At 47.9% G+C, this 277,518-nt stretch overlaps 1 protein-coding gene across 3 annotated transcripts; it reads right to left on the bottom strand.

Moving 5' to 3' along the window:
- Positions 1-35,705: 35,705 nt before the first annotated feature.
- Positions 35,706-155,567, bottom strand: LOC140203770 (G-protein coupled receptor 4-like). 3 transcript variants are annotated; one of them, XM_072269831.1, is made up of 2 exons: positions 154,536-155,567; positions 35,706-38,768 (listed from the first exon to the last, which is right to left on the bottom strand). In XM_072269831.1, the coding sequence occupies exon 2, from the start codon at positions 38,494-38,496 to the stop codon at positions 37,435-37,437; it is 1,062 nt and encodes a 353-aa protein (XP_072125932.1). In that variant the 5' UTR covers positions 38,497-38,768; positions 154,536-155,567; the 3' UTR covers positions 35,706-37,434. The 3 variants fall into 3 exon arrangements, with proteins under 3 accessions (XP_072125932.1, XP_072125933.1, XP_072125934.1); XM_072269832.1 differs by lacking the exon at positions 154,536-155,567 and adding an exon at positions 62,935-63,273; XM_072269833.1 differs by lacking the exon at positions 154,536-155,567 and adding an exon at positions 62,714-62,825.
- Between the last annotated feature and the right edge of the window lie 121,951 nt (positions 155,568-277,518).

The raw sequence follows: 277,518 nt of genomic DNA, 5'->3' as shown, positions 1-277,518 counted from the left end.
TTGGTAGGTGGGAAGCCTTCAAAGGGGAAATTTTGAGAGTGCAGAGTTTGTATGTTCCTGTCAGGATTAAAGGCAAATTGAATAGGAATAAGGAACCTTGGTTCTCAAGGGATATTGCAACTCTGATAAAGAAGAAGAGGGAGTTGTATGAAATGTATAGGAAACAGGGGATAAATCAGGTGCTTGAGGAGTATAAGAAGTGCAGGAAAATACTTAAGAAAGAAATCAGGAGGGCTAAAAGAAGACATGAGGTTGCCTTGGCAGTCAAAGTGAAGGATAATCCAAAGAGCTTTTACAAGTATATTAAGAGCAAAAGGATTGTAAGGGATAAACTTGGTCCTCTTGAAGATCAGAGTGGTCGGCTTTGTGCGGAACCAAAGGAAATGGGGGAGATCTTAAATAGGTTTTTTGCGTCTGTATTTACTAAGGAAGCTGGCATGAAATCTATGGAATTGAGAGAATCAAGTAGTGAGACCATGGAAACTGTACGGATTGAAAAGGAGGAGGTGCTTGCTGTCTTGAGGAAAATTAAAGTGGATAAATCCCCGGGGCCTGACAGAGTGTTCCATCGGACCTTGAAGGAGACTAGTGTTGAAATTGCGGGGGCCCTGGCTACGGGTGAAGTGCCGGAGGATTGGAGAGTGGCTCATGTTGTTCCGTTGTTTAAAAAAGGATTGAAAAGTAATCCAGGAAATTATAGGCCGGTGAGTTTAACGTCAGTAGTAGGTAAGTTATTGGAGGGAGTACTAAGAGACAGAATCTACAAGCATTTGGATAGACAGGGGCTTATTAGGGAGAGTCAACATGGCTTTGTGCGTGGTAGGTCATGTTTGAACAATCTGTTGGAGTTTTTCGAGGAGGTTACCAGGAAAGTGGATGAAGGGAAGGCAGTGGATATTGTCTACATGGACTTCAATAAGGCCTTTGACAAGGTTCCGCATGGGAGGTTAGTTAGGAAAATTCAGTCGCTAGGTATACATGGAGAGGTGGTAAATTGGATTAGACATTGGCTCGATGGAAGAAGCCAAGGGTGGTGGTAGAGAATTGCTTCTCTGAGTGGAGGCCTGTGACTAGTGGTGTGCCACAGGGATCAGTGCTGGGTCCATTGTTATTTGTCATCTATATCAATGATCCGGATGATAATGTGGTAAATTGGATCAGCAAGTTTGCTGATGATACAAAGATTGGAGGTGTAGTGGACAGTGAGGAAGGTTTTCAGAGCCTGCAGAGGGACTTGGACCAGCTGGAAAAATGGGCTGAAAAATGGCAGATGGAGTTTAATACTGACAAGTGTGAGGTATTGCACGTTGGAAGGACAAACCAACATAGAACATACAGGGTTAATGGTAAGGCACTGAGGAGTGCAGTGGAACAGAGGGATCTGGGAATACAGATACAAAATTCCCTAAAAGTGTCGTCACAGGTAGATAGGGTCGTAAAGAGAACTTTTGGTACATTGGCCTTTATTAATCAAAGTATTGAGTATAAGAGCTGGACTGTTATGTTGAGGTTGTATAAGGCATTGGTGAGGCCAAATCTAGAGTATTGTGTTCAGTTTTGGTCACCAAATTACAGGAAGGATATAAATAAGGTTGAAAGAGTGCAGAGAAGGTTTACAAGGATGTTGCCGGGACTTGAGAAACTCAGTTACAGAGAAAGGTTGAATAGGTTAGGACTTTATTCCCTGGAGCGTAGAAGAATGAGGGGAGATTTGATAGAGGTATATAAAATTATGATGGGTATAGATAGAGTGAATGCAAGCAGGCTTTTTCCACTGAGGCAAGGGGCGAAAAAAACCAGAGGACATGGGTTTAGGGTGAGGGGGGAAAAGTTTAAAGGGAACATTAAGGGGGGCTTCTTCACACAGAGAGTGGTGGGAGTATGGAATGAGCTGCCAGATGAGGTGGTAAATGTGGGTTCTTTTTTAACATTTAAGAATAAATTAGACAGATACATGGATGGGAGGTGTATGGAGGGATATGGTCTGTGTGCAGGTCAGTGGGACTAGGCAGAAAATGGTTCGGCACAGCCAAGAAGGGCCAAAAGGCCTGTTTCTGTGCTGTAGTTTCTATGGTTTCTATCTCTATCTCTCTATCTATCTCTCTCACTATCTCTCTCTCTATCTCTCACTATCTCTCTCTCTCTCTCTCTCTCTATCTCTCTCACTATCTCTCTCTCTCTATATCTCTCTCTCTATCTATCTCTCTCTCTCTCTCTCACTATCTCTCTCTCTCTCTCTCTCCCTCTCTCTATCTCTCTCTCTATCTCTATCTCTATCTCTCTCTGGTGGGGAGAGTTTGCTGCCGATTCTCGAGTCGGGGAATCCCGGGATAAAAAGTGACGCGGCAGACTGTAACACCGTAACAGCGACTGTTGTCAGTCTCCCATTTGCTGTGAGACGGGTGACATCTCTCTGTGCCTTGTGAGTGAGAGAGAGAGGGAGAGCCCGTGGCACGTCGAGCTGCTGGGTGAACAATAGTTCTTGTTGACTGCAGGTCGCGGTCGCTTTGCTGCCGCTCGGTGGCTGGTGGGCGCTGACGACTTCTGCTGAGATGGGTGGGGGGAGTTTGATGCCTTTCTGCTGCCTGTGCAGGGTGGGGGAGAGGGGGCTTCGGGGTCCAACATCTTTCTGCCTTTCATTCTTTGGGGTTCTCTTCTGCTGTCGTGGATGTCTGTGAAGAGTAAGAATTCCAGGTTGTATGCTGTATCCATTCCCTGATGTTAAATTGGAACGTCTGACAGAACACAGAGACGAGAGAGAGGGAGAGAAATGTTGGAGAAAGAGAGGAGAGACAGGGCCGGTCACCATGCCAGTTGAGTAATTTGTTCTCATGAGTGTCGTGTATAAATATTTAGAACAAGGTAAGACAAAATCTGGCAGCAAACTCCACAGTCTTGAACCAAAGGAAAATTTGACCCTCCATTCAGTAAACACTGTGCTGTCCACCAAGCTATACAAATCGTTCTGGGTGAGCAGAAGGTCAGGATTGTATGAAAGTTACTCGCGAAGCGCAGCGCGAACGAGATAAATGCACAGTAAACCTTCAGCCAGAGACAGCTGGTGGTGGTGGTGCTGGCTTTTTTTTATCTAAGTGAGGAGCAGACCGGTGAAGAAAATGGAAAATTCTGCCTTTGCTTGTGTTTATTGTGTGCACAATTTGCTTTTTTTCCCCCCTCTGCATGCTGGGTGTTTGATAGTCTTTTTAAATGGGTTCTTCTGGGTTTCATGGTTCAGTGGCTGCCTGCTAGGAGACAAATCTCATGCATATAGTATGCACACTTTGATAATAAATGTACTTTGAACTTTAAGATGTATTGTTGGTGAAGTGTTCTGTCTGCCTGACTTTTCTCAGAGTCACAAAAAAGTATAGCACAGAAACAGGCCTTTTGGCCCATCTAGTCCATGCTGAACCATTTAATTTGCCTACTCCCATTAACCTGCACCGGGACCATAGACTTCCACACTCCTCCCATCCGTGTACCTGCCCAATCTTTTCTTACATGCTGAAATCAAAATCTTCACCATGTTCAATCTGAAAGTTAGCACACACTCTGTGGCCACTTTATTAGGTACACCTGTACAACCTGCTCAGTAATGCAAATATCACACCAGCCGATCGTGTGGCAGCAACTCAATGCATAAAAGCATCCAGACACGGTCAAGAGGGTTCAGTTGTTGTTCAGACCAAACATCAGAAGGGGGAAGAAATGTGACCTAAGTCAGTCTGACTGTGGAATGATTGTTGGTGCCAGATGGGGTGGTTTGAGTATCTCAGAAACTGCTGATCTCCTGGGATTTTCGCACGCAACAGTCTCTAGAGTTTACAGAGAATAGTGTGAAAAACAAACAAAACCAGTAGGAGGCAGTTCTGCGGGCAAAAACGCCGAGAGAGGTGAGAGGAGAATGGCCAGACTGGTTCAAGCTGACAGGAAGGCGACAGTAACTGAAGTAACCACACGTGTTGTGCAGAACAGCATCTCTGAACGGGTCGAACCTTGAAGTGGATGGGGCACAGGAAAGCGCCGGGGAAGTTTGAAATCTCCGAGGCGGGTGCAGAGGGTGAGCGGGTGTTCAGCCCGGTCTACCAGCTTCGCGGCCGGCGCTGCTGGAGAGCTGGAGAGCTGGAGAGGGGGTCCGTGGATGACAGTCTCTCGCCGCGCCCGAGCGATCTCTCTCCCGGCCTCGATGCTGCCGGCGGACGGTACCTACCGGAGCAAGGTTTAACCATTGTAGATTCGGACTCTGCGGTCCAGGTTTACGGCGTTGCTCGAATTTGCAGTCTAGCTCTGGTCGCCCTTTTTTGTTACAACTATTTGGCCGGGTTTTGAATCAGGGCGACCTGCAGATAATGTCCACTGAGCTGAGCCGAACCTGCCTTTTGATTTTATGTTTTGTTTTCGCTCGTCTTTTTTTTTGGTCGCCGTTTGCGCGATGTTTGTTTTGCGCTTGGGGACAGGGGAGAATCGAGGCTTGATGGTTTTCCTTGAGCCGGTTTTTTTTCCACGACTGCTCTTTGTCTCTGCGGGGAAGACGGATCTCTGCGTTGAATACTGTAGACATACTTTGATGAGAAGTGTACTCTGAATCTTTGGAACAGAACATTTCCCGTGCTGTCCTCTATTCTGGGACTGTGTAGAGGAAGCTTGCAGGAAATCTTATTCTGGCTTTTAGGCCCCCCACCTTGTGTGTTTTTTTTTGTTTTTTGTTTTAAAATAACTTTATTAAAAACAGTAACCACAAAAAATCTTGACTTTCTCTGATTTCTGGACGCAGTCCAGCCCTTGTGGTGTGTGCTGGTCTCAGAAGACCTTCAGGAAGTCATTGGACCCCTCATACTCCCACTGCAGGGGCCCCAGGGCACAAATAATCTCCAAAGTGGGGCAGGGACTGGCCAGGGATAGACCTGTGAGAGGCTACCCTGACCAGGAAAGCACACCAGCATCTCTGCTTCCTCAGGTGGTGACAAAAATTTTGATCTTTGCCAATTTTTATTGAGGGATCATCAAAAAACACCAAGTAGGAATTCTCTCTTCTCCCCCACCCCTCCTTCCAGTTCCTTATACACAATGCAATTCCTCCTGTATCTTGCTCAGTAAAGGACCCACTTTAATGTCAGATAATCTGTTCCATATTTCATCTTTTAGAAACGGTTTTCTATTTCAGCCCAGGCTTATTCTAACTACTGTATCCATATTCCGTTTCCCTGCCAATGCTTTGGAACTCGTTAACTAAATTGTGAAATTTTCCCAACCTTTGTCTTATGTGGAGAAGTTGAGCGAGCTCGGGCTTTTCTCTTTGGAGCGAAGGGGGATGAGAGGTAACGTGATAGAGGTGTACACGGTGATGTGAGGCAAAGACCAAGTGGACAGTCAGAGACTTTTTTCCCCAGGGCAGAAATGGCTAATACAAGGGTCCATAATTAAAAGCTGATTGGAGGAAAGTACAGGAGGGATGTTAGAGATCAGTTTTTTTTTCACAGAGAGAGTGTAGGTTCAGAATCAGAATCAGGTATATTGTCACCAGCATGTGTCGTGAAATTTGTTAACTTAGCAGCAACAGTTCAATGCATTACATGATAATAGAGAAAAAAATCAATTACAGTAATTATATATATGTATATTAGTCATAGTCAGTCATACTTTATTGATCCCGAGGGAAATTGGTTTTCGTTAGAGTTGCACCATAAATAATTAAATAGTAATAAAACCATAAATAGTTAAATAGTAATATGTAAATTATGCCAGTAAATTATGAAATGTCCAGGACCAGCCTATTGGCTCAGGGTGTCTGAAGTTGTGAAGTTTGATGGCCACAGGCAGGAATGACTTCCTATGACGCTCTGTGTTGCATCTCGGTGGAATGAGTCTCTGGCTGAATGTACTCCTGTGCCCACCCAGTACATTATGTAGTGGATGGGAGACATTGTCCAAGATGGCATGCAACTTAGACAGCATCCTCCTTTCAGACACCACAGTCAGAGAGTCCAGTTCCATTCCCACAACATCACTGGCCTTACGAATGAGTTTGTTGATTCTGTTGGTGTCTGCTACCCTCAGTCTGCTGCCCCAGCACACAGCAGCATTAAATTAAATAGATTAAAGTAGTGCAAAAACAGAAATAATATATATTAAAAAAGTGAGGTAGTGTTCACTGGTTGAATGTCCATTTAGAAAACAGATGGCAGAGGGGAAGAAGCTGTTCCTGAATCGCTGAGTGTGTGCCTTCAGGCTCCTGTACCTCCTCCCTGATGGTAACAGTGAGAAAAGGGCATACCCTGGGTGCTGGAGGCCCTTAGTAGTGGACGCTGCCTTTCTGAGGCATTGCTCCTTGAAGATGTCTTGGATGCTATGAAGGCTAGTAACCAAAATGGAGCTGAGTAATTTTACAATCCTCTGCAGCTTCTTTTGGTCCTGTGCAGTAGCAACGCCACCCCCCCCCCACACCCCCGGCCAAGCAGACAGAGATACAGCCTGTCAGAATGCTCTCCACGGTACATTGATAGAAGTTTTTGCGTGTATTTGTTGACATACCAAATCTCTTCAAACTCCTAATGCAGTATAGCCGCTGTCTTGCCTTCTTTATAACTACATCGATATGTTGGAACCAGGTTAGATCTTCAGAGATCTTGACACCCAGGAACCTGAAGCTGCTCACTCTCTCCACTTCTGATCCCTCTATGAGGATTGGTATGTGTTCCTTCGTCTTACCCTTCCTGAAGTCCACAATCAGTTCTTTCGTCTTACTGACGTTGAGTACAAGGTTGTTGCTGTGACACCACTCCAATAGTTGGCATATCTCACTCCTGTACGCCCTCTCGTCTCCACCTGAGATTCTACCAACAATGGTTGTATCATCAGTAAATTTATAGATGGTATTTGAGCTATGCCTAGCCGCACAGTCATGTGTATACAGAGAGTAGAGCAGTGGGCTAAACACACACCCCTGAGGTGCGCCAGTGTTGACTGTCAGCGAGGAGGATATTTTATCACCAATCCGCACAGATTGTGGTCTTCCGGTTAGGAAGTCAAGGATCCAATTGCAGAGGGAGGTACAGAGGCCCAGGTTCTGCAGCTTCTTAAATCAGGATTGTGGGAATGATGGTGTTAAATGCTGAGTTACAGTCAATGAACAGCATCCTGACATAGGTGTATGTGTTGTCAGGTGGTCTAAAGCCGTGTGGGGAGCCATGGAGATTGCATCTGCTGTTGGCCTATTGTGGCGATAGGCAAAGTGCAATGGGATCAGGTCCTTGCTGAGGCAGGAGTTCAATCTAGTCATGACTGCAAAGCAGTTCATTACTGTTGATGTGAATGCTACCAGGCAATAGTCATTAAGGCAGCCCACATTATTCTTCTTGGGTACTGGTATAATTGTTGCCTTTTTGAAGCAGGTGGGAACTTTCAAGAAATACACTACCAGGGACATTTAAAACTGTTTGATAGGAACATGAATGATAGAAAAATTGAGAGTTATGTAGGAGAGAAGGGTTAGATTGAGCTTGGAATATTAAAAGATTAGCACAACACACTGGGTCAAAGAGCCTTTAATTTGCTAAAGTGTTCTGGGTTCTGTGTTTCAACAGGTTTTTTGGTGATAATGTACACATTTTCCCTTAACCAACCCCTTTCGCTTCTCTCCCCACCTTTCCTTTAGACCTTGTCTTGCCTTAGAGTCACATTTATATATTACTTGTAAACAATATGTTAATTCTTCAAATGTCAGCGAATGTTTGTTTACTGATACACTTCTTACATAATTTACCAATCTGCTACAGGCAGCTAAAGTTTCAAGTCTTCCTAATACTCTCTATTCAGGTTTAACACCCTGCTTTCAGGTGGATTTGAATTACTTTTGATTTCTGTACAAAGTAACCACTGTTCACTAATTAACTATCAGCTCATCCTTCCCCGTTACACAATACTGGATCTATAGAAATCGAAAACACTGTAAATATTCCACGGGAAGGCACCGTTCCGGTGAAAGGTCTTTGATCTAAAAGACTAACTCTGTCTCACAGATGCTGCCTGACCCTCTGAGTATTTTATTGAATGATTTATTTATTTAGAGATGCCGGGCGGAATAGGCCCTCCCGACCCAAAGAGCTCACTGCCCAGCAACCCACCTCCCTAACCCTGGCAGGAGCTCCCCCCACCCCCCACTGCGTACGCAGTCCACACAATCTTTGTCTTGGCACCTCACCCCCCAACTGTGCCAAGTGGCACCCTTTCCCCCCTTGCAAATGTTGGATTGGGGGGGGTGGGGGCAGAATTGTTACTTTTCTTGGAGTTTAACTTTGCCGAGCTTGCTTGTATTTTTAGATAATCCCCCGGATCAGGGGTTCGCAATCTTTCTGATGCCACAGGCCAAAATCACTAAACGAGGAGTCTGTGGGCCCCAAGTTGGGGATCCCTGCGTGACTGGACAGTTTACAACGACCGATTAACCTACTAACTGGTACGCCTTTGAGCTGTGGGAGGAAAACAGAGCAACTGGGAGAAAAAAACCAGCAGTCACGGGGAGAACGTTTGGAGAATCCTCACGGGGGCGTCAGAATTGAACTCCAAACTCCAGAATGCTCCGAGCTGTAACAACACCACGCAAACTGCTAGGTTACCATGGCAACCTCATTTCCAGCATTTTAGTCATAGTCATAGTCATACTTTATTGATCCCGGGAGAAATTGGTTTTCATTACAGTTGCACCATAAATAATAAATAGTAATAAAACCATAAATAGTTAAATAGTAATATGTAAATTATGCCAGGAAATAAGTCCGGGACCAGCCTATTGGCTCAGGGTGTCTGACCCTCTAAGGGAGGAGTTGTAAAGTTTGATGGCCACAGGCAGGAATGACTTCCTATGACACTCTGTGTTGCATCTCGGTGGAATGAGTCTCTGGCTGAATGTACTCCTGTGCCCACCCAGTACATTATGTAGTGGATGGGAGACATTGACCAAGATGGCATGCAACTTAGACAGCATCCTCTTTTCAGACACAACCGTCAGAGAGTCCAGTTCCATCCCCACAACATCACTGGCCTTACGAATGAGTTTGTTGATTCTGTTGGTGTCTGCTACCCTCAGCCTGCTGCTTTCTTACAAACTGTTTTATATTTCTGTCTAGCTTTTCTAATTATCCATATTCCCCTTCCCTGTCAATACTTCGGAGCCCGTTCACTAAATCTGGAAAATTTCCCAACCTTTGTCTTCCGAGGGGAGTTGAGCAAATTGGGGCTTGTCCCTTTGGAGCGAAGGAGGGTGAGAATTGACTTGATGGAGGTGTGCGAGATGATAAGAGGCATAGGTAGAGTGGACAGCCGGAGACTTTTCCCAGGGTGGAACTGGCTGCTGTGAGGTGGCATGGTAGTGTAGTGGTTAGCACAACCATTAGCTCAAAGGAGTTTGTACGTTCTCCCCGTGGACCGTGTGGGTTTCCTCCAGAGGCTCTGGTTTTCTCTTGCAGTCCAACGATGCACCAGTTGGAGGTTAATTGGTCATTGTAAACTGTCCTGTGATTAGGCAAGGGTTAAATGGGGGGGGTCGCTGGGCGGTGTGGCTCCGAGGGCTGGAAGGGCCCACTCCGTGGTGTATCTCTGTAAATAATAAATAATTTAAAGGTGACTGGAGGAAACTATAGAAGGAAATCAGAGGTAAGTTTATTCACACTGTTGCAAGGACGAGGCTGAGGATGAACCCAAGTGCAGGACACAGGCGCAGAGACAGAGTGCCGAGGCGTTAGCACCGCCGTGAACGGGGAACCGGTATCCAGGAGAGTCTTTACATGGAGACAAGGTTTACGTAGAGTATCCAGGAAATGCACCGTGCACAATTCTGATTTGATGGGAGACAGACGTGAGAAGGCACAGAGGAACATCTGGAGAAACTTCTGAAATGCCCGCTTCGCTGCCGCTGCTACTGTGCGATCGAGAATCTCCGGAGGGAAGGCCCCAAAATCCCCGGCTTTGCCTGCTGCTGGCGACCGGGGCTGGGGTCGAAGCGTTCGGCAGAGATGGTGCTCGGTGTCGGAGGCTCAAAGTTTTCGGACGACTCAGAGTCGGACTGTGGTCGGGCATGGCAGGGAGAGTTTTCTTCCTTCTCCCGTCTGCGTGAGATGTGGGAATTTTGAGAGACTTTGAACTTTTTTTTACTGTGCCCATGGCCTGTTCTTCATCAAGTTACAGTATTGTTGCACTGTTGTAACTATATGTTATAATTATGTGGTTTTTGTCAGTTTTTCAGTCTTGGTCTGTCTTGTGTTTCTGTGATATCACACTGGAGGAATATTGTATCATTTCTTAATGCATGCATTGCTAAATGACAATAAAAGAGGACTGCGTGTCCTTGTAATCTAATCTAATAATCTAATAAATGATGCAGAGCTTAGAACTGACAGTCCCAAGGAATCAGGAAACGCAGTTTGCTCACACTAGGGTCGACCAACGAACTGGCAAAGCATGGCTGAGACGCCCAAGTTTTATCCTATGTTCGCTAATGGGAGCCGGGTGTGCTGTAATTAGTGGAACTAGGAATGATTGGAAATCAGATGAGGGGATTAAGGCTCAATTAAGGAGGTCATAGCAAGATGGGGAATTGCCAGATGGGACCATGACACACACACAGAGTGCTGGGAGTCACGCAAGCAAAGTGATGTGAAAGTCACCGTGAACAGACTGAAAACACAGGCAGAAGACATAATCACCAAAGGGCAGGCTGGATTCAGAAGTGGAGGACGTACAACAGAACGGATATTCAACCTCCAAGTCCTGTGTGAAAAACACAGCTAACGTCAACAGAGCACCTTCCATGGGTTCGTAGACTTCAAGAAGGCATTCAACAGGGTGTGGCATGATGCACTCTGGGCCACAGTGAAGAGATACAACATAGAAACATAGAAAATAGGTGCAGGAGTGGGCCATTTGGCCCTTCGAGCCTGCACCGCCATTCAGTACGATCATGGCTGATCATCCAACCTAGAACCCTGTACCTGCCTTCCCCCCATACCCCCTGATCCCTTTAGCCACAAGGGCCATATCTAACTCCCTCTTAAATATAGCCAACGAACTGGCCTCAACTGTTTCCTGTGGCAGAGAATTCCACAGATTCACCACTCCCTGTGTGAAGAGGTTTTTCCTGATTTCGGTCCTAAAAGACTTCCCCTTTATCCTTAAACTGTGATCCCTCGTTCTGGACTTCCCCAACATCGGGAACAATCTTCCTGCATCTAGCCTGTCCAATCCCTTTAGAATTTTATGCGTTTCAATAAGATCCCCCCTCAATCTTCTAAATTCCAGAGAGTATAAGCCTAGTCGATCCAGTTTTTCATCATATGAAAGTCCTGCCATCCCAGGAATCAATCTGGTGAACCTTCTTTGCACTCTCTCTATGGCAAGGATGTCTTTCCTCGGATTAGGGGACCAAAACTGCACACAATACTCCAGGTGTGGTCTCACCAAGGCCTTGTACAACTGCAGTAGTACCTCCCTGCTCCTGTACTCGAATCCTCTCGCTATGAATGCCAGTATACCATTCACCTTTTTCACCGCCTGCTGTACCTGCATGCCCACTTTCAATGACTGGTGTATAATGACACCCAGGTCTCGTTGCACCTCCCCTTTTCCTAATCGGCCACCATTCAGATAATAATCTGTTTTCCTATTTTTGCCACCAAAGTGGATAACCTCACATTTATCCACATTAAATTGCATCTGCCATGAATTTGCCCACTCACCTAACCTATCCAAGTCACCCTGCATCCTCTTAGCATCCTCCTCACAGCTAACACTGCCGCCCAGCTTCGTGTCATCCGCACACTTGGAGATGCTGCATTTAATTCCCTCGTCTAAGTCATTAATATATATTGTAAACAACTGGAGTCCCAGCACTGAGCCTTGCGGTACCCCATTAGTCACTGCCTGCCAATCTGAAAAGGTCCCGTTTATTCCCAATCTTTGCTTCCTGTCTGCCAACCAATTCTCTATCCACATCAATACCTTACCCCTAATACCGTGTGCCAGAAGCTGACCCTAACCATCAAGCAGCTCTACACCAAAGCTAGCAGTGTGGTACTTGTTCAACACACACTTGGAGAGTGGTTCCACACATCAGCTGGAGTCCAACAAGGCTGCCTCCTTTCGCCCACGCTGTTCAACGTTTTCACGGAGCAAATAATGAGAGATGCTCAGTCAGTATCGGAGGACAGATCATAACCAACCTCAGGTTTGCTGATGACACTGATGGGCTGGCAGGAGGGGGGATGAACCGGTCTGCCTTGTGAGCCATCTGGATGATCAGCCCAGAGAAAGCCATGCTGATGAGAGACAGTGAGGAGCCAATCCCATAAAAATCCAGTCAGTGGGCAAGAACTAGAGGCTGTCAGACAGTTCAAGTATCTTGAGGCCATCATCAATGAAGAAGGATCAAAGACTGAAGCCCTTGCAAGGACAGTCCAAACAACAGCAACGCTGGCTAAACTAAAACCAATCTAGAGAGACAATAACATCGCTCTCATTCCGAGTTGAGACTCCTGCATGCACTTGTGCTCTCCATCCTCTTGTATGCGTGAGAATCGTGGATCTTGACAGCAGAACTGCAAAAGAAGATCCAGGCAGTAGAAATGAGATGCTTCAGAAGGCTCCTCGGCATCTCCTATACAGATCCCACGTCTCAAACGATAAAGTACCAAGAACTTCAGCCAGCACGAGACACGACGAAGATCTGCTGATCACAGTAAAGAAGAGGAAACTGAGATGGTTTGGTTTCATAACAAGATCAATTGGACTCTCAAAGATCATTCTTCCGGGAATGATGCAGGAGAAAAGAAAAAGGGACAGACAGAGGAAGGAATGGGCCGGCGAGATTGCAGAGTGGACCGGAGAGAGCTTTGCCGCAACCCAGGCACTCACCCACAACGGTGAGAGGTGGAGACGACTGGTGCAGCGCTCATCTGTACAATGCTCCTACGACCCAGGTGGGTTGCAGGATTCGTAACCGTAACTGTGAAAGAATTAGTGTAGGAGAGAGGGCATACGTTCTTTGCATTATTGGACTCTCTTCCAGGACAGGTGGGACCTGTACAGAAGGGACAGTTTATAGAGAGGGACAAATATCCTAGCGGGAAGGTTTGTCAGTGCTGCACGGTGGGGTTTAAACTAGAGTTGCAGGGGGATGGGGACTAGAGTGCCAGAACAGTTAGAGGAGAAGTTGTGAGGCAGATGTTGGTAAGATCTCAGACAGAGTTAGGAATCAAAAGTTGAGCAAGGAGCAACTCCTGAGCTGTGTATATTTGCAAGAAGTATCGTAGGTAAGGTGGATGATAATGCTGAAGATGAGGTAGCTGGTTTACAAACAGAGGCAATGGGTAGTGAGGAGAGGCTGTTGATAGGGCAGAATTGCAGTCAACAGGATGAATCGCAATGTAAAAGGCAGACAAAATCGAAAAGGGTGAATACAAGACCAAAGGTGTTGTATCTGCCCTCAGGATACGGAATAAGGTCGATGAACCTGTAGCACAGTTGCAGATTGGCAGGTATGATGTTGTAGGCCCCACTGAGTCATGGTTGAGAAAAGCTTGTAACTGGGAGTTTAATGTCCGAGGATACACAATGAGTTGAAAAGACAGGCGGGAAGGCCGAGGGGGTGGGTGGCGTTATTCTGTTGGTAAAGAATGAAATCAAATCATTAGGAAAAGGTGACAGAGGGTGGGAAGGTGTTGAACCATTGTGGATAGACCTAAGGAACTGCAAGGGTAAAAAGACCTTGACTGGAGTTGTACACAGTCTCCCAAACAGTAGTAAGGATGTGGCCTACAGATTACAATGGGAGATAGAAAATCCACGCCAAAGGGGCAATGTAATAATAGTCATGGGGGGATTTCAATATGCAGGTAGATTGGGAAAATGAGGTTGGTGCTGGATCACAGGAGGGGGAATTTCTTGAGTGCCTACAAGGTGGGATTTTAGAGCAACTCATGGTTGAGCCCACTGGGGGATCAGCTAATCCAGATTGGGTGTTGTGCTATGAACCAGAATTGATTAGAGAGCTTAAGGTTAAAGAATACTTAGGGGAAAGTGATCATAATATGATTGAATTCATCCTGAAATTTAAGAAGGAGAAGCTAAAGTCAGATGTATCAGTATTACAGTGGAGTAAAGGGAATTACAGAGGCATGAGAGAGGAGTTGGCTAGAATCAATTGGAAAAGAACACTGGCAGGGATGATGGCAGAGCAGCAATGGCTGGATTTTCTGGAAGCAATTCAGAAGGCATAGAATATATACATCCCAAAGACAAAGAAATATTCAAAAGACAAGATGACACATGTAGCTAACAAGAGAAGGCAAAGCCAACATAAAAGCCAAAGAGGGCATATAGTAGAGCAAAAATTAGTGAGAAGATAGAGAATTGGGAAGCTTTTAAAAACAACAGAAGACAACCAAAAATGTCACTAAGGTGGTAAGCTCACCAATAATATTAAAGAGGATACCAAAAGTTTCTTCAGATACATAAAGTATAAAAGAGAGGTGAGAATGGATATTGGACTGCTGGAAAATAATGCTGGAGAGGTAGTAATGGGGGGGGGGTGGGTTCAAGGAAATGTCAGATGAACTGAATAAGTATTTTTTGTCAGTTTTCACAATGGAAGACACTAGCAGTATGGTGGAAGTTCCAGGTATCAGGGGTCATGAAGTGTGTGAAGTTACTATAAATAGCCAGAAGATTCTTGGGAATCTGAAAGAACTGAAGGTGGAAAAATCACCTGGACCAGATGGTCTACACCCCAGAGTTCTGAAAGAGCTGACTGAAGAGATTGTGGAGGCACTAGCAATGATCTTTCAAGAATCACTAGATTCTGGAATGGTTCTGGAAGACTGGAAAATTGCAAATGACACTCCACTCTTCAATGGGGAGAGAGGCAGAAGAAAGGAAACTATAGGCCAGTTAGTCTGACCTCAGTGGTTGGGAAGATGTTGGAGTCGATTATTAAGGATGTGGTTTTAGGGTACTTTAGGGAATCCTGCACAAGGACTCACAAGTCCTTTTTCAACTCTGATTTTTGAATTTTCTTTCCATTTAGAAAATAGTCCATGAGAGCTTCAGGTTCCAGCCATCACCAGTAGCTCATCCTGGTCCGACCACGTGGACACCGTGGGCAAGAAAGCTCGCCAGCTTCACAGGAGGCTAACGAATTCAGAATGTCCCTGTAGACCCTCAGCAGGTTTTATTGATGCACCTTAGAAAGCATCGGATCTGGGTACATTACGGCTTGCTATGGGAACTCTCCAGCGTTGGTGCAAGGGACCGCAGAGAGTTGTGGCCACAGCTCAGAACATCATGAAAACCAACTTCCCCTGCGTGGACTCCATCGCCATTTCTTGCTGCCTCAGGAAAGGAGCCAACATCGTCGACGAGCCCACCCACCCCACTCAGAAGGTGCGAAAGCCAGAGCAAATGTACCGCCAGGCTCAAGGACAGCTTTCATCCCACCGTTGCAAGATGACTCAGCAGGTCTTCAGCATGATAAGATGGGCTCCTGACCTTAAAATCTATCTCGTCATGGTCCTCACTGCTTACTGTCTGCCTGCATTGCACTTTCTCTGTAACTGTAACACTTTATTCTGCATTTCCGGCCGATCGAGCGAGCTGGCGCTCTGCTGTCTCCCAGGGAGCTCGGCGAGGTTTTGAGAGGAGAGCCCGGCCTATAGGCCAGGAGGTCTGGAGACGGGTTACCAGCCCATGATCAGTTCCATGTCGCGCCGGTCCCGCTGGTTAAAGCATCAAGGAAAATTGAAATCAACGAGGACGAAGAGCGGAAGGTGGGCGGGTGTTCAGCGCCGTAGACCTGCGTGTGATGGGTCTGGTTCTCCCCCTCTTGCCTGCTGCTCCTGCAGGAAGGTGCCTGCGGGTGAATGGTCTCTCTCTCTCTCTCACACTTGATTTTGCTGGAGGATGACGTTGGAGTCCCGGGTCTTGGGTAAGGTTTAATCGACATGATTTGTGGATTTGACTCAGTAGTTCATGTTATGATGTGTTCCTTGTCTCTCCCCCTCTCCCTCTCTCGCTCTCTCCCTCCCTCGCTCTCTCTCTTTCCCTCCCCGCGCTCTCTCTCCTTTGATGCTGTTGGAAGTTGTTGCCGGGTTCTGTGATTCATGGATTGCTCTGCAGTTCCAAATGGGCTTGTTCAGTTTTTTTGGCGTTCTGTGTGTTTTCACCTGTTCTTTCTTGTTGCCGTTTGGTATAGTTTTGTTAGTTCTTTTGTACGGAGAGGGGGTTAGGCTGAGGGTTTCACGGTTTGATGTTCATGTCATTTGAACAGTCTGTTTTTCTGCTTGGGGGGGAAAGGGGTTTGATGATCTTGTTGCAGTTTGTGCAATTTTTTTTGTGTGTGGGGGTGGTTGATGATTGCGTTGCTGTTGGCAAGATTTGTTTTTTTTTTGCGCGTGTTGTGTGGGGGGGCGGGTGGTTGATGTTTCTTCTTTGAATGATTTCCATGGTTTTCTTTGTTTCGTGGCTATCTGTAGAAGATCAGTCTCAGAGTTGGATACTGCGCACACACACACTAAATGAACATTTGAACTTTGAATCTTTGAATTAAGACCCTCTGCACAGATGCCGCCTGATATCCTGAAGATTTCCCAGACATTTTATATATTTCAACAATATAAGATTAAAATTATCATTATTTGCCAGACTTTCTCCTGTTTATAATCTGTTTTTTTGTCGTGGCAGTAATAATCTAATTTACCAATTTAAGGACTAGGGATTCTGCAGTTGCTGGAAATCCAGAACAACACATGCAAAATGCAAGTCAGGTAGCATCTGTGGTTGGGAATAAACAATATTTCAGGCCAAAAACCTTCATTAGGACTCAATTTATAGGGAGATCATTTGCGAGGTCATCATCCTGAAATATTAATGCTCTCTCCATCCACAAATAGAATATAGAAGAGTCCAGCACGGGAACAGTCTCTTTGACCCAAAATGTTGTGTTGGACCAGCTAAAAAGAAAATCAAAAACCCCCAAAAACTAACTGCTCTTCCCTACACAATGTCCATATCCCTCCATCCTCCTCACATCCACGTGCCTACCAAACATCTCCTAAAAGCCTCCAATATATTTGCCTCTTCCACCACACGAGGCAGCACATTCCAGGCATCCACCACTCTCTGAGTAAAAAAAAACTTACCCCTCGCATCCCCTTTGAACCTACCCCCTCTCATCTTCAATACATGCCCTCTGGTGTTATCATTATCAAGGATGCATCTCACCCTAACCATGGACTTTTTACTGTCCTCCCATCCGGTAGGTGCTACAGGAGCCTCCGCTCCCGCACCAGCAGGCACAGGAAGAGCTTCTTCCCTGAGGCTGTGACCCTGCTGAACCTCTCATCACAGCACTAAGCAGTATTGCACCCATATTGTACTGTCTCAGTACTTTCATATTTGTGTGCTGTAGCACTTTTTATTCACAGTTATTTTGTGAATAACACTGTTCTTTGCATTTCTGGTCAGGTGCTAACTGCATTTCATTGGCTTTGTATCTGTACTAAGAGAATGACAATAACGTTGAATCTTATCGAATCTAATCTAATTGGACATTTCAACTCTGGGAAACAGATACTCTCTGCCTACTCTATCTATGGCTCTCATAATCTTGTAAACCTCTATCGGATCTCCCCCCCCCCCCCCCCCGGCCTCCACTGCTCCAGAGAAAACAACCCAAATTTAGCCAGCCTCTTGTGACAGCACACGCTCTCTAAACCAGGCAACATCCTGGTAAACATCCTCTCCAAAGCCTCAGCATCCTCTCTATAGTTGGGCAACCAGAAATGTATACAGTACTCCAGATGTGGCCTAACCAGAGTTTTATAAAGTTGCAACATAACCTCCTGGCTTCCTGTGCCTGTCTAAATGTCTCTTAAAAGTCTCTAATGTGTTTGCCTCTACCACCATACCAGGCAGTGCATTCCAGGCATCCCTGAGTGAAAAAACTTATTTCTCACATCTCCTTGAACCTAGCCCATCCCTCACCCTCAATGCAGCCCCACCTCCTGAATATTTTTAGTTTCAGATTTTCATGAACTGAAGTGTGGGGTTTGCTTCAGTTTGACTAATTGAGGGCCACATTCTGAGATAAACTCACAGTCACTTGGATAAGTAGTTTTGTTTAATGTTATTCTTCTTGAACAGTTTTGTTTATAGGCTGTGAAAATACTGGAGATTGGGAAACACGTCCGTCTCAGTTAACTGTCGAGTTTGATCCAAACGAATTCCATCATAATTGAGCGTGAAGTGCTGGGTCCTGCCTGGTGTTCTTGTACAGTTGTTGGAGTTTTCAGTACTTGGCCCATCCCGTCTTGCTTTCCAAAAAGAACTTTCTGTTTAATGCCCAGCTGTGTAGGCTCTTCAGGTTCATATCCAAGTATGGTTGAAAATTGGGGAGGGCTTCTGCCCCCAGCTTGCTCTCCAGCGCGGGGCTCCCTCAGCGGGTGAAGTCTCTTCCAAGTGGCTGCCTCTTCGGTGGAAGTTCCTCTCTTTAATGTCTCTTTCCTTTCCTTTTCAAGGTGGTTGGGGTTCTATCGAGGTCCTGATTTGCCACGGCCCTCAAACTGCGTCTTTAAAAAAAATTACCAGCAGATGGGTCCCCGCTCCAGGCGCGGCTCCGGAGAGCGGCCCCGGGGGTGGCTGATTCCGGGCCGGCGTTGCCGACTGAGGCGCAGTGGGAAAAGGAAGGTCAGGGATTTCGCTGCGGCAGATGCACGGATGGAGGTCTCAGCAGTCGCTCTCCTTCTCTTGGCGGTGGGGAGAGTTCGTTGCCGATTCTCAAGTCGGAGAATCTCGGACTGAAAAGCGATGCGGCAGGCCGTAACATGGTAACGGCAACTGTCGGTCTCCCCCTTTCGCTGTGACATGGCTGATATCTCTCTGTGCCTTGTTAGTGAGAGACCGGGAGCCTGCAGCATGTCGAGCTGCCCGGTAAACAACGGTTCCTGTTGACTGCAGATCTCTTTGGGTGCTTTGCTGTGGGTGGTGGGTGCTGATGTTTTTTGCTGAAACAGGCAGGGGCAGGGGGAGGGAGAGGGGAGTTGATACTGCTTGTGTGGGGGGGAGGGGGCTTTGGGGTTTTTAATGTATTTCTGTCATTCATTCTTGGCATTTTTCTGTTTTTCATGGACGTCTGCGAAGACAAGTGTTTCAGGTTGTATACTGTATACATTCTCTGACAATAAACAGAACCATTCAAACCATTTCAATCTCCTCTCTAATCCCTCATTTATTTAACCCTACGTCCCCTTGTTTCTGGAATCCCCATCACTGGAGGGAGGTTTGCAGTTTAATCTGCATGGAGCTCGATGTTCTTCAAATTGGGCCAGAAGACATAGCAGCAGAATTAGGCCATTTGGCCCATCGAGTTGACCATGACTGATTTACTTTCCCTCTCAGTAGCATTCTCCTGCCTACTCCTCATAACCTTTGATGCCGTTACCCACCTCCACCCAAGAGCACGGCCTCCACAATGAATTCTGCAGATTCACCGCCCAGTTTCTCGGTCTCCCCTCTCGCTGTGGAAAGGGCGACGTCTCTCTGTCAGAGAGAGAGAGCCTGCGGAACGTTGAGTTGATGGTTGAACCACAGGTTTTTGTGGACTGCAGGCTGTGGTCTCCCTTTCGGGGTTTTGCTGTGTCTGGGTGGTGAGGCTGATGCTTCCTGCTGAAATAAGTGGGCCAGTGCTATCATGTTTGCTGTTGTGTGCTGGGGCAGCAGGCTGAGGGTAGCAGACACCAACAGAATCAACAAACACATCCGTAAGGCCAGTGATGTTGTGGGGATGGAACTGGACTCTCTGACGGTGGTGTCTGAAAAGAGGATGCTGTCCATCTTGGACGATGTCTCCCATCCACTACATAACGTACTGAGTGGGCACAGGAGTACATTCAGCCAGAGACTCATTCCAACGAGATGCAACACAGAGCGTCATAGGAAGTCACTCCTACCTGTGGCCATCAAACTTTACAACTCCTCCCTTGGAGGGTCAGACACCCTGAGCCAATAGGCTGGTCCTGGACTTATTTCCTGGCATAATCTACGTATTAGTATTTAACTATTTATGGTTTTATTACTATTTATTATTTATGGTGCAACTGTAACGAAAACCAATTTCCCCCAGGATCAATAAAGTCTGACTATGACTTGTTCGTGGGAAGGCAAGGGGGGCTTTGGGGTTCTAATGTTTCCTAATGTATTCATTCAAAGGTTCAACTTAATGTCAGAGAAATGTATACAATATACATCCTGAAATGCTTTTTCTTCGCAAACATTCTCTGGGGTCTCTTCTGTTTCGTGGATGCCTGCAATGAGTAGGAATTTCAGGCTTTATACTGTATACATTCTCTGGAATTAGATGCAACCATTGAACCCTCTGGCTAAAGAAATTTCTCCTCACCTCTTTTGTTCTTTTCTGAGGCTGCATCCTCTGAACCTAGACTCTCCCACTAATGGAAGTATCCTTTTCACGTCCACTCTATCTAGGCCTTTCAAAGTTTGGTACTTTTAAATGAGATCCCGCTTCATTCTTCTAAACTCAAGTGAGTACAGGCCCGGAGCCATCAAACACTCCTCATACGTTAACCTTCTAATTCCTGGGATCATTCCCATAAACATCCTATGGGCCCTCTCCAATGCTAGCATAGCCTTTCTTAGATATAGGACCCAAAACTGCCCACAATACTCCAAACATGGTCTTACGAATGCCTTCTAAAGCTTCAACATTACATCCTTGCTTTTATATTCTAGCCCTCTTGAAATGAATGCCAACAGCCTCACCACGGACTCAACCTTGAGGGGATCCTGCCCAAGGACTCCCAAGCCCTTTTGCACCTCAGATTTCGGAATCAGCTCGCCGTTTAGAAAGTAGTCTACACCTTTAAGTTCCAGGGTGATATAGGAAGAGACCTCATGCTGGTAAGTCCATAGTGAATCTCAAGATTTTCCCATCTATGTACTCTACTTATTCCCCCTGTTAATAAGGGAATAAGTTAATAGTTTAACTTTGGTTAACAGTTGGTTAGTAGTTTCTCTTATTCTCATCATCCCCTCCCATATTACCCCATTCACCCACAAACTACAACAATTTTCAGAGGTTTACTCATATCCCAGCCCGCTCATCTTTGGAATGTGGGGGAAACTGGAGCACCAGAGGAAACCCACTCGGTCACATGGAGGAGGGGCGAACTCCCGACACCGACAGAGCCGGCAGTCAGGGTTGAACCCGGGTAATTGGAACCATGAGTTCAGTGGTTCCACTCAATATCAGAGAATGTGTGCGGTATGCAACCTGAAATTCTTACTCTTCACAGACATCTACGAAGCAGGAGAGAAAAAAAACATGGAATGAATGACAGGAAAATGCTAGGATGCCAAACCCACCACCCACGCACACACAAGCAGTAGCAAAAAGTGTCTGCGCCCCCCTCCACCCACCAAGCAATAGCAAGACCCCTGGAGACCATGATCTAGAGACCATCAAAAACTACTGTCCATCCCAACACTTCGACATCTCCGACATCTGACCAACCCTTGTTAGGGTTAGAGACAGGCATCACTCCTGCCACGGCGAGAGGGCAGACAATAGACAATAGGTGCAGGAGTAGGCCATTCAGCCCTTCGAGCCAGCACCACCATTCACTGTGATCATGGCTGATCATCCACAATCCCTTTTCCTGCCTTCTCCCCATATCCCTTCACTCCGCTATCTAACTCTTTTTTGAAAGAATCCAGAGAATTGGCCTCCACTGCCTTCTGAGGCAGAGCATTCCACAGAACCACAACTCTCTGTGTGGAAAAGTTTTTCCTCAACTCCGTTCTAAATTGTCTACCCCTTGATCTTAAACTGTGGCCTCTGGTTCTGGAGTCCCCCAACAGCAGTTAGTGGCTCTCTCTGCGTCACCTCAGTTAAATCTCCCTTCATTTTCCCCCGCTCCGAGGAAAACAGTCCGAGACTGATTAGCTTTATCTGTCACAGGTACATTGAAATGCGTTATCTGTGTCAATAAACAATAGTGTGTGTGTGTGTGTGTCTGTGTGTGTTGCAGGGGAGGGGGGGCAGCTCGCAAGTGATGCCAAACTTCTGGCACCAACGTAGCGTGCCCACAACCTGCTAACCCATAGGGTACTGTGGAAAGGTCTTAGGCAAGCGTATATGGCTCGGGCGCCTAAGGCTTTTCAACAGTACCACGTTTGTCAACGTGGAGCGGAGAGCGAGGTTGTAAACCTGGCGGGAGTTACTGGGTTAGTGACCAGAGTTCTGGTCCATCAAACCAGAGACATGAGTTCGACACCCTCCGCCCCCCCACTACGGCGCAGCTAGGGAACTTAAGTTCAAATCATTATACACTTCAATTCTAAGAACAGAACAATCCCAGTGGCGGTAAGTGCGGGACGATTAGAACGTACACACGGTGGCCATTTTACCTGCTCTGAGTGTACGTACGTCATCCTCCGCTGTTGGAGCCTGTCCACCTCAAGGTTCGACGTGTTGTGCATCCAGAGACGCTCTTCTGCCCATCGCTGTTGTAACGTGTGGTCATTTGAGTTACCGTCACCGTCCCGTCAGCTTGAACCAGTCTGGCCATTCTCCTCCAACCTCTCTCATTAACAAGGCGTTATTGTTCAAAGCTCTGCCACACACTGGATGTTTTCTTTTAAGTTTTTTCCACACCATTTTCCGTAAACTCTAGACGCTGTTGTGCATGAAAGTCCCGGGAGATCAGCAGGTTCTGAGATACTCAAACCACCCCATCTGGCACCAACAATCATTCCATGGTCAAAGATGATTAGTTCACATTTCTTCCCCCATTCTGATGTTTGGTCTGAACAACGATTGAACCTCTTGGCCATGGCCGCATGCTTTTACGCATTGAGTTGCTGTAATCTGATTGGTTGATTAGATATTTGCATTAAGGAGCAGGTGCACATGTGCATTTGTTTCATTAAGGTTGTAATAGGTGGGGTGGGGGTGTGGTAATGGCGACAAGCTCCCACGACCTATTAAATGCTCCCTCAAATAGCCTCTGGAAATCAAGTCCAGCTCCTGGCTTTCACGTGTAATTTAGCTACTAAGTCTATTGGAACCATTTCTACTGACAGGAGAAGGGGAAAAAGCGGGCTACTGGTGCCGAAAAACTTCTCACTTCGGGCAGACGGGGCTCGTCAGCCAAGGTTGGCAGCTCATCTAGGAGAAGGAAAACTCTGATCTCAAACCTCCGCTGCCTTGCGGCTGTACTCACTCACAGGGAAGGCTTCGGCGGTGAACCCCGCGGGAAACACCCGGAGCTGGAGTCCCTAAGGCAGTCCTACGCTGACTGGCAATTCCTGTGACACCCTCGGTGCGAAACTGTATCAGCCTCTGCCGTTCCTTTGAGTTCATCAGCTGCGTGGGCAACAGCCAGCTCTCCGTATCGTCCTGCCCTGGCTTGCGTGTCGTGTACACGCTAGGACGCAAGATCTTCGGCCAACCCTGACCAATGGCGTGCCTCGGACAGGTGTACCTAATAAAGTGGCCACTGAGCTTACACAGGAACGTGTTCAGCTGACTGATGTTTGGATGGAAGGGCATCCTCTGCCCTTACCCACCTTGGTGTGTATGTGTCTGCAGACCCATCGCTCGCTCAGGATAAGTCATGAATAGTTACTTCCACCAAGCTGAATAACTCCACTGTGGACAGTCCCGCAACTGGCTGCGAAAGGGAGAGGGTTGGCCATGGGTCTAGAAACCCGCTTCCCAGAGCTACTGACACACCAGCAGAAGATCCAGAGATCTCATCTCTGGGAGAGGAAGGATCTTCAAAGGTGGGTTGCACTTGGGGACCCAGGACAGAGCACTCTGCAGAGCTGCGGTCATGGCCTGTGCCCCAGTAGGGATGATGGGGCTTTAGAAGATGAAGGCAGGATTGTCCAAACAATAATAACAAAAAATGCACATCAGCACCAGACCAAGTTTATGTATAAAGTCTTTATTAACCAAGCGTACCAAACTCGTCAATATCGATACAGTTCAAAAGAGGCTTTCAAGGTATAATCTGCATTCAGCGACCTGGATTCAAGTCAGTCTCGTAGGCTGCGTCAGAGGATATCGTCACAGTGCTACATACAATTAGACAGTGAATGGGTCCTCCACATCGACTGGATGTGCCAGGACTTACTCAGTGCTGGAGTTTCCATACTCCCTTCAAACTTCTTACAAACAAATGAAATAGTCTCTTCCCTTGACTTCATTGGTTGAGGGTTAATTCTGCGGAACTGCCGGTGAAGAATGGCCGGCAACGAACACGGTAGGAACATTCAGGAGGAACGTCCTTGTCTTAGTCAGGGTGAGGATGTGGGAGTTGTCCTTCCTGGGACGGGTCGCGGAGGGACTGAGGATTTTCTGTGAAGCGGGATGCTGGATATAAACACAAAGGCCTCACTTGGAGTATTGTGAGCAGTTTTGGCCATGTTGCTCAGAAAGGATGTGCTGACGTTGGAGAGGGTTCAAAGGAGGTTCATGGAAATGATTCTGGGACTGAAAGGCTTGTCATAGGAGGAGTGTTTGATGGTTCTGGGCCTGTACTCACTGGAATTCAGAAGAACGAGGGGTGACCTCATTGAATGTTGACGGGCCTCGAAAGAGTGGGTGTAGAGAGGGTGTCTCTAATGGAACAGGACCTGCCTTGCAGGGAGACAAGGGAGACGGGTAGGGGAACAGAGCCTGGTGGTTGTCACACACATTGCAATGGAGCAAGTGATCGGAGCGGAAGGCCATCTTTGCAGTAAATACCATAGGGAGATTGTTAAAGCAGGAGAGACTGCTATCAGATCAATGTTAGCTTCAGTTTGAGTCTAGGCCCTGTTAATAAGATGGGAAAACTTTGGTCTTCACCTACTCAAATAGACCTTAAGGGTTCTTACACAACACCAACTTCATTCTTAGCAATCGTCCGTGAAGTTCTCATCACTTATTTTTTACCGACTCCGAGTATTCACAATTACCACCTATCCCACCTCCCCCCCTACGATCCCATCCTAGTTTGAGACCGGACTGTTGGTTGTCAACGTTGGTGTGATTGAATATTTCTCATCAGTGGGACTCCCGCAGCCTAAGATGGGAGAATTTGTGTTCTGCGTACGCAGGGTCCAAAGATGTTCAGACCGTTTCAATAGTCCCTGTTTCTCTTAACAACATCTATGATTATTTAGGGTGCTGGGGTGGAGATGCGATTCTACCAAAGCAGGTGTAAGGTGCTCCTTCCCTCCACTAGCCTGCAGGTCACCCTTGGGCAAGGTGTAACACCTGCTTAGCCCCCGATCAGGGTCATGTGAAGCCATGGGGGCAGGTGGTGGATGGTCGTATGAGCAGCCGGTGCAGATCACAAGTCCTGGTTATGCGACCACTGACACCAGGTAGACAATCTCTGAAGAGTATTGATAATGGCTGGAGTCACCCGTCTTGTAAAGACACTGCCCAGAAGAAGGCAATGGCAAACTACTTTGATAGAAAAATTTGCCAGGGATGTGGGTACCTGTTGAAATGACCAACTGGACCATTACTGGGATGTGATATAGTTTAACAGAATATGGGTTTCTGTTGAAATAACCAACTGGACCATCCAGGCTGAGTCGGTGGTGAAGAAGGCAAATGCAATGTTGGTATTCATTTCTAGAGGTATAGAATATAAGAGCAGGGATGTGATGTTGAGGCTCTGTAAGGCACTTGTGAGACCACACTTGGAGTGTTGTGTGCAGTTTTGGGCTCCTTAATTTAGAAAGGATATACTAACTTTGGAGAGTGTTCAGAGAAGATTCACAAGAATGATTCCAGGAATGAAAGGGTTACCGTATGAGGAACATCTGGCAGCTCTTGGGCTGTATTCCCTGGAGTTCAGGAGAATGAGGAGGGATCTCATAGAAACATTCCGAATGTTAAAAGGCTTGAACAGATTAGATATGGCAAAGTTATTTCCCACGGTAGGGGATTCTAGGACAAGAGGGCACAACTTCAGGATTGAAGGATGTCCATTTAGAACTGAGATGCGGAGAAATTACTTTAGTCAGAGGGTGGTAAATCTGTGGAATTTGTTGCCACGAGTGGCTGTGGAGGCCAAGTCATTGGGTGTATTTAAGGCAGAGATAAATAGGTTCTTGATTAGCCAGGGCATCAAAGGATATGGGGTGAAAGCAGGAGAGTGGGGATGACTGGAAGAATTGGATCAGCCCATGATTGAATGGCGGAGCAGACTCGATGGGCTGAATGACCGAATTCTGCTTCTATATCTTATGGTCTTGTGGTCTTACTGAGATGTGGTTTAGATCAGTAGAATGTAGGTTGGCCTTCTAACCAGAAGAAAACTGGGGGTGCTTGTCTGAAAAGATGGATGGCATGGAAGAGGAAGTGGAATTATCCTGATGTGAAGTAGAGGAACAGAAGGCAGCAAAGGGGAAAGATATTAGCTCAGAAAACCAAGAGAAAGGATTGGAAACAACAGGAATTCTGCAGATGCTGGAAATTCAAGCAACACACATCAAAGTTGCTGGTGAACGCAGCAGAGTTAGTCCTGACGAAGGGTCTCGGCCTGAAACGTCGACTGTACCTCTTCCTAGAGATGCTGCCTGGCCTGCTGCGTTCACCAGCAACTTTGAGGAAGGATTGGATATAGGAGTCTTCAAGAGGCCAAAGTCATTGGTGGGAGATAGTTTTTGATCTCCACATCGTCATGAAGATTCAGTAAAACTTGGGAAACCAGAGGTGCTGGGAAGTAGAGAGAAATGATGGGGAATTGCATGCAGATGAGGTAAATCAAGCAAGCTGTGTACATGGAGCGTACTAGAATGGTTTTTTGTAGGACAGTATGTGGAAGGACTATTAAAGACCGGGCCGTGTTAGATCTAAGTGATGAAAGTCTGCAGATGCTGGAAACCTAAAATAAAATCAAAAATGCTGGAAGTACCCCTGGAAAATGCTGGAAATGAGGTTGCCATGGTAACCTAGCGGTTTGCGTGGTGTTGTTACAGCTCGGAGCGTTCCGGAGTTCGGAGTTCAATTCCGACGCCCCCGTGAGGATTCTCCAAACGTTCTCCCCGTGACTGCTGGTTTTTTTTCTCCCAGTTGCTCTGTTTTCCTCCCACAGCTCAAAGACGTACCAGTTAGTAGGTTAATCGGTCGTTGTAAACTGTCCAGTCACGCAGGGATCCCCAACTTGGGGCCCGCAGACTCCTCGTTTAGTGATTTTGGCCTGTGGCATCAGAAAGATTGCGAACCCCTGATCCGGGGGATTATCTAAAAATACAAGCAAGCTCGGCAAAGTTAAACTCCAAGAAAAGTAACAATTCTGCCCCCACCCCCCCAATCCAACATTTGCAAGGGGGGAAAGGGTGCCACTTGGGGGCACAGTTGGGGGGTGAGGTGCCAAGACAAAGATTGTGTGGACTGCGTACGCAGTGGGGGGTGGGGGGAGCTCCTGCCAGGGTTAGGGAGGTGGGTTGCTGGGCAGTGAGCTCTTTGGGTCGGGAAGGCCTATTCCGCCCGGCATCTCTAAACAAATAAATCATTCAATAAAATACTCAGAGGGTCAGGCAGCATCTGTGAGACAGAGTTAGTCTTTTAGATCAAAGACCTATCACCAGAACGGTGCCTTCCCGTGGAATATTTACAGTGTTTTCGATTTCTATAGATCCAGTATTGTGTAACGGGGAAGGATGAGCTGATAGTTAATTAGTGAACAGTGGTTACTTTGTACAGAAATCAAAAGTAATTCAAATCCACCTGAAAGCAGGGTGTTAAACCTGAATAGAAAGTATTAGGAAGACTTGAAACTTTAGCTGCCTGTAGCAGATTGGAAAATTATGTAAAAAGTGTATCAGTAAACAAACAATCGCTGACATTTGAAGAATTAACATATTGTTTACAAGTAATGTATAAACGTGACTCTAAGGCAAGACAAGGTCAAGAGGAAAGGTGGGGGAGAGAAGTGAAAGGGTCAGTGTGGAAAGGTCAGGAGGCGAGGGACAGGCCTGTTGAGCTCGCTACTCCACGAGGTTTACAGTGTGGACTGGAAGCCTATCTGTGGGGCGCTGCAGTGATCAGAGTGAGACCCCTGGCTGAACGCGGAGTCAAGCGTAATATATCCAGGGTTGCGTGGGAGACAAGGCTTGGCTATGGGCCGAGCTGCGGGGGATGCAGTGTGGATTCAGGGGGATACAGACAGCTTAGGTGAATAGGCAGGTGGAAAAGAATGTGCAAAACTGTGAGATCGTCCGCCCTTGTAGACAATGGAGAGAGGTGGGGCACGTTTTAAACTCTGAGAGATTGAAAGGCATTTGTATCCCCAGGGATGTGAATTTATATATGGGCCACCATCATCATTCTGTGCTGTGCCATATGACATGAGTGATCACGGTCTTCGATCTGTTTTTAATCTGCCTGTGGGGAGTAATTCTTGATTGGTAAGGGTGTCAAATGTTACGGGGAGAATGCAGGAGAAAGGGGTTGAGAAGTATAATAAATCAGACATAATTGAGTGACAGAGCAGACCCAATGGGCCGAATGGCCTAATTCTGCTCCAGTGGCTTACGGGGAAGGACCCCATGCTTGTTGTTGTTCTTACTCTTTTCTCTGTCCATGACCCTGATTGTTCTTGGCAATTTCTTCTGCAGAAGTGGTTTGCCATCGCCTTCTTCTGGGCAGTGTCTTCACAAGACGGATGACCCCGGCCAATATCAATACTCTTCAGAGATCGTCTGCTTGGTGTCAGTGGCCACGTAACCAGGATTTGTGATCTGCACCGGCTGCTCGTACGACCATCCACCACCTGCTCCCATGGCTTCGCCTGACCCTGATCGGGGGCTAAGCAGGTGCCACACCTTGCCCGAGGGTGATCTGCAGGCTAGTGGAGGGAAGGTGTGCCCTGCACCTCCTGTGGTAGAGATGTATCTCCACCCCGCTACCCAAATATACTGGTACAACAAGCAATTAGGGGGATATGGTCACACGGATTGTGCAAACTCCTTATGGACAGTGGCGAGAATTGAACCCTGATCTTACAGGTGGCAATGTAAAGCATTATGCTAACCACTATGTTACTGTGTGGAGTGGTATGTTGGCCATTATGTAATAAGAGCTGCATACATGGATGAAGATATCCTGCTCCAATTATTTAGGGCTTTGGTGAGACAGAAGGTGCAATATTCTGCACAGGTCTGGTATCCCTACCTAAGGAAGGATATACTTGGGCAGGAATGTAGCAAGTACCCATCAGATGGATTTCTGGGATAATATGTTTATGATTAATTAGGTGGAGATACACTCTTGTTAGGTGATGGGGTGGAGATACGTCTCTACCAAAGGAGGTGTAAGTCGCTCCTTCTCTCCACTAGCCTGCAGGTCACCCTTGGGCAAGGTGTAGCACCTGCTGAGCCCCCGATCAGGGTCACGTGAACCAATGGGAGCCGGTTGCATGAGTGGTTGGTGCATATCACATGCGACAACTGGCGCCAGGCAGACAATCTTTGAAGAGTATTGATAATGGCTGGGGTCACCCGTCTTGTAAAGGCACTGCCCAGAAGAAGGCAATGGCAAAGCACTTCTGTGGAAAAATATGCCAAGAACAATCATGGTCGTGGAAAGACCATGATCGCCCATGTCATACGATACGGCACATAATGATGATGTCATACAACACAGCACATAACGATGATGTCATACGATACGGCACATGATGATGATAATGATACTCTGTTGAGTCAGAAGAACAAGAGATGATTTAAATAGAATGTTCAGAATTCTTAAAGATCTGGAGGGATAGATGCAGGAATAAGGCTTTTCCTGGCTGGGGTTTCCAAAACCTGGTGGGGGGTTGGGGGGTTGGGGGCAAGGCTGTTAATGTAAAGGACAAGCCATCAGAACAGAGAGAAGAAGAAATCTTTTTACGCAGAAGATGGTGGGTCTTAGGAATCTCTCTGCCCAAGAAGGCTGTGGAGGCTTAGTCACCACATTCAAGTGATCAGCAGATCTGTAGATGTTAAGGAAATCAACAGGTACAGCGTTGAGATCTTGCTGAGGTAGAGGGTCGTCGATGAGATTATTGAATGGTGGAGATGGCACAAGAATCTGATGGGCCTATTCCTGCTTCTGAATTCTCCTGTTCTTCGAAGATGGAAAGGTTGTCCAATAAAGCTCTTCTTAAAATGAAGTAAGGGTTTACGAGAGTGGACTTGGAAGATGACGTTTCTACCCGTGAGGAGTCCGAACCTGTCAGCCATAAATTCTACCCCCCAAAAAAAGAGAAATGATCTAACGAAGGAGAGGTTTCTTTTCCGGGAATGCACGTGCACACTGGGGAGGTTCAGCTCTGAACTGGATCCTGAATGAGGAATTCATTGCAGGAAGCTGAAGTATCATTTTGCGAATGACTGATTGCTGTCTCGTGCTCGTGGACTCGGGCGCACGCCGTTGGTGCACGGCACGGGGACGTCCCAGCATTCCGGAACCACCGCCCGCCTTCCGGCCACTTTAACCTTCCTGCACGCCACACCCCCTCCGCAACAAAGTGAAGCCACAAACACAAAGGAATCTTCACTGGCTTTAAAGCTTTTTTATTTGGAAAGGTGGGGGTCTTGCTGAGGTGGTGGACGGAGCCACAGAAATTCAAGTCTTCCACCCCTTCACATTAAAGTCAGAGAAAAGTACAGCACAGAAACAGGCCCTTCAGCCCATCTAGTCCGTGCCCAAACCCATTTAACCAGCCGACTCCCATCGACCTGCACCGGGACCATAGCCCTCCATACCCCAGCCATCCATGTACCTATGCAAACCACTCTCAAACATTGAAATCAAGCTCGCATGCACCATTTACACTGGCAGCTCATTCCACACTCTCACCACCCTCTGAGTGAAGGAGTTTGCCCTCATGTTCCCCTTAAACTATTCACCTTTAACCCATGACCTCTGGTTGTGGTCCCACCCAACCTCAGTGGAAAAAGCCTGCTCGCACTGACCCTCTCTATACCCCTCATCATTTTGTATACCTGTATCATGGGTGGACAATAGGTTCTTATTTCAATTCAATCCTACAGGCAGCTTTCCTGCTCGATCCTGTTGGCTTTCAGGAAATTCAGTACAGCCTGTGAGTGTGTCTCAACAACATGGCAATGATTTTAGGCACTGGAGGGGAGAGGGGCAATGCTGATGTGTCCGACTGGCCTGATGGTCCCAGAGAAGGCACATGGACCTCATTGTCCACCTCGTTCTTCAATGTTTCTTCACTCCGGCCATGGCTACTGCAGACATTCAGGCTTGTGGTGCCTGTTTCAACACAGAGTGCTGAGGTCAACCAATGAGGGAAGCAACACCGTGCCCATAGTGGGTTAAAGGTTGGGTCAGGTCATGAGGAGACTCCCAGTTTGGCAATAGGGGCCAAAGTTCCAAAAGCTGACAACTGGGTACCCATCTTTATAATGGACTGTAGGTGGGTGAGGGGGTGGGGTTGTCTGCCCCTGTAACTGTGCCTAGCGTGGCTGTTTGTAACCGACATTGTTTGGGGTAGAAGTCCCTAGAGTAACAGTGTTGGAGTAACAGTCCCTGAAGTAACAGTTGCTGTTGTAATGCAGCCTTGAGTAATGATATTTGAAACAGCAATCTCTGCGTGGAGAATGGCTGGGGTAACACTGTTAGAATTATCGGCTGAATTACAGTCCCTGGAAAAATGGGACCTGGGGTGAGAGACTTCGGAGTAACCTTGCATAATAGTACCACGTGGTAAAAGTGCTTGGAGTAACAGTATTTGGAGTAACAATCTCTGGACAAACAGTGATTGGAGTAACAGTCGAGCCAAACAGTGATTGGAGTAACAATCTCTGGACAAACAGTGATTGGAGTAACAATCGAGCCAAACAGTGATTGGAGTAACAATCTCTGGACAGTGATTGGAGTAACAATCTCGAGACAAACAGTGGTTGGAGTAACAATCTCTGGACGGTGATTGGAGTAACAATCTTGAGACAAACAGTGGTCGGAGTAACAATCGAGCCAAACAGTGGTTGGGGTAACAATCTCTGGACAGTGATTGGAGTAACAATCTCGAGACAAACAGTGGTCGGAGTAACAATCGAACCAAACAGTGGTTGGAGTAACAAATTCTGGACAAATAGTGTTTGGAGTAACAGTCATGGAGTAATGATTTATAGAACACCTATTGCTGGAGTGATTTTGGCTGGAGTAACGGCACTTGGAGCAATATTTCCAAAGTTCTGTATAGTCACAAATTCCTGAGTTGATAGCCCCTCTTGGGACATCTCTAGACCTCCAGTTCCTGGAGTAACATCTCTGAATGGAAAGACTGCAGAATGACTTTCACTTGCTCTTACATTCACCTATCTCCCGTTTCCTCTCCGTCCCTCCCGCATTCCAATGTTAATTGGGCGAAACTGGGCAGCGCGGGTTTGCTAGACCAGAAGGGCCTGAAAGCATGCCATGTCTCTAAAGCAGGGGTTCCCAACCTTTTCCATGCACGGACCAATGCCATTAATCAAGGGGACATGTGGATCCCAGGTTGGGAACCCCTGCCCTAAATAAAGCAAGGAAAATAAAGACCCAGTTTGATCCTTAAGCCTCCTGTCCCTGTCGGGAAGAGTGGGCAAGCAGATGTCGTCATTGGCCAAAAGTACCTCAAAAGCTATTCAGGTCTCGAGGAAGGGAAGCCGTCAGAAGCTTCAAGAGAGAAGGCAGAAAAATGTTTTTAAAAAAGGCCAGCGAGCGCATTCTAAACACGAAAGGATGATGTGGTTTCTTGAGTAAACTCCACTATCTTCAGTAAATGCAGAAAAGCAGTGCTTTCTTTCTGAAGGGTGTTACCACGGGAACGTCTGCTCCATTGCAGGTTTTCGGGCAGGGGTATCTGGCACGAGCACAGCCGAGAAGATGTAGAAGTGAGAACAATTAAAGGAAGATGTTCTCAGGCGTATCTTGTGTTGGTACCTGGCAAACTTACACCAGAATGACTTTAAAACCTTGTGCCGATGGCGAAGTTTCTCTGAACAGAGACGAGAAGAGTTTCGTTCATTCAGAACATGGTGAATCTCCAAACCCCTGTACCAAATGGGGCACAGGCACTGAGAACAACGAGCGAGACGGAGACTGATGCGGGATCATCCAGGAAAAGATAGCAGAGGTAAAACAGCGGACGAAACAGAGACAGTCGGCTCCTGGAGATGCTGGAATCTAGGGCAACAGACAGGTTGCTCAAGGAAACCATCTGGAAGCATCTGTGTAGGGAAGTGGACTGTTCACGTTTCAGGTTGTCTGTCCATTTCGGATTGAGTTCTCCAGTTGCAGGTGCCCTCCTCCCCCTCTGCCCCTACTCACGCTTCAGCTAAGCCACCAGTTCAGTCCATACTCATTTTCCCGCTTCTTTCCGATCCAAAAACCTTTGCATCTGTCCACCACCTTCCACTGGCTGCCCTCCCCCACTGTCCCCGTCTGCCCCACCACCCACACACTCCACCCACTGGGTTCCCTCTCCCACCCCCTCCACCTGTCTGTCATCCACACACTCTGCCCACTGGGCCCCCCTCCCCCACCTGTCCCCATCTGCACTCCCTGCCTCCCTCATTGTCTTTCAAGCTCCAATTTCCCCTCCTGTCTGATTCCATTTACTGCCCTTTGCTGCCTCCACCTATCACCTCCCAGATGTCTTCATTCGACCCTCCTCCATCTGCCTATCATCCCTCCTCACCAGGATCCACCAATCACCTCCCAGATGTCTTCATTCGTCCCTCCTCTATCCGCCTATCACCCCTCCCATCAGGATCCACCGATCACCTCCCAGCCTCGGTTGCTGTTCCCAATCTCCCCTCTTCCATCTGTCTATCTGCACCCACCAATACCCTTTGTACTCTTGCCAGGAGATAACCTGGTCACCTCCCCTCTATCTTTCGGTGCAGATGAAGGGTCCCGACCAGAACAGTCACCTGTCCGATCCTTTCTGCAGATGCTGCCCAACACGTTGAGCTCCTCTGCCATTTTGTTTGCTGCTAGTTCCACTCCTGCTCCTGTGTCACTCGTTCTTTTGACCCTGGGGAGGGCATTGGGAGAACCGAGAGAGTGCAGTTCCGTTTGCCTCTTATAGAGAGGGTGCAGGGGTCTTTGGGGAGGGTGCAGAACAAGTTCACTAGGACGCTGCCTGGATTGGAGGGTACGAGGGGAGATTAAGATTCAAGTTTATGTATGGCACGTTTATCGCGTTAACAACCAGCACGGCCGGGGAGTTTGCTGGGGGCAGCCCGCCAGCGTCAACACAGCGTTCCCGCAATGCTCAGCAGAGGTTGGGGATGCCAGGTCCTGCTTTCCTTGGAGACTTGGAGGGTGAGGGGGAGACCTCGGAGGGAAGGAGCTGATAAAACTCTGAGGACACGGACAGAATCCTCCCCTCAGGATAGAAATGTCAAGTACGACAGAACATCTATTCAAGATCAGAGGGAGAAAGTTTAGAGGAGGTGTGTGGGCAATTTTTTTTTTGACGCAGGGCGCAGTGGGCTCTGGGAATGAACCGCCAGGAATGGAGGCAATAGGACCCCTTGCGAGGATGTTAGATACACCCAAGAATGGAGGAATGTGGGTCATGTGCAGGCAGAAGATATTTAGTTTGATTTGGCAGGGCTCTCTGGAGAAGACAAGTATCAGAGTTGTATTGCACGTGCATACTTGGACAATAAAATTAACCTTTGACCTGTCTTGGCATCGTGTTCAGCGAGACGTTGTGCCAAAAGATCTGCCCTTGTGCTATACCATCCTACATTCTAATGCCAGGACTCGAGGACTTGAGTTACAGGGAAGGGTTCAGTAGGTTAGCGCTTAATTCCCTGGAGTGTCGGAGAATGAGGGGGGATGTGATAGAGGTTTACAAAAGCATGAGGGGAGAGATAAAGTTTTAGGCTTTTTCCACTGAGGTTGGCTAAGACTAGAACTAGAGGTCATGGGTCAAGGGTGAAAGCTGAAATTTTTAAGGGGGGAACGTCTTCACTCAGAGGGTGACGTGAGGGTGGAGCGAGCTGCAGGTTCGATTTGGGTCTGAACCACCATTCCACCATGGCTGATTTCTTATCCCTCTTATCTCCATTCTCCTTCCTTCACCCCATAACCTTTGATGCCCTGACTAATCAAGAACCCATCAACCTCCGCTTTAAACGTACCAGATGACTTGGCCTCCACGGCTGTGTGACGGACTTCTGGATTACAACACTCAAGAGAAGTTTGAATGAGTACATAGATGTGAGGGTATGAAGGACATTGATTCATGTGTGGCTCTATGGGACCGGGCAGAGTAACAGTTCAGCACAGACTAGATGGGCCGAAAGGTTTGTTACTGAGCTGGAGAGCTCTGTGATTCTATGACCAGTGATGCACTTTACCGGTGTGATGTGTCTATATAAAATACTTAGGTTCATTGTCTTGTGGTTGGACCATCGGGTCAGACTGGCCACTGCTGTGTGACGAAACGGCTGCGCTACGAGGCTGGGGCGGGGTGCGGCGACTAACCGCCAGGCCTGAGTGAGATTTCAGTGACGTATCCAGCGCAGGGAGTTCGACGGAGGAGGGCCAGCTGGACTGACAGGACACCGGCCACACGGTGGGAGGGAGGGAGGAAAATAGGAGAAAGACATTTCCCTTCCCCCGCCCCCCCCCCCCCCCCCCGCCAACCCCAGCTAGAAAACAGGCAAGAAATTACATAACTGAATAGAAGTGAGAGCTGATGGAGTGGTCAAATGCGAACTGGACCAGCTAGAAAACAGGCAAGAAATTACATAACTGAATAGAAGTGAGAGCTGATGGAGTGGTCAAATGCGAACTGGACCAGAAAGATCCCGAGTTCGAAGCTGTGTGGAGCCCAGAGCTGGGACAGTACCGACCAGCTGGGAGGGGGGAAACGTTGGCTTTGTATATGGGTTTCTGGATTAGAATTCCAGAGCAACTGACCTGGTGGTTCAAACCCCTCACTGTCCAGAGTTAACGATCTGATAGTTCAGTATCCCTTCACGGTGACCTGGTAATTATAACCTGATTAATTAAATAAAAGCTTATTATCAGTACTGACGATCTCACCTCTGTTAGAAGACCCATCTGTCAGACAGGGAAAGAAACTGACAAACCGGCCAATGTACGATTCAAGACGAGGAACGTTTCGACAAGCAATGAACGGAGGCAAGCCAACCAGTTAGCAATAAATAGTTAACTTTCCCACATTCAGTCAGTGAATAAATAAAATAGAGACTTCCACTGTACATTTGAGGCCATGTGGCCCATCATATCCATGCTATCCCACGCGAGCTACTAAAATCAATCCCATTTTGGTCTATTGTCCAGTTGGCTCTGGCACCCTACAATGAGCCCCGGTGCCTAAAATCCTGGAGGAACTCAGCAGGCCAGGCAGCGTCTATGGAGAAGAGTGAACAGTCGACATCTCGGCCCCGAAACGCCAGCTGTACTCTTTTCCATGGATGCTGCCTGGCCTGCTGAGTTCCTCCAGCATTTTGCGTGTGCCGCTTGGATTTCCAGCATCTGCGGATTCTCTCTTGTTTCTCCCTGATACCCTCATGCCATTCTGGGGCCGGGAGTGGGTGGGGATCAGCCTATAACCTTTCTCTTGGGATTGACGTGGAACAAGGGTGGGAGATAGAATGACCCTGCTCTGTAACGATATCAGTTCTCACCCCAGGGTGTACATGTGGTCAAGGTCACTGGATGTCTCAGTCTCTATGAGGTCTCCCCAGCTAGGAGTCAGTGATGACTGTGGGTGAGGTTTCCTCCAAATCTCCTTCTGGCTCAGAGCTGGCTTCCCTTGCAAGGAAAGTGGATGGATATTGTAGAACTTTCTCTTTCCCACTCTAATACATCTGCCAAGCAGGGTAACAAATACAATATGCAAGGAGAAAGCACCCTCACCCCCGGCCTCCCAATCTGGAAGGCAACCGGACAACTCTTCATAACGACTGACCTGAGTTCAGGAATATGGTGCCCACAGGGCTTAGGCCACCTCTCTCCGCTAGGGAACCTACACCTGTGGAGATGTCAGGGGGCCTTAGGGGTTGGGGCTTGACTGACCTTCAAGTGATGGTTGAGCACCAAGGAGCCCTGCAGCCGTCTAATTGGTGCAGAGGTGCTCTGCTTTGCCAAGGTAGGTGGCCAATAGCAGGAGCTGGTCAGAGGTCAGGTGAGGGTCACCCACAGGTGGCTACCATGGTGAAAATATGGCTGCCAATGAAAGCCAACACACTTGACAGAACAGGGGCTGCACAGGTGGACGATTCAAGCACTTTACGGGTGCCAAGGTGACTTAAATAAGTTTCTTCTTAATGTTAACGCACATGTTATAAAAAATACATTTATAAATGTACTCTTGCGACCCTTTGTTTTCATACACTCAAAGTTTTCATCTGTATGCAGTCCTCCCTTAACACCACCAGCTCGATGTTTAAGTACTGGGATTTTTTAGAGGATAGCGGCGTGTCTAGGGTAACCGACCGGGCGATGTCGGTTGACTTGGAGCTGGTGAAGAACTTGAGGAGTGGAGCCAGCCCCCTGGTCACGTCATTGCGGGCGCCCTCGTTCACCAGGCAGTAAAGGATGGGGTCGGCCACACAGTTGAGGCTGGTGAAGGCCAGAGAGACGTGGTAGGCCATGAAGATGTTCTCCTCGAAGCTGCAGCCCTGCGGACTGATTAGGTACATCATGCTACGCAGCAGTAAGATGAGGTGGTAAGGGGCAAAGCAAAGGAGGAGGATAACCATGAGGCTGAGGGCCAACCTCTTGATCTTCACCTTCTCCCCTTTCTCTGTCGACAAATTCCCCTTAATGGCCTTGAGGATGCCCTGGTAGGAGAAGAGCATGAGCACCCACGGGAAGAGGAAACCGATAAAGACCCTGTAGAGGTTCATCTGGGCCACCCACTTCTCCATGGGGTACTTCTCGAAGCAGAAGGTGTGGTTGAAGCGGTCCTCGAAGAGTTCATTGTGGAAGAGCGGCGCGGAGTTGGCGCCGATCTCGATGGTCCACACCACCACGCTGGTGACCACCGCCGTCTTCACCCTCCGGATCTTGGCGAACCTCAGCGGGTGAGCTACGGCCAGGTAGCGGTCAACGGAGATGCAGCTGAGGAAGGCGATGCTGATGTAAATGTTGGTGTACAGGATGAAACCAAACAGCTTGCAGGACTCCTGTCCAAGGATCCAGTTGTCCTGGTGCAAGAAATAATTTATCCAAGGGGGAAGGGTGGCAATGTACAGGAGGTCGGAGATGGACAGGTTGAGAAGGTAGACTCCCAGTTCGTTCTTCTGCTTAATCTGGAGGTACGCGGCCCACAGTGCCAGGCAGTTGGTTGGGAGGCCAATGACTATGACAAAGATATACAGCGTGGGTGGAAAGAGGCTATCTAGCCTGGAGTCCACTTGACAGCTGTCTTCACTAATGTTACCCATTTTACCTGCTCTGCTCAATCTCCCCAATTTCCGAGTCTCCCAAGGGAGAGCAGCCCATCGCCCGGAGCTCGTGAGCAGTCAAGAGCTGGCACTGGTGAGGAGAGAGCTCAGCCAGATATTCCATTGAACATTGAACTCGTAGTTTCTCACTGCACCCACAGCCGACTCTCTCTCCGAAGTGTCGCCTTCCTGGTCTCTGGCAGGTCAGGCCGCAGAGCGCCTGCGTTCCGTCGTCGGCCCGTCACTTGCACTTCAAGCGGCGTTGGTCACCCCTGGAAAAAAACAGAAAAGCATTCCTTATTTTTTTTTTCTACCATGCGGATTCCAGGCTGGCCGGTTTCTTCCCACCCATCCCGTACACGTCACCCGCGAGTTGGTTGGCCTCATCTATTGTATCCCCGGTGCTCCCGGTACGTCTCCTTCTACATCAGTGAGACCCGATGTAGACTGGGAGAACTGCCTTGGTGAGCACCTTTGCTCCGTCCATGGCAAAAGGTTTCCTGCTAGCCATGCATTGCAATTTAACTTCCCATTCCCTTTCTGGCAAGCTGGTTCATGACCTCCACTGCCATGATGAGGCCACACTTGGGTTGAAGAAGCAACGCCTTATATTCCACTTTAGTAACCTCCAATCTGATGTCATGAGCATCGATTTCTTTAACTTCTGGTAATCTCGCTCCCCTTCCCATTCTCTCTTTTTCCATTTCCCATTCTGGTTCCTGTCTCACCCTTTCTCTGTGCCTCACCTGCCTGTTATCTCCCTCTGGTTCCCCTCCTTTTTCCCTTTCTTCCACGGTCCACTATCCTCTCCAATCAGATTCCTTCTTCTTCAACCCTTTACCTTTTCCACCCAGGTTCCCAGCTTCTTACTTTATCACCCAAGGCCCACACACCCACCTTCCCCTCTCAGTTGGTCTCACCTGTCACCTACCAGCTTGTTCTTCCTCCCCTCCTCACTTTCTTATACTGGCTTCTTCCCTCTTCCTCGCCTGTCCTGACGAAACATCGACAGTTTATTCCGCTCCATAGATGCTGCCTGACCTGCTGAGTTCCTCCAGCGTTTAGTGTTTATGTTGCTCAGGATTTTCAGCAACTGCAGAATCTCTCGTGTTTATTATATATATTTTGTAATGCTTCAATGGATGGGTTATGAAATTAACAGGACTTCATTTCACCCATGAAGCTTTTGAGGTAATCATTTGTAAACATCCCTTCTTGCAGCCAGGCAGGACTTTTCAACTGTGGTAGGACCTGGATTTTACTGGATTTGCACACTCCATCTGTATTATTTGATTGGTTTCTCAAACTTGCTCTATTTTTACGTCCACACAGTATTGTGCACGAGTTTTAGGTGTATATATATATATCTAGCTAGGGTGCCGAAGACTTTTGCACAGTAAAAGTCAACGTGGAGCGGAGAGCGAGTCGTAAATCTGGTGGGAGAGAAGGACGTTGGGAATGGCGAGGGTGGAGCACCGTGGGAAGGATTGTGGGGGGACGTGCGGTTGCGGACACACCCAGCCCTGAGACACCAGGCATGGTCACTTGATTCCAAACAATTGGTCTATTGATCATTACAGAATGTCTCTCTGGTGCTTCCCACTCCCTCCCCTCTCCCTTCCCTTTTCCCAACCACGATTCCCCTCTCCCTGTCCCCTTCCCACTCTCAGTCCACAAGAGACCCAGATCAGAATCAGGTTTATCATCACTCACACGTGTCATGAAATATGTTTGTTGTTTTTAACGACAGCAGTACAGTGCAATACGTAAAGTTACTACAGTGCTGTACAAAAGCCTTAGACACCCCAGCTATATATATATGTGCCGGATATTTTTGACAGTACTGTATGTTTTTACTTAGAGATATACCACAATAAAGGGCCTTTTTGGCCTAACAAGCCCGCACAGCCTAATTACACCCATGTGACCAATTTTCCGGCTGTAAGTGGGCGCCCAGCGTTGGCGATGGGCTGAAGAGCCTGCTCCGGAGCTGTAAGACTCCATGACTCCCTGGTGGCTTTGCACGGAGGTTGTGGGTTCAATTCCCACACCCGTGAAGAGGAGCTAAAATTGCTGGTTGATGTTGTTTGTGCAGTTCAGGGGGATTTGCTTTATATTTAGAGATATTTAGAGAGCTGAGGCTATGGGATGGCTCTGCGCTCCGTGCCTGCAGGCTCCACCATGTTTTGCTCTGCTGCGTGATGAACTGAGCCTGAGGCTGTGGGCCTGCTCCGGGCTTCGTGTCTGCGGACTCACTTTTGTTCTGAATGCTTTTATTGTTTACATGATTTGTTTTTTTCTCTCTCTCTCTCTCTCTCTCTGCGCATTGCGTGTGGCGCATGGCCAAGCAGTTAGGGCGTTGGACTAGAGATCTGAAAGTCGTGGGTTCGAGCCTTGGCCGAGGCATCGTGTGTGCTTGAGCAAGGCACTTAACCACACCCTGCTCCAGTTCACCCAGCTGAGAATGGGTACTAGCAAATGCTAGGGGTTAACCTCGTGATAAACTGGCGCCCTATCTGGGGGGGAGTCTCGTACTCTCAGCTGATTCACGCCATGGAAACTGGCATAAGCACCGGCCCTGATGGGCCACAAGGCTCGGGACAGACTTTAATAATCTCTGTGCATCGGGTGTTTGTTGGTCTATTTTTAATGGGTTCTGCTCAACATGGCTGATCCATTTTCCCTCTCAGCCCCAATCTCCTGCCTATGCCCTGACTAATCAAGAATCTATCAACCTCTGCCTTAAACATACATAAAGACTTGGCCTCCACAGCTGCTTGTGGCAAAGAATTCCACAGATTCACCTCCCTCTGGCTAAAGAAATTCCTCCTCGTCTCCCTCTGGTCGTAGAATCCCCCACCATGGGAAACATCCTCTCCACATCCACTCTGTCGAGGCCTTTCAACTTTTGATAGGTTTCATTGAGAATTCATCCCCCCCCCGACATTCTTCTGAATTCCAGTGAGTACAGGCCCAGAGCCATCAAACACTTTTCATATGACAATCCTCTCAATCCTGGAATCATTTTTGTGAACCTCCTATGAACCCTCTCCAGTTTCAGCACATCCTTTCGAAGATAAGGGGCCAAAAACTGCTCACAATACCCCAAGTGAGGCATCACCAGTGCCTCATAAAGCCTCAATATTCATCCTTGCTTTTATACTCTAGTCCTCTGGAAATGAATGTTGAACATTGCATTTGTCTTCCTCACCACAGACTCAACTGGCAAATTAACCTTCAGGGAACCGTGCACAAGGACTCCCATGGCCCTTTGTGTCTCAGTGTTTTGTATTTTATCCCCATTTGGAAAATAGTTTATTGTTTCATTTCTTCTACCAAACTGCATGACCATACACTTCCCAAAACTGTATTTTATCTCCCACTTCTTTGCCCATTCTCCAAATCTGTCTAAGTCCTTCCGTAGTTTCTCTGCTTCCTCAGAACTACCTGCCCCTCCACCTACCTTCATATTCCTATTCAAGACAACCTTCAGCCCTGTTCATTTTCCCACCTGATCCCACGATCATTTAACTCCGTAAATATCTAAAAATCTAACAGCCTGTGATTTGGAGATACCCACATCCTGACGCAGACTAGCCCTGATGTTGACTGAACATAAAATCACTGTTGTCGCCACACAGACCCCCATCCTCGAGTGTTTCCCATCGCTGTGGACTCCAGCCCTCCCCACCCCGTGTGCCCTCCACACCTGAGCGGGCTCCGCATTCCTGGCCTCTAATTGGCCGTGTCGAGGAGCTGGCTTATCTCTCTCACACACCACACACACACACACACCCCCCACACACACACACACACCACACACACACACACACACACACACACACACACACCACACACACACACACACACACCCCACACACACACACACACACCACACACACACACACCACACACACACACACCCCCCCCCCACACACACACACACACACACCACACACCCCACACACACACACACACACACACACACCACACACACACACACACACACACACACACACACACCCCCTACACACACACACACACACCATACCCACACACACACACACACCCACACACAAACACACACACACACCCCACACACACACCCCACACACAAACACACACACACACAAACACACACCCCACACACACACACACACACACACACACACACACACAAACACACACACACACCACACACACACACACACACACACACACACACCACACACACACACACCATTGACACACACACACACCATATCCACACACACACACACACACACACTCCACACACACACACACACCATACCCCCTCACACACACACACACCCCACACACACCATACACACACACACACACACACCATACCCACACACACACACACACACACACACACACACCCCACACACACACACACACATACACACACCCCCCCCACACACACACACACCATACCCACACACACACACACCATACCCACACACACACACACACACACACACCATACACACACATACACCATACCCACACACACACACACACACACACACCATACCCACACACACCCCCCCCCACACACACACAACACATACACCCCACACACACACACACAGACACACACACACACAGACACACACACCCCACACACACACACAGACACACACACACACCCCACACACACACACCATACACACACACACACCCACACCCACACCCACACACACACCCCACACACACACACACACCATACACACACACACACACACCCCACACACACACACCATACACACACCCCCACACCCACACCCACACACACACACCATACACACACACACACACACACACAGACACACCCCCCCCCACACACACACAACACATACACCCCACACACACACACACCCACACCCACACCCACACACACACCCCACAAACACACACCCCACACACACACACCATACCCACACCCACACCCACACACACACACCACACACACACACTCGGCCTGTGCCATCCGCAGGGAATGTCACCAGGCGGGTCTAGCTGCCAGTGTGGGTGGCACCACCTCAGTGCGCTCGGGCACCTTGAGTTCGGAGACTCCCACCCTTAAGGTCGCGCTTCTGGTCGCTGCACTCTCGCGCGCTGGGGAGGCGGGGGGGGGGGCCTGCCCAGCTGTGGGATCTTGCTCTACCTATGAGGAGCGTTTGATGGCTCTGGGCCCGTAATCGCTGGCGTTTGGAAGAATGAGGGGGACGTCTCGAATATCAGGGATGGGAGAGGATGTTCCCATTAATGGAAGAGCCTAGGACCAGAAGGCACAGCCTCGGAATAGAAGAGGGTCCCTTTAGGACAGAGAGGAGGAGGAATGTCATTAGCCAGTGGGTGGTGAATCTGTGGAATTCATTGCCAAGGTCAGCTGTGGAGGACAATTTAACTGAGTATAATTAAAAAAGAGGTTCTTGATTAGTCAGGACATGAAAGGTTACGGGGAGGGGGAGTAGGCAGGAGAGTGGGGTTGGGAGGGGTAATAAATCAGCCGTGATGGACTGGCACAGCAGACTCAATTGGCTGGAGAGCCGAATTCTGCACCAGCGTCCACTCTCTGCTGTCACATAGACGTGAAGCTCCCCAGTGTTGGACGGTAAATGTGTGATGCCTGTTACACTTGATGTGGGTTTGAATTCCCAATGCCATGGAATGCACCTCAGTGAGACAAGCCATTCGGCCCACATTCCCCATGCTAGCATTTACGTAGCAGCTACATCCCACTCCTTCTTAACACGCTTTTTCTTTGTGTCTGCCCAGGATGCCCTCAAGGCCATAGGATACAGGAGCAGAATTAGGCCATTTGGCCCATCGAGTCTGCTCCACCATTTCATCATGGCTGATCCAATCTCCTACCCCCCCCCCCCCCCCCCCGTATCCCTTCACGTCCTGACCAATCAATCATCTATCAACCTCGGCCTTAAATATGCTCAATGACTTGGTTTCCACAGCCACCTGTAGCAATGAATTGCACAGATTCATCACTCTCTGGCTCAAGAAATTCCTCTTCATCTCTTCATCCACTACATAATGTACTGGGTGGGCACAGGAGTACATTCAGCCAGAGACTCATTCCACCGAGATGCAACACAGAGCGTCATAGGAAGTTATTCCTGCCTGTGGCCTTCAAACTTTACAACCCCTCCCTTGGAGGGTCAGACACCCTGAGCCAATAGGCTGGTCCTGGACTTATTTCCTGGCATAATTTACATATTACTATTTAACTATTTATGGTTTTATTACTATTTATTATTTATGGTGCAACTGTAACGAAAACCAATTTCCCCCAGGATCAATAAAGTATGACTATGACTAATTGGACACCTCTCTATTCTGAGTCTGTGTCCCCCATCACAGGAAACATCCTCTCCACATCCACTCCGCCGAGGCTTTACGGACCAGGGATTGACTTTACTCGCCGTATACACGTGTTAGGAATTTGCTGTGACGTGCAACAAAAAGCAACAACATTCAACAGCTATCAGCTTGAGAGAGTGCGCAGATGCTGGCAATCCAGAACCACACGCACAGCAGGTCAGGCAGCATCCATGGAGATGTGTAAACAGCCGACGTTTTGGGCCCAGACGCTTGTTCAGAACTGAAAAGGAAAGGGGGAAAACGACAGAATAAAAAGGTGGTGGGGGGGAGGATGGCTGGAAGGCGATGGGTGAAGCCAGGTGGGTGGGGAAGGTCAAAGGCTAGAGAGGAGAAATCTGGTAGGAGAGGAGAGTGGATCACAGGAGGAAGGGAAAGAGGAGGGGATCTAGGGCAGGTGAGAAGAGGTAAAAGGTCAAAGTGGGGAATAGAGGAAGGCAGGAGGGGTAAATTTGTTTACTGGAAAGAGAAATCGATATTCATGTCATCAACTATAAAGTATAAAGAATTATATAAAATAAAGTTAGAAGAAAGGATATGGATAAAATATGGAATAAATACCAAAATACCAAAATGTAAACAGCATTATAAAAATGGTTTTAAAGTGTTTACAGTGCAGTGACTGAGGGTAACAGATAGAGGGTGTGGGGGAAACTAACTAGAATAGTTGATCAGACGAAGTCCTGACGAAGAGTCTTGGCCTGAAACGTTGACTGCACCTCTCACTAGAGATGCTGCCTGGCCTGCTGCGCTCACCAGCAACTTTAATGTGTGTTAGTTGATCAGATTAACTGGCTGGGGGAAGAAAATTTTAACGTGGCGTGAATTTTTTTTTTGTTTTAATAGCCCTATGGCACTTTCCAGGGTGGCTGGGTGGAGATACGTCCCTATCAAAGGAGGTGTAAGGTGCTCCTTCCCTCCACTAGCCCTCAGGTCACCCTTGGGCAAGGTGTAGCACCTGCTTAGCCCCCGATCAGGGTCACATGACCCCATGGGAGCAGGTGGTGGGCGGTCATATGAGCAGCCGGTGCAGATCACAAGTCCTGGTTATGTGACCACTGACACCAGGCAGACAATCTCCGAAGAGTATTGATAATGGCTGGGGTCACCCGTCTTGTAAAGATACCGTCCAGAAGAAGACAATGGCAAACCACTTCTGTAGAAAAATTTGCCATGGACAATCATGGTCATAAGACAATGATCGCCCATGTCATTCGACAAGGCACATAATGATGATGATGATGATGTTACTTTTCAGAAGGGAGTTTCTGGAAAAGACATTTTGCAGAGTATGTGGTGCTCGCAATGATTGTTCCCGCTCGCTTCTTTGTCCAGCGCACATACAAGTGATGGTAGACTGTAGCCAGTGACTTTCTCTGCTGACCTGACAGTTTCGTTGCCATTTTCCCGTGCTTGTTGCTCCCCTTGGCAACTTGCGAGGGAGTGAATCCCGTGTGCTCCCCATGGTGGGGAGGGCGGGCCAGGTGGGGGAGGGGCAGGGATGCAGCTGGGCGTCAGAGGCAAGTGAACGAGAGATGGATGTACAGAGATGGCACACGATAAGCAATTTCCCCTACCCTTCCTGGCTCCCTCTTCCCCTCTTTCTGTCCGCATTCATCTATTCCCTCGGGCCCGCGGCTCACCCATCCTCCTGTCCTCTGCAAGATGGTCTCACACATGTTGAAAGGCCTGGACAGAGTGGATGTGGAGAGGATGTTTCCAATGGTGAACGAGTCTTAGACTGGAGGCCCCAGCTTCAGAATACAGGGAACGGAGATGGGGAGGAATTTCTTTAGCCAGAGGGTGGTGAATCTGTGAAATTTATTGCTACAGACAGCTGTGGAGGCCAAGTTATTGACAGGGGCGTATCTACGGAAAATAGCGCCTATGGCAAACACTGAAATTGCACCCCTGTCCAATCATCTGACACCCATCTTTTAGATAACTTTACCATAATATCAGCTCAAAAATACAAGTCAAGCTCGTTAATCTTTTAATTAACAAATTATGGCACTACATGAAAATTATAACTGCACCTTCCTTGCTTTCACTGATGCAAATTGGTCTATGATGTGATCAAAGTCAGTTTTTCCAGTTTCTTCTCTTTCTACACTCAGCCCGCAGCTGCAGGCGACTCCGTGGAACGTGTCGAACTACTTGTTCCGGGCTTTTCAAAGAGGGGCATGAAGAACTTGTTCGACTTCTTGGCTTCCTCCGCCTCCAACTTTCGTCTCTTCCGTCCTTCAGCTCCACTTTCCTTCTTCTTCGTGAAGAAACATTTCATGATCTTCTTACACCGTGCTCTGAAATAAGGCCATCCTAGTGCTTCTCACCCATGGTAATCAACGACAGATCATACATCTGAAGAAAATTCTTTTTTCACTATCTGAGGGTGGCTTGTCTGACTTTAATAGAAACTGCACAGTGACGCCCAGGGCACGTGCCATACCTTAGATACGTCACAGGTTATTGAGGATGATTAGTAAGTGTATCAAGGGGACGGAGAGGAGGCAGGGGAATGGCGTTGAGAGGGGGGATGAATCAGCCATGGTGAAATGGCGGGGCAGAATCAATGGGCTGAATGGCCTAATTCTGCTCCTATGTTCTACGCTCTCATAGCCTCTGAACTTCACTCTGATGCTGGGCTTTGATCCAAGACATCAACCATTCCTTCCCCCCCCCACCGATGCCTCTCGACCCACTGTTGCTGTGGTAGACTGCTTGTTGCTCCAGGTTCCATCATCTGTGGCCCTCGACACTTCCACGCTGCCTGGGGTGGAATGTTCCCGTGAGGCTGGGCTTGGCTTTCGTAGAACACAGGAGGCCGAGGGAAGAGGTCTGACAAATTTATGAGGGCCACCCAGTAGAAAGGGTGGATTTCAGGAAACATTCCCATGGCTGGGCCAGGTGGGGGAGTGGGCGTGGTCATGTTGGAGAGCTGAAGTTTCAAAAGAAAATCAAACTACTGGAGGATCTCGGTAGGTCAGGCAGCATTGACAGAGGGAAATGGACGGTTGAGGTTTCGCGTCCTGACACTCGGAGGAGCTACAGATAATCTAATGAAGTTTAACATGCAGACTGTGCTCGGAATCTGAAATGACCTTGCTGAGAAGGTGCAGGAGGAAGGTACCTCTTGAGCAGTGTCTGGACCAGCACCACAACTGGCAAATGTAGAAAGCCAAGGACAAAGTGTTGCTAAATGCAATTAGCATCGATGGGCAGTGTGAGAGATAATTCTTGGGTTATGAAATTATAGAAAGCATTATTATGGATTAACTAAATAAGCACTTACATATCCTGTATATAATTTAACTTCCAAGTGAGACTTTGTGGCTTTTGAAATGCTAATTGGGAACCCAAAGGGGAGTGTCTTCACTCGGAGAGCGTCGGGACCGTGGAACGTCCTCGCTCGGACAGCGTCGGGAGTGTGGAACGTCCTCGCTCGGAGAGCGTGGGGAGCGTGGAACGTCCTCGCTCGGACAGCGTCAGGAGCGTGGAACGTCCTCGCTCGGAGAGCGTCGAGTGCATGGAATGTCCTCGCTCGGAGAGCGTCGGGACCGTGGAACGTCCTCGCTCGGACAGCGTCGGGAGCGTGGAACGTCCTTGCTTGGAGAGCGTCCAGTGCGTGGAACACCCTTGCTCGGACAGCTTCGGGAGCATGGAACGTCCTCGCTCGGAGAGTGTCCAGTGCGTGGAACGTCCTCGCTCGGACAGCGTCGGGAGCGTGGAACGTCCTCGCTTGGACAGCGTCCAGTGCGTGGAATGTCCTCGCTCGGAGAGTGTCGAGAGTGTGGAACGTCCTCACTCGGACACCGTTGGGACGAGAGCGTGGAACGTCCTCGCTCAGACAGCGTCGGGAGCGTGGAACACCTTCACTCGGACAACGTCGAGAGCGTGGAACGTCCTCGCTCGGACAGCGTCGGGAGTGTGGAACGTCCTCGCTCGGAGAGCGTGGGGAGCATGGAACGTCCTCGCTCGGACAGCGTCAGGAGCGTGGAACGTCCTCGCTCGGAGAGTGTCCAGTGCGTGGAACGTCCTCGCTCGGACAGCGTCGGGAGCGTGGAACGTCCTCGCTTGGACAGCGTCCAGTGCGTGGAATGTCCTCGCTCGGAGAGTGTCGAGAGTGTGGAACGTCCTCACTCGGACACCGTTGGGACGAGAGCGTGGAACGTCCTCGCTCAGACAGCGTCGGGAGCGTGGAACACCTTCACTCGGACAACGTCGAGAGCGTGGAACGTCCTCGCTCGGACAGCGTCGGGAGTGTGGAACGTCCTCGCTCGGAGAGCGTGGGGAGCATGGAACGTCCTCGCTCGGACAGCGTCAGGAGCGTGGAACGTCCTCGCTCGGAGAGCGTGGGGAGCGTGGAACGTCTTCGCTTGGAGAGCGTCGAGAGTGTGGAACGTCCTCGCTTGGACAGCGTGGGGAGCGTGGAACATCCTCGCCCGGACAGCATCGAGAGCGTGGATCGTCTTTGCTCAGAGAGCGTCGAGAGTGTGGAATGTCCTCGCGCGGAAAGCGTTGGGAGCGTGGAATGTCCTCGGTCGGAGAGCGTCGAGTGCGTGGAACGTCCTCGCTCGTACAGCATTGAGAGCGTGGAACATCCTCGCTCGGAGAGCATCAGGAGCGCGGAACGTCCTCACTCGGACAGCGTGGGGAGCGTGAAACGATCTTGCTCAGACAGCGTGGGGAGCGTGGAACGTCCTCGCTCGGAGAGCGTGGAGAGCGTGAAACGTCTTCGCTCGGAGAGCGTCGAGAGTGTGGAACGTCCTCGCTCGGAGAGCGTGGGGAGCGTGGAACGTCCTCGGTCGGAGAGCGTCGGGAGCGCGGAATGGCCTCGCTCGGACAACGTCGAGAGCATGGCGCTCGGACAGCGTCGGGAGCGTCGAGAGCATGGCGTCCTCGCACGGAGAGCGTCGGGACCGTGGAACGTCCTCGCTCAGACAGCGTCGGGACCATAGAACGTCCTCGCTCGGATAGCGTCGGGAGCGCGGAACGTCCTCGCTCGGACAGCGTCGGGAGCGTGGAACGTCCTCGCTCGGACAGTGTCAGGACCGTGGAACGTCCTCGCTCGGACAGCGTCCAGTGCGTGGAACGTCCTCGCTCGGAGAGTGTCGGAAGCGTGGAACGTCCTCGCTCGGACAGCGTTGGGACGAGAGCGTGGAACGTCCTCACTCGGACAGCGTCGGGAGTGTGGAACACCTTCACTCGGACAGCGTCGAGAGCGTGGAACGTCCTCGCTCGGAGAGCGTCGAGTGCATGGAACGTCCTCGCTCGGAGAGCGTCGGGACCGTGGAATGTCCTCGATCGGACAGTGTCGGGAGCGTGGAATGTCCTCGCTCGGAGAGCGTCCAGTGCGTGGAACGTCCTCGCTTGGACAGCGTCGGGAGCGTGGAACATCCTCGCTCAGACAGCGTCCAGTGCGTGGAACGTCCTCGCTCGGAGAGTGTCGAGAGCGTGGAACGTCCTCGCTCGGACAGCGTTGGGACGAGAGCGTGGAACGTCCTCGCTCGGACAGAGTCGGGAGCGTGGAACGTCCTCGGAGAGCGTGGAGAGCGTGGAACGTCTTCGCTCGGAGAGCGTCGAGAGTGTGGAACGTCCTCGCTCGGACAGCGTGGGGAGCGTGGATCGTCTTCACTCAGAGAGCGTCGAGAGTGTGGAACGTCCTCGCTTGGAGAGCGTCGGGAGCGTGGAACGTCCTCGCTCGGAGAGCGTCGGGAGCGCGGAACATCCTCACTCGGACAGTGTCGAGAGTGTGGCGCTCGGACAGCATCGGGAGCATCGAGAGCGTGGCGTCCTCGCTCGGAGAGCGTCGGGACCGTGGAACGTCCTCGCTCAGACAGTGTCAGGAGCGCGGAACGTCCTCGCTCAGACAGCGTTGGGACCATAGAACGTCCTCGCTCGGATAGCGTCGGGAGCGCAGAACGTCCTCGCTCGGAGAGCGTCCAGTGCGTAGAACGTCCTCGCTCGGAGAGCGTCGGGAGCGTGCAACGTCCTCGCTTGGACAGCGTCGGGAGCGTGGAATGTCCTCGCTCAGAGAGTGTCAAGTGTGTGGAATGTCCTTGCTCGGAGAGCGTCGGGACCGTGGAACGTCCTCGCTCGGACAGCGTTGGGACGAGAGCGTGGAACGTCCTCGCTTGGACAGCGTCGGGAGCGTGGAACACCTTCACTCGGACAGCGTCGAGAGCGCGGAACGTCCTCGCTCGGACAGCGTCGGGAGCGTGGAACGTCCTCGCTCGGAGAGCGTGGGGAGCGTGGAACGTCCTCGCTCGGACAGCGTCGAGAGCATGGAACGTCCTCGCTCGGACAGCATGGGGAGCGTGGAACGTCCTCGCCCGGACAGCGTCAAGAGCGTGGAACGTCCTCGCTCGGACAGCGTGGGGAGCACGGAACGTCCTTGCTCGGACAGCGTCGGGAGTGTGGAACATCCTCGCTCGGACAGCATTGGGACGAGAGCGTGGAACGTCCTCGCTTGGACAGCGTCGGGAGCGTGGAACACCTTCACTCGGACAGTGCCGAGAGCGCGGAACGTCCTCGCTCGGACAGCGTCGAGAGCGTGGAACGTCCTCGCTCGGACAGCGTGGGGAGCGTGGAACGTCCTCGCCCGGACAGCGTCAAGAGCGTGGAACGTCCTCGCTCGGAGAGCGTCGGGAGCGCGGAACGTCCTCACTTGGACAGCGTGGGGAGCACGGAACGTCCTTGCTCGGACAGCGTCGGGAGTGTGGAACATCCTCGCTCGGACAGCGTCGAGAGCGTGGAACGTCTTCGCTCGGAGAGCGTCATGAGTGTGGAATGTCCTCGCTCGGAGAGCGTCGGGACCATAGAACGTCCTCGCTCGGATAGCGTCCAGTGCGTGGAATGTCCTCGCTCGGAGAGCGTGGGGAGCGTGGAACGCCCTCGCTCGGAGAGCGTGGAGAGCGTGGAACGTCCTCGCTCGGACAGCATCGAGAGCGTGGAACGTCCTCGCTCGGAGAGCGTGGGGAGCGTGGAACGTCCTCGCTCGGAGAGCGTCCAGTGCATGGAACATCCTCGCTTGGAGAGCGTCGGGAGCGCGGAACGTCCTCGCTCGGACAGCGTCGAGAGCGTGGAACGTCCTCGCTCGGAGAGCGTGGGGAGCGTGGAACGTCCTCGCTCGGAGAGCGTGGGGAGTGTGGAACAAGCTACCAGCAGGAGTGGTGCACGCAGGTTCGATTTCAACATTTCAGAGAAATTTGTCCAATTACTGTGTAGGGATGGGAAGGGAATGGGTCGAGCTGGAATAATAGATTGGCATGGACTCAAAGGGGTGAAGGCCCTGTTTCTGTGTTGTATGACTACAGTACTGTGCAAAAGTCTTAGGCACCCTAGCTGTATAGATGTTTAAGACGTTTGCACAGTACTGTAGTAATTTTATGTATTGCACTGTACTGCTGCCACAAAAAAAGACAAATTTCATGACATGTGAGTGATAAACCTGATTCTGATCTGGGTCTCTATTGTGGATTGAGAGTGGGAAGGGGACAGGGAGAGGGGAATCATGGTTGGGAAAAGGGGAAGGGAGAGGGGAGGGAGCGGGAAGCACCAGAGAGACATTCTGTAATGATCAATAAACCAATTGTTTGGAATCAAATGACCTTGCCTGGTGTCTCAGGTCTGGGTGTGTCTGCACCCACACCACCTCCTGTTCCTGGCACTCCTTCTCTGCCATCTGTCCCGCACCCCTCCCGTGGCGCTCCACCCTCACCGTTCCCAACACCCTTTGTTCCCGCCAGATTTCCAAACTCGCTGTCTGCTCCACATTGACAAATACAGCACTGTGCAGATATTTTAGGCACCCTAGCTATATATATATATATCACTTAATCTTCCGGTTTAAGATGTCACTACCAATGACATGTCACATCTTACTGGTGGTTTGAAAAGTTTGAAAACTTTCTTTTGAAGTAAATTGTGGCAAACTTTCACTGCAAACAATGAAGAGGTGAGTGAATTTGCGGGATGTGCCCCTGCTGATGCACTTGGAGTTGGAGCCGAGCTGGTTGGAGTGGACAGTGGGAGGGGAGGAGGTGGGACAGGGGAGTTCTGATGCCCGTCCAGCTGCCCTGGGTACGGGGTTGGATCGCTCTAAGTGCCAAGCCGATTTGGAGAGGTGGAGACCAGCTTCTCTGGGCAGTGGGATTGCCGGGCAGCAGGTTGAAGGCCCGGAGTGATTCACCGTGGTGAGGCCCGGGTCCTAATGTGAGGTACAATCCCCTGTACGGCAATCTAAACACCGATCCAGATAAACTGGAAAGGCGGGGTGTCAAGAGTTGGGCGAGGTTTGATCACTCTGGGTGCCGAGCCAATTTGGCTTCTCCGGCAGCGAAATCTGGGCCTGAAGTGCTTTGCCTTGGCAGGGCCCGGTCTAGTGCACGGTTTGGACAACTTAAACGCTGGCCCAGATAGACTGTCCCTCCCCATGATGCTAAGGCTGTGAGACTGCCCTCGGCTGCTGCGCCTCGTGCCTGTGAACTTTGCGGCAATTTGCCTCATTAATATGATGAACTGAATACCGAGGCTTTGGGCCTACTCCGGACTGCTCCTGGAATTTGGAACCAAAGACACAATTTGGATCGGAATACTGTCGTTTGCCTCCACTGTTTTCATAATTTGTATTTTTTCTCTTTCTCCGTGGCACTGGGGGCGGTTTTTAAAATTGAGTTCCTTTGGGTTCCTTGCTTTGCGACTGCCTGTAAGCAAACAAACATCAGGGTTGTATAATTTATACATTCTTTGATAATAAATGCACTTTGAAGTTTGAAGCTGCATATTCAAGGTTCAAAGGTCAAAGTACAATTTATTATCAGAGTACATATACGTCACCATATACAACCCTGAGATTCGTTTTCCTGCGGGCATACTCAGTAAATCTATAGAATAGTAACTATAACAGGATCAATGAAAGATCAACCAGAGTGCAGAAGACAACAAACTGTGCAAATATAAATATAAATAAATAGCAATAAATAATGAAAGCATGAAATAACAAGATAAAAAGCCCTTAAAGTGAGATAATTGGTTGTGGGAACATCTCAATGGATGGGCAAGTGAGTGTAGTTATCCCCTTTGGTTCAAGAGCCTGGTGATTGAGGGGTAGTAACTGTTCTTGAACCTGGTGGTGTGGGTCCTGAGGCTCCTGTACCTTCTACCTGATGGAGCAGAGAGAAAGGAGCTTGGCCTGGGTGGTGGGGATCCCTGATGACGGATGCTGCTTTCCTACAACAGTGTTTCATGTCGATGTGCTCAAAGTCTGGGAGGGCTTTGCCCGTGATGGAGTGGTCCGAATCTGCTAGTTTTTGTAGGATTTTCTATTCAAGATTATTGGTGTTTCTATAGCAGGCCACAATGAAGCCAGTCAACGCACTCTCCACCACAATTCTATAGAAGTTCGCCAGTTTTGGATGTTACTTTACTTTATTGTTGCAAAACGATACTAGAGCGTACAATCATCACAACAATATTTGATTCTGGAGTTATCCCTCAGCACTGGAACAAAAGGATTGTAGTTTGTTCTCAGATGTTTTTGGAATGGACACCATTATTAAATATTGAAATGATTTTTGTTGCTTGTATGGGCACGTAGCCAAGTGGTTAAGGCATTGGACTAGCGACCCGAAGGTCGTGAGTTCGAGCCTTGGCTGAGGCAGCGTGTTGTGTCCTTGAGCAAGGCACTTAATCACACATTGCTCTGCGACGACACCGGTGCCAAGCTGTATGGGTCCTAATGCCCTTCCCTTGGACAACATCGGGGTCGTGGAGAGGGGAGATTTGCAACATGGGCAACTGCCGGTCTTCCATACAACCTTGCCCAGGCCTGCGCCCTGCAGAGTGAAGACTTTCCAGGCGCAGATCCATGGTCTTGCAAGACTAACGGATGCCTTAATAATTCTGTTGTTTGGGATATGTTAAACTGTCATTCTGAAAACTTATTTGAATCTGTTCCAAGTGTTAAGGTTAGTCAGGTGATTATGCACAGGGACAGGCCCTTCAGCCCACAAGGTTGTGGTGAGCCATCTAGAAAGTAAATCAAACCCTCCAAAGGCTAATTGCTCCTACCTACACAACACCCAATAGAACATAGGACTGTAATTAATGGTTTGTTTTGTTGAAGAGATTTAAAACATCGGGGCTGGAGAGTGAGATTCTCCTGAACATTCTGTCTCTCCTGGAGCTTTACTGAGTGAATAAAGACGTTTACATTTCCCAGTTACCGTGTGGCCCCGTTTCAGTCAGTCACAATATCAGCAACGATATCAGAACCTGAATCAGGTTTAATATCACCGGCATATGTTGTGGAATTTGTTAACTTTGTGGCAGCGGTGCATTGCAATGCGTAATAATAGAGAAAAAAACTGTGAGTTACATTAAGTATATATTTGCCTATTAAATAGTACAAAAACAGAAACAAGTAAAGTAGTGAGGTAGTGTTCATGGGTTCAATGTCCATTTGGGAATCGGATGGCAGAGGGGAAGGAGCTCTTCCTGAATCACTGAGTGTGTGTCTTCTGTAAGGATGTATCTCTATACCATACTCTGTAAAAGATTCCCTATGCGGGGCACGGTAGTGTAGTGGTCAGCACAACACCTTACAGTACCAGCGACTTGGGTTCAATTCCCACCACTGCCTGTAAGGAGTTTGTACGTTCTCCCCGTGACCATGTGGGTTTCCTCCAGGTGCCCCTGTTTCCTCCCAAAGTCCAGAGACATCAGGTTAGTATGTTAATTAGTCACGTGGGTGGCCTGGAATAGCCTATAACTGCTGACAAAAAATATTTCCTGGCACATTAGATCTCTCAGTCTCCAAGGGAGCTCTTTGCATTCACTCCAGCTCCTTCTGTGGATGGAAAGCCCCAAATTTGTCATTATGAGGAATTAATTACTGGCTCGATTCAAACCACAGATTCCCATCCCTCCCCTGAGGTCTGCAGCTGGACTAGAGATCAAACTGCGATTTTGCTATCCCGGAGCCCCAGGGCATGCGGATTCCACAGTTCCCAGGGAGTCGGCTTTCCCATGCTAGCAGTGAGCTGAGCCAGACTGGTAGTGCCTGCAGCTACAAGATCCTCAGGCCTCCCTCGGAGTGGATGGAACGTCCTGAGTGCCTCTTACTCTGAGGACCGCGTAACCCATCACAAGAATTAGGAAATAGGGAAATTATAGAAATTCCGTCTCTGAGGAAGGTGGATAAACACAGTTAGAGTGTACTACAGCACAAAAACAGGCCCTTTGGCCTCTCTAGTCCATGCTGGACTGCTGTTCAGCCTAGTCCCATTGACCCACACCTGGAGCGTAGACCTCTATGCCTCTCCCATCCATGTACTTAAGCAAATTCCTTTAAATGTTAAAACCATCTCTTCTATTTCCACCAGCCATGTTGACTGTCACTTCTCAGCTTCTGTCTACCAATACTTACACACCCACGCCAAACTGGTATTCTTCCTAGTCTCATTGATCCAAGCCTGGACCACAACCTTCCATCCCTGTGGTCTTTCCATCACCATGATTGTTCTTGGCAAATTTTTCTACAGAAGTGGTTTGCCATCGCCTTCTTCTGGGCAGTGTCTTTACAAGACGGGTGAGCCCAGCCATTATCAATACTCTTCAGAGATTGTCTGCCTGGCGTCAGTGGTCACATCACCAGGACTTGTGATCTGTACCGGCTGCTCATACAACCGTCCACCACCTGCCCCCATAGCTTCACGCGACCCTGATCGGGGTGGGCTAAGCGGGTGCTACACCTCGCCTGCAGGCTAGCGGAGAGATGTATCTCCAACCCTGCCCTCCCAAACCAAACATCAGACCAAACATTAGAATGGGGAAGAAATAGGATCGAAGTGACTTTGACCGTGGAAAATTGTTGGTGCTAGATGGGGTGGCTTGAGTATCTCAGAAACTGTCTGATCTCCTGGGATTTTCACGCACAACGGTCTCTAGAGTTGACAAAGAATGGAGTGAAAAACAAACAAACATCCAGTGAGCAGCAGTCCTGTGGGCGAAACGCCTTGTTATTGAGAGAGGAGAATGGCCAGACTGGTTCAAGCTGACAGGAAGGCGACAGTAACTCAGATAACCATGTTGCAACCGTGGTGTGCAGTGGAATATCTCTGAGGGCACAACACGTTGAACATAGAAGCAGAAGAAGACCATGGACACACACTCAGTGGCCACCTTATTAGATACAGAAGATACCTAACGGAGTGCTCACTGGGTGTACAGACACAGTATTCAGCTGTGGTCCAACTAATATTGTACCAGTAGCTCAATGCTTTTATAGTCTATATCCCAGGGTATGTAGGCTGGCCCCCCCAGATGTCTTTATCAGCACTTAGCAATTCTTTAGTGTCACAGAGATCGTAGAACAATACAGCGCATGAACAGCCCCTTTGGGTCACAATATCTGTGCCTACCCTGATGGCAAATCAAGTTTATTGTTACTTAACTATATACATGTATACGTTTCTCCAGATCAGGTGTTAAGCACAGTAGTACACACAACACACAGTAACTTATGAAAGTAAGGATAAAATCTACAGTTGAAATATGCAAAAGTAAACAAAGTAAAATGCATAAATTAAATATTGTCTGGTACAGAACAGATTAACTAGTGACACTTTGAATGCAATGCAGCAGGGAGTTTCAGATGCCAATGGCCTGAGGGAAGAAGCTGTTCCCCATCCTGACCGTTCTTGTCTTTATGCATCGAACTCTCCTGCCTGAGGGTAGAAAGTCAAAGAGGATGCTGGATGGATGGGTGGGGCCCTTGATAATACTAAGGGCCCTGCGTATGCAGCGCTCCTGATAAATGTCGCCGATGTATGGTAGGGAGACCCCTATGATCCTCTCGGCTGTCCTCAAGCAAACCAATCTGCTTGCAAATGCTTCAATATCCTTCCACACCCTGCATGTTCCTGTGTCTTTTCAAATGTCTCTTAAACTCCACTATCATGTCTGTTTCCACTACCAACCCTGGGAGCCCATCGTAGGAGCTGCTATCTTGAACACTTGTTTCCCTGATTGGCACTCCAGTCCAAACCCCATCGGTTTGTGTTATAATTTATTTTTTTGAAGGTCTGGCATGGAGTTAGGCCCTTCCAGTCCTCTTGGGCTGTGCCATCCCAGCGACCCCCGACCCGACACCCTCGGTTTATCCCTAATCTAATCACCGGTCAATTTACAACGAGCAATGAACCTTCTCAATACGCCTTCGGACTGAGTGAGGAAACTGGGGCACCCGGTGAAAACCCGCGCATTCCACAGGGAGGATGTACAGAGACCCCTTACGGAGATGGCCAGAATTGAACTCTGAACCCTGACACCCAGAGCCGTGACAGCGTCGCCCTCACTGCCAGGCTGCCGAAGCACCCTGGGGTTCCTCTTCCTCATTAACGAGGCTTGACCTTTTGTTTACCAGCCACGGTAGCACAGCGGTTAGTGTGGTGATATCACGCGCAATGATGTGCCAGTTCCTGATTGGACAGCACTGAGCATGCGCGGGGTTTCCAGAACGTATCGGCATGTGGCAGGGTTAAGATGTGTTTGTTTATTTCTGTAAATAAAAGTTCTATAATTCTTCCGCAATATGATTCTTTGTTGTTAACCCACGGAACGTTTAAATAGAAGTAACATAACATGGTGTCAGAAGTGCTTTTGGAAGAATAATATGGGAGAATCGGAGATAACTGAAAAAAGAAGAAAAAAGTTTGAATGGTAATCGGTAATATGGAAGGTTTACAACCCCCACAAAACTTGCAGCTGACTGGGAACGTAGCTGAGAACTGGAGGATATTCAAGCAACAATTTGAGATATATTTATCAGCCATTGGGGCTGGTAGAAAAGCAGACAAAGTCAAAGCAGTGCTTTTGTTCCACGTAATCGGAAACGACGCAGTGGAGGTATACAATAATTTTGTGTCGCTCACAGTGGGCACAGTGTAAGCAAGAAGTGAAAGCACAAGTAACGGAATTGAGAAGTTTTGTTGAAATGATGATGTCTCAGCATAAAAAAAGAGATTACACAGTTAATAAATGAATTCGATGAAGAAAAGAAGATTCGCGTTTCGTTACAAATGGGAGTAGAAGGAATAAGGAAAGATACAGTCCAAACAGAAGCAGGGAAGCAGATTGCTGAGGAGGGTAGCGTGAACTGCTTACCTGAAATTCCAGATTCTAACCAGGAGGCGTGTGAGAGTTTACCAAAAAGTTTAGTTGAGATACATGAGGAAAAGCTTAAAGCAGCAAAGAAGAAAAAGAAGAAGTACAAGAAGAGTTATGGCATAGACAGCGAAGAGCCAACTTCAGGGTTTCAGTTAGCTGATATAGATTTGTTTATTGGTTAATGTTGTTATTTGTTTTTCTTTTTAAGGAAAAGAAGATGTGATTCTTCAGAGATTCAGTTAAAGGATGCAGACGAGACAAAATGTAAATAATAACAAGTAAATCCACAGACAGACTGACAGAGACTTGTTGAATTATGTATTTTTTTTGATTAATCTTCTTCTTTATTTTTTTCTTTTTAAGGAAGGGAAGATGTGGTGATATCACGCGCAATGATGTCCCAGTTCCTGATTGGACAGCACTGAGCATGCGCGGGGTTTGCCAGAACGTATCAGCACGTGGCGGGCTGAAGATGTGTTTATTTCTGTAAATAAAAGTTCTATAATCCTTCCACAATATGATACTTTGTTGTTAACCCACGGAATGTTTAAATAGAAGTAACATAACAGTTAGCACAATGCTTTGCAGTACCAGTGACCCGGGTTCAATTCCCGCCACTCTCTGTAAGGAGTTTGTAAGTTCTCCCCGTGACCGCGTGGGTTTCCTCCCACAGTGCAAAGATATACTGGTCAGTAGGTTAATTGGTTACTGTAAATTGTCCTGTGATTAGGCTCGGGTTAAATCTGGGGTTGTCGTGGTGACATGGCTCGAAGGCCCGGAAGGGCCTATTCCACGCTGTATCTCGATAAATAAAAACAACATAATTACCCTTGAAGACCGAGGAGGAAAATTTATTTTTATTTTCATTAGCGGACTCCGTGCTAGCAAGAAACCGGAGTCCTGCTGGATCAGGACTTTCATTCATTTTTGTACGGAAGTGCCGGAGGTGACTTTCAGTAAACCACCACTGACTTTGTCTCTGTCTCCTTATTACTCTGATAGACGTTGATAACATTTTTATATGAAATATGACTTTGCAATGCACACATATTGTTATAATTTAGACCATTAGACATAGGAGCAGAATTAGGCCATTTGGCCCATCGAGTCTGCTCCACCATTTCATCATGGCTGATCCATTATCCCTCTCAACTGCATTCCCCTGCCTTCTCCCGTAAGCTTTGAGATCCTGACTAACTAAGAACCTATCAACCTCTGCTAAAGACCTGGCACCACAGCTACTGTGGCAACACATTCCACAGAATAACCACTCTCTGGCTTCATCTCCATTCTAAAATGACGCCCTTCTATTCTGAGGCTGTGTCCTCTGGTCTTAGACTCTCCCACCATAAGAAACATCCTCTCCACGTCCACTCTATAGAGGCATTGCAACATTCGATAGGTTTCAATGAGGTCACCCCTCATTCTTCTGAATCCAGAGAACACAGGCCCAGAGGCATCAAATGTTCTTCATATGACAAACCTTTTAATCCTGGAATCATTTTCGTAAACCTGCTTTAACTTGCTCTAATATCAGTACATCCTTTCTGAGATAAGGGGCCCAAAACTGCTCACAATAGACCTCTCAAAATGAATGCGTTTGCCTTTCTCACCACTGACAAAACCTGAAAATTAACTCCTAGGGGATCCTGCATGAGGACTCCCAAATCCCTTTGCATCTCAAATTTTCTCACCATTTTGAAAACAGACCACACTTTTATTTCTCTGCCAAAGTGCATGACTATGCACTTCCTGACACTGTATTCCATCTACCACTTCTTTTCCATTCTCCTAATCTGTCTGAGTCTTTCTGTAGCCTCTCTATTTCCTCAAAACTACCTGCCTCTCCACCTATCTGCATATCGTCTGCAAACTTGGCAACAAAGCCATCAATTCCACCATCCAAATCATTGACATATAATGTATGTCAATTAAAATCCAGCAGTATTTTAACTTCATGCATTTTGTTGTCACACAGCTTTACAAAACAACAGTGGGATCTTCAACTCATCACATTCATACTGACTGAGATACCTGTTATGTTTTGTAAATTCAGAAACTAATTGAAACAAAAAACACGGGGGCACATAGATAGCTAGGGTGCCTAAGACTTCTGCACGGTACTGTATTTGTCAATGCGGAGCAGAGAGTGAGTTTGTAAAGGATATTGGGAACGGCGAGGGTGGAGCGCCGTGGGAGGGGTGTGGGACAGGTGGCAGAGAAGGAGTGTCGGGTTGTGGGGGGGGGTTGGTATGGGTTGTGACACACCCAGCTCTGAGACACCAGAAAACCTCATTTGATTCCAAACAATTGGTTTATTGATCATTACAGAATGTCTCTCTGGTGCTTCCCACTCCCTCCCCTCTCCCTTCCCCTTTTCCCAACCATGATTCTCCTCTCCCTGTCCCCTTCCCACTCTCAGTCCACAATATAGACCCAGATCAGAATCAGGTTTATCATCACTCACATATGTCATGAAATTTGTTTTTTTCTGTGGCAGCAGTACAGTGCAATACATAAAATTACTACAGTACTGTGCAGAAGTCTTAGGCACACTAGTTACAGCATATATTTGAGTATCTAAAACTTTTGCACAGTAACGTATGATGTGGTGGCATTATAACGCATGCCATTCACATACTTCTTACCTCTAACCCGTAAAGAATTGCGTAAACAAAGAATGCTCAATCAAACAATATATTTACAACATTATTCAGACATTATTGAACTATTGAGTACACTTTAGTCCCCATCAATATTAATCCCTTCTTTTGAGTGATTAATCATGTCACCAAAGTCCATAGCAAATTTTTACAGATGTACCGTGGGGAACATTCTCACTGGTCGCATCTGGTATGTGGGTGCCAATGCATTGGACTGAACAAGCTGCAGAGAGTTGTAAGCTCAGCCATCTGCACCATGGGCACCAGCCACCCCACTATCGAGGACATCTTCAAAAGGCCATGCCTCAGGAAGACAGCATCTGTAATTAAGGAAGCTCACCACCCAGGACATGCCCTCTTCTCATTAGTACCATCAGGGTGGAGGTACAGGAGCCTGAAGACACACACTAATATTTTAGGAACAACTTCTTCCCCTCTGCCATCAGATTCCTGAACGGTCCATAAAACCATGAACTATTTTGCATTCTTTGAAAAAATCTTTTTATATTCCTTATTGTACCTTATAGTGTTTAAAATTGTACTACGATACACAATTAATCTTGTGACATACGCCAAATAATAATAAAGCTGTTTCAGATTCGGACTCTGATCATGAAAACAGGCCTTCAGCCCATCAGCCACCAAGCACCCATTCACACCTGTCCCAATTCTTTCTCTTGCAACCCCTTTCCGATTTTCCTGCCACCCTCCAACACTGGGGGCAATTGACAGTGGACAATCAACCTTCTAACCCACCCGTCTTTGGGAGATGGGAGGGGATCGGAGCACCCCGAGGTGGAGGGGGGGTGAGGGGCAACCCAGGCGGGCACAGGAAGAACCTGCAGACTCCACAGAGGGAGATCAGGATCGAACCCAGGGGTTCCCCGACCTCTGTTAGGTGTCAGTGGCATAAAAATGGTTAGGATCCCTTGCACTATCCGCTTAGTTTTAAGAACAGAAAGTACCTGCGTTTGTCAAACTTTCTTCTTGCTCTCCTGTGCCTGATCTGAAAATGAAACAGCACTCTTGCAAAAAAACTCAAAGGTTTTTCTTGGAAACACTTTGCTTTCTCATGCAAAGTCACACATGTTATGTGCCAGTTGGCAGTTTCATAAGTCCTGTCAGAACTTATCTCAAAGTGCAAAATACAATTAGTGGACATGACATCATTAACGATCTGACTCACCCGCTGTCTGTGGAGCATCGTAATGACAGAGACAATAGTTGAGAGGTTGTGGACGGTTGAGTCATGAATAAGCAACTTCCAGTGGAAGATTAAAGTAAACAAGGAATGCAACCAGAATCATTTTTCACTTCTTGACCTTTATGGTGACGGCATTGCTTTCCTTACTGGCTTCCTCTGGTAAACGTCTCTTTTGGGAAATTTGCCTTGGCTTCCTGGTATTATATTTAAAAAAAATATAATCTCCTGGAACCCACAGCTAAAATCAGGCCATCGCGCACCCCCCCGCCCTTCGGATCTTGCTGTGCGCGGGCCAGCAGCATTTCTGAGTGGCCGCGTTTCCCGGAGCGGCAACTTCCGCTGAGTGTCACTCCCCGAGGTCACGAGGATCCTTCCCCACCCCGCTCTCTCTCCTGTCAGTGGCCCCAGAGTTTAAGTAACTCAAGTGTGTGTGGTCTTCAGCGGCCGCGCTCTGGGTTTCTGCCCATAAGCCTCGCCAGTTCTCAGTCTCGCTCTCTGAGATGCCGCTTGGGTCCCTTTCTCTCTGGCTGGGCCTTTGCCCAGACTGATCTGGCTCAGCTTTGGTCCCTAGTGGAGAACGTGAAAAACAAGATGCACCCTTTGATCAGCTCCAGCATTCCGTGTGCCTGGTCGGGTCAAGCATTGACCTTGGGGTCAACATCTTCCCCTTACCTGCTTCACCAACCTTCCCCCTCACCCGGTCTCACCTGTCACCTGCCAGCGTGTCCTCCTTCCCTTCCCCCACCTTCTTATTCCGGCTTCTGCTCCCTTCCTTTCTGATCCCGATGAAGGGTCTCAGCCCAAAATGTCAACTTTACCCCCTGCGTAGATGCTGCCTGACCTGCTGAGTTCCTCCCCCGTTTTGTGTCTGTTGACCTCGGGCTGCTCACCGTAACACGTCGAGCACAAAACACCGAGCTACTTCAGCCTTGAATTCATCCACCTCCACAGCTCTAAAAAGTCAGAGAACTCCACAAGTTCACCAGCCTAGGAGCAGAGAACTTCCCTCTTCAGTCATCGGACCCTTACTTTTCCACAGTCCGGGTCAGAAAAGTGTGATATGATGCAGTATGGAAGTCTAACTCGAAGGCAGAGTCCAGGGTTGGCGGCAGGATTCTAAGCAGCGTGGAGGATCAGAGTGATTGTGGGGTCCGTGTCCATAAAACACAGAACATAGAACAGGAACGGGCCATTCGGCCCACAGTGTTGTGCTGAACCAGCTAAAAGCAAATCAAAAGAACCCAAATACTAATCTCTCCTGCCTACACGATGTCCATATCCCTCCATCTCCCTCACATCCATGTGTCGATCCAGATGTTTCTTAAAAGCCTCTAATATATTTGCCTCTACCACCACACCAGGCAGCACATTCCAGACATCCACCTCTCTCTCAGTAATAAACTTACCCCTCACATCCCCCTTGAACCTACCCCTCTCACCTTCAACGCATGCCTTCTGGTGTTAGACATTCCAACCCTGGGAAACAGGTAATCCTTGTCCATTCTGTCTATGCCTCTCATAATCTATCGGATCTCCCCTCACCCTCCGCCACCCCGAAGAAAATAACTCAAGGTTACCCAGCCTTTCATGCCCTCTGAACCAGGCAGCATCCCGGACGACCAGAACGGTATGCAATACTGCAGATGTGGCCTTTGATTCCGCCAAAGTTGTCAGGCAAGTTGATAGGGTGTGCTGGTCTTCATTAGTCAATGGATTGAGTCCAAGAGCCATGAGGCCACGTTGCAGCTCTATAAAACTCTGGCTAGGCCACACTTGTGTCAGGTCTGGTCACCTCATTCTAGAAGGATGTGGAAGCTTTAGAGAGGGTGCAGAGGAGATCTACCAGGATGCTGCCTGGATTAGAGAGCGTGTCTTATGAGGACAGGTTGAGGTAACCAGGGCTTTTCTCTCTGGAGCGAAGGAGGATGAGAGGAGTTTTGTTAAAGTTGTCCAAGATGTATTGATGAGGCTGCCAACACCTTTTTCCCGGAGAGGCAATGCCTATTACAAGAGGGCATCATTTCAAGGTGATCGGAGGAAAGTATAAGAGGTAGTTTTTCAGAACGCACTGCCAGGGCGGTGGGAGAGGCAGACACATTGGGAACATTTAAGGGACTCTGAGATCGGCACATGGAAAAACGGAGGGTTTAGCAGAAGGGAAGTGTTAGATTGATCGAGAGGTAAGTACATTGTGGGCCGAAAGGATCTGTACTCTGCTGTTCTGTTCTCTGTGATCAGATTTCTGAATGGTTCATGAACCCACGAGCTCTACCCCACAGTGATTATTAGTGCATTGCACCGCTAAACAACAAATTTCACGACATGTCAGTGACAATAAGCCAGATCCTGTACTCAAAAGTTCAAAGTACATTTATGATCAAAATATGTATGCTATGTAGAACCTTGACATTTGTCTCCTTACAGTCAGCCACAGAACAAAGAAACTCAATCGAACCCATTTAAAAAAGACCAACAAACACCCAATGTGCAGAAAGAAAAAACACACACACACACACACATACACACACACACACACACACACACACACACACACACACACACACACACACACACACACACACACACACACACACAGGCAGACAGACAGACAGACACAGACCAGATATCCCACCCTGCAAAAACTCATTTCAGGGAGGTAGCATCATCAATTTGCGGGAGACTCCTGGAACTTCCGGGAGAGGTGGGATGTCTGCAATAGAGTAGCTCCTTAGCAGCTGGCCAGCTAGTTTAAAAAACGTTAGCTATGCTAATGAACGAATGACACCTGTTAAACTCACCTCAACATGACTTTTACTGTCTTAACCCACCATGGGCAATAGAAAAGTCACTGTTGCAAACAGTGCAGCGAGCAACGCTGTCATTATTTTGACCCCTATTAGGCAGAGGTACACTTTAGTGTAGTCTGGGGTGATGTACCTTTTATATTTTCTTTTTTTGGAACACTCTGCCATGGCACGCTCTCTCATGGTCGCTCTCTCGCTCTCACTCTCTCTCTCTTGCTCTCTCGCTCACTCTGAAAAAAATTGATATCTGGGACATTTTATATAATTTGCGGGCATCAAGGAGCCACTATTAATATGCGGGAGACTCCCGGAACTTCCGGGAGAGGTGGGATATCTGCACAGACACACAGACAGACAGACAGACAGACAGACAGACACACACACACACACACACACACACACACACACACACACACACACACACACAAACAAACAATAAAAGCAACAGCATTCAGAATGAAAGTGAGTCCACAGACACAAAGCCCAGGGCAGCCAGAGTAGGCCCGCAGCCTCAGGCTCAGTTTATCACATAGCCGGGCAAATCATCTCAGAGGCCGCTGGCACGAAGGCTGGAGCAGGCCCACAACCTCGGCCTCAGTGCAGCGAAGAGCGCAGTAAATGTCGCGAACGGAACCCATTTTGGATTTTGATTTGGAAATGTACTCAGATTCTGGTTCTGACAAACTGAATGTTCCATTTGGAAACCATGCTGCTAGTTCCCCCGTGAGGAAATATCTGCCTCACACCTGCCCTGTCGCCGTGGTCGAGAGGCGCTGCATCACTGCAAGTCCTCCAGCCTCATCACTCGCACCGGGTGCGCCGAGCTGCTGCCCCTCAGACAGAGCGTGTTAAGGAACTGGAGCTGCAGCTGGGTGACCTTGGGCTTATGCCGGAGACCGAGGAGGTGATAGACAGGAGCTGCAGGGAGGTCGTTACCCCTAGGATGCAGGAGGCAGGAGAATGGGCGACTGTCAGGAGAGGGAAGGGAAATGGGGAGCTGGCGCACACTATCCCAGCGGCCGTTCCCCTCGGGAACGTATACTGTTTCGGGCACTGCGGGAGGGCAGCCGCAGTGACTGGGTCTCTGGCACTGCGTCTGGTGCTGTGGCTCAGAAGGGAAGGAGGCAGAGGAGGAAAGTGGTAGTGACAGGAGATTCCCGAGAGGTAGGCAGGAGATCCTGTAGATGCGATGGAGGACCAGATTCCAGTTCACTATTGCATCCACGGACTCTGAGAGACCCAAATGCTACATTGCTCAGGGACAAATCAGATCACGTCCACGGGATTCTAAAGGTGGGAGTGGGAGGGTGATCAGCCACAATGAAGTGGCAGAGGGCACTTGATGGGCCGAGTGGCCTTAATGGGAATTATTAGGAATGCCTTAAGGTCATATGGGTTTCTGTACATCTTGTCCAGTTCACTACAGTCAGCCAGTGTCCCAGGCTTCTCCTGTTTATTTGATGGTTTGAATCACTCCTGCCTGTGGGTTAACCGTTCCTTTTCTTGTTGTATAAAACACTCGTTGTGACTGATAAGTTTATAACCATATAACAATTACAGCACGGAAACAGGCCATCTTGGCCCTTATAGTCCGTGCCAAACTCTTACTCTCACCTAGTCCCACTGACCTGCACTCAGCCCATAACCCTCCATTCCTTTCCTGTCCTTATGTCTATCCAATTTAACTTTAAACGACAACATCGAACCTGCCTCAACCACTTCTGCTGGAAGCTCGTTCCGCACAGCTACCACTCTCTGAGTAAAGAAGTTCCCCCTCATGTTACCCCTAAACTTTTGCCCTTTAACTCTCAACTCATGTCCTCTTGTTTGAATCTCCCCCACTCTCAATGGAAAAAGCCTATCCACGTCAACTCTGTCAATTCCCCTCATAATTTTAAATACCTCTATCAAGTCCCCCCTCAACTTTCTACGCTCCAAAGAATAAAGACCCAACTTGTTCAACCTTTCTCTGTAACTTAGGAGATGAAACCCAGGCAACATTGTAGTAAACCTCCTCTGTACTCTCTCAATTTTATTGACATCTTTCCTATAATTCGGTGACCAGAACTGTACACAATACTCCAAATTGGGCCTTACAGATTGTCTAGCCAAACCTGTTAATGAGGTAAATTGCGAGGTGGAAGTTTAATTCCAGTAAGTAAATAACCTAGATGCACTTTTCAGCCATGGCAGCTGTGCTTTTTCAGTTTCCTCTCCCTCTCTTGCCAACAGAGGATTCCTGGGTACATTAATACGGCATCTCATCGGGCCAGGGCTCAAATGGGGTAAGATTACTGGCGTTTGCTTGACTTCTGTGCTTGAAACTTTCCTGCCTGCCCCCTCCCCACCCCATCACTCCCACTCCCCCGTGGACCACAAGAGCTTCTGCAGAGACTGCAAATCCAGAGTAACGCCCACAAGAGGTTGATGGAACCCAGCAGGTCGGGCAGCGTCGATGGTGGGGAATAGGCAGTCGACCTGGGGGGTGGGGGGAGGGGGAAGGAGAAATGAGGGAAGACAATACACCAGTCCTCGTCCGGCTGTCGGCAGTGAAAGGGTGCGTGCGTTCAGGTCAACACCTCTGAAGGTGTGGAAGGCGTACGCTAAAGGTTAGAGGGGGGATTTAAAACGGACCTGTGGGGCAACTTCTTCACTCCGAGAACATGGAATGAGCTGCACGACGAAGTACCTCGGCAGGCACTCCCTCAACGTTTAAAACACACTCGGACAGGTATATGGACGGGACAGGTTATGGTGGCTACGGCCAAAGGCAGGAAAATAAGACTGTCCCAGATGGAAATCTACTTTGAAATGGGACAAGCAGGTTACAACTCATCACTAGGAAAGCCCCAGCAGAGACTCTTCTTCTGAAACCAGCTTAGGACACTTAACATGGCCTTCGTGACTGAATGGCCTACTCCTGCACCTATTTTCTATGTTTCCATGTAACATCTCGGGGCGTATCCTGATGAATTTTTTTCTCCGCCATCATTGAGAGAATTGTGACTATCTCTATTGCTGTTCGATTTCCCGCCTTCGCCTCCCTCTCCAAGACCAGGTTGCAGAGGGTAGTCCGCTCAGTGGAGAAGATCACTGGCTGTCAGCTACTGATGCTAAAAGGCCTGTACATCGCCAGAGTGAAGAAAGGAGCTGCAAAAATTACTGCCAATCCCACCCAGCCCAGCAGTCACCTAGTCACCAAATTGCCATCTACAAAACCACCACACATCACCTCCTTCTTTTCTGTAGCTCTCCAGCTTCTCAAAAAATCTCACTCAGGTCACCCTTGGGCAAGGTGTAGCGCCAGTTTAGCCCCCCCCCCATCAGGGTCATGTGAAGTCATGGGGGCATGGTCGTACGAGCAGCCGGTGCAGATCACAAGTCCTGGTTATGTGACCACTGACACCAGGCAGACAATCTCTGAAGAGTATTGATAATGGCTGGGGGTCACCCGTGTTGTAAAGACACTGCCCAGAAGGAGGCAATGGCAAACCACTTCTGTGGAAAAATTTGCCGTGAGCAATCATGCTCGTGGTCAAAGTCCATGAACACCAGACCATACGAGGCGGCTCATAATGACGATGGTGAGATGTGAACTCACAGTGACCCCAGCTGAAAGAAGTTGGCTGATCAAGCAAACTGTGATGGAAAAACATACATCAAAACTATCCAGGCGTTTGGCAAAATAGCGCCGAAGCACGGCCTCCTATTTGGAGCCTTAAGAGCAATGTTGACAATTTTAGAGGGATCTTGAAGGCTCGACTTTGGAGGTCGTGAAATTATTTTTACATATCCACAACCCCTTTTCATCACCTAAAGCACCTCATAAAGAGCTGCCATAGAGTTATAGGACCGAAACAGGCCCTTCAGCCCATTTGGACCATGATGACCCAGAACCCCATCCAAGCTAGTCCAATTTGTCCATATCTATCAAAGCCTTTCCTACCTGTGCACCTGCCCAAGAACCTTTCAGATATTGTTAATGTAGCTGCCTCAACATTACAAATACCTGGGGATACGAATTGACAATAAACTGGACTGGTCAAAGAACACTGAGGCTGTCTACAAGAAGGGACAGAGCCGTCTCTATTTCCTGAGGAGACTGAGGTCCTTTAACATCTGCCGGACGATGCTGTGGATGTTCTATGAGTCTGTGGTGGCCAGTGCTATCATGTTTGCTGTTGTGTGCTGGGGCAGCAGGCTGAGGGTAGCAGACACCAACAGAATCAACAAACTCATTCGTAAGGCCAGTGATGTTGTGGGGATGGAACTGGACTCTCTCACAGTGGTGTCTGAAAAGAGGATGCTGTCCAAGTTGCATGTCATCTTGGTCAATGTCTCCCATCCACTACATAATGTACTGGGTGGGCACAGGAGTACATTCAGCCAGAGACTCATTCCACCGAGATGCAGCACAGAGCGTCATAGGAAGTCATTCCTGCCTGTGGCCATCAAACTTTACAACTCTTCCCTTGGAGGGTCAGACACCCTGAGCCAATAGGCTGGTCCTGGACTTATTTCCTGGCATAATTTACATATTACTATTTAACTATTTATGGTTTTATTACTATTTAATTATTTATGGTGCAACTGTAACAAAAACCGATTTCCCCCGAGATCAGTAAAGTATGACTATGACCATAAGACTTAGGCACCTATAAACAGCTACTGTGTGGTGCCCCAAGCAGCAATGGCATTAGGCTAACCGCTATGCGCCCACAGTGCCCACTCTCCAGTGTTTTATGAGTTAGACCATGCCCGATCAGGATGTCAGCTCTTGGTGATCAGTCAAAAAACAAGCTGGTAGGGCCAGAGGTTTCACACTGCCAATGTGCTGACGAATCTCTTGCTGAAGTGAGAGAGTGTTAAAGGGGCAGGTTTATGGTCATGCTGATAACCTCATCCTATCCAGTACTGTGCAAAACTCCTAGACACATATCGCTCGGTGCCTAAGGCTTTTGCACAGTTCAGTATTCGTCAACGTGGAGCGGAGAGCGAGTTTGTAAATCTGGCGGGAGTAAAGGATGTTGAGAATGACGAGGGAGGATGGAGGGGTGAGGGGCAGGTGGCAGAGAAGGAGAGCCAGGGCGCTTGGAGTTGGGGATGGGGGTTGTCTCGGGTGTGGACACACCCAGCCCTGAGATACCAGGCAAGGTCATTTGATTCCAAACAATTGGTTTATTGATGATTACAGAATGTCTCTCTGGTGCTTCCCGCTCCCTCCCCTCTCCCTTCCCCTTTCCCAACCATGATTCCCCTCTCCCTGCCCCCTTCCCACTCTCAGTCCGCAATAGAGACCCACATCAGAATCAGGTTTATCATCACTCACATCTGTCATGAAATTTGTTTTTTTTGCAGCAGTACAGCGCAATACATAAAATTACCACAGTACTGTGCAGAAGTCTTAGGCACACTAGTTATATATTATGTGTTCCTAAGAATTCGTGCCTAAGAGCAACAAGAAAGATGAAAACACAGATTATAAAAAAAACATAAAGCTGGGAGAGACCAATATGAACTACAGTCCACAGTCCAATGCATAAATTGCAGAATTTCGATAACAGCTTCCGACAACGTTGAGGGAGAGGGAGACCACTCGAATGCAGGTGCCTTCCCTCAGGATAACTAGTGAGCGTGAGAGAGGTGCAGATGATCATGACGGGTTTGGAGATAATCACAGGAGGGACACTGTTCCCTTTAGCACAGGGGTTCAAAACCATTTTAATGCCATTAGCAAAGGATCTGTGGAGCCCTGGTTGGGAACCTCTGCTTTGGATCGTAAGACCATAGCATATAGGAGCAGAATCAGGCCATTTGGCCCATCGAGTCTGTTCCGCCATTTCATCACGGCTGATCCATTTTCCGTCTCAGCCCCAATCTCCTGCCTTCTCTCCGTATCTCTTCATGCCCTGACTAACCAATAATCTATCAACCTCTGCCTTAAATATACCCAATGACTTGGCCTCCACAGCCGCCTGTGGCAATGAGTCCACAGATTCACCACCCTCTGGCCAAGGATTAGCCGATGGGACACAGGCTCAAAATTTTTGGAATCAAGTGCAAAAAGGGAAAAAGGACACTTTAAGAGGGAGGATATTCATGCTCTGGAAAGGCTGCCTGGAGGGGAGAAGGAAACCGTATCACTGGGGGTGGGGATGAGAGGTAATAATTTTCAAGGCTGGGGTAATTATCAGGGAATATAACGTACTGCATCTGCACCAAGGTGAAGTTGTACCAGAGTCGTGCTTCGTCCATGCTCTCGTATGGGCCAGGATTCGGGCGCGTGGCCGAGAACGACTTTGCCGAGCTGTAGTCATTCCACACCATGAGCCTCTGGAAGATCCTCCCTACTTCCTGGCCAGGGAAGATCTCCAGCCGTGCCCTGCTCCTGCAGTGTCACCAAGGGGACATGGGCCACAATCATCATGAGGAAGCGTTGGGAGATGGGTTGGGCACGTGATGAGAACAGAGGGCCAACTCTGTCACCCTGAGGAGACTGAGGTCCTTTAACATCTGCCGGACGATGCTGAGGATGTTCTACGAGTCTGTGGTGGCCAGTGCGATCATGTTTGCTGTTGTGTGCTGGGGCAGCTGGCTGAGGGTAACAGACACCAACAGAATCAACAAACTCATTCGTGAGGCCAGTGATGTTGTGGGGATGGAACTGGACTCTCTGACGGTGGTGTCTGAAAAGAGGATGCTGTCCAAGTTGCATGCCATCTTGGTCAATGTCTCCCATCCACTACATAATGTACTGGGTGGGCACAGGAGTACATTCAGCCAGAGACTCATTCCACTGAGATGCAACACAGAGCGTCATAGGAAGTCATTCCTGCCTGTGGCCATCAAACTTTACAACTCCTCCCTTGGAGAGTCAGACGCCCTGAGCCAATAGGCTGGCCCTGGACTTATTTCCTGGCATAATTTACATATTACTATTAACTATTAATGGTTCTATTACTATTTATTATTTATGGTGCAACTGTAACAAAAACCAATTTCCCCTGGGATCAATAAAGTATGACTATGACTATCAAGGAAGCTCTTCATTGCGGGGGGAGCACGGGAGAGCAAAGACGACCTGGCGCTGTGCTGTAGAGGGTGAAGTGAGGACCCTGAACCAGGCCTGGGGCAGAGATGGACACCCTTCTCTGCTGCCCAAAGCACCTGTGGCATCACAGGCAGTCACTAACTGGGATGGATTGGATCTGGTTTGGACCAAATGGGCTGAATTTCCTCCCTCGCACCTGTTCTGTTCGTAATTCTCACCTTCCTGCACTTGGCTGGTGACATTTCTTGACTATTGACGTAGATTTAGCCAAGAGCAGTAACAGTTTGTGGGAAAATATCAGTTGAAAGCAAACTGATAGGAGCGTTTAACAGGCTCAAACAGGTATAAACGTAGGAAGCAGGCACTCAGATCATTATCTTTGTTATGGTTTAGATTTGTTCTATCTGTCAGTCAGGGCTTAGTTGGCAGTACTCGAACGTCAGAAGGTCAGAAGAGGTAAAATCGGAGTTAAATCTCCCACTACAGTACTTGAGGTGATTCAAAGAATATTGATTATCAAATTATGCATGCAGTATACAGCCCCGAGATTTGTCTTCCACTGACAGACACAAAACAAAGAAACACCATGGAACCAACCCGTTCAAAGAAGAAAGAGCACCAAACCCCAAACGCGCAAAAAAAAACCCCAAATCGCAAAAACAAAAAAAAAAATGAGTGAGAAACACAGAATGTAAAACACCGAAGTCAAAAGAGCCCCGGGCGTATTCGGTTCAGTTCAATCGAGCGCAGTGTCGTTTGCTAGCTGCAGGCCGCCCCGATCGGAATTGCACAACATTGCGACACAGGAAGGAGCAGAAACACATTGTAATGTGAGCTGCAGAGTCCACCCCACATGCCCACTACATCTTGCCCAAGGTGCTGAACGCTGGTACTGGCTGCCAGAGAGAGAGAGGGAGAGACCGTGTGCTGCACTATCAGAGCTGCGGTTTGTCTGGGGCCTCTGCTTCCCTCCGGCTATTGGCTTGGTTCTGTATTATTGCCACACACACTCAGTGCGTACCTCCTGTACCGAATAAAGTGGCCACTGAGTGTATGTTCGTGGTCTTCTGCTGCTGTAGACTATCTATGTCAAGCTTCAAAGTGTTGTGCATTCAGAGACGCTCCTCTGCACAACACTGCTGTAACGCCTGGTTATTTGAGTTACTGTTGCCTTCCTGTCAGCCTGAACCGGTCTGGCCATTCTCCTCTGACCTCCCTCATTAACAAGGCGTTTTCGCCCACAGCACTGCTGCTTGCTGGATGCTTTTTGTTTCTCACACCATCCTCGGTAAACATTCTGCATACTTTGTCAATTCTGGCTTCAAATGTGCATGAAAATCTCAGGAGATCAGCAGTCTCTGAGATACTCAAACGACCCCATCTGGCACCAGCAACCATTCCATAGCTTAGGTCACATTTCTTCGCCCATTCTGATGTTTGGCTTGGACAACAACTGAACCTCTTGACTGTGCCAGCGTGCTTTTCTGTATTGAGTTGCTGCCACCCGATTGATAGGTGAATTGTAGTGAATAGAAGTGACCGCTGAGAGCGTACTGAGATACAGAGGAAAGCTTTGGTTCTGTGCGGCACCCAGGCAAATCACGCTACACGTAAGTACATGGAGACCGAGCAGAAGAAAACAATGCAGAATATAATGTTAGAGATGTAGAGGAAGTGCAGTGTATGGCATCGGATAACATACAAGGGCTCCAACAAGGTAGATTAGGAGATCAACATACATAACGTGCTGGAGAAAACTGTTTCCTTTCCAGCCCTGATGAAGAGCCAGCTGTTTACTCCCCTCCATGGAAGCTGCCTGACCGGCTGAGTTCCTCCAGCATTTTGCGCGTGTTGCTCAGGATCTCCAGCGTCTGCTAGAATCCTCTTGTGTATAAGATTGGGAGATCATGAGTTTGTCGGTCAGCGTATGAGAATCTGGTAACAAAAGATGCCCTTCGACCTCTCAGGCATCTGTACCTTCTGCCTGAAGGAGGGCAGAGCAGAAAGAATAACTGGGGCAGGAGGTGTTCCTTCATTGTGTTGGCTGCCTTACCGAAGCAGTGGGAAGCGTTGATGGAATCAGGAGAGAGGAGTCTGGTTGCGCAATGGACGGTGTCCACAACTCCCTGCATTCTGCTGTGATTTTGCATACTGCAGTGTTGATGAAGAATTGCAGGGGTGTTATCCTGGAATTCTGGCTTCAAGTGTGATACTGAGTAAATTTCTCTGAATCAGAAGGCTGCTTGTGGGAAGTTAATGTATGTGTGTATGTACTTATTGGCTGGTGTTTAGACTTAAGCATGATCATATGTCCTTAATTAGCCTTAAAGTGGTACATGAATCAGCTAAATAAATCAATTTTTTCTCTCTTTTCTTATTCATTTAGATCATAAGATTTCCTCATTTCCGTTCTGAAAGGCTGCCCTTCTATTCTGAGGCTGTGCCCTCTGGTCCGAGACTCTCCCACCAGAGGAAACATCTTTTCCACATCCACTCTGTCAAGTTTCAACACTCCCTTTCCCAGATAGGAGCCCAAACCTGCTCACAATACTCCAAGTGAGGCCTCACCAGTGCTTTATAAAATCTCAACATTACGTCCTTGCCTTTATATTCTAGTCCTCTTGAAATGAACGCTAACATCGCACTTGCTTTTCTCACCACTGACTCAATCTGCAAATTAACTTTCAGGGAATCCTGCGCAAGGACTCCCAAGTCCCTTTGTGCCTCAGGTATTTGTGTCGTCTCTCCATTTGCTCTATTTGCTGTTTGAAACTAGAATTTCAAAAGTGTCTCCAATAAAATACCAACTGCATGCGTCTGCATATATTAATGAGGTCCTCCATGGGTCAGGGTCAACCATGGACGTTGCCTTCCAGCCTGTCCAGATACGCAAGCCAGGGCAGTATGATTTGGGGAGCAAGCTGTGCCTCCCTCTGTCTGTTGAATCCAAAGGAATGGTTGGCAGAGACCGATACCGTTTGGCACCAGCGGCGTCACAGTCAGTATTGAACTCAACGTTAGCCTGCCTTAGGGACGTCAGCCCTGGATTTTTGCTCGGGGTTTACTCCTGAAGCCTTCCCCGTGAGTGGGTCGAGCCACAAGGCAGCGGGGGTTTGAGATCAGAGTTTTCCTTCTCCTAGTCGAGCTGCCAACCACGGCTGACAAGGCTCCATCTGCCTGAAGTGACTGTTTTAAGTGCCAGTAACCTGTTTTTGCCCCTTCTCCTGACAGTAAAAACAGTTCTTTGGGGTTAGTAGCTAAGCCACATGTGAAAGTCAGGAATTGTGTTTGGCTGTCAGAGGCTATTTGAGACCCACACCATTGGGAGCATTTAATAGCCAGTTGCTCAGAAAATATATTAAAAAAAAACTAAACATAGAAGATTCTGCAGATGCTGGAAATCCAGAGTAATGCACACAATGTACTGGAGGAACTCAGCAGGTCAGGCAGCATCTGTGGAAAGGAAAAAAGAGTAGATATTTTGGGGTGAGGCCCTTCTTCCTTCTGGATCTGATGAAGGGGTTTGGGCATAAACATTGACTCTTCATTCCTTTTCATAGACCTGCTGAGTTCCTCCAGCATCTTGTGTTCTGGTTTCTCAGTGCTGTGATGGAAAGAATGGTTTGGAGATAGGCTACGTGGCCCAAAGCAAAATTCCTACAGTAGAATACAACCAGCTTACTCAAGGAACAAGTTTAATTAATGAACAAAGGCGATGAACTTCTCCCAGTAAAGGCAAGATGATTAGGGTAGAGCAATTTGGTGTGCAAAGGATGGATATAGACCGATTATGCATGTGAGGCTGCCCGGGGGAGGGATCACGGTCAGCCACTCCACTGGAGTGCCAGAGGCGGTGTGCCACGTCACCCATGCTGCATTCAGTGCTGCCCCCCAGTGTCGTCACCCACACAATGCTGCAGGAACCCAGCAGGCCAGGCAGCACCTATGGGAAAGAGTAAACAATCGACGTCTCAGGTCTTGATGAAGGGTTTCGACCTGAAATGTTGACTGTTCAGGGAGCGTTTGCCCCACTCCCACCAGGGATGAGGCGACATAGCATCCATGCCAGGACCAGCAAGACTCAAAAACAGTTACTTTCCCCAAGCAGTAAGGCTGATCAACACCTCCACCCACCAACCCCCCCTACCACACCCATGGGTAGTGGGGTGGAGATATGTCTCTACCAAAGGAGGTGTAAGGTACTCTTTCCCTCTTTCCATCTGCTAGGCTGCAGGTCGCGCTTGGGAAAGGTATAACACCTGCTTATTCCCCCCCTTCCCTCCCCCCTCCGATCAGAGTCACGTGAAGCCACGGGAGCAGGTGGTGGATGAGGTCGTACGAGCAGCCGGTGCAGATCACAAGTCCTGGTCATGCGACCACTGATACCAGGCAGACAATCTCTGAAGAGTATTGCTAATGGCTGAGGGTCACCCGTCTTGTAAAGTCACTGCCCAGAAGAAGGCGATGGCAAACCACTTCTGTAGAAAAATTTGTCAAGAACAATCTTGGTCATGGAAAGACCGTGATCGCCCATGTCACATGACATGGCACATAATGATGATGTCATACAACATGGCACATAATGATGATAATGATGATGACGACGACGACATGCAACTTGTCAAGACGAGGAAGTCAGTCTTTTAGCTCTGCTCCACGTTCAGTTAGATTGTAGATGGTTTATACCTCAACCAACCTACCTACCTTTGACTGGGACTCCTTGATATCACTTACATAACAAAGTTAAATCATGTCGTGCAAGCCTCAATTCACCCTCATTCTTTCCAAATTTCCAGTGTGGAAGATGTTTTGATTGTTGGCTCTAATCTTTAAGCAACTATTACTTTTTTTTGTCTGTTGTGAATTACCTGATAATAGGAAGGAGCTTCTTTTAATGTTCAAAAATAATTTTTTTTTATTTCCCTCTTCAAATAAGCCCTTTATATCAGCTAATAGAGGACTAATGTAGTGGTCAGTGGTTAGCATACACTCAGTGGGCCGAAGCGGCTGCTTCAGATTCTATCAATAACCCCATCAGAATCTTAAAGTGGCCTATCTTGCTGTCCTCACTGACAAACACAAGTATGAGATATTCACATAGTAGGGATAAACTGAATAGGGGTAAAGAAGGACATTTCTCTGAGGGTTCTTTCCCCGTGTAGCCTCTGTTCAGCTCTGTGTGTGTGTGTGAGTGTGTGTGTGTGTGTGCGTGTGTGTGTGTGAGTGTGTGTGTGTGAGACTGTGTGATAGCGTGTGTGTGTGTGTGTGTGTGTGTGTGTGTGTGTGTGTGTGTGTGTGTTGCTTCAGATTTCCAGTATCTGCAGAATCTCTCGGGTCCCCTGTTTCTCTGGATTCCCTTGGTATCCAAAAATCTGCAGAAACGGGGAGAAAATGCAAACTCCTCACAGACAGTGAACTGTGAGGGGTTGTGCTGACCACTACGCTACTGTCCGCCCATTCTGACTGGTTGCATCACCTCCTTGTGACGGTGGTTCTTGCAACCAGAGAGATCGGATGGCAAATACGTGGCTGTAGAACGAAGGTCCCCAGTCTGGGTTCCTCGGACTCCTCAGCTAATGGCTGGAATTGTAGTGCCTGTGAGCTTTAGATAGCTGAGAAATTCCAATGAACAGTTTCAGGAAAGGGGACACGGTCAAAGAATTACACATAACAGTAGTCTTGAGGTTTACTGCAGGTGGTACTGAAACCTTTTCTGCAGCTGAGCTGACAATGGCCATTTCTGGCCATCGCTGATGACAAGAGGAGATGCCTGACACAACACAGCGGACAACCCAAATGCAATTTAGCAGACGATAGACAATTGTAACATTTCAAAATGGGAAGTGCTTGCTGCAGGAAGCACAAAGCAGCCGTCAGCAACAATGCATTAAAGAGACGTAGAATTGCTCTGGTACAGATAGGGGCCATTGTGTCCATCTACTTCATGCTAGCTCCTTTGCAGAGCAAGGGTTCCCAACCAGGGGTCTACAGACCCCTCGGCTAACGGTAAGTGTTCATGGCATAAAAATGGCCAGGAACCCCTGCTCTAGGCCTTTTCTATCCTGTCCAAATATTTGCACCGGCTCTGATATTAGAGTTGTTGAAACTCACAGAACAGAGGAAGACTACCATGCATCCATTGATCTGAATCCTGCAGGAACCCCATCATAACCCTTCCCATATTCCCATCATCTCCTCCTTGAGAGACTGATAGGCCATAAGATATAGGAGCAAAATAAGGTCATTCAGCCCATTGATCTCCTCCACCCCCTCATCTTGGCTGATTTATTATTCCCCCTCAACCCTAGTCTCCTGCTTTCTCCCCGTAGCCTTTGATGCCCTGATTAATGAAGACCCTATCAACCTCCGCTTTAAACATACCCATTGACTTGGCCTCCACAGCCATTTGTGGCAATAAATCCCACAGATTCATCATCTTCTGGCCATAGAAATTCCTCTCATCTCTATTCGAAATGAATGCCCCTGTATTCAGAAAGTGTGAGAGACTGTGTGATAGCGTGTGTGTGTGTGTGTGTGTGTGTATATGTGTGTGTGTGTTGCTTCAGATTTCCAGTATCTGCAGAATCTCTCGGGTCCCCTGTTTCTCTGGATTCCCTTGGTATCCAAAAATCTGCAGAAACGGGGAGAACGTGCAAACTCCTCACAGACAGTGAACTGTGAGGGGTTGTGCTGACCAACTACAGGAAACATCCTCTCCCCATACATTATATCTGGGCCTTTCAACATTCGAAAAGTTTCAATGATATTCCCTCCTCATTCTTCTGAACCCGAGTGAGTACAGCCCCAGCGCCGTCCAACGCTCCTCACACGTTAACCCTTCCATACCCAGGATCATTCCCACGAACATCCTCTGGACCCTCTCCATTGCCAGCACTTCCTTTCTGGGATAAAGGGCCCCGCAGCTGCTCACGGGACACGAGAGGCCATGTCACCAATGCCTTATAAAACCTCAAAACTATATCCTCGCTTTTATATTCTACTCCTGTCAAAATGAATCCTAGCATTGTATTTGCTTTCTCACCACTGGCTCAACCTGGAAGTTAACCTTTAGGGAATCCTGCACAAGGACTCCCAAATCCCTTTGCAACTCTGGTTTCTGAATTTGATCCTGCTTCAAAAACAGTCTGTGCCTTCATTCCTTCAACCAAAGTGCATGACCATATCGTTCCATCAGTTACTTCTTTGACCATTCTCTAATCTGCCCAAGTTCTTTTGCAGACTCCCTGCTTCCTCAATACTAGTTGCACCCCCCCCCCACCCATCTTTGTATCATCCACAAACTTGGCCACAAAGTCATCCATTGCATCATCTAAATCATTGACCTATAATGTGAAAAGAAGCTGTCCCAACCCAGACCCAGACCCCTGGGAACGCCATTACTCACCAACCGGCAAAGGCCCCCTTTAGTCCCACTCTTTGCCCACTGCCGGTCAGCCAATCTTCTATCCATGCTAGTATCTTTCCTGTAATACCATGGGCACTCATCTTGTTAAGCAGCCTCATGTGCGACACCTAGGTAAATAAACACCATCCTTTGTCTATCCTGTCTGTTATTTTCTCAGATTGGTCAGGCAGGATTCCCCCATGCTGACTCCGGCCTGTTTTATCATGAGCCTCCAAGTACCCTGAAGTCTCATCCTCAATAATGGACTTCAACATCTCCCTAGCCACTTAATTGCCCATATTTTACCTCCCTCCTTTCCTTTGCAATTTTGTCATCCTACTGAAATGTTCCGGAATCCACTGGTTCTTGAAAGATCATTGCTAATGTCTCCACAATCTCTTCAGCCACCTCTTTCAGAATCCTGGGGTGTAGACCATCAGGTCCAGATGACTTATCTACCTTCAGACCTTTCAGCTTCCCGAGACCTTTCTCCCTGATAATAGCAACTACACTCACTTCTGCCCCGGATTGTCTCAACTTTCTGGAAAGCTGCTGGTGTCTTACACAAAATACCTACTGAGTTCATCTGCCATTTCACTGTCCCCCCTTGCTACCTCTCCAGCCTTACTTTCCATCGGTCTGATATCCACTTTTACCTCTTTTTTATTCTTTATACATCTGAAGAAACTTTTTGTATCCTCTTTGATATTATTGCCTAGTTCCCGTCATATTTCATCTTTTCTCTCTTTATGGTTTTCTCAGTTGCCTACTTCTGGTTTGTAAAAGCATCTCAATTCCCTAACTTCCCACTAATGTTTTGCTTTATTGTATGCCCTCTCTTTTGCTTTTATGCTGTCTTTGAATTCCCTTGGTCAGTCACAATTGTGTCATCCTGCCTTTAGAAAACTTCTTTGGGATGAACCGACCCCAAGCCTTCCGAATTACTGCTAGAGACTCCAATTGCTGCTCTGCCATCATCCCTGCTAGTGTCCCCTTCAAATCAACTTTGGCCAGCTCCTCTCTCATGCCTCTGTACTGCACTATAATACCGATACATCTAATTTTAGCTTCTCCCTCTCAAACTGCAATGCTGCCATCAAAATCATCAAGAACATTTGGAATGCAAATTTGCCTACCCCTTCAATGGACCAACCGGTAACAATTCCTTGAACCAACCCTTGAGTGGCAGCTTTGTGAAGAAATCCACTCTTGAAGTAGGATAGCTGCTTCCTTAATTAAGGAAAAGCAGCAGAAAGCTGTAATCTCAGTCGGCTCCATCATGGGCACTAACATCCAGGACATCTTCAAGGAGCGATGCCTCAGAAAGGCGGCGTCCATCATTAAGGACCCCCACCACCCAGGACATGCCCTCTTCTCATTGCTACCGTCAGGGAGGAGGTACAGGAGCCCAAAGGCACACACTCAACAATTCAGGAACAGCTTCTTCCCCTCTACCATCAGATTTCTGAATGGACATTGAACCCATGAACACTACCTCAGTACTTTTTTCCCTCTTTTTGCACTACTTATCTAATTTAACTCTTTTATATATGCATATTATTGTTATGTATTGCATTGTACTGCTGCTGCAAAGACAACAAGTTTTGCTACATATGCTGGTGATATGAAACGTCGTCCTGATTCTCAAAGTTCAAAGTAAATTTTATTATCAAAGCACATGTATATCACCAGATACAGCCCTGAAATTTATTTTCTTGTGGGCATACTCAGCAAATCTATAGAGTAGTAACTGTAAACAGGATCAATGAGAGATCAACCAGAGTGCAGAAGACAACAAACTGTGCAAATGCAAATATAAATAAATAGCAATAAATGACGAGAACATGAGATACAGAGTCCTTAAAGGGAGATCATTGGCTGTGGGAACATCTCAATGGATGGGCAAATGAGTGTAGTTATCCCCTTTGGTTCAGGAGACTAATGGTTGAGGGGTAGTAACTATTTTTGAACCTGATGGTGTGAGTCCTGAGGCTTTTGTATCTTCTACCTGATGGTAACAGTGAGAAGAGAGCATAGCCTGGGTGGTGAGGATCTTTGATGATGGCAGTGTTTCATGTAGATTTGCTCAATGGTGGGGAGGGCCTTGCCCCTGACATACTGGGCCGAATCCACTACATTTTGCAAAAGCATTCTAATTCTGATTCTATCCTTGAGGGACAAGCCTTGAACCATTCTTGCATACACATGGGACGCACCCATTTATTCCATCATTGGGCCCTCTGCATCAAAAACCTGGATAGCCCATTAACCTGGCAATTGTACCATCCGTTAGTCTTGCGAGACCATGGATCTGCGTCTGGAAAGTCTTCACTCTCCAGGGCGCAGGCCTGGGCAAGGTTGTATGGAAGACCGGCAGTTGCCTATGCTGCAAGTTTCCCCTCTCCACGACACCGATGTTGTCCAAGGGAAGGGCATTAGGACCCATACAGCTTGGCACCGGTGTCATCGCACAGCAATGTGTGGTTAAGTGCCTTGCTCAAGGACACAACACGTTGCCTCGGCTGGGGCTCGAACTCACGCCCTTCATATCGCTAGTCCAATGCCTTAACCATCTGGCCACATGCCCCACTGTACCCATCATTCTGGCGACATTCATTGAGTAACTCAGTCAAAGATTTGTACGGCATAGAAATAGGTCCTTTGGTGTGCGCATGTAGCAACCTTCATAACCAAGTTGAAAGTATAGCGCAATATATTATCGAAGTACGTATATGTTATCATATACTACATTGAGATTCATTTTCTTGCCGGCATTTACAGGAAGATAAAGAAACACAGTAGAATTTATGTAAAACTCTACAAAAACAAAGACTGACAAACATGCAATGTGCAATAAAGGACAACTTGCAAATAATAAATAATACTGAGGCTTGGGTTGTGGGGTCCTTGACAGTGAGTCTGTAAGTTGTGGAATCAGTTCAGAGTTGGGGTGAGTGAAGTTATCCACACTGGTTCAGGAGTCTGATGTGTGGAATCAGTTCAGAGTTGGGGTGAGTGAAGTTATCCACACTGGTTCAGGAGTCTGATGTGTTGAATCAGTTCAGAGTTGGGGTGAGTGAAGTTATCCACACTGGTTCAGGAGCCTGATGTGTTGAATCAGATCAGAGTTGAGGTGAGTGAAGTTATCCACACTGGTTCAGGAGCCTGATGTGTTGAATCAGTTCAGAGTTGAGGTGAGTGAAGTTATCCACACTGGTTCAGGAGCCTGATGTGTTGAATCAGTTCAGTGTTGAGGTGAGTGAAGTTATCCACACTGGTTCAGGAGTCTGATGTGTGGAATCAGTTCAGAGTTGGGGTGAGTGAAGTTATCCACACTGGTTCAGGAGCCTGATGTGTGGAATCAGTTCAGAGTTGGGGTGAGTGAAGTTATCCACACTGGTTCAGGAGCCTGATGTGTTGAATCAGATCAGAGTTGAGGTGAGTGAAGTTATCCACACTGGTTCAGGAGCCTGATATGTGGAATCAGTTCAGAGTTGGGGTGAGTGAAGTTATCCACACTGGTTCAGGAGCCTGATGTGTTGAATCAGATCAGAGTTGAGGTGAGTGAAGTTATCCACACTGGTTCAGGAGTCTGATGTGTGGAATCAGTTCAGAGTTGGGGTGAGTGAAGTTATCCACACTGCTTCAGGAGTCTGATGTGTGGAATCAGTTCAGAGTTGGGGTGAGTGAGTTTATCCACACTGGTTCAGGAGTCTGATGGTGGAAGGGTAATGACTGTTCCTGAACCTGGTGGTGTGGCACCCAGGGCTTCTGTACCAGCGGCCGGATGGTACTATCTAGAGGAGAGCTTGGCCTGGATGGTGGGGGTCCTTGATGATGGAATCTGCTTTCTTGTGGCTGTGCTCAATGGTGGGGAGAGGTTTGCCTGGGATAGACTGGGCTGTGTTCAATTCCCTTCGATTTTCCAGTAGCACATGCAGGGCCCAAAATGCTGGAGGAACTCACCAGGTCAGGGAGCATCGACATCTATGGAGTCAACATTTCAGGCCAAGACCACTCGTCAGGACCACCATTTTCCCACGGTTGTTTTCTCTTTCCCTACAGATCATGGAATACCGTGGACATATTCCTGATTACAGATCACAGCAGAGTAACACCTTAAATTCTGTCTGGATAGCCGCCAGACCTGATGGTATGAATATCGATTCCTCCTTCTAGTGAACAAATTTCGCCATTCTCATCTCTATTTCCCATTCTGACCTTTCACCTCACCTGCTTATCACCTCCCCCTGGGTTCCTTCCTCCTTCCCTTTCTCCTGCGGTCCACTCTACCTGTCCCACCTACCTGGCTTCACCTATCTCTTTCTACCTAGCCTCCTTCCCCTCCCCCCGCCTTTTTATTCAGGCATCTCCCCCACTCGGGGCGGGTCTCGGCCCAAAACATCGACTGTTTATTCATTTCCATGGACGCTGCCTGACCTGTCGAGTTCCTCCAGTGTTTTGAGTGCATTGTTTTGGATTTCTGGCATCTGTAGATTTTCTCATGTTTGAGATCATGGAATAATCTGAATTCTATTTACATTTAATTCCCCTGCCTTCAGATTACAAATCAACTTTAGAGGTTCTGCAAATGCAGGCAGTAACCTGGCTTTGCCTCTTCTCTTGTCAGTAGAAACAGTTCCGCCGGGCTTAGTAGCCAAGCCTCACGTGAAGGCCGGGAGCTGGACTTGGTTGTCAGAGGCTATATGAGACGCACACCATTGGGAGTGGGAGCTTATAAAATATAAAATACTAAACACAAGCAGGTGCTGGAGATCTGGAGTCATACACCTAATCTGCACACACATACTGTGAGACGGCACGATAGTGTAGTGGTCAGTACCACGGGTCTGTAGTACCAGCGACCCGGGTTCAATTCCCATCACTGCCTGTGAGGAGTTTGTATGTTCTTGTGTGCTGATCATGGTCTAACTGATAAATTATTGTAAACTGGGACCCGTGGCACGACACGACTGGAGTCTGGGGCATCAGAGTGAAGTTCAATCTCAACGTCCACAGTAAGGAGTCTGTACGTCCTCGTCTGGCAGACCAAAGACCTGCCGGTTGGTCATTGTAAACTGCCCTGCGATTAGGAATCGGGAGTTGCTGGGCGGCACGTCCCGAAGGGCCGGAAAGGCCAATTCCGCACCGTATATCAATAAAATGTAAATCTATGTGCAGGTAATGTGGATATGTAGGTATGCAGATAGGTCAGTAGATAGACAGATAGACATATGGATAGACAGATAAACAGGTGGATAGACAGATAGGTAGGGAGGTAGGTAGATAGATAGATAGAGTAAACAGATAGATAGACAGATAAACAGGTAGACAGATAGACAGATAAATGCTGGAGGAACTCAGCAGGTCAGAGCGATAGGCAATTAATGTTTCAGACTGAGATCCTTCATCAGGACTGGAGAGGAAAGGGCTCTCATCTGGTTTCACGTATCACCAGCCAGCTTTAACTCCTTTTCCTCCCCCCTACCTTGTTTCTCTTTCCTTCCCAGTCCCTGATGACTGTTTACTCCCCTCCATAGACGCTGCCTGACCTGCTGAGTTCCTCCAGCAGTTTGTGTGTTACAGAATAAAAGCCCTTCAGCCCATTTATGTCACTTCATGATGGCTAATAATTTACTTGCATACAGAGCATTCACCGAGCTAGTCACACTCCCTGAGCTTCAAATCTAGTTGAGGAGGTCCTGATAATCTTTTCTCTCTGTAAGCCGTAATGAAGACTGCCCCGGCAGCAGCCTCTGAGATTCTTCCCGTGGGAAGGATTCGGCAGCAATGACGGAGAGAGGAAGTGGTAGGGGGCCTGGAAATTAACATTTAAAAGGCAGGAATGGGGCAACATTTTCACCCAGCGTGTGATCCTCATGTTGAACAAGCTGCCAGAGGAAGTGGTCGAGGGCAGGTACATTATCAACATTTAGACAGGTGCTTGGGTAGGAGAGCTTTAGGGCAGGGGTTCCCAAATGGGGAGCCCGTGGACCCTTTCTTAATGGTATTGGTCCATGGCATGAAAAAAGTTCAAGGGATAAGGGATGAATACAGGCAAATGGGCCAGGCCTAGTCACACATTGTGGACGGCATGCTGCATTTGGGCCAAAGAGCCTGAGTTCAAGAAGGCTGAAGCTTCTTTGAATAACCTGGTGATTTATCCAGACAAGCAAGAAACATCCTCTATACTGATTAGATTTCAATTGCCTTCAATAAACTGGAAGGGGAACCGATAAAACCGATAAAACGAAACCATGCTCATGTATTCTACTGGAGCGTTTGAGATGGAGTGCACTTTGATATTTACAGGAGCCCTGTGCAGAATCACAATCCGATGTCATAACTAGGTAACTCCCACTGAAGCTAGGGCTGTGTAGCCTGCACTGTGATTTGTCCTGAGTGAAGTGGGTTGACACAAATTGTTTTTTCCCCTTCAGCCGTTTCACTCTGACCAGTCTATCAGCCGACCAGAAGCTGCCTCACCACATCCTGAGTTTCCTCCTGACCCAGGTGGTTGCAGCCAACGCTCGATTATTAAGGCTCCAGTTTAACAGCTTGTGCATGATTCGGTCCATTAGCCAACACAGCGCGGCTGGCCTTAAAGGGGGCGTTTACCGCTGTGCACCGTAACTAGAGACAAGACGAGAAAGAGAGAGCAGTGCTTCGCTCAGCTTTTGTTAGCTGTGACCCAGCACCCTGGGGCTTGAAGCAGTATTTTAACCCCAGGTCCAAGCTGATATCACCCTGAATGTTGGGCTGGATGAAGGGCTGCAATGGACATTATTACAGGGGCTCTTCCAAGGATCTCGACTGAATTACTGACCACTGCAAGCATTGATCTCTTCTCAGAACATGCAGCATTTTTTTTCTACTGCCCATCACATCGCTGGTGTTTAAGGCAGCAATGAAGGTCCTCCATTTCTGTCTGTCCTTGGCCATCAAAACCAATTTTGTTCTTGGACTTGGTGGTGTTCAGGGCTTCCTTCATCGTGTCAGTAACTTTCTCTTGGTTTTAAATCCTGTCAGTCGTACAAGTACCGGGTGGGGACTCGGGAATACCGTCGCACTCAGATGTAGAAAGATTCTTCATTGCTGTTTCCATAACAACTTTGTTTGTACCAGTCAGGGTTGTTAGCCCTGAGCTGAACCCCTGAACCTAGAGGATGGATGGACACTCTACCCTTTGACCTGTTTGGCATGGGTGACCCGACCAAGAGCCGAAGCATGAAGCCCTGACTCCAGCCAGCACAGCTCACTGGATCATTGAGGCACACAAGTCTACAAACCATGACAAGGTTATGGTCCTATTGGAGGATGCAGCATTTGCTATAACATCGCACTGAATCTCCCCTTCTGAATCCACTTCCCAGGAAAACTCGGAACCTGGGAAGAGAACCTGAATCCTAGGAATAGATAATCCCTGTGGAACCTATATCCCGGGAAGAAACATATTCCGTTGGGACCTGACCCACAGGAAGGGACAGATACTCTGGGACCTGCATCACAGGGAGAGACAGTTCCCATGGTAACTGTTTCCCAGGAAGAGTCAGTTCCCATGGGAACTGTATTCCAGGAAGAGCCAATTCCCATGGGGACTGTATCTCAGGAAGAGAGAGTTCCCATGGGAGCTGTAACTTTGACAAGGTGCCACGCATGAGGCTGCTAAACGAGACAAGAGCCCAGGAAATGGGCAGAAGGCAGGAGAATGGGGTTGTGAGGTAAATGGATCAGCAAAGATGAACTGATAGAGCAGACTTGATGGGCCGAATGGGCTAATTCTGTCTTGTGGTTTCCCAGGAAGAGACAGTTCCCATGGGACCTGCAGTCCAGTAACCTATAGACCAGTGGGTGGGTGGGGCCACGCAGTGGCACACCGCTAGCGGTTCACAGAACACTAATTGCCGAGCGTGTCATTGGTATGTTCTTCCCGCGGCCCGGCGCAGCCCGACCATTAACACGCCAGTGTAACGCTGCAATGGCACCAGCGACGCAGCCACGGTTCCTGTGCTGTCTGTCGGGAGTTGACGCCTTCTCCCCAGGACTGTGCACGCTTCAGTTCCCTCTCACCTTCCCAAAGACGTAGTGGTCAGCAGGTGGGGAGCAAGCGGCGTAGCTTCGACGTTCCCAGAGCGGGCTGTTGCCGTGCCGTATAACTAACATGGGAGGCGCACTATTGTCCCCAGCCCTTTTCCCTCTTGCTCCCGGTTTGCTGTCCCAGGAGGCCCTTTCTTTGCTTGTCAGCACTCTCTGTAAATTCGCACCACATTTGGCGCCATCAGCTCTGATTCACCACCCACCAGCAGTAGGCCTCAGGGTTCATCCGACAGAAATCCACGAGGCTGCTCTGTATGGGCAAAGTCAGAGCCACAAACTTTGCTCCTTTGACATCTTGTCCAGGAAGTTCTCTGAGCCGTCGACCGAGATGAGTTTTCAACCTCATCCCGGCTCCCTCTGACTCGGTAGCTTCATCCCAGCTGGTGTGTTGCCGGAAACTTCAACCCTGGCCTGTGGTGGCCAGTGCTATCATGTTTGCTGTTGTGTGCTGGGGCAGCAGGCTGAGGGTAGCAGACACCAACAGAATCAACAAACTCATTCGTAAGGCCAGTGATGTTGTGGGGATGGAACTGGACTCTCTGATGGTGGTGTCTGAAAAGAGGATGCTGTCTAAGTTGCATGCCATCTTGGACAATGTCTCCCATCCACTACATAATGTACTGGTTGGGCACAGGAGTACATTCAGCCAGAGGCTCATTCCACCGAGATGCAGCACAGAGTGTCATAGGAAGTCATTCCTGCCTGTGGCCATCAAACTTTACAACTCCTCCCTTGGAGGGTCAGACACCCTGAGCCGATAGGCTGGTCCTGGACTTATTTCCATCTGGCATAATTTACATATTATTATTTAATTATTTATGTTTTGTATTGCTATATTTATACACTATTCTTGGTTGGTGCAACTGTAACAAAACCCAATTTCCCTCGGGATCAATAAAGTATGTCTATGTATCTATCTATCTATTATCACCCGAGTTACCCACTTTACTGCCTTCCAGGCCGGCCTCTCACCGGGTGGTTTGCCTGTGAGAGTCTGTCGAAACCCGCGTCTGAACCCATTCCCCGTTCCTTCTCCACCTTGTGCTTGCTAGGCAGCTGTCCACAAAGACCAGGATTGGGGAGCTGATGGACAGTGCTGAAGTTGAGGCTCAATGAGGCAGATATTACTGATCGGTAGGGGTTGGGACCGAGGTGACGGTGGGGCAATACGGAGGAAAAGGTGGCTTGCCAAGAGTGCGTTGTTTGTTTGAGAGTGTATTGTTTGAGGTGGAGTGTGTGTGTGTGTGTTTGTGTGTGTGTGTGTGTGTGTGTGTGAGTGTGTGTGTGTGTGTGTGTGTGTTTGTGTGTGTGTGTATGTGTGTTTGTGTGTTTGTTTGTGTGTGAGAGTGTGTGTGTGTGTGTGTGCGCGCGTGCGTGTGCGCGTGTGTGTGTGTGAGTAGGGGCTTGTGCGTGCGTGTGAGTGTAAATGTGTGTGAATGCATGTGAATGGGTGTGTGAGTGTGAATGGTGTCTGTGAGTGTGAATGTGTGTGAATGTCTGTGAGTGTGTGTGAATGTGAGAGTGCAAGTGTGAACAGTGTGCACCTATCAATGTGTGTGTGTAAATATGAGTGCGTGACTGTGAATGTGTGTCTGTGTGTGTGAGTGTGAATGTGTGAATGTGTCAATGTGTGTGTGAGTATGAGTGTATTACAGAGAGACAGAATTCCATGAATAGTGTGGGATTATGGCGAGTGTGTGTGTGTTACAGAGAGAGGAGAGAGTCAGAGATCCTTGGGTAGTGTGGGATTATGGTGTGTGTGTAGGTGTGAGTGTGTTACAGAGAGTCAGAGATCCATGGGTACTGTGGAATTATCACTCACCTGGACATCCCCGGCTGTTGCCCACGCATGACAAATTGCCGTGTGTGCTGGTCTGTTCCCAAACAGGTTGAACAGATGAAGGCTGGTTGCAAACTGCAGATCGTGGGAATGGAGAGAGTGTGCCCGCTCCGGGAGTCAGCACTGCACTCCTGCTAGGCCCCCAGTATAAACTCTCTCTATCTCTCACTACGCACTTGATTAAATAGCAGATAATTGAAATGTATCATATTACAGTCTCTGCAAAGTGGAACTTTATATACCAGGGCAGCATAGGCAGCTTCATTTGAGCAACGGCACTGGAGAAACACAAGGTGAAGTTGGTTGTGTCACACTGACTGAGGACAACGATCTCTGGGGAGTTGCAAATATCATTCCAGTCAAAGTGCCATTGGAACAAGCTGATTCCAATTTGTTCCCAAGGAGATAAGATCACAAGAATGTAGGAGCGAAATTAGGCCATCCGGCCCATCGTATCTGCTCCACCGTTCCATCATGGCATCCACATCAACGAGGACCTCACATGGTCTATGCACACCAGCCATGTGGCGAACAAGGCACAATAGTGCCTCTCTCTTTCTTTCTTTATCAATCTTTTTATTAATTTAAAAAAGTACATATATACAAACAAGAGGAGGATTATCTCAGATATCTATATCGATAACAATACATATAAAAGGTAAAATAAACAATATCAATATCATACATAGTATTAACCTAACAGTATATAATAAAAAATAAGATAACCAATTCTCCTCTTATTGTTTCATAAAAAGAAAAAGATAAAGAAACTCTTATAATTTATATATATGAACCCCCACTGTTCTCTATAAACAAAAACAAAAAATAAAAAAAAAGGAAAAAAAAAGGAGAGGGCAGCCCATACAGAGAGTGAAAACAGCGACTCTCTCACCTCAGATAGTTGAGGAAGTTTGGTATGGGCCCCCAAATCCTAAGGACTTTCTACGGGGGCACAATTGAGAGCATCCTGACTGGCTGCATCACTGCCTGGTGTGGGAACTGTACTTCCCTCAATCGCAGGACTCTGCAGAGAGTGGTGCGGACAGCCCAGCACATCTGTAGATGTGAACTTCCCACTATTCAGGACATTTACAAGGACAGGTGTGTAAAAAAGGCCCGAAGGATCATTGGGGACCCAGATCATCCCAACTACAATCTATTCCAGCTGCTACCATCCGGGAAACGGTACCGCAGCATAAGAGCCAGGACCAACAGGCTCCGGGACAGCTTCTTCCACCAGGCCACCAGACTGATTAACTCACAATGATTTGAGTGTATTTCTATGTTACATTGACTGTTCTATTTATATATATACACACACACCAAATATATATATATGAATAAAGTGTCAAAATTGCCAAGAGAGTGCAGTGCAGTTAAACGATAAAGTGAAAGATCATAACACGGCAGATTGTGAGGTGAAGGGTTCATCTGATCGCACAAGAGGTCCGTTCAAGGAGCTAACCACAGTGGGATAGAGGCTGTACTTGATCCTAGTGGTAAGTGCTTTCAGACTTCTGTATCTTCTGCCTGACGGAAGTGGAGAGAAGAGAGAATGTTTGGGGTGGGTGGGGTCGTTGATTATGCTGGCTGCTTTGTTGAGGCAGTGAGAGTGTAGGCAGAGTCCACAGAAGGGAGGCTGGTTTCCATGGTGATTTGAGCTGTGTCCACAAGAGCTGTGGGCCTACTGTCTTCAGCTGCCCCACCAAAGGCCTTATCTATCATAAGGTCAGAATTGGGGATATTTGCTGATGGTTAAACAATTTCTAGTTCCATCTGCAACTACTTTGTAAACAATGCAGTGCACTCCAGTACGTAGCAAGACCAAGACAATATCAGCCATGGGCTGAAAAAGTGGCAAGGGATACTTGCTCCATAAGGTTGCCAGACAATGACTATGTCCAACATTGCAGTGTTTCTGACAAACAATCTCGACATCGCAGAAGATCTTGCTTGGGCCCAACACGTTGATGCCAATATGAAGAACGCACACTTTCGGGGTTCTATTTCACTAGGAGTGTGAGGTCATTTGGTATATCTTCAAGAACTCTTGTAAATTTCTGTAGATGTAGTGTGGAGAGCATTCGTACTGGATGCATTGCTGCTGTGTGAATGAGGTCACCAGAGAAAAGTACTGGTAGATACAAAGCAGCTTCTTCATTCAACAAAACAAGGTACAGCAAGCATCATATGGAGATGCCTTCAGTCAAATGGTCTCGCTGACCCAACGTGGGGCTTGATATTTTATCAAACATCAAACAACTCCATATTTACAATGTATGGACAATGCTTTCTTTGAAACTACATACAGCCTTCAAACCTCATGATTTGCATCCACACCACAGACACTCAAATGAATTTTAATCAGCGTTGTCTGGACTGACGTTCACAGCTTTTAGTAACTCATAGTTCGGAGCTGCACTCCAAATTAAATGTACAATCCATATTCAGGTGTGAGGACTGGGTAGCCCAAGTCAATTGCTAAATGTCTAAGTCCTCAACCCAAAAATCACTCTGACAGCATCACCAGCTGGTGTGGCAGCTCCAACGCAGAGGATTGCGAGAGGCCGCAGAGGGTTGTAGACTTAGCCAGATCTATCATGGTCACAACTCCCCCTGCCATTTAGAACTTCTTCTAAAAGAGGCACCTCAGGATGGCAGCCACCATCATTAAAGACCCTCACCATCTGGGAAATGCCAGCTTCTCATTACTACCATCAGCAGACCCACACTCAGCATTGTAGGGACAGGCTTCTTCCCGTCCACCATCGGATTTCTGACTGGTTTGCCTCAACGTTTCAGTGGGTCGAAGGACATTCGTGCTCAGCTCCGGAGACAAGTTGAAGGGCAACTCCCAATACACTCACTACCTCTGCGGGTAGGTAGATTAACTAAGCGCTGTAAGTTACCCCTAGTGGGCGATCCCTGGGGGAGTTGACGGGGATTATGGGTCATTGTGAAAGTTAGTGCGGGAATGTGATTGGGATTGCAAAGTGAACCAGCACGGGTTCAATGGGTTGAATGGCCACCTTCTCCTTCTCAAGAAACATTGATATACTGTTCGGCATTCAGCTCTCTAGTCCTGCTCTAACCTTGGAATCGGGTTACAGTATACACCCGACAGTATCAGCCTCCGGGGCTTAGACGCTCCGATTCTCCGGAGTGTGGAAAGCTGGCACCGCCCCTTTGAAGATCCTGGCCCCCTCCGCTAATTGGCGGCCATGTTTTGCCCCAAGATGTGGATACTTAAAGAGCACCTGAACTTGGGTTTGGGGCTCAGTCGTCAGCTCAATCTTCTGTCTCATTTGGATTCGCATCTTGCCCTCATCAGGCTCTCGTCTAGCATCTAGTCAAGACCCTGTCCTCATCTCGGTCTCGAAATCGTGTCTCAATTCTCGTCTTGGTACTCCAGCACTTGGGTCCTTGCCGTCCTCACCTGGGCCTCTCGTCACACACTGTTAGTAGATAATGAAGCTGGTGCTGCTGGTACGGCAATGGGAATGTCTTGGAGGTTCAGTGGACCATAAGTTAGTAGATACCGGATTGCTGGAAAATGATGCTGGACAGGTAGTAATGGTGGACAAGGAAATGGCAGACAAACTGAATCAGTATTTTGCATCGGTCTTCACTGTGGAAGACACTAGCCGTATGGAGAAGGTTGCAAAGAGTCAGGGGACAGAAGTGTGTGAAGTTACCATTACTAGGGAGATGGTACTTGGGAAACTGAAAGGTCTGAAGGTAATTAAGTCATCTGGACCTGATGGACTACACCCCAGTGTCTGAAAGAGGTGGCTAAAGAAATTGTGGAGCCATTGTTAAGGATCTTTGTAGAATCAATAGATTCTTGCATGGTTCTGGGGGACTGGAAAATTGCAAACATCACTCCACTCTTCGAGAAGGGAGGGAGGCAAAAGAAAAGAAATTATAGGCCAGTTAGTCTGGCCTCAGTGGCTGGGAAGATATTGGGATCAATTGTTAAGGAGGTGGTTTTGGAGTACTTAGAGGCACATGATAAAATAGGCCATAGTCAACATGGTTTCCTCAAGGGAAAATCTCATCTAACAAATCTGTTAGAATTATGTGAAGAAATTACAAGCAGGATAGACAAAGGAGAATCGGTTGATGTTGTGTATTTGGATTTTCAGTAGGCCTTTGACAAGTTGCCATAAGTGAGGCCGCTAAGCAAGAGAGGATCCCAGGGTATTATGGTCTTATGGGTTAGATGAACATTCTGCACCATTGCTTTCTAATGTCAGGAATGTTCACTCAGAACAAATCTCTAGGGAAGTTAGAGTTCCCTCTTGACTTCCAACTGGAATTATTGACGTGGTGGTTACGTGGAGATTAATTCAAGGCCACCATAGAGAAATGTTGTGTAGGTGGTTGGAGTGCGTCTGAGGCACAAGAGAGATTTGAAGTGGTTTTGGCTTCACCTCACCCTACCTACCCAGTACGGAGTTAGGGATGGGCTCTTCTTGGGACCTCCAAGTCAGATTGCCTTCAGGTGATCAAGATCAAATCTGTCCATTCATCTCATCACCTACCCTTCTCCTGAGGCAATGAACATGCCTGGGCGTCCTTGGAGAAGAAGGCATGGTACCCAGTGAATATACCTCAATTATACTTCCCTAATAGTGGCCACAGGACATCATTGGTTATCAGACTAACATTTTAAGTTAATTTTGAAATTGATGTAAGCTAAAGTTGATTTACCAAAAATCCTGAAAGAAATCTTGAAAACAGAAACCACCTGAAGAATTATTGTCCCAAACTTTTGGCTGAGGCGGGATTTGAACTAGCTATCTCTTGACTAAGCTGGCAACTAGTTCTCCCGACACCCGTCCTCCTGTCCCGCATTCTGCGTCGAGCCCTTTTCCCTTGGCTGCATCGTGATCGAAACTTTCGATAATCTGAGTCAGATCGGCTCATTGTTTTGGAAAATTGTTTCAACAAGTGACAAAAGACAAATAGAGGACTTCATTGCTCTTGAAACTAAAATAGGGGCATCGCTTGCTGATGACAGCTGATTCTGGAAATTTCTGCCATGGGAGAGGAGCTCGCTGAAAGAAATCCTTATTAACAGTGGAGTCTGCCAGCTCAAAGCCCTTTCAAAGAGACTGGCTAATCCTTGTTAAAGGATTTGGAGTCCCTTTGAGGGTCTCTTATGCAGAAAAGAATATTGTTTAAATAGAGAGAGAGAGAACAGGATTTCCTTCGACTTTCATTAATGTTATTATTTCTATTTTGCCATATATATAATTATGTTAATTTACTGTGTGCTTATGTCATTTATCATTAGATATATTTGTGTTAATCTATAAATGTTAATTTTTGTCATGTATATATTATGTTATGTTAATTCATTGTATACGATTTGTCATTGGGTATATATATACAGTACTATGTGAAAGTCTTAGGCACATATATATAGCTAGGGTGCCCCAAGACACTTGCACAGTCATGTTATGCATTGCACTGTACTGCTGCGGCAAAAAGAAAAAAATAAAATCCATTGCATATGAAAAATATGGGCTGAGAAATGGCAGATGGAGTTTAACCCAGATTAGTGTGAGGCGTTGCACCTCGGTAGGGCAAATGCAAGGAGTCAGTACACTGTTAAGGGCAAGATCCTGAGCAGAGAGATCCTGAGATTCAAGTTCATAGCTCCTTGAAAGTGGCTACACAGGTCGATCAGGTGGTTAAGAAGGCTTATGGGATGCTTGCTTTTAGTAGTCGAGGCATTGAGTTCAAAAGTCAAGAGGTTAAGTTGCAAATTTATCAAACTCTGGTGAGGCCACATTTAGAGTATTGTGTACAGTTCTGGTCACCCCACGGGAGGAAGGATGTTGAGGCTTTGGAGAGGGTGCAGAAGGGGTTTACCAGGATGCTGCCTGGCTTACAGGTCATGTGCCATTAGGAAAGGCTGGATAAGCTTGGGTTGTTTTCTCTGGAGCGGTGGAGGCTGAGGGGGGATCGGATAGAGGTTTATAAGATTAAAAGACACATTGATCGAGTAGACAGAGAGTATCTGTTTCCCAGGGTTGAAATGTCTAATACCAGAGGGCATGCATTGAAGGAGGGAGGGGGTAGGTTCAAGGGGGATGTGAGGGCATCCAGGCATCCACAAATGCCTGGAATGCACTGCCTGGTATGATGTAAGAGGGAACTTAATTTGCGGCTTTTAATAGACCTCTAGATAGGCACATAGATGTGAGGAAGATGGAGGAATATGGATATGGTGTAGGTAGGAGGGATTAGTGTTTGGGTGTTTTTGATTTGCTTTTTAGCTGGTTCAGCACAACATTGCGGGCCGAATGGTCTGTTCCTGTGTTGTACTCTTTTCTGTTCTATGTTCTACCTACCATTACCACCACTCCTGGCCAGACGTTCTATGCACCCATCACTCTCCGTGTAAAAACTTACTCTGACATCGCCCCCATACTTCCCTCCAATCACTTTAAAATTATGCCCCTTGGGAAAAAGTCTCTGGCTGTCCACTCGATCTGTGCCTCTTATTATCTTGTACACCTCTATCAAGTCACTTCTCATTCTCCTAGGCTCGGCTCAACCAATCCTGACAAGGTACACTCTCTAATCCAAGCAGTATTTTGGTAGATCTCTGGATCTTCTCTAAAGCTTCCATATCCTTCATAAGTTGACCAGAACTGTACAGACACTTCCCAGTCTGGTCTAATCAGAGCTTTATGGCTCTTAAGCTCAGTTCTCCAAATAATGTAGGCCAACACACCATACACCTTTTTAACCTCCATATCAACTTGTGTGACAAGTTTGACGTGAACTCCAAGACCCCTCTGCTCCTCCACACTGCTAAGAATCCTGCCACTAACCCTGTATTCTGTTTTCAAATTCAACCTTCCAAAGTGAATCACTTCACACTTGAACTGCATCTGCCACTTCCCTGCCCAGCTCGACATCCCATCCATGTCTCCTTGTAACCTACAACAACTTTCTACACCATCCACGACACCACCAACCTTAGAGACACTTGCAAACTTGCTAACCCACCCTTCCATTTCCAAGTCATTTATACAAATCACAAAGAGCAGGGGTTCACAAACAGATCCCTGAGGATCCCTGGGTCACCAGCCTCCAGACAGAATATGCTTCATCTATGATCACCCTCTGCCTTCTGTGGGTAAACCCATTTTGAATCAATGTAGACAAGATTCCCTGGGTCCCTGATGTTCCGAATGAGCCGACCATGAGGAACCTTATGGAACACCTTACTAAAATCCATATGTCCCACATTCACTCATCTACCTTCATCAATATGTTTTGTTACATCCACAAAGAACTCAGTCAGGCTCGTGAGGCACAACCTGCTTCTCACAAAGCCATTGAGATTATTCCCAATCAGAGAATGCTTCTCCAAATGCTTGTGAATCCTGTCTCTCACAATTTTCTCCGATAGCTTGTCCACAACTAAAGTAAGATTAATTGGTCTATAATTCCCAGTGTTTTCCAGATTACCCTTCTTGAACAAAGGAATAACATTCTTCGCTGACCTCATATTCGCTAAGGTCCCTCTCACTGGTAAATACTGAAGCAAAGGATTTATTCCCCACATCCTCTGACTTCAGATACATGTTCCTCTTTTATCCCTGATGACCTTACCCTCACTCTAGTTTTACATCTGATTTTCATGTACATGTAGAACACCTTGTGGTTTTCCTTAATCCTACTCACCAAGGCCTTCTCAGCTCCCTTCTAGAGTTCCTAAGTCTATCCTTCAGCTCCTTCTGGCTACTGTGTAACTCTCTAGACTCCTGTCTCCTCCTTGCTTCCTAAGCCTTAAGTAAGCTTCTTTCTTCCTCTTGACTAGATGTTCTACATCTCTTGTCAACCATGGTTCCTTCACCCTACCTGCCTTTCCCTGACTCAATGGGAAAAACCCATCCAGAACCCCCACAGACATGTCTGATCCTTGCTTTCCAAACCATAAATAAGCTTTCTTCTTCCTCTTGACTAGATGTTCCACATCTCTTGTCTACTATGGTTCTTCCATTTCCCTGCCTCAATAGGACAATTCCGTCCTGAACCCCTTTCCAGTGTTCCCTAAACAACCTCCACATTTCTGTTGTGCGTTTCCCTGGGTATATCTGTTCCCAATTTACACTCCCATGTCCCTGCCTAATAGCATCGTAATTCGCTCTCCCACAGTTAAGTACTTTCCCGTTATTGTGAAAAAATGGTTGTGAGTTATTCTACCTGTGAACACTACATGATGCTAAGTGTCTGTGATGTTGCTGCAAGTAAGTTTATAATCATATTGTGCACACATGGACTAATGCGAATGACAAGAAACTTGACTTTGTCTTTGACTAGAAACAGGTTCTGTGGCCACAACTGGAACGCTGTCTGTGGGAACTCGCCAAGTTGTCTGCTACATTCCAAAAAAAACCTCGCAGTGAAATGCTTTGGATACCCTGAAGTTAAGAAGGATGAAAGAATCTTGTCCCTCTTCCTTTATGTCTGTGAAACTCTATTATTGTCGGTCAAATCTTTGCTCAGAACGGTACACATAATGTGCTGGAGGAGCTCAGCAGGTCAGGCAGCATCTACAGACAGTCAACATTTTGGGCCGAGACCCTTCATCAGCGCTGGGTGGAGGGCTGGGTAAGAGTGAGCAATTTCAAGTTCCTGGGTGTCAGTATTTCTGAGCACCTAACACATCGATACAGCTTCAAAGAAGGCACGAAGGTGAATATATTTCATTAGGAGTTTGAGGAGATTTGATATGTCACCAAAGTTCTTGGGTGTCAATATCTCTGAGCACCTAACCTGGACGCAACACATCGACGCAGTTACAAAGAAAGCACGACAGCGGTTATACTTCATTAGGAGTTTGAGGAGATTTTGTACGTCACCGAAAGCGCTCGCAAATTTCTACAGATGTACCATGGAGAGCATTCTGACTGGCTGCATCACTGTTCAGGATCGAAGGAAGCTGCAGAGAGTTGTAAACTCAATCAACTGCATCACGGGCACCAGCCTTCGTAGTATCCAGGACATCTTCAAAGAGCGGTGCCTCAAAAAGGTGGCGTCCATCATTAATGACCCCCATAACCCAGGACAGGCCCTCTTCTCATCGCTACCATCAGGAAGGAGGTACAGGAGCCTGAAGACACACACTCAACAATTCAGGAACAGCCTCTTCCCCTCTGTCATCCAATTTCTGAATGGACACTGAACCCATGAACACTACCTCACTATCTTTTTTCTTGCTTCTGTTTTTGCGCTACTTATTTAATTTAATTATTTTATATATCGTTGACTTTGCTGTAAAGTCAGCAAACTTCACGAATCTCCTACTAGCTCTTCTTTCAGTTAGTCCTGACGAAGAGTCTCGGCCTGAAACGTCGACTGTACCTCTTCCTAGAGATGCTGCCTGGCCTGCTGCGTTCACCAGCAACTTTGATGTGTGTTGCTTAAACTTCACGATACACAGTATGCCGATGATATTAAAGCTGATTCTGATGCGGCCCTGCGGAGCTCCGCTGGCACACTGTGCGTATTGCTCTCGATCTCCAACATCTGCGGTACCTCCTGTGTCTATGGTTCACTCAGAACGGACCATCTTTGCATTTTAGGAATGGATGTGCCTTTGAATCATACGCACTATCACCGAGTCGTCAGATTCCAAAGCGTAGAAGGTGGATTTGGCCAAAACCGGAGAGACGGTTTGAAGAGGAAAGAGGGGTCATAGTGTCAAAAGGGGAAAATCCGCGTCATTTCCCAAGATGAATAATTGCGACAGGAGCTGGAAGTGGTTGGGTGAGACTCTGAACTTGGTTGGAAGATGGCCAGATGTTGCAACGGGAAGAGAGGAGTGTGAAATTTTGGAAGAAAGATCCCACATGGTTCCAATTACCAGGAGATCGTTCACCAGGACAGGTGAAATACCCTAACAGGAAACGTTTGAAGATGTTGGTGTTTAAGGGATTGAAGAATCATCAAAGGAATGACCCCACGCTTGTCTTCTCTCCTCCCCAACGCGTTTGCCTTTCGGAACTGCTTCTGCATTTAATTCTGGAGATTCACACATAATTTGCATCTTCTCAGGACAACCTAGGCAAAGCTCCAATCCAGGAGAGATGACTGTAATTGAAGTCATCGAGCAATACAGCATGCAGAACATACAGCATAAAATATGGGAGCAGAATTAGGCCATTTGGCCCATCGAGTCTGCTCCGCCATTTCATCATGGCTGATCCAATTTTCCTCTCAGCTCCAATCCCCTCTCAGTATCCCTTCATGCCCTGACCAATCAAGAATCTACCAACCTTTGCCTTAAATATACATAAAGCCTTGGCCCGCACAGCTGCTCGTGGCAAAGAATTCCACAGGTTTCCCCATTCCTTGGTGAAAGAAATTCCTCCTCAACTCTGTTCTAAAGGGGACGCACCTCTATTCTGAGGCTGCGTCTTCAGGCTCTGGGCTCCATCCTCTCCACATCTACTCTGTCAAGGCCTTTCAACGTTCAATAGGCTCCAATGAGTTCACCCCCTCAGTTCTTCTGAATTCTGGTGAAAACTGGCCCCAAGCTGTTCAATCATACGGCAAGCTGTTCAATTCTGGAATAATCTTTGTGAGCGTCCTTTGAACCCTGTCCAGTTTCAGCACATTCTGTCTAAGATAAGGAGCCCAAACCTGCTCACAATTAGTCCAAGTGAGGCCTCACAGAGTTGTCTTTTTTTAAAATTTTTTATTTTTATTTGGATAAGGAATTCACAAGTATCATGAACTTTTTTCTCATGTATAACCTTTTCCTTTTTTTTATATATGTATAAATCTATAATTATTTATACATTCCTAAGTACACATTGAGATGATATAAAAAGAAGTTAGACAATAGATAATTATGTGCAGTTGAAATTCTACTCTATTAGGCTAAGTAATGATATTAGTTGTTAAGAAAAATAGTGGATTAATAGTATTAATAGTAATAATAGTGGATTAATAATAATTTCCATATATCTCTTCTGGACCATTTCTTTCTGGCCCAAAATATTGTATGTAAGCCTATGTAACTACCATTGTAGGTGTTGAGGCCTCACAGAGTTTTATAAAGCCTCAACATTACACCTTTGCTTTTATGTTCTACTCCTCTCAAAATGAGTGCTAGCCTCATATTCGACTTGTGTGATCAGTAATACAGCACAGATACGGGCACTTCAGCCCAAAGTGTTCATGCCACCTACGGAGCCCACACAGTCATTCCCAATTTCCCGCATTCACCCACACCCCTCTAAGCCAGGGGTTCCTGTGGACGTGGACCCTTATCATTAACCAAGGGGTCTGTGGACCCCTGCCCCTCCTTGTACCAATTCAGGTGCTTCTCAAATAATACTCTTGTACCCGTCTCTGGCACCAGCTTCCATATATTCAGAATCGGAATCAGGTTTAATATCACTGGCATATGTCGTGAAATTTGTTGTCTTTGTAGCAGCAGTACAATGCAACACATAATGATAGAGAAGAAAATGTGAATTATAGTAAATATATATATTAAATTGTTAAATAAGTTGTGCAAAAATAGAAATTAAGAAGTAGTGAGGTAGTGTTCATGGGTTCAATGTTCATTCAGAAATCAGATGGCAGAGGGGAAGAAGCTGTTCCTGAATCGCTGAGTGTGTGTCTTCAGGCTCCTGTACCTCCTCCCTGATGGTAACAACGAGAACAAGGCATGACCTGGGTGAGGGGGGGGTCACCACCTTCTGTGTGAAAATGTTGCCCATCAGATCTCTTCTAGCTCTTTCTCCTCTCACCTTAGACATACGCCCCTTCATTTTGGACAACTTACTCTCCTTTTAAAAAAAAAGACTGTTACTATCCACCTTATGTACGTCGTTCTTTATTTTGGAGAAGCGCCACGGGAGACTGTAACGTTGGAACAGCGAGTGGCTGGTCTCCCGCTCTCGTTGATCCAGGAGCGATCCCCCTCTCCCTCGCTCGTGAGAGAGAACCTGCCTGAGATACCGCAGTGTTGGGTTATGGACTGAGGTTTTTAATGGACCCTAGATCAATGGCTCTTTGGGGACTTTTGCTTACATGGTGGAGGGAGGTACTGGGGGGGTGGGGGAAGATACTCGTGCTTCTGCTGGCGCAAATGGGGGGAGGGAGTTTTGGGGTTCAGATGCTACTGTTATTCATTCTTGTTTTGTGGATGTCTGTGAAGAGTAAGAATCTCGGAATGCATACTGTATACATTCTCTGTTACTAAATTGAACTGCTTGATTTGATTTCTTCCAAGAGGACCACAACCTTGTCATTGGGTTTGGAGGCTTCAATTGTTAGCACAATGTGTGCTTTTTCCCCCACTTTCTCCGTGCACTAGTCTTTGGTCTTTTTTTTAAAAAAAGGGTCATTCGTGTTTCTTGCTTTGTGGCTGCCAGTAAGCAGACAAATCTGAAGGTGTATAATTTATAATTCTTTGATAACAAATGTACTTTAATCGTTGAATCTTGGTTCCAAGGTTGTCAAGCCGAGGGGTGGTAGTGGGGACAAGCTCCCACTACCTAAAAGTGCTCCTCACGGCATGCGCCTCAAATAGCCTCTGACAACCAAGTCCATCTCCTGGCCTTCTCGTGTGGCTTCACCCCTGAGCCCGGCAGAACTTTCTACTGACAGGAGAAGGGGCGAAGGCGGGTCCTGGTGCCTTATAACCAGTGCTTCGGGTAGATGGAGCTTGTCAGCCTGGGAAGGCAGTCCATCTAAGAGAGGGAAAACTCTGATTTCAAACCTGCTCTACCTTGCGGCCATACTGACTCATGGGAGAGGCTTTGGGAGTAAACCTTGAGGACAAATCTGGAGTCCCTAAGGCAGTCCGACATTTTCTTCAACCTCGTTCTGGCAACTCCTGTGACGACACTGGTGCCAAGCTGTATGGGTCCTAGTGCCCTTCCCTCGGACAACATCGGGGTCGTGGAGAGGGGAGACTTGCAGCATGGGCAACTGCTGGTCTTCCATACAACCTTGCCCAGGCCTGCGCCCTGGAGAGTGAAGATTTTCCAGGCGCAGATCCATGGTCTCGCAGACTAACGGATGCCACCACCACAATCTTTGAATCTTAACAGCTTTGTTTGAACCACGGACCCAAACCAATGACCCGGAGAGCTCTGTTGGCTGGAGTCAGGGCTTTATGCTTTGGCTCTTGGTAGGGTCACCCATGACAAACAGGTCAAAGGGTAGAGGCCAGACTAAGAGAAGTCCACCTGTCCTCCAGGTTCGGGGTTTCAGTTCAGGGCCAGCAACCTCGACTGGTCAAACAAACAAAACTGTTAAGATTCCAAGATTCAAAGCACATCTATTATCAAGGAATGCATAAAATATACACCTTGCGATTTGCCTGCTTGCAGGCAGCCACAAAGCAAGAAATGTAATTATTAAAAAAACTAAAAACCACTGCGCAGAGAGAGAGGGGAAAAGCACACACACACCATGCAAACAGTAGAAGCGAGCGAAGGGCATTCCAAATCTGAACTGTTACGGAAGCAGCATTGAAGAATCGTTTTAGATCCGAGTGTGACGGTATTCCTGAGTCTCCACCCGGGACCTGGATGACTGACAGGAGTGAACACCGAGGAGAGCTGCTGACATGGTGCGTTGGGCGGAGGCAACCTCGGGCTTAATATATCTTCAGATGCAGTTGCTTGGTGTGGAAATTCTGAGATCATCTGATTACCAACCTCAAACTATTCTCATTTTCTCTCTCCCCACATTCTAAGATAAGATTAGATCAGTTTTATTTGACACACGCACATCAAAACATAGAGCGAATTGCGTTCTTTTGCATCGACGGCCAACATGGTCCGAGAACTGTGCTGGGGACAGCCCACAAGTGCTGCCACGTTTCTGGTGCCAACGCAGGGCGGCACGGTAGCGTAGTGGCTAGCACGACGCTGTACAATTCCCGCCGCGGCCCGTAAGGAGCTTGTGCGTTCTCCCTGTGACGTGCGTTTCTTCCTGGTGCCACTATCCAAACACGTACCGGTAGGTAGGATAATTGGTCAATTTAGAGGTTCAGGTGTAGAGGTCATAGGTCCGGAGCAAAAGGTGAAATATTTCAGGGGAATGTATTGAGGACCTCAGCAAATCAGGCAGTACTTACAGAGAAGCATCTTGGGCCAAGCCCCTTCATCTGTCGTATTGTCGAGCCTGGGTCCAAACTTTGACTGCTTATTCCTCTCCACAGATGCTGCCTGGTTCCTCAAGTTGTCATAGCCCAGAGGTTGAGTAGTGGGGACAAGCTCCCAGCACCTATTAAATGCTTCCAATGGCGTGTGTCTCAAATAGCCTCTGACAACCAAGTCCAGCTCCTGGCTTTCGCGTGTGGCCTAGGGACTAAGCCTGGTGGAACCATTTCTACTAACAGGAGAAGGGGCAAAGGTTGGTTATTGGCACCTCAAAACCAGCTGCTTTGGGCAGATGGGATTCAACTGGTGTTGTTGGAAGCTCACTCAGGAGAAGGGAAACTCTGATCTCAAACCTGTGCTGCCTTGTGGCTATACCCACTCACAGGGAAGGCTTCGGGAAAATTCCGGAGCTGGAGTCCCTAAGGCAGTCCTACAGTGAGTTCAATGCTCGTCAGCTCCTGCGACACTGCTGGTGCCAAACTGTATCCGTCTCTGCTGTTTCATTGGGTTCAGCAGATGGGTAGAGAGGGGGAGTCTGCTACATGGGCGACAGCTTGCTCTCCATATCGTACTGCCCCGGTCTGCATCTTGGCTTCTGCAGCACGTAGACAGCTAGGACACAATATCCATGGTTGACCCCAACCAAAGGAGGCTTCATAGATGCTGCCTGTCCTGCCGAGTCCCTCCGGCAGTTTGTGTGCGTTGCTCTGGACTTCCAGCAACTGCAGAATCTCTTGTGTTCAGGATTTCCCAGTCTGTTCAGCCTCTCCATAGAACTCAAGCCCTCTGGTTCTGGTAGCAGAGAACTGGAAGTGTTCATCTGATCACAGTGAACAGAAATGTGCATCACAGCTCGGCGTGGAAACACTAACGTCCTTTCACGGAAAATCCTACAAAAAGTGGTTACGGTCCAGTCCATCATGGGTAAAGCCTTCCCCCACCATTGGGCACATCTACACAGAGAGTTGTAACGGGAAAGCAGCCTCCATCATCAGGGACCCCTCACCACCCAGGACATCCCCTCTCCTCACTGCTGCCATCAGGAAGAAGGCACAGGAGCCTCAGGACAGGCACCACCAGGTTCAGGAGCAGATACTACCCCTCAACCACCAGGCTCTTGAACCAAAGGGGATAACTTCACTCAACTTCACTCATCCCATCACTGAAATGTTCCCACAACCAATGGACTCACTTTCAAGGACTCTTCATCTCATGTTCTCAATACTTACTGCTTAGCTATTTATTATTATTATTATTTTCTTTTCGTATTTGCACAGTTTGTTGTCTTCTGCGCTCTAGGTGAACACTCCAGTTGGGTGATCTTTCATTGATTCTGTCATGGTTATTATTCTATAGATTTATTGAGCATGCCCGCAAGAAAATGAATCTCAGGGTTGTATATGGTGACATATATGTACTTTGATAATAACATTTACTCTGAGTTTAGAATACCAGTCTCACCCCACACACCCAAGTTCCTCTGATCTCTGCTGCTCGCCTGGTGACAGGTTTTTGATGCTACCACACTGCCTTTCCTGTGACCTATTTGACTCAAACCAGGTCTCTGCTCGGCTTCCTGCCTGAGGTGCCTACACACAATTAGTGTACGGCTTTCAACACTGCATTGGCACTGTGAAGGGGGTTGCCTTTTGGTTCCAATTACCGCCTTCAGTTTGGTAAAAGTATCTAAACTGCAAAAAAAAGTTAACTTTATTATCAAAGTACGTTTGTGTTACCATCGCTATCTTGAGTTCATTTCCTTGCGGGCATTTGCAGAAAAATCAAGAGATACAATAGAATTCCTGAAAAATTATACATAAACAAAGACTGACAAACAGCCAAATGAGCAAAAGAAGACAAATTATGCAAATAAAAAGATAACACTGAGAACACAAGTTGCAGAGTTCTTGGAAGTTCCAGAACGAGGGGTCACAGTTTGAGGATGAAGGGGAAGCCTTTTAGGACCAAGATGAGGAAAAACTTCTTCACACAGAGAGTGGTGAATCTGTGGAATTCTCTGCCACAGGAAACAGTTGAGGCCAGTTCATTGGCTATATTTAAGAGGGAGTTAGATATGGCACTTGTGGCTAAAGGGATCGGGGGTATGGAGAGAAGGCAGGTACAGGGTTCTGAGTTGGATGATCAGCCATGATCATACTGAATGGCAGTGCAGGCTCGAAGGGCCAAATGGCCCACTCCTGCACCAATTTTCTATGTTTCTAAGTGAGTCTGTGGGTTGTGGAGTCAGTTCAGAGTTGAGGTGGGTGCAGGTATCCTGTCCAGTTCAGAAGCCTGATGGTTGAGGTGTAATAACTGTTCCTGAACCTGGTGGCATGAGACCTCAGGCTTCTGTACCTCCTGCCGGACAGTAGCAGCAAGAAGAGATCTTGGCCTGGATGGTGAGGGTCTTTGATGATGGATGATGCCTTCTTGTTGGTGTCGTCGACGTAAACGTGCTCCGTGGTGGGGAGGGCTTTGCCTGTGACGGACTGGGCAGTATCCACCACTACTGCACAATGATCTGCACCATTCGTGACTCCTCAGATAGTGAAGCAGTTCATACCCAAACGCAGCAGGACCTGGACAATATCAAGTGACAAGTAATATTCGAGCCACACAACTGCCAGGCAATGACCATCTCCAACAAGAGAGGCTCTAACCATCGTCCCTTGACATTCAGTGGCATCGCCATCACTGAATCCCCTACTATCAACATCCTGGGGTTTACCATTGACAGGTCTAGCCATATTAACACCGTGGCTACCACAGCAGGTCAAAGGCTAGGAACTCTGAGGCAAGTAACTCACCTCCTGACTTCCCAAAGCCTGTCCACCATCTACAAGGCTCAGGTCAGGAGTGTAATGGAATACTCGCCACTCGCCTGGGTGAGTGCAACTCCATCAACACTCAAGAAGCTTGACACCATCCAGTGCAAGGCAGCCCACTTGATCGGTACCACTTCCACAAGCATCCTATCCCTCCACCATCGACAAACAGTTGCAGCTGTGTGTACTATCAACAAGATGCACTGCGACAACACACCAAAGTTCCTAAGGCAGCACCTTCCAGACCCACGACCACTACAAACTAGAAGGATAAGAACAACAGATACTTGGGAGCACCACCACTTGGAGATCTCCCTCCAAGTCTATGAGTCTATATCGAGTCTTTAATGTAACAACTGGTAGTTCAAATGAGTAACCATGGACAGAAAACAATTGGTTTCTAGGAGATGCACGTTTCCTAAGTCTCACCAGGATGTTGCCTGGAGTGGAGGGCTTGTCTTTTGAGGATAGGGTGAGCCAGCTGGGGCTTTTCTCTCTGGGGTGAAGGTGGATGAGAGGTGGCTTGATGGAGATGTACAAGATGATAAGAGGCATTGATCGAGTGGACAGCCAGAGACCTTTTCTCAGGGTGGCAATGGCTAATACCAGGGGGCATAACTTTGAGCATGGGAAGAATATCAGAGGTAGGTTTTTTTCCCCACACAGAGCGTGGTGAGTGTGTGGAACGCCCTGCCAGGGCAGATACATTACAGGTTTTTAAGAAACTCTTAGATAGGCACGTGGATGCTAGAAAAATGGAGGGCTATGTAGGGGGAAAGGGTTAGATCAGTGGGCAGTTATAAGCCCTAAGGGGGAGTTAGGACGTATAGAGGTCATCAAGGAGCGTTCAAGATCCCTGGCCGGGGGAGGAGGTAAATGGCACCCTAACTTGCGTCAGGGACCTGACCGACCGTGTCAACTTGCCAACTTGCTGCCGTCGTCAACATCCGACAGCTATTTCCAGTTTGTGCAAACTTTTTACTTGAATTTAGCCCCGTTAACGATGGATACATATGTACAGCACGATCTCTATTAGTCTGAAGGCGCTGAAGCCTTGAATTCTAATCCTGCTAAATAACAGAAACTACAGAAAGTGTGTCAATACAATGTTACAGATCTGGAGTATGGTTTTATTCCGCTCCTGTCAGATCAGCAACACCCCATGTGTCTAATTTGTAATACTGTACTGTCTAATGAAACCATAAAACTACTAAGACTGCAGGAACACTTCCATAAAAGACACCCTGAAAAGGCTACTTATGGTGTTACTCAGTTCCAGAGGATGAAAGAAGCATTTGAAAAGTGTTGCACACTCGAGTCATTTGCCAAGAAAGCTAAAAATGACCTTGATAGTGGTCTCATTGCTTCTTATAACATGTCCTAAGTGATAGCAAATCTCACACGATTGACGAACATTAATAATGCCTGCTGTATCAGAAGTGCTCACCACTGTTCTCAAAATGAATACCAAGTACTTTAAAGTCATTTCCTCTGAGAAATATCTCTGCAGCTTGTCACATTAATGAAATGAGTGAAGAAATTGAGTATCCACTATGCACAGAGCTACAAAGAACAGAATTTGGGATACAACTGGATGCATCAACTGTGCGAGAAAATGAGATATTGCTAATGGCATATGTACAGATTATCAAAAAAAGATTATCTTATGTAAAAGTTAAAAACAAATATAAATAGAGAATCAATCTATGATGAGCTCAAAATATATATTGAAGGTAAGAGTATTCTGATTAGGAACATGATTTCTTGTGCAACTAATGGAGGACCATATTTGACAGGTTGCCATGCTGGTTTAGTGGCATTTATGAAAAAAGAAATTCCAAGTCTGTTTGTAATCCATTGTGTAATTCATTGTCAACATCTCACAGCCAAAAACCTCAGCCAGCGACTTTTTTCAGGCATGACTCTTGTAATACCTGCTTTCAAGATTAAAGCTCATCCATTAAATAGCAGAATATTTTGTCAGTTATCCCAAGATAACGATGAAGATTTTGAATGCTTGCTTCTTCACACTGGAGTGCATTGGCCATCGAAAGGCTGCTGCTTAAAACATTTCTTTGATCTTTCTGACACTGGTTGAATTTTTGCTCAGAGGCAACAATAGCTTGAAAAAGATTGAGTTTCTATGTGGCGATGTGGGATACCTAGCTGATCTGTATGATAAGATGAACATTCTAAATATGAAACTGCAGGGTGAGAATTTCAATTTAATTCAGGCAAAAAGTGCACTGTCCACTTTTAAATTAGAAATATATAAACAAAATATTGGGAGAAGAATCTTTTCCCTTGAATTAAAAGTATCTTTCAAGACTGTGATTTTCAAGGGTACTGCTTACACCTGCAGTCACTGAAGAAGGACTTTCAGAATCGATTCAAGGTCTGGGTAATTGACCCATTTCTTTGCAAGGTGGAAGAACAAGAAGAGAGCTTGCAAGAAGAAATTATCTAAATTCAGAATGATGAAGAAGCAAAAATGCTTTTCAAAAATGTTGGCTTTTGTGGTATGTGCTACACTGTCATACGAAGTTTCCTGGTCTTTGGTGAAGAGCCAAACTGCTCTTCATCGCATTTCCACTGTTCTATCTTGTTGAAAGAGGCTTCAGTGCAGTGAAACACATATTCACTAAAAATAGAAACTGCTTAGACATTTTTACGCATGGGGACTTGGGGTTTTTGCTATCACAACTTGAATCAGATATTTCAACTCTTGCTAAAAACCATCAAGCTCAAGGAACACATTGATATCGAAGCATACGGATACTGTGTAAACTAGGTTTAAAGACATAAAAATTTAAAGCAGAATAATCTTTCTCATGTTAACATATAGTAGTCATGTTCTGAATTGAATTGACTTTATTTCTTACATCCTTCACATACGCGAGGAGTAAAAATCTTTACGCTACGTCTCCGTCTGTTTGTGTAATGTGCAAATTATAGCAATTTTTAACAAATAGTATTCACAGTTTTTACACTGGGAAGTACATTATGCCTAAGAGGGACATTGGCAAGTATGAAAGTGCTTTGGGGGTGGGTAGGCGTTGGGCTAAAAAAGGGTTGGGAAATACTGGGTTAGATTGATCGAAGGCAAGATTAGAATCAGGGTGGCCCACAGAGAGAGTTGCACTGTACTGAAGTATGTCTTTTGATTTTGCGTTTTATATTCTGGGTTTCCGATCATTTTTCGTTACCATTTGCACGTTATTTTTTTTGCGCTCGGTGGGGGGTTGTATTTGATGCTTGATGTTTTCCTTTGAATGGTTTGACTCCATGGTTCTTTGTTTTGTGGCTGTCTGTGAGCAAGATAAATATCAGGGTTGTATATTGTATACATACTTTGATAATAAATGTACTTTGAATCTTAGAGTAGGTTGCAATGTCAGTACAACACCGTGGACTGAAGCGCTGTTCTCTGTTCCGGATACCAGGGCTAAAGAGCCATAGAATCACAGAAAAGTACAGCACAGAAACAGGCCCTTCAGCCCATCTGGTCCATGCTGAACCATTTAAACTGCCTACTCCCATCAACCTGCACCCGGACCATAGCCCTCCATACCCCTACCATCCATGTATCCATCCAAACTTCCCTTGCACGTTGAAATTGAGCTCACGTGTACCACTTCTGCAGGCAGATCGTTCCACACCCTCACCACCCTCCGAGTGAAGAAGTTACGTTTTGAAGAGTGAGGAGGGAGAGGTGGAGGGAATGGGAGGGCAGTACTACGGCTGCCATGGTGGAGTGGTTGAAACCAGGCAGGGGTAGTCAACAGGCCAGAACCGGAGGATGGTGTTGGATGAGGGTAGAGAGAGGTGAGAAAAGGCAGCTGAAATTTCTAAAACTTGCCCACATATTTTTAAATAAGCATAGTGATGGGGAAAAGGGTTAGAAGTTTTTACTGATACTTCAGATAAAAAATCTTGGGGGAGTTAGGTATGAAGCGTATGCACTGACTCTCTCCACAAATGTGGTCTGCCCTGTAAAGGTAAGTGCTTAATACCTCACTCAACTTTCTCATGCAGAGGATGATGAGTGTATGAAATGAGCTGACAGAGAGAGCGGCTGAGGCAGATACAATAGAATCATTTAAGATCCACTTGGGCAGGTACACGGAGGGGCAGGGCCGGAGTGGGACGTGGGATGAATGCAGGGAATTGGCGGTGGACGGGTGGGTGCTGTGGCTGGCATGGACTCGATGGGCCGAATGCCCTATGCTGGTACTGCACTACTCTTTGCATCGTGCCGGAGAGGCTTATGAGTTCCCGCGACCACGAGGGCAAAGCGGGTCGGAGCTCAGCTCCTGGTGGGGGTCACTCGTGGCGGAAAGGTCAAGGCCGAGGTTCCAGACAAAGAATGATCCAACCAAGGCCTCAACGACGGAGCTGGAGGAAGACGATGACACATCACAACGGAACTGAAGGGTCCGTAGTTGCCCAGCACTCCATGCCACTGGATCCCGACCTCTGACCTGTTGAGGATCGTGCGGTGGCTGCTCGTGCATCAGTACCCACTGAGGGACAACGGGGCCCAATAGTACACCTATTCCCAAAATTACTACTTACTAGCGAAAGCTTCTTAGGGTAAGGACTCAATTCAGATACTGTAGTGTGCAAAACTCGCAGGCACACATATATACGAGGGGTGGTTGATAAGTTCGTGGCCTAAGGTAGAAGGAGTCAATTTTAGAAAGCCTAGCACACTTAGTTTTCAACATCGTCCCCTTCTACATGTACACACTTAGTCCAGCGGTCGTGGAGCATACGGATCCCTTCTTTGTAGAAGTGGTCCACGGCAGGGATGATTGATAAGTTTGTGGCCTGAGGTAGAAGGAGATGAGTTGTACAGCTCTTGTTACATGAACTTGCAGTTCGACTCTTTGAGTGAAAATGCAGAAAGTTTGAAGTTAATAACCCATCTCCTTCTACCTTGGGCCAGGAACGTATCAATCACCCCTGCTGTGGACCACTTTCTGAAGGTCCAAGACGCGACTTCTACAAAGAAGGGATCCGTATGCTCCACGACAGCTGGACTAAGTGTGTAAATGCAGGAAAAATAAATGTGTTAGGTTTTTCAAAATTGACTCCGTCTACCTTAGGCCATGAACTTATCAATCACCCCTCGTTTATAGCTAGTGTGTCTAAGACGTTTGCACAGTACTGTAGCAATTCTATGTATTGCATTGTACTGCTGCTACAAAAAAAACATATTTCATGACAGATGTGAGTGATGATAAACCTGATTCTGATCTGGGTCTCTATTGTGGACCGAGAGTGGGAAGGGGACAGGGAGAGGGGAATCATGGTTGGGAAAAGGGGAAGGAGAGGGGAGGGAGTGGGAAGCACCAGAGAGACATTCTGTAATCATCAATAAACCGATTGCTTGGAATCAATTGACCTTGCCTGGTGTCTCAGGGCTGGGTGTGTCTGCACCTGTGCCAACTCCGTCCCTGGCACTTCTCTGCCGCCTGTCCCACCCCCCTCCCGCAGCGCTCCACCCTCACCATTCCTGACATCCTTTGCTCCCACCAGATTGACAAACTCGCTCTCTGCTCCACGTTGACAAATACAGTCCCGTGCAGAAGCCTCGGGCTCCCTAGATATCTAAATGTGCCCCAGACTTTAATACATAAGTGAAAGTGTGAACTTTCACTTTAACGGCGAGAGGGTGAAGAAATCGGAGAGGCAGAGGGATCTGGTGTCTTGCGAGCTGAGACGTTGACGGCTGGTCCGCCTGAATGGTAACTAATCAGGAACGTTATGGGCGTGGTACCGTTTCCATCTAGGGGAATTTAAAAGTAGGGAGTTTGTGATTAAGACATGCAAAGCAAGGTGACTTCAGTTAAGAAAGGATATTACTGGGTTCAAGAGGTGTTTACCTAGGGTGTACGGGCCACCCTATGATGAGAGGTTTGTATTGACAGAAAAATGGAGAGAGACTTAAAATGGTGGAAATTTGGAGCAATATGACACCATCTACATCGATTTCTTTAACTTCTGGTAACTACACCCCTCTGTTCCTCTCCCCTATTTTCCCTTCTCCATGTGGCCCGTTACACCTTGTCTTTATCCTTTTCCACCCTCAGGACCTGCCCGTTGCCTTCACCTCCTTCCCTCTGGTTCCTCACTTCCTTCCCTTTCTCCCAAGGTCCACTCTCCTGTCCTATCAGATTCCTTCATCTACAGCCCTTTGCCTCTTCCACCTATCACCTCCCGGCTTCTCACCTCACCTCCTCTTTTTCCCTCTCCCCACCTCCACCTGGATCCGCCCACCGCCCACCATCTTGTCCTCCTCCCCCCCAACTCCCACTGTAATTTTACTCTGGCTTCTTCCCCCTTCCTTTCTGGTCCCAAAGCGTCGACTAATCATTCCTCTCCGGGGACGCTGCCTGACCTGCTGAGTTCCGCCAGCACTTTGCGTGCATTAAGCCAGATTTCCTGCATCTGCGGAATCCTGGGTGTCTCCTAGTGTTCACTGAACCCACGAACACCACCTCCCTCCTTTCTCCCCCTCTTTTCGCACCACTTATTTAAAGTTTATGTGACGTTTTTTACCATAATTTACAGTTTTTATTATGATTTGTATTGTACTGCTGCCGCATAACAACAAATTTCACAGTGCATGCCGGTGATATTAATTTTGATTCTGATTCCTAATTCTTGGACAGTTTTATACCCCATTCACGTAGTTCCAGATCCCCTCACGACCGCTGAACTAGAGCGTTACACAACACACACACACAAAAGACTGGAGGAACTCAGCAGGCCAGGCAGCATCTGTAGAAAAGAGTAAACAGTTGACGTTTTGGGCCGAGACCCTCCTTCATTACCCGTCAAGGACACAGGTCCAAACTTTGCAAAGAGTGAAGAGCCTGGTCTGTTCGTGTCGGCTGTGTGATGCACCACGGTGGCCCGAGGGAGGAAGGTAAGAACATGGAACCCTTCGGCCCACAATGCTGTGCTGACCCTTGACCGTACTCCAAGGTCCAACCCAACTCTTCCCTCCCGCATATTCCTCCAGCTTTCTTTCTTTGTGGTCGTTACATTTCAAAGTAAAAGCTGTAGGCACTGGCATGATGATGATTCACTGATAACCAACTGACACAGTCTCTGATGGAAAGTAGAACCCATTCCAGGCCTGTGGTGTTATGCTGACTTTTTAATCCACCCCAAGATCAATTCCCTACCTTCCCACCCCACAGCCCACCACTTTCTACGCATCTGAGAGTCTGTTAATGGTGGACTCTCTGACGGTGGTGTCTGAAAAGAGGATGCTGTCCAAGTTGCATGCCATCTTGGACAATGTCTCCCATCCACTACATAATGTACTGGGTGGGCACAGGAGTACATTCAGCCAGAGACTCATTCCACCAAGATGCAGCACTGAGCGTCATAGGAAGTCATTCCTGCCTGTGGCCATCAAACTTTACAACTCCTCCCTTGGAGGGTCAGACACCCTGAGCCAATAGGCTGTCCTGGACATTTCATAATTTACTGGCATAATTTACATATTACTATTTCATAATTTACTTATTTCATAATTTACTGGCATAATTTACATATTACTATTTAACTATTTATTATTTATGGTGCAACTGTAATGAAAACCAATTTCCCCCGGGATCAATAAAGTATGACTATGACTTAAAAGTCCCTGATTTATCTGTCTCTACCATCACCCCGGCCTTCCACATACCCACCACTCTCTGCGTAAAAAACCTACCCCTGACGTCTCCTCTACACTTTTCACAATCTCCTAGGGAAAATCTCTGATGAAATGCCTCATCATCTTGTACACCTCTATCAAGTCATCTCTCCTCCTCCTTCACTTCAAAGATAAAAAGCCCTAGCTCGTTTAACCTACCTTCATAGGATGAGCTCTCTGGTATCCTGGTAATTCCACTCTGCACCCTCTCTAAAGATTCCGCATCCTTCCTACAATGAGGCGACCAGAACTGAACACAATACTTCAAGTCTGGTATAGCCAGGGTTTGCAGCATTTGGTATGTGACCAGAAACACTGAAAAATTTCTACAGATGTCCCATGGGGAGCATTGTAACTGGCTGCATCACTGTCTGGTATGGAGGGGATGGTTACTGCACAGGATCAAAGTAATTCACACTTTTTTCTCTCTATTGTTATGTATTGCATTGTACTGTTGTTGCAAAGTCAACAAACTTCACGACATATGCTGGTGATCTTCAACCTGATTCTGATGTTACTTCATGGCTTTTGAAAACTAACCCCTTGACTAGGAAGGGCCAACACACCAAACACTCTCTCAACCACCCTTCACAAGTTGAGATGCAGCATTGGTGACCAGAATCATGGCTTTAAACAAAACTAGCTAACTGATGAGAAACTTGTGACTTAGATGAGGGAATTAAATGCAGCATCTCCAAGTTTGCGGATGACACGAAGCTGGGCGGCAGTGTTAGCTGTGAGGAGGATGCTAAGAGGATGCAGGGCGACTTGGATAGGTTAGGTGAGTGGGCAAATTCATGGCAGATGCAATTTAATGTGGATAAATGTGAGGTTATCTACTTTGGTGGCAAAAACAGGAAAACAGATTATTATCCAAATGGTGGCCGATTAGGAAAAGGGGAGGTGCAACGAGACCTGGGTGCCATTATACACCAGTCATTGAAAGTGGGCATGCAGGTACAGCAGGCAGTGAAAAAGGCGAATGGTATGCTGGCATTCATAGCAAGAGGATTCGAGTACAGGAGCAGGGAGGTTCTACTGCAGTTGTACAAGGCCTTGGTGAGACCACACCTGGAGTATTGTGTGCAGTTTTGGTCCCCTAATCTGAGGAAAGACATCCTTGCCATAGAGGGAGTACAAAGAAGGTTCACCAGATTGATTCCTGGGATGGCAGGACTTTCATATGATGAAAGACTGGATCGACTAGGCTTATACTCGTTGGAATTTAGAAGACTGAGGGAGGATCTTACTGAAATGTATAAAATCCTAAAAGGATTGGACAGGCTAGATGCAGGAAGATTGTTCCTGATGTTGGGGAAGTCCAGAACGAGGGGTCACAGTTTGAGGATAAAGGGGAAGACTTTTAGGACTGAGATTAGGAAAAACTTCACACAGAGAGTGGTGAATCTGTGGAATTCTCTGCCACAGGAAACAGTTGAGGCCAGTTCATTGGCTATATTTAAGAGGGGGTTAGATATGGCCCTTGTGGCTAAAGGGATCGGGGGTATGGAGGGAAGGCTGGTACAGGGTTCTGAGTTGGATGATCAGCCATGATCATACTGAATGGCGGTGCAGGCTCGAAGGGCCGAATAGCCTACTCCTGCACCTCTTTTCTATGTTTCTATGTTTCTATGTAAACTTGATGAAGAGAACGCTGGCGATTCATCTGGCTTCAGTTGTGGAGGCAACAAATGTTCTTTAATTGCCTGGTGATATTTAAAAAGAGCGCATAACTGATTACCTCGTAAGATATACCATCAGATAACAATCTTGTTTCACATCCGAGTGCATAGTGATATTTTGATGATGTCTGTATAATTCCCTCGAAATTATCAGCTAATCTAGGGTGTATGGGGTGTGTACGGAGGGGATAGCAACTCTGGTGAAGGGGCTTATCATGTCTGCTCCCAGGCAGCTCACTCACTTTCGGTCCCCACCAGACACTCAGCTCTCAACTGTGGCTCCAAGTAGCTTTTCGCGTGCGACAGTGGCTGCACTCCGGTATACTGCTTCGACAGGTGGTCTCATACCCCGGTGAGATACGCCAACAACCAGGAAGGCATTTTTGCAACGCTCCGTGGAGAGCGAATGGCGTGACGAGGCACAGAAGATGTCACGGTCATCCACTGCAGACCCCAGTTTGTGACACTCGTTCGTACCACTGGACCCGGACTTCTGAGGTCGAGAGAGTGGACCGCTTTAAAAATTCTCCTGCACAGGTTTTCTGTTATCAGCAGAGAAGATGGACAACCACCATCAGCATAACTTTGGAAAGCTTGCTGACAAGCAATCTGCCCATTTTGACGCATGGTTTGGGTGACGGCGGCAGCTTCGTTGAACAAGGCCCTTGGTTTGCGTCCGCCTCAGCTTTGGAAAAAGACTCAAGAGTCGTGGTGCAAGATTCCCTAATGTTAACTTGTAGGTTAATTCAGTGGTGAGGAAGTCAAATGCAACGCTAGCATTCACTTCAAAAGGACTAGAATATAAAAGCAAGGATGTAATGCTAAAGTTTTGCAAGGTATTTGGTAAGATCACATAGAAACGTAAAAACTCTACATCACATTACAGGCCCTTCGGCCCACAATGTTGTGCCAACCAGGTAACCTACTCTAGAAGCTGCCTAGAATTTCCCTACTGCTTAGCCCTCTATTTTCCTAAGCTCCATTTATCTATCTAAGAGTCTCTTAAAAGACCCTATTGTATCTGCCTCTACCACTGTCACTGGGCAGTGCAGTCCGCGCACCCACCACTCTCTGCGTGAAAAACTTACCTCTGACATCCCCCTTGTACCTACTTCCAAGCACCTTAAAACTATACCCCTCGTGTTAGCCATTTCAGCCCTGGGAAAAAGCCTCTGGCTACCCACACGATCAATGCCTCTCATCATCTTATACACCTCTATCAGGTCACCTCTCATCCTCTGTCGCTCCAAGGAGAAAAGGTCAAGTTCACTCAACCTATTCTCATAAGGCATGCTCCCTAATCCAGGCAATGTCCTTGTAAATCTCCTCTGCACCCTTTCTATAGTATCCACATCCTTCCTGTAGTGAGGCGACCAGAACTGAGCACAGTACTCCAAGTGGGGTCTAATTAAGATCTTATATAGCTGCAGCATTTGGAGTTTATAGCATTTGGAGTATCCTGAGCTATTTTGGACCTCATCTCTGCGTAAGGATGTGCTGGCATTGGAGAGGATCCCGAATGATCCGGAGAATGAAAGTGTTAACACAAGATGGCTCTGGGCCTGTACGTGCTGGAGTTTAGGAGAATAAGGGATGATCTCATTGAAACCTACCGAATATTAAAAGGCCTAGATAGAGTGGATGTGGAGAGGATGTTTCCAACAGGAGAGTCAAGGAGTAGAGGACACAGCCTTAGAACAGAAGGACTTCCCTTTAGAACAGAGATGAAGAAGAATTTCTTCAGCTAGAGGGTGTTGAATCTTTGGACTGCGTTGCCACAGTCGGCTGTGAAGGCCAATTCAATGGGTGCAATTAAAGTGGACTTGACCATCATCAAAGGTTACGGGGAGAAGGCAGGAGAAAAGGGTTGGGAGAGAAAATAAATCAGCCTTGATTGAATGGTGGATCGGACCAAAATGGGCCAAATGGCCCATTTCTGCTGCTAAATCTCATGGTCTTATTATCGCCCAATAACTCCTTGATTTGTGAATATTAAGACCCTGAATTTTTCCTGCAATAGCTCCGAGTCTTTGGTCTAATTGTCTTCGAATCACACGTCTATAACAACCAGGATTAGGCCATACTCAAAATAACAAGAACGCATTTTACTCAGCCTTTTCAATTTACAAAAGTTGGCTCAGGAACGAGCATCGCGATGGAGACAGAAAAGACTGCGATTTCTTGCCATCTCAGGCGGAGCAGCTGCCGTACCGAGCTGAGAAGTATCTGGATGGGATGTAACCTATCTGCACATCGACCACACTTTGTCTGCTCATGTCTTCCTCTGTTTCACGTCCGTCAATGGTCCTGGTATCGGCAGTTTTCAAACAGGGAAGAAAACTCACAGCGAAGGAGCCACTGAGTGGGCCAGGTAGCATTTGTGGAGGGAAATGGACAATTGACATTTTGGGTTGAGACCATCGTCTGGAATGAAAGGTAGAGGGGAGGTGGCCGATATAAAGAGGTGGAGGGACTGGGTGCAGCAAGAGCTGGAAGGGGATTGGTGGGTCCAGGTGATGGGAGAGGCGTGTGATAACTAGCATCACAAGACCTCGAGGAATGGTTATGACAGATTCGGCATTAGAAGATTCTGATGAAAAAAGATCTTTGATTGTGACACTAGCTCTCTCTTTTTTTTTGGATACCCAAAGGCTTTTCTCCAGGGCTGAAATGGCTAACAGGAGGGACATGATTTTAAGGTGCTTGGAAGTATGTACAAGGGGGATGTCAGAGGTAAGTTTTTCACACAGAGAGTGGTGGGTGCGTGGAATGCACTGCCAGCGACAGTGGTGGAAGTGGATACAATTAGGTCTTTTAAAAGACTCTTAGATGGGTACAGGGAGCTTAGAAAAATAGAGGGCTATGGGATAGGGTTATTCTAGGCAGTCTCTAGAGTAGGTTACAAAGTCAGCACAACATTGTGGGCCGAGTGGCCTGTAATGTGCTGTAATTTTCTACGTCCTGTGTTTTCATTGGCACTGCCTGACCTGCTGAATGTTTCTAGAATTTTCTGTTTTCCAGGCTTTATCTGCAGTTGATGGGTGGGGTTGGGGGGGGGGTGGGAAGAGTGGTGAAGTGAAAGAAGACGCAAAGCCTTACATAGTCGATGTTTTGGGCCGAGACCCTTCTTCAAGACTGAGAGGGAAGTGGGGGAGAGATAGCCGAATTGAAAGAAAGGGGTAGGGGAAAGAGGCTGGCTAGAAGGTGAAAGGTGAAGCCAAGTGGGTGGGAACGGTAACGGGCTGGAGCGGAAGGAATCTGATAGGAGAGGAAAGTGGGCCATAGGAGAAAAGGAAGGAGGAGGGGAGCCGGGGGAAGTTATAGGCAGGTGAGAAGAAATAAAATGTCAGAGTGGGGAAGAGAGGAAGGGTGGGTGGGGACATTTTGTTCACTGGAAGGGGAGATCGAAATTCATACACCAGAGTGGAGGGTACCCAGATGTTTAATAGGGTGTTGTTCCTCCACCTCAATGGTGGCATCATCTTGGCACAAGAGGAGGCCATGGATTGACATTGGCACAAGACATTGAGATCGACATTAAGCTCCAGCAGCATTTTGTGTGTGTTGCTCTGGATCTCCAGCATCTTCAGACTATCTTGTGTTTGCAATGCCTCAGAGCAATGGTTCACGACCTTTTCTATGCCACGGAGCCCTACCATTAACCAAGGGGTCCATGAACCCTAGGTTGGGAGCCTGGATTTGGAGATAATTTATGGCCTGGGAGAGAGGGCAGTGCCAGGATCATCAGACATTAGATGGGGGACGATGGAGAAGAAAATATTGATACTCTCTGCTGGGCAAATGGAGTCCTGTGCAAAAGTCTCAGGCACATATTTATAGCTAGGGTTCCTAAGACATTTGTACAGCACTGTAGTAATTTTATGTATTGCACTGTACTGCTGCCACAAAAAAAAACAAATTTCATGACAGATGTGAGTGATGATAAACCTGATTCTGATCTGGGTCTTTATTGTGGACTGAGAGTGGGAAGGGGGCAGGGAGAGGGGAATCACGGTTGGGAAAAGGGGAAGGGAGAGGGGAGGGAGCGGGAAGCACCAGAGAGACATTCTGTAATGATCAATAAACCAATTGTTTGGAATCAAATGACCTTGCCTGGTGTCTCAGGGCTGGGTGTGGTGGCATCAGCACCTCCCCTTCGACCCTGGCACTCCTTCTCTGCCACCTGTCCCGCACCCCCCCCCCCGGCACTCCTTCTCTGCCACCTGTCCCACACCCCCCCCCCCCCGGCACTCCTTCTCTGCCACCTGTCCCACACCACCCCTGCGACACTCCACCCTTGCCATTCCCAACATCCTTTGCTTCCACCAGGTTTAGAAACTCTCTCTTCACTCCTCGTTGACGAATACTGAACTGTGCAGGAGTCTCGGGCACCCGAGCTGTATATTTGCGTCTAAGAGTTTTGCACAGGACGGTACCGGACAAGGCCCGCAGCATAAACATAACTCTGCCCCTTCAGCACATTTTAGATTCAACCAGAGATTCTTCAGCCATTGAAAGTGTGAAACTTCCTGCCGCAAAAGGTTATAAGAGCTGCAGGTTATATTTTTTTTTGTGATTTAAATGTTATTGAATTCTCTTACAAATTTTTCCCCGACCCCTTGAGTCAGTGTTGAAGTTATGTAAATCATAGCTTACAAAACATAAAATTATCCATAAAATTAAAAAAACAAACATGGCAGAAATAAATATCAATATAATAACCATGTGTGTCTATTTAGACCTCTAATAACAGAAAATTCAGCAATATGCTTCACCACACATTCACCGCTATTCCCCCCCCCCAGGAACCTAAATATTTAACCATATAACCATATAACTGTTACAGCACGGAAACAGGCCATCTCGGCCCTTCTAGTCCATGCTGCACTCTTACTCTCACCTAGTCCCACCGACCTGCACTCAGCCCATAACCCCCCATTCCTTTCCTGTCCATATATCTGTCCAATTTAACTTTAAACGACAACAACCACTTCTACTGGAAGCTCGTTCCACACAGCTACCACTCTCTGAGTAAAGAAGTTCCCCCTCTTGTTACCCCTAAACTTTTGCCCTTTAACTTTAATAGTTGCCCCATTTTTGTGTATAGATGTCCAATCTATCAAACTGTTCGTAAGACATGCGTTCAAAAGCTGCCACTTTGGCTATTTCTGTGACCCACTCCTGAAATGAAGGCCCCCCCCCCAAGTTGCTCCAACCTCTGTCTTCCTTCCATTATACTTGGCTGCATGCAATTTTGAGAGTGTTTATCCCCAAGTAACCCAAGTGTGTCCCCCAAGACAAAAAGTCTGGGGCAGAAAGGGTTGTATTTTGACTGATAGCAAGAGCTGATATCCTGCTCAGGCAAGGTCTAATTCATAAAATACTGGAAACTGGGCACCGCGGTTGCCTAGAGGTTAACGCGATGCTATTACAGCTCAGGGCGTTGGAGTTCGGAATTCAACTCCAGCGTCCTCTGTATGGAGTTTCTCCACCCTCCCTGCATGGGTTTTCCCTGGGTGCTCCGGTCTCCTCCCACAGTCCAAAGACGTACCGATTGGCGGGGTAATAGGTCATTGTAAATTGCCCCGCAATTAGTTTAGGGTTAAAGCGGGGTTGTTGGCGGTTTGCTGGGGTGGTGTCACTCAAAGGGGCTGATAGGGCCTACTCAACGCTGATTTGTAAAATAAATGAAATGACTCCCAATGTGTCAAGCCGCATCTGTGGAAAAGAATCAGAGCTAATTTTTCAGGCCGGACACCCTTCATCAAACATGAGCACTGACAAAGGAATGTTCGACCTGAAAGTGTTAACTTGTGTTTCTCTTTTCCAGATGTGGCCCGTCCTGCTGAGTGTTTCCAATCTTCTGTCTTTTATTTCAGATTTCCAGCGTCTGCGCTGTTCGCTTGATCTACAGCTTTGGTTGAAGATTACCACCCTCCCACCCCCATGGTCATTGTTGGTAAGTTATTCGTGCAACCTGTCTTCAGGTTCAAGGTCAAAGTACATTTATTATCGAATTACGTACGCAGCATACAACCCCGAGATTCGTCTTCCTCACAGACAGCCACGAAACAAAGAAAACCCTGGGACCCGTTCAAAGAAAAAAAAACATCAACACCCCCTCACATGTGAAAAAAGAAACAGATTGTGCAAATGGCAAAAAAGGAAAAGAAGAGCAAAGACCACGGAATATAAAGCACAAAATTGAAAGAGTCCGGGCACAGTCAGTTCAGCTCAGTTCGTTTCAGTCTAGCTCGGTGTCCTTCGTTATCTGCATCTCGCTCCGATCAGTCGCCCAAGACAGCAACAAAAAAGACAAAAGGAGCGACCAGAAACTAGAAACACGTCACAACACGAACTGCAGAGCCCACTCCACAAACTGGTCCCAACTCGATGCTTCAGACCTGAACTCCGCCGTTTAGGTGGGGCCGATTTGTCAACTTTGGCACCAGTGAAACACCATCTGGCAGATGTTTTAAGAATATGTACGCGGGACGAAACGCAAAGTCCTTTTGCTTCAGTGTCTACCTCACTTAGTCAAGTTTCTCGAGCAAAGCCGCTGCTCAAAAGAATCAGAATCAGGTGGAATACTGCTGACATCTGCTGTGAAATGAGGCAGCAATGCATAAAAATACTGTAAATTATAATAAATTAAGTAAGCAGTGGGAAAAGAGAGCAAAAATAGTGAAGTTGTGTTCATGGGCTCATTCATTGTCCATTCAGAAATCAGATGGCGGATGGGAAGAAGCTGCTCCTGAATCATTGAGAGTGTGTGTCTTCAGGCTCCTGTACCTCCTCCCTGATGGTAGCAATGAAACCAAGGCCTGGCCTGGGTGGTTGGGGTCCTCAAGGATAGACACTGTCTTTTTCAGGCATTGCCGTTTGAAGATGTGATTGATGCCGGGGAGATGTGATCTACTGCCCAAGATGAAGCTGACTGAGTCTGCAAACCTTTATGGTTTTTTTCTGATTCTGTGCGGTGACCCCTCCATACCAGTTAGAATGCTCTAGAAACATAGAAACATGGAAAACCTACAGCACAATACAGGCCCTTCAGCCCACAAAGTTGTGCCGAACATGTCCCTACCTTAGAAATTACCTAGAGTTACCCTTAGACCTCTATTTTTCTAAGCTCCATGTACCTATCCAAAAGTCTCTTAAAAGACCCTATCGTATCCGCCTCCACCACCGTTGCTGACAGCCCATTCTGCACACTCACCACTCTGTGAAAAAAACTTACCCCTGACATCTCCTCTGTACCTGCTCCCCAGCACCTTAAAATTGTGTCCTCTTGTGGCAGCCATTCCAACCCTGGAGAAAAGCCTCTAACTATCCACACGATCAATGCCTCCCATCATCTTATACACCTCTGTCAGGTCACCTCTCATCCTCCGTCGCTCCAAGGTCCTTCTGTAAAATTTGCCAGAGTCTTTGGTGACATACCAAATCTCCTCAAACTCCTACTGAAATATAGCTAGTGGTGTGCCTTCTTTGTAGTTGCATCAATATGTTGGCCCAGGATCTTGACAAGAACATGATACTGCTCACCCTTTCCCTTAGTTCCTTTGGCTTCCCCTTCCTGAAGTCCACAACCAATTCCTTAGTCTTCCTTGGTCAATATTAACTTCTTCTTCCCCGTTTAAAAACTACCAATACTAGGATCCATGTTGGTCATTGAACAAAACAAGACATAATGAGACAGAGTGGGAAATTGAAGTTCCGCACACAAGTCAGTGGAGGAACTCAGCAGGTCAGGCAGCATCCATGGAAATGAATAAACGGTCGACGATTCGGGCCAAGACCCTTCTTCAGGTCTGAAGTGTGAGGGTGAAGATGCCAGAAGATGTGAGTGATGTGCAGGTAGGTTACGTTGGACCCAGGATCCTACCCAGATGCTTCACACAGTGACTGGTCTGTCTGAGAAAGTGCAGTGGCATGAAAGCAACTCAGCAAGTCATGAAACCCGCTCCACTGACTCCATCTGCCTCAGGAAAGCAGGCTATCACAATCAACGACTGCTCTCACCACAATAGCTCTCTCGTCTCGTCTCGTCTCCCTCCTGAAGGCTCAAAAGCTTGAGATCACATCCCACTGGGCTCCAGGACGGCGTCAGTAAGACTATGAATGGACCTCTTGTAATGTAAAGATGAATTCTTGATCTCCCAGTCTACCTTGCCGCGACCCTTGAACTTTATTTGTCTCCCTGCACACACCAGTCGTCATCGAGGGATCAGAAGTGGAGAGAGTGAGCAATTTCAAGTTCCTGGGTGTCAATATCTCTGAGGATCTAACCTGGGCCCAACACTTCGATTCAGCTACAAAGGAGGCACAACAGCGGCTATATTTCATCAGGAGTTTGAGGAGATTTGGTTTGTCACCAAAAACTCTTGCAAATTTTGACAGATGTACTCTAGAGAGCATTCTAATTGGCTGTAGGGGCGGGGGCTATAAGCTGCAGAAAGTCGTAAACTCAGTCAGCTCCATCACGGGCACTAGCCTCCCCAGCATCCAGGACATCTTCAAGGAGCGATGCCTCAAAAAGGCAGCATCCATCGTTAAGGACCCCCATCACCCAGGTCATGCCCTCTTCTCATTGCTACCATCAGGGAAGAGGTACAGATGCCTGAAGACACACACTCAATGATTCAGGAACAGCATCTTCCCCTCTGCCATCTGATTTCTGAATGGACATTGAACCCATGAACACCACCTCACTACTTTTTTATTTGTTTTTGCACTGCTTATTTAATTTATTTTTTTAAGTATATATACTTCTTACAGTATCTATATTTTTTGTTAATATGTATTGCATTGTACTGCTGTCGCGCAGACAACAAATTTCACGACGCATGCCGGTGATATTAAACCCGATTCTGACTCTTTCACTGTACCTGTTTTCAGTTACATATTCCACACACCTTGATGTATGAATGCCGAGAATGAATTGTTTGTATGGTACACAACAAAGGCTTTTGCTTACACCTCGGTACCAGTGGTAATAATAAAATAATTGTCAGTTATACCAAGGAAGGAAGATCACTCCGTTGAGCACCTCTGCTCCTTTGGGTAAAAAAAACGTTCCCTCCCCCTCCCCTCTTCATCTATTCCCCACTCGGGCCTCTTACATCTTCACACCTGCCTATCACCTCCCCCTAGGTCCCCTCCTCCTTCCGTTTCTCCAATAGTCCTCTCTCCTCTCCTATCGGATTCCTTCTTCTCCAGCCCTTTACCATTCCCACTCACCTGGCTTTACCCATCACCTTCCAGCCAGCCTCCTCCCTCCCTCCCCCCCACTTTTTATTCTGGTGTCTTCCCTCTTCCTCTCCAGTCCTGATGAAGTGTCTCAGCCTGAATCATCGACTGTCTATTCATCTTCTTAGGTGTTGCCTGACCTGTAGAGTCCCTCCAGCATTTTATGCGTGTGGTTAAGGGAGAAGTTTGGCTCTTTGAGTCCGTCTTGACTTTATGAAAGCAAATATTAGCTTTGGCTTTATTGAACCATAGAACGGGTTTGTGTTGTGTGTGGTGATTAAAGGAAGAAAAGAAAGTGAAAGTATTTTTCAAATCCAGAGACTGGTAAGTGTGTGGAATACCCTGTCCAGGGTGGTGGTGTCAGGGACATCTAAGAGACTCCTAGAAAGGCACATGGATGATAGAAAAATGGAGAGTTGGGCAGGAGGGAAGGGATAGATTGATCTTAGGTTGTGTTAAAAGGTCAGCACAACATTGTGGGCCGAAGGGCCTCTACTGCGCTTTATTGTTTTAAGTTGTATGCAAAGTAAGATTTGTGCTTCCTGGGAATGTTTCCCGTTGCAAAGCACTTCCAACCAAAGAATCACTTTTTGAAGGTAACCAAGTTGTACATTTTGCAAAATCTGCTGAATTTTAAAACACTGTCAAATTAGACCCTAAGATGAAGGAGGCCATTTGGTTTATCGTGTCTGCTCCATCATTCAACCTTGGGTAACTTATTATCCCTCTGAACCCCACTGTCCTGCATTCTCCCTGCAACCTTTGACACCCCGATTGATTCAAGAACCTATCAACCGGTGCTTTCAATATACCCAATGACTTGGCCCCCACAGCTGTCCTGTCAATGAATTCCACAGACTCATCACCCTCTGGCTAAAGAAATTCCTCCTCATTTCAGTTCTAACTGGACGTCCTTCTACTCTGAGGCTGTGTCCTCTGGTCCTAGCCTCCCCCACTACAGGAAACACCCTCTCTAGGTAGACCTTTAGGTAGGTCTCAACTGGAATGCAAAACAATGCAAAACGATTTGCAAAACCAAATTCACAGAAGAGTTTGCAGGCACAAGCAGTAGTTTGATTTGTTAGTAATACTGATTAAGCTGTGCCTTAACTCCTTTGAAAGAGCGCAAGGGGAACCTTTTATGTCTAATTCAGGGAACTAAGGACAGTTTGCCCAGAGCAAAGCACCACAATCTGTTGTTGGTATGCCACCCTGCATCATTGTGTACCAGATCAGCGATGGGATTTGAACTCACTTCCTTCCAATCCCATGGCAGAGATGCCACACACAGTGACTCGTCCGCGCCGATGTGGTCACAGATGCCCTGCTCTTTCTGCCAGATTCATCTTGGACTCGGAGATTTTAATGAACAAAATCGGACATTAGTGACTTCACAGGAAGCCAGGGGAGTGAGTCTAATTTAGTTGGCGCACATGGAACTGAAAGATGATGGGGGGGGGGGTCCCCTCAAACCGGGGGAGGAAACAGATGCAGAGAGGGCTAAGAGCTTCCCCAGCTTCCCTTGTTGTCCCCGATTAACCAGACTTCTGAGAACTCACACTCGTTCCTCACTCACACTTCCTCTACTTGTGCACAAAGACCAGTGTGGCCCCTGTCTCCGGACTCTGGACAAAGAACTGTTATTTCTATACAGAAACTGACAACTTCGATATTGATACTGACCAATTGGTAACCGCGTGGAATTTCAAATTCCTTATTTGTATGATCGATCACTGATCACATCACAGTAATTCTGCTGCCAGCCCACCCTACAACACCTCCCCCACCCTCCACTACTTTATTATTTCCTGTCAGTCACCTAGTGTCACTTTATAGACATCCAATTAATCTGTGTATATAAGCTATGCACATATAGTCCTGTGCAAAAGTCTTAGCACACATATCTATAGCTAGTGTGCCTTAGACTCTTGCTCAATACTGTAGTAATTTTATGTATTGCACTGTACAGCTGTCACAAGAACAATTTTCATGACAGATGTGAGAGATGATAAACCAGATTCTGATCTGGGTCTCTATTGTGGACTGAGAGTGGGAAGGGGGCAGGGAGAGGGGAATCATGGTTGGGAAAAGGGGAAGGGAGAGGGGAGGGAGTGGGAAGCACTAGAGAGACACTCTGTAATGATCAATAGACCAATTGTTTGGAATCAAATGACCAGGACTGGTGTCTCAGGGCTGGGGGTGTCTGCACCCGCGCCAGCCCCTCCGTCTCTTCCACTTGTCCCACACCACTCCCGCGGCGCTCCACCCTCACCATTCCCAGCATCCTGTGCTCCCGCCAGAGTGACAGACTCAGTCTCCGCTCCGCGACGACCGCGCTGGGTACTGCATGTATTCCGTGCATTGCAACGTCCTGCTGCCGCGGAACAAAGGATTTCACAACACACCGGACCCGATTCCGATCCGCCTTGTGCAATCCCATCACGGCAAAGCGTCTCCAACCTGTTCCTCCGTTCCCATGACAGGAGGGAGGCAGTGAGCCAACCTTGTCCATCCTGTCTTGACGCTCTGATCGTATCTCCGTCTCTCCGCTCTCAGATCCAGTTCCTGCAAATCACAGCACTGACGCTTTGACGGCTCTCCTGGGAACGTCGGGATATTGTTTTGAGGTGCAGTGTAGTCAGGAGGAGCAGGGTATATAATAGGTTGACAAAAGGACCTAAGATAAAAGTCTAGGAATGTTTCCAAAGACAATCACCTTAACCCTTGCTGTGCCAACTGAAACAACCTGTACAGAAACATGGTTCAGTTGGAGAAGATGGGGCTGGGCTGTGGTCACAGCTCAGATTTGAATTTTATTTTAGGCTTCTCAGGATGTATTTTGGGGACAGAGAGAAGAGTTAGACATTAGATTAGGGTTTTGGGACAGGGATGTGGGGCAGTTAGAGTCCAAGATTCTGCTCGACGTTCGAATGCTAGCATGTGGGTCTTTACTTACCGAGATACAGCGTGGGGTAGACCTTCCCAGCTTTTGACCCGCGCTGCCTAGCAATCCCCTGATTTAATCCTGGACTATTTACAATGACCAGTTAGCCTACTAACTGATACGTCTTTGGACTGTGGGTGGAAACCAGAGCCCTAGGTCACCTGTACAACAAAGCGTTGTGCTAGTCGCTACACTACTGTGACACCCCGATGCGACACCTGAGGTTGGATGTTGGACGTTGCTGGATGTGGATTTGAACCGTGAATCTTAATCAATCCCCCACACAGCTACGCTGTGAGTGAGCCCTGGATGTGTTATATGGCCATCATGGAGTCATAGTAAACTACAGCACAGAAACAGACCCTTCAGCCCATCTAGTCAATGCCAAACCATTTAAGCTGCCTACTCCCATCAATCTGCACCGAGACCATAGCCCTCTGTACCCCTGCCATCCACGTACCTATCCTAACTTCTCTTAAACAACTTTCTGAATGAAGAAGTCTCTCCTCATGTTCTCCTTAAATTTTTCACCTTTCACCCTTAACCTGTGACCTCTGGTTGTAATTCCCACCCAAACCGAGTGGAAAAGCCTGCTCGCTTTTACCCTACCTATACCCCTCATAATGTTGTATACCTCTATCAAATCTCCTCACAATCTTCTACGTTCCAAGGAATGAAGTCCTTGCCTATTCAATCTTTCCTTATAACTCATGTCCTCCAGACCTGGCAAAATCTTTGCAAATTTTCTCTCCACTCTTTCAACCTTATTTACATATTTCCAGTAGGTAGGTGACCAAAACTGCAGACAATGCTCCAATGTAGGCCTCACCACCAACTTCAACATAACATCCCATCTCCTGTACTCAGTACTTTGATTTATGAAGGCCAACGTGCCAAAAGCTTTCTCCACGACCCTCTCTACCTGTGACGCCACTTTCAATGAATTATGGACCTGTATTCCCAGATCCCTTTGTTCTACCTTATTCCTCAGTGCCCTGCCGTTCTCTGTGAAAGACCTACCCTGGTTGGTCAGGCCAAAGTGCAGCACCTCACACTTGTCCGCATTAAATTCCTCCCGTCATTTTGCAGCCCACTTTTTTCCAGCTGGTGTGAGTGTCAATAGAAGGGTAGTATCAATAAATGTCTTCTACTGATTCCATTATGGTCATTGGACGTATTGAGTATGCCCGCAAGAAAATGTATATGGTGGCATACAGTACATGGACGTTGATAATAAATTTAATTTAATTCTCAAAATTGAAGTTCAGTTTTAACACTGAAGAGAAACATGGATAGGTACATGAATGGGAGGGATATGATTTGGGTATAGGTAGAAAGGCATAGGCAGAAGACTAGGTCGAAGACTAGGTAGAAGACATGGTGGAGGTTTACAAATACCTGGGGATATGGATTGACAATAAACTGGACTGGTCAGAGAACACTGAGGCTGTCTACAAGAAGGGTCAGAGCTGTCTCTATTTCCTGAGGAGACTGAGGTCCTTTAACGTCTGTCGGACAATGCTGAGGATGTTCTACGAGTCTGTGGTGGCCAGTGCTATCATGCTTGCTGTTGTGTGCTGGGGCAGCAGGCTGAGGGCAGCAGACACCAACAGGATCAACAAACTCATCCGTAAGGCTAGTGATGTTGTGGGGATAGAACTGGACTCTCTGACGGTGGTGTCTGAAAAGAGGATGCTGTCTAAGTTGCATGCCATCTTGGACAATGTTTCCCATTCACTACATAATGTACTGGGTGGGCACAGGAGTACATTCAGCCAGAGACTCATTCCACCGAGATGCAACACAGAGCGTCATAGGAAGTCATTCCTGCCTGTGGCCATCAAACTTTACAACTCCTCCCTTGGAGGGTCAGCACCCTGAGCCAATAGGCTGGTCCTGGACTTTTTTCCTGGCTTAATTTACATATTATTATTTAACTATTTATGGTTTTATTACTATTTAATTATTTATGGTGCAACTGTAACGAAAACCAATTTCCCCCGGGATCAATAAAGTATGACTATGACTATGAACTAGATGGGCAAAATGGCCTGTCTCTATGACCCTACAAGGTGAGGCGAGGGGGACAGCACAGGAGGGCTGTGGATGAGTGGAGCACCATGCAAGGCAGGAGAAGAGACTATTGTATGTCTCCCAAAAAGAGGAAATCCATTATTCTGTACTGGAAGTACAAAAATATCAATTACTTCTATTCTATTGCAGATTTCTAGATGTTGAGCTTCCACGTTCTTGTTTGGCTCAGTTCCAACAAAGTGTGTCTGGAGCTTTGGGCATTGTTGATTTTCATTAAAGTATGTATACAGTATACAACCCCGAGGTTCAGCTTCTGACAGGTGCCACAAAACAAAAAAACCTAAAAGGACCCATTAAAATAAGGGCCATCTATGTGTGAGAGAGAGAAAAAATTCAAATCATGCAAGCAATGAAAGCAAGCAAATAACATTTAGAATGAGAGTCCCCAGACACGGAGCCTGGGGCAGGCCGCAGCCTCAGCCTCCGCCTCAGTTCAGCACATCGCAGTGTAAATGTCGTGGAGCCCAGAGCAGGCCGGAGCCTCAGCCTCCACCTCAGTTCAGCACATCGCAGTGTAAATGTCGTGGAGCCCAGAGCAGGCCGGAGCCTCAGCCTCCACCTCAGTTCAGCACATCGCAGTGCAAATGTCGTGGAGCCCAGAGCAGGCCGGAGCCTCAGCCTCCACCTCAGTTTAGCACATCGCAGTGTAAATGTCGTGGAGCCCAGAGCAGGCCGGAGCCTCAGCCTCCACCTCAGTTCAGCACATCATAGTGTAAATGTCGTGGAGCCCAGAGCAGGCCGGAGCCTCAGCCTCCACCTCAGTTCAGCACATCGCAGTGCAAATGTCGTGGAGCCCAGAGCAGGCCGGAGCCTCAGCCTCCACCTCAGTTCAGCACATCATAGTGTAAATGTCGTGGAACACAGAGCAGGCCACAGCCTCAGTGTTTCACCTGTTAGAGTCATAGGAGATGCAGAATAACACCAGGTCCTTCAGCCCAACTAGACCATGATGACCAAGATGCTCATCTAAGCTTGTCCGGTTTGCCCATATCCCCCTGGCCTTACCTATATACTTATCTGTCCAAGTGTCTTTTAAATGCTGTTATTTTTCCCGCCTCAGCCACTCCTTCTGGCAGCTTCTTCTATCTCTGCACCACCCTCTGGGTGAAGTAGATGCTCTTCAGCTCCCTTTTAAATGCCTCTCCTCTCACCCTAAACCCATGCCCTCTCAGTGCTGATTTCCTTTGGGGGAAAAGTCCGTGACCATTCACATGACCAGTACCCCTCGTGATTCTATACACCTCCATGAAGGCACCCCCAGTCTCTCTGGCAGTCCTGTGCAAAAGTCTCAGACGCATATCTACAAGTCGGGTGCCCAAGACTTTTGCACAGGACTGCATTTGTCAACGTGGAGCGGAGAGCGAGTTTGTAAATCTGGTGGGAGCAACGGATGTTGGGAGTGGTGGTGGTGGGACAGGTGGCAGAGAAGGAGTGCCTGGGGTGGGGGGGGGTGTTGTGGGTGCAGACATACCCCATCCCTGAGACACCAGTCCTGGCCATTTGGCGCTCTGGTGTTTCCCCTCTCCCTCCTCTCTCCCTTCCCCTTTTCCCAACCATGATTCCCCTCTCCCTGCCCCCTTCCCACTCTCAGTCCGCAATAGAGACCCAGATCAGAATCAGGTTTATCATCACTCACACGTCATGAAATTTGTTTTTTTTGTGTGGTAGCGGTACAGTGCAATACATAAAATTACTACAGTGCTGAGCAGAAGTTCTGAGGCACCCTAGCAACATGTATGTGCCTACGAGTTTTGCACGTGCTGTATGTTGCAAAGAATAAAGTTCTAGCTGTTACGTTTTGTAACTCCAAAACTTAAAAACTAATTGAAAGAGAACATGGAGTCGGGAGATGCATGCGCTTAGTTTTGCTTTTACTTTTAGTGGTGTGATGATGTAGTGACATAATGACGTATGACATTCACATACTTTTACACAATAATCTAAATGAATTACTTCAATAAGAAAGAGTGCTTAATCAAGTAATATATTTACAATTTACTCAAATATTACTGAAATACCAATTACACCACACCAGGCTTCCCTACCTCTCCTTATATCTTAAGCCATCCCCGAGTCCTGCCAACATTCTCTTAAATCTTTTTTTGCACTCTATCCAACATAAAAGATGTATTTTCTGTAACAGTACACAGTGCTCCATGTACACAAACACAAGAACCTCGGCAGATGCCAGAAATCTGGATCAGCAACACACACAAACACTGCAGGAACTGAAACACGCACAAAAATGCCGGTGGAACACAGCAGGCCAGGCAGCATCTCTAGGAAGAGGTACAGTCGACGTTTCGGGCCGAGACCCTTCGTCAGGACTGACTGAAAGAAGAGATAGTAAGAGATTTGGAAGTGGGAGGGGGAGGGGAAGATCCGGGCAGGTCAGGCAGCATCTGTGGAGGGAAGTGAACAATTGACACTTCACGCCGAGACCGTTCAGCAGGACTTCATGTATACTTCAAACGCGGCCTCACTTACACAATAGCAACATGACGCCACAGTTACGACACACAGCACCCTGACTGATAATAATAATATTAATAACAATAATAATAACTTTATTTATCCAGTACTTCTCATACAGACGATATAGTTCAAAGTGCTTTTCAATGGGCAAAGTGCAAACATGAAAACAAAATGAAAAGTAAAAATATACATAAGTGTGAAAATAAAAGACAAAAAGATGTTAGTTTAAAAGCAAGGTTAAATAGCATCCCTTACAGTTTTACGTATTGAGTTTCCACAGTTTAAGAGCGCAAATCAAAAAGGTGACCTGCCAATTATCTCTTGAGGGATTGTTTAATTTTAAGAGAGTGGTGGAAGAGAGCTCGAGCAGGATTATGAAACAGAAATGATTCTGTGATGTATTCCAGTCCCAGACCATTAAGAGCTTTAAAAAACAAGTAAGAGAACATTTAAAATGAATCCTAAAAGACACAGGAAACCAGTGCAGAGTAGCTAGGACAGGAGTGATATATTTCCTCGTCCTGGTTTTAGTTAAAAGTCTAACAGTGGTGTCCTGAATGAGTTAGAGTTTGTCAATAGGTGGCTTTGGAAGGCCAGTAAAAAATGAATTATTGTTATCTAGTCTATTCAGTATAAAGGATGCACTAGTTTTTCACCAACATTAGGTGACAGGAATTAACATACTTTTGCACTGTTTCTAAAGTGCTTTGCTCACTTTCTTTAAGTGGGATTTAAAATTCATGGCAGCATGTCAAACGTCTTCTTCACTACTCTGTCTATCTTTTATGTAGTCGGAGGACATTGGGCCCATCGAGCCTGTACTGACTCTCAGAGCAATCTCACTCTGTTCCCCCGTGAACTATTTTCTGGGTCTTCTCGTATATGCCCGTGAACTGCCTTCCATTCCCCTGCTGCCCACCCATAGCAACCATTTTATCTGTGAACCTGCACGGCTTCCAGCGGGGCGCCACGATAGTGTAACGCCAGCAACCTGGGTTCAATCCCCACTGCCGCCTGTAAGGAGTTTGTACGTTCTCCCCGTGACTACGTGGGTTTCCTCCGGGTGCTCTGGTTTCCTCCCACAGTCCAAAGACCATACAGGTTAGCTGGTTAATTGGTCGCATGGGTATAACTGGGTGGCGCGGGCCTGTTGGGCTGGAAGACGCTGTCACCGTGCTGTGTCTCTAAATTAATAAACGTGCAAGGGAACAGGAGCATCGGGGTGAGGATGGCTCCCCGAGTGGCAGACCCTCAGCGTTAGGGGATGAGGAGAGGGTGGTTTCAATCTAGTCCTGAGCTGTAAGATGGTCAGTGACTTGGCAATGAGATCTAACATGGACCTGATGGATCGGGCAGCCTCCTTTGAATGTGTAAGATAGGCCGAATACTAGCACATCATTGGATGTCACCATGGTAGCCACACCCAACGTGGATTGGGGGACTGCTTTGCCCACCACCCTTGTTCCATACACAACAAGAAAGATTTCCTGGAGGCCAACTGTTCCCATGATTATAACTTTTACTTTGAACTTTGAAATCAGGCGGTAGCTGTGGAGGTGGAACTAAGCAAGCTTGGATGACCTTGCGGCAGAACTGCCCAGTTCTGTCACGAACAGGAATGCAGGTTATCTGATATTTTTGCTTTTAACATTTGAGACGCAGGGGATACTCTGTGCTCAGATTAAGGTGAGATGCTGCGCTCACACTAATGCTCAGCATCGTTGTAAACAGCAGCGCAGTCCATGGCCACTTGATTAGGTGCACCTGCTCATTAGTGCAAATATCTAATCAGTCAATCATGTGGCAGCAACTCAATGCAGAACATAAGAAACAGGAGCAGGAGTCGGCCATCTGGCCTGTCGAGTCTGCTCCGCCGTTCAATAAGATCATGGCTGATCTGACCATGGACTCATCTCCATCTACCTGCCTTTTCCCCATAACCCTTAATTCCCTTACTATGCTAAAATCTATCCACCCTTGCCTTAAATACATTTACTGAGGTAGCCTCCACTGCTTCATTGGGCAGAGAATTCCACAAATTCACCACTGTTTGGGAAAAGCAGTTCCTCCTCATCTCCGTCCTAAATCTACTCCCCCGAATCTTGAGGCTACGTCTCCTAGTTCCAGTTAAGCATAAAAGCATGCAGACATGGTCAGGAGGTTCAGTTGTTGTTCAGACCAAACATCAGAATGGGAAAAGAAATGTGACCTAAGTGACTTAGACTGTGGAATGATTGTTGGTGCCAGACGGGGTGGTTTGAGTATCTCAGAAACTGCTGATCTCCTGGGATTTTCATACACAACAGTCTCTTAGAGTTTACAGAGAATGGCGTGAGAAACAAAAAACACCCAGTGAGCAGCAGTTCTGTGGGCGAAAATGCCTTGTTAATGAGAGAGGTCAGAGGAGAATGGCCAAAACTGGTTCAGGCTGACAGGAAGGTGACAGCAACTCAAATAACCACACGTTATAACAATGGTATGCAGAAGAGCATCTTTGTACGCATAACATGTCGAATCCTGAAGTGGACGGGCTACAGCAGCAAGAAGACAACGAACATACACTCAGTGTCCATTTTACAGGAGGTGAAGGAGGTACCTAATAAAGTGGCCACTGACTGTATGCTTAGTGCTGGATAGACACTAACATTAAGTGACTGACCAGCTGAAACTGCATGGGGGAGCTGCTATTATTGGCAAACTGTGGTTAGCAGAAAGTTTATGGGTACAAGGATTTGAAGTTTATACACATGGTCTGCACTAATCACCAATGGTTTTATCTCTCCGTTTCAGAATAAACACAGCAGGCTAGAAATTCTTACTTTTCAGCTCTGTCCATGCCAACACTTTAGCCATAAACAAGAGACTTAATCCAAGAGGCAGGATTAAAATTAGTACTTCTCTTTCGAAGCACCGACTTTTAAATGACCTTGTCCGAGTGGACAGAAAATGGTTGAGCTGTTGGCTGGTTTATGACTGGTCACTTTCTCCGATGCAGTTCCTGAGTGTGTGTGCCCCTGAGTGACTGAATACCAGCACTCCGTGTAGACGCAAATGATTATACTGTGGAACAAAAGAGTTGGTTTTGCATAGGACGTAACAGCACAGTGCAGTTTCTTTGGCCCACAGTGCTGTAATGACCTTTCAGCTTACTTTAAGATCAATTTAACCCTGGATCAACTCACATGAAGTGCTGGAGGAACTTAGCAGGTCGGGCAGCATCTATGGAGGGACGTTTTGGCCATCGGAGCTCCAGGGGTGGCCTCAATAGTGTCTTGTACAAAGTTGGCACTGGGTGTATTTGACTCCACCACCATCCCTGGCTGTGCTTTCCATCCACCGCCCCCCCATGTGAAACTTATCTCTGACATTCCAACCCCCCAACTTTGCTTTCCTTGAAGCCATTTCCGCCCTGGGAAAAAGTCTCTGGCTGTCCACTCTCTCCATGCCATGTATTGTCTTGCAAATCTCTATCAAGTCAACTCTCATCCTCCTTCTCTCCAACGTTCAAAGCCCTAGCTCGCTCAGTCTATCCCCATGAGACACGCTCTCTAATCCGGCCAGCGTCCTGGTGAATCTCCTCTGCACCCTGTCTACAGCTTCCACGTTCTTCCGGTAACAAGGTGACCGGAACTGAACACGATACTCTGTCTGGTCTAACCAGGGTGTTAGGGAGCTGCTGCATTACCTCGTGGCTCTTGAACTCAGTCGTCCTTCTTGAAGTGGCCACTAGCCCAAACTAAGGGGAGGCGCAAGAAGCAGCACAGGTCAGAATTGTGAGCAACACACACAAAACACTGGAGCAGCTCAGCAGGAGGCACCTATGGAGAGACTTGAAGAAGGGTTTCTGCCCGAAATGTCCACTCTTTATTCCTTTTCCTAGATGCTGCCTGACCCACTAAATTCCTTCTGCAGTTGGTATCTACTGGGGGAAATGGCGTTTTCCTGCTCCCTGTTGGGACCCTCCATCTGGACTGGTTGTCTGTCCATTTCCTCTCTATAGATGCTGACTGACCTGCTGAGATCTACCAGTGTTTTGTGTGGGTGGCTTAGCCTAAACCAATCAGTTCTTTACTAAAGTTTAACATAACTTTCCTGCTTTTACAATTGCTGAATCAGAATCAGAATCACGTTTAATATCACTGGCATACGTCGTGATATTTGTTGTTATACGGCAGCAGTACAATTCAATTCATAATAAAACTGTAAATTACAGTAAGTAGTTGTTTGTTATGTGTCATGTCATATGACATCATCATTATGTGCCATGTTGTATGACATCATCATTATGTTCCCTGTCCTATGGCATGGGCGATCATGATCTTGGCCAATTTTTCTACGGAAGTGGTTTGCCATTGTCTTCTTCTGGGCAGTGTCTTCACAAGGTGGGTGACCCCAGCCATTATCAGTACCCTTCAGAGGTTGTCCGCTTGGCGTCAGTGGTCACATAACTAGAACGTGTGATATGCAGCGGCTGCTCATACGACCACCCACCACCCATTCCTATGGCTTCACGTGACCCTGATCGGGGGTTAAGCAGGTGCTACACGGGCTAAGGGTGACCTGCAGGCTCGCGGAGAGAAGGAGTGTCTTACATCTCCTTTGGTAGAGACGTATCTCCACCACGCCACAGTAAGTAGATATCCATACAGTAGATATGCATTTTTTAAAGTTAAATGAGATGACCAGAGTCCCATCTTTGTGTTTTGGCTCTTGAGAGGGCCAAGCGGGTCATGAGTGACCCTAGCAAGATCAAGAGTGGTCCACTGATCCTCCAGGTTCAGGGGTTCAGCTCAGGGCTAACAACCCCAACTGGTCAAACAAAATTGTTATGGAAACAGCAACGAAGAATCCTTCCATACAGACAGAGATGGAGGACCTTCGCTGCGGCCCTGAACTCCACAGCGTAACGGACAGTAAGCAAGAATGTACATCACCTTCCTCAGCTTTTACTAACAGATCCTGTGTTAAACAGGGCTGCAATGTTTTGCTGTCCCCAGTGTTTGAGTACATCTCAGTGTAATCAGCAGCGGAGTCACGCGCCCTTACAACAGACTGCACTGACCTGATCACCTTGCGTGCCTGGGACTGAAACCAGCATTTTGTTATGAGGTTATGTTACTCAGTTATTTTTATATCTCTTTTTGCCTTCTAGGTGTCAGGTGCAATTCCTGGCTGGGTTGTAGGGACAGGGATGACACTGGCACGCAGAGGAGGGAGCAGGTACATTTCCGTAGAGCTTTTTGCTCACCCTCGGGTTATAGCAAAGCACTTTACGGTCAGCATGGGACCTTGTAATGCCAAGTCTCTGTTGGGACAGGTGGAACAATGCTGGTCCGGCTAAATGGACACCACAGCCACCTCTGCTTCCTCAGGAGGTGAAGGAATGTCAGCGTATCCCCATTGGCCCTCGTTCTCTAGGGTACTATCAACTCACCACAGAAAGAATCCTACCTGGATGCACCTTAGCTGGGTAAGGATACTACTCCGCCCAAAGCCGCAGGAAACGCAGTAGAGTTGCGAACGCCTCCCAGAACATCACACAAACCACCCTCCTTTGGCCACATCCAGTCTTCCCGCTGCTGCCCTTTCCACCACTGATCACGTCTACGCGGAGCGCTGCCACAGGTAAAGCAGCATCCATCGTCACGGACCCCATCATCCTGGCCACACTCCCTTCTCGCTGCTGCCGTTGGGAAGGAGGTGGTACAGGAGCCACAGGTCCCACGCCACCAGGTTCAGGAACAGTTGTTACCCCTCAACCATCAGGCTCCTGAACCAGACGGAATAACATCACTCACCCCAACTCTGAACTGATTCCACACATCAGACTCCTGAACCAGTGTGGATAACTTCACTCACCCCAACTCTGAACTGATTCCACACATCAGACTCCTGAACCAGTGTGGATAACTTCACTCACCCCAACTCTGAACTGATTCCACACATCAGGCTCCTGAACCAGTGTGGATAACTTCACTCACCCCAAATCTGAACTGATTCCACAACCTACAGACTCACTGTCAAGGACTCGACAACTCACATTCTCAGTATGGCTTATTTATTCATTTATTTATCTACTTACTAGTTAATGAATCAGCCAATTAATTAATTGATTAATTGATTTATCGTGTTAGAGTTTGCACAGTTTGTTTTTCTTTGCACATTGCTTGCTGGTGAGTTTTCGTTGGTGTGTAATTTCTTATTGATTCTAGTCTATTTCTTTGTTCTACTGTGAATGCCAGCGAGGAAATGAATTTCAAGGAAGCAGAGAGTGGTATATATATACTTTGATCATAAATATACTTTGAACGTTGAACTTTGCTTCAGGTTATCAGCCATCATCATCGAGGCCCCCTCCCACTGGTCAGTCTCTCTTCATCCCTCCCACTGGTCACTCTCTTCATCCCCTCCCACTGGTCAGTCTCTCTTCATCCCTCCCACTGGTTACTCTCTTCATCCCCTCCCACTGGTCACTCTCTTCATCCCCTCCCACTGATCAGTCACTCTTCATCCCCTCCCACTGGTCACTCTTCATCCCCTTCCACTGATCAGTCACTCTTCATCCCCTCCCACTGGTCACTCTCTTCATCCCCTCCCACTGATCAGCCACTCTTCATCCCCTCCCACTGGTCAGTCTCTCTTCATCCCCCCCCCACTGGTCAGTGTCTCTTCATCCCCTCCCACTGGTAAGTCTCTCTTCATCCCCTCCCACTGTTCAGTCTCTCTTCATCCCCTCCCACTGGTCACTCTCTTCATCCCCTCCCTCTGGTCAGTCTCTCTTCATCCCCTCCCACTGGTCACTCCCTTCATCCCATCCCACTGGCCACTCTCTTCATCCCCTCCCACTGGTCACTCTCCCTTCATCCCCTCCCACTGATCAGTCTCTCTTCATCCCCTCCCACTGGTCAGTCTCTCTTCATCCCCTCCCACTGATCAGTCTCTCTTCATCCCCTCCCACTGGTCACTCTCTTCATCCCCTCCCACTGGTCACTCTCCCTTCATCCCCTCCCACTGATCAGTCTCACTTCATCCCCTCCCACTGGTCAGTCTCTCTTCATCCCCTCCCACTGATCAGTCTCTCTTCATCCCCTCCCACTGGTCATTCTCTTCATCCCCTCCCACTGGTCAGTCTCTCTTCATCCCCCTCCCACTGGTCACTCTCTTCATCCCCTCCCACTGGTCAGTCTCTCTTCATCCCCTCCCACTGGTCAGTCTCTCTTCATCCCCCCCCCCACTGGTCAGTCTCTCTTCATCCCCTCCCACTGGTCAGTCTCTCTTCATCCCCTCCCACTGATCAGTCTCTCTTCATCCCCTCCCACTGTTCAGTCTCTCTTCATCCCCTCCCACTGGTCACTCTCTTCATCCCCTCCCACTGGTCAGTCTCTCTTCATCCCCTCCCACTGGTCACTCTCTTCATCCCCTCCCACTGGTCACTCCCTTCATCCCCACCCACTGGTCACTCTCCCTTCATCCACTCCCACTGATCAGTCTCTCTTCATCCCCTCCCACTGGTCAGTCTCTCTTCATCCCCTCCCAGTGGTCACTCTCTTCATCCCCTCCCACTGGTTACTCTCTTCATCCCCTCCCACTGGTCAGTCTCTCTTCATCCCCTCCCACTGGTCACTCTCTTCATCCCCTCCCACTGGTCACACTTTTCATCCCCTCCCACTGGTCAGTCTCTCTTCATCCCCTCCCACTGGTCACTCTCTTCATCCCCTCCCACTGGTCACTCCCTTCATCCCCTCCCACTGGTCACTCTCTTCATCCCCTCCCACTGATCAGTCTCTCTTCATCCCCTCCCACTGGTTACTCTCTTCATCCCCCTCCCACTGGTCACTTTCTTCATCCCCTCCCACTGGTCACTCTTTTCATGCCCTCCCACTGGTCAGTCTCTCTTCATCCCCCTCCCACTGGTCACTCTCTTCATCCCCTCCCACTGGTCAGTCTCTCTTCATCCCCTCCCTCTGGTCAGTCTCTCTTCATCCCCTCCCACTGGTCACTCTCTTCATCCCCTCCCACTGGTCAGTCTCTCTTCATTCCCTCCCACTGGTCACTCTCTTCATCCCCTCCCACTGGTCAGTCTCTCTTCATCCCCTCCCACTGGTCACTCTCTTCATCCCCTCCCACTGGTCACTCCCTTCATCCCCTCCCACTGGTCACTCTCTTCATCCCCTCCCACTGGTCACTCTCCCTTCATCCCCACCCACTGGTGACTCTCTTCATCCCCTCCCACTGGTCAGTCTCTCTTCATCCCCTCCCACTGATCAGTCTCTCTTCATCCCCTCCCACTGGTCACTCTCTTCATCCCCTCCCACTGGTCAGTCTCTCTTCATCCCCTCCCACTGGTTACTCTCTTCATCCCCTCCCACTGGTCATCTCTTCATCCCCTCCCACTGATTACTCTCTTCATCCCCCTCCCACTGGTCACTCTCTTCATCCCCTCCCACTGGTCACTCTCTTCATCCCCTCCCACTGGTCAGTCTCTCTTCATCCCCTCCCACTGGTCACTCTCTTCATCCCCTCCCACTGGTCACTCCCTTCATCCCCTCCCACTGGTCACTCTCTTCATCCCCTCCCACTGGTCACTCTCCCTTCATCCCCACCCACTGGTCACTCTCCCTTCATCCCCTCCCACTGATCAGTCTCTCTTCATCCCCTCCCACTGGTCACTCTCTTCATCCCCTCCCACTGGTCACTCCCTTCATCCCCTCCCACTGGTCACTCTCTTCATCCCCTCCCACTGGTCACTCTCCCTTCATCCCCACCCACTGGTCACTCTCCCTTCATCCCCTCCCACTGGTCAGTCTCTCTTCATCCCCTCCCACTGGTGACTCTCTTCATCCCCTCCCACTGGTCAGTCTCTCTTCATCCCCTCCCAGTGGTCACTCTCTTCATCCCCTCCCACTGATCAGTCTCTCTTCATCCCCTCCCACTGGTCACTCCCTTCATCCCCTCCCACTGGTCACTCCCTTCATCCCCTCACACTGGTCACTCTCCCTTCATCCCCACCCACTGGTGACTCTCTTCATCCCCTCCCACTGGTCAGTCTCTCTTCATCCCCTCCCACTGATCAGTCTCTCTTCATCCCCTCCCACTGGTCACTCTCTTCATCCCCTCCCACTGGTCAGTCTCTCTTCATCCCCTCCCACTGGTGACTCTCTTCATCCCCTCCCACTGGTCAGTCTCTCTTCATCCCCTCCCACTGGTCAGTCTCTCTTCATCCCCTCCCACTGGTCACTCTCTTCATCCCCTCCCACTGATTACTCTCTTCATCCCCCTCCCACTGATTACTCTCTTCATCCCCCTCCCACTGGTCACTTTCTTCATCCCCTCCCACTGGTCACTCTTTTCATCCCCTCCCACTGGTCAGTCTCTCTTCATCCCCCTCCCACTGGTCACTCTCTTCATTCCCTCCCACTGGTCAGTCTCTCTTCATCCCCTCCCTCTGGTCAGTCTCTCTTCATTCCCTCCCACTGGTCACTCTCTTCATCCCCTCCCACTGGTCAGTCTCTCTTCATCCCCTCCCACTGGTCACTCTCTTCATCCCCTCCCACTGGTCACTCCCTTCATCCCCTCCCACTGGTCACTCTCCCTTCATCCCCACCCACTGGTCACTCTCCCTTCATCCCCTCCCACTGATCAGTCTCTCTTCATCCCCTCCCACTGGTCACTCTCTTCATCCCCTCCCACTGGTCAGTCTCTCTTCATCCCCTCCCACTGGTGACTCTCTTCATCCCCTCCCACTGGTCAGTCTCTCTTCATCCCCTCCCACTGGTCAGTCTCTCTTCATCCCCTCCCACTGGTCACTCTCTTCATCCCCTCCCACTGATTACTCTCTTCATCCCTCTCCCACTGGTCTGTCTCTCTTCATCCCCTCCCACTGGTCACTCTCTTCATCCCCTCCCACTGGTCACTCCCTTCATCCCCTCCCACTGGTCACTCTCTTCATCCCCTCCCACTGGTCACTCTCCCTTCATCCCCTCCCACTGATCAGTCTCTCTTCATCCCCTCCCACTGGTCAGTCTCTCTTCATCCCCTCCCACTGGTCACTCTCTTCATCCCCTCCCACTGGTCAGTCTCTCTTCATCCCCCTCCCACTGGTCACTCTCTTCATCCCCTCCCACTGGTCAGTCTCTCTTCATCCCCTCCCACTGGTCAGTCTCTCTTCATCCCCTCCCACTGGTCACTCTCTTCATCTCCTCCCACTGGTCAGTCTCTCTTCATCCCCTCCCACTGGTCACTCTCTTCATCCCCTCCCACTGGTCACTCCCTTCATCCCCTCCCACTGGTCACTCCCTTCATCCCCACCCACTGGTTACTCTCCCTTCATCCCCTCCCACTGATCAGTCTCTCTTCATCCCCTCCCACTGGTCACTCTCTTCATCCCCTCCCACTGGTTACTCTCTTCATCCCCCTCCCACTGGTCAGTCTCTCTTCATCCCCTCCCACTGGTCACTCTCTTCATCTCCTCCCACTGGTCAGTCTCTCTTCATCCCCTCCCACTGGTCACTCTCTTCATCCCCTCCCACTGGTCACTCCCTTCATCCCCTCCCACTGGTCACTCCCTTCATCCCCACCCACTGGTTACTCTCCCTTCATCCCCTCCCACTGATCAGTCTCTCTTCATCCCCTCCCACTGGTCACTCTCTTCATCCCCTCCCACTGGTTACTCCCTTCATCCCCCTCCCACTGGTCACTCTCTTCAGCCCCTCCCACTGGTCAGTCTCTCTTCATCCCCTCCCACTGGTCACTCTCTGCATCCCCTCCCACTGGTCAGTCTCTCTTCATCCCCTCCCACTGGTCACTCTCTTCATCCCCTCCCACTGGTCAGTCTCTCTTCATCCCCTCCCACTGGTCACTCTCTTCATCCCCTCCCACTGGTCAGTCTCTCTTCATCCCCTCCCACTGGTCACTCTCTTCATCCCCTCCCACTGGTCACTCCCTTCATCCCCACCCACTGGTCACTCTCCCTTCATCCCCTCCCACTGATCAGTCTCTCTTCATCCCCTCCCACTGGTCAGTCTCTCTTCATCCCCTCCCACTGGTCACTCTCTTCATCCCCTCCCACTGGTTACTCTCTTCATCCCCTCCCACTGGTCACTCTCTTCATCCCCTCCCACTGAACAGTCTCTCTTCATGCCCTCCCACTGGTCAGTCTCTCTTCATCCCCTCCCACTGGTCACTCTCTTCATCCTCTCCCACTGGTTACTCTCTTCATCCCCTCCCACTGGTCACTCTCTTCATCCCCTCCCACTGGTCAGTCTCTCTTCATCCCCTCCCACTGGTCACTCTCTTCATCCCCTCCCACTGGTCACTCTCTTCAACCCCTCCCACTGGTCACTCTCTTCATCCCCTCCCACTGATCAGTCTCTCTTCATCCCCTCCCACTGGTCACTCCCTTCATCCCCTCCCACTGGTCAGTCTCTCTTCATCCCCCTCCCTTTGGTCACTCTCTTCATCCCCTCCCACTGGTCACTCTCCCTTCATCCCCTCCCACTGATCAGTCTCTTTTCATCCCCTCCCACTGGTCAGTCTCTCTTCATCCCCTCCCACTGGTCAGTCTCTCTTCATCCCCCTCCCTTTGGTCACTCCCTTCATCCCCTCCCACTGGTCAGTCTCTCTTCATCCCCCTCCCTTTGGTCACTCTCTTCATCCCCTCCCACTGGTCACTCTCCCTTCATCCCCTCCCACTGATCAGTCTCTTTTCATCCCCTCCCACTGGTCAGTCTCTCTTCATCCCCTCCCACTGGTCAGTCTCTCTTCATCCCCCTCCCTTTGGTCACTCTCTTCATCCTCTCCCACTGGTCACTCTCCCTTCATCCCCTCCCACTGGTCAGTCTCTCTTCATCCCCTCCCACTGGTCACTCTCTTCATCCCCTCCCACTGGTCAGTCTCTCTTCATCCCCTCCCACTGGTCACTCTCTTCATCCCCTCCCACTGGTCACTCTCTTCATCCCCTCCCACTGGTCACTCCCTTCATCCCCACCCACTGGTCACTCTCCCTTCATCCCCTCCCACTGATCAGTCTCTCTTCATCCCCTCCCACTGGTCAGTCTCTCTTCATCCCCTCCCACTGGTCACTCTCTTCATCCCCTCCCACTGGTTACTCTCTTCATCCCCTCCCACTGGTCACTCTCTTCATCCCCTCCCACTGAACAGTCTCTCTTCATGCCCTCCCACTGGTCAGTCTCTCTTCATCCCCTCCCACTGGTCACTCTCTTCATCCTCTCCCACTGGTTACTCTCTTCATCCCCTCCCACTGGTCACTCTCTTCATCCCCTCCCACTGGTCAGTCTCTCTTCATCCCCTCCCACTGGTCACTCTCTTCATCCCCTCCCACTGGTCACTCTCTTCAACCCCTCCCACTGGTCACTCTCTTCATCCCCTCCCACTGATCAGTCTCTCTTCATCCCCTCCCACTGGTCACTCCCTTCATCCCCTCCCACTGGTCAGTCTCTCTTCATCCCCCTCCCTTTGGTCACTCTCTTCATCCCCTCCCACTGGTCACTCTCCCTTCATCCCCTCCCACTGATCAGTCTCTTTTCATCCCCTCCCACTGGTCAGTCTCTCTTCATCCCCTCCCACTGGTCAGTCTCTCTTCATCCCCCTCCCTTTGGTCACTCCCTTCATCCCCTCCCACTGGTCAGTCTCTCTTCATCCCCCTCCCTTTGGTCACTCTCTTCATCCCCTCCCACTGGTCACTCTCCCTTCATCCCCTCCCACTGATCAGTCTCTTTTCATCCCCTCCCACTGGTCAGTCTCTCTTCATCCCCTCCCACTGGTCAGTCTCTCTTCATCCCCCTCCCTTTGGTCACTCTCTTCATCCTCTCCCACTGGTCACTCTCCCTTCATCCCCTCCCACTGGTCAGTCTCTCTTCATCCCCTCCCACGGGTCACTCTCTTCATCCCCCTCCCACCGATCAGTCTCTCTTCATCCCCTCCCACTGGTCACTCTCTTCATCCCCTCCCACTGGTCAGTCTCTCTTCATCCCCCTCCCTTTGGTCACTCCCTTCATCCCCTCCCACTGGTCAGTCTCTCTTCATCCCCCTCCCTTTGGTCACTCTCTTCATCCTCTCCCACTGGTCACTCTCCCTTCATCCCCTCCCACTGGTCAGTCTCTCTTCATCCCCTCCCACGGGTCACTCTCTTCATCCCCCTCCCACCGATCAGTCTCTCTTCATCCCCTCCCACTGGTCACTCTCTTCATCCCCTCCCACTGGTCACTCTCTCTTCATCCCCTCCCACTGGACAGAAGGTACAGAAGCTTGCGAGTGCAGACTGAAGGTCAGTGTCTGTCCCACTGATATCAGACTGAAGGTCAGTGTCTGTCCGGTTGATATCAGACTGAAGGTCAGTATCTGTCCCACTGATATCAGACTGAAGGTCAGTGTCTGTCCGGCTGATATCAGACTGAAGGTCAGTGTCTGTCCCGCTGATATCAGACTTAAGGTCAGTGTCTGTCCCGCTGTTCTCAGACTGAAGGTCAGTGTCTGTCCGGCTGATATCAGACTGAAGGTCAGTGTCTGTCCGGCTGATATCAGACTGCTCAGTGGACCTCTCATTCGGACTCCTGAACTCCCGATTTACCTCACCATGGCACTGGCACCTTATTGCCTGCCTGCACTGCTCTTTCTCTATAAGTGTAACTCTTTATTCCGCCTTCCGCTTGTCTCAATGTAATTATGCAGGTAACGATCTGTCTGGGTGACAGGCGAACAAAAGATTGAAACATATCTCAGTGCATGTGGCGGTTAATAACCCAATTCACAGCACCCAGTTCCTCACACAGCAAAATCCCATAACAGAAGCAATTCACATTTCACCTCCTCTTTTTAAAAAAAAATAGGAGGCCACTCAGCCCATTGAATCGATGCTGTTCTCAGAGCAATCCGGTCAACCCCATAAGCCTGAAAGCCAGAAAGCAAGTACCATCAGGTTCAGGAACAGCTTCTATCCCACTGCTATGAGACAGGTATAGTGGTTGGCCCGGCTCTTTACAGCGCAGATGACCCAGGTTCAATTCCCGCCTCTGCCTGTAAGGAGTTTGTACGTTCTCCCTGTGATGGCGTGGGTTTCCTCCGGGTGCTCCGGTTTCCTCCCACAGGCCAAAGGCGTACTAATTGGTAGGTTAATTGGTCATTGTAAATTGTCCTGTGATAAGACTGGGGTTAAATCGGGGGATTGCCAGGCCGTGTGGCTCGAAGGCCTGGAAGCGCCTATTCCAACAAATAAATAAAAAGAGCTACTTCCCTGCATCTGTTTGGTTCTTGAACCAACCGGCACGTCCCTAATCACTACACCGGTGTAGATCTTTGAACACTTTGCACAACAGTGGAGTTTCTGTTCTGATTATGTTCTTTCTAGTAAAAATGACTATGGTTAATTCTTTTTCCCAGGGATATTGTGGATCTGATGTTATGGACCTCTCACGCTGCCGCAAGTAAGTTTTTCATTGCACCTGTGCATACATGCACTTTTGCGTGTAATGCTTGACTTTGGTCAGAAGAAGGACCGCTGTGGTTTAAAGTGGCAGCTCATCACCACCTCCTCAAGGGCAGCAGAAGGTTACCAGTGACTCCAGCTGGGGACTTGAGTCACAGGGATAGGCTGAATACATTAGGACTCTATTCCCTGGGGTACAGAGAATAAATGGAGATCTTATATCAATGGGTCCATTTAATATCAGAGAATGTATACAGTATACAACCTGACTTTCTTACTCTTCACAGACACCCAGGATACAAAACACCCCAAAGGAAGAATGTTAGAACCCCAAAGCCTCCCCAACCCCAATCCCATACACAAGCAGCAGCAAAAGGCATTATCCCCGCCCCCACTTGCTGCAGAAAAAGCATCAAATCCCCACCCCCATGCGAGCAATAGCAACGCTCCCACAGACCGTGATCTAGGGCCCATCAAAAACTACTGTTCATCCCTACACTTTGACAACTCAGACAGGCTCTCTCTCTCTCTTTTTATATATTTATAAAAGAAAGAGAGGGGGGAGGAAGAGAGATGCCTGAGATGTAGAAGTGTTGGGATGGACAGTAGCATTTGATGGACTCTAGACCGTGGTCTGTGGGGGCATGGTGGGCGGGAAGGGGGGTTGATGTTTTTTGCTGGAGCAAGCGCGTTGGGAGGGGGTCTTTGGGGGTTCTAGCATTTTTCCGTCATTCATTCCCTGGGGTCTTTCTTCTGTAATGGCCCTATTCCCCAAGTTGAGACACCTGTGACTGATCTGCTGAATTCCAGACAGCAGGCTGTGCCGGTAACAGGCGCAGATGCCGATCAGCCGGGTGCAAAGTCAAATTCCCTGCCACACTCTCCTGGGCGTCAGTCACCCTGGTAACTTCCAGGCTGTGTATTTACCCAGACAGCCACACCTGCCTGCTGGACGCATGCACCTGAAAGGCAGGGCCTCCCGGATACTCCAACAACAAACATTGGCAAAAGAAATCCTGGCAAACTGTTTAAGTCCTAGAGGCCCCGTGAATTTTTGCCTTTATGCTCACTGCCGCAGAGACTGCGTCACTGGGTGTGATTAAGGCGGAGGTTATAGGTTCTTGGACAGTGACAGCGACACCGTGGGGTGTTCAGGAAAAAAGCAGGAGAACGGGACTGATGCCATGTTCATCCTCTCCGTGTCTCGTGCCGCAGTGAGGCAGCAACTTTGCCGCTTCTTAGCATTTTTTCAGTCTTTTTTTTACGAGAGCAAGTTGCTAGCTCGACGCTCAGCCCAGCACGGATGGGAAGCGTGCAAGGGGCCGGATTCGAACCTGGGGCCCCTCGCCTCATGGTCCGGTGCTAATGCCACTACACCACCATGCAGAATGGGGGTTGAAAGGGAAAAATAAATCAGCCATGATCGCGCGGCAGAGCGGTCTCCATGGGCCCAAACTGTCTAATTCTGCTCCAGTATCTGACGGTCTTATGTCTTAATATCAGTTCACATTTATAGGGCATTCAAAGTCAAAGAGCACTTATAATCAAAGCATGTACACGATATATACTCTTGAAATTCGTCTCCTTGCAGGCAGCCACAAAACAAGAAACCCCTGAGAAAAAGACCAATAAACACCCAGTATGTGCAAAAAAAAGAGCAAATCATGCAAACAATAAAGATAAGCAAATAACATTCACACCTGAAGTCCATGAAAGTGAGCCCAGAGGCACAGGGCCGGGCATCACTGCCGCCCTGGTTTCTGAGGACCCAGAGGTGCAGATGGGAAGCCAAAGGAAATTAAATAGGATGCAGGATCTAGGAGCAGTATCAAGTCTAATGCCCTGCTCCAGACTCACTTTCCCACGTCCCTTGGGGATGGAGGTATGCAGAACTATAAGCATCGATAGGGTCAGTCGTAGGAAACTTTTCCTCTTGGCAAAAGTATTTGAAGCTAGAAGGCAGAGGGTTAGATGAAGAGCCAGTAGGTTTTAAGGGGTAGGATTCTTTACACCTATGGGGTGGTTCGAATCTAGAGCATGCTACCTGAGAAATGGTGGAGGTACAGTACTGTGCAGGAGCCTTAGGCTCATATATATCGCTAGGGTGCCTAAGACTTCTGCACAGTACGGTACTTGTCAATGTGGAGCGGAGAGCGAGTTTGTAAATCTGGCGAGAGCAAAGGATGTCAGGAATGGCGAGGGTGGAGCGACAAGGGAGGGGTGTGGGACGGGTGGCAGAGAAGGAAGACCAGGGACGAGTGCAGACACACCCAGCCTGAGACACCAGGCAAGGTCATTTGATTCCAAACAATTGGTTTATTGATCATTACAGAATGTCTCTCTGGTGCTTCCCGCTCCCTTCCCCTTTTCCCAACCGTGATTCCCCTCTCCCTGTCCCCTTCCCACTCTCAGTCCACAATAGAGACCCAGATCAGAATCAGGTTTATCATCACTCGCATCTGTCATGAAATTTGTTTTTTTTGCAGCAGCAGCAACAGGGCAGCACAATACATAAAATTACTACAGTACTGTGCAAAAGTCTTAAGCACCCTAGCTATATGTATGTGCCTTAGACTTCTGCATAGTCCTGTAAAAAGGTAGAATCTGAATGCAGCAGATTTAATTTTGCAGATGCTATAAATCTTGAGGAACACACACTAAGTGCTGGAGGAACTCAGCAAGTCAGGTAGCATCGATGGGATGGAGTAAACAGTCAGTGTTGTGGGCCAAGACCTTCATCAGGCAGGACTTAAATCACCAAAGTATAAGGAAGGGACTGGGAGCGAATTGCTCATAAGCTCGTATACGATACAGGCGAATAGATTCCAATTTTACAGACATCCGTAAGTCAATTTTAGACCATAAGACATTAGGAGCAGAATTAGGCCATTCGGCCCAACCAGTCTGTTCTGCCATTTCATCATGGCTGATTTATCACCCCTCTCAACCCCAGTCTCCTACCTTCTCCCCGTAACCTTTGATGCCTTTGCTAATCGAGAACCTATCAACAACTGCTTTATACCCAATGACTCGTCCTCCACAGCCGTCTGTGGCAACAGATTCCACAGATTCATCAACCTCCGGCAAAGAAATCTCATGTCTGTTCTAAATGGACGTTTCTCAGTTCAGAGGCTGTCTGGCTCTGGTCCTGGACCCTCCCACTCTTGGAGACGTCCTCCCCGTATCCGCTCTATCCAGAAATTTCAATATTCGATAGGTTTTAATCCCATTTCATTCTTCTGAATTCTAGTGTGGAAAGGCCCAGAGCCATCAAGTGTTCCCCACAGGTTAACCCTTTCATTCCCCAGATCCTTCTCATGAATCTCCTCTGAACTCCCTCCAATGCCAACATATCTTTGTACTAAGTTTAAAAATTCAAAGTGTACTTATTATTGAAGTATACATGCAATATACAACCTGAGATTTTTCCTCCCCACAGACAGCCTCAAAACGAAGAAACACCATGGAACCTGCTCAAAGAAAAACTTCAAATGCCCAACGCGCAAGAAAAAAGAACAAATTGAGCAAATAGCAAAAAAAAAGAATGAGTGAGAAACACAGAATATAAAATATCAAACTGCAGAGTCAGTGAAACACTCTGGGAATGTTCAGCTCAGTTCGAGTGAGCGCGGTTTCGTTCGTTGTCTGCCAGCTACAGCGCCAGTCCGCCCTGATCAAAATCGCACATAATAGCGACAAAAGAGGAGTAACCAGAAATACATCATAACATGAACTGCAGAGTCTAATACACAGAAAATATCACCTGATATGGTAACCACACCTCCACAGTATTATAATAAATGACATCAAATGCACATAGATCTGACAAGAAACACCGTGTATTTAAGAGGAGAGAGAAAAGAAATCAGCTCTGTGTTTGTAGGAATTAATGTATGACTTTGAGGGCTTTCAAGTTTAGTAATATTATGGTAACTCATTCATATACTCAGTGATCATCACCATTATGTGCCTTGTCATATGACGTGGGCGATCAGGGTCTTTCCATGACCATGATTGTTCTTGGCAAATTTTTCTACAGAACTGTCTTTACAAGATGGGTGACCCCCAGCCATTACTCTTCAGAGATTGTCTGCCTGGTGTCAGTGGTCACATAACCAGGACTTGTGATCTGCACCGGCTGCTCGTACGACCATCCACCACCTGTTCCCATGGCCTCACGTGACCCTGATCGGGAGCTAAGCAGGTGCAAGGTTGTCCAAGGGTGACCTGCAGGCTAGCGGAAGGAAAGAGTGTCTTACACCTCCTTTGGTAGAGACGTATCTCCACCCCACCACTCACCTCCTGTACCTGATAAAGTGGCCACTGAGTGTATGTTCCTGGTCTTCTGCTGCTGTGGCCCGTCTACGTCGAGGTTTGACATGTTGTGCATTCAGAGCTATTCCATTGCACACCACTGTTGTAACATGTGGTTATTTGAATTACTGTCACCTTCCCGTCAGCTTGAATCAGTCTGGCCATTCTCCTCTGACCACGAACATTAACAATGCATTTTCATCCACAGAACTGCCACTCACTAGATGTTTTTTTTTTGTTTTTGACCATTCTCTGTAAACTCTAGAGACTGTTGTGCGTGAAAATCCCAGGAGATCATTACTTTCTGAGATACTCAAACCACCCCATCTGGCACCAGCAAACATTCTAGTGTCAAAGTCACTTAGATCACATTCCTTCCCCATTCTGAACAACAACTGAACCTCTTGACCGGGTCTGCATACAGATTATTATCTGAATGGTGGCCGATTAGGAAAAGGGGAGGTGCAACGTGACCTGGGTGTCATTATACACCAGTCATTGAAAGTGGGCATGCAGGTACAGCAGGCGGTGAAAAAGGCGAATGGTATGCTGGCATTTATAGCGAGAGGATTTGAGTACAGGAGCAGGGAGGTACTATTGCATTTGTACAAGGCCTTGGTGAGACCGCACCTGGAGTATTGTGTGCAGTTTTGGTCCCCTAATCTGAGGAAAGACATCCTTGCCATAGAGGGAGTACAGAGAAGGTTCACCAGATTGATTCCTGGGATGGCAGGACTTTCATATGAAGAAAGAATGGATGAACTGGGCTTGTACTCGTTGGAATTTAGAAGATTGAGGGGGGATCTGATTGAAACGTATAAGATCCTAAAGGGATTGGACAGGCCAGATGCAGGAAGATTGTTCCCGATGTTGGGGAAGTCCAGAACGAGGGGTCATAGTTTGAGGATAGAGGGGAAGCCTTTTAGGACTGAGATTAGGAAAAACTTCTTCACACAGAGAGTGGTGAATCTGTGGAATTCTCTGCCACAGGAAACAGTTGAGGCCAGTTCATTGGCTATATTTAAGAGGGAGTTAGATATGGCCCTTGTGGCTACGGGGGTCAGGGGGTATGGAGGGAAGGCTGGGGCGGTGTTCTGAGTTGGATGATCAGCCATAATCATAATAAATGGCGGTGCAGGCTCGAAGGGCCGAATGGCCTACTCCTGCACCTATTTTCTATGTTTCTATGTTACTACATTGAACTGCCGCCACATGATTGGCTGATTTGCATTAAAGATCAGGTGTACAGATGTACCTAATAAAGTGACCATTGGGTGCAGGTAGGGTGCATTCATAAGCCGGATATCATTACTCTGGGAACGGCCTGCACGTACTTGCTGATCAGCATGGATGTAGTGGACTGAATAGCCTGTTCCTGGCTGTGTGACTCTATAACTTCACTGGAACTAAATGCGTGAGGTTGGGTTCAACTGAGGGCCAGTTCTTGCACTTCTTCACCAATGCCAGTGCCAAAGCAACTGTAGACCTCTGTCCTGACGTAGGGAAGTCCAAGAGGATTGGCAGAGGGGGATGTGGTCAAAGCCTTGGTCAGGGAATCGAGCTTTGGGAACTGGTCCTGCACGGTGAGGTGCAGGTGGGTCGGGGGGGGGGGGAACACAAGCCCGGGGTACCTATATGGATGAAGACACAGTCTTCAGTCCCTTCTCATACAAGGAGAAGGACCCGGTGCTTAATTGTGATGCATTTCAAGATGCAGGCAGAGACTCAGAGCTGAAGAAAAGGGCAGAGAGAGAGAGACAGCGAGAGAGAGAGCGAGAGAGAGAGAGAGAGAGAGAGAGGGAGGGAGGAAGGGAGGGAGAGAGAGAGAGGGAGAACAAGTGATAGACGAAAACAGAGAATGAGAGATGCAGTGGGAGACAGAAATATATAGAGGGAGAAGGGGACACAGTTAAAGTTCATTGTCATTCAATCGTATACTGCCAAAGAAAACAGCTTTCCTCTGGACCAAGGTGCACAACACCACACGCACTGTAACATCACCGCAAATAAATTTACAGATATTAAAATATATTCCAGAGCGTTGACATTTAGCATTGGAGAGAGGGGAGGAGAGAGAGAGGTAGAGAGAGATAGGTAGAGAGAGAGAGAGAGAGAGGGAGAGAGAGGACAGAAAGAGAGAGGGGAAGAGAGGAGAGAGGGTGTGGGAGAGAGAGAGGGAGAGAGGGACGGAGACGGGAGAGACAAGGAGAGAAAGAAGGCTGGAGGGAGAGGCAGAGTGTGAGAGAGAGAGAGAGAGAGAGAGGGAGAGAGGAGAAAAGGAGTGAGTGAGAGAGGGAGGGAGGGAAAGAACTGGGACACAGAGATACCTAACTAACTGAAATCGATTTCACCTAAGTACAAATGCGTTGAACTTTCAGTAACAAACCTCACCTTCAGATAACTGGGCCGATTCCCTGAGTGTCCCTTACCCTACCTCCCCATCCCTCCCATGCAGCCCCCGGGTATTAAAGAAGAAAAATGGAAAACCTTCGCAGCGGGACGCTGGTCGGAGTCAGCGGCGCTTCCAGCCCGATCGATAACGTTACGGATCCGATCAGAGAGAGAATGCCCAGTCTTCCCGGATTTCAGAGCTGCCGGTGTCCGATCAACCTCACCAGTTCAAAATGACCAGTCCGAGTTAGAATTAAACTACTAAACTGGTTCTTTGCAAAAAAAAATAAATCCTCACGTCCTGAATCAAGCTTGGGAAATTTCCATCGAAGTGATTACGCGTTGATCCGACCATGTTGCGTGATCTAATTCAGTTTAATTTGAATCCTGGAAGCAGGTCAGGACGCATTCACTTTCTTTCGGAACTCAGCGAGTGCGATGGTGGAGTCCGGACTGAGTCAGTCGAGTTTCCCTGTCATACTCTCACTCTCTCTCGCTCCCCTCTGCGCTTTGCCTTGAAGGCTACCGAGACAATCGCAGGCAGCGAGACAGGACGCGGTGCCCAATCTGTTGTGCAGCCTTTCAAAGCGCTCTGACAGCTTCTTTTCAATGGGCGCACAGAAACAGGAAGTGGTTCAAAAGCAGCTCCAGGCGTGCGCTAAGCTTTTTCTTAAAGTCTCCGACATTCATCAGATCGGGGGCGAAATCATTAACTCTTTCCTTCCCGACCGTGTACTTGAAAACAAATGCGAGTCTTGAGTTCTGGGAACATCTGGGTAGGAACCAGCCTTGGCGGAGAGAGTACGCAGAACGTGATAGCGCACCGCAGACCGTTCAGCCTTCCGACGTTGTGCCGACCTGGTCTAACCCTTCCCTCCTACACATCAGCTCTGAAGAAGGGTCTCGATCCCGAACGTCGACTGTTCATTCATTTCCATAGACGCTGCCCGACCTGCCGAGTTCCTCCAGCGTTCTGCGTGTGTTGCTTTGCGTTTCCAGCATCTGCAGACTCGCTGGTGTTTGTGATCCCACGCACCCCTTCCGTCTATCTATCACCCACGGGACGTGTTCCGTCTCCCGTGCCCCTGATGTATCCCCCTCGACCTCCACTCCCGGCAGGTCGTGCCACGCACCCACCGCTCCCTACCTCTGACACCCCCACCCCCCCCACCATAATTTGAGGTTATGTCCCATAAACACGGCGAGATGCTGGAGGAATCCAGCAGGTCAGGCAGCGCCTGTGGAAGTCAACGAAACATCGACTCTCTACTCTTTTCCCCACAGATGCTGCCTGATCTGCCGAGGTCCTCCAGCGTCTTGTAGGTGTTGCTTTAAAGTTGTGCTGCCTCGCATTACTCATTTCCGCCCTGGGATACAGTTCTCTGGCTGTCCATGCGAACTGCCCCTCAGAGCGTGCAGTCACCCCTAATCTCCGAAGCCCGAGCTCACTCGATCTATTTTAGAGACGCTGGGTTTGTGAAATTGACACCCTTGAACTTCGAGATAGTGCCGCGGCATCGATGATATCCACCGAGACCTCGGTTTGATGTCTTTGTAGTTGCAAGAGCAAGCCTCCTCAACGAGGCGATGTGTGAACCAGAAACAAGTTAGTTTACTCATACAACAGGAATTCTGCAGATGCTGGATTAGTTTACTCATACTGGTTGTTCAAAGATAAACTTATTCTATTTTGCACCCTCTTGAAGTGGAAGGGGGATCCTTGGTTAAATGCCCCTTCTGGAGTCAGCTCAGCGGGCGGATTGTGAGGTAAACCTGTGCACCCGCTCGATAATGCAAATATCTAAATCAGCCAATCACGGGGCAGCAGCTCGTTGCATGAAAGCATGCGGGCACGGTCAAGAGGTCCGGTTGTTGTTCAGACCAAACTCCAGAATGGGGGGAAAATGTGATCATTGACCGTGGAATGATTGCTGGTGCCAGATGGGGTGGTTTGAGTATGTCAGAAAGTGCTGATCTCCGGGGATTTTCAGGCCCACACAGCAGTCTCTAGAGTTTACAGGGAAGGGTGCGAAAAACAGACAAAAGACCCAGTGAGCGGCAGTTCTGTGGGCAGAAACACCTTGTTAATGAGAGAGGTCGGAGGAGAATGGCCAGACTGGTTCAAGCTGACAGGAAGGTGACAGTAACTCAGATACCCTCAGTGGTGGGCCGAAGAGCATCTCTGAACACACGACACATCGCACCTTGAAGTGGATGGGTTACAGCAGTAGAAGACCACAAATCATAATAAAGTAGCCACTGTGTGTACATTGTAACAGTCACAAAACTCAACAGGTCGGGCAGCATCTATGGAGAAAAATAAACAGTCGACGTTTGGTGCCAAGACTCTCCTTCAAGAGTGGGAAGGAAGAGGGAGGAAGCCAGCATAAGAAGGTGGGGCGAATGTGAAGAAGGTGGTATGTGGGGCCAGGTGACGGGGAAGGTGGGTGGGGGTGGTGGGGTGAAGAGAGAAACAGGGGAGTGTTAGGTGGAAGAGGGGAAGGGCTGAAGAAGAAGGAATCCGATAGGAGAGGAGAGTGAACCGTGGGAGAAAGGGAAGGAGGAGGGGTTGTGACAGGCAGGTGAGGGGGACAGAATGACTGAGGGGGAAGCTAGAATGGGGAGTGAAAAAAGGGAGAAGGTGAAGGTGTCATGGTCCGGTCCACGAAGTCCGCATTCCGGTTCACGGTCCGGTCCGTGGAGTCAGGACTCCGGGTCTTCCAGCTGTTCCTTGTTTTGGTTGAATTAATCATAGGCACCTGATTCCCATCTTGGGGCTTGGAATATAAGTGGCCTTGGGGTTGAGTGTGGGCTGCTGGTTTGTCTTGTCAAGATCCCCTGGGAGTAACCTGCTGGTGGAAGGCTAGAGCAGCCACTTGCCATCTTTAGGCTGCATTGGGAAACCATCCTCTCATGCAGCCTTGCTGTTGGTATTCAGGGCTGTCTTTGTGGTATGGATTTGGCTGATTCCCGGGCCAGCTGAATGGCTATCAGCCACTCCGAGCTAGGTAGGGATCCGGCTGTTTCTGTAGCCAGCTGAGGCTGTTGGCCGTAACTGTTACTCGGAGCAACCCTGATGCAGAGATGGAACTGTCTGTCATTCTTTGGTGTTGGTCTCTTCTTGTCCTTGCCTCTGTGGGGTAAGTCAGGCTGTTTTGCCATTACCCGATGGATGGTCCTGTCCCACCTTGGTGTGGAGAAGAAGTTGAGTCCCAGCTTGTCTAAGTATAAGTCCAGGCTCTAAGTCTATGCAGTGTCCTGCCTCATGTTGGTGTCCTGTTAAAGATGAGTCCTGGCTTTTTGAAGGATAAGTCCCGGCTCTATGTTGATGTACAGTTCCCAGTCTGCCTCCAGCCTCGAGAGCCAAGACCCCAGCCATGTTCTGCCCTGGAGTCATGTCATGTCCTTGCCTGGTTCTGGGGCCCGAGCCTGATGCAAGACCCAGGTCCTGGGTCCTTGTCCAGTCTCTGGCTTGGAGCCCAAGCCCAGGCTCCTAGTACATAGTACCTTGTCCAGGTTCCCTGTCTTGTCCATGTCCTAGCCCAAGTCTGCGTTCTCACCCTTGCTCCTTGTCTGTATCCTGTCATGTCTCTACTCTAGTCAAGTCCTGTTCCTTGTACTTCAGTGTCAGTGTCTTGCATTTGGGTTTGTTCCCAGCACCCCCCACTGTGACAGAAGGGGGCTGGGGAGAAAATACCAGAAGTTGTTATATTAGGAATTTACTGTGGCATGTTGGTACAACATGCAACAAAAAACATTTCACAGTTATAAAAAAATCAAGAATTATATAAAATAGAAGTACAGATATGGAATAAAATGTGCATAAAAACATAAATAACAGCTTGTACTTACAACAACAACTCTATAAACAGTGGTTTAAAGTGTTTACAGTTCAGTGTGGAGACTGAGGGTATAGATAGAGGAGGGTGGGGTGCTAGCTGGAATGGTTGATCAGATTAACTGCCTGGGGAAGAAACTTTTAAGATGGTGTGAAGTTTTTGTTTTAGTAGACCCATGGTGCTTTCCAGAAGGGAGATTCTGTGAAAGGCAGTTTTGAGGGTGGGCAGAGTCCACAATGACTGCTCCTGCCTGCTGCTTTGTCTTGGATACATACACAACGGTAGACTGCAGCCACTGACCTTTTCTGCCATCCAGACAGTGCACCTCTCCCTCTGCACCTCACACCCCCGGCTGTGCTTAATACTGGTAGCTCTGCTGCAGTGGTCTGAGTTGGCAGTGGCCACAACGCAAGAGCCCCCAGTTATATACAGCCTCTAACACCATGAAACATGCCAGATAACCATTTAAAAATCAAATCATAGGAAGATAATTCAGGAACAGCTTCTTTCTCTCTGCCATCATCTGATTTCTGAATAGACAGTGAAGCCATGAACACTTTCTCACTACTTTTTAATTTCTATTTTTGCACTACTTATTCAATTTAACAATTTAATAAGTATAAAACAAGTAATTCAGCTTTTTTTCAGTGTTATGTATTGTATAGTACTGCAGCTGCAAAGTCATCAAATTTCACGACATATACCAATGATAGACCCGGCTGGTGGTGCAGTGGCATCAGCATCGGACTTTGGGACGAAAGGTCCCGAGTTCGAATCCAGCCGGCTCCCCTGCACGCTTTCCATCCGTGCTGGGTTACGAGCTGGTGACCTCTTTGGGAACTTACCCAGCAGAAGGGTTAACATATGAGGAACGTTTGTCCGCCCTTGGACTGTATTCCTTGGAGTTTAGAAGAATGAGGGGAGACCTCATAGAAACATTTCGAATGTTGAAAGGCATGGACAGAGTGGATGTGGCAAAGTTGTTTCCCATGATGGGGGAAATGTACGAGAGGGCATAACTTAAGGATTGAAGGGCGCCCATTCAGAACAGAAATGCGAAGAAATTTTTTTAGTCAGAGGGTGGTGAATCTATGGAATTTGTTGCCACGGGCAGCAGTGGAGGCCAAGTCACTGGGTGTATTTAAGGCAGAGATTGATAGGTATCTGAGTAGCCAGGGTATCAAAGGTTATGGTGAGAAGGCGGGGGTGTGGGACTAAATAGGAGAATGGATCAGCTCATGATAAAATGGAGGAACAGACTCGATGGGCTGAATGACCTACTCCTGCTCCTGTGTCTTATGGTCTAAGGCAATGGCAAACCACTGCCGTAACCTGCCTCGTACGCAGTTCCCCACTACGTCAGAGAGGCGTGGAGGGAAATCATCCGCTAACTGGAGAAACTCCGGATGTGATGTACCTTTCATACCAATGATATTAAACCTGCTTCTAATTCTAATGATCATATCCTGTTAAGGTGCGGGGTGGGGTGGTGGTGGATTGTGAAGGGACTGGGGTGGGAATCATGCTGAGTTTTGGAAGTTGTTCTAACTTTTTATTACTTTTTAAATTTAGAGACACAGCACGGTAAAGGGACCTAATAAGCCCACTCCACCCAATTACACCCATGTGACCAATTAATCCACTTGTCTGCACGTCTGAGGAATGTGGGAGGAAACTGGAGCACCAGGAGGAAACCTACGCGGGCACTGGGAGAGCGTGCAACCTCCTTACAGACAGCAGTGGGAATTGAACCCGGGGTGCTGACGCTTTACAGAGGCAGAATTAGGCCAATCGGCCCATCGAGTCTGCTTCACTACTCTCCTGCCTTCTTCCTGTAACCCTGACTAATCAAGAATGTATCAACTCCCACTTTAAATATACCCAATGACTTGGTCTGCACAGAGTAGCATTACAGCATTACGCTACCCAATTCACTACTCTGACCACCCAAAGTGATGAATAAGGAGACGGACCTGCTGCCCTAGGATCTCCCTTACTTTTGGAGGTTCTATTTGGCCCCAGTGGAGGTTGGTTGTAGGAGATTCGCAGCCCATTCCTTGGCTGGAGCCTCCAGCATTTTGGGCATCAAGGGAGAGAGGAAGAGGAGAGCCATCCGCAGTACCACCGGTGCGGCAGAGAGGGCCTCAAGATGGCTGTGACTCAAAAGAGGGGAGCCATGGAGTCATAAGTAGCTAGCCATCTGGACACAAGCTGGGGTCTGATCAGCCCCGGCTGGGTCACCTGGAGGAGGTTGTATGATGTTGAAAGACCCGAAACACCCGATGATTCCAGGAACATCACTGACGATGTGTCCAGAAGCACCAGTAGGTGTATGTACACAGCAGGGGCACTACAGGAAGCAATCAAGTTTTTAAAGAATGTGTACACCTCCATTAGAAAGCCCCTAATCTGATCCCAGTGGCTGTAGAGAAGCAATGGATCATTCCCTTTGGTTTGACCCCCATCACGGTACAGTGGCTGTACAGAGAACATAGGACAGGAACAGGCCCACAGCCCACAATGTCTGTGCTGAACATGATGCCACACTATACAAAATCTATTTTTCCCGTACACTTCATCTCCCTCCGATCTCTACATGTTCCATTGCCATTGTCATGTCTGCCACCGACCCCAGCAGCCTGTTCCCGACACCCTCCACTCTCTGTTTAAGAAAACCTGCCCCACACATTCCTCTCAAACTTTCACCCCATCACATGTCCTCTAGTGTTTGACGTTTCTACCCTGGGGATGGAAAAAGTCTCCGGCTGTCTACTCTATTGAACCTCTCATAATTTCATAAATTTCAATCAGATCTTCCCTCAGCTTCTAACGCTCCCTAGAAAACAACCCAAACATGTCAATAGACAATAGGTGCAGGAGTAGGCCATTCAGCCCTTCGAGCCAGCACCACCATTCACTGTGATCATGGCTGATCATCCACTATCAGTATCCAGTTCCTGCCTTATCCCCATAACCTTTGATTCCACTATCTTTAAGAGCTCTATCCATCTCTTTCTTGAAAGCATCCAGAGACTTGGCCTTCACAGCCTTCTGGGGCAGGGCATTCCATACATCCACCACTCTCTGGGTGAAAAAGTTTTTCCTCAACTCCGTTCTAAATGGCCTACCCCTTATTCTTAAACTGTGACCTCTGGTTCTGGACTCACCCATCAGCAGGAACATGCTTCCTGCCTCCAGCGTGTCCAATCCCTTAATAATCTTAAATGTTTCAATAAGATCCCCTCTCAGCCTTCTAAATTCCAGAGTATACAAGCCCAGTCGCTCCAATCTTTCAACATATGACAGTCCCACCATCCAGGGAATTAACCTTGTGAACCTATGCTGCACTCCCTCAATAGCAAGAATGTCCTTCCTCAAACTGGGAGACCAAAACTGCACACAGTACTCCAGGTGTGGTCTCACCAGGGCCCTGTACAGCTGCAGAAGGACCTCTTTGCTCTTATACTCAATTCCCCTTGTTATGAAGGCCAGCATGCCATTAGCTTCCAACCATCAGACTCATGAACCAGATGGGACAACTTCACTTGCCCCACCATTGAAATGTTCCCACAACCAGTGGGCTCAGTTTCAATGACTCTTCGTCTCACGTTTTCAATATTTATTACTATTTAGTTGTTATTATTTCTCTCTTTTTTTTGTATTGACACAGTTTGTTGTCGTGTGCACTCTGGTCCAACGCTCTAGCTGGGCGTTCTTTCATTGATTCGGTTATGCTTATCATTCTGTAGATTTATTGAGTATGTCCACAGGAAAATTAATCTCAGCTGACAAATATGTACTTAGTTAATAAAAATTACTTTGAACTTCAATGCATACACTCTAATCCAGGCTGCATGTTGGTAAACCTCTTCCACCCCCTCTGCAAATCCTCAACATCCTCTGTAACAGGGGTGACCAGTGTGGCAAAATAATGGTTTCGTGCAGCCACAACATGACTTCCTTACTCTTGTATTCTGTGAGCCACAGCACCGCAGCTCTGTACCCCGCGCCCCCCATCCTTCAAGGACCAATCATGCTAGCCCGTAGCTCGTGGGTCTTGGTGATACCAGGTTAAAGGCCCATTGTACCTGCAACAAGCTAAGGTCGGCTTTACCCTCGGTTTCTCCCGTGTTTGGAAATTAAGACGCAAGACCGTAAGGAGCGTTGTCAAGTGTTACGCTAGTGACTATGGTAGCCGGAGTAGAAATGTCAGGCACTAGGGGACATGCATTTGAGGTGAGAGGGAGAAGGTTTAGGGGGTTCAGTAGATACTATACAACCTGAAATTCTTACTCTTCACAGACATCCATGAAACAAAAAAAACCCCAAAGAATGAATGATAGAAAAGCGTTACAACCCCAAAGCTCCCATTCCACCCCCCCCCAGATGGCGGTGTTAGACTGGTTGAGGTAACTTTCCTTTTATTCTTTCTTACTTCTAATATTTGTAAATCTGTGCGCTTGCAATGCTACTGTGACACTGTAATTGCCTTTGGGATCAATAAAGTATCTATTTATCCATCTAAAAACGTCAACCCTCTGCCCTACCCCCTCCACCTAACACATTGTCTGCAGGGAATATCCAAGGCAAGATATTTATTTACACAAGGTGTGGTAGGGTCCTAGAATGGGTTGCCAGGGTGGAAGCAGACACAATATAGCCTTTGACATTGTGACTAATTAAGAACCTATCAACCTCCACTTTAAATAAATACCCACTGAGCTGGACTCCTCAGCCATCCGAATTGCACAGACTTACGCACCCTCTGGCTCAAGAAATTCCTCCTCATTCCTGTTCTAAAGGGACGTCCTTGTATTCTGAGGATGTGCCCTCCGGTCCTAGACTTCCCCATTATTGGAAACATCCTCTCCACGTCCACTTAAATAGACACATGGAAGCACAGGGGGCGGGGAGACTCGGGTTTTGTACAGTTAGATGTGATTTACTTTAATTCGGCATCAGGTTTGGCACGAATGTTGTGGGCCGAGTGGCCTGTTTCTGTGGTGTACTATTGTTCAGAATTAGAATCAGGTTTAATGTCACTGGCATACATTGTGAAATTTGTTAACCTTGTGGTGGCAGTGCTTTGCAATACACAATACTCTCTGACGGTGGTGTCTGAAAAGAGGATGCTGTCCAAGTTGCATGTCATCTTGGACAATGTCTCCCATCCACTACATAATGTACTGGGTGGGCACAGGAGTACATTCAGCCAGAGACTCATTCCACCGAGATGCAACACAGAGCGTCATAGGAAGTCATTCCTGCCTGTGGCCATCAAACTTTACAACTCCTCCCTTGGAGGGTCAGACACCCTCACCCAGGCTGATCCTGGACTTATCTCCTGGCATAATTTACATATTACTATTTAACTATTTATGGTTCTATTACCATTTAATTATTTATGGTGCAACTGTAATGAAAACCAATTTCCCCCGAGATCAATAAAGTATGACTATGACTATAATAAATATACAAAAAACTGAATTACAGTAAGTATATATATGCATATTAAATAGTTAAATTAATTAGGTAGTGCAAAAACAGAAATAAAAAGTAGTGAAGTTGTGTTCATGGGTTCAATGTTCATCCAGAAATTGGACGGCAGAGAGGAAGAAGCTGTTCCTGGATCGTTAAGTGTGTGTCTTCAGGCTTCTGTACCTCCTTCCTGATGGTAGTGATGAGAACAAGGCATGACCTGGGTGATGGGGGTCCTTCATGATGGACACTGCCTTCCTGAGACATCTCTCCTTGTAGATGTCCTGGATACTACGGAGGCTAGTGTCCTTGATGGAGCTGACTAATTTTACAACTCTCTGCTGCTTGTTTCGATCCTGTCTGTGCCCATCGACACCCTCCCTCCCCCCGACCCCCCGTACCAGATGGTGATGCAGCCAGTCAGGATGCTCTCCATGGTATATCTGTAGAGGTTTTTGATGATAAACCTGTGTACACTTGATGTGAAACGGTGGAACTAATTATCTATCACAAGTTCAAATGGTCTAATGGATCCTGTGTGACATCTCCATTAACAGGAATTCTATACAGGTTACAAGCAGGACGACGTCATTCAGCCCATCTGAGAGATAAATTTGCCAGGGTTTGAGCTGTCAGTCGGCCAGCAACTTTCAATTCCTTGCTGTTATCATTTCAGAGGTTAGGTCCTGGGCCCAGCACGTAAGTGCCATTACGAAGAAAGCACGGCAGCGTCTCTACTTCCTGAGGAGTTTGTGAAGATTTGGCATGACATCCGAAACATTGATAAATTTCTACAGATGTGCAGTGTAGTGGAGACTGTATTGACTGGCTGCATCACAGTCTGGTATGGAAACACCAGTGGCCTTGAACGGAAAGTCCTACAAAAAGGTCATGGGTACGGCCCCGTCCATCACAGGTAAAGCCCTCCCCACCATTGAGCACATGTACATGAAGTGTTGTCATAGGAAAGCAGCATCCATCATTCAGGGACCCCCACCATCCAGGACACGCTCTCCTCCCACTGCTAACTTGGGACTCACACCACCAGGTCAGGAACAGTTGTTACCTTTCAATCATCAGGCTCCTGAACCAGAGGGGATAACTTCACTCAACTTCACCGAACTGATCCCAAAACTCACGGACTCACTTTCAAGGACTCTTCACCTCATGTTCTCAATATTTATTTAGTACAGACAGTGAAGGGTTCTGGCCCAAAATGTCGACTGTTTACTCCTTTCCGTAGTTGCTGCCTGGTCTGTTGAGTTCCTCCAGCATTTTGCGCATGTTACTTTGATTTCTAGCCTCTGCAGTTATTTCTCGTTTGTGTCTCGATATTCAATGCTTATTTATCTACTTTTCTCTTCTCTGTATTTGCACAGTCTGTTGTCTTTTGCATATTGATTGTTTGTCTGGCCTGTTGGGTGTTGCCTTTCATTGATTCTATTCTGTTTCTTGAATTTATTGAGTATGCCCACAAAGAAGTGAATCTCAGGGTTGTATACGGTGACATATATGTACTTTGCTAATAAATTTACTTTGAACTTTGTTGTAGCTTCTCTGACACCTACATCTGGAATAGGCCCATCTGAAATTGATCTTCAAGTTGAAGTTCAGGTTTATTGTCATTCAAACGCACACATATATGCCGCCAAACGAGACGGTGTTCCTTTGACCCGACGAGACCTGCTGCAGACTGGGAGATTGTTTCGCTGAGCACCTACGCTCTGTCTGCCAGAGAAAGTAGGATCTCCCAGTGGCCACACATGTTAATTCCACGTTCCATTCCCATTCTGACATGTCTATCCACGGCCTCCTCTACTGTAAAGATGAAGCCACACTCAGGTTGGAGGAACAACACCTTATATTCCGTCTGGGTAGCCTCCAACCTGATGGCATGAACATCGACTTCTCTAACTTCCGTTAATGCCCAACCTCCCCCTCGTACCCCATCTGTTATTTATTTATATACACAAGTTCTTTTTCTTTTTCTCTCTCTCCTTTTTCTCCCTCTGTCCCTCTGACTATACCCCTTGCCCATCCTCTGGGTTCTTTTCCCCCCCCTTCCTGTTTTCCTTCTCCCTGGGCCTGCTGTCCCATGATCCTCTCGTATCCCCGTTTGCCAATCACCTGTCCAGCTCTTGGCTCCATCCCTTCCCCTCCTGTCTTCTCCTATCATTTCGGATCTCCCCCTCCCCCTCCAACTTTCAAATCTCTTACTAGTTCTTCCTTCAGTTAGTCCTGACGAAGGGTCTCGGCCCGAAACGTCGACTGTACCTCTTCCTAGAGATGCTGCCTGGCCTGCTGCGTTCACCAGCAACTTTGATGTGTGTTCCTTCGGACCAGGGGGCACAACAGAGTGCGTATAACTCACACAGTAATATTACCACAAATAAGTTAACCAATAACAAAATGTATCCCAGAAGATTGACATTTAGCATTTCTGACGCAAGTTAAAAAGTAAACAGTATAACGCTACTGGCATTTCATATGTGATGAGGCCTGGGTGGTGGCAGGAAGTTCAGTAGTTTCACGGTCTGGGAGAAAAAGCTGTTTCCCATCCTAGCAGTCCTTGTGCTAATGCTACGGTACCTTGTGCCTGATGGTAGGGGGCTACAGACATTCTGGGACGATGGGAGGGATCCTTGACAATGTTAGGGGCCCTGTGTATGCAGCACCCTATCCTGGAGGCCTCCCTAAAACAGCGGAGGGACGGGGTTAAAAATCTGCTCTGTCACTCACCGCCCAGGTCCACTTTGTTCAACTACAAAGCATCGCCTGATGCAGCATCATGCCAACGTCACGGGAGCACATTCAAATCCAAGCAAGACCAAATAAATAAAAAGCAAGAAGTAGACACATTGTTTGTTATTCTGACATTAATTATGCTTGCTGTTTAAAATCTCCTCTGTTTATTTGGAGATACAGCACGGCAACAGGTCTGGTGAACCTATGCTGCCCAGTTAAATCTGAGTGACCATTAGCCTCGTAACCCATCTGTGCATCTTTGGAGCGTGGAAAGAAACTGGAACACCCGGAGGGAACCATGGGGGAGGACGTACAAACTCCTTACTGGCACTGGTGGGAATTGAACCCGGGTCACTGGGGCTGGCAAGTGTGCTCTTAACCACTAGGCTTCCGTGCTGCCCCAGAGCATGGCTGTTTGATTTGACATGAGGAAATCTGCAGATGCTGCAAATCCAGAGCAACACACACACACAGGGTGCTGGAGGAACTCAGCAGGTCAGGCAGCAGCTATGGAACTGAATAAACGTTCCTTCCGAGGGACTTGATTCCTTTTCATCCGTCCCTGGGTACACATTTGCCTGTCGGTCCCCCTGGGCCAGTTCGTCATCATTGTGTGCCGTGCCGTATGACATCATCATTGTGCGCCGTGTCACATGATGGGTGATCACGGTGGCCATGACTGTTCTTGACAAATTTTTCTACAGGAGTGGTTTGCCATTGCCTTCTTCTGGGCAGTGACTTTACGAGACGGGTGACCCCGGCCGTTATCAATACTCTTCAGAGACTGTCTACCTGGTGTCAGCGGTCGCATAACCAGGACTTGTGATCTGCACCGGCTGCTCATACGACCATCCACCACCTGCTCCCATGACTTCACATGACCCTGATCAGGTGGGGGGGGGGGCTACACCTCGCCCAAGGGTGACCTGCAGGCCAGCGGAGGGAAGGAGTGACTTACACCTCCTCTGGTAGAGAAGAATCTCCATCCTCCCTGTTCATTGTGTCTAGGTACAGCACAAGGTAGGCCTCTCAGCCCATTGAGTCAATGCTGACTATCTGCCATCTATTTATACTCATCCTGTTTTAAGATCCTTTCCTTCTCCACACATACACAATAACTTCCCCCACCCCCACCCCAGAGTCTACCACTCACCGCACATCAGGGGCTAGTTAACCTCCCATCCCGCACGTCTATGGGAACCAGAGGACACCGCAGCACCCGGAGAGGGGAGTCCACACACGGTCATGGGGAGAACGTGGAATCTCTTCAGGGAGGTTGAGCACGCGAGGGATTTTCTCGCCGGAGCGAAGGAGGATGAGCGGTGACTTGATAGAGGTGTAGACGATGATAAGAAGCATAGGTAGAGTGGGAGGAAACGGCTAATATGAGAGAGCACAATTTTAAACTGATTGGAGGAGTGTATGGGGGGGGATGTCGGAGGTAGGTTTTCACACTGTGTGGAGCGCTCTGCCCAGGGGGACGGTAGTGGTGGGTACATTCGGGACAGTTTGAAACTCTTGGATACGCACATGGATGAAAGGACAAGGAAGGGCCAAGTGAGAGGGAGGGGTTAGTCTATCTTGGAGCTCAGCCAGCATTGTGGGCCGAATGGCCTATGTTCCACACAGCCAGCAGAGGAGCTCAGGGTGAGTCCGTGAGCAAAGCAGCGATAGATTCCTTCTTCATCTGCAGGATTAGAATCATTCAAACCTTCTGCAGAGCAGTTACAGTCAGAAACATGAAAGAGTAAAGACGTACTGTAGAAAGAGTAAAGACGTACTGTAGAAAAAGAGGAAAAAGTCAGGTAGTGTTCATGGTCCGTTCAGAGATACGATGGTGGAAAGCAGGAAGCTGCTCCTAAAATGTTGAGTGTGCGGTTTTCAGGTGAGATATACCAGCTGGACGAGTGGGTTCGCAGCAACGACCTGGCACTCATCGTCAGCAAGACCAGAGAGCTAACTGCAGACTTCAGGAAGGGTAAGCTGAGGGAACATGAACACAGAGGGATCAGAAGTGGAGAGGGTGAGCAGTTTCAAGTTCCTGGGTGTCAAGATCGCTGAGGATCTAACCTGGTCCCAACATGTCGACTCAGCTACAAAGAAGGCAAAACAGCAGCTGTATTTCATTCGGAGTTTGAAGAGATTTGGGGTGTCACCTAAAACACTCAAAAACTTCTATAGATGTACCGTGGAGAGCATTCTGACAGGCTGCATCACTGTCTGGTATGGGGGGATTACTGCACAAGATCGAAGTAAGTTGCAGAAACTTGTAAACTCAGTCAGCTCCATCATGGGCACTAACATCCAGATTATCCAGGACATCTTCAAGGAGCGATGCATCAGAAAGGCAGCATCCATCATTAAGGACCCCCATCACCCAGGACATGCCCTCTTCTCATTGCTACCATCCGGGAGGAGGTACAGGAGCCTGAAGGCACACACTCAACGATTCAGGAACAGCTTCTTCCCCTCTGCCGTCAGATTTCTGAATGGCCATTAAACCCATGATAACTACCTCACTACCTTTTTTGTATTTCTGATTTTTTTTTGCATTACTTATTTAATTTAGCTAATTAATATACATAGATATATACTTCGGGTAATTCAGTTCTTTTCTCTATGTTTGTTATCACCCTCTCTATCATTGTACTGCAGATGCAAAGACAACAAATTTCACAGCACACGCCGGTGATATTAAACCTGATTCCGATTCCGATGGAGCTGACCACAGGGCCCGAGTGAGGAGGCTGACATCGGGCTCCTGGGGTGGAGCTGACCACAGGGCCCGAGTGAGGAGGCTGACGTTGGACCCCTGGGATGGAGCTGACCACAGGGCCCGAGTGAGGAGGCTGACGTTGGACCCCTGTGATGGAGCTGACCACAGGGCCCGAGTGACGAGGCTGACGTTGGGCCCCTGGGGTGGAGCTGACCACAGGGCCCGAGTGAGGAGGCTGACGTTGGACCCCTGGGATGGAGCTGACCACAGGGCCCGAGTGACGAGGCTGACGTTGGGCCCCTGGGGTGGAGCTGACCACAGGGCCCGAGTGAGGAGGCTGACATCAGGCCCCTGGGGTGGGGATGACCACAGGGCCCGAGTGAGGAGGCTGACGTTGGACCCCTGGGATGGAGCTGACCACAGGGCCCGAGTGAGGAGGCTGACATCGGGCTCCTGGGATGGAGCTGACCACAGGGCCCGAGTGAGGAGGCTGACGTTGGACCCCTGGGGTGGAGCTGACCACAGGGCCCGAGTGAGGAGGCTGACGTTGGACCCCTGGGATGGAGCTGACCACAGGGCCCGAGTGACGAGGCTGACGTTGGGCCCCTGGGGTGGAGCTGACCACAGGGCCCGAGTGAGGAGGCTGACGTTGGACCCCTGGGATGGAGCTGACCACAGGGCCCGAGTGACGAGGCTGACGTTGGGCCCCTGGGGTGGAGCTGACCACAGGGCCCGAGTGAGGAGGCTGACATCAGGCCCCTGGGGTGGGGCTGACCACAGGGCCCGAGTGAGGAGGCTAACATTGGGCCCTTCGGGTGGGGCTGACCACAGGCCTTCCTGGCCCTGGTGTGGAGCCGACCGTAGTGTCCTCGTGGGGACATAACTTTGCGGCTTTGGGATGGGGCTAGCCACTGTGTCCTTGTGTAGACCTGACTTTGGGGCAATGGGATGCGGCTGACCACAGCGACTTTGTGTGGGATGAGGGTGAGCTTGAGGCCTGACATGGAGCTAAGCACAGGGCCTGAGTGCGGAACCGAGCTTAGATCTCTGAGGTGGAGCTGAGCTCTGGGCCCTGGTGCAGAGCCAATCTCGGGCCCTGGGATGGGGCTGCCCTTGAGCCCCGATATGGGGCTGACCACAAGGCTCTGGTCTGGAGCTAACCACAGGGCCCCAGAGCGGTGCAGAGCTGAGCACTGGGCCCTTGGATGGAATTGACCACAGACCCTCAGAGCCAAGGTGTGGGGCTGACCACAGTGTCCTTGTGTGGGCCTGACTTTGGGGCCCTGGGACAGAGCTGAGCTTCAGCCTTCACATGGAACTAAACACGGGGGGGTGGGGGGTGGTTCCGAGTGCAGAGCTGACCCTGGGGCCCCTGGGTTGGAGTTGAACACAGCATACTTGAGTGGTGCTGATCTTGGGGCCCTGCGGCTGCTGGGCCACAGACTCTATCAATGTCATCCTCAATAACCTGCTTTGTTTACTCGACTAAGCTGCCGGCAACTTGCCAGCACACATGGTCCTCTCACTTACTCTAAAAATAGCTGACAGTGCCCACCAAAGCCGATCTGAAACACACAACTTCCTCTCTGTGTGGGAACCTATTTGTTCCGCTGTCAATATCCTGTGCTCAGCTGGCATGCAGCTTCACCATTTCAGCCAGATTCTCTTTCCAACTAATCTCATCCTTCCCCCTTGTGCCGAAGGCAGCTGCCTTGACCGAGGCTATGTCTGTCCGCCCTGGGGACAGGTTCATTTGGAGTAGATTGGCCCCGAGCCCAGCAGACCGCCAGTCAAGAGGCGCGACATGGGCGGAGGGCGAAGCCTATGTTAGACTGGGTTAAAGGATGGCAAGCCAGACCTGGGCATTGAAGGAGCATGCCAAGTGCCTTTTTGCAGAAGGTCATTGGTTCAGGACCCACTCAAGGTGAAGGGTCTCAACGTGAAATGTTGACTTGCTATTCTTCTCCACGGTTGCTGCCCAACTTGCTGAGTTCCTCCAGCAGGTCCGGGAGCCTTAGGTCTCACACCACCAGGTTCAGAAACAGTTATTATCCTTCAGCCATCAGACTCCTGAACCAATGTGGATAACTTCACTCTGCTCGACTCTGAACTGATTCAACACATCAGACTCCTGAACCAGTGTGGATAACTTCACTCACCCCAACTCTGAACTGATTCAACACATCAGACTCCTGAACCAGTGTGGATAACGTCACTCACCTCAACTCTGAACTGATTCCACACATCAGACTCCTGAACCAATGTGGATAACTTCACTCACCCCAACTCTGAACTGATTCCACACATCAGACTCCTGAACCAGTGTGGATAACTTCACTCACCCCAACTCTGAACTGATTCAACACATCATACTCCTGAACCAGTGTGGATAACTTCACTCACCCCAACTCTGAACTGATTCCACAACTTATGGATTCACGTTCAAGGTCTCGACATCTCATGTTCTCAGTTTTATTTTTTTTTTATTTGCACAGTTTTTCTTCTTTTGCTGATTGGTTGTTTGTCAATCCTTGTTTATGTATATATATTTATTATAAATTCTATTGTTTCTCCTTATTTTCCTGTAAATACCCGCAATAACTGAATCTCAAGGTGACATACAGAATATTTACCTTGCAAGTAAATTTGCTTTGACAATCTCCTTCTGTTTGCTCCATCTACCATCTCTTGCTCCGCACTTTCCTGCCGCCCCCTTTATACAGACTAGCTCCCCTCTGTCACTCAATCCAGACGACGGGTCTCAACCCGAAACGTCGACTGTCCCCCCTCCTCCAGAACGTGGCTCGCCCCTCCGACACAAGGGCTGCACTCCAGTCAGAAGTGCCAACCTGAGGTCGAAACTGTAAACTGCAGTGTCAACTTACCACGGGGCCAGGGGATGGTTCTGCAATTAGGAGGTCTGGGAGATTTCTTCCATTCCCTTGATGCCAATATTTCTCACCGATCCACCGGCAAGCCATTTCCTGGCGTCCTTACCTAGCTATACCTTACAAAGCAACCACCGAGTGTACGTTCATGGTCTTCTGCCGGTGTAGTCCACACACTTTAAAGTTCAACATGTTGTGTGTTCAGAGATGCTCTTCTGCACACCACTGTTGTAATGCCTGGTTCTTTGAGTTACTGTCAGCTTGAACCAGTTTGGCCATTCTCCTCTGACCTCCCTCATTGACAAGGTGTTTCTTTTTTCGCCCACAGAACTGTGACTCACTGCATGTTTTTTTTTGTTTTTCACACCATTCTCTGTAAACTCTAGAGACTGTTGTGTGTGAAAATCCCAGGAGATCAGCAGTTTCTGAGATACTCAAACCACCCTGTCTGGCACCACAATCATTTTGCGGCCAAAGTCACTGAGATTACATTTCTCCCTCATTCTGATGTTTGGTCTGAACAACAACTGAACCTCTTGACCTTGCCTGCATGCTCTTATGCATTGAGTTGCTGCCATGTGATTGGCTGATTGGATATTTGCATTGACGAGCAGGTGTTCAGGTGTACCTAATAAAGTGGCCACTGAGTGTATGTTATGAGAGAGGCCATGCTTCAGAAGTAATAAAGAAGCTGTTAGAGAAACTTTAGAAGGTCAGGCAGCATCTGTGGAGGAAATAGACAGTGCTTTGGGTGGAGACCAAATGACGGGCCTTAGACGATAAGATCTTAAAATATACAATTAGAGCACTCAGCCAATCAAGTCTGCTCTGCCATTCTATAATGGCTGGTCTATTATCGCTCTCAAGCCCATTCTCCTGCCTTCTCCCTGTAACCTATGACACCCTCACTATAGTAATCAAGAAAGTAGCAACCTCTGCTTTAAATGTACCCAATGATGGTTCAAGCAGACAGGAAGGTGACAGTAACTCAAATAATCACACATTACAACAGTGGTGTGCGGAAGACTTGCATGACTGACAGTCATGAAAGCTAAGAGGAAACCATTAGCACGATGAAGGAAGCCCATGAACACCCCCAAGACCAACCGTAGAGACAGAGATAAGGAGCCTGGGGCACAATAGAGAAGATGGCCAAGGACAGATGGAGGTGGAGAGCCTTTATTGCTCCCTAAACAATAGCAGAGTAACAGACAGCAACTCGCTAACTACCATGGGAAACCTTATCTGATGATAATCCATGGTGCTGGGTGTGAGAGAAAAACACAATTACTTTTCTCAAACACATGAGATTTTGCAGACGCTGGAAATCCAGAGGAACACACGGAAAATGCTGGAGGAACTCAGCAAGTCAGGCAGCATCTATGGAAATGAATAAACAGTCGACGTTTCGGGCCGGGACCCTTCATCAGGACTGGAAGGGTAGGGGAAGACACCAGAATAAAAAAGGTAGGTGGGAGAATAGCTAGAAGGAGATAGGTTGGAAAGGTAAGGGGCAGGGGAGGAAGGAATTTGATAGGAGAGGAGAGTGGACCATAGGAGAAAGGGAAGGAAGAGGGGACTTGGGAGTCCAAGTGCATAATTCCCCCAAGGTTAAATTACAGGTTGAGTTAGCCCACTGCTCTACCCTCTCCACACCCATGACTGTGTGGCTTGGCACAGCTCAAATGCCACCTATAAATTTGCTGGTGATACAAGTATTGTTGGCAGAATCTCAGATAGTGACAAGAAGGCGTACAGGAGGGAGATATGCCAGCTAGTTGAGTGGTGTTGCAGCAACAACCTGGCACTCAACATCAGTAGGACCAAAGAGCTGATTGTGGACTTCAGAAAGGATAAGACAAGGGAACACACACCAGTCCTCACAGAGGGATCAGAAGTGGAGAGAAGGAGCAATTTCAAGTTCCAGGGGGTCAATGTCTCTGAGGATCTAACCTGTGCCCAACATATCGCTGTAGCTATAAACAAGGCAAGGCAGCAGCTATATTTCATCAGGAGTCTGAGGAGATTTGGTTTGTCACCTAAACCACTCAAACTTCTACAGATGCACATGGAAAACATTCTGACTGGCTGCATCACCGTCTGGTATGGTGGGGGTGGGGACTTCTACACAAGATTGAAATAAGTTGCAGAAACTTGGACATTAGTCAGCTCCACCCTGGGCACTAGCCCCCGTAATACCCAAGACATCTTCAAAGAGCAGTGCCCACCACCCAGGACATGCCCTTTTCTCACTGTTACCATCAGGGAGGAGGTACAGAAGCCTGAAGACACACACTCGATGATTCAGGAACAGCTTCTTCCCCACTGCCGTCCAATTTCTAAACGGACATTGAACCCATGGACACTACCTCATTCTCGGATTTTTATCTCTATACTTATTTATTTAACAAATTTCACAACATATGCCAATGATATTAAATCTGATTCTGATTCCGTTGGCAAAAAGGAATGCAATTCAAGAGGACTAGAATAGAAAAGCAAGGACGTAATGCTGAGGCTTTATAAGACATTAGTCAGATCACATTTGGTGTATCGTGAGCAATTTTGGACCCCGTATCTAGGAAAGGATGTGCTGACATTGGAGAGGGTCCAGAAGAGATTTATGAGATTGATCCCAGGAATGAAAGGCTGAACAATCACTCTGAGCACCGGTGCCCCACAAGGCTGTGTACTCAGCCCCCTGCTGTACTCACTGTACACCCGTGATTGTGTAGCCAAGTTTCCATCGAACTCAGTATATAAGTTTGCTGATGACACAACAATTGTAGGCCGCATCTTGGGTAATGATGAGTTTGAGTACAGAGAGGAAATTAAGAACCTGGTGGCATGGTGTGAAGACAATAACCTATCCCTCAACGTCAGTAAGACGAAGGAATTGGTTGCTGACTTCAGAAGGAGTAGCGGACTGCATGACCCAATTTACATCGGTGGTGCACAAGTGCAACAGGTCAAAAGATTTAAGTTCCTCGGGGTCAATATCACAAGTGACCTGACTTGGTCCAACCAAGCAGAGTCCACTGCCAAGAAGGCCCACCAGCACCTTTACTTTCTGAGAAAACTGAAGAAATTTGGCCTGTCCCCTAAAACCCTCACTAATTGTTATAGATGCACCGTAGAAAGCATTCTTCTAGGGTGCATCACAACCTGGTATGGAAGTTGTCCTGTCCAAGACTGAAAGAAGCTGCAGAAGATCGTGAACACGGCACAGCACATCACACAAACCAATCTTCTGTCCGTGGACTCACTTTACACCGCACGCTGTCGGAGCAGTGCTGCCAGGATAATCAAGGACACGACCCACCCAGCCAACACACTTTTCGTTCCTCTTCCCTCCGGGAGAAGGCTCAGGAGCTTGAAGACTCGTATGACCAGATTTGGGAACAGCTTCTTTCCAACTGTGATAAGACTGCTGAACGGATCCTGACCCAGACCTGGGCCGTACCCTCCAAATATCCGGACCTGCCTCTCGGTTTTTTTGCACTACCTTACTTTCCATTTTTCTATTTTCTATTTATGATCTATAATTTAAATTTTTAACATTTACTAATTTTTACTTAGTATTTAATATTTGTAATACAGGGAGCGGGAAGTGCAGAATCAAATATCTCTGTGATGATTGTACGTTCTAGTATCAATTGTTTGGTGACAATAAAGTAAAGTATGTGAGGAGCGTTTGATGGCTCTGGGCCTGCACTGACTGGAGTTTAGAAGAATGAGGGGGATCTCATTAAAACTACCAAATATTGAAACGTCTAGGTTAAGGGTTCCCAATCTGGAGTCCACAGAACCCTTGCTTAATCGTATTGGTCCATGGCATAAAAAAGGTTGAGAAACCCTGGCCTGGATAGAGTGGACATGAAGAGGATGTTTCCAATAGTGAGGGAATCTAGGGCCAGAGGGCAGAGCCTCAGAACAGACAGATGTCTCTTAAGAGCAGAAATGAGGAGGAATTTCTTGAGCCAGTGCGTGATTGCTACAGACAGCTATGGAGACTAAGTCATTGGGTATATTTAAAGCAGATGTTGATCAGTTCTTGATCCGTCTGGGCATCAAAGGTTATGGGGAGAAGTCAGGAGAATGGGGGTGAGAGGGAAAACAAATCAGCTATGTTTGAATGGTGGGACAGATTTGATGGGCTGAATGGCCTAAATCTGCTCCTATGCCTTATAGTCTTATGGTCAATGGTGAGGTAAAGATAGGACAAAGAGTGAAAGGAATGTACGCCCTTCCAATGACCTCTTGTCAAGAAATGGAGCCTTAATTCAAGTCAGAATAACTGATGCCAGGATTAAAGAAGGCATTTTTATTGGTCCACAAGTCAAACAGGTCATCAATGACAGGCAATTCGAAGAAATTCTAGTGGGACCAGAGAAAATCACATGGAAGGCACTCAAGACTGTTGAAAATTTTCTTGGCAACTACAGAGCACCAAATTACATGCAGCTGGTTGACAACTTGTTTCATGCGTACAAAACCTGAAGCGCAACATGTCCATAAGACCATAAGATACAGGAGCAGAAGTAGGCCATTTGGCCCATCAAGTCTGCTCCGCCATTCAATCATGGGCTGGTCCAATTCTTCCAGTCATTCCCACTCCCCTGCTTTCACCCCATACCCTTTGATGCCCTGGCTGATCAAGAACCGATCTATCTCTGCCTTAATTACACCCAATGACTTGGCCTCCACAGCCGCTCGTGGCAACAAATTCCACAGATTTACCACTCTCTGACTAAAGTAATTTCTCCACATCTCAGTTTTAAAAGGACGTCCTTCTTTCCTGAAATTGTGCTCTCTTGTCCTAGACTCCCCTACCATGGGAAATAATGTCATCATATCTAACCTGTTCAGGCCTTTTAAATTCAGAATGTTTCTATGAGATCCCCCCTCATTCTCCTGAACTCCAGGGAATACAGCCCAGGAGCTGCCAGACGTTCCTCATACGGTAACCCTTTCATTCCTGGAATCATTCTCGTGAATCTTCTCTGAACCCTCTCCAATCTCAGTATATCCTTTCTAAAATAAGGAGCCCAAAACTGCACACAATACTCCAAGTGTGGTCTCACGAGTGCCTTATAGAGCCTCAACATCACATCCCTGCTCTTATATTCTATACCTCTAGAAATGAATGCCAACATTGCATTTGCCTTCTTCACTACTGACTCAGCCTGGAGGTTAACCTTTAGGGTATCTTACACGAGGACTCCCAAGTCCCTTTACATCTCTGCATTTTGAATTCTCTCCCCGTCTAAATAATAGTCTGCCCATTTAGTTCTTCTACCAAAGTACATGGCCATACACTTTCCAACATTGTATTTCATTTGCCACTTCTTTGCCCATTCCCCTAAACTATCTAAGTGTCTCTGCAGACTCTCTGTTTCCTCAACACTACCCGCTCCCCCACCTATCTTTTGTATCATGGGCAAATTTAGCCACAAATCCACTAATCCCATAATCCAAATCGTTGACATACATTGTAAATAGCAGCGGTCCCAACACTGACCCCTGTGGAACTCCAGTGGTAACTGACTGCTAGCCAGAATAGGCTCCCTTTATTCACACTCTCTGTTTTCTGCCGACCAGCCAATGCTCCACCCATGCTGGTAACTCCCCTGTAATTCCATGGGCTCTTATTTTGCTAAGCAGCCTCATGTGTGGCACCTTGTCAAAGGCCTTCTGAAAATCCAAGTACACCACATCTACTGCATCTCCTTTGTCTACCCTGCTTGTAATTTCCTCAAAAAATTGCAGTAGGTTTATCAGGCAGGATCTTCCTTTCAGGAAACCATGCTGGCTTTGGCCTATCTTGTCATGTGCCTCCAGGTACTCTGTAATCTCCTCCCAAACAATTGATTCCAACAACTTCCCAACCACTGAGGTCAGGCTAACAGGTCTATAGTTTCCTTTCTGCTGCCTCCCACCCTTCTTAAATAGCAGAGTAACATTTGCAATTTTCCAGTCATCCGGTACAATGCCAGAATCTTGAAAATCGATGTCACTAAAGACTCATTTTCTGCATTCCCATTTACGCTTCTTCCCTGCAAATCTTGGCACTGTTGGTGACGAGCACGGTGAAAGGTTTCACCAGGGCATTGCGGTCATGAGAAACGGTATCAGGGCAACTGGAATCTATCAATGCTGGCTGATTATTGTTGGACACTTAAGCCAGAAGCCTCAGACACTGAGTACAAATGAAAATCATCAACAAAACATTTTTAGCTTAGTTGAACTACTGCAAAGCATCAGCAATATTATGCAATTAAATGCATTAAATTCAATAAAAGTTAATTTCTTGTTTCTCTAAGTTCTTACCTGATACAAGTAGTCTGAAATTAAATTAGTGTTCAGCTTCAAGCGATCTATCATAAACAAAAAAACATTCTGAGGAAGCAACACTTTCGAAAAAAAAAATTGTTGTCTGTTGTTATTAGCCCAAATGAATGCTGGAAATCACTTGTGTCAGAGGAAGACTGAGGCGCTGGGAAGCGTTGATGAGGACAAGTTGGGGCGTTGTGGTAACGCCATGGTTAGCACGATGCTAAAACAGCTCAAGGCAATCTGGAGCTCCGAGTTCAATTTCAACACCGTCTGTAAGAAGTTTGGACGCCCTTCTCATGGGCACGTGGGTTCCCTCCGAGGCCTCCAGTTTCCCAGCACAGTCCAAAGACCTGCCAGTTGGTAGGTTAATTGGTCATTGTAAATTGTCCTGTGATTAGGCTGGGGTTAAGTCGGGAGATGCTGGGCAGCGTGGCTCATTGGGCCAGCCGGGCCTACTCCGTGCTGGAGCTCTAAATAAATAACAAAAACTAATATAACATTTTGCCAAAGCTTCTATAGATGTGTACATTGAAAGATATTTACTAAGGTAAACGTGGGCCTCTTACAAACTGAGGCAGGAGAAATTATATTGCAGAGAAGGGAGACATTAACCAAATACTTTTTGTCTGTTTACAGGGAGCGGAATCAGATATCAGTGGATCAGCACAGGGATATTGTGAAAGAGAAACTGCCATTAGAATGAAATTAGTATCAGAGCGCTCGATAAGGTTGCAAGACGACAAGCCCCTAAGATCAGAGGGACTTCATCCTGGGGTTTCGAAGGAGGAGCCGATGGGGAGAGGGGTGGCACCGCAGAGTTTGCGGAGAATTGAAATGCATTCCATCAAGCCCTGAATCCGCGAATCTCTGCAAGCCCGCTGGGGAAATTGGAGGCTCACTGACAGTGAACCCTTCTGCTGGAGGCCAATCTCCACCCCGCCACCAAGACATTAAGCAACCTTGAACCCTGAATGCGCAAAGAATGCAGAGGTATGGGTCAGCTTCAGGCTTTCTGGCTTTAATTTTGGGGTGAGGGGCCCGTTCTTGTGCGGTACTGTGCGATGTTCTTTGTACTGTGTTAGTAACTCCGAAGCTAGCTTCCCCTCCCGCTACCACAATCTTCTGTACACCACTGTTCCTTTTTTTTCGCCACCATGATGTGATTATGTAGGGCATTATCTGTCTGGGTGGCACACAAAGCAAAAGCTTTTCACCGTACCTCGGTGCACATGACAACATTAAACCAATTACCAACACTAATGCACAGCCCTTTCAGTAAGAGGATTTGAGACGTGTCGAGATTTCTTCCTCCAATACTGTACCAGAGTCAGAATTATTATCACCGGCATATGTTGTGAAATTTGTTATCTTTGCAGCAGCAGTACATTGCAATACGTAATAATAAAACTGTAAATTACTGTAAAAAGTTATGTATTTAAAAAGTTAAATTAAAAAAGCAGTACAAAAGAAGAGAAAGTGTTCATGGATTCGATGTCCATTCAGAAATGTGATGTCAGAGGGGATAAAGCTGTTCCTGAATCGTTGAGTGTGTGCCTTCAGGCTCCTGTACCCCCTTCCTAATGGTAGCCTTGCAACATTGTTTGCAGCTACTATTGATTTTATTTAGAGGTTGTTTGTTCATTATGTGTTGTGTTGTATGACGTAGGTGATCACGATCTTTCTATGACCGTGATTGGCCACGGCAAATGTTTCTACAGAAATAGTTTGCCATTGTCGTCTTCTGGGCAGTGTCTTTACAAGACGGCTGACCCCAGCCATTATCAATACTCTTCAGAGGTTGTCTGCCTGGCGTCAGCGGTCACATATCCAGGACTTGTGATCTGCACCGGCTGCTCATACAACCGTCCACCACCTGCCCCCATGGCTTCAGGTGACCCTGATCGGGGGGGGGGCGCGAAGCAGGTGCTACACCTTGCCCAAGGGTGACCCGCAGGCTAGCGGAGGGAAGAAGAGCCTTACACCTCCTTTGGTAGAGACATATCTCCACCCCGCCACTCATTTAGTGACGCAGCAAAGTAACGGGCACTTCCGGCCCAACAAGTCCGAGCCGCTCAATTACACCCGCATGACCAACTAACCCACCAACCCGTACATCTTCAGACTGTGGGAGGAAACAGAAGCACCCGGAGGAAACCCACGTAGTCATGGGGAGAACGTAAAAACTCCTCACAGACAGCGCCACAGTTGAACTCTCGTTGCTGGTGTTGTAATAGCATTACACCTCGTCGCTGGTGTTGTAACAGTATTACACCTTGTCGCTGGTGTTGTAACAGTATTATCCCTCGTTGCTGGTGTTGTAATAGCATTACGCCTCGTTGCTGGTGTTGTAACAGTATTACGCCTCTTCGCTGGTGTTGTAACAGTATTATCCCTCGTTGCTGGTGTTGTAATAGCATTATGCCTCGTTGCTGGTGGTGTAACAGTATTAGGTCTCGTCGCTGGTGTTGTAACAGTATTACGCCTCTTCGCTGGTGTTGTAACAGTATTATCCCTCGTTGCTGGTGTTGTAATAGCATTATGCCTCGTTGCTGGTGGTGTAACAGTATTAGGCCTCGTCGCTGGTGTTGTAATAGCATTACGCCTCGTTGCTGGTGGTGTAACAGTATTACGCCTCATCACTGGTGTTGTAATAGCATTATGTGGCCCTACGTGTGATGGAGAGCGTGCAGTGAGACTCAGAGATTTCTGATTTGTCACTTCTGTTATTGGAGGAAAGCTGAAGCTGATTGGAATTTGAAATCCTTTGTGTTTAGAAAAATATGGAAAATGCTTACACTATAGTTCTGGGGGTGATTTTATCATATGGCTGGTGTTTAGAACTAGTCTCAAACTAAACTGGAACTGAGCTAAACTAGAACTGGTCTCAGAATGAAGTCTCAGACTGAGATTGGCTCATTTTTAACAGAGTCTGGTGAATCTTTGGAATTTTCTTCCCAAGAATGAACCAGCACGGTGATATATTGGTGAGCAGAATGCTTTACAGAGCCAGTGATCCAGGTTCATTTCCAACCACTGTTAGTAAGGAGTGCTGTCCCCAGTATATATATATATATATATATATATATATATATATATACTTATTTATTTTACACACACTCAGGTATACACACACACACAGTAACATATATACACACCCATATATATGTATTTTAATGTATATTAAATAGTTAAATTAAATGTGATGCAAAAACAGAAATAAACAAGTATTTATTTGGAGTAGTGTTCATGGGTTCAAAGTCCATTCAGAAATCGGATGGCAGAGGGGAAGAGGCTGTTCCTGAATCGTTGAGTGTGTGCCTTCAGGCTCCTGTACCTCCTTCCTGTCGGTAGCAATGGGAAGAGGGCATGTCCTGGGTGACGGGGGTCCTTAATGATGGACGCCGCCTTTTTGCGACATCGCTCCTAGCAGACGTCCTGGGTACTACGGAGGCTGGTGCCCGTGATGGAGCTGACTGAGTTTACAACTCTCTGCAGCTTGTATCGATCCTGTGCAGTAACCACCTCTCCCCCACTCCAGACGCTGATACAGCCAGTTAGAATGCTGTCTGCTGTACAGCTCGAGATATTTTCGCGTGTTTTTGGTGACATACAATATTTCCTCAAACTCCAAATGTAGTATAACCACTGAGAAGAATGAAAAGTGGGACAAACGTAGATTTAATGTTACTGGGTGGTTACTCGTCTCTGCACTGAACTGACACTGCGGTCTGCTCCGTCTGCAGTGACGCCTGGCTTCGTGTCCCTCGTGTCTTTCTTTCCGAATGTTATTTGCTTACTTCTATTGTTTGCATGATTTGTGTTTTCTTCCCCCCTCCTCTCTGTGCACCGGCTGCTTATACAGTCTTTTTTTAATGTGTTCTTTTGAGATTTCTTCGTTTCATAGCTGCCTGTAAGGAGATGAACCTCAAGGTTGTATAAAGAATACATACTTTGATAATAAACGTACTTTCAACTTTGGTTAGCACAGAACCTATGCCTTGATATAAGGTGACAGCCTAATCTCAGAACACAATGACGGGGGATGCCTTAGGCAGTGGTGCTTCGAGTGCCACAGGGAGCGTCTGATACTGGACGAAGCGACATCAGCGACTGCCAGAATTTCCGTATGATTTACCTTTTGTTATTTCAATGGCCTCTGCCAAGAGCTATATCTTACTGCAGCGATCGTCCTCTTTAGGAAGTCAGTGACTGCAGTAAGAAGCCGTCCATCTTGTCTTTGTTTGACACAACTTGCTGCGATATTGTGACAAACTCCAATGTTTACAAACTTCCCGGATTCCTGTGCGTATTCCCTGACTCCAAGCCCCTGTTTGGTAATCAGACTGAGAGACTTCAAGAAGCGCGGTGCACAGGATCACAGAAGGAAGCGGTGAAGAAGGGGGCTGTTTGGCCCATCATCCTGGTACTAGCTCTGACAATAGTCCTTTGGATAACCAGGATTTCTGAACTTCTATACTTCACTGGGGAAAAAAAAATCGCACCGCCGCCTGCTCTCCCATTTTCCGGCTCTTTGTATTATGAAGTCGGTGCGTGGCTTTGAACTGATGGCAGAGCTGCAATTAGAGTTTCTAGGAGTAATTCAGAATGCGCCAGAATGGTTCATCCCACAGAAATTTGCTAAAGGGGGGGGGGATGAGACAACCCTGGCAGGTCAGGTAGCATCTTTAGGAAAGAGTAAACAGTCGATGTTTCAGGCTGAGTCCTGACGAAGGATCTCAGCCCAAAAAAAAAACATCCATAGATGCTGCCTGACCTGCTGAGTTCCTCCAGCATTTTGTGTGTGTTGCTCTGGATTTCCAGCCTCTGCAGAATCTCTGGTGTTTGTGAGGCAAGCATGGCTGACGAGGGAAGTCAAAGACAGCATAAAAGCAAAAGAGAAGGCATATAATAGAGCAAAATTTAGTGGGAAGGTAGAGACTTGGGAAACTTTTAAAAATCAATAGGAAACTAAACAAAACAACAAAGAGATAAAAGATGAAGTATGAAGGTAAGCTAGCCAATAATATCAGAGAGGATACTAAAAGTTTTTTCAGATATGTAAAGAGTATAAGAGAGGCAAGAGTGGATATTGGAAAATGACTGGTGGGGTAGTAATTGGGGACAAAGAAATAATGGATGAATTTAGTAAGTACTTTGCATCAATCATCACTGTGGAAGACACTAGCAGAATGCCAGAAATTTGAGAGTGTTGGGGAGGGGGTGCAGTTGCTATTCCTAAGGAGAAGGTGCTTGGGAAACTGAAAGGTCTGAAGGTGGATAAGTCACCTGAACCAGGTGGCCTACACCACAGGTTTCTGAAAGAGTAGCTGAAGAGATCGTGGAGGCATTAGTAATGATCTTTCAATTGAGCGCTGTGTCGTGTGTCGACTGCAGGACACACAGTCAGTCTGCCCCCGATCAAAATCACACAAGATAGCAACAAAGAAAGGAGTAACCAGAAACCAGAAACACAGCAAATCACGAACTGCAGAGTCCTCTGAAAATGAATCCAGTCCACAAACCGCGCTGATCAAACCTTAAGATTCTGGGAGCTTTCTCCGGCAGCGGTGGCCAAGAGGGAGCGGGAGACCAGTCAAACGCAGGCAGACAGATGGTGCTGAACAGCCGCTCACCTTCTGCTGCCGCCCTCTTTGATTTCAATCTTGCTCGACGCTTTAATCGGCGGGTTGGTCGAGAATTGGAGCCGGTCGCGAGTTCACCTCCACCACTGGGCCGCGTGCTCCATTCTCAACTTCGCTCTCAGCGACCTTGAATTCCCTCAAAGACAGCAAAAGCACCAGATCGTCATTGAGTATATTTAAAACAGAGGTTGATAGGTTCTTGATTAGCCAGAGCGTCTAAGGTTATCTCGTGGTGGATAACTGTGTGTCAGATTGGAGGACAGTGTGTAGTGATGTGCCTCAGGGATCTGTACTGGGTCCAATGTTGTTTGTCAAAAACATTAATGATCTGGATGATGGGGTGGTAAAGTGGATTAGTAAGTATGCAGATGATACTAAGATAGGTGGAGTTGTGGATAATGAAGTAGGTTTTCAAAGCTTGCAGAGAGATTTAGGCCAGTTAGAAGAGTGGGCTGAAAGATGGCAGATGGAGTTTAATGCTGATAAATGTGAGGTGCTACATTTTGGTAGGACTAATCAAAATAGGACATACATGGTAAATGGTAGGGCATTGAAGAATGCTGTAGAACAGAGGGATCTAGGAATAATGGTGCATAGTTCCCTGAAGGTGGAATCTCATGTGGATAGGGTGGTGAAGAAAGCTTTTGGTATGCTGGCCTTTATAAATCAGAGCATTGGGTATAGGAGTTGGGATGTAATGTTGAAATTGTATAGAGCATTGGTAAGGCCAAATTTGGAGTATTGTGTACAGTTCTGGTCACCGAATTATGGGAAAGATGTCAATAAAATTGAGAGAGTACAGAGGAGGTTTACTACAATGTTGCCTGGGTTTCATCTTCTAAGTTACAGAGAAAGGTTGAACAAGTTAGGTCTTCATTCTTTGGAGTGTCGAAGGTTGAGGGGGGACTTGATAGAGGTGTTTAAAGTTATGAGAGGGATTGATAGAGTTGACGTGGATAGGCTTTTTCCATTGAGAGTGGGGGAGATTCAAACAACAGGACATGAGTTGAGAGTTAAAGGGCAAAATTTTAGGGGTAACATGAGGGGGAACTTCTTTACTCAGAGAGTGGTAGCTGTGTGGAACGAGCTTCCAGCAGAAGTGGTTGAGGCAGGTTCGATGTTGTCGTTTAAAGTTAAATTGGATAGATATATGGACAGGAAAGGAATGGAGGGTTATGGGCTGAGTGCAGGTCAGTGGGACTAGGTGAGAGTAAGAGTTTGGCACGGACTAGAAGGGCCGAGATGGCCTGTTTCTGTGCTGTAATTGTTATCTGGTTATATGGTTACGGGGAGAAGGAGGGAGAATGGGGTTGAGAGGGATAATAAATCAGTCATGATGGAGGGGTGAATGGCCTTATTCTGCTCCTATGTTATATGTTCTTCTTGCATTATTTATTATATTGTTATTCACATTTATTTCAACCAACACACTTAAAGGTTGCTGGTGAACGCAGCAGGCCAGGCAGCATCTCTAGGAAGAGGTACAGTCGACGTTTCAGGCTGAGACCCTTCATCAGGACTAACTGAAGGAAAAGCTAGTAAGAGATTTGAAAGTGGGAAGGGGAGGGGGAGATCCAAAATGATAGGAGAAGACAGGAGGGGGAGGGATGGAGCCAAGAGCTGAACAGTTGATTGGCAAAAGGGATATGAGAGGATCATGGGACAGGAGGCATAGGGAGAAAGAAAGGAGGAGAGGGAAGCCCAGAGGATGGGTAAGGGGTATAGTGAGAGGGACAGACGGAGAAAAAGGAGAGACAAAAAAAAAGTAAATTACGGATTGGGTAAGAAGGGGAGGAGGGGCATTAATGGAAGTTAGAGAAGTCAAAGTTCATGCCATCAGGTTGGAGGCTACCCAGATGGAATATAAGGTGTTGTTCCTCCAACCTGAGTGTGGCCTCATCTTGACAGTAGAGGAGGCCGTGGATGGACATATCATGGGTCTCGCCAATGTTTCCAATTTTTCCAATTGAAGGACTGTCTGGGGCCCTGAATGGTGGTAAGGGAGGAAGTGTAAGGGCATGTGTAGCACTTGTTCCGCTTACAAGGATAAGTGCCAGGAGGGAGATCAGTGGGGAGGGATGGGGGGGACGAATGGACAAGGGAGTTGCGTAGGGAGTGATCCCTGTGGAATGCAGAGAGAGGGGGGGAGGGAAAGATGTGCTTAGTGGTGGGATCCCGTTGGAGGTGGCGGAAGTTACGGAGAATAATCTGTTGGACCCGGAGGCTGGTGGGGTGGTAGGTGAGGACCAGGGGAACCCTATTCCTAGTGGGGTGGTGGGAGGATGGAGTAAGAGCAGATGTGCGTGAAATGGGAGAGATGCGTTTGAGAGCAGAGTTGATGGTGAAGGAAGGGAAGCCCCTTTCTTTAAAAAAGAAAGGATGAAGGAGATGTCCTCCTTGACAATTTATCCCCCCCCCATCCCTTCCCACTGATCTCCCTCCTGGCACTTATCCTTGTCAGCGGAACAAGTGCTACACATGCCCTTACACTTCCTCCCTCACCACCATTCAGGGCCCCAGACAGTCCTTCCAGGTGAGTCGATGCCTCACCTGTGAGTCGGCTGGGGTGATATACTGTGTCCGGTGCTCCCGGTGTGGCCTTCTATATATTGGCGAGACCCGACGCAGACTGGGAGACCATTTCGTTGAACACCTAAGGCCTGTCCGCCAGAGAAAGCAGGATCTCCCAGTGGCCACACATTTTAATTCCACGTCCCATTCCCATTCTGATATGTCTATCCACGGCCTCCTCTACTGTCAAGATGAAGCCACACTCAGGTTGCAGGAACAACACCTTATATTCCGTCTGGGTAGCCTCCAACCTGATGGCATGAACATTGACTTCTCTAACTTCCACTAATGCCCCACCTCCCCTTTTTACCCCATCCGTAATTTACTTATTTATTATTATTATTATTTTTCACCCTCTCCTTTTTCTCCCTCTGTCCCTCTCACTATACCCCTTGCCCATCCTCTGGGTTCCCCCCCCCCTTCCTTCTCCCTGGGCCTCCTGTCCCATGATCCTCTCATATCCCTTTTGCGTATCACCTGTCCAGCTCTTGGCTCCATCCCTCCCCCTCCTGTCTTCTCCTATCATTTTGGATCTCCCCCTCCCCCTCCCACTTTCAAATCTCTTACTAGCTCTTCCTTCAGTTAGTCCTGACGAAGGGTCACGGCCCGAAACGTCGACTGTACCTCTTCCTAGAGATGCTGCCTGGCCTGCTGCGTTCACCAGCAACTCTTATGTGCATTGCTTGAAATTCCAGCATCTGCAGATTTCCTTGTGTTCACATTTATTTATTTATTTTTATATTTGTACATTTTGTCTTCTTTTCCACATCTGTCGTTTGTGTCTAGTTTTTCATTGATTCTATAATATTTCATTGTTCTACTGAGAAAATGTGCCAGGAAATGAACCCCAGAGTAGTATATGATGACAGATACATTTTTCAATAGTAATTTTACTTTGAACTTTGAAGACATTAGAGACGTCAGATGCTGGAATTTGGAGATACAAACAATCTGCTGATGAGACAAAATTGTGGGGTCGGGTCACGATCGGGTTGAGGCTGACGTACCGAGCCTGTTACATCAGTAGCTTTCCTTGCCAAACCTGATGGTGTCACAATCCTGAACTTGAACCTCACCAGCTGGCTTGACCATCTACACTGAATGACAAACAGTGGCCATTCCTCAGAAGTGATGGCCCTGTTCCTCAGAGTAGTTTTGTGAGGTGTTTATTGTCCTCCTGAGTTTCTCTCTGACTTCTGGGTCTCCCTTTGGGTGGAAATACTCAGCACTTCAAGCTGCATCCGTGAAACGGTCAACAGCTCAGCTCTGGGGTGGTAGGATGTCGCGTAGGGAGCAGAATTAGGCCTTTCGGCCCATTCAGTTTGCTCCACCGTTCCATCATGGCCGATAGCTTTTCAAGTCGTCGGTCTGTGCTTTCATGCTTTTGTATCATCTGTCTGATGGGGTGGGGCGGGTGGGAAGAGGAGAAAACGCCCAGGGGGTGTAGGGACTGTGATTATGTTGACTGCTTTACTGAGGCACCAAGGCCCATCAACAGAGCCTACGGAGGGGAGGCGGGCATCCCTGGTGCCCCGAGCTGCGTCCGTAACTCTCTACAGTTCTGTGCGGTCACGGGTGGCGTGGCCACCATGCCGAGCCGTGATGCATCCACTCAGGATGCTTTCTCCAGTGCACCAGTAAAAACTGACGGAGACGTGCGGGATTTCGTTAGCCTCCTGAGGAAGTAGAGGCACTGGCGAGGGGTAGGATCCGGTGAAGACGATGGGAGTGAACACCAGAGGACATAGGAGCAAAATTAGGCCGTTCAGCCCATCAGGTGAGACCTTGGCTGATTTATTATCCTTCTCAACCTCATTGTTCCACCCATGAAGATTTATCTGTGTTGTATGATTCCTTAACTCTGTTTTATTCCCTGAAGGACATGAGTGAAACTTATTTCATTCATGGCAGCCAGGCATCATTACAGCTTCCAGCATTTCAATCCAATTCTATTTTTGTTAACATTGACAGAACTTAGTCTCACATCCCTGGAGCAATGGGCTGAGGTTTCTGGATGTTAACCAAGTTACTCAACCACTCTGCTACTGTAGCCCCTTGACCCTTGTTACTTATTAGTGACTATTTCGTATTTATGGGCCACATGCGCTTTTTTTTCCCACAAATGGAAAAATTTTCCAGGAGCTTCATTTAATCTTGGAAGGGCTTGCATCATTTCCCCGCTTCTTTCTCGCTGACTCAAGATGCACAGTGAGACCACTGATGCTGATCAATGGTCAGGTTTGGCGAGATACACAAAGTGGTCGCGGTTGCCTTGGAATTGGGGAGGAGAAGATGGCGGCGCGACGCAGCGCGCGTGGCCTCTCTGGTGATGAATATCTGTTATCTGTCAAGTAGGGTGCCGTGTACAATTCTGATTTGACGGAGATGGATGTGAGAGCACGGAGGAACATCTGGTGAAACTTCTGAAATGCCTGTTTCGCTGCCGCCGCTACTGTGTGGTCCGGAATCTCCGGAGGGGAAGGCCTCAAATCCTCGGCTTTGCTTGTTGCTCGGTGGCCGGGGCGGGGTCAAAGTGCTCGGCAGAGATGGTGCTCGATGCTCGGTGTCGGAGGGTTGGTCGGAGGCTTGAAGTTTTCGGACAGACTCAGAGTCGGACTGCGGTCGGGTGCTTCCAGGATGCTGCACCACCAAGCTTGTGGCACTGGAAGCTCATGGCAGGGAGAGTTTCTCCCTTCTACCGTCTGCGTGAGATGTTGGGGCTATCAGGACTTTGAGACTTTTTTTTACCGTGCCCATGGTCTGCTGTTATCAAATTACGTTATTGCTTTGCACTGTTGTAACTATATGTTATAATTAAGTAGTTTTTGTCAGTTCTAGTCTTGGTCTGTCTTGTTTTTCTGTGATATCATACCGGAGGAATATTGTATCATTTTTTTATGCATGCATCTCTAAATGACAATAAACGAGGACTGAGTGTCCTCACAATCTAATCTAATGAGAAATGTACCATCCACTTCGTCCAGGGTGATTGCAATGCCTTGCCACGCCATAAATACCCGTTAATCAACCCCAACGGATGCACTGTACAAGGTCTTCAGATGGGGTACGTCATGGCCCGGAATGGCAATGCCAATGTTTAAGAATGTAAGAGTAGTAGGCACAGCTTGGCACATCACGGGCACAGCCTACCCTACCATTGAAGCACCTACATGAGGTGTTGCCCCAGAGGAATGCCACCTACCACCCTCTGGGCCACGGCCTCTTCTTGGAGCAGAAGGTGCAGAAGCTTGACGTCCCCCATCAACAGGTCCGGGAACAGTCCCTTTTTCCTACAACCGTCAAGTTCTTGAATGGACCTGCACAACTGTCACCCTACCTCAGCATCGGAACACTATGGACCACCTCTCACACTACCACGGCCTTGTCTCTGATTTGAAATGCACACAAAACTCAGCAAGTCAGGCAGCTTCAGTGGAGGGGGAGTAGACAGGCAACATTTCGGGCTAGGACCCTTCATCAGGACTGGAAAGGAAAGGGGGCAGCAGCCAGAATAAGGGGGAGGAGAGGAAAGAATAAGAAGGGAGGGCTGAGAAATGACCAGAAGTTAGAGAAATCGAAGTTCATACCATCAGGTTGGAGGCCACCCAGATGGAATATGAGTTGTTGCTCCTCCAATATGAGTTTGGCCTCATCATGGCAGTAGAGCAGGTCATGGAAAGATAGGTCAGCATGGGAATAGGGAGTTGAATTGAAATGGATGTCCACCAGGACATCTTGCCTCTCACACCAGATAGAGTGAAGGTGCTTGAGAAACCAGTCCCCACTGCTGAAGTGCGGGTAGGCGATAGAAACTGGGTGGGAATGCGGAGAGAATAGATCACAGGGAGAAATGGTTGGTGAATGGGGTTGTTCTGCGCACAGGAACAGGTTTAATGGGTAAAATGGTCTCTTTCAAGGAGAAAGGTGGAAGAGGGCTTCTCACAAAGACCTATGTCATATGCGACATCCTCACCTCTCATTCCAAGAACTTCATGTTGGAACAGTGGCAAAAAAACTCCAAATTCACAGAGACCAGATCTCTCATCAGACATCAGATGTTGCTGGACATGTTGCAAATGGCTTGGGATGTACAAGAAGCTGGGGGGCCTCAGCAGTGGGTTGGCTGGATAGGGTATGATTGGGGGGGGGCCTACACTGCCAACTCTGCAGTCCTGAGCACTGATGTCTACGCTGGCCCTCTACGATGCAGGACTGAGGGAGAGCTGCACTGTGGCGCCCATTCCAACTACGCATCAAACTTGCAATCCTGTCAGAGTAAATCAAATGAGCCAGATGGGACTATTCTACCATTGAGCCTGTTGGTGAGATTGGAAATAGAATTGAATCCATTTATTTATTTGTTCAGATACAGCACAGAACAGGCCCTACCGGCCGTTCAAGCCTCACCACCCAGCGATACCCCGACTTAACCCCAGCCTAACCACAGGACAATTTACAATGGCCATCTAACATGGTCTTTGGACTGTGGGAGGAAACTGGAGCACTCGGGGAAAACCCACACATTCCGCAGGGAGGCCGTGCAAACAGGTTTTGTAGGAAAGTGGCTGTATCCGATCTGGTGGTGTGGGACGTCAAGCTTCTGTACCTCCTGCCCAACGGTAGCACCGAGAAGAGGGCATGGCGCAGAAGGTGGCAGATGCCGCTTTCTTGAGGTAACACCTCATGAGGACTCTGCCAATGTTAGGGAGGGCTGTGCCCATGAGACCAAGCCGTCTTAACTACTCTCTGCTGCCTCTCGCCTTCTTCTACCTTGGAATTACCATACCAGGCCATGATGCAACATTTCTTTGTTTCTTTAGCTGTCTATTCATTTATCTATCTGTCTCTCTGTCTCTCTATTTACCTCTCTATTGTGCTCTCTCTCTCTATGTATCTATTTATCTATCTAACTATTAATCTATCTATCAAATTATCTATGTATTTGTCTATCTATGTACCTATGTATGTATCTATGTATTGATCTATCTACCTATATCTACTATATCTATCTAACTATCAATCTATCTATCTGTCTGTCTTCCTATCTATATCTATCAATCTACTTGTCTATCTATCAATCTATATCTATCTAACTATCTGTCTATCAATCTATCTGTCTGTCTGTCTATCAATCTATGTATCTGTTTATCTATATATCTGTCTATCAATCTATCTGTCTCCCTATCTATATCCATCAATCAATCTATCTATCAACCTATATCTATCTATCTATCTGTCTATCTATCAATTTATATATATTTACTTAGAGACACTGTGCAGAATAGGTTTGAGCCACAGCAACGAGCAACTCCCAATTTACTCCTGATTTAGTCCTAGCCTAAACACGAGACAATTTCCAATGACCAATTAACCCACCTGGTACGCCTTTGGGCTGTGGGAGGAAACCAGAGCACCCAGAGGAAACCACACGGTCACGGGGAGAACGTACAGAGGGTGTTGGAACTGAACTCTGAACTCCAGTGAGTTGACGCGAGGCTACCGTGATGCCACAGTGTTTATTCAGAGAGTTACAGCATGGTGTAGGCCCTTTGGCCCAAGGACCCCATATGGCCAAATAAGCTACTAACCTTAAGCCATAGTCTCTGGGACATGGGATGAAACCGGGGCACCCGGAGGAAACCCACGTAGTCACGGGGAGAACGTACAAACTCCTTACAGACAGCAGTGGGAAGCAATCCTGGTTACTATAATAATGTTATGCTGTACTGTGCAAAAGTCTTAGCCACATATTTATAGCTAGGATGCCTAAGACTTCTGTACAGTCCTGTAGTAATTTTATGTATTGTACTGTACTGCTGCTGCAAAAAAAAGACAAAAAAGACAAACACGAGGAAGTCTGCAGATGCTGGAAATTCAAGCAACACACACAGATGCTGGTGGAACACAGCAGGCCAGGCAGCATCTATTGGAAGAAGTACAGTCTGCGTTTCGGGTCGAGACCCTTTGTCAGGACTAATGGAACAAAGAGATAGGAAGAGATTTGAAAGTGGGAGGGATGGAGCTAAGAGCTGGGAAGTTGATTGGCAAAAGCAATACAGAGCTGGAGAAGGGGGAGGATCATGGGATGGGAGGCCTTGGAAGAAAGAAAGTGGGAGGGGAGCACCAGAGGAAGATGGAGAACAGGCAGGGAGTTATTGTGAGAGGGAAAGAGAGAGAGATAGATAGACAGATAAATAAATAAATAAATTAGAGATGGGGTAAGCAGGGGAGGTGGGGCATTAACGGAAGTTAGAGAAATCAATGTTTATGCCACCATGTTGGAGGCTACCCAGATGGAATGTAAGGTGTTGTTCCTCCAACCTGATTGTGGCTTCATCTTTACAGTAGAGGAGGCCGTGGATTGACACATTGGAATGGGAATGGGACGTGGAATTAAAATGTGTGGCCACTGGGAGATCCTGCTTTCTCTGGCAGACAGAGCGTAGGTGTTCAGTGAAACGGTCTCCCAATCTGTGTCAGGTCGCACCAATACATAGACGGCCACACCGGGAGCACCGGACACAGTATATCACAAACAACAGGAATTCTGCAGATGCTGGAAATTCAAGCAACACACATCAAAGTTGCTGGTGAACGCAGCAGGCCAGGCAGCATCTCTAGGAAGAGGTACAGTCGACGTTTCAGGCTGAGACCCTTCGTCAGGACTAACTGAAGGAAGAGTGAGTAAGGGATTTGAAAGTTGGAGAGGGAGGGGGAGATCCAAAATGATAGGAGAAGACAGGAGGGGGAGGGATAGAGCCAAGAGCTGGACAGGTGATAGGCAAAAGGGATACGAGAGGATCATGGGACAGGAGGTCTGGGAAGAAAGACAAGGGGGGGGACCCAGAGGATGGGCAAGGGGTATATTCAGAGGGACAGAGGGAGAAAAAGGAGAGTGAGAGAAAGAATGTGTGTATAAAAATAAGTAAAAGATGGGGTACGAGGGGGAGGTGGGGCATTAGCGGAAGTTAGAGAAGTCGATGTTCATGCCATCAGGAATATAAGGTGTTGTTCCTCCAACCTGAGTGTGGCTTCATCTTTACAGTAGAGGAGGCCGTGGATAGACATGTCAGAATGGGAATGGGATGTGGAATTAAAATGTGTGGCCACTGGGAGATCCTGCTTTCTCTGGCGGACAGAGCGTAGATGTTCAGCAAAGCGGTCTCCCAGTCTGCGTCGGGTCTCGCCAATATATAAAAGGCCACATCGGGAGCCTCCGGGTCCAACATATTATTCTCCGTAACTTCCGCCACCTCCAACGGGATCCCACCACTAAGCACATCTTTCCCTCCCCCCCCCTCTGCATTCCACAGGGATCGCTCTCTATGCAACTCCCTTGTCCATTCGTCCCCCCCATCCCTCCCCACTGATCTCCCTCTTGGCACTTATCCGTGTAAGCGGAACAAGTGTTACACATGCCCTTACACTTCCTCCCTTACCACCATTCAGGGCCCCAAACAGTCCTTCCAGGTGAGGCAACACTTCACCTGTGAGTCGGCTGGGGTGATATACTGCGTCCGGTGCTCCCGATGTGGCCTTTTATATATTGACATGACCCACCCAGCCAACACACTTTTCGTCCCTCTTCCCTCCGGGAGAAGGCTCAGGAGCTTGAAGACTCGTACGGCCAGATTTGGGAACAGCTTCTTTCCAACTGTGATAAGACTGCTGAACGGATCCTGACCCGGATCTGGGCCGTACCCTCCAAATATCCGGACCTGCCTCTCGGTTTTTTTTTAGCACTACCTTACTTTCCATTTTTCTATTTTCTATTTATGATTTATAATGTAAAATTTTAATATTTACTAATTTTTTACTATTTTAAATATTTTTAATATTTAATATTTGTAATCCAGGGAGTGGGAAGTGCAAAATCAAATATCGCTGTGATGATTGTACGTTCTAGCACCAATTGTTTGGCGACAATAAAGTATAAAATATAAAGTATTGTGGACTGAGAGTGGGAAGGGGGCAGGGAGAGGGGAATCATGGTTGGGAAAAGGGGAAGGGAGAGGGGAGGGAGCAGGAAGCACCAGAGAGACATTCTGTAATGATCAATAAACCAATTGTTCGGAATGAACTTACCTTGTCTGGTGTCTCAGGGCTGGGTGTGTCTGCTTCCACATCAACCCCCACTCTGGCACTCCTTCTCTGCCACCTGTCCCACACCCCTCCCATGGCACTCCACCCTCACCATCCCTCACATCCTTTGCTCCCACTCCACATTGACGAGTAAAGTACTGCGCAAAAGTCTTAGGAACCCGAGCTATATACATGTGCCTAAGACTTCTGCACAGTCCTTGATGTGCATTATTATCATGCACGCCAAGATAGAGTGAACAGCTAGTCTCGTATATAGTTCACAAAGACAAAGTCATTGAGGTAGAACAATGTAAAACAATAACAAAATACAGGATCACACATCAAAGTTGCTGGTGAACGCAGCAGGCCAGGCAGCATCTCTAGGAAGAGGTACAGTCGACGTTTCAGGCTGAGACCCTTCATCAGGAGAAAGACGAGGGCGGATGGAAGGTCTCAGCCTGAAACGTCGACTGTACCTCTTCCTAGAGATGCTGCCTGGCCTGCTGCGTTCACCAGCAACTTTGATGTGTGTTGCTTGAATTTCCAGCATCTGCAGAATTCCTGTTGTTTGCGTTTACAAAATACGGGATAGAGTGTAACAGCTACAGAGAAAGTGCGGTGTACGTAGACAACAAGGTGCAAGATCATAACGAGGTACCTTGTCAGGTCAGGAATCCTTTGGGAAGAGAGCATCACACCTTTCCATTCTTAATAGCGAAAGGGATCTCAGTTTGGAAATTCCCAGTCGTACAGGAGTGAGCTAGATCAGCTGGTTGAGTGGTGTTGCAATAACAATCTTGCTCTTTACATCTGCAGGGCCAGAGAATTAATTGTGGACTTCAGGAACATGAAATCAGGAGTCACTCGTCCTCACTGAGGGGTAAGCAGTGGAAAGGGTGAATAGCTTCAAATTCCTAGGTATCAACATCTGAAAGGATGTATCCTGGACCCAGCACATTGATGCAGAAGGCACACCCCGGCAGCTGTGTTTCATCAGGGGCTCGGAGAGATTTAGTCGGTCACCAAAGACTTCAGCAAGTCGCTCCAGGTGCATCATGGATAGGACTCTGACTGGTGTGGAGACTCCAACATGCAGGAGCGAGAGAGGCTTCACAGGGTTGTAGTCTGAGCCATCTCCATCACGGGCATGAACCTCTGCAACGTGGAGGACATCTTCAAAAGGAGATGCCTCAAGAAAGTGATCAAGAACTCCCATCGTCCAGGCTGTGCCCGCTTCTCAATACTACCAACAGGGAGGAAGGCCAACACTCAACGTTTTAGGAACAGGTTCTGGTTTCTGCACAGTCCACGAGTCCATTAACACTAACTTGCTCTTCCTTTTTCACATGATATATTTATTTATTCAACCTATAGTATAGTGCTAAAGTCTTAGGCACAAATATGTAGCTAGCGTGCCTTAGACTTTTACACAGCACTGTAGTAATTTTATGTATTGCACTGTACTGCTGCTGATGGAAAAAAACAAATTTCATGACAAATGTGAGTGATGGTAAACATGATTCTGATCATAAGCCCATACGACATAGGAGCAGAATTAGGCCATTCCATCACGACAGATCCCAGGTCCCACTCAACCCCATACACCTGCCTTCTCGCCATGTCCTTTGATGCCCTGTCCGATCAGGAAACTATTAATTTCCGCCTTAAGTATACCCATGGACTTGGCCTCCACCGCAGTCTGTGGCAGAGCATTCCCCAGACTCACTACTCTCTGACTAAACAAATTCTTCCTTACCTCTGTTCTAAAAGGTCAGCCCTTAAACTTGAGGCTGCGCCCTCTAGTTCTGGATACCCCTGCCATATGGAACATCCTCTCCACATCCACCCTATCTAGTCCTTTCGACATTCGGTAAGTTTCAATGAGATCCCCACACATCCTTCTAAGTTCCAGTGGGTACAGGCCCAAAGCTGCCAAACGCTCCTCATATATTAACTCCTTCATTCCCAGAATCATCCTCATGAACCTCCTCTGGACTCTCTCCAATGACAACACATCCTTTCTGAGATATGGGGCCCAAAACCGTCGACAATACTCCCCATGTGGCCTGACGTGTGTCTTATAAAGACTCAGCATTATCTCCTTGCTTTTATATTCTATTCCCCTTGAAATAAATGCCAACATTGCATTTGCCTTCTTTACCTCAGGCTCAACCTGTAAATTAACCTTCTGGGAGTCTTGCACGAGGACTCCCAAGTCCCTCTGCACCTCTGATGTTTGAACCTTCTCCCCATTTAGATAATAGTCTGCACTATTGTTCCTTTAATCAAAATGCGTGATCATACATTTCTCAACACTGTATATCATGATTAAGTGTGGTGTTGTATGACATGGGCAATCATGGTTTCATGACCATGATTGTTCTTGGCAAATTTTCCTACAGAAGTGACTTGCCATTGCCTTCTTCTGGGCAGTGTCTTTACAAGACAGGTGACCCCCAACCACTATCGATACTCTTCAGAGGTTGTCTGCCTGGTGTCAGTGGTCACATAACCAGGACTTGTGATCTGCACCGGCTGCTCGTACGACCATCCACACTGGCTCCCATGGCTTCACATGACCCTGATCGAGGGGCTAAGCAGGTGCTACACCTTGCCCAAGGGTGACCTGCAGGCCAGCAGAGAGAAGGAGCGCCTTACACCTCCTTTGGTAGAGACGTATCTCCACCCCGCCACCACACTAATTCTGATCTGGGTCTCTTTTGTGGACTGAGAGTGGGAAGGGGGCAGGGAGAGGGGAAGTCATGGTTGGGAAAAGGGGAAGGGAGAGGGGAAACACCAGAGAGACATTCTGTGATGATCAAGAAACTAATTGTTTGGAATCAAATGACCTTGTCTGGAGTCTCAGGGCTGGGTGTGTTGGCACCCGAACCACCCCCTGCCCCTGGCACTCCTTCTCTGCCACCTGTCCCACCCGCCACCCGCGGCACTCCACCCTCACCATTCCCAATACCCTTGGCTCCTGCCAGGTTTACAAACTCGCGCTCTGCTCCACGTTGACAAATACAGTACTGTGCAGGTACCTTTGCTGTGTACTGCAAGTTTGTGCCTGAGACTTTTGCACGGTACAGTTGATTAATTGTTAGGTCTTGAACCGTATCACTAGCACTAAACACAAATTTCATGACATATTTCCCACCACTGTCTTTAAGGAGTTGGTACATTCTTCCCCGTAACTGTGCGGGTTTCCTCGGGCTGCTGCAGTTTCCTCGCACAGTCCAAGATGTACCAGTTGGTGGGTACCAACTGGTCATTGTAAATTGTCCCCTGGTTAGGCTAGGGTTAAGTCGGGGGATTGTTGGGCGGTGCAGCTCGAAGGGCTGGAAAGGACTGTTCCACGCTGTATTTATTAAAATAAATAAATAAAAAATAATGTCAGTAACCACCTGATTCTGGTTCTTATTCTAAAAGAAACAGTTCTCTACTCCTCTTCCGTCAGTTAGACAAGTTCTTAACCTCTTGCGTTCTAAGCTGCAGACAAAGGCATGGAGACTTACCATGGGTGTCACCTTTTCCCTTGCCATCTCTCCTCGGCAGGCTCTCAGTTAATGGGCACACGATGCCTATTTCCCCTCAGCTAAGCTGTTACCATGGTGATTGTGCATGTAATGAAAAAACAATCTTTTTCCTGATGGCATGACTTTAAGCTCGGGTTTGCTTAGAGGCTGCTGTTCTTTCAAAAGGGTGTTTGGATCTTCTCTGTCCCAGAATCATATCCTAGTTCATGAGATGCATCTTAGACTGTAAGGCTGTAAGAATAGGAGCACAGTTAGGCCATTTGGCCCATCAAGCCTGCTCAATCATGACTGATCGTCTTTTTCCCTCCTCAGTCCCACTCCCTGGCCTTCTCCCTGTACCTTTGATGACATGTCCATTGAAGAACCTAATCAAGCTCTGCCTTAAATACACCCAATGACCTGGCCTCCACAGCTGCATGTGGTAACAAGTTCCACAAATTCACCACCTCCTGGGAAAAGAAACTTCTCTGCATCTCTGTTTTAATTGGACGCTCCTTTATCCGGTGGCTATGCCCTCTTGTCCTAGACCCCCTGACCCTGGCAAACATTCTTTCCACATCCACTCTGTCTAGGCCTTTCAACATTCAAAAGGCCTCATCCTTCTAAATTCCAGTGAGTACAGACCCAGAGCTATCAAACGTTCCTTGTATGATAACCCTTTCATTCCTGGAATCATCCTTGTGAATAACCTCTGAACCCTCTCCAATGCCAGTACATCTTTTCTTGGATGAGGAGCCCAAAACTGTTCACAATACTGAAGGTGAGGCCTCACCAGTGCCTTACAAAATCTCAGCATCACATCCCCGCTCTTATGTTCTAAACATCTTGAAATGAATGCTAACATTACATTTCAGCCAAGGTTTCATAAGATCATAAGATATAGGAGCAGAATCAGGCCATTTGGCCCATCGAGTCTACTCCGTCATTTCATCATGGCTGATCCAATTCCCTCTCTGCCCCAATCTCCTGCCTTGGTGATTTCTTCACTTCATCTTTGGAAAATGTTCACTCTGGTCACTGATGACATTTTTTTTTACAAAAATAATGTGAGGGGAAGGGAGAAGGAAAAGATATAGACATTGTGTAGGCAGAAGAGATTAGTTTAGTTGGCAATATGATGACTAATTTAATTGGTTTGGCACACCGGTGTAGGCCAAAGGACCTGTCTGTTCCTGTGTTGTACTGGTCTATTTTCAATGTTTGTCAGAAGTTGCTTTTCCACTCAGTCACACCGGCGGATTCAAACTCTCCCAAAATAACAACACAAAGTAAACATTTTTCCACATTGTTCCTTCTACTCACCTTGTCAGAGATGGCCAACATGTGCACGGAGTGAAGCTCCCTCAACACTGTCCCATCACACACTCCCAGGGCAGGGACAGCACGGGTTAGATACAGAGTGAATCTCCCTCTACACTGTCCCATCACACACTCCCAGGACAGGGACAGTATGGGTTAGATACAGAGTGAAGCTCCCTCTACACTGTCCCATCACACACTCCCAGGGCAGGGACAGTATGGGTTAGATACAGAGTGAAGCTCCCTCTACACTGTCCCATCACACACTCCCAGGGCAGGGACAGCACGGGTTAGATACAGAGTGAATCTCCCTCTACACTGTCCCATCACACACTCCCAGGACAGGGACAGTATGGGTTAGATACAGAGTGAAGCTCCCTCTACACTGTCCCATCACACACTCCCAGGGCAGGGACAGTATGGGTTAGATACAGAGTGAAGCTCCCTCTACACTGTCCCATCACACACTCCCAGGGCAGGGACAGCACGGGTTAGATACAGAGTGAATCTCCCTCTACACTGTCCCATCACACACTCCCAGGACAGGGACAGTATGGGTTAGATACAGAGTGAAGCTCCCTCTACACCGTCCCATCACACACTCCCAGGCAGGGACATTACCGGTTATATACAGATTCAAACTCAGTCTACGTGGCATCACTCCAACCTCAGAAGAGTGCCCCCTATTGCAACAGATGAAAATCTTGTTTCTCAGATCATCGATTTGTGACACCCCTGGAACAACTGTACATTGGAGAGAGTACAGGAGTGGGGCTTCAGTGCTCAACTGTAAGACCCTGAACAGTGATGTCTACCCTCTCCTTCCAAGGCAGCCCGGGGGGAGTGTACCACTGTTATTGCCTTAGACTGCCAAGCCAGTAAACCCTGAGTATTTAAACTGCTCTCTTCGAAGAGACTGCAGGGCCGTAACGAAGAAACATTAATCGAAATGAAAAATACTCCCAAATCTTCAGGTACATAAACAGGTCTAAAGTTAGCTCCGTCCTGGCAAGGGTGTAACCTGATAAGCTTGTCTCCTTGACTTTCATCTGCAATATCTTTCCAATTAGCCCAGTGCGTTGTCGCTGGGCTGTGAGAAGAGTCTGCTTAGATCATCAGGTAAGAGCTGTGGAAAATATGTTGGCTATCGTTAAGTGTTCATTAAAAATGAAATCTAGTTAAAAACTCCACGTGGCTGAAGAATTGATGGATGTATGAGTGGTGCTGTGGGTTGCAGATACCGTGTGAAGAGAAACCCCACCCCGTCCCCTCAGTGTGCTTGCCGTGGAGGTCCATGTCCCCCTCTACACTCCCTTGATGGGTAGAGCTGACACCAACTGATAATCTGAGAGCAACACACACAAAAAGCTGGAGGAACTCGACAGGTCAGGCAGCGTCTATGGAGAGGAATAAACAGTCAACACTTCCCTTTAACCTCCAAGAGGACCACAACCTTGTCGTAGGGTTTGGAGGCTTGTGTGCCTCAATGACCCGGAGAGCGATGCTGGCTGGAGTCAGGGCTTTATGCTTTGACTCTTGGTAGGGTCACCCATGCCAAATGGGTCAAAGGGTAGAGGTCAGACTAACAGTGGTCCACCAGTCCCCCAGGTTCAGGCGTTCAGCTTAGGGTCAACAACCCTGACTGGTCAAAAACACAATTATTCTGGAAACAGCGATGAAGATTCCTTCTATCATGGCTGCCCCAAATACCAGTGTTGCAATGGGTGGTAACTAAGTAAGTTTCCCTTTAAGAACATGTCCCAAAAAGAGGCCCTTTACCTTTTCCACCTATCAGCTCCTAGCTTTTCACTTCTTCCAACCTCCCCCTCCCACACATCTTTCCCCCCCACCTATGTACTGCCAGCTCGTACTTCATCCCCTCCCCTGATATTTTATTCTGGCTCCTTCCCCTTTCCTCTCCAGTCCTGATGAAGGGTCTCAGCCCAAAACATCAACTGTTTATTCCCCCTCCCTGGATGCTGCCTGACTTGTTGAGTTCCTCCGGCATTTTGTGTATGTTGCTCTGGATTTCCGGCATCTGCAGAATCTCTTGTGATTTTGATAATCTGAGAGGCAAGACTTGTGTCTGTCATAGAGAGTGGTGCAAAAAGGGGCTTTCTTCTGAGCTTGGATTGATGCTACCCAGAGGGAGCTTCACTCTGTATCTAACCCGTGCAGTCCCTATCCTGGGAGTGTGTGATGGGACAGTGTCGAGGGAGCTTCACTCTGTATGTAACCCGTGCTGTCCCTGTCCTGGGAGTGTGTGATGGGACGGTGTCGAGGGAGCTTCACTCTGTATGTAACCCGTGCTGTCCCTGTCCTGGGAGTGTGTGATGGGACGGTGTAGAGGGAGCTTCACTCTGTATCTAACCCGTGCTGTCCCTGTCCTGGGAGTGTTTGATGGGACAGTGTAGAGGGAGCTTCACTCTGTATCTAACCTGTGTTGTCCCTGCCCTGGGAGTGTGTGATGGGACAGTGTAGAGGGAGCTTCACTCTGTATCTAGCCCGTGCTGTCCCTGTCCTGGGAGTGTTTGATGGGACAGTGTAGAGGGAGCTTCACTCTGTATCTAACCTGTCCTGTCCCTGTCCTGGGAGTGTGTGATGGGACAGTGTCGAGGGAGCTTCACTCTGTATGTAACCCGTGCTGTCCCTGTCCTGGGAGTGTGTGATGGGACGGTGTAGAGGGAGCTTCACTCTGTATCTAACCCGTGCTGTCCCTGTCCTGGGAGTGTTTGATGGGACAGTGTAGAGGGAGCTTCACTCTGTATCTAACCTGTGTTGTCCCTGTCCTGGGAGTGTGTGATGGGACAGTGTAGAGGGAGCTTCACTCTGTATCTAGCCCGTGCTGTCCCTGTCCTGGGAGTGTTTGATGGGACAGTGTAGAGGGAGCTTCACTCTGTATCTAACCTGTCCTGTCCCTGTCCTGGGAGTGTGTGATGGGACAGTGTCGAGGGAGCTTCACTCTGTATGTAACCCGTGCTGTCCCTGTCCTGGGAGTGTGTGATGGGACGGTGTAGAGGGAGCTTCACTCTGTATCTAACCTGTCCTGTCCCTGTCCTGGGAGTGTGTGATGGGACAGTGTCGAGGGAGCTTCACTCTGTATTAACTCGTGCTGTCCCTGTCCTGGGAGTGTTTGATGGGACAGTGTAGAGGGAGCTTCACTCTGTATCTAACCTGTGTTGTCCCTGTCCTGGGAGTGTGTGATGGGACAGTGTAGAGGGAGCTTCACTCTGTATCTAGCCCGTGCTGTCCCTGTCCTGGGAATGTTTGATGGGACAGTGTAGAGGGAGCTTCACTCTGTATCTAACCTGTCCTGTCCCTGTCCTTCTTTTTTATACAAAATTCTTTATTACAAATGTCAGTGCTATACAATATTTACAAACCCAGTGACTAACACATTTACTACACTACAAACAGACAATACATGTTAAACCAATATATTGCCATCCTCATCAATGATGGCATTTACACCCCGTGGAGCCCAACGGTCCCGGAACATCTCTACGGTCGCCGTGGACTGTGCGTATTCCTTTTCAATATTCACCCGGGCATGAACATACCCCCTAAACATAGCCAGGCAGTCCGCCCGGGGAGAATCTCCTGCCACCCTTTTCCAGGAGCCACGGATGGCAATTTTCGCCAGCCCCAGGAGCAAGTTGATAAGGACATCCTCATCCCTCTGTGCCCCCCTCCTTACTGGATGACCATATATGAATAGGGTGGGACTGAAATGCAACCAGAAGGCGAGAAGCAGCCCACGCAAATACGCGAAAAGGGGCTGCAGCCTCACACACTCCACGTACATATGGTACACGGTCTCCTCCAGCCCGCAGATGTGACACGCGGCTGGGAGATCCGTGTACAAACTAAAGAACTTATTGCAGGGCACCGCTTTATGCAGCACCCTCCAGCCGAGATCCCCAAGGTGCATGGGAAGGACTCCCTTGTAGAGGGACTTCCACTGGGGACCCCCCTCACCTCCAGGTGGAAAGACCGACCGCCATGGCATGTCGGGACGGTGGATAAATGGTAGGAAGTGGAGGGTGTGGAGCAGCAGCCCATAAAGGTACCTCCTGCCTGCATCCCTGAATGGGATTGTGGGTGTCGATGAAAGACGGCTCAAGTTGTGTGGATTCGTCTCTCGGGTAAGGCTGCAGGGCCTGGGCCCGACGAGCAGCTCAGCCCGAGTCGTTCCACACACCTGAGCCGCACCGACATCCGTTGAGACAGGGCAAGGGTCGGCCAGGACCCCGCCCTCTGCCAGAGGAGGGGATTCCCGGCCTGAGGCAACCATGTTCCAGACTCTCAGTAGGTAGGGAGCTTCACTCTGTATCTAACCCGTGCCGTCCATGTCCTGGGAGTGTGTGATGGGACAGTGTAGAGGGAGCTTCACTCTGCATCTAACCCGTGCTGTCCCTGTCCTGGGAGTGTGTGATGGGACAGTGTAGAGGGAGCTTCACTCTGTATCTAGCCCGTGCTGTCCCTGTCCTGGGAGTGTTTGATGGGACAGTGTAGAGGGAGCTTCACTCTGTATCTAACCCGTGCTGTCCCTGTCCTGGGAGTGTGTGATGGGACAGTGTAGAGGGAGCTTCACTCTGTATCTAACCCGTGTTGTCCCTGTCCTGGGAGTGTGTGATGGGACAGTGTAGAGGGAGCTTCACCCTGTATCTAACCCATACTGTCCCTAACCCATACTGTCCCTGTCCTGGCAGTGTGTGATGGGACAGTGTAGAGGGAGCTTCACCCTGTATCTAACCCGTGCTGTCCCTGTCCTGGGAGTGTGTGATGGGACAGTGTAGAGGGAGCTTCACTCTGTATCTATATTTTCACATACACAACACACATACACTTGCACCACGGCACAAAGGAAAACAGAAATGGTCACACACACACACACTCACACAAAGTGCACCTTTCTCAATTGGATTATTCTCTCGCGCAAGACTTGGAAACACTGAGCTGTGTACAGCGTGTGAATGAGTTTCATATTGCGAGCCTGCCCATTCACACCTCACAGACTCGATATCGGGAGGAGCCCCGGTTCTCTTGCCGAGCTCCCCCCAGCCAGCCAGCTGACAAGGGGAATGTGCTCCACACTGCGACGGCCGTCAGCAGCAGAGCAAGGCTTGCAGTGAACAATGATGGAGGTTGTGCTGGAGCCGTAGTGTGGGAATCCTCAGTTGCTAGGCAGCAGGGGGTGAGGGAGAGCTGGGCTCATTCACAGCCCGAGTGTACGGTGACATGTCTTGTCTTGTTCTGCTGACTACAACGCCAGGGCAGCTCAATGCAAAGTCAAACGTGCGGGGCTGTGTACAACCATCTCCTAAGTGTGAAGACTCTGAATCAATATCTTCACTCCGCGCAGCTTTGTTTTAACGCTCCAAAACATGGGAGAAGGCCAAAGGAGCGAGTTTTGTTTTGACTGGGGAGAGTAAAAGGGAACGAGATTTGCGCTGCACGAACACAACGGGTCAGGCAGCGTCTGTGGAGGGAAGCGGGCAATCAGCATTTTGACCGTCAAGAGTTTCCAGCCGGACCGGAAAGGAAGAAGAGAGATCGCCATCGTATAGAGGCAGGGGGAAGGGGTGCAGAAAGAGCTGGCAGGGGAGAAGGGTGAGAGGCGGATGGAGGAGGGAAGATTGGAGGTAGCGACAGAGGCTGGTAGGTGCGAGGTGAATTGATAAACGGCTGAAGACGATGGAATCAGGAGAGAGAGGTGAAGCAGGGAGGGAGACGGGGAAGTGGGGCAGACGGAAAGGGTGGGTGGGGGCGGGAGAGTGTGATGGGAGGCGGTTGGGTTCAGGAGGATGAAGGGCCTCAGCAACTCTCCATGAGGAAGGTACAGCGGGCCTGTTCACCTGTATTTGTAAATGTCTTACCTCGAGTTATTAAACTCTGCTTAATCCCGTCAGGTTTATTTTGACTGGCGCGCGTTTTCAGCCTAGCGCACTGACTTAAAGTGGACTCCCAATTAGCGGTGGTTGAGGGGACCTTGTGTGCCTGGAGAATGATTCGTCTCGCAGTGTCGCTTGATCCAGCCACCAATGTACTGTTGGAATCCCTATGTATAAAGTCTTGTTTCTGTCGCTACCCCGCACACGGGTTCGGTCGTCTGTCAGCGACTGGGACAGGAGCAGTATTTACTGACTTTATTGGGCTGTCTTGAAGTGACAATACTCGCAGACTCCTTGCCCAGGAATTCATTGCACCACTGCACAGAAGCAGTCTGTGCTGAATTGTTATTCTGCCGTGTCCTATTGACCTGTACCTGCTCTCCATCCCTCCCTGACCACATACTTATCCAAACTTCTCATAAATGTTCAAATCGAACCACTTCCACCAGCTGCTCGTCCTACACTCTCACCACCCTCTGAGTGAAGAAGTACCCCACCATGTTCCCCTTAAACATTTCACCTTCCACCCTTAACCCATGACCTCCACTTCTCATCCCACCCGACCTCAGTGGGAAAGTCTGCCTGCATTTACCATGAGTCTCTTGGTTTTCAGCTAGAGACCTCCAAGGCATTACTTAAATAAAAGTTCTTGCTGCAGAAGCTCAGGGCTCAAAGGCAAGCATTTAGTATAATGCAAAACACTTTTTTAATGGGATAGAATATAGATTTATAGAGAGAAGCATGTAACAGGCCTTTCAGCCCATCTAGTCCATGCTGGCCACCTACGGCCCATTTATCCCAATCCTATGTCGGTAATTCTCACCACATTCTCGACAGATCTCAGATTGCCCCACTCACCTACACACCTGGAGTTATTTAGAGCGGACCAGTGACCTACTGACTTGCACGCCTTTGCGATGCGAGAGAAAACCAGTGTACGTGGGGAACGTCGGGCCTCAAATCCGGGGGACTCAGAGAAGTGATGGAGCAGATTGTAACATCGAAACAGAGGTCTCCCACACTCGTTGTTTTGCAGGTGCGATCTCTCCCTTCCTCGCTGGCGAGAGAGAGAGAACCTGCCTGAGATCCGAAGTGCTGGGTTAAGGACTGTAGTTTTGGACGGACTCTCGATCAAGGTCTCTTTGGGGGCATGGTGGTGGTGGGGGGTGGGGGGTGGAGGGTTGGTGCTTTTTCTGGTGCAAGTAGGTATGGGGAAGGGTTGATGCTTTTCTGCTGCTTGTGTTTTGGAGGGGGGAAGAGTTTCTGGGGTCCTAACATTATTCTGTCATCCTTTGTTTTTTTTCTCTCTGTTTCATGGATGTCTGTGAAGAGTAAGAATCTCAGGTTGTACACTGTATACGTTCTCTGACATTAAATGGAGCCATTGACTAGATGCATGGAAATGTCAGGGTACAGGGAACCTCTCCTGTAGATTTTACTGTGCCCATCAATCCTGTGCCAGCCCTTTGAAAGTGCTGACCCCCCTTCACAGATGCAGCAGTTCGATCCCCAACCCCCAGTCTTTGTGGAGTTCGTGTTTCTTTAACGAGACTACGTGGATTTCCTCTTACATTACTAAGGTCTTCTGATGTGACGTTAACTGGAGAGAAAGCAGGATCTCCCAGTGGCCACACATTTTAATTCCATATCCCATTCCCATTCTGATATGTCTATCCACGGCCTCCTCTACTGTAAAGATGAAGCCACACTCAGGTTGGAGGAACAACATCTTATATTCTATCTGGGTAGCCTCCAACCTGATGGCATGAACATTGACTTCTCTAACTTCCGCTAATGCCCCACCTTCCCCCGTACCCCATCCGTTATTTATTTATATACACACATTCTTTCTCTCTCTCTCCTTTTTCTCCCTCTGTCCCTCTGACTATACCCCATACCCATCCTCTGTGTTTTTCCCCCCTCCCCCTTTTCTTTCTCCCTGGGCCTCCTGTCCCATGATCCTCTCATATCCCTTTTGCCAATCACCTGTCCAGCTCTTGACTCCATCCCTCCCCCTCCTGTCTTCTCCTATCATTTCGGATCTCCCCCTCCCCCTCCCACTTTCAAATCTCTTACTAGCTCTTCTTTCAGTTAGTCCTGACGAAGGGTCTCGGCCCGAAACGTCGACTGTACCTCTTCCTAGAGATGCTGCCTGGCCTGCTGCGTTCACTGGCAACTTTGATGTGCGTTGCTTGAATTTCCAGCATCTGCAGATTTCCTTGTGACTGCAAATTATTCATGGTTTTGGTGAGTGTGAGGAAAAACAGTCAGAAGTTGGATAAAGTTACAGAGACATAGAACTGGGAAACAGGCCCTTTGGCCCATCGAGATTGTACTGATCATCAACCGCCTACTTACACTAATCCTATTTCATTCTCCACATATTCCCATCATCCCACTCTCCCCACCCACAGGTTCTATCACATCCCTGCACACTCAGGGAAATTTGTCGCAGCCAGCTAACCTACCACCTCGCACGTCTTTGGGATATCAGAGGAAAGCAGACTACCCAGAGGATACTCCTCGAGGTCATAGGGACAGCATGCAAACCCCACGCAGACAGCAGCTGAATTCGGGAGCCTGGGGAAAATCCACACGGTCTCACGGAGAATGAGGAGTCGCCATACAAACAGCGCTGGAGGTCGGGATCGAACCAAGCACTCTTGGGCTGTGGGGCGGGCAGTCTACCTGTTGTCCCATTGCATCATCTGATTCAATTTAGTGAATTCCACAGATTCGCCACTCTCTGGCAAAAGAAATTCGCAGTTATTTTGTAAATAACACTATTCTTTGCATTTCTGGTCAGATGTTAAATGCATTTCATTGGCTTTGTATCTGTATTCGGCACAATGACAATAAAATTGAATCTAATCTAATCTATAATTCCTCCTCATCTCCATTCTAAATGGATGTCCCTTCTATTCTGAGCCGGTGCCCTCTGGTCCTAAAATCCCCCCTCCTCCATAGGAAACATCCTCTCTGCATCCACTCTTTCAACAATCGATAGGTTTCAATGAGATCCCCCCCACCCTGTGCCATCATTAAATTTAAATATCTCCCCCTCCCCAGTCTGCCAAGGAAAATCGGTGTTCACAGCATCAAGTCTGATGCTGAACGACTGCTGAAGGAGATTTGGGGATTGGTGACTGAGAACCTGGTTGGACAGGGGGGTTTGAATCTGTGTCCTGGAGAGAGAGGAATATGACCTTGCTATCAATTAAGTCCGTGTAGGTGGAAACACAAGGAACAGTAGTTCCTGGAACTTAGAGCTAAAACAGGTTGCTGGGTGCAACACCTGGTAAAATTGATGACAGGTTAATGGCACGAGCATTGATTTCTCCAAACTCTGGTAGTCTCCCCCTCCCTCTTCTCCCTTTCTTCATTCTCTATGTTGGTTCCCTTCTTGCCCCCTTCTCCACACCTGCCCATCATCTCCTGCTGGTTCCCCTCCTCCTTCTTCCCTTTCTCGCATGGCCCACTCTGCTCACCAGTCAGATTTCTTCTTCTTCAGCCCTCTGTGTTTTCCACCTATCACCTCCCAGCTTCTTATTTCACCCCCTTTTCCCCCCGCCCATCCTCACCTGGTTTCACCTATCACCTTCCAGCTTGTGTTCCTCACCCACCCCCACCCTCTTGTTCTGGCTTCACACTCATTCACTCACTCGCTCACTCGGGATAAATCAGTCAGGATCGGGTTTAATATCACCAGCATCTCTTGTTATGCAGCAGCAATACCTCGCAATACCTAAACTATGAATTACAGTAAGAAGTATATATATATTGTTTCTATTGACAGGAGAAGGGGCGAAGGCGGGTCCTGATGCCTTAAAACCAGTGCTTCGGGTAGATGGAGCTCGTCAGCCTGGGAAGGCAGTCCATCTAAGACTCTGATTTCAAACCTCTGCTGCCTTGCGGCCATACCCACTCACGGAAAAGGCTTCGGGAGTAAACCCCGAGGACAAATCCGGAGCTGGAGTCCCTAAGGCAGTCCGACGTTGCCTTCAACCCTGCTCTGGCAACTCCTGCGACGACACTGGTGCCAAGCTGTATGGGTCCTAGTGCCCTTCCCTTGGACAACATCGGTGTCGTGGAGAGGGGAGACTTGCAGCATGGGCAACTGCTGGTCTTCCATACAACCTTGCCCAGGCCTGCACCCTGGAGAGTGAAGACTTTTCAGGCGCAGATCCATGGTCTCGCAAGACTAACGGATACCACCACCCGTATAAAAAACTTAAATAAGTAGTCCAAAAATTAGTGAGGTTGTGTTCAAGGGTTGAATGTCCATTCACAAATCTGACGGCAGAGGGGAAGAAGCTGTTCCTGAATCGCTGAGTGTGTGTCTTCAGGCTCCTGTACCTCCTCCCTGATGATAGTGATGAGAACAAAGCATGTCCTGGGTGATGGGGGTCCTTAATGATGGACGCCGTCTTTTTGAGACATCGCTCCTTGAAGATGTCCTGGGTACTGGGGAGGCTAGTGCCCATCCTGGAGCTGACTGAATTGGGCAGCACCAGAATTAGGTTTACTAACACTGACGTTTGTCAGGAAATTTGCGGCGGCGGCACAGTGCAAGGCAAAAACATTACGGTGTTATGTTACAAGACAAATAATGAAGTACTGTAACACACACACACACACACACACTCACACACACACACACACACTCACACGCACACGCGCACACACACACACACACACACGCGCGCGCACACACACACACACACACACACACAAAGCTGGAGGAGCTCAGCAGGGTCAGGCAGCAGCTATAGAGGGGAATGAACAGTTGATGTTTCAGGCCGACACGCTTTATCAGGACCTAAAGGATGTGTCCTGATGAAGGGTCTTGGCCCGAAACATTGCCTGATTACTTTTTTCCATAGATGCTGCCTGGCCTCTGAATTCCTCCAGCATTTTATGTGTGTGTTGCTCTGGATTCCCGGCATCTGCAGAGTCTCTTGATCGTTAGAGCATGCTATGTTTACCTTGCAAACCTATCATCTTGTTAAATGTGCTGATTCACGCAAGGTCCACGAACAATTGGACTCAAACATCCCTAACAGTACTGCAAACACAAAATACTCTGCAGATGCTGGGGTCAAAGCAACACTCACAACACGCTGGAGGAACTCAGCAGGTCGGGCAGCATCCGTGGAAACTATCAGTCGACGTTTCAGGCCGGAACCCTTTGTCAGGACTGTAGAGGGACGGGGCAGAGGCCCTATAAGGAAGGTGGGGGGAGGGTGGGAAGGAGAAGGCTGGTAGGTTCCAGGTGAAAAACCAGTAAGGGGAAAGATAAAGGGGTGGGGGAAGGGAGGCAGGGAGGTGATAGGCAGGAAAGGTGAAGAAGGAATAGGGGAAAACACAATGGGTAGTAGAAGGAGGCAGAACCATGAGGGAGGTGATAGGCAGCTGGGGGAGGGGGCAGAGTGACATAGGGATGGGGGAAGGGAGGGGGAGGGAATTACCAGAAGTTGGAGAATTCTATGTTCATACCAAGGGGCTGGAGACTATCTAGACAGTATATGAAGTGGTGCTTTAATAGTACTGTGCAACCTGGCAGCTCCCAGGAAATCTGGTTCAATCCTGGCATTCCCATACTCTCCGTGTGAAATTTGCACATTCTCCTTGTGACCGCGTCGATGTTGTCCCACGTCCCAAAGATGTGCAAATTCCTGGGCTGATTGGCTGCTGTAAGCTACCACCAGTTGGAGAGTGGTAGAGTCAGGGTGGGTACGTGGAGAGAACAGGTCGCTGGGAAAGTTAATGCGGAATGAGATTACCCTTCTCTGTTCTGGTAGGTTAACTAGTCATTGCGAGTAACCTCATCAGGGATACCCGCCACCTAGGACATGCTCTCTTCTCACTGCTGCCATCAGGAAGAAGGTACGGGGGCCTCAGGACCCACACCATCAAGTATAGGAACAGTTATTACCCCTCAACCATCAGGCTCTTAAATCAGAGAGGATAACTTCACTCGCCCCATAATTGAAATGTTCCCGTAACCAATTGATTACTTTCAAGAACTCTTCATCTCACTTTCTTGATATTTATTGCTTATTTATTTATTATTATTTCTTTCTTTTTGTATTTGCACAGTTTTGTCTTTTGCACACTGATTGAATGCCCAAACAACAGGAATTCTGCAGATGCAGATTGAATGCCCAAGTTGGGCAGTCTTTCATTGATTCTGCTATGGTTAGTATTCTATAGATTTATTGAGCATGCTCACAAGAAAATGAATCTCTCAGTTGTATATGGTGACATATATGCACTTTGATAATAACATTTACTTTGCACTTTGAACTCTTAGTGTCGGTAAGCAACAGAAAGAATTCAAGGACAAATGTTGGGCGGGTGTGAGAGAGAGAGTAAGGTGCAGGAGTAGAGGGAAGTAAGGAGAAAGGGAGTGGGACACGGGCTAGTATGGACCCAGTAGGCTGGATGGCCTCCCTTAGTGTCATAATGACGAAACTGAATGAGTTTTGCTTGAGCAGTGGTGGCTGGAGGGAAACCTGACAGGAATGTATAAAATTCTTTTCTTTTCAAATCTTTTTAATTGTTATATTATACAGGAAAAATAACATGAGTACATTGAAGTAACAACACTTACAATGTCTCAAAAAAGACATTATCTTAAAGATTGAAAAAAAAATTTTGCGATAACAAAAAAAACCTACTAAGCAGAAAAGTGAGAAAAAAAAAGAACCCATTAGGTGTACAACCCCGGAGCCATGCGTTATACACAAAGCTTCTGAAAATAAACATCAAACCACCAGCAAGAAAAGAAAATATACTAAAAAATGTACAATTGGATCATGGAAAAATTATATCAATTAACTCAAATGATAATAACGAGCAAATGAGCCCCATCTTTTCTCAAAATCAAATAAAGGTTCGCCTTCTAATTTTCTCCAAACTTAGACATAGCATCACTTGAGAGAACCATTGAGACAAAGTGGGAGCTGATGTATAAAATTATGAGAGTCATTGCTAGTGTAGACAGCCAGTATCTTTCTTCCCCAAGGTAGGAATGTCAAATACTAGAGGCCAGAGACACAGACACAGACACACAGTGCTGGAGGAACTCAGCAGGATGGGAATAAACAGTAGACGTTCTGGGCCGAGACCCTTCATCAGGACTGGAGAGGAAGGAGGAAGAAACTAGGATAAGAAGGTGGGGAGGGGAAGGAGTACAAGCAGGCAGGTGAGGGGGAAGCTGGGATGAAGTGGGAAGCTGGGAGGTGATAGGTGGAAGAGGCAAAGGGCTGAAGCAGCAGGAATCTGACCTTTCAGGAGGGGAGAGGGGACCACAGGGGAAAGGAAAGAAAGAGTGGACCCAGGGGGAGGCAATGGGCAGGTGAGGAGAAAAGCAGGCATGACAGTGTAACCAAAATGGCGAATGGAAGAAGAGAAATCGATGTTCATAGTCATAGTCATAGTCATACTTTACTGATCCCGGGGGAAATTGGCTTTCGTTACAGTTGCACCATAAATAATTAAATAGTAATAAAACCATAAATAGTTAAATAGTAATATATAAATTATGCCAGGAAATGAGTCCAGGACCAGCCTATTTGCTCAAGGTGTCTGACCCTCCAAGGGAGGAGTTGTAAAGTTTGATGGCCACAGGCAGGAATGACTTCCTATGACGCTCTGTGTTGCATCTCGGTGGAATGAGTCTCTGGCTGAATGTACTCCTGTGCCCAACCAGTACATTATGTAGAGGATGGGAGACATTGTCCAAGATGGCATGCAACTTGGACAGCATCCTCTTTTCAGACACCACCGTCAGAGAGTCCAGTTCCATCCCCACAACATCACTGGCCTTACGAATGAGTTTGTTGATTCTGTTGGTGTCTGCTACCGTCAGCCTACTGCCCCAGCACACAACAGCAAACATGATCGCACTGGCCACCACAGACTCGTAGAACATCCTCAGCATCGTCCGGCAGATGTTAAAGGACCTCAGTCTCCTCAGGAAGTAGAGACGGCTCTGACCCTTCTTGTAGACAGCCTCAGTGTTCTTTGACCAGTCCAGTTTATTGTCAATTCGTAGCCCCAGGTATTTGTAATCCTCCACCATGTCCACACTGACCCCCTGGGATGGAAACAGGGGTCACCGGTGCCTTAGCTCTCCTCAGGTCTACCACCAGCTCCTTAGTCTTAGTCTTAGTCATGCCGTCAGGTTGGAGGCTACCCAAACTGAATACAAAGTGTTGCTCCTCCAACCTGAGTTTGGAAGTAGAGGAGGCCATGGACCAACATGTGAGGATGAGGATGGACAGTTGGATTGAGATGGGTGGCCACCAGGGTCAGATTGAAATGGGTGGCCACTGGGCGTGGCTTTAAGGTGAGGGGGTAAAGTTTAAGGGAGATGTTTGGGGCAAGTTCTTTTTTATAAAACAAAGAGAGGCCTGGGTGCCTGGAATGCACTGCCAAGGGTGGAAGCAGATACTACATTGGCGTTTGAGGGATTCAGGTGGGCACATCACTATGAAGAAAACAGTAAAATATACTGAATTGAATTGACTTTATTTCTTACATCCTTCATATACATGAGGGGTAAGAATCTTTACGTTATGTCTCCGTCTAAATGTGCAATTTATAGTAATTTGTAATAAATAGTACGCACAACAGGACAGTCAATATAACATAGAAATACAATTGCGTCAGCATGAATTAATCAGTTTGATGGTTTGGTGGAAGAAGCTGTCCCGGAGCCTGTTGGTCCTGGGATTGTGAGTGAACAGCCCTTTTCAAGTCCAGCCACAAATTCTCAATTGGATTGAGGTCTGGACTGATCAGGACATTAACTTTGTTGTTTTTAAGCTGTTCCTGTGTAGCTTTGGCTTTACGACTGGGGGTCATTGCCTTTCTGGAAAACAATTCTTCTCCCAAGTCGCAGTTCTCTTGCAGACTACATCAGGTTTTCCTCCAGGATTTCCCTGTATTTTACCCTCCACCTTCACAAGCCTTCCAGGGCCTGCTGCAGTGAAGCATCCCCACAGCATGATGCAGCCACCACCATGCTCCACAGTAGGGATGGTAGCTGAGATTTCATGCAGAATTTTCCAACAGTGGCTTTCTCTTTGCCACTCTCCCATAAAGCTGGGGCTGGTGAAGCACCTGGGCAACAGTTGTTGTATGCGCAGTCTCTCCCATCTCAGCCACTGAGGCTGGTAATTTTGCCAGAGTTGTCACAGGTCTCTTGGTGGCCCCCATCACTAGTCCCCTTCTTGCACGGTCACTCAGTTTTTGAGGTTGGCCTACCCTAGGTAGATTTACAGTTGTGCCAAATTCTTTCCATTTCTTGATGATTGACTTAACTGTACTCCAAGGGATATTCAGTGACTTGGAGATTTTCTTGTATTCACCTCCTGACATGTTTTTCAATAACCCTTTTCACCGTGCATTTTAGGAACACGGCTACTTGGCCCCTTGCTAACAAGCCAATGGACTCAGCGGTGAGAAAGCCAATTTTCTTGAACTCTGTTCGTCTAGGGTCGATATGACTTGGGTCCCACCAGACTGGGAGGGCCAGGATGTTTTGACCACCCACACCCCAATCTGAGCAAATGCAGTGTAAATGCTGCCCACATCGGCAAGAAATAACAGATTGTACACTGCATACAATTATAAAGAAAGTATATTTACAAATGCCAGCTTTATCAAACAGTAGGAAAAGATAAAGAAAAGAAAGTAAAAAGGGTCTATTACAGTTAACCCAGTCCAAATATGCACACAAGCTGGAGCTCAGCTTGAAGTTGTCTTTAACTCATGTGCTGGACCCACAGTCTGTGTGAAAGCACACACCGCCTTCTGAATCTTGCTTGTGTAAGGGGGTTTCGTCTCTTATGTTACTGTGTAGGCTAACTAAAATGGCTTCTTTGTTATGTTATACTTGGGAATGCTTCTTTGTTGTGTTAAACACTGAGAAAGTTTTTGCGTTAGCAGCTTGTTTTGGTTTAGAGTGTGATAAGAATATGTTACGAACCAATTGGGATAGTTGTTATGTTTTTGGTGTATTTGAAGATACTGTATGCGCGGGGTTTTGGGGCAGAAGGCGGGAGGGAGAGACAGAGGATGGACCAGGTGCTGTGATGTCCGCTAACAGGGTCAGACCCCGAGGAGGGCGTTCGGTGAGGAGACGGAGACGGACTCGTGTGGAGCGTCTGGTCGACCACCGTTGTTGGTCCCAGGTGGCCGGTTGAGGAGGTCCGAGGGGTCGCAGGGTGAAGAAGGGTCCTGAGCTTCCAACTGTTTGTGCACGAAGAGATTGAACTTTTATAAGTGTGGCGCCTTTTATTTTCCTTTTATATTTTATTCTCTATTAATTATATAGTTCCAGCAATATCTATAAACTGTAAATCATTTAATCGTATCTGGTGTATTGTCTGTTATTTGGGCGGGGTGGGGTACATCACACAGCATCCACACAAACTAATTACCCAGTCTGGCGGGGCCGAGGGCTGTTTCCCTAGACGACAACGAGCCGAGCGACCCTGAGGTTGGCCAGGGGTCTACACTCGAAATCCATATCGAACTAAAGGGCTCCCCTATGGGAGTATTGGTCCTTCCTCGCTGAAGCCATTCACCTGCTCAAAGCACCTTGTGCAACAGAGGCGGCCTCCTCAGTCACCTTGCCTCCTGCCTTCTCCCTGCTCCCGCCAGAAACAATGCGATCTACACAGGTGCCCGTCACAAAACCTTTCCGCCCGGGGTTCTCCAGAACCTTCGTCCAATTCCACCATCCTGATTGGATGACACTACATTCCTAAGCAGGAACATCACAACCCCTTATCCTTAGCTCAAACCCAAACATGCTGAAAGCAGAACAGACCACTCTTACAGAACTGCTAAAATGAAATCCCTACAGCATAGCAGTAAAAATCATAACCAGGGGATTACATGAGAATACTGACTCATCAGCAGTTGGACCTTCCAGATACAGGTGTATCTTTAGTAGAATCAGTTGAAACACCTTGACTCCACACAGGTGATCTCCATTCAACTAATTACGTGACTTCTGAAACCAATTGGCTGCAGAGGTGATGATTTGGTGTGTCATATTAAAGGGGGTGAACACTTTTGCAAACAATTATTTTGTGTTTTATATTTGTAATTAATTTAGATCACTTTGTAGAGATCTGTTTTCACTTTGACATAAAGGAGAATTTTTCTGTTGATCAGTGTCAAAAAAGCCAAATTAAATTCACTGCAATTCAGTTTTGTAAAACAATAAAACATGAAAACTTCTGGGGGGGGTGAATATTTTTACTGGCACTGTAACTATTAATTATTTTCATTTCTGAATTTAAATTCCCCTGTGGTTGAATTTAAACTCATGCCTGGTTTCTCAAAACAGTTAAACTATGATGGTGGCAAACGTCCTTTGCATTAAAGTGAAGGAAATTACTGGCAGACATTTGGAAATGGCTGGCAGACAAAAAAAACAGAACTATTATTTCTATCTACACTCAATGATACACCTGTACACCTGCTTGTTAACACAAATATCTAATAAGCCAATCACGTGGCAACAACTCAATGCGTAAAAGCATGCCGACGTGGTCAAGAGGTTCAGTTGTTGTTCAAACCAAACATCAGAATGGGGGAAGAAATGTGACCCAAGTGGCTTTGACCATGGAATGATTGTTGGTGCCAGACGGGGTGGTTTGAGTATCTCAGAAATTGCTCATCTCTTGGGATTTTCACACACAACAGTCTCTAGAGTTTGCAGAGAACGATGCAAAAACAATGAACATCCAATGAGCGGTAGCTCTGTGGGTGAAAACACCTTGTAAATGGCAGAGGTCAGAGGAGAATGGCCAGACTGTTTCAAGCTGACCGGAAGGTGACAGTATCTCAAATAACCACGCGTTACAACAGTGGTGTGCAGAAGAGCATCCCTGAACACACAACGTTTCGAACTTTGAAGTAGGTGGGTTGCAGCAGTTGGATCCACTCAGTGGCCACTTTATTAGGTGTAGGAGGTAAGATAGCGGCATACTTGGTGGCAGCAGCCATTTCGGGTCCAGCTAGTGATCTAATCGTTCGTCCTTTACGCCTTTCTGATGACTGCAAAACACCGCTGGACATTAAGAATTTCAAGTACTGCAGACCTACCCTATCAGCGAATTTCTGGCAGTGGTGGGACTGTGCGGCACGGGTTTGTTGCGGACTGTGTCGTCGCCCGCTGCAGCCAGATTGTGAAGAAAGTATCGGAGGCGGTGCGCGGTCCAACAAATTGTGCAACTGATTGTCTTGGATATACTTTTTAAGATCGCGAGACCCTACGGGACTCTGGTAATGTAGAATACTGCAAGTACTGTTTATTGGTTGGTGAGACTGACGGCGAGGAAGCTGCGTGACCTCGGGTGTTGCACGAACCGGGCGTTCATGCTGCGGCGTCCACTGTTGCAGTCACCCGGGGGGTGGTGGGAGGGAGCAGAGTGCTGGGTCGGGGGCTGTCTCCTCCCACTGGCGCTGCCCTCCGGTGTTGGCTTGGTGGAAGTCGAGCTGCATTGCTTTCACCTATGGCTGCGCCAGCGCTGTGTGCTTGTGGTTTCAGGGCGGCGTCAATCTTCAGACCATGCCACTCTGCCACTCTGGCTTTCGTGATCGCATGTGCTTGTGTAACTGTGCGTGACTATACGTAGTGTGTTTTGCGCCTTGGCCTCAGAGGAATGCTGTCTCATTTAGCTGTGCACGTTGAATGATAACTGAACCTGAACTATGCTCTGTGATTTTGGGGAAGAGATTTTCAGATACTCCAAATGTCCTGCATATGATAACATGTTTTATTGGCTGCCATGTAGCCAGACTTGACTGTAAGGATACTGTCAACCCACCAGCTCCCTGAGGTAGCTGGACTTAAACTACTGTGCAAAAGTCTTAGGCACGTGTATATACAGTGCCTATAACAAGTATTCATCCCCCTCCCTCGGAAGTTTTCATGTTTTATTGTTTTACAACATTGAATCACAGTGGATTTAATTTGGCCCTTTTTGACGTTGACCTACAGAAAAAGCCTCAAAGTGAAAACAGATCTCTACAAAGTGATCTAAATTAATTAGAAATATAAAACACAAAATAATTGATTGCATAAATACTCTCCAAGTCAGTACTTAGTAGGTGCAATTAAGTAGGATGCAATCAATTTAGATCTCTTTCGAGATCTGTTTTCACTTTGACATGAAAGAGTTCTTTTCTGTTGATCCGTGTCAAAAAAGCCAAATTAAATCCACTGTGATTCAGGGTTGTAAAACAATAAAACATGAAAACTTCCAAGGGAGTGAATGCTGTTTAAAGGCACCATAGTTACGGAGTCTAAGACTTTGACACAGTTTTGTGTTTGTTGCTGTGGAGCAGAGAGCAAGGTTATAAATCTGGCGGGAGTAAAGGATGTTGGGAATGTTGAGGGGTGTGGGACAGCTGGCAGAGAAGGAATGCCAGGGGTGCGGGTGATGCAGCTGCAGACACATCAGACCAGGTCATCTGATTCCAAACAATTGGTCTATTGATCATTACCGAAAGTCTCTCTGATGCTTCCCGCTCCCTCCCCTCTCCCTTCCCCTTTTCCCAACCATGATTCCCCTCTCCCTGTCCCCTTCCCACTCTCAATCCACAATAGAGACCCAGATCAGAATCACTCACATCTGTCATGAAATTAGTTTTTTTTTGTGTCAGCAGCACAGTACAATACATAAAATTACTACAGTGCTGTGCAAAAGTCTCAGGCAGCCTAGCTTTCTTTCTCCCCGCCCCCCCCCCACTCTTCTCTCTCTGTCTCTCTCTCTCCCTATATATATATCTAAGACTTTTTCACAGTACTGTAATTGTAATTAGAATCAGAACCAGTTTTATTATCACTGTCATGAGATGTGAAATTTGTTAACTTAGCAGCAGCAGTTCAGTGCAATACATAATATAGAAAAAAATAAATAAAATAAAAATAATAATAAATAAATAAATAAATCAATCAATCAATTACGGTAAACGTATATTGAATAGGTTTAAAAACATGCAAAAAACAGAAACAATATATATTAAAAAAGTGAGGTAGTGTTCATGGGTTCAATGTCCATTTAGGAATCGGATGGCAGAGGGGAAGAAGCTCTTTCTGAATCGCTGAGTGTGTGCCTTTAGGCTTCTGTACCTCCTACCTGATGGTAACAGTGAGAAAAGGGCATGTCCTGGGTGCTGGAGGACCTTACTAATGGACGCTGCCTTTCTGAGACACTGCTCCCAAAAGAGGTCCTGGGAACTTTGTAGGCTAGAACCCAAGATGGAGCTGACTAAATTTACAACCCTCTGCAGCTTCTTTCAGTCCTGTGCAGTAGCCCCTCCAGACCAAACAGTGATTCAGCCTGTCAGAATGCTCTCCACAGTACATTTATAGAAGTTTTTGTGTGTATTTGTTGACATGCCAAATCTCTTTAAACTCCTAATGAAGGATAGTCGCTGTCTTGCCTTCTTTATAACTGCACCGATATGTTGGGACCAGGTTAGATCCTCAGAGATCTTGACACCCAGGAACTTGAGACTGTTCACTCTCTCCACTTCTGATCCCTCTGTGAGGATTGGTATGTGTTCCTTTCTCTTACCCTTCCTGAACTCCACAATTAGCTCTATCGTCTTACTGACGTTGAGTGCCAGGTTGTTGCTGCGGCAACATTCCACTGGCATATCTCACTCCTGTACACCCTCTCGTCACCACCTGAGATTCTACCAGCAATGGCAGTATCGTCAGCAAATTTGTAGGTGATATTTGAACTATGCCTAGCCACTCTGTCAAGTATATATAGGGAGTGGAGCAGTGGGTTAAGCACACACCCCTGAGGTGCGCCAGCGTTGACTGTCAGCGCGGAGGATATTGTAAGGATGCTTCCCTCCCACCATCCCTCCAAGCCCCTCCCAAATCCACCTTACTCTGCCCTTCCTCTGCTGGACTTTGTGACCATTGCCTGCAGGACAAGGGAGGCTGCCACCACACAACCTCTACAGTCCATGTTTACGGTTCTGTCTATGTGGAATTAGCACATTCCCTCTGCCAGCACCCAGGCGTCTCCTGGGCACCTGGTTTCATCCCACACCGTGAACTCTTGCGGATTGGAGGGTCAGCTCGCCGTCGTGAATCGCCCCTCGCGTGTGGGCAAGGGGCGGGACCTGGTGGGGTGGTGCTGCTGGGAGTGTGGAGAGACGGGATTTGTGTAAGATCAGTGCGGACAAGTGGTAAACAGTTCAGGATTTCTGTATGAAACACTGGGGCCCAGAGCTGGGAAACTCGAGGGGGCACCTCCTGAGCCCCAGAGACCCCGCTTGGATCCTGGCCTTGGCTGTTCTCTGTGTGGAGTCTGCACCTTCTGTCTGTGACCTCCATGTGCTTACGTCTCCCAAAGATGTGTCATGAAGTCGGATAAGCCCTTCGGCCCGTCAGTGCCAGTCCCATTTAGTATGCTGATTAGCCACCGAAAACAACAGAACTGGGTGGGAATTTTGATGACTTTATATACTTTATACTTTATTGTCGCCAAACAATTGGTACCAGAACGTACAATCATCACAGTGATATTTGATTCTGCGCTTCACACTCCCTGGATTACAAATATTAAATATTAAAAATATTAAAAATAGTTAAAATTAGTAAATACTAACAATTTAAATTATAAATCATAAATAGAAAACCGAAAAATGGAAAGTAAGGTAGTGCAAAAAAATGAGAGGCAGGTCCAGATATTTGGAGGGTACGGCCCAGATCCAGGTCAGGATCTGTTCAGTAGTCTTATCACAGTTGGAAAGAAGCTGTTCCCAAATCTGGCCGTATGAGTCTTCAAGCTCCTGAACCTTCTCCCGGAGGGAAGAGGGACAAAAAGTGTGTTGGCTGGGTGGGTCGTGTCCTTGATTATCCTGGCAGCACTGCTCCGACAGCGTGCGGTGTTAAGTGAGTCCACAGATGGAAGATTGGTTTGTGGGATGTGCTGGGCCGTGTTCACAATCTTCTGCAGCTTCTTCCGGTCTTGGACAGGACAACTTCCATACCAGGTTGCGATGCATCCTAGAAGAATGCTTTCTACGGTGCATCTATAAAAATTAGTGAGGGTTTTAGGAGACAGGCCAAATTTCCTTAGATTTTCTTAGATAAGAATGTGGGAAGGATTGAAAAGAAACGGGACTGAAGTGGGGTTAGAGTAAGTGGGTGGTGGATGGCCAGCACTGAGGGCGAAATGAAGAGCTTGTCGTGTGCTGTATCTCTCCCGTCGGATCTGTGTGCTCTGGGAGTGGGAGCCAGCTGGCTGCAGGGTCTCTCTCTTCCATTGGACGTATTCCTGGAATTTTTACCATGGAACTTGCTGCCTTTGTCTTAGCTAAGCGTTCGCCTGTTATTTCCGAAGTGATAAATTGGATGGGTCAGAGGCAGCTTCCAGTCTACACATGCCTCGGCGTAGCTCATTTGAAGCTGATCTCGACCGCCCAGAGTCCCAGGCACGGTCCCAGAGTGCTGGCAGCCGCTCTGGACAGCGGGAGGAGAGCAGACGGTGGGGGGGGGGGGGGGGGGGGGGGCGGGAGGAGAGGGCAGTCAGGATGGTGAGATGCCAAGTCTCTGTGCCCTTGCTCGTCTGCCTTCCTCACCCCCCAAACACTGGCACAGCACCGGGCACCGCTCGGCGGCGAGAGCTGTGGAAATTGCTTCTTATCGCTTACCGTGGTGACTCAGGGAGTGCAAGGCTACAAATATCGGGCTCGCTCTTCATTAAGAAGCAATCTGGAGTTAATCAGCAGTTGAATCGGTGCCGTGGATCTCTCACCCCCACAGCTGAGTGAGAAAGGAATTTACACTCAGCGGCAACTCTATTAGAATCGGAATCAGGCTTAAAATATCACCAGCATACGTGGTGGAATTCATTAGCAGCAGCAGAATAAAACACGTTTTAAATAAATTTAGAGAAAAAAAAACTGAATTACAGTAAGTATGTTTATGTCTATCAAACATGAGTAGTTAACTTAAAATAAATAGTCCAAAGCCCTCAGAAAAAACAGGTACCTTTCGCACCTAATAAAGTGGCCATGGAATGCACGTCTGCGGCCTTCTGCGGCCTGTAGCCTATCCACTTCAAGGTTGCCAAAAAGTCTTGGCCCGAACCGTCCACTGCGCTTCTTTTTTTCCATAGATGCTGCCTGGCCTGCTGAGCTCCTCCAGCATTTTGTGTGGGTTGCTTTGGATTTCCAGCATCTGCAGATTTTCTCTTGTTTGTTGCTTCAAGGTTGGACGTGTTGTGCATTCAGAGATGCTCTTCAGCGCACCACTGTTGTAACGCCTGGTTACTGTCAGCTTGAACCGGTCTGGCCATTCTCCTCTGACCCCTCTCATTAGCAAGGTGTTTTTTGCCCCCAGAACTGCCGCTCACTGGATTGTTTTTACAGTCTCGGTAAACTCTAGAGATGGTTGTGTGTGTGAAAATCCCAGGAGATCAACAGTTTCTGAGATATTGGAACCAACCCGTCTGACACCAATAATCATTCCACAGTCAAAGTCACTTAGATCACATTTCTTCCCCCATTCTGATGTTCGGTCTGAACAACAGCTGAACCTCTTGACCATGTCTGCGTGCTCTTATGCCACGTGATTGACCAATTAGATATTTGATTTAACCTAATAAAGTGGCCACTGAGTGAATTTCACCATATACTAGCCCGAGATTCATTTCCTCACGGGCATTCACAGCAGAACAATGAAAGACAACAGAATGAATGGAAGTCTACACACGAACAGCTAATGTACAAAAGTAGACAAACTGTGCAGATAAATAAACAAGTAAATAATCTGTTCGACCGAGCCAACGCTCGCTTGAGTTTAGAAGGATGAATGTAGAACATAGAAATCTACAGCACATTACAGGCCCTGCGGCCCACAAAGTTGTGCCGACTGTGTAACCTACTCTAGATACGGCCTACGATTTCCCTACTGTATAGCCCTCTATTTTTCTAAGCTCCAAGCTCTAAGAGTCTCTTAACAGTCCCTGATGTATCTGCCTCTAGCAGCACCATTGAAGGGGCTGCGAAAGTTTGAAGAACACCTCGCATTCCACCTTTCTAATGAGCCTTGGACAAGGTGGCATTTATCATGGAGATTCCGAGATTGTGAAAGCATGTGATTCTTAACGGCAGACAACTGTTCAGAACAGAGATCTAATTTTTTAAAAAATATATTAGCTTTATAATATAAATGGTAAGACTCTTGACAGTGTGGAGGATCTGAGAGATCTTGGGGTCCATGTCCACAGGACACTCAAAGCTGCTGTGCTGGTTGACAGTGTTATTTAGAAGGCGTATGCTGTGTTGGCATTCATCAACCGTGGGATTGAGTTCAAGAGCCGTGAGGTAATGTTACAGCCATGTAAGATCTTGGTCAGACCTCACTTGGAGTACTGTGTTCAGTTCTGGTCACCTCACTACAGGAAGGATGTGGAAACCATAGAAAGGGTGCAGAGGAGATTTACAAGGACGTTGCCTGGATTGGGGAGCATGCCTTGTGAGAACAGGTTGAGTGAACTCGGACTGTTCTCCTTGGAGCGACAGAAGATGAGAGATGACCTGACAGAGGTGTATAAGGTGGCATTGATCGAGTGGATAGCCAGAGGCTTTTTCCCAGGGCTGAAATGGAGAACATGAGGGGGTCTAGTTTTAAGCTGCTTGGAAATTGGTACAGAGGGGATGTCAGGGGTAGGTTTTTCACACAGAGAGTCGTGGGTGTGTGGAAGAGGCTGCCAGTGAAGGTGGTGGAAGTGGATACAATAAGATATCTTAGAGAGGTACACGGAGCTTAGGAAAATAGAGGACTAAGCAGTAGAGAAATTCTAGGCAGTTTCTAGAGTAGGTTACATGGTCAGCACAACATTGTGGGCTGAAGGGCCTATAATGTGCTGTAGATTTCTATGCTCTATGTTTAGTGAAACATTGGAACATAGTACTCCTCCAGCTTGGTTTTGCTTGGGGAGCACCTTGAAGTTCAGAGTCATAAAACAATACAGCACAGAAATAGGCCTTTCAGCCCATCTAGTCCATGCTGAACTGTTACTCTGTCTGGTTCCATGCACCGCGGCCCTCGACACCCTCCGTATGCCTCCCATTCAGGGTACCTAGCCAAACTTCCCCTAAACGTGGCAATTGAACCCACATCCACCTCTTCCACCAGCAGCATGTTCTACGCTCCGTGTGAAGAAACTCCCCCTCAGGTTCTGCTTAAATATTTCACCTTTCACCCTTACCCTATGATCTCTAGACCTATTCTCACCCGACCTCAGTGGAAAAAGCCCGCTTGCATTTGCCCCATCTGAGGCCTCCATCGGTCACAGTTGTCTGTGGATATTGGATCCCAGCTGTCGAGATACGCAGGCCCGGGCAGTACGATACGGAGAGCAGGCTGTTACACATGTAGCAAGCTCCCCCCCTCTACGCATCTGATGAACCCAAGGGAACGACGGAGACCAATACAGTTTGGCACCAGCAACATCGCAGGAGCTGCCAGTCAGCGTTGAGCTCTCTGTAGGACTGCCTCAGGGATTCCAGCTCTGGATTTTTCCTCAGGGTTTTCTCCCGAAGCCTTCCCCGTGAGTGGGTGTGACCGCAAGGCAGCGGAGGTTTGAGATCAGAGTTTCTCATCTCCTAGATGAGCTGCCAACCACGGCTGATGAGCCCCGTCTGCCAAAGCGGCTGGTTTTAAGGTGCCAGTGGCCCAGCTTTGCCTCTTCTCCTGTCAGTAGAAATGGTTCTGCTGGGCTTAGTAGCTAGGCCACACGTGAAGGCCAGGAACTGGATTTGTTTGCCAGAGGCTGTTTGACGCTCATGCCATTGGGAGCATTTAATAGGTAGAGGGAGCTTATCCCCACCACCACCCCTGGATATAACAACCTCAACCTTGCCCTATCTATACCCCTCGTAATATTGTGTACTTCTATCAAATCTTTCCTCATTCTCCTGTGCTTTAGGGAATAGAATGGTAACTAATTCAACCTTTCCCTATTATTCAGCTCCCCAAGATCTGGCAACGTCCTTGTAAATTTTCTCTACACTCTTTTGACCTTGGCTGACTGGTGGCGTCAGCGCTGGACTTCGAAGCGAAGGCTCCCGAGCTCGAATCCAGCCGGCTCCCTTGCACCTTTTCCATTCGTGTTGGGTTGAGCGTCAAGCTAGCAACTCGGCCTCTCAAAAATAAGGAAGCCTGCTAAAAAAAACGTCGTCATGACGACATCCCGATGACTCCACTCTGAGTTAAGAGCTTTCTTCTTCTTCTTCTTTCTACCTCATTCACATCTTTCTTGTAGGTAGGTGACCAAAACTGCACACAGTGCTCCAAATTAGACCTCACCAATGTTTTATAACCTCCCATCTCCTGTACTCAATACCCTGATTCATGAAGGCCAAGGTGCCAAAAGCTCTCTTTGCCACCCTATCTATGTGTGACGACACTTTTAAGGAATTATGTACCTGTATTCCCAGATCCTTCTGTTCCACCCTGCCATTTACTGTATAAATCCCACCTTGGTCTGTACTTCTACACTGCAGCAGCTCTCTCTTGTCTGCATTAAATTTCATCTGCTACTTGTCTGCATTAGATTCTGTTTGCTGTTTTCCAGCTGGTGAGCATCCCGCTGTCAACTTTGATAGTCTTCCTCGCAGTGCGCGACAGCCCTAATCTTGGTGTCGCCTTGAAATCTGCTGATCCAGTTTACCGCATTATCATCTAACCTTGAAGTTTGTTGTCATCTTCTGCCTCTGATTCTTGTCAAAGCACACCCCTGCCAGGCAGTCGCTCAGGGGCAGATGATAAGATTGAGCAGCTGGAGAGCTGGGAAGTGCCGGCTAAGAGCTAAGTGCCCATCCGCCTCTCCTCTGCCACCGCTCGGCCGCGGAAATGGCAACCGCTGTTCCTCCACTTCCCTCTGTGACAGAACAGTCGGTAAACACACTGCTTACACACACACACGCGCACGTGCGCACACACACACACACACACTCACACTCACACACACACTCACACACACACACACGCGCGCGCTCACACACACACGCTCACACTCACACACTCACACTCACACTGACACTCACTCACTCACACACTCACATTCACTCACACTCACACACAGACACTCACACACACACACTCACTCACTCACACTCACACACACACAGAGATACTCACACTCACAGTCACACACTCACACACACACTCACACACACTCACTCACACGCACACACACACTCACACTCACTCACACTCACACATTGCCTCGTCATTCTGCTGTCGCCGCGTGGAGCGGGTGCACTTCTATGCCTCCCGCAGCGTATTCTCACGATGGATGCTAATCGGAGCCTGGCTTTACGGCGCCTGTCCGGGGGATGCCAGACGATGGGTGCTAATCGGAGCCTGGCTTTACGGCGCGCGTCCGGGGGATGCCAGACATCGTTGTGCAGGATCCTTGGCCCTTGAGCTTTTGCTCAAACAGGCCTGAGGTCGTTGATCCTTTGTGGGGACGGCAGCGGGGGCTGGAGGAAGGATGAGCTTCCGAACCCTCACTGTGGCTCAGGGAGCCAGCTCTGAGAGGAGAAATCCCTTCAGCCCCATTTCCATTGCCCCCTGCGACTTGCTCTCTCTCCCACGTTTGCCCAAATTCCCCCCAGTGGCTTCTCGGCCTACTTCCAGCGGCTGGGCGCGTGGGGAGGGGTGACTGGCACTAAAATTGAGAGCCTGCGTTTGAGGAGTAAGCAGCAACTGCAATTAATACCAGAGTCGGAGTATAGTTGTAAATCTGAACTTGATAGAGATACCTTAACTCACGTATTGGGGCATAATAAGGAGAAGCTGCAGTGTAATTTGGGCCCTCATTACTCCAGTGCCCTTTAAAATGTTCTTCCTGTATTAACCGGGCATTTCAGTCCTGATGAAGAATCTCAGTCTGAAACATATATATATATATACAGACACGGACATTTAAAAATGCATAGTTGCATAGTCATGCACTTGGGTAGTAGAAATAAATGTGTGGACTATTGGGGAGAAAAGCCAGGAATCTGAGATTCCTTGTGCAGAACACCCTGAAGGTTAACTTGCAGGTTGAGTCGGTGGTGAGGAAGGCAAATGCAATGTTAGCATTCATTTCAAGAGGTCTAGAATACAAGAGCAAGGGTGTGATGCTGAGGCTTTATAAGGCTCTGGTGAGGCCTCACCTTGAGTATTGTGAACAGTTTTGGGCCCCTCATCTTAGAAATGTTGTGTTGGCATTGGAGAGGGTCCAGAGGAGGTTCACAAGGATGATTCCAGGAATGAAAGGTTTATCATACGAGGAACGTTTGATGGTTCTGGGTCTGTACTCACTAGAATTCAGAAGGATGAAAGGGAACTCATTGAAATCTTTGTATGTTGAAAGGCCTGGATAGAGTAGATGTGGAAAGGATGTTTCCCATGGTGGGAGAGTCTAGGACAAGGGCGCACAGCCTCAGAATAGAGGGGGCACCCTATCAAAACAGAGATGTGGAGACATTTCTTGAGCCAGATGGTGGTGAATTTGTGGAATTTGTTGCCACATGCAGCTGTGGGGGCCAGGTCATTGGGTGTATTTAAGGCAGAGATTGATAGGTTCTTCATTGGACATGGCATCAACGGTTATAGGGAGAAGGCTGGGAACTAGGATTGAGGAGGAGGAAAAAAAAAGGATCAGTTATGATTGAATGGCAAAGCAGACTCGATGGGCCAGATAGCCTAATTCTGCTCCTATGTCTTATGGTCTGTATCTGTCTATCAATCTATCCATCTACCTGTCTGCGTATCTGTCTGTCTGTCTACTCCTTATCCATCTATTGACTGAGAAACAGTGTGAAATAGGCCCACTGGGTCCTATGAGCTGCAAGACCCAGTGATCCCCGATTTAACTCCAGCCTAATCACGGGACAATGTACAATGACCAATTAACCTGCCAACCGGTACATTGTTGGGCTGTGGGAGGAAACTGGAGCACCCGGAGGAAACCCACGCAGTCACGGGGAGAACGTACAAACTCATTACAGGTAGTGGTGGGAATTGAACCCGGGTCGTCTGCACTGTAAAGCATTGGGCTAACCACCATACTACTGTTGACTATTCATTCTTTTCCATAGATGCTGCCTGACTGATGAGATCCTCCAGGACTGTGTGAGTGTGTGAGCTTGTGTGTGTGAGAGTGTGTGTGTGTGTCTGTGTATGTATGTGAGAGTGTCTGTGTATGTGAGTGTGCATGTGTGAGTGTGTGTGAGCGTGTGTGTGAGTGTGAGAGTGAGTGTGTGTGTGTATGTGTGAGTGTTGTCTGAGCATGTGTGAATGTGTGTCTGTGAGTGTGTGAGAGTGAGTGTGTGTGTGTGCATGTGTGTGAGAGTGAGTGTGTGTGTGAGAGTGAGTGTGTGTATGTATGTGAGAGTGAGTGTGTGTGTGTACATGTGTGAGAGTGAGTGTGTGTGTGCATGTGTGAGTGTGTGGCTGTATGTGTGTGAGAGTGAGTGTGTGTATGTATGTGAGAGTGAGTGTGTGTGTGTACATGTGTGAGAGTGTGTGTGTGCATGTGTGAGTGTGTGGCTGTGTGTGTGTGAGAGTGAGTGTGTGTATGTATGTGAGAGTGAATGTGTGTGTATGTGTGTGAGAGTGTGTGTGGGTGCATGTGTGAGTGTGTCTGAGCGTGTGTGTGTGTGTGTGTGTGTGTGAGTGTGTGTGTCTGTGTGTGTGACAGTGTGTGTGTGTGTGTGTGTGTGTGTGTGTGTGTGTGTATGTGTGTGTATGTGTGTGTCTTTGTGTGTTGCTCCAGATTTCCAGTATCTGCAGAATCTCTCAGGTCTCCTGTATCTCTTGATTCCCTTCATATCTAAACATCTATGGATCTGTCTTGAATATACTCAGTGACAACAGGACGTCTTCAAGGAGTGATGCCTCAGAAAGGCAGCATCATCATTAAGGACCCATCACAAGACTTGTCCTCTTCTCATTGCTACCGTCAGGTGCACATATACACAGCTCGGGTGCCTGAAACTCCTGCACAGGACTGTACCTGTCAACGTGGAGCAGACAGAGAGTTTGTAAAGCTGGTGGGGGCAAAGGATGTTGGGAATGACGAGGGTGGAGTGTCACAGGAGGCGTGCGGGACAGGTGGCAGAGAAGGAGGGTTGGTGTGGGTGTAGACACACCCAGCCCTGAGACACCAGGCAAGGTAAATTCATTCCAAACAACTGGTTTATTGATCATTACAGAATGTCTATCTGATGCTTCCCACTCCCTCCCCTCTCCCTTCCCCTTTTCCCAACCATGACTCCCCTCACCCTGTCCCCTTCCCACTCTCGGTCCTCAATAGAGACCCAGATCAGAATCAGGTTTATCATCACTCACATCTGTCATGAAATTTGTTGTTTTTTTGTTGCAGCAGAACAGTGCAATACATAACATTACTACAGTACCGTGCAAAAGTCTTAGGCACCCTAGATATATATATGTGCCTTAGACTTTGGCACAGGACTGTAACAACTGCTTGTTGCTTTGCAGTAACAGTACAGTGTAATACACAAGAAATTATAAACTGCAATAAGAAAAATGCTCGTATGCAAATATGTAGCAAACTTCCTGGCGTATATCCATGATAATAAACCAGAATCTGATACTCATTCTGAAGAACACAGCTCACTGCATGAAAAGATAAATTTCCCTTCTCCTTTCTCATTCTCTGTTGAATCTTTTACTTCCCCATCCTCCATTCATTGCCCTGTCAGTTACTACACCCAGTTTCTTTTTGTGTAATCTGTCCGAATTGTTCCTGATATTCTGCATGACAGCAGCCGGCATTGACGTGTGTGTTGAGAAATTATCTTTGGTGGAAATATGTGGCCTGGAGAGGTCTCGTGAGTGCTCACAGTGAGTACTTGTTACAATCATGATGAGGCCCTTTTTGCCTCGTAGATATCCTGTGGCCACTTTATTAGGTACACCTAATAACGTGGTCACGGAGGGTAGGCTCTTGGCCTTCTGCTGCTGTAGACCGTCCAATTCAAGGTTCGATGAGTTGTGCATTCAGAGATGCTCTCTGCGCACCACTGTTGTAACGCGTGGTTACTTGAGTGTCGGCAAACTAGTCTCCCCTGATCTCTCTCTTTAACACGGCATTTTCGCCCACAGTACTGACACTCACTTGAAGTTTTTTTATACCGTTCTATGTCAACTGTAGAGACTGTTGTGCGTGAAGATCCCAAGAGATCTGCAGTTTCTGAGATACTCAGACCACCCCATCTGGCACCACGGTCAATGTCACTCAGGTCACATTTCCCCTCCAACTTTTCACCTTTTGCCCTTAACCCATGACCTCTAGTTGTAGTCCCACCCAACCTCAGTGGAAAAAGCCTGCTTGTATTTACCCTATCTATACCCCTCATAAATTGTCTATACCCCTATCAGATCTCCTCTCAGTCTTCCATGTTCCAAGGAATAAAGTCCTAACCTATTCAGTCTTTCCTTACAACTCAGGTCCTCCAGAGAGGAGGATTTATAATTCTTCTTCCATCTCCATTGTGAGTTGAATGCACAAGACCCAGAACTCTGCCATCACCCTCCGACAGCATCGAAGGAGAGAGAGAATGGTTGTCTCCTGTTTCCTGGACATTCTAATATGACCGAAACCTGATGTTAGCCTCGGACATAGCATCTATTGGAAACCCAGTCACACGGACTTGTACCTCAACAACAACAGCCACCATCACGCCTCCCAATGTGGAGCCGTTCATTCTACTTTGATTAACTGTGTGAGAACTATTTTGTACCCAGACAGTCTCCCTGAGGAATTAAGACGATTACACATGACATTCCTACAAATGGCTGCAAGGTGAAGGAAATCAATCGGGCCCTTAAAAGGGCTGACAGAAAAACCAGGAAGCCTGACAACGAGGAGGCTACCGCTTGTTTTCCCTGCGTTTCCCCAGTTTCTGGAAGGATCGCCAGGATCCTGAAGAAATACCGGATTAACACCATCCACAAACCCGTAAGGAAGCTCAAATCACAGCTTATGCGGGTCAAAGATGGCCTGGGACACAGGAGGGCTGGTGTTTACAGGATTCCCTGTGAATGCAGGGCAGCTTACAGCAGGCAGACAGTGGACACACGCATCAGGGAGCAGAGGAGGTGTGTTGTTTGGGTTACCTGGAGAAGTCGGCAGCAGCAGAACATTGCACTCACAATAGCCGTAGATTTATTTCAGCAGCATAAAACTACTGTGCTGCACCAATGGCTTTTGGGACCGCCTGGTGAAGGAAGCCATTGAAATAAATCTAGAGGAAAAGAATGTTAACAAGGACGAAGGTCTCACTCTAAGTAAGAACTGGAATTCGATTGTAAACAAGGTGAGACAGTGGAAACCTGATTGGTTGTGGTGGCATCCGTTAGTCTTGCGAGACCATGGATCTGCGCCTGGAAAGTCTTGCTTCAGACTGTGTTAGAGCAGCGTCTGTTGTGGCTGTAGAGGCCCACATGGGAGTGACAGTCTTGGCTGCAGCGACTGCACTTGAAGGCACCGTCCTCCAGTGTTGTCTTGGCGCTGTTTTTCCAACGAGTGCACTTTTCTTCAACAGCAAGCCTCAGCTTCTCTTCTCCTCTTTTCAGACCTCTGCGTAGTTCCAGCCACCAGTGAGAGTGATTGGATGAGGACTAACCAATCAGGAGAGATGGACGATGGGGGTATAAATACCACCGGACTAGACACGCCCAGACATCATCCCTGATGAAGGTGGCAGAGTTTGCCATTGAAACGTCGGTTAAAATCGATACCTGTACCCGGCTGGAAGCCCAGGAAGAGCTTATTCATCATATACGTCGGGAAAGCACTAGAATCATTTTTTGTCCTCTCTGGTTCAGGGGCCTGATGATTGTAGAGCAATAGCTATTCCTGAACCTGATGCTGTGAGACCATAGATAGATGGAGAATGGGTGAGAGAGGTAGATGGAGAGAGAGAGAAAGAAGGGAGATGAGAGGCAGGGAGCGAGTGGGATTGAGAGAGAATGAGAAGGTGGGAGAGGGAGGGAGATAGATGGAGATGAGGTGAGATGGAGGGAGATACTTGAACTCGAGCAACCTTGCATTTCATTGTCCTACTTACCCAGCAGACTCTCTGTAACTGTAACGTTACACTCAGTGGCCATTTTACTGTGAACCTCCTGTATCTAATAAAGCAGCCACTGAGTGTATGTTCATGGTCTTGTGTTGCTGTAGCCCATCACTTCAAAGTTCAATATGTTGTGCATTCAGAGGTACTTTTCTGCACACCCACTGTTGTAACATGTGGTTAATTGAGTTGCTGTCGCCTTCCTCTCAGCTTGAACCAGTCTGGCCATTCTCCTCTGGCCTCTCTCATTAACAAGGCGTTTCACCAGAACTGACGCTCACTGGATTGTTTTTTGCACCATTCTCTGTAGACTCTAGAGACTGTTGTGCCAGGAGATCAGCAGTCTTTGAGATACTCAAACTACCCCATCTGGCACCAACAATCATTCCACAGTCAAAGTCACTCAGATCACATTTCTTCCCCCATTCTGATGTCTGGTCTGGACAACAACTGGGCCTCTTGTCCATGTCTGCGTGCTTTCATGTATTGAGTTGCTGCCGCCTGATTGGCTGATTAGATATTTGCATTAATAAGCAGGAGCACAGCTGTACCTAATAAAGTGGCCACTGCATGAAAAGAAAAGCTTCTTGTTGTGTTTCGAATAAAACCGAGCCTTGGAGAATTGTAGTATGACTTCTGTGCTTTTATACTTGTCAAAGTGAGAGCCAGCATTCCATTATCCTTGCCTATTACCTGTTCTATTGTTGGCCTGGCTTTCTCTATTCCCTAAGCCCCAAGGCCCAAGGTCTCCCTGTACTTGGCAATTATTCTCTATTTCAATAATGCTCTGTTCACTTATTCCTCCTTCCAAATTGAACAATATCACATTTTCCCACATCATCTGCCAATATTTTGCACCGTCACTTAACCATAGATAGACGGAGAATGGGTGAGATAGTGAGAGAGGTAGATGGAGAGAGAGAGAGAGACAGAAAGAGAGGAAGAGAGACAGACAGAGAAAGCAAAAAAGAGGGAGAGGAGAGAGAAAGGATTGAGAGAGAGAAGGGGGAATAGATTGAGAAAGAGCGAGAGAGACAGGGAGAGAATGGGATAGAGAGAGAGGGGTGTGGCAATAGAAGCGAGATATTGAGCAAGGAGCAGATAGATAGGACAAGAGGAAGAGAGACTGAGAATAGAAGTGAAACATTGTCGGCAATATAAATAAGTGAAAACAGAATATGGGAGGGTCAGAGAACAGGAAAGAGGGAGACAGTAAAGGTAGGGAAATGAAGGGGTGGGAAGACAGAGAGGAGGGGGTAGCTGAAGTGTTATGCTCCTTACTCTAAGAGATATGTGGGACTATGAGAGAAGAAGTTGCAAAGTCCAGTTCCTCTCCTCAACACTTCCTCCTTCCCCTCCCCCTTGCTCTTTGCTCCCAACCCAGCCGAGGTAACGGAGCAACGAGACAGCGAGGAAGGGCTTGTGCTGTGACAGCCAAAGGACGCTGAGCCCTCAGACCTCACCTGGAAATGCCCCGACTCAGATACCTGGGAGTACAGGTAACTCAGCCCGTTTTCCAAAGTGTCTCACTTTCACCTCTTTCCCTTTATTCTTTCTTTCTGCAGCAAGCTGTGCTTAATGCAAAAACTATTGAATGCAATTCACATTTTCTCTTCTCACAGGCCTTTCAGCCCATTAGAGCTGTACTAGCTCCCTGACGATGCTCTCCCCTTTAAAACCAGTGAGGACCAAACGTTTGGGCAAAGCTCCCATGCCTCTCCAGACCAGGTGAAGCATCAGCTCTCTCCTGTCCACCAAAAGACCTAGACGGAGTGGACGTGCAGAAGATGTTTCCCATAGTGGGGGGAGTATGACCAGAGGGCACAACCTCAGAATGGAGAGGCATCAAATGTAGAACAGAGATGAGGAGGAATTTCTTTAACCGGAGGGTGGTGAATCTGTGGAATTCATTGCCAGAGATGGCTGTGGAGGCCAAGTCACTGGGTGTATTTAAAGCGGAGGTTGATATGTTCTGGATTAGTATGGATGTTAAACGTTACGGGGAGAAGGCAAGAGAATGGGGTTGAGAGGGATAATACATCAGCCATAATGGAATGGTGGAACAGTCTCGATGGGTCGAATGGCTTAATTCTTCTCCTAGGCCTTGTAGTTTTATGGTCTTATGGTTCTGCTCCTCATTTCTTCATGGTGCCTCATTTTCCTCACCTCTCCTCATCACACTGCCTCTTCCCAGCTTTCCCTTCCCCTCCCCTACCCTCCATGCCCTCATTCTCCCCCCTCCCTCTGCTCATCAACCCTCTGACATCCGATCCCTCCCCTCTCCACCAACCCCACTTTTCCCCTCTCCCCTCACCCCAACCAATCCCCCTCTCTGCCCTCCTCTCTCCCCTTTCTCTCTTCCATCTCTCTCCTCGTTCACTCCTCCTCTCACCCCTTTCTATTTTCCATCTGTCTCCACTAGCCACTCCTGACTCTCTCCAACTCCCACCTTCCTCCTGGAATTGGGGAGAGATACCGCGTGGAAACAGGTCACTCGGCCCATTGAGTGCGTGCTGACCACCAAAACTCATTTACATTAATCCTGCAGTGATGCCAATATATTTGTGAAGGCACATTCTGGAACTAGGGTATACAGTAAATATTATATTGAACGGCAGCCATTCTTCAGATTTGAATGTGGATTGCAGACGGAATTTAAAACGGCCGCTCAGAACAATGGCCTTTCTGGAGCTGCAGGTTGGGGTCAATTGCAAACAAAGAAACATTCCACTTAGAGCCTAGATGCCTGCGTTTTCATGAATTCAGTCTAGGGTCAGTGGAATTAACATTCACTTTGGGTGTCTGGAGTGCGGGCGCGAAGAACGAGGTGTTTGAAAACTGTATGTAACTCAAAGGAAGCACTGTAGGTGCATTGTCACTGTGGAATTGTCCCGCTGTTACCTTTGACCTTTAGCATATAAAAATATCGTGTAATATTGGGGGCCTCTGCTTCCAAGAGTGTCTCAATATGATTCCTGTACTCATTTTGCTAGAATAAAGTCTTTTGTGTCCACTAGATTCAGTGTCTCTCTGGTGATTTTGTACATGCTCCAACAATATTCCCTCCACATGACCCTCACCCCCCTTTCTATCTATTTGCTTATTGAGATACCGCGTGGAATAGGCCTTTCCAGCAGTGCCACCCAGCCATCCCCTGATTTAACCCCAGCCTAATCACAGCACAATTTACAATGGTCAATTAACCCACCAGCCAGTACGTTTTTGGACTGTGGGAGGAAGCCCGGACGGTCATGGGGAGAACATACAAACTCCTTACAGGCAGAGGTGGGAATTGAACCCGGGTCGCCTGTATTGTAAAGCAATGTGCTGACCCCTACGCCATTGTGTCTCCCCCGCACTCCCTGATTCTGGCACTCACTGCACAGGAGTGGCAACTTGCAGTGACCAAATTTGCCTGCTGACCAGCACCCTTTAGGGTGCCAGAGGAAACAACAGGATCTGTTTACATTAATTCTCTGAGGATCTAACCTGGACCCACCATATCGACTCCGCTACAACGAAGGCATACCAACAGCTATATTTCCCTAGGAATTTGAGGAAATTTAGCATGTCACCAACAACACTTGTAAATATCTACAGGTGTACCTTGGAGAGTATTCTGACCGGCTGCATCACTGTCTGGTATGGGGGTTGTGGGGGTGTGTACCGCACAGGAGGAAAATAAGCTGCAGAGAGTTGTAAACTCAGTCAGCCCCATCATGGGCACCAGCCTCTGTAGTATAGAGGACATCTTCAAGGCGATGCTTCAAAAAGGCAGCATCTATCTTTAAGGAGCCCCATCACCCGGGACATGCCCTCTTCTCATTGCTACCATCAGGAAGGAGGTACAGGAGCCTGAAGACACACACTCAACAATTCAGGGACACCTTCCCCCTCTCCCTTCCAATTTCTGAGTGGTGTTGAACCCATGAACACAACCTCAATACTTTTTATTTCTCTACTTTATTTCTATTTTTGCACTACCTGTTTAATTTAACTGCTTAATATATAAAAACTTACAGAAATTCCCAGTTTTTCCTCCATTATCATGTATTACATTGCACGGTTGCTGTAAAATTAACAAATTTCACGACACATGCTGGTGATATTAAACATGATTCTAGATTAATCCCCTTTTATTTTTCCATCAGATCTGGTCGACTGGCTCTCAGATTCCCACACACACAAGCACACTTCGCCATGGCTAGCTGACCAACACCTCTTTTGGAGACGGCGGAGGAAACTCGCTAAACTTACCAACATCCCGGTGTGGGGTGTAGTGAGGCGGGGGGGTGTAGAACTCACATGGCAGAAACGTGCAAACTGCCCCCGTGTCCTTTGGGCATCAGCATCTCATTGCATCTATCCTGGGCCCTCCGTATCGATGCAATCATGACGAGGGCACGCCAGCAGCTATACTGCATTAAGAGTTTAAGGAGACTTGGGATGTCACCAACGCCTCAGGCAAATTTCTACTGATGGACCGTGGAGAGCATTCTAACTGGCTACATCACCGCCTGGTATGCACAGGGTCGGAAAAGCTGCAGAAAGTTGCAAAACTCAGCCAGCTCCGTCACAGACACGACCCTCCCCTCCACTGAGAACAAAGGTGATGCCTCAGAAAGACAGCATTCATCACTAAGGACCATTCAGATCACGCCCTCTTCTCATTGCCATCAGGGAGGGGGAACAGGTGCCTGAAGACCCCCCCTTCTCATCACTACCATCAGGGAGGGGGTACAGGTGCCTGAAGACCCACACTCTTTGCAACATGCACAAAATGCTGGAGGAACTCAGCAGGTCAGGCAGCATCTATGGAGAGGAATAAACAGTCGATATTTCGAGTCGAGGCCCTTCATCCTGATGAAGGGTGTTGGTCCAAAACATCGACTGTTTATTCCCCTTTGTAAATGCTGCCAGGCCTGCTGAGTTCCTCCAGCATTTTGTGTGATTTTGTGTGTGTGTGTGTGTGTGTGTTACTCTGGATTTCCAGCTTCTGCAGAATCTCCTGTCTTTATTCATTTTTCATAGATGCGAACTGACCTGCTGAGATTCTCCAGCATTTTGTGTGTGTGTGTGTGTGTGTGTGTGTGTGTGTGTTGCTCTGTATTTCCAGCGTCTGGAGATTCGATTGTGTTTACAGTATGTAAAGATTTCTGAACAGACCGTGAACTCTTCAACACTACCTCATAGTTCCTCTCTTGAGCTGTTTATACTTTTTGTCGAAATTACATATGAAGTTGTTATGCCTGCACTGTACTGCTGCCACTGATTTTTATCAGTGACAGTAATCTAAAGGTCAAGTTTGATCTCAGCTCTCTGTCACACCGAGGGAACGGCCCTGCCCCTCTGCACCACTCTACTATCCTGTTTCCGATCCCTCTCATTCATCCATTGTCTCTTAGTCGATGGCCCAGGCTGTGGACTCCTGACCCAGCAGATCACGGGGGAATAGAGGGGATGTCCAACACCGCTGACGCAAACACCCACAGAACAAAACAAAAGGACACTGAAATCTGCCCAGCCCGTCCGATCGGTTCCTGTGCAGATGACCTTTCTACACGGACAGCTCTCTGTACTACGCCATTTGTCAAATATTCCCATCAGGGTTGTATCGTGAACAGTGGCCAAAGGGCCGAGGTTCTGTGATGTTACACAACGCTCACACAGTTAGCAACGCTGCGCGGTTAGTCATATCCCAGCAGAACGACAACTTGAGAAGAAAACCTGACAGTTAAAAAACAGTAGATACTGGAAAAACGTATTTTCTATTTAGGAATACAGGGCGGGCGCGCCCTTCCAGCCTGACGAGTCGCGTCACCCAGCAACCCATCTATTCAACACTAACCAAGCCACGGGACAATTCACAGTGACCAATTAACCTACTAACCAGCACGGCTTTGGACTGTGGGAGGACACCCATGCGTTTACGGGGAGAACATACAATCTCCTCACAGTCGATGCTGGGATTGAACTCTGAACCCTGGAACATCCCAACATGCAACAGCATCGTGCCAGCTGCTATGCTACCGGGGCACCCTACAAAATATAAACACAAATAGATTATGTCAGAAATATAAACAGAATATTCTGAGAGATAGGATAAGAGAGGCTCAGCTGGTAGAGCCGCCAGCTCATCGTCCCGGAGATCCCAGCTCAAGCGTGGCCTCCGGCGCTGTCTATGTGGAGTTCGCCTGCTCTCCCTGCCACGTGGTCGTCTCCTCCGGGCGCTCCGGTTTCCTCCCACCTCCCAGACAGGTGCAGGTCAGTGACGCCGGAGAGTCAGCCAGTGGCAGGTGGGAACACCGGGAGAGTAAAGTGGATCCGTCCAGGTGGGGGTGGGCTGATGGCTGGCACGGATTCAGTGGGCCGAAGGGCCTGTTGTCCGACTCCGTGACTTCAGTGGGGGCAATGGGGTCAGGCAGCCTCTGCGGAAATAGAAGCAGAGTTTATGGTGATAACTCTTGATCAGAATCTGAAAAGAGAAAACTAATCACTAACATCTACTTACAACTAAATAATTTTTAGATAAAACCGATTTCCTCTTTTGATAAAGAATATGTTTATTCCAACTTCTGCATGACCACAAAATTAGAATAAAGACACCAACCATGACAATAATTAACACAAAATGAATGAAAATATTCCTATCATGATAGGAAGCCATTTATTCCCTGCGGTGTCCTACGCTCCTGGAACGCCTCCACGCATACCAGCGACGCCCCATTATCAGGGCTATTCGGGCATGGACACAGCCCCAGACAATTGCTGTGCGGTCAGCCCAGGTGGAGCCTGTCCCGCTGTGTCTGATATAGAGGCAGAGCGCAGAGGGACACCAGGACCCCACTCTTGCTGGACATTCCAGTGGATTTTATCGATAACCCTGCTTGTACAGTATGTGTATTCCTCCTGTGCGGGAGCTGCTGCGTGGCAGAGGATTGCTGCTGTGAACTACCACACCACCTCCCCTTCTTGAAAGAAAAGAAAAACTAGGTGTGTACCACTTGTCTATAGAACTGCAGTGAAATTCTAGTCAGTGAAACGGAGCGATTCAGGTCACCTTACCCATAGCACGTAACTTATGCTCCTTACATAAACATAAGAAAAATTTGCCAACATTATAACTGTCTTTCTCTTTGTTTTTAATGGTCTCTCTGTCTTTCTTGGTTTTCCTCCATTTTTTTCCAATGCTTTTTCTTCAGGATATTCAAATGAACCTTGTTGATAACCCTACTTGTACAGTATGTGTATTCCTCCCATGTGGGAGTGACGGAGGAATAACCCTATTAACTACCACTACAGTCTCCAAGAGCCACAGACAGGTAACTTGTCTGCCTGTCTCCAAGAGCCACAGACAGGTGACTTGTCTGCCTGTCTCCAGGAGCCACAGACAGGTAACTTGTCTGCCTGTCTCCAAGAGCCACAGACAGGTGACTTGTCCGCCTGTCTCCAAGAGTCACAGACAGGTGACTTGTCCGCCTGTCTCCAAGAGCCACAGACAGGTGACTTGTCCGCCTGTCTCCAAGAGCCACAGACAGGTGACTTGTCCGCCTGTCTCCAAGAGCCACAGACAGGTGACTTGTCCGCCTGTCTCCAAGAGCCACAGACAGGTGACTTGTCCGCCTGTCTCCAAGAGCCACAGACAGGTGACTTGTCCGCCTGTCTCCAAGAGCCACAGACAGGTAACTTGTCTGCCTGTCTCCAAGAGCCACAGACAGGTAACTTGTCTGCCTGTCTCCGACCCACAGGCAGGTAACATAGCTGATCTCAGATCAAGTTTACTAGGATATGTCCCTTGATATTTTTCCCAATTCCAACTTGTGACAAAAGATCAGAAACTGTAACTCCGTCCTCTCCCTCTCTTCCTCCCTCACTCTCTCATGCCACCCCTCCCCCACCCCGTGGGTTTCCCGGTGTTACACGAGAAAGATCTAACAATGGAGTTGCCAAATGCCCTGCTTACAGGCTCCCGTACAGACGATCGAGCTCCCGTAACCTCATTAACTTCACAAGTCCACCGTATGCACATAAAGGCCAAGTCATTGGGTACATTTAAAACAGAGATGGACGGATGGATTAAGATTCACGTTTCAACCCTCAAGACTGAGTTATTATCAAAGAATGTATAAATTATACAACCTTGAGATTTGTTTGCTAACAGGTAGCCACAAAGCAAGAAATCCGAAAGAAGCCAGTTAAAGAGAAAAAATAATAAAAATAACAATAAAAGACCAACACCTGACGGGACAAGCAAAAGAAAAAAATCGTACAAACAATTGAAACGAATAACAGCATTGTGTACCAAAACTGGTTCCGCAGAGCTGATCCCGGGAGCAGCCCAGAGCAGGCCCAAAGCCTCACTTATCAGTTCATCACATCAGCAAGCGTGGAGCACAGCCGCCGGGGCAGCCTTCTTAGCCTCAGCAGCATGGAGAGAGGAGTGACCATAATGGAGAATGAGTGAAATCTGCTCTCACCTCCGATCCCGACACACTGTAACAGACATCCCACCCTGCAAAAACTCATTTCAGGGAGATAGCACCATCAATTTGCGGGAGACTTCCGGGAGAGGTGGGATGTCTGCAATAGAGTAGCTCCTTAGCAGCTGGCCAGCTAGTTTAAATAACGTTAGCTATGCTAATGAACGAATGACACCTGTTAAACTCACCTCAACATGTCTTTTACAGTCTTAACCCACCATGGGCAATAGAAAAGTCACTGTTGCAAACAGTGCAGCGAGTAACACTGTCATTATTTTTGACCCCTATTAGGCAGGGGTACACTTTAGTGTAGTCTGGGGTGGCGTACGTTTTATATTTTCTTTTTTTGTAACACTCTGCCATGGCGCGCTCTCGCTCTCGTGGCCTCTCTTGTGCTCGCTCTCTCTCTCGCTCTCATGGTCTCTCTCGTGCTTTCTCTCGCTCGCTTTCTCTCTCAAAAAAATTGATTTCTGGGACATTGTATATAATTTACGGGCATCAGGGAGCCACTATTCATATGTGGGAGACTCCTGGAACTTTGGGAGAGGTGGGATGCCTCCAGATGAGACGGTGCTGCGACCAGTCAGAATGCTGGATGGCTGGACATCTCCTGCCCTTGATCGATGAACACAGAGTCATACGGCACAGAAAGAGATTCCTCTGCCCAATCAATCTGTCTCATTCAAGATAAACTTCCTCTTCCTGGCCTAGGGATGCAACACCTCATCCTGTGATGGTTCTGAAACCTCCAGCACCACCCCCCCTCCGGTTCCCAATCCAGGCAGCAAAATGGGAAGAAGGTTAGAATCCAGTTCGACATGACCTTAATAACCGGCGGATTTGGTAACCAGCGTGGGGAAGGGAAGGGAGTGGAGGGTAGGTGAGGGGCTGAGGAGTGAGGTATGGGGAGGGGACATGACGTGGGCGAGGGAAATGAGTGAGGGGTAGTCAAGGAGCTGGGAAGTGAGGTAAATGAGAGAGTGGCGGAGAGGGGGGGATATGGAGGATGGGGGGGTGGGGAAGGCTATCACTCCAGTCGAGTATGATGTCCCCATTGGTGGGCTGTGAATTTGGTTGCAGAGGCTGATCCAGCAAACACATTCTTCCACATCTCTAGATGGGGAGCATGCAGAAGTGGAGAGGTGGTGGGGGGAGGCCTTTTGATACAACCCAAGACAGTGAGACAGTCAGGAGGGCGAAGGCGGGAAAATGAGAGAGAGAAGAGAGAAGAGATAGATCAACAGAGAGAAAGAGAGAGAGAGAGAGAGAGGGGGGCAGAGAGAGAAGAAAAAAGAGTGGAGAAAGTGAGAGAGAGAAGACAGAGAAAAAGAAAAGAAGAGAGTGAGGGAGAGAAGAGAGAAGAGACAGATCGACATGGACATCTCCAGCCCTTTTTTATGCTGAACTAAGTGGGGAGGGGAAGGGCCGTTGCATTGCTGCTGCTTGTGTGTGTGTGTATGTGTGTGTGTGTGTGTGTGTGTGTGTGTGTGTGTGTGTGTGTGTGTGTGAGTGTGTGTGTGTATGTATGCGTGTGTGTGCGTGTGAGTGTGTGTGCGTGTGAGAGTGTGTGTGTATGTATGTATGCGTGTGTGTGCGTGTGAGTGTGTGTGCGTGTGAGAGTGTGTGTGTGTGTGTGTGAGTGTGTGTGTGTATGTATGTATGTGCGTGTGTGTGTGTGAGTGTGTGTGTGTTTGTGTGAGTGTGTGCGTGCGTGTGAGAGTGTGTGTGTGTTTATGTGAGTGTGTGTGTGTGTATGTATGTATGCGTGTGTGTGCATGTGAGTGTGTGTGCGTGTGAGAGTGTGTGTGTTTGTGAGTGTGTGCGTGCGTGTGAGAGTGTGTGTGTTTATGTGAGTGTGTGTGTGTGTATGTATGTATGCGTGTGTGTGCATGTGAGTGTGTGTGCGTGTGAGAGTGTGTGTGTGTTTGTGTGAGTGTGTGTGTGTATGTATGTATGCGTGTGTGTGCATGTGAGTGTGTGTGCGTGTCAGAGTGTGTGTGTGTTTGTGTGAGTGTGTGTGTGTATGTATGTATGCGTGTGTGTGCATGTGAGTGTGTGTGCGCGTGAGAGTGTGTGTGTTTGTGTGAGTGTGTGCGTGCGTGTGAGAGTGTATGTGTGTTTATGTGAGTGTGTGTGTGTGTATGTATGTATGCGTGTGTGTGCATGTGAGTGTGTGTGCGTGTGAGAGTGTGTGTGTGTTTGTGTGAGTGTGTGTGTGTATGTATGTATGCGTGTGTGTGCGTGTGAGTGTGTGTGCGTGTGAGAGTGTGTGTGTGTTTGTGTGAGTGTGTGTGTGTGCGTGTGTGTGCATGTGAATGTGTGTGTGTGTCTTGTGTGTGTGTGTGTGAATGTGTGTGTGTGCATGTGAGAGTGTGTATGTGAATGTGTGTGTGTGTGCGTGTGAGAGTGTGTGTGTGAGAGTGTGTGAGTGTGCGTGTGAGTGTGTTCGTGTGTGTGCGTGTGAGTGTGTTCGTGTGTGTGTGTGTGTGTCTGTGAGTGTGTGTGTGTGTGTGTGTGTGTGTGTGTGTGTGTGTGTGTGTGTGAATGAGCCTGCCTGCCTTCCAGAGCAATCGCCCACTTGCAACCAGATGCCAACGACACTCCGACACTCCATTAAAACCCTATCACTGACATTTGCCAAGAAGAACTGCTTGCATATTCAGCTCATGAAGAACCTTTCCACTGACAGAAAAAAGAGGCTCCTGCAGCCAGCAGCATCTTCCGAGAGCTGGAATGGCCCCAGCGTTGATTTGAAGGGCTGAGCTCTGCACCTACTGTGGCAGTGGAGAAACTTACGTTCAACTCGTGAAGCACTTTCAGAAGCTTTCGGAACCAGCAAATGCAAGGTTAGCATTCATTTTGAGAGGACTAGAATGAGAAAGCAAGGACTCAATGCCGATAAAGCACTGGGCAGGTCGCACTTGGGTGGACTGCGAGCGGTTTTGGGCCCCGTATCTAAGGACGGATGTCTGGCATTGGAGGGGGTCCAGAGGAGGTGCTGAAGAATGATTCCAGGAATGAAAGGGTTAACGTATGAGGAGCATTTGATGGCTCAGGGCCTGTACTGTCTGGAATTTAGAAGAATGAGGGGGGATCTCATTGAAATGCGATGAATATTGAAAGGCCTAGACAGAGTGGATGTAAAGAGGATGTTTTTATTAGTAGGAGAGTCTAGGACTAGAGGGCACAGTCTCGGAATAAAAGGACGTCACCTCACAGAAAAGAGATAAGGAGGGATCTCTTTAGCCAGATGGTGGTAAATCTGTGAAATTAATTTCTCCGGATGGCTGTTAAGGCCAAGTAATTTTTTTCACACTCAGATTGGGTGGGACTACGAACAGAGGTCATGGGTTAAGGGTGAAACGTGAGATGTTTAAGGGGAACATGAGGGGAAACTTCTTGAGAGTCGTGGAACGAGTGGCCAGCGCAAGTGGTGCATGCGAGCTCGATTTCAATGTTTAAGAGAAGTTTGGGATAGGTACATGGATGGGAGGGGTACGGAGGGTATGGTCCCGGTGCAGGTCAATGGGACTAAGCAGTTTAAATGGGCCAGCATGGACTAGATGGGCTGAAGGGCCTGTTTCTGTGCTGAACTTCCCTATGAACCTATTTAGAGCAGAGGTTGATAGGTTCTTGATTAGCCAGGGCATCAAAGGTTAGGGGGAGAAGGCAGGAGAATGGGGTTGGGAGGGATAGTAAATCAGCCATGATGGATTGGGGAGCAGATCGATGGGCTAAATGGCCTAATTCTGCTCTCATGCCTTATGGTCTAAACTATGGTCTCAACAGGCTTGTTGATGCTAGCTTGCTGAAAAGGATTTTGTCATTTTGGGAGAGTCTACCGTGCAGATGCACTAATGATGGAAATGTAATTGGAATTGAAATTTTATTACCCAGCTTTTGCAGACATTTGAACAGCAGCTTTTTGCTGAGGGATTGACCAGGACTGAGTAACTCTATTCTGCAGTATAAATCTGTTTTACTGTCCTGTTGCCAGGCAACAAGAGACGATATACACCTTCTGAGCTTGGCAAATCTGCCCTCTAATTCACACTCCAGCCATCGGATGCCTCTCAACTCTCAGATACCACCCCCCCCCCCCGCAGTCTGGAGCGATGGCTTTATATTCAAGGAACTGGTCAGGTTTGCAAGCAGAAAGGTGAAGGACCTGGAGCTGGGAATCTAGTGGTGAAGCTGCCACGATTTTACACCCCAGTCTGATCCTGACCTCTGGCGCTGTCTGCGTGGGGTTCTGCAGGAACGCAAGAAGCTCGAGACAGCAGTGCACCCAGCGCAATATATCATGGGCACATCCCTCCCCATCGTTAGTAGCATCCTCGTCCGTCTTTAAATATCGTCACCACCCCGGCCATGCTATCTCCTCACTGGGGCAGAAAGTACTGAATCTCCCTCAGGCTTGCTGATGCTAACTTGCTGAAAAGAATTTTATCATTTATATACTTTATACTTTATTGTCACCAAACAATTGATACTGGAACGTACAATCATCACAGTGATATTTGATTCTGCACTTCCCGCTCCCTGGATTACAAATCGATAGTAAATATTAAAAATTTAAATTATAAATCATAAATAGAAAATAGAAAAATGGAAAGTAAGGTAGTGCAAAAAAAACCGAGAGGCAGGTCCGGATATTTGGAGGGTACGGCCCAGATCCGGGTCCCCCATCACCCAGGACATGCCCTCTTCTCATCGCTACCATCAGGGGGGAGGTACAGGAGTCTGAAGACACAGACTCAATGATTCAGGAACAGCCTCTTCCCCTCTGCCGTCCGATGAACCCATGAACACTGCCTCACTCCTTTTTTAATTTCTATTTTTGTACTGCTTATTTAAATTAATGATTTAATACATACATACTCACTGTAATTTATGATTTTTTTTCTATTGTTATGTATTGCATTGTACTGCTGCCACAAAGTCGACAAGTTTCACGACACATGCTGGTGATAATAAATCTGATTCTCAGTCTCATTCTCACCTTGCAGATTCAATTCCTTGCCTCGTCAGGGCTGAGGTAGAGTTGCACCCAGTCCTCAGAATGACGAGACCTTGGATAGTTTCTCATCACCATCTCACGACCATGATGGTTCTTGGCAGATTTTCCACAGAAGTGGTTTGCCATTGCCACCTTCTGGGCAGTGTCTTTACAAGACGGGTGACCCCAGCCATTATCAATACTCTTCAGAGATTGTCTGCCTGGTGTCAGTGGTCGCATAATCAGGACTTGTGATCTGCACCAGCTGCTCGTACCACCATCCACCACCTGCTCCCATGGGTTCACGTGACCCTGATCGGGGGCTAAGCAGGTGCTACACCTTGCCCAAGGGTGACCTGCAGGCTAGCGGAGGGAAGGAGCAGCTCACACCTCCTGTGGTAGAGACCTATCTCCACCCCACCCTGGATGGTCTTTGAGAGTATAAAATGCTCCGTTTTGAATTTTAAACCCAGGCCAAAGTCTGTTCCTGCATCACAGAGGCTCACTGTATGGAAGCTGGCCATTCTGCCCAGCAGATCTGCGTCTGGGGTGATGTACTGCGTCCGGTGCTTCTATATATTGGCGAGACCTGTCGCAGACTGGGAGATCGTTTCGCTGAACACCTACGCTCTGTCCGCCAGAGAAAGCAGGATCTCCCAGTGGCCACACATTTTAATTCCACATCCCATTCCCATTCTGACATGTCTATCCACAGCCTCCTCTACTGTAAAGATGAAGCCACACTCAGGTTGGAGGAACAACACCTTATGTTCCGTCTGGGTAGCCTCCGACCTGATGGCATGAACATTGACTTCTCTAACTTCCGCTAATGCCCCACCTCCCCCTCGTACCCCATCTGTTATTTATTTATATGCACACATTCTTTCTCTCTCTCTCTCCTTTTTCTCCCTCTGTCCTTCTGACTATACCCCTTGCCCATCCTCTGGGCTTTTTCCCCCCCTCTCCCTTTTCCTTCTCCCTGGGCCTCCTGTCCCATGATCCTCTCGTATCCCTTTTGCCAATCACCTGTCCAGCTCTTGGCTGCATCCCTCCACCTCCTGTCTTCTCCTATCATTTCGGATCTCCCCCTCCCCCTCCCACTTTCAAATCTCTTACTAGCTCTTCCTTCAGTTAGTCCTGACGAAGGGTCTCAGCCCGAAACCTCGACTGTACCTCTTCCTAGAGATGCTGCCTGGCCTGCTGCGTTCACCAGCAACTTTGATGTGTGTTGCTTGAATTTCCAGCATCTGCAGAATTCCTCGTATGTGTGTGAATGTCATTTTGGGAGGACGTTCCTTTAGAACAGCAATGAGGAGGAACAACTTCAGCCACAGGGGGGGTGAAAGCGTGGAATTCCATATGGCTGTGAAGGCCAAGTCATTAAAGCGGAGACTGATAGCTTCTTGATTAGTCAGGGTGTCAAGGGTTACAGGGAGAAGGCAGGAGAATGGGGTTGAGAGGGATAATAAATCAGCCATGATCGAGTAGTCAAGCCAACTCAATGGGTCGAATGGCCTAATTCTGCTCTCTGTCTTTTAGTCTCATGGTCTTATCTACGCCGCTCCCATTTGACAGGTTTGGCCCTTATCCCTGTAAACCCCTCTTCTGCATGTAGACTTCTGAATGATGTTGATATACCTGTCTAAATCTCTGGCACCAGCTATATTGATCACCCCCAGGTTCCTACAAGAGCCTCCCCTCTCACCGTAAACCTATGCCCACTAGTTTGTGATACGTGGAGATACAGCACGGTTATAGGCCCTCTTAGCCCACAGCCCCGCACCGCCCGGAACGTCTTTGGACTGTGGGAGGAAACCCTCGCGGCCACGGGGAGAACGTGGAAACCCCGGATAGACAGGGGTGGGAATCGAACCCGCGTTGCCGGCACTGCGTGGTGTTACGCTAACCCTGCCGCCCCTGAGATGAAAGAACCCATCTATAACATCACCCTGTCATCCTCCTACGGTCCCAAGCCAGTCACTCCCCTCTCACCTTAAACACACAGTCCTGTGCAAACGTCTTAGGCATGTGCATACAGGCTAGGGTGTCTAAGACTTCTGCACGGTACTGCAGTAATTTTATTTATTACACTGTACTGCTGCCACAAAAAAAAACAAACTTCATGACAGATGTGAGTGACGATAAACCTGATTCTGATCTGGGTCTCTATTGTGGACTGAGAATGGGAAGGGGGCAGGGAGAGGGGAATCATGGTTGGGAAAAGGGGAAGGGAGAGGAGAGGGAGCGGGAAGCACCAGAGAGACATTCTGTAATCATCAATAAACCAACTATTTGGAATCAAGTGACCTTGCCTGGTGTCTGTGGACTGGGTGTGTCTGCACCCACCAAACCCCAACCCTGGGCACTCCTTCTCTGCCACCTGTCCCACACCCCTCCCACGGCGCTCCACCCTCGCCGTTCCCAACATCCTTTGTTCCTGTCAGATTGACAAACTCGCTCTCTGCTCCACGTTGACAAATACAATACCGTGCAAAAGACTTATGCACCCTAGTTATGCATATGTGCTTACAGCTGTGTATCTCATAACATACTATGCAGCCTCCGCTGTAATGTATGGAATGTGTACACAAATGCTATTTATAATTTGGGATACGCCCTCACAATGGCTGGGATATTCTACATAAATATATCACAAAAGTCCTGATGAAAGGTCTTGGCCTGAAACGTCACCTGTACTTTTCCATATGTGCTGCTTGGCTTGCTGAGTTCCTTCAGCACTTTGTGTGTGTTACGGTATACCCCCGACCACGCCAGCCCCTGGGCTTTAGGTGCTCTAATTCTCCAGAGGATGGAAAGCTGCTGCCATTTCGGCCACTCTGCTAATTGGCGGCCATGTTTGGCACCAAGATTTGGTTATTTAAAGAGCACCTGAACTCAGGTTCAGGGCTCGACTGTCAGCCTAACTTTGGTCCCCTCTGCGATTGCGTTTAGGATTTCTGCCTCGCTTGGATTCTCATCTAGTCTCGTCAGGTTCTCGTCCAGCATCTAGCCAAGAACACTGTTCTCATCTCAGTCTTGAAATCGTGTCTCGATTCTAGCCTTGCATACTCGAGCACTTGGCTCCTTACCGTTCTCACCCAGAGCTCTCAGTGACAAAATGGCAGGAAGTCGGGCTTGGGCTGGCCATCCTTTTCGGATGCATTCTGCCGGCAGGGGACGCCACTGAGCAAGATGAAACAGGAGAGGAATTTACAGGATAAACATCAGATATAAATAGCTGTCGATGGTTCTCAGGAGCAATAATTGTCAGAATTGCTGAGTGGATTATTGCCAGAACAATTGGCTCCTTTCCCAGATCCTCCACAGTGAACCCAGGGAAGGAAGCATTTTAATAGTTCCTTGCATGTTAAAGCCGGGCTTGTATTTTCATTGACCCTCCCTTAGCTGGTTCCTGACAAGGCCACAGCCCCTCTAGAGACACGCATCATCTGGTGACGGAAGATCTGTGATCTGCCGCTGCATCTTTCACAGTCTTCTGGAGCATAAAGTTCTGAGCAGCTGACGCGAGACAGGGAAGAACACATCAACCAGTTTGACGCAGAGCAAGTAGACGTCAACGGCATAGCTGGTCTCTGTGTTTGGCCAGAGTCGCCCTTGAACTGAGGGGGGCAACTTGGAGACTGGCTTTGTGCATTGGCTAGATGGCTCTGGACCTGTACTCACTGGATTTCAGAAGAATGAGGGGGGACCTCATTGAAACCTATCGAATGGGGAAAGGCCTTGATAGAGTGGACGTGGAGAGGATGTTTCTTCTGGTGGGGACATAGCCTCAGAATAGAGGGGTGTCCTTTTAGAACAGAGATGAGGAGGAACTTCTTTAACTGGGGGGGGTGGTGAATCTGTTGAATTCATTGGCGCAGGCAGCTGTGGAGGCCAAGTCATTGGGTGTATTTAAGGTAGGGGTTGATAGGTTCTTGATTAGTCAGGCCGTGAAGGGTTAAGGAGAAAAGGCAGAAGATTGGGACTGAGAGGGAAATGGATCAACCATGATAAAATGGTGGAGCAGACTTGATGGGCCGAATGGCCTAATTCTGCTCCTATATCTCATGGTCTTATAGACCAAGAGCCATCTATTCCTCAGCTTGTCAGTCTGTCAAAGTTGTAAAGAATCAACATCTCTGCTTTTCAAAATCATTTAAAAACTATTAACAATCAAATAAACTATTTAAGTCATTAAGATTTACACTAAACAATTAACTTGTGCAAATGTAAATAGTTATAAAATTGCGGTTCCCTTTATTTATTCTGTCCTTCCTACAGAACGGGAGCAAGATCCGAGCTGATCACCTACATAAATAGTGGGAGATCCCAACACATCTCCGTGGGACCATGGTTTTCACTTGTAGACCACTGCAGGGAAGGCGTCGGAATCTCCTGGTCAGCTGGTCTCTGAATTCCGCACGCACCCCACCGGGGAAATCCCGGCAGCTGAATAAGGGAGGAATCCCAGTGGAATCATCGCAGAAGGTTCGCTGACTGACCTGGTGCCAGTGTGGTCCGGGCTGGATTGTCAGGGATTAGGCTCCAGGGAGGTGATTGTCAAAGAGGGGGTCAGGTGGAAGAGTTCAAGGTTTAAAGTGCAAAGCAAATTTATTATCAAAGTACATACATTGATTGGCCTTACCTCAAGCAATAACGGAGGTGGCCTACAGGGAAGAAGTCATCTCTCTGACACAGTGGTGTCAAGAAAACAACCTCTCCCTCAATGTCACAAAAACAAAGGAGCTGGTTGTGGATTACAGGAGGAATGGAGATGGGCTAACCCCTATAGACATCAATGAATCTGGGGTTGAGAGGGTGAACAGCTTCAACTTCCTTAGCATCCACATCACCGAGGACCTCACGTGGTCTGTACACACCAGCTGTGTGGTGAAAAAGGCACATCAGCGCCTCTTTCATCTCAGACGGTTGAGGAAGTTTGGTATGAGCCCCCAAATCCCAAGAAATTTCTCCAGGGGTACAACTGAGAGCATCCTGACTGGCTGCATCACTGCCTGGTATGGGAACTGTACCTCCCTTAATCACAGGGCTCTGCAGAGAGTGGTGCGGACAGCCCAGCACATCTGTAGTTGTGAACATCCCATGATTCAGGACATTTGCAATGACAGGTGTGTAAAAAGGGCCCAAAGGATCATTGGGGACCCAAATCATCCCAACCACAAACTGTTCCAGCATCTACTATCTGGGAAACGGTACCACAGCATAAAAGCCAGGACCAACAGGCTCCAGGACAGCTTCTTCCACCAGGCCATCAGACTGATGAAATCACGCTGATTTGAGTGTCCTCTATATTACATTGACTGTTCTATTTGTTATAAATTACTATGATTGCACATTGCACATTTAGACGGAAACGTAACATAAAGATTTTTACTCCTGATGTATGTGAAGGATGTAAGAAATAAAGTCAATTCAATTCAGTGTCACCATATACAACCTTGAGATTTATTTCTTTGAAGACATTTACAGGAAACTAAGGAAATACAACAGAATTTATGAAAAACTATAAATAATAATGTCTGACAAGCAGCCAATGTGTAAAAGAAGACAAATTGTACAAATAATAAAATAAAATAAGTATTAAATAATTCTGAGAACGTGAGTTGTCAAGTCCTTGAAAGTGAGTCCATAGGTTGTGGAATCAGTTCAGTGTTGAGGTGAGTGAAGTTATCCACACTGGTTCTGGAGTCTGATGTGTGGAATCAGTTCAGAGTTGGGGTGAGTGAAGTTATCCTCACTGGTTCAGGAGCCTGATGGTTGAGGGGTAGTAACTGTTGTTGAATCTGGTGGTGTGGGTCCTGAGGCTCCTGTACCTTCTTCCCGATGGCAGCAGCGAGAGGAGGGCACGGCCTGGGTGGTGGGGGTCCCTAATGATGGATGCTGCTTTCCTGTGGTGCTGTTCCTTGTCGATGAGCTCAGTGGAAGGGGCGGGGGGCTTCACTGGAGACGGAGACCAGGTGTATGCACCAATCCCAGATTCCCGGACGGAGCCATACAACCGTCAAAGTCACAAGTCACTGAAACAGGCCGTTCGGCCCAGTGGTGCATGCTGACCAGAATTCTCATCAGGAGACAGCGATAGGAACCCCAAAAGACTTTTGTGCTTGGTTCTGAGCCTGGTTACTGATTAAATCCTCACACCCCAACTCATTGTAGGCTGTGGACTTCACTAGAACGGTACCGCCCAGGAACAGGCCTTTCGGCCCACAGTGTCTGTGCTGAATTCAACAAGATCTCTTCTGCCTGTACTTGGTCCATATCTTTGGTTCACAGCGATTGCGCAACCACCAACTGCGACGCCAGCCTTGAACTCCAGGCCGGGTCTTTATGTGCTGCTATTGTGACTCCCGTCTCCCCTTCCCCCACCACCATTCCGCAGCCCCGTCTTCCTCAGATCCCACCGTCAACTCCTGGGCCCTCAGAGGCTCCATCTTCCTCTCACCCCAACCCTCCCCTCTCCATTGACACCCCCAGCCTCCCTCCTCCCGGCTCTGATCCCAGCTCTCATCCGTGCCGGGTCTTTACCATCCCCTCCGACCTTCAACTGTCGGAGGCAGAACGCTCTGTCCTCAGTAAGGGCCTCACCTTTGTCCCCCTTCGCCCACACCTCAGCGAGTTCCGTGTTCGCCACGATGCGGAACTTTTCTTCCGCCGTCTCCGTCTCCGAGCCTATTTCTTCGGCAAGGACTCTTCCACCCCTACCGATGACCCTTTCTCCCGTCTTCAACCCTCCTCTTCTTCATGGACACCCCACTCTGGTCTTCTGCCTGCTCTGGATCTCTTTATCGCTAACTGCCAACGGGACATAACCGTCTCGACTTCACCGCACCTTGTCCCCATTCCAACCTCACTCCTTCCGAACACTCTGCTCTCCACTCCCTCCACACTAATCCTAACATTACTATTAAACCCGCCGATAAGGCGGGTGCTGTTGTAGTCTGGCGTACTGACCTCTACCTTGCCGAGGCACAGCGACAACTCGCGGATACCTCCTCTTATTTACCCCTCGATCATGACCCCACTAAGGAGCACCAGGCCATTGTCTCCCACACCATCACCGACTTTATCCGCTCAGGGGATCTCCCATCCACTGCTACCAACCTTATAGTTCCCACACCCCGCACTTCCCGTTTCTACCTCCTTCCCAAGATCCACAAACCTGCCTGTCCTGGCCGACCTATTGTCTCAGCTTGCTCCTGCCCCACCGAACTCATTTCTGCATACCTCGACACTGTTTTATCCCCCCTTGTTCAATCCTTTCCGACCTATGTTCGTGACACTTCTCACGCTCTTAAACTTTTCGATGATTTTAAGTTCCCTGGCCCCCGCCGCTTTATTTTCACCATGGATGTCCAGTCCTTATATACTTCCATCCCCCATCAGGAAGGTCTCAAAGCTCTCCGCTTCTTTTTGGATTCCAGACCTAATCAGTTCCCCTCTACCACCACTCTGCTCCGTCTAGCGGAATTAGTCCTTACTCTTAATAATTTCTACTTTGGCTCCTCCCACTTCCTCCAAACTAAAGGTGTAGCCATGGGCACCCGTATGGGTCCTAGCTATGCCTGCCTTTTTGTTGGGTTTGGGGATCCAAGATGGAGCGGGTGAGACGGACCGCCATGCACAAGTCCCTGGACAATGGGGGCAAGAACGTCCCCAATGTCGCCCTCACCCTGATGGCCAGCTTCGTGTGTGGCTGCATCAGGTTGTGCGTGGATCCCAGATACGTGGGCACAATGTACCACTATGTGCCCAGGTTCTACCTGTCGCCCTGGCTACGAAGGATGGGTCTGGCCCCACTCCCGCGCAACGCCCCCGTCAGCTGGTCGTTACCCCCTTACCTGTCCTTCGTAGAAAAATTCTTCAAGACCAACGCATTTGACCACAGGGCCATCAGGCAGTGGTCGGCACGAAGTGTCCTGCGGGCACTGCAGGAGAAGGACGTGATGGGCACAGTGGCGTGGTTCCCTGAGCAGACCGTCCAGTTCATCTGGCAAAATGCCTCATCGCCAGATCTCACCAACAGGCACAAAGACCTCGCCTGGCTGGCGGTGAGAGGGGCCCTCCCAGTCAGAGCCCTCCTGTACGCCCGGAACGGTTCCTCCACACCCCTCTGCCCACGGGAGGACTGTAATGGGGTGGAGTCGGTGGCTCACCTCTTTGCACACTGTGGGTTCGCAAAGAAGGTGTGGAAGAGAATGGAAGGGACAGTACTAAGATTCATGCCCAGCAGCTGCGTTACCGAGGACTCCGTGATCTACGGGCTGTTCCCGGGGACGCACACGGAGACCAACATCCGGTGCTGCTGGCAGATCATCAATTCGGTGAAAGACGCTCTTTGGTCGGCCCGAAACTTGATGGTCTGCCAGCTGACGGAGATGTCCGTGACTGAATGCTGCCGACTGGCACACTCTCGTCTGCAGGAGTACGTTCTGAGGGATGCACTCAAACTTGGTGCAGCCACCGCGAAGGCCCGGTGGGGAAGGACCACAGTTTAACGTTCCTCACCCGTAGGAGGGGGAGAGATTGGGTGGGGAGGAGACCTACCCTCATCAGCGGTGTGGACAGATAATCAACATGGTGCCCAAGGAGTGGGTGGAATTGTTAATTTGGGAAAGTATTAGAGCCATTGCCTGCCTTTATTGTTGAAAATTTTGATTGTTAATAAGTCTTAACACTTGACCAAGGGTTGAGAGTAAACGCATGATTTACTGTAAACATCTTTCATTTGTAAATGAACAAAGTCAACGCAAAATTTTATTGTTAATAACCGTATTGAATAAGGACTCACAGTCAACGAATGGTTTTCTTTTCTTGTATGTAATTATTTTTATTTTGTAATATTTCTGAATAAAGTATTTTTGGAAAAAAAAATATTCTGGTATCTGTCCCCGACTTTTCCTTCGCTACATCGACGACTGCATTGGCGCTGCTTCCTGCACGCATGCAGAACTCGTTGACTTTATTAACTTTGCCTCCAACTTTCACCCTGCCCTCAAGTTTACCTGGTCCATTTCCGACACCTCCCTCCCCTTTCTAGATCTTTCTGTCTCTGTCTCTAGAGACAGCTTATCCACTGATGTCTACTATAAGCCTACTGACTCTGGACTATTCCTCTTCTCACCCTGTCTCTTGCAAAAACGCCATCCCCTTCTCGCAATTCCTCCGTCTCCGCCGCATCTACTCTCAGGATGAGGCTTTTCATTCTAGGACGAGGGAGATGTCTTCCTTTTTTAAAGAAAGGGGCTTCCCTTCCTCCACTATCAACTCTGCTCTTAAACGCATCTCCCCCATTTCACGTACATCTGCTCTCACTCCATCCTCCCGCCACCCCACTAGGAATAGGGTTCCCCTGGTCCTCACCTACCACCCCACCAGCCTCCGGGTCCAACATATTATTCTCCGTAACTTTCGCCACCCCCAACGGGATCCCACCACTAAGCACATCTTTCCCTCCCCCCCTCTGCATTCCGCAGGGATCGCTCCCTACGCAACTCCCTTGTCCATTTGTCCCCCCCCCCCATCCCTCCCCACTGATCTCCCTCCTGGCACTTATCCGTGTAAGCGGAACAAGTGCTACACATGCCCTTACACTTCCTCCTTTACCACCATTCAGGGCCCCAAACAGTCCTTCCAGGTGAGGCAACACTTCACCTGTGAGTCGACTGGGGTGATATACTGCGTCCGGTGCTCCCGATGTGGCGCTTTATATATTGGGGAGACCTGACGCAGACTGGGAGACCGCTTTGCTGAACATCTACGCTCTGTCCGCCAGAGAAAGCAGGATCTCCCAGTGGCCACACATTTTAATTCCACATCCCATTCCCATTCTGACATGTCTATCCACGGCCTCCTCTACTGTAAAGATGAAGCCACACTCAGGTTGGAGGAACAACACCTTATATTCCGTCTGGGTAGCCTCCAACCTGATGGCATGAACATCGACTTCTCTAACTTCCGCTAAGGCCCCACCTCCCCCTCGTACCCCATCTGTTACTTATTTTTATACACACATTGTTTCTCTCACTCTCCTTTTTCTCCCTCTGTCCCTCTGAATATACCTCTTGCCCATCCTCTGGGTCCCCCCCATTGTCTTTCTTTCCAGACCTCCTGTCCCATGATCCTCTTGTATCCCCTTTTGCCAATCACCTGTCCAGCTCTTGGCTCTATCCCTCCCCCTCCTGTCTTCTCCTATCAGTTTGGATCTCCCCCTCCCCCTCCAACTTTCAAATCCCTTACTCACTCTTCCTTCAGTTAGTCCTGACGAAGGGTCTCAGCCTGAAACGTCGACTGCACCTCTTCCTACAGATGCTGCTTGGCCTGCTGCGTTCACCAGCAACTTTGATGTGTGTTGGTCCATATCTCTCCATTTCGTGCATATCCATGGGTCTATCTACAAGCCTCTAATACTGTGATTCTATCTTCTTCCACCACAATCCCTGGTAGACTGTCCTATTCTCTGCGTAAGGAACTTGCCCGCACATCTCCCTTAAATTTTCCTGCAGTTACCTTTGATGCAAGACTTCAGGGTCCTGACATTTCAAAGCTGGGAAATAATTTCTGACTGCCTGACCTATCATAATATTGTGGGGGGGGGGGGGGGGAAACGGGGAATCTCATTGAAACCTACTAAATGGTAAAAGGCCCTGAAAGAGTGGACGCAGAGAGGATGTTTCCTGCGGTGAGGGAGTCTAAGACCAGAGGACACAGCCTCAGAATAGAGGGGTGTCCATTTAGAATGGAGTTGAGGAGGAATTTCTTTACCAGAGGCTGATGAATTTGTGGAATTCGTCGCCACAGGTGGCTGTGGAGGCCAGTTCATTGTGTATTTTTAAGGCAGAGGTAGATAGGCTCTTGATTAGACAGGACAGGAGGGGATACGGGAAGAGGGCCAGGAGATTGGGACTGAGGTGGGAGTGGATCAGCCATGGTGAAATGGTGGAGCAGACTCGATGGGCTAAATCACCTAATTCTGCTCCTATATCTTATGGTTTTTGGCCTTATAATATTTTAATCATGGATCAGCTCTCCCTTCAGCATCCGCCTCTCCAGAAGGACAACCCAAGATGGTCAAAATGGTACACCTCAAGTGCTCTAATTCTGGTGAACCTCTCCAATGCCTCCACGTCTTCCCTGCACTGAGGAGACCAGATCTACCCACCATCTCCCCCTGGGTTGCTTGGGGAGGGCACTGCCTGGATTACCTACAGATCGAAATCAAAAATGAGTGAAACGGCCGAGAGAACCTAAAAGAGAAATGCAAAACGCTGGAAAAAGTCCACAGGTCAAGAAGCATCTGCGGCTTGATGCCATTCCATTTAGTGAGGTGAGCTTGGGGACTGAGATGTACAGAGGGACACTATAGAGTATAGTGTGTGTATAGAGGAACAGTGTGTATGGAGTGTATAGAGTGTGTATAGGTGTGTATAGAGTGTGTACAAAGTGTGTATAGAGTGTGTGCAGGGTGTATACAGTGTGTATAGGGAAACTGAGTGTGTATAGAGTGTATAGAGAGTGTACAGAGTGTGTATAGAGTGTACAGAGTGTGTACAAAGTGTGTATAGAGAGTGTATCGAGTGTGTGCAGGGTGTATACAGTTTGTATAGAGGGAAACAGTGTGTATAGAGTGTATAGAGAGTGTACGGTGTGTATAGAGACTGTATAGAGTGTGTACAGAGTGTATAGAGTGTGTATAGAGGGAAACTGAGTGTGTATAGAATGTCTATAGAGTGTACAGAGTGTGTATAGAGTGTGTACAGAGGGACACTGAGTGTGTGTGAGTTAGAGAGAAAGAGTGAGTGACTGAGGAAGGGAGAGTGAGCGAGAGACTGGCCAAGAGAGTGACAAAGGGAGAGAGACTAAGAGGCTAAGAGGAGGTGAGAGTGAGGGAAGGAGAAAGAGAGAGAGGCTGACAGACAGAGAGAGAGACACAAAGGGAGAAAGGCAGAGAGAGGGAGACAGAGAGAGAGAGAGAGGAAGAGAGAAAGAGAAAGACAGAGAGAGACTGAGTGAGGGGTAGAGAGGCAGAGAGAAGACTGGGAGTGGGAGACTGGGAAAGAGAGAGAGGCAGAGAGAGACTGAAATGGGGAGGTGAGTTAGAAGAATGGGAAACAAGAGAGCGTGTGTGTGAGAGTGAGGCAGGACGAAGAACGAATGAAACAGAAATGAGAGAAAGAGCAACAGAGAATTTTCTGAGAGGGAGAATAAAAGAGTGAAATCGAGAGAGAGTAGAGAATAAGGAAGGAGAGGAAGGCAAAGAGAGTAAATGTGTGTGTGTATTGGAGAGAGTGGGGGAGTTTTTGTGTGTGAGAGAGAGGGGGAGAGAGAAAGAGTGTGAGAGAGGGGGAGAGAGAGAGTGTGAGAGGGAGAGAGTGGAGACAGAGGGAGTGTGAGAGGGAGAGAGTGGAGAGAGAGAGTGTGAGAGGGAGAGAGTGGAGAGAGTGAGTGTGAGAGAGAGGGGGAGAGAGAGTGTGAGAGAGAGAGTGGAGAGAGAGAGTGTGAGAGGGAGAGAGTGGAGAGAGTGAGTGTGAGAGAGGGGGAGAGAGAGAAAGAGTGTGAGAGGGAGAGAGTGGAGAGAGTGAGTGTGAGGGGGGGAGAGAGTGAGTGTGTGAGAGAGAGAGTGGAGAGAGTGAGTGTGAGAGGGAGAGAGTGAAGAGAGTGAGTGTGAGAGAGAGTGGAGTGAGTGTGAGAGGGAGAGAGTGTGAGAGAGAGGGGAGAGAGTGAGAGCGTGAGAGGGAGAGAGTGGAGAGAGTGAGTGTGAGAGATAGAGAGTGGAGAGAGTGTGAGAGGGAGAGAGTGGAGAGAGTGAGTGTGAGAGAGAGAGTGGGGAGAGAGAGTGTGAGAGAGAGAGTGGAGAGAGTGTGAGAGAGAGGGGGAGAGAGAGAGTGTGAGAGGGAGAGAGTGGAGAGAGTGAGTGTGAGAGGAAGAGAGTGGAGAGAGTGAGTGTGAGAGGGAGAGAGTGTGAGAGAGGGGGGGAGAGAGAGAGTGTGAGAGAGAGGGGGAGAGAGAGTGTGAGAGGGAGAGACTGGAGAGAGTGTGTGAGAGAGAGGGGGAGAGAGAGAGTGTGAGAGGGAGAGAGTGGAGAGAGAGAGTGTGAGAGGGAGAGAGTGGAGAGAGTGAGTGTGAGAGGGAGAGGGGGAGAGAGTGAGTGTGAGAGGGAAAGAGTGGAGAGAGTGAGTGTGAGAGAGAGGGGAGAGAGGGCGTGTGAGAGAGAGTGAGTGTGAGAGGGAGGGAGTGGAGAGAGTGAGTGTGAGAGAGAGGGGAGAGAGAGTGTGAGAGGGAGAGAGTGGAGAGAGTGAGTGTGAGAGAGAGAGAGTGAGTGTGAGAGAGAGTGGAGAGAGTGAGTGTGAGAGAGAGGGGGAGAGAGAGTGGAGAGAGTGAGTGTGAGAGGGAGAGAGTGGGGGGGAGAGAGGGGGAAGGGAGAAGGAGGAAGATAATTAAAGGAGAAAAGTTTTAATGTAACGATCCCTGGCGTAGTGAACGTTACTTGAGCACGTCGTGAAGATGTCACTGAATGTGAATCCTGCCACTGCAGTGTACTGTTATGCACGGTTGCGGGTTCAAGCCACTCCAGAGACTGGCGCACGTAACTCGAGACCGATGCCAGGTGGTACTCCCACAGATGTCTCTCAGTAGCTGAGTCTCTACGTCCTGCCTGGCCCAAGTGGTTCTTGTTCCATAAACAAGCATTTCGAAATAGACACCATCTACGAAGGAGACACCATCTCCTTCCCTCCGCTAGCCTGCAGGTCACCCTTGGGCAAGGTGTAGCACCTGCTTAGCCCCCGATAGGGTCACGTGAAACCATGGGAGCAGGTGGTGGATGGTCGTACGAGCAGCCGGTGCAGATCACAAGTCCTGGTTATGCAACCACTGACACCAGGCAAACAATCTCTGAAGGGTACTGATAATGGCTGGGGTCACCCGTCTTGTAAAGTCACTGTCCAAACTACTTCTGTAGAAAAATTTGCCAAGAACAATCATACTCAAGACTATGATCGCCCACATCATACAACGCGGCACATAATGAACGAATGGACGAATAAATTAAGTTTTGGAAAGTAAAAATGCAGAATATATATCTCTTTAGATTTTTATGTATTGCAATGCAATGCTGCTGCAAAACAACAAATTTCATGGCATACGTCTGTGCTATTAAACCTGATCCTGAAAGGGGACAGTCTAACCTGGTGATAACAGACTTTGATTACATTCTGGAGGGCAGCTAAACACGCAGAGGACCGTCCAGGAACTGCAGCGATTCACCGCAGACGGTCGCCTTCTGTTTTAAAGGGAAGAGCTCTTCAATGCACTGGGATTCTGTTCTTGCACTGGGACCCTGTTCAATGCACTGGGACCCTGTTCAATGCACTGGGACTCTGTTCAATGCACTGGGATTCTGTTCTTGCACTGGGACCCTGTTCAATGCACTGGGACTCTGTTCAATGCACTGGGACCCTGTTCAATGCACTGGGACTCTGTTCAATGCACTGGGACCCTGTTCAATGCACTGGGACTCTGTTCTTGCACTGTGTTCCCGGCGGTGCAGGCAGAGAGCGCCCTCGTGTGGTGACTGCAAGGGTGCAGAAGTGTTTGTGGGGGCACTTGATCTGTTCTCATGGTGTACCATGTACCATGGAGAGGGGCAGCCCAGAAACTCAATTTCAGCAACTCCACAATTCACTTTCATAGTGTTACTTACTGTTTCTGATCTGCAGAATTTGGCCGCATCTTTGAAATGTTCCCACGGTCTGTGGACTCCCTGGCTTTGACTGAGGGGCAGGAATCAGAGAGGGAGTGAGGTGAGGGTTGGGGGCAGTAAGGCTCACATCGGGGGGGGCAGAGTGGTGCTGGGGACTGCGGAAGTAATGAGAGGTGAGTGAGAGGGTGGCGAGCAATGTTCCCTCTAATTTTTAGTGGTCAGTGTGCGCAAAAATCTTATGTTGTGCAAATTTTTTTCCTGTGACAAAAGTATGTGCGCACTGAATACACACATGGGACAGTTTACGTAGGCTTACAAAATATTTGACATAAAACTGCACAGAATAACAACAAAATAACATACATATTTCAGTCACACACACAAAAAATGCTGGTGAACAACACAGCAGGCCAGGCAGCATCTCTAGGAAGAGGTACAGTTGACGTTTCAGGCCGAGACCCTTCGTCAGGACTAACTGAATCAAGAGCTAGTAAGAGATTTGAAAGTGGGAGGGGGAGGGGGAGATACAAAATGATAGGAGAAGACAGGAGGGGGAGGGATGGAGTCAAGAGCTGGACAGGTGATATGCAAAAGGGATATGAGAGGATCATGGGACAGGAGGTCCGGGGAGAAAGAAAGGGGGAGGGGGGGGAAGCCCAGAGGATGGGCAAGGAGTTATAGTGAGACGGACAGAGAGAGAAAAAGGAGAGGAAAAAAGGGGAAAGAAAACAATCTAAACAAACAAACAAATAAATAAATAAATAAATAAGGGATGGGGTACGAAGGGGAGGAGGGACATTAACGGAAGTTAGAGAAGTCAATGTTCATGCCATCAGGTTGGAGATATTTAATTTTTATCATATTTAAGTCACTCAGTTATTTTTTTCTCTCTCCTGTCTTTGGCATTTACCCATTCTTTGTAAACTCTATCTCAACTAATCGAACTTCCATCCCATTGATAGCTTTTGATTCTCATTAACACATCCAAATGACATTCACCTAAACGGTTTCTCAGCTTGTTTTTGAGTTGATTCACTAGGCTAAAACCTCGCTCACAGTCCACACTAGATGGAAGAAAGGTTCCCCCAGAGTCCATCAACTGTGCAAGGTCACACAACTGTTCATTTTGAAGTACAAATGCCACCATTTGTGCAAAGTTTAAAATCAGTTTGGATTTAATTTTTTCTTGCACGGAAAATTTGAAATCATTAAACTGTCTAACACAACATTTTCAGCTAGAAAATCATGATATTTTAGACATAAGGTATTAACCTGTTCATCGCTAAATGTGAAGTCACAATCTGCAATTGCGGAGAAATCAAAAGCTGACCATTCTTGTACCTCAACTTTGATCTCCTCTGGGTTTGATCGTTTTTGCTCTCGCTCATCTGCACTCAACCGTAACATGCGTAGCACTCCTGTAATGGGTAATGACGGGTTCTGTTGTCTGAGCTTTTGTACACCGTCCAAATGCGATTTACTTGCCAAATGACGCTTCAAAAAGTCAAATTTCCAAATATCATCCCACTTCTTTCCACTAGCAAATTCTCCAGCAACTTTCACATCACGACAATACAGATAACTTCAGTTTCCAAATGACACATAAATATTTCTCGTAGCTGAACGTTCGTGACCTCATGAGCTTCCGGTGTAACAGTTTCCACTATTTTGTTAAGCCATTCAACTTTAAACAAATTTGCAGTTCTTTCACGCTTCACGCCCTTCGCTTCTTTTGCATTGGACATAGTGAATCAATACTTTTTCCAATAAAAATTTAGTAAGCTATCTACAGGATTTGAAACAGATCTTTGTAAACTTTACGATATGAACACTGTCTGCCAAAGATGGCTGCCGCCGTGATGCAGCTGTACAAACCGGAACAGGATAGGTGAGGTGATGTAAATTAGTGACGTGCATTGTGGTATTTGAAAAACCAACTAACTAGTTAACAGAAACAGTTAGCTAAAAGATTATTTTTAATAAGTGTAATTATTAACTACTACATTATTTTAGGTAACGAACCTTTTGTGCATACATTAATTTCCTTTGTGCGCTGGTTGAAAAATGTGTGTGTGCGCGCACAGGCGCACAGCTTAGAGGGAACTATGGTGGTGAGGAGGGAGTGAGGGGGGCCAAGTGGGTCAAGTGATAGCACAGAGAAAGGGGATTATGAGAGAGATGAGAGGGTGGCGAGGAGAGAGTGAGGTAGGCCAAGTAAGGGCAGTGATTGCACGGGGAAAGGGGATTATGAGAGAGATGAGAGGATGGCGAGGAGGAAGAGAGGGAACCAAGAGGAGGCAGTGATGGAGAGGGGAAAGTTAAGAGGAATGAGGAGACAGTTGAGGAGGGGGAATGAGATGAAAGTGAGGGGGCAGTGATGGTCACTCTTTACGTATAGCTCTTCATAAATTCTATTGTATTCCCTCATATTCCTGTCAATTTAGCAAGAAAGTGAATCTCAGGTGTTAAATAGTGACAAATGCACACTTTGACAATAAATTTACTTTGGCTTTGACGATGGAAGGACCTGTTTCAATTTAGCAGCTTGTAACTCGGTGTACCTGCGCCTCAGGTTGGATGGACATCGCGGTAGGCCCCGACTGGTTGGTCAGAAGGGGCTGTGAGCCTCTTGTAGCTCGATAACGGGGTCCCATTCCCAGAGAGCTCACGAGTCAGAAATGTGACCGCGTGGCGGTTAGAGACACCAGTCAGCCAAAGGCTACACGTAGATTAGCCAGGACGTTTCTCCGGGTGCTCCAGTTTCCTCTCACATTCCAAAAGTGTACGGGTAAATTGGTCACATGGATAACATGGGCTTGTGGGGCTGGAAAGACCAGCTGGGCCAGAGGAACCTGTTACCCTGCTGAATCTTGAAATAAATACATAAAATTAACGCCCGAAACCTCGACTGTCTATTCATCTCCACAGATGCTACCTGACCTGCTCAGTTCCTCCAGCATTTTGTGTGTGTGTTGCTTGGATTTCCAGCATCTGCAGATTTTCTCTTGTTTCTGATTAGATTAACTCGAACCGTCAGATTTTTTTACGAGATGCAATGGTATTCTTGTTGCAGGAGACATATTATCCATTCTCAGTAATGTGCCCTGTGTGAACCAGAACCAGGTTTATTATCATTGTCTTTATGATGCATGGGTGGCAAGGTGGAGATACATCTCTACCAAAGCAAGTGTAAGTCACTCCTTCCCTCTGCTAGCCTGCAGGTCACCCTTGGGCAAGGTGTAGCACCCGCTTAGCCCCCGATTAGGGTCACGTGAATCCATGGGGGCAGGTGGTGGATGGTCGTACGAGCAGCCGGTGCAGATCACAAGTCCTGGTTATGTGACCACTGATGCCAGGCAGACAATCTCTGAAGGGTATAGACTATGGCTGGGGTCACCCATCTTGTGAAGACACTGCCCAGAAGAAGGCGATGGCAAACCACTTCTGTAGAAAAATTTGCCAAGAACAATCATGGTCATGATCGCCCATGTCATGCAACATGCACATAATGATGATGTCATATGACACAGTGCATAATGATGATGTCATACAACGCAGCACATAACAAATCAACAAATAAACAAACATGATGTGAAACATGCTGTTTAGCAGCAGCAGTCCAGTGCAAAGACACTCTATCCCGTCTTCCCGTTGTGGTCTCCATTACGTCGGTGAAAGCCAACGCAGATTGGGGGACTGCTTTGCTGAGCATTTCCACCATGTCCACGACAGGCAGGATTTCCCGATGGCCATGCATAATCCCTATCCCCATTCCCATTCCGACATGACTGTCCGTGGCCTCCTCTACTGCCATGATGAGGCCACCCTCAGGGCAGAGGAGCAATACTTCATATTCCATCTAGGTTGCCTCCAGCCAGACGGCATGAACTTCAACTTCTCAAACTTCCAGTAATTTCTCCCCCCTCCCCCTTTCTCCATTCCCTATTCCGGCTCCCCTCTTTCCCTTCTCTTCTCCTCACCTACCCATCACCTCCCTCTGGTTCTCCCTCCTCCTTCCCTTTCTCCCAATGGTTCACCCTCCTCTCCTATCAAACTCCTTCATCTTCAGCCCTTTGCCTCTTCCACCAATCACCTCCCAGCTTCTTACTTCATTCCCCCCTTCTCCCTCACCTAGCTTCACTTATCACCTGCCAGCTTGTACTTCTCCCCCTCCCTCACCCCCACCTTCTTATTCTGGCGTCTCCCTCATCCTTTCCAGTCCTGAAGAAGGGTCTCGGGCTGTTTATTCATCTCCACAGAGGCCACCTGACCTGCTGAATCCCTCCAGCATTTTGTGTGCGTTGTTTTGGATTTCCAGCATCTGCAGAATCTCTTGTCTCTATAAAATCACTATAACTTGCAGAATAAATAAATAGCGCCAAAAAAAAGGAGTAAGAGACACTCTTCCTCCACTGATTTACCTCCGGTGTCCTGCGATTCCCGAACCCGCAGTCATGAACCAGGTTCCCGCCCTGCTTCAGCCGACAAACTCAACCTTTGGGTCTCCCAAACGTCTGTGTGTGTGTGTGACACTGCTCTCTCTAAGCCGTGCAGGTTCTCTGCCGCACAGTAGCTGAAATGCTCCCGCGCGCATAGCCTTTGTAGCCGAGCAGCTGGAGTTTTCTTTTGTATAAAGTGCAACACAGATTTCAGGCCGTGTCAAAATCTTTATACTTTATACTTCATACCTTATTGTCGCCAAACAATTGATACTAGAACGTACAATCATCACAACGATATTTGATTCTGCACTTCCCACTCCCTGGATTACAAATCGATAGTAAATATTAAAAATTTAAATTACAAATCATAAATAGAAAATAGAAAAATGGAAAGTAAGGTAGTGCAAAAAAACCGAGAGGCAGGTCCGGATATTTGGAGGGTACGGCCCAGATCTGGATCAGGATCCGTTCAGCAGTCTTATCACAGTTGGAAAGAAGCTGTTCCCAAATCTGGCTGTACGAGTCTTCAAGCTCCTGAGCCTTCTCCTGGAGGGAAGAGGGACGAAAAGTGTGTTGGCTGGGTGGGTCGTGTCCTTGATTATCCTGGCAGCACTGCTCCGACAGCGCGCGGTGTAAAGTGAGTCCACGAACAGAAGATTGGTTTGTGTGATGTACTGGGCCATGTTCACGATCTTCGGCAGCTTCTTCCAGTCTTGGACAGGACAACTTCCATACCAGGTTGTGTTGCACCCTAGAAGAATGCTTTCTACGGTGCATCTATAAAAATTAGTGAGGGTTTCAGACTAATGGCTGGTCTGCACAGCTGTTAAAAAAATTGAATTTGAATTTGAGTTTCAATTTATTTAAGTCTTACATCCATCCCACAGTGTGAGGGAGTAAAATTCTTTCTGTTATGACTTTGTTGCAATGTACAGACATGTGAATTTAAAAGTCTAATGTCTTGTAGAAAGAAGCTGTCTTGTTACCTGTTGGTCCTGGCTTTAATGCCAGACGGAAGCAGCTGGGGTGACTGGTGTCCCCGATAATCTTCCAGGCCTTGTTTATTTATTATTATTTTAAAATTTTGATTTATTATTATTATTTTTTTTCTCTGCTAGATTATGTTGAACTGCTGCTGCTAAGTTAACAGATTTCACATCACATGCCGGTGATAATAAACCGGATTCTGATTCCGATTCTGGTTCTGCACCTGCTGCTGTAAATGTTCTCAACGGAGGGAAGTTCACATCCACAGATGCGCGGGGCTGTCCGTACCACTCTCTGCAGTGCCCAGCGGTCAAGGTTGGGTGCCAGGCAGTGGTACAGCCACTCAGGATGCTCTCAATGGTGCCCCAATAGAAGGACTTGAGAATTTAGTCATAGTCGTAGTCATAGTCATACTTTATTGATCTCGAGGGAAATTGGTTTTCGTTACAGTTGCACCATAAATAATTAAGTAGTAATAAAACCATAAATAGTTAGATAGTAATATGTAAATTATGCCAGGAAATAAGTCCAGGACCAGCCTATTGGCTCAGGGTGTCTGACCCTCCAAGGGAGGAGTTGTAAAGTTTGATGGCCACAGGCAGAAATGACTTCCTATGACGCTCAGTGCTGCATCTCGGTGGAATGAGTCTCTGGCTGAATGTACTCCTGTGCCCACCCAGTACATTATGTAGTGGATGGGAGACATTGTCCAAGATGGCATGCAACTTAGACAGTATCCTCTTTTCAGACACTACCGTGACAGCGTCCAGTTCCATCCCCACAACATCACTGGCCTTACAAATGAGTTTGTTGTTTCTGTTGGTGTCTGCTACCCTCAGCCTGCAGCCCCAGCACACAACAGCAAACATGATCACACTGGCCACCACAGTCTCATAGAACATCCTCAGCATCGTTCGACAGATGTTAAGGGACCTCAGTCTCCTCAGGAAATAGAGATGGCTCTGACCCTTCTTATAGACAGCCTCAGTGTTCTTTGACCAGTCCAGTTTATTGTCAATTCGTATCCCCAGGTATTTGTAATCCTCCACCATGTCCACACTGACCCCCTGGATGGAAACGGGTCACCGGTACCTTAGCTCTCCTCAGGTCTACCACCAGCTCCTTAGTCTTTTTCACATTAAGCTGCAGATAATTCTGCTCACACCATGTGACAAAGTTCCCTACCGTAGCCCTGTACTCAGCCTCATCTCCCTTGCTGACTTGGGGGCCCATGCCGAACTTCTTCAGTCGCCTGAGGTGGAAGAGAGGCTGTTGTGCTTTTTTAGCCACACAGCCAGTGTGTACAGTCCAGGTGAGATCTTTGGTGATGTGTATACCGAGGAACATGAAATTACTCACCCTCTCAACTGCAAACCCATTGATGTTGATCGGGCCGAGTCTGTCTCCGTTCCTCCGGTAACCCACAATCAGCTGTTTTGTTTTTGGGGCATTGAGGGAAAGGTTGTTATCCTGGCACCACTGTGTCAGGGTGTCGACCTCTCCTCTGTAGGCTGTCTCGTCACATTGGAAGCAATGTGTGTGTATTACTCTGGATTGGGGAGTTTGTACCGGGTGCTCCAGTTTCCTCCCACCAACCAATGGTAGGTAGGTTAACCAATGGACGTATTGGTAAACATGAGGAAATCTGCAGATGCTGGAAATTCAAGCAACACACATCAAAGTTGCTGGTGAACGCAGCAGGCCAGGCAGCATCTCTAGGAAGAGGTACAGTCGATGCTTTGGGCCGAGACCCTTCGTCAGGACTAACTGAAAGAAGAGCTAGTAAGAGATTTGAAAGTGGGAGGGGGAGGGGGAGATCCGAAATAATAGGAGAAGACAGGAGGGGGAGGGATGGAGCCAAGAGCTGGACAGGTGATTGGCAAAAGGGATATGAGAGGATCATGGGACAGGAGGCGCAGGGAGAAAGGAAAGGGCGGGGGTGGACCCAGAGGATGGGCAAGGGGTATAGTGAGAGGGACAGAGGGAGAAAAAGGAGAGAAAGAAAAAGAATGTGTGTATATAAATAAATAACGAATGGGGTACGAGGGGGAGGTGGGGCATTAGCGGAAGTTTGAGAACTCCTCCCTTGGAGGGTCAGACACCCTGAGCCAATAGGCTGGTCCTGGACTTGCTTCATAATTTACTGGCATAATTTACATATTACTATTTAACTTTTTATGGTTCTATTACTATTTATTATTTATGGTGCAACTGTAACGAAAACCAATCTCCCCTGGGATCAATAAAGTATGACTATGACTATGACTATGACTATGACTAGAAGTCAATGTTCATGCCATCAGGTTGGAGGCTATCCAGATGGAATATGTTGTTCCTCCAACCCGAGATAATAGTAGGTAGGTTAATTGGTCATTGTAAATTGTCCGGTGGTTAGGGTCAGATTAAACCGGGGTTGTTGGGAGGGCCTACTCTGTGTGTCAATAAATAAATAAATACTTAAAAATAAATTCCCAGCATGTACAGAGACCCGGTGTTTTTGATTGTATTTCTCTTCCTGGTCTGTGGCCAAACACCAGGTGGCGATGTCTCCCCATTTATCCACAGCCTCACCAGCCGCCTGCTCTGCAAACACCCTCACAGTGCATTAAAACAGAGAAACAGGCCATTCAGCCCAACTGCTCTGTGCTGACCCCAATACCCACCTAAGCCGGTTCCATGTACCTGCAGCTGGTCAATATCTTATTAAACATTTCCTACTCATATACATATTTCAATGTCTTTTAAATACTGATCTTGTACCTGCCTGAGCCATTTCTTCTGGCAGCTCATTCTATCAGCACCCCCTCCCCGCCCTCGTTCTTAATTAATCAAAGGGAAAAGATGTTGGCCTTTTCACTATTTTCCTGATTGTATTGATTAAGTTTGGGTGGCTGGGTGGAGATACGTCTCTACCAAGGGAGGTGTAAGGTGCTCCTTCCCTCCGCTAGCCTGCAGGTCTCCCTTGGACAAGGTGTAGCACCTGTTTAGCCCCCGATCAGGGTCACATGAAGCCATGGGGGCAGGTGGTGGATGGTCGTACGAGCAGCCGGTGCAGATCACAAGTCCTGGTTATGTGACCACTGACACCAGGCAGACAATCTCTGAAGAGTATTGATAATGGCTGGGGTCACCCGTCTTGTAAAGACACTGCCCAGAAGAAGGCAATGGCAAACCACTTCTGTAGAAAAATTTGCGAAGAACAATCATGGTGATGGGAAGACCGTGATCACCCACATCATACGACACGGCACATAATGATGATGATAATGTGATTAATTAAGTAAGTAATCAATAGAATTAGGGAACTAGTGAAAAGGGCAATTTTTTTTTTACCTTTCCCTTGGGACTCTGAGTCAACTTCTTGACGCCAGAGTGTATTATCAGGCATGAAGATTCTGGTGCTTCAAGTAGGCCGGTCCATATCTCAATGGTATTAATAACCCAGATGACATTTGTCCAGCAATTCTTTTTTTAAAGAAGAACATCAGATTAGCTTTCTTTGTCGCATGTACATTGAAGTATTGAAACATACAGGGAACTGTCCTCCAAGAGGACCATAAACTTGTCGTAGGGTTTGGAGGTTTGTGTGCCTCAATGACCTGGAGAGCTGTGTTGGCTGGAGTCAGGGGTTTGCACTTTGACTCTTGGTGGGGTCACCCATGCTGAACAGGTCAAAGGGTAAAGGTCAGACTAAGAGTGGTCCACTGGTCCTCCAGGTTTGGGGGTTCAGCTCAGGGCTAACAACCCTGACTGGTCAAACAAAACTGCTACAGAAGCAGCAATGAAGAATTCTTCTACTTCTGAGTGCGACGGTATTCCTGAGTCTCCACCCGGGACTGGCATGACTGACAGTAGTGAAAACTGAGAGGAAGCTACTGACTGATGAAGGAAGCCCCGAGCACCACCAGAGATGGAGGACCTTCATTGCTGCCCGAAACGCCAGCGACATAACGGGCAGTAGATACAGTGAACTGTGCCATTTGCATCAACAATCAACACAGTCGGAGATGTACTGGGGACAGCCCTCAAACATCACCACGTTTCTGGCGTCAACATAGCGTGCCCACAGCTAACTAACCCTGACCTGTATGTGTTTGGCCAGTGGGAGGAAACTGGAGTACTCGGACAATACCCACACGGTCATGGGGAGAGCATACAAACTCCTTACAGAGGACAGCAGGATCTGAACCCTGATCTCAGAGCTGGTGTAGCTAACTGGTATGCTACTGTGTGTCCCCGTCGCCCCCCCACCATCACATCCATCGTGCCGCTGAATTCCAGCAGGCACACAAAGCTAACCTGTCCAACCTTTCCTCATGAAGCAACCTGTCCAGCCCAGCTATCAGTCCAGTAAAGGGGTCCTGACAAACTTCTACAGATGTGCATCAGAGAGTGTACTGACTGGGGGCGTCACAGCCTGCTATGGGAACACCAACGCCTTTGATCGGCAAATCCTACAAAAATTAGTAGATACGGCCCAGTCCATCGCAGGTAAAGCCCTTCCCACCATTGAGCACATCTATGTGAAACGCTGTCGAAAGAAAGCAGTATCCATCATCAGAGTTCCCCACCACCCAGGACATGTTCTCTTCTCACTGCTGCCATCAGGTAGAAGGTACAGCAGCCTCAGGACTCGCACCTCCAGGTTCAGGAACAGTTACTACCCCTCAACCATCAGGCTCTTGAACAGGAGAGGATAGCTACACTCACTTGCCCCATCATTGAGATATTCCTACAACCAATGATCTCATTTTAAGGACTCTTTATCTCATGTTCTCGTTATTTTTTGTTGTTTATTTATATTCGCAATTGCACAGTTTGTTGTCTTCTGCACTCTGGTTGATCTTTCATTGAACCTGTTATAGTTACTATTCTATAGATTTGCTGAGTATGCCCACAGGAAAATGAATTTCAGGGATGTAACATGTACTACATGTATTCCGATGTTAAAATTTACTTTAATGTCGAGCTGTACCAGCTTAACCCTAGCCCAATCACGGGATGATTTTCAATGACCAGTTAACCATCCAACCGGTACGTCTTTGGACTGTGGGAGGAAACTGGAGCACTCGGAGGGGAAACCCACGCAGTTCAGCAGAGGAACGTACAGACTGTTTACAGATAACTCCAGAACAGAACTATCGGTGAAGATCAGATTGTGACAGATTGCATAAGGCCTGGGAGTGCTTGTGCATGAATTGCAGAAGTCTGGTTTGCAGGAGCAACAGGTTATCAGGAAGGCGAGCAGAATGCTGGCGAGAGGGATTGAACCTAAGAGCAGGGAGATTATGTGGCAGCCGTACAGGGTACTGGTGAGGCCGCACCTGGGTACTGTGTGCAGTTCACGTCTCCTCGAGGAAAGACATACTGGCCTTGGAGGTGGTGCAGAGGAGGTTCACCAGGATGCTACTGGAAGTATGTTGGTTAACCTATGAGGAGTGCCTGAGTCAACTGGAATTCAGAAGGATGAGAAGGAATCTTACAGAAACAGATGAAATTATGAAAGGGATAGATCGATAGGGGCAGGAAGTTTGTTTCCACTGGTGAGTGAAATTCAAACTAGGGGACAAAGCTTCTAGATTCGGGGGAATAGGTTTAGGACGGAGATGAGGAGGAACTACTTTTCCAGAGAGCAGTGAATCTGTGGAAGCAGTAGAGGGTACCTCATTAAACATACTTAAGACACGGTAGTATAGCAGTTAGCACAACGCTCTACGGCGACAGCTGCAAGTTCAATTCCCGTCTCCGTCCGTGAGGAGTCTGGGCGTTCTCTCCAAGAGCGCATGTCCTCTGGGTGCTCCAGTTTCCTCCCACAGTCCAATGACGTATGCTGAGGGTTAGTGAGTTGTGGGCACGCTGTGTTGGCATGGTGACACTTTCGGGCTGTCCAGCTCATTCGTTGCTGATTTGATTTGATGGATGCGGGACGTTTCACCTTATGTCTTGAGGTGTATGAGACAAACAAAGCAAGACATAGTCTCGACTGAACGGTGGCTGCCAACCACGTTTTGGCACTGCAGTTCCCCAGAGTATGCTTAGCTGAAACTGTTTCTTTAAGACCCAGACAGCAAATTATTGCCTGCCACATTTCATTTTGCGGGCGGGGGCGCTTTTGGGTTCTGCGGTTACTATCATTCACCCTTTGGGGGTTTCTTGTTTCGTGGATGTCTGTGGAGAGCAAGGATTTCGGGTTGTATACTGTAAACATTCTCTGATATTCAGCTGAACTACTTGAACTTAAAGGCCTCAGGGCTCAACAGTAGGAGTTCCATTCTAGCACTGCTGTTTGTGATTTTGCTTTCCAATTTCGTTTGTGTCATCTTCGAGTCTGAGTCAGAGTTAATTCTAGACCTCACTCTGCACGTGGGCTTATCACCGTCTGTAGCTCTCTCGTGACATTAATCTTTCCACCTGGATCCATTTTGCTTACGTAACAGAGGTTTAAGGGTTAGTGTGTTACCTCAGTTAGTACATCAATGTTTCTACCAGCAACGTGGCTACAGTCACACATCTCAGAACTTAGCATCTTCTACGGTGCCATTTAAATGCAAGTTTCTCAAATGGATCAGTGTAAGTGGGTGCTGATAGTCACTGTGGGTGCAGGTAGGCCAAAGCGCCTGCTAACATGCTGTACCTCCTGTACGGGGGAAACGTCTGGGGAAGACGAAAGAGGCTCTGGAAGGTTATGATCAGTGACTCTACAGAGGCAGAAAGTGTGGAAACTTCCTGTGTGTAAATGACTCCAGTCATCACGGTCATCACAACTTGCAGGTTGAGTTGGTGATGAGGAAGGCAAATGTAATGTTAGCATTCATTTCAAGAGGTCTAGAATACAAGAGCAGGGATGTGATGCTGAGGCTTTATAAGACACTGGTGAGGCCTCACCTTGAGTATTGTGAACAGTCTTGGGCCCCTCATCTTAGGAAAGATGTGCTGGCATTGGAGAGGGTCCAGAGGAGGTTCACAAGGATGATTCTGGGAATGAAAGGGTTATCATACGAGGAACTTTTGATGGCTCTGGGTCTGTACTCACTGGAATTTAGAAGGATGGTGGGATCCCATTGAAATCTACTGAGTGTTGAAAGGCCTAGACCGAGTAGATGTGGAAAGGATGTTTCCCATGGTGGGAGAGTCTAGGACAAGAGGGCACAGCCTCAGCATAGAGGGGCACCCTTTCAAAACAGAGATGCGGAGAAATTTCTTTAGCCAAAGGGTGGTGAATTTATGGACAGGTGCTGCCCGATCCACTGAATCGGGAGATGGGGAGCGAGCCCGTGATTGACTCCATTTCTCTTCAATCTCACTGATTAAAGCGTCGAGCAGGATTGAAGTTATTGAGGATGAGAGCGAAGGCGAGAAGTTGCTCAGTGCCGTCTGCCTGTGCTTGACCAGCCTCCATCACCCTCTCCCTCTCCCTGCTGCCAGAGGAAGGTGCCGGAGTCTTAGGCTTTAGGCAAGGTTTAATCGATGTGATTTGAGAACTGGACTCTGCAATTCATGTTATGATGTGTTTCTGGTTTCTGGTTACTCCTTTTGCAATGCTATTTTGTGTGATTTTGATCGGGGCAGATGGGCTCTGTGACCTGCAGTCAATGAATGACACGGCGCTAAACTGAACTGAACTGAACTGAACAGGCCCAGGCTGTTTCAAGGACTTTGTGGTTTGATGTTTTATATTCTGTTATTCACTTGTATTTTTGCCGTTTGCACAATTTGTTCTATTTTTTGCATGTTGGGTGTTTGATGTTTTTCTTTGAACTGGTTCCATGGTTTTTCTTGGTTTTGTGGCTGACTGCGGGAAGATGAATCTCGGGGTTGTATACTGTGTACGCACTTTGATAATAAATGTCCTTTGAATCTTTGAGTTCCTCCAGCAGATTTTTTGGTGCTCCAATCTCAGTTATCTGCTAGTTAACTTTACAGCAAGAACAACTTCTTTCATGCTGTGGTTATATTTTAGCTCAAAGTGGTCCCTGGCAACCTGTAATTCTGGTTGAACTTTATTATCCTTTTAGTGGGTTCGGACATTGTTTGTAACGCCAGCATTTAGTCTCCATCCCAACCCTCTCATCCTGGCCGTGAGCTGCCACCTTGACCCAGTGGTGAAGTTGCTCCCTCAGAGTATCCGGAAGTGGACCCAGTGCCAATGAGAGAGTAATGATATTTTTAAAGACAAATGGTGGTAGAACAGTACAGGCCCTTCAGCCCACAATGTCGTGCTGACTTCTTAACCAACTCCACGATTAGTCTAACCCTTCCCTCCTGCACAGCCCTTAAACCCCAACGCCCACACACCTTCACATCATCAATGTACACATCTAAGCATCTCTTAAATGCCCCTGGTGTATCTGCCTCAGGACGCCATGACAGTGTAGCGGTTAGTGCAACGCTTTAGGGTACCAGCTGTAAGATTGGGGTTTGATTCCTGTTCAACACACTCAAAATGCTGGAGGAACTCGGCAGGTCAGGCAGCATCTACAGAAATGAGTACGGTCGGCGTTTCGGGCCAAGACCTTTCTTCAGGACTGGAGGGAAAAAGATGAGGAGTCAGGGTTAAGAGGTGGGTGGAGGAGAGGGAGAAACGCAAGGTGAAACGGGGGGGGGGGGGTGAAGAAAACAGCTTGGAAGTTGATTGGTGAAAGAGATACAGGGCTGGGGAAGAGTGGTGGTGGGTGGTCTGATAGGGTGGAACGGAAAGCCATGGAAGAAGGAGGAGCACCAGAGGGAGGTGACGGGCAGGCAAAGAGATAAGGTGAAAGAAGGAAAAGGGGACGGGAATGGCGAAGGAGAGGAGGGAGAGAGGAGGTTCGAGAAATCATTTCCATGGATGCTGCCTGGCCTGCTGAGTCCCTCCAGCATTTTGTGTGTGTGCTGATCTAGATTTCCAGCATCTGCGGATTTTCTCTTGCTTGTGGCTTGATCCCGTTGCTGTCCGTAAGAAGTTTTTCCTCGTTCTCCCCGTGACCATGGGGATTTCCTCCAGCTTCTCTGGTTTCCTCCCACATTGCAAAGGCTTTTGGGTTAGAGTTAGTAAGTTCAAAGTACATTTATTATCAAAGTACATATATGGTACCGTATACAACTCTGAGATTCATTTTCTTGTGGGCGTACTCGATAAATCTATAGAATAGGATAGAATAGTCATACTTTATTGATACCGGGGGAAATTGGTTTTCATTACAGTTGCACCATAAATAATAAATAGTAATAGAACCATAAATAGTTAAATAATATGTAAATTATGCCAGTAAATTATGAAATCAGTCCAGGACCAGCCTATTGGCTCAGGGTGTCTGACCCTCCAAGGGAGGAGTTGTAAAGTTTGATGGCCACAGGCAGGAATGACTTCCTATGACGCTCTGTGTTGCATCTCGGTGGAATGAGTCTCTGGCTGAATGTACTCCTGCGCCCACCCAGTACATTATGTAGTGGATGGGAGGCATTGACCAAGATGGCATGCAACTTAGACAGCATCCTCTTTTCAGACAGTGAGAGAGTCCAGTTCCATCCCCACAACATCACTGGCCTTACGGATGAGTTTGTTGATTCTGTTGGTGTCTGCTACCCTCAGCCTGCTGCCCCAGCACACAACAGCAAACATGATCACACTGGCCACCACAGACTCATAGAACATCCTCAGCATCGTCCGGCAGATGTTAAAGGACCTCAGTCTCCTCAGGAAATAGAGACGGCTCTGATCCTCTGACTATTAGACAGCCTCAGTGTTCTTTAACCAGTCCAGTTTATCGTCAATTCATATCCCCAGGTATTCGTAATCATTAATGAAAGGCCGTCCAACTTGGGCGTTCAACCAGAGTAAAAAAGACAGCAAACTGTGCAAGCACAAAAAGAAAGAAATAGTAATAATAAATAAATCAGCAATAAATATCCAGAACATGAGATGAAGAATCTTTCAATATGACTCCATAGGCTGTGGGAACATTTCAGTGATGGGGTGGGTGAAGTTGAGTGAAGTTATCCCCGCTAGTTCAGGAGCTTGATGGTTGAGGGGTAGTAACTGTTCCTGAACCTGGTGGTGTGAGCCCTGAGGTTCCGGTGCCACTTTCCTGATGGCAGCAGTGAGAAGAGAGCATGGCCTGGGTGCTGGGGGATGCCTGATGATGGATGCTGCTTTCTTGTGTCAGTGTTTCATGTGTAGACAGGCTCAATGGTGGGGAAGGCTTGACCAGTGATGGACTGGACTGTATCCACTACTTTTTGTAGAATTTTCCATTCAAGGGTATTGATGTTTCCCATACCAGGCTGTGATGCAGCCAGTCAATACACTCTCCACCGCACATCTATAGAAGTTTGTCGAAGTTTCAGACGTCACGTCTATTCTCCGCAGACTCCTGAGGAAGTAGAGGCGCTGTCGTTGTGGGCAGGCTATGTTGGCGCCGGAAGCGTGCGGATACTTGCTGGCTGCCCAGTACAGTCCTCACTGGTTTGGCACGAACGATGCAGTGCACTGTATACTTTGATGTACGTGTGACAAATAAAGCCAAACTTTTCCGTCATCGTTTCTACCACCATCCCCCGTCCCTGTGTAAAAGGTCTACCTCTGACCTCCCCAGAAATGTTCCTCCGCTCACCTTAAATGGATGTCCCCTGGGAATTGGCGCAGGCTATCCATACCATCTATATCTCTTATATTTTTCAAGGTTAAAACTTTGTACAACTGGGAGAGGAGTCCACAGTCAGCAATACTAATTAATGGGACTTTTGGAGGTAAAGCTTATTGGGTTTTGATGATTTAGAGATACAGCTTGGTAACATGGGGTGGAGATATCCTCTACCAAAGGAGGTGTAAGGTGCTCCTTCCCCCCACTAGCCTGCAGGTCACCCTTGGGCAAGGTGTAGCACCTGCTTAGCCCCCGATCAGGGTCATGTGAACCCATGGGAGCAGGTGATGGATGGTCGTACGAGCAGCCGGTGCAGATCACAAGTCCTGGTTATGTGACCACTGACACCAGGCAGACAATCTCTGAAGAGTATTGATAATGGCTGGGGTCACCCGTCTTGTAAAGACACTGCCCGGAATAAGGCAATGGCAAACCACTTCGGTAGAAAAATTTGCCAAGAACAATCACGGTCGTGGAAAGACGACACATCACGCTGCTTAACAAGATAAGATCCTGTGACGTTACAGGAAAGACGCTGGCACGTAAGGCGGAATGGCTGACAGGCAGAAGACAGCCAGAAAGTAGTAAATCTGTGGAATGCTCTGCCACAGACTGCGTGGAGGCCAAGTCTGTGCGTATGTT

This window comes from Mobula birostris, chromosome 10 (genome assembly GCF_030028105.1).
Source record: "Mobula birostris isolate sMobBir1 chromosome 10, sMobBir1.hap1, whole genome shotgun sequence".
Lineage (NCBI taxonomy): Eukaryota > Metazoa > Chordata > Chondrichthyes > Myliobatiformes > Myliobatidae > Mobula > Mobula birostris.
Note: the sequence above shows the minus strand (reverse complement) of the source record. Positions and strands in the feature narration are given on the sequence as shown.

Excerpts from the sequence above, each read along its gene's own strand:
- LOC140203770 (XM_072269831.1), bottom strand. The coding sequence starts at position 38,496 with ATGGGTAACATTAGTGAAGACAGCTGTCAAGTGGACTCCAGGCTAGAT.